The 249,494-nt window shown below is 41.2% G+C and overlaps 12 protein-coding genes, 2 long non-coding RNA genes and 1 pseudogene across 34 annotated transcripts; 8 read left to right on the top strand and 7 right to left on the bottom strand.

Annotated features, from left to right (window-relative positions):
- The first annotated feature begins 32,623 nt into the window (after nucleotides 1-32,623).
- On the top strand, nucleotides 32,624-75,170 carry LOC125979660 (leucine-rich repeat transmembrane neuronal protein 4). 2 transcript variants are annotated; one of them, XR_007485374.2, is made up of 3 exons: nucleotides 32,624-33,341; nucleotides 38,018-39,642; nucleotides 70,605-70,749. XR_007485374.2 is itself a non-coding variant. In XM_049738105.2 (3 exons), exons 1-3 carry the CDS (start codon nucleotides 33,338-33,340, stop codon nucleotides 70,926-70,928), a joined length of 1,890 nt encoding a protein of 629 aa, XP_049594062.1. In that variant the 5' UTR covers nucleotides 32,625-33,337; the 3' UTR covers nucleotides 70,929-75,170. The 2 variants fall into 2 exon arrangements, 1 of the variants encoding a protein (XP_049594062.1); XM_049738105.2 differs by having other exon boundaries at nucleotides 32,625-33,341; nucleotides 38,018-39,579; nucleotides 70,605-75,170.
- Nucleotides 75,171-75,965: 795 nt separating this feature from the next.
- ppp1r3c2a (protein phosphatase 1 regulatory subunit 3C2, duplicate a) lies at nucleotides 75,966-122,709 on the top strand. Of its 2 annotated transcripts, XM_068652728.1 has the most exons (3): nucleotides 75,966-76,210; nucleotides 83,787-83,873; nucleotides 121,633-122,709. In XM_068652728.1, exon 3 carries the CDS (start codon nucleotides 121,691-121,693, stop codon nucleotides 122,414-122,416), a length of 726 nt encoding a protein of 241 aa, XP_068508829.1. In that variant the 5' UTR covers nucleotides 75,966-76,210; nucleotides 83,787-83,873; nucleotides 121,633-121,690; the 3' UTR covers nucleotides 122,417-122,709. The 2 variants fall into 2 exon arrangements, with proteins under 2 accessions (XP_068508829.1, XP_049594046.1); XM_049738089.2 differs by lacking the exons at nucleotides 75,966-76,210; nucleotides 83,787-83,873 and adding an exon at nucleotides 121,275-121,463.
- An 876-nt stretch (nucleotides 122,710-123,585) lies between these two features.
- LOC125979655 (phospholipase A2, minor isoenzyme-like) lies at nucleotides 123,586-125,441 on the bottom strand. Its single transcript, XM_049738090.2, has 4 exons — nucleotides 125,160-125,441; nucleotides 124,912-125,059; nucleotides 124,700-124,833; nucleotides 123,586-123,957 (listed from the first exon to the last, which is right to left on the bottom strand). Exons 1-4 carry the CDS (start codon nucleotides 125,206-125,208, stop codon nucleotides 123,839-123,841), a joined length of 450 nt encoding a protein of 149 aa, XP_049594047.1. The 5' UTR covers nucleotides 125,209-125,441; the 3' UTR covers nucleotides 123,586-123,838.
- A 104-nt stretch (nucleotides 125,442-125,545) lies between these two features.
- Nucleotides 125,546-128,771, bottom strand: prkab1a (protein kinase, AMP-activated, beta 1 non-catalytic subunit, a). Its single transcript, XM_049738088.2, has 7 exons — nucleotides 128,622-128,771; nucleotides 128,239-128,408; nucleotides 128,058-128,151; nucleotides 127,876-127,990; nucleotides 127,599-127,732; nucleotides 127,257-127,325; nucleotides 125,546-126,790 (listed from the first exon to the last, which is right to left on the bottom strand). The coding sequence occupies exons 1-7, from the start codon at nucleotides 128,769-128,771 to the stop codon at nucleotides 126,713-126,715; spliced, it is 810 nt and encodes a 269-aa protein (XP_049594045.1). The 3' UTR covers nucleotides 125,546-126,712.
- A 40-nt stretch (nucleotides 128,772-128,811) lies between these two features.
- On the top strand, nucleotides 128,812-134,530 carry LOC137840851 (uncharacterized). The gene is made up of 2 exons (XR_011087961.1): nucleotides 128,812-129,211; nucleotides 133,892-134,530. It is a non-coding gene; the product is annotated as an uncharacterized lncRNA (long non-coding RNA).
- phf24 (PHD finger protein 24) lies at nucleotides 131,040-141,922 on the bottom strand. 2 transcript variants are annotated; one of them, XM_049738085.1, is made up of 9 exons: nucleotides 141,467-141,922; nucleotides 136,793-137,196; nucleotides 135,706-135,891; nucleotides 134,576-134,654; nucleotides 134,117-134,319; nucleotides 133,880-134,046; nucleotides 133,357-133,389; nucleotides 132,887-132,964; nucleotides 131,040-132,322 (listed from the first exon to the last, which is right to left on the bottom strand). In XM_049738085.1, the coding sequence occupies exons 2-9, from the start codon at nucleotides 137,192-137,194 to the stop codon at nucleotides 132,226-132,228; spliced, it is 1,245 nt and encodes a 414-aa protein (XP_049594042.1). In that variant the 5' UTR covers nucleotides 137,195-137,196; nucleotides 141,467-141,922; the 3' UTR covers nucleotides 131,040-132,225. The 2 variants fall into 2 exon arrangements, with proteins under 2 accessions (XP_049594042.1, XP_049594043.1); XM_049738086.1 differs by lacking the exon at nucleotides 133,357-133,389 and having other exon boundaries at nucleotides 141,467-141,919.
- A 5,805-nt stretch (nucleotides 141,923-147,727) lies between these two features.
- Nucleotides 147,728-153,692, bottom strand: pigo (phosphatidylinositol glycan anchor biosynthesis, class O). The gene is made up of 11 exons (XM_049738084.2): nucleotides 153,517-153,692; nucleotides 152,943-153,421; nucleotides 152,650-152,793; nucleotides 152,457-152,580; nucleotides 152,088-152,247; nucleotides 151,416-151,598; nucleotides 149,763-151,344; nucleotides 149,492-149,695; nucleotides 149,114-149,298; nucleotides 148,969-149,039; nucleotides 147,728-148,719 (listed from the first exon to the last, which is right to left on the bottom strand). The coding sequence occupies exons 1-11, from the start codon at nucleotides 153,528-153,530 to the stop codon at nucleotides 148,590-148,592; spliced, it is 3,276 nt and encodes a 1,091-aa protein (XP_049594041.1). The 5' UTR covers nucleotides 153,531-153,692; the 3' UTR covers nucleotides 147,728-148,589.
- A 402-nt stretch (nucleotides 153,693-154,094) lies between these two features.
- On the bottom strand, nucleotides 154,095-156,461 carry stoml2 (stomatin (EPB72)-like 2). Its single transcript, XM_049738087.2, has 10 exons — nucleotides 156,275-156,461; nucleotides 155,858-156,010; nucleotides 155,687-155,786; nucleotides 155,555-155,613; nucleotides 155,388-155,489; nucleotides 155,182-155,316; nucleotides 154,968-155,112; nucleotides 154,779-154,858; nucleotides 154,573-154,701; nucleotides 154,095-154,509 (listed from the first exon to the last, which is right to left on the bottom strand). The coding sequence occupies exons 1-10, from the start codon at nucleotides 156,317-156,319 to the stop codon at nucleotides 154,408-154,410; spliced, it is 1,050 nt and encodes a 349-aa protein (XP_049594044.1). The 5' UTR covers nucleotides 156,320-156,461; the 3' UTR covers nucleotides 154,095-154,407.
- A 527-nt stretch (nucleotides 156,462-156,988) lies between these two features.
- Nucleotides 156,989-190,587, top strand: LOC125979515 (protein unc-13 homolog B). Of its 13 annotated transcripts, none has more exons than XM_068652874.1 (47): nucleotides 156,989-157,235; nucleotides 160,847-160,876; nucleotides 162,883-162,982; nucleotides 163,781-163,898; nucleotides 164,055-164,178; nucleotides 164,581-164,654; nucleotides 164,733-164,790; nucleotides 165,108-165,137; nucleotides 165,529-165,739; nucleotides 166,051-174,987; nucleotides 175,801-176,070; nucleotides 176,156-176,246; nucleotides 179,935-179,981; nucleotides 180,114-180,195; nucleotides 181,175-181,249; nucleotides 181,328-181,547; nucleotides 181,622-181,849; nucleotides 181,921-182,062; nucleotides 182,245-182,414; nucleotides 183,019-183,134; nucleotides 183,210-183,373; nucleotides 183,458-183,608; nucleotides 183,734-183,802; nucleotides 183,899-183,988; nucleotides 184,186-184,323; nucleotides 184,403-184,533; nucleotides 184,618-184,703; nucleotides 184,791-184,917; nucleotides 184,992-185,088; nucleotides 185,160-185,303; nucleotides 185,401-185,478; nucleotides 185,566-185,643; nucleotides 185,838-185,873; nucleotides 186,120-186,146; nucleotides 186,221-186,271; nucleotides 186,545-186,559; nucleotides 186,651-186,671; nucleotides 187,237-187,325; nucleotides 187,402-187,548; nucleotides 187,618-187,741; nucleotides 187,811-187,864; nucleotides 187,946-188,023; nucleotides 188,100-188,247; nucleotides 188,352-188,408; nucleotides 188,589-188,681; nucleotides 188,759-188,918; nucleotides 188,985-190,587. In XM_068652874.1, the coding sequence occupies exons 1-47, from the start codon at nucleotides 157,214-157,216 to the stop codon at nucleotides 189,268-189,270; spliced, it is 13,884 nt and encodes a 4,627-aa protein (XP_068508975.1). In that variant the 5' UTR covers nucleotides 156,989-157,213; the 3' UTR covers nucleotides 189,271-190,587. The 13 variants fall into 13 exon arrangements, with proteins under 13 accessions (XP_068508975.1, XP_068508974.1, XP_068508979.1 ...); XM_068652873.1 differs by having other exon boundaries at nucleotides 163,781-163,907; XM_068652878.1 differs by lacking the exon at nucleotides 165,108-165,137.
- A 665-nt stretch (nucleotides 190,588-191,252) lies between these two features.
- On the top strand, nucleotides 191,253-197,292 carry LOC137839533 (probable phospholipid-transporting ATPase IM; annotated as a pseudogene).
- Nucleotides 197,293-197,422: 130 nt separating this feature from the next.
- On the top strand, nucleotides 197,423-204,565 carry LOC125979517 (phospholipid-transporting ATPase ID). Of its 3 annotated transcripts, none has more exons than XM_049737831.2 (28): nucleotides 197,423-197,689; nucleotides 198,282-198,364; nucleotides 198,489-198,547; nucleotides 198,612-198,725; nucleotides 198,794-198,892; nucleotides 198,975-199,036; nucleotides 199,157-199,229; nucleotides 199,307-199,377; nucleotides 199,458-199,540; nucleotides 199,604-199,762; nucleotides 199,823-199,911; nucleotides 199,999-200,192; nucleotides 200,255-200,463; nucleotides 200,532-200,575; nucleotides 200,641-200,803; nucleotides 200,867-201,055; nucleotides 201,146-201,261; nucleotides 201,332-201,496; nucleotides 201,591-201,702; nucleotides 201,825-201,930; nucleotides 202,019-202,169; nucleotides 202,238-202,421; nucleotides 202,485-202,708; nucleotides 202,783-202,866; nucleotides 202,941-203,186; nucleotides 203,252-203,390; nucleotides 203,471-203,601; nucleotides 203,815-204,565. In XM_049737831.2, the coding sequence occupies exons 2-28, from the start codon at nucleotides 198,310-198,312 to the stop codon at nucleotides 204,064-204,066; spliced, it is 3,573 nt and encodes a 1,190-aa protein (XP_049593788.1). In that variant the 5' UTR covers nucleotides 197,423-197,689; nucleotides 198,282-198,309; the 3' UTR covers nucleotides 204,067-204,565. The 3 variants fall into 3 exon arrangements, with proteins under 3 accessions (XP_049593788.1, XP_049593781.1, XP_068508985.1); XM_049737824.2 differs by having other exon boundaries at nucleotides 200,638-200,803; XM_068652884.1 differs by having other exon boundaries at nucleotides 199,458-199,762; nucleotides 200,638-200,803.
- A 1,880-nt stretch (nucleotides 204,566-206,445) lies between these two features.
- Nucleotides 206,446-210,829, bottom strand: stbd1 (starch binding domain 1). The gene is made up of 3 exons (XM_049737835.1): nucleotides 210,370-210,829; nucleotides 209,510-209,859; nucleotides 206,446-209,313 (listed from the first exon to the last, which is right to left on the bottom strand). Exons 1-3 carry the CDS (start codon nucleotides 210,812-210,814, stop codon nucleotides 207,106-207,108), a joined length of 3,003 nt encoding a protein of 1,000 aa, XP_049593792.1. The 5' UTR covers nucleotides 210,815-210,829; the 3' UTR covers nucleotides 206,446-207,105.
- On the top strand, nucleotides 209,679-213,335 carry LOC125979539 (uncharacterized). The gene is made up of 3 exons (XR_007485348.2): nucleotides 209,679-209,812; nucleotides 212,628-212,723; nucleotides 213,014-213,335. It is a non-coding gene; the product is annotated as an uncharacterized lncRNA (long non-coding RNA).
- Nucleotides 213,336-228,923: 15,588 nt separating this feature from the next.
- Nucleotides 228,924-232,590, bottom strand: LOC125979522 (dynein axonemal intermediate chain 2-like). 2 transcript variants are annotated; one of them, XM_049737840.1, is made up of 12 exons: nucleotides 232,408-232,590; nucleotides 232,168-232,329; nucleotides 231,969-232,090; nucleotides 231,752-231,894; nucleotides 231,572-231,685; nucleotides 231,386-231,516; nucleotides 231,199-231,321; nucleotides 230,862-231,085; nucleotides 230,608-230,743; nucleotides 230,389-230,535; nucleotides 230,146-230,316; nucleotides 228,924-230,080 (listed from the first exon to the last, which is right to left on the bottom strand). In XM_049737840.1, the coding sequence occupies exons 1-12, from the start codon at nucleotides 232,588-232,590 to the stop codon at nucleotides 230,069-230,071; spliced, it is 1,668 nt and encodes a 555-aa protein (XP_049593797.1). In that variant the 3' UTR covers nucleotides 228,924-230,068. The 2 variants fall into 2 exon arrangements, with proteins under 2 accessions (XP_049593797.1, XP_049593796.1); XM_049737839.1 differs by having other exon boundaries at nucleotides 231,572-231,894.
- On the top strand, nucleotides 232,484-247,752 carry lpar1 (lysophosphatidic acid receptor 1). 3 transcript variants are annotated; one of them, XM_049737851.1, is made up of 3 exons: nucleotides 232,484-232,625; nucleotides 239,253-240,001; nucleotides 245,039-247,752. In XM_049737851.1, exons 1-3 carry the CDS (start codon nucleotides 232,576-232,578, stop codon nucleotides 245,353-245,355), a joined length of 1,116 nt encoding a protein of 371 aa, XP_049593808.1. In that variant the 5' UTR covers nucleotides 232,484-232,575; the 3' UTR covers nucleotides 245,356-247,752. The 3 variants fall into 3 exon arrangements, with proteins under 3 accessions (XP_049593808.1, XP_049593813.1, XP_049593809.1); XM_049737856.2 differs by lacking the exon at nucleotides 232,484-232,625 and adding an exon at nucleotides 233,781-234,183; XM_049737852.2 differs by lacking the exon at nucleotides 232,484-232,625 and adding an exon at nucleotides 233,799-234,179.
- The last annotated feature ends 1,742 nt before the right edge of the window (nucleotides 247,753-249,494 follow it).

The raw sequence follows: 249,494 nt of genomic DNA, 5'->3' as shown, positions 1-249,494 counted from the left end.
TACTTGCCTTGCCTTGCCTTGCCTTGCCTTGCCTTGCCTTGCCTTGCCTTGCCTTGCCTTGCCTTGCCTTGCCTTGCCTTGCCTTGCCATGCCTTGCCTTGTACTTGCCCTTTACTTGCCTTGTACTTGCCTTGTACTTGCCTTGCCTTGCCTTGCCTTGCCTTGCCTTGCCTTGCCTTGTACTTCCCTTGCCTTGCCTTGTACTTGCCTTGCTTTGCCTTGCACTTGCCTTGTACTTGCCTTGCCTTGCCTTGCCTTGCCATGCCTTGCCATGCCTTGTACTTGCCCTTTACTTGCCTTGTACTTGCCTTGTACTTGCCTTGCCTTGCCTTGCCTTGCCTTGCCTTGCCTTGCCTTGTACTTCCCTTGCCTTGCCTTGTACTTGCCTTGCTTTGCCTTGCACTTGCCTTGTACTTGCCTTGCCTTGCCTTGCCTTGCCTTGCCTTGCCTTGCCTTGCCTTGCCTTGCCTTGCCTTGCCTTGCCTTGCCTTGTACTTCCCTTGCCTTGCCTTGTACTTGCCTTGCTTTGCCTTGCACTTGCCTTGTACTTGCCTTGCCTTGCCTTGCCTTGCCTTGCCTTGCCTTGCCTTGCCTTGCCTTGCCTTGCCTTGCCTTGCCTTGCCTTGCCTTGCCTTGCCTTGCCTTGCCTTGCCTTGCCTTGCCTTGTACTTCCCTTGCCTTGCCTTGTACTTGCCTTGCTTTGCCTTGCACTTGCCTTGTACTTGCCTTGCCTTGCCTTGCCTTGCCTTGCCTTGCCTTGCCTTGCCTTGCCTTGCCTTGCCTTGCCTTGCCTTGTACTTCCCTTGCCTTGCCTTGTACTTGCCTTGCTTTGCCTTGCACTTGCCTTGTACTTGCCTTGCCTTGCCTTGCCTTGCCTTGCCTTGCCTTGCCTTGCCTTGCCTTGCCTTGCCTTGCCTTGCCTTGCCTTGCCTTGCCTTGGGCCTGGGCCTGGGCCTGGGCCTGGGACTGGGACTGGGACTTGGACTGGGACTGGGACTGGGACTTGGACTTGACTTGGACTTGCAACACTGGGGCACATGAACCGCAATCAAGGGCGTTCCCGAACACCACAGGGAAAGTTAAAAAGGAGAATAGAACGCATACACGACCAGGCAGGTAATAAAAAGAACCAAAAATAATGCTTACACTGAAATGGGACTCACAAAGAGGGTCCTGTCCTCTGGTTGTCTCCTTTCCCGCGGGGGAATATAACAGTTGTGTGGGAACGATGCGTGACGCTTCTTGGGTCTCGGGTGGTGAGCCGTTTTGGAAAATAGATAAAAACTACTTTAAAGTATCCGTCATCGTCATGTTTTCACGCTCAGTCTCATCTCCATGAATCCCAGACCATTAGCCATTCTTCTCCTACATACAGTACATGTTGCATTACTTTTTTTTAATCAAATATTAAAATATATTTGAAATCTATAGTCAATCAACGTGAATGTGTCAAATCAGAGTCAGTGTTATGAATTTAAATTAATGTTAAAAAATTGGCGTGCAGCTCAGTGATCAAATACATGGATGAATTAAACAACGGTCCTGATTTAGCATTTGACCTCATTTACTACTTTAACGGTAAATGATCAACTTGAGTGCAACAAGCACATATAAACCCGGAGGAGATACTATTTATATCAGGTTGACGCCAAGATGACTTGAATATAAAAAGGCTTGGCAAAAAATAAGAGAAATATTGAACCACCCACAAATTACAAATTAAATTAAATGCACACCTCGTGATTGCTACGCATGAATTGAGCCTCACGGGAGCAAAACTTTTTGCCATGTGGAAATCCGCTCTCCGTGGCTTTGTTGCCGTGCAGGCGTGTGTAGGAGGAACGTTGGCTTTATTCGACATCTCTATTCCCCTTCTGTTCCATTTGCAAAGTGTGATCAGTAATTATGCCCTCTCATTACTGCGACCTGGAGAGCTGAGCATGAGGGGCTCGCTGGGACCCTTCACATAACAGTGACACAGGCTGTGGAGAACACCAATACTTAAGCACTAACTATGCAGCACATAAAAGCCCTTATACGAATGTTCCAGACAGCAGACTTTGAAAAAAAAATAAAAATACAAAATAGCAAAAGTTAAGACAGACCTGAGAAGTATTTGTAGGATAATAAAAATAATAAATATATAAAAATAATAAAAAATGATAATAAGAACAAAAAATACTACTACTAATAATAATAAAGAAAATAAAAAAGGAAATAAATAGACAAGGAAAGAAGGATAATAAAAATAATAAATACATATAAAACTAAAACTAATTAAACATAAATAATAATAATAATAATAATAATAATAATAATAATAATAATATAGAAAATAAAACTGAAAATTGTCACGCCTTAGCCCCAGCTGTTCCACTAAGTGTCGGTCGGTTTCTTGGTTTCTGTCTGTGTGCTCGCCCCTCCCTTCCTGTGTGCCCATGATGAGTTTGATTATTCCCACCTGCCTCTTGTTACCTGTCGTGTATATAAGTCCTGTCTGCCCCTCACTCCCGGTCGGATCATTGTTGTGTGTTCATGTCATGATGTCTTTTTGGTTCCTGTCATTGGTAATGTCACCCTGTATTTTTGTTTCACGTCTTTTTGGTCAGTCTCGTTGTTAGGTTTTGTTAATTCATGTCAGTTGCCGAGTCTGTTCGTTTGCCTTTTTTGATTTCACCAATAAACCCTGGTCCAAACTGCACTTGGTCGTCCTGCTCCATGCTCCACCCGACCGTGACAGAAAATAGACAAGGACAATTTCTGAGGAAATTGTGTGTGAATCCTGAAAAAAAAAAAAAACATCTACGAAACAAACGTTCACTGACTACAAGGGAATGCTGTCAATAGCCCAAAATAAATCGTTTTCCTATGTCTTGAGCTATAGGTGATTCTAACGGGAGAGCGGTTAGCATAGTGACGGTGCAGCGGCAGGCCTCGCGTTCCAGCCAGTCGTTCCATTCTTCACGACAGAAAGCCATTTGGCAGCGGCGGTGAGCTTTGCTGCCGAAATCGCTGCAAATTGTCTGCCCCTGCGATCTCTATTATTAAGCGTGCCAACACTAACTGCCTAATTAAGCATTCAGCCGTGCCCTCAATCTGACTTTAAGGTCATTGCTGTATAGTGTACAATTAAATGGTTTCATTTTGCAGGCAGCACATCAGAAGTTAATTGTTATGGACACTTTTTTTTTGAAAGGATTACCCAATTAAACAACTCAATTTACCTGGACTAGGATTTTATCTCAATATAATGACCACGCTGAGCCATTTTTTTCGCCCACAGCTGCAGAGTTGAAGATTAAACTTTCAATCGGTTTTCTCAATCTGCTTGGGTCCTTTTATCAGAGAAATCTCTGTGGCTGATCTTTGAACATGGGTTGTTAGTCTTCCCATAGCTCAGGCGGCAAGACTGGTAATTGGGCCTTCTCACCATGGGTGTTACAACCAGCAGTCCAGTTTGCCTTCTTTTTATGCTAGGTGAGCAAAAACAATTTTATCCTGAACCATGGGGCATTGCCAGAAGCTGGACAATCATTTCAATAATTACCTTCTCACGCTGACATTTGCAAATGTCACTGATACAAAGACAATAACATACATATTTATAGTCGGCAATGAATATTCCATGATTTTTATTTTTTTTTACCTGGAGTGGGTTCGTGTAATGATTACAGGTTTCTTCTACCGGGCTATTTCTGTATGGGAGTTCTGAAAAATAGAGCCTCTTTTATTTGGATCAGGTGCCAAGGGTGCCTTGAGAAAGTGCTTCTATTTAGCACCCGGGGATGTGAACAGGCTTTAATATTCCCTGTTCCGGTTGTTGAAATGTTCCCTGCTTTTGACTAAATATTTCAGTATGAGAGCTCCTTCAAGTACCGTATTCTCCGCTGCCTCATGGTGGCTGTTGAACACTGAGGTCAGTGGGGTGTTATAAATGTTCCTATTATTATGATAAGCTCCCGTAACAACGCTTAGCTATTCTACACAATGCGGCTGGATTTGATATCCAGTCGCACCACCGAGCTGCATTTTAATCAAGCTCTATTTCCAAGCCATTAAAACTTGAAAGTGACATTTATTAGACTGCTGAGAAAAATAAACAAGCTCTAATTGGCTTGCACGGTGAGCGTTTCACTCCCACCTTGGCCCTTTGTCTGAGTAAACCTGTCAGGGAGTGAGGCTCAAGGCTGGAGAGAAGGTCTGACCTCAGAGTGTATCACCCCTCCCCTTCAAGAGCAAAAAATGAAAATGGCCCCAAGAAATGCTGCGCCAGACTTTTATTTATGAATATGCAGTTAGTATTGACACCGGAGGTTCATGATGGCTGTGAAATGGGCCGTGTTATGTAACAAATGGAAATGAGAGGGAGCACCCTAACAGCTTCTTTTAATTGCCTAACTGACCTTGCAGTCGTATAGCCTTGCAATTTCATCAAAATAGAATTTGCCACGCTGTAATTCTTCAGTAGACGACTAAACGCTGTGGGGAGGGAATAAAAAAAAAATTGCTAAAGTCTCTGAAATGATTCGATTTTCTGCTCCAGAGTATTTTCACATTAATAAAAATGAGTAAATAAGTTGAGGCAGTTTTCAGGTTCTTCGTACCTGTGCCAGTTCGCGGTCCGTCTGGGCGTTCCGTTTTGCCGACGACTGCTCACATCGTAAAATAACTCAGTCATCGCCACAGAAAAGGCGGCAGGCCATTCATAGCTGGAAGGGATCAGACTACGATGTTCTTATTTCCTGTCCCTGTTCCTGCACTTGCAACTAGACATGAAGCATAGAGTGGATTGTCACAGCTGACATAAAAGTCGCTAAATCAAATAAGCTGGCTGTGCTGGCCCAGCGGCGTGTCCCTCTGGTAACACTACTTCAAATGACTCAAGATGTGTCTCACTGATATCCTGTAACAGATGAAAGAAAATGTTCCTGTTCAGGTAAGTAAGTGAACGCATCGTAACTGCTGAGGGCAAGAATTCCTCGAGCGGGAGGCCATTTAAGCTTTGGCTTATTGTCGTTTCTCTCTTCTAGCTTCAAATACGGTCTATTGGAAATTATCGTGGTTGTCTTTGAGTCGGTATCGGTTTTATGCCGATTACGTCGATCACCCTGACGAATTTATTGTTCCTGTTATCAATTATTGCTCCACAGAGGATGGCATGCAGTACCTGAATGCTTCAGCTGCATTCAGGCTTGCAATGAGGGTTGGATTTAGCAAATTCCCACTTAACAATGCGAAGCCATTTACACGGCTCATATTACAGAAGCATCGTTAACGCAGCGTCGTAACCAACACAAAACACTTAGCGCCCTTTATCATTCATCAAACATTTCATAAAATGACTTTCCCTTTCGCTTTAATTAAATTTGCCGCAGCTGCCAAGAAAGTGCGAACACATAAATTGCACTGAACAGAGTACGTATTGCCCGTTTTTTATTACACATACGGTGAAATCGTTTTTTTCGTATTTTTTCTTCACCGTCCAGTGATCTTATTTATAAATCCAAATTGAACAAAATACTTTTATAACATACTTTTATATATAAATCTAGAATATTTACAGTTATTGCTCAGCATCTTGCTAGCAGACATCAAAAATAGTGATTCAGATTTGGTAGTAAGTCAAACTTATTTATTTTAAAACAGTATCAGTGGAGCATGAAAAAAAAAAAAAGTCTAGTGCAAATTTAACTTGCAGTGGCATTTTAACAGCCTCTACTTGGCTCTTCAGATAGAGCCAAAGCAATAATAAATGTCATCGGGAGTTTTTATAGGATAATCATTCTATTGTAAATGCGACTGTAGCATTGGTCTTGTTGTTTATTATGTCAAAATAAATAAAAACATTTCGACTCTTAGATATTTTTAAACATTTCATTTTATTGCACCGTATATTATTTACGTGACGATACTTTCATTGGAAAATTTATTGCTGAGTCGCTAAATCTGTTTACCCTGAGCAAATCTATATTTTTGACCTTACAACCCTGATTTTTGGCACCCATAGCGTAAAATAAATACCAAACAAGAATTTTATATTGTCGTATCCTGATAAACAAGACATGCAAATTATTTGTTGGGTTTGGACACTTGCACTGTGAATCATAAAATGCTTCATCATTTTTATGAACTTTCATTTTTCTGACCCCTGCATTCTTCCAGATACGTCTTATGGCATTATCACTAGCGTAATGAGATTATACGCTGCTATTTGTGTCCTATTTGAGGTATTTATAAACTCCAAGTAGGAGGAGATCCCGGGGAAAACAATGTGGAGGCGGGAGATTTCACACCCCGTAATGAGAAAACACAGACACGCGAGGGTCTCATTACACGTCAGCACGAGTAATGATTGCTGTAATAATAATTACATTCAATCTAATTTCCTTTTTTCTTCCCCAAATTGATTCACACTGTGCACTCCGACCACCTCTTCCCTTTTGTTTTTTTACTCGGTGAAATTTGTACGGGTATATTTCCCTTCCGGAAAAAAAGTTTCTCCAATTGCAGCACAAGATTACCTTCAGTCCAATGACATAGATGAGTGAGTTACTTGGTCTTTGTGGCGTTGCCTTTGAGAGGCTCATCCACAAACATTCGAGTGCCAACAGAAGCATGAGCGCTCAGAGTAATTAATAACATTATGTCTCGTAATTACTTTCCCTGTGTCCTCTGTGGCCTCGGGGAGCAGAACTGCGCCTAATGGGAGTCATACTTCAAGTTTAGAGAGCAGCTGAATTGACCGAGATTATAGCACTGACCCAATTAGATGGTAGCTTTGAGGTGGAAAAAGAAAATCGGAAACTATATGAAATCTCGGTATTTTCTTGGATTTTTCTTACTTGTTGGAAAACAGGTGTCATTTTATATGGTGGTACTTTTGTGCTCATGGTAATTAAAATTTAGTAGCGCACAGTGGCTCCCAGCCACAGATAAAAGTTCCTCCAGGGAGAGATGCTTATCCCATCAGCTCCACACCCAACTGAATTTCTCTGCTGGCCGCATCTTAATAAAAGGGACACGGATAGCCGTGGGAGTTTCCAATCCTCAAGTCTCATCATTAGTCCTCAGGTTCAGCCACGCATGGAGACCAAAGAAGATCAAGGTTCAGACTCGGATTGAACATGATGATTCTTGACTTGGAAAGCAAATTCTCTCTTTCCATGTATTGGTCATCATCTCATTCTGTGCGGGTTAGGGTTAGGGTTATCTTCTGCATCTTTATTTTCATTTGGAATATTTTGCTTTAATTACATATATCTTTATCTGGCTGCATGCATTACTTCTGGCATTTGGGTGTATCCGTTTATACCACTGGTGTGAAACCTAAGGCCCGGGGGCCAGATCTGACCCACCGAAATCATTTTATGTGGCCTTCAAAGGCAAATCAATGGTATTCTTTTTTTAATAACATTGAGATATTGTTTGCTAAAACCCCCTTTCAAAATATTTTTTTACCTTCATTGGACAAGCCAATGGTCTTGCTATTCCGTCTAAACGTTGTCCACGTTTCCGTATATTTCGTATACTTGCGTCCCCTTTGATTTACTGCTAATGGACTAGCACACCTCGACATGACATTGCAGGGGGATCATAACGATAAACCCCGTTCGATCATTCCATATTTGTTAGGGTGTTTACAGGCAGACTAAAGGAGGTTTCGCAAAGCACCCCGGGCAGACACGAGGTGGACGGAAATTGATGACATCTCTGAACCATAAAGCTACTCGAAGCAGTCTGATGAGCGTGCACTACAAGGATGGCAGCCATTAAGGGCTTTTTCTCTTCTTTCAAGCCTGTACGTGACTCTTTGTTCCTTCGTTCTGTCATTGCTGAAGATTGTGTTTAAAGGATGATGTGACTCACAACCCGGAGTACCGTATATAAAGAAGATGAAACCTTATAAGCCTTTTTCTGCATCTCGTATTAATTCTTTTGTGACTTCAGTATGTTAATTTTTTAATTTATTTTTATTCTTCATTATTAAAAAACTTGGACAAACCTTTTGATTTTAAACACGTTCATGATGAATGTTTTTTTACGCTCGATAAAGTCCCTCTGTGGTTATTTGTACCATGATGAATACTTATTGGAAATGCAGCCATAAAGAACAAGGTTTAAGAGAGGACAGGCCAAAAGAACAAAACAAACCATGGATAGAAATGGATGAAGAAGAAATCAAAGTGCAGAAAGACCTTATGCATTATAGTTTTCCTCATGTGTTAAAATCCTACACCTCCAAAGATGCTGCCAGCTTAGAGGTGAGGGTGCTGTTGGGGAAAGCAAAGCCCGGTCCCGCTGACACCAGACAAACCGACATCAGATAGAAACACGTGTTCTGCCTCGGGGGCCTGCTGCTGCTCCTAACAGCTGTGAGTCGAGTCGAGTCCGCGGCTAAAGAAGATCTAGTGTGATATACCAAAGCAAGGCAAGACAACTCTGTCCATCCAACTGTTTCCCCATCTTTTAACTTTGTTTCCTATCAGCTATAAATATAAATAAATATGAATAAATACAAATAAATATATATAAATATACGTGATATTTGCTGACCCACATATATATTGTGAGGACATTGAACGTACAGATCGACCGTAACTGACGAATATTTGAAGTGCAAAATGAAAGGACAATCCTTCCACAATGATTTCCCTGCAGAAATGCTGTGTTGTGTTGAATGTCAGGCCGCCTGCTTTGATTGATTATGTTGCCTTTTAGCAGACTGTCCCAGTTCCCCATCACCACCCAGAGGAGTCACGCATGGAAAGACGACGAGCCGGGTGGTCGCTGACATCGTCGGATTGCAGTGCATCGTTTAGTGTCTTCGTGTCATTCGTTCATCTCCAAACTCCGCCCCTCAGCATAACGAAATTCATCTTCTCTATCCTTCGTTTCATTCTTTGGCTTCCCTGCGGTCTAACACATGTTTATACAACATCTACCTGCTGGGATGTGAGAAGCTAAGCATTGGAAGGAGAATACCCCTAAAGACCTCCATCCTCTTCCCCTCGGGAACACACCGAGGATACGCGTGAACTTTTCAACAGCACGCTTACGTTTCGGAATCTCAAATGACTCACCTCTCCGCCAGTATTGACCTCAGGAGGCTTTTACCGCTTCACCGGTTACTCAGCAGGTAGTTCATACATACATGCAGGCTCTCTTTTACTATTCCGACTCCTGAGGGGGATCGGTTTGCAGTTTGAAATTTAGACAAACGTATCGGAATGCAAAGAAATGACAAACACGTACTGGTACCTTCCCAAAATGAAGAAAAAAAAAGCTTTTAGTAATTTGGTTGGATAATGCACTGTGATGTAAGTACACAACTCAAGAGTATAAATGACTCTTGTCGGGTTTCGACGTTTTAATGGCACACAATATAACTGAGGCATTAATGAAAGGCTTGGAGGGATGCTTCCCAGAATTTCAACGCATCAACTAAATTTCACGGATCATTCTGTCGCACCATTTCTCAGAACCTCCAGTTGTTTGTGTGGCTACCTTTATACGCTATACAACCTTACCACACAAGGACTATAATTTTTACTGGCAGTGTCATCACAGATAATAATATAAATAATCAGGAATAAAATAGGTGTGATTTCCTTCTGCACAGCACTCAGAGGAAATCAAATGGGGCGGGAACGAGTCATTGAAACAAATCGTCAAACGCCAGTTGGACGTCAGAGATGTAATGAGAACAACAAAATGTTCTCCATGTTGCTTCTCTTGTAATGTTCATGGGGAGAAATCATGTGCACAAAAGCTTGTCATCACCCGTCGTATTTTTCCACACTATAACGCTCGTAAATTGCGCGTCGAGCAGATGGTACGTATCAGAGATATGTTTGATTCGGAATAGCCGCATTTTAACCTGTGATTATTCATCGAGAGCTTTGCCGGTCCGGAGGGCCCGGTACAATCTCAGTGTGAGGAATAGTTTTGATGTGGTATCAGAGGAAACATCAGTCGACAGAGCGCTAATGATCTCTTTCATTGTCCCCGTCGTACCCCCGTGGCAGCCGGACTTGGCTTCAGCCGTTAATTAATCAAGACACGTTCTGGCGTGAGTACAGGAGTATTTTCAGTTTGAGGGCCAGTATGTTTAGTGACCCATCAGCTAATAAGGTCCCTTGCGGTGAGACTCCATCAGAGCGTCGAGAAATTGACAATTGGCAGGGAAAGCCTTCGAATCTATTCACGCTTATAATTTCCAGCGCAGGCGTTAATAAATAAATTGAAAGTCCTCGAGAAAGAGTTTACATTGGCGTCAGTCTGCTCAGTTCGACTTGGCTCGTGGGCGTAAGAGAAATTCTTGCCTTGTCCTAAGAGATCCATGAAGGAGAAGTCACCTTGATTAAATTAGTCGTATATGAAAATGAGGTTACGTCTACGGGGAGTCGGTGACAAGGGTTTATAAGTCTTGCCTTTCACAAGCTTCTTTCCAGCGACTTTTTAAATTCCCTCCCTTTTTTTTTTTTTTCTTGCAAGTTATATTCCTCCATCTGTCTTTTGTCCCGAAAGGCCTTTGTGTGTCGGGATCAATGTGGAATTCTCATTTGGTTACTGTCTCATCTAATCATTCACAATGTGGGATTCTATTAGCATCGTCTGAAGAAGACTTTTTCTGGGTTCCCCCTTCCACATCATTGCCTGCCTCTATTGGTCCACCTCACCATTTTTTTAATACCATTCAACGTATTTCATCAGTCCATTGAGGCTTCAAATAAAAAGCGACAAATCTAGAATCAATCAATATTCCGCCCATGTCAGGCATCACCTCAAAAGGGGTGCAGTCAAGTGTTTTTATTTCTTTTCATTCGTCAAATTAAATCTTATAACTGCCCGAAGATGAAGCATCCGAAAGTTTCTTCTCGTTAATCAGCATTCCGAGAAAGCAGAACGCAATTTGGTTTGTCCCGCATTGCTTTAATCCAGTAAGCAACACAACAACACTATTAGATCTCACTTAGCGGCAGTTTATGCAAATCACCAGCCGTTTAAATATCCACGACTCGGAAAAGGGAACATTTGTACCTTGGCGTTTCTGTACAAAGCTCGGCTGCTGTCTTTTCACCAGGAACATTTTGAAAAACTGTCACTCCCTCCCACCTTTTCTCACCATTTGTCATGATGTCTGACTTTTGTGGCACCAGGTTGCGCTGGGTGAAAAATCCTTTTCTATGATTTTTCACCCAGCGCAACGATTCCAGCGGATGACTCCAATGTGCATTTTTTACTTCCTAAAAGTTCTTTCTTTAATGTCCCATTTGGTGAGACACTCTCAGTAGAGTCTTTTTGGCGAACACAGCCGAGCAAATGTGATTCCAGGCCTATTAAAATCTCCTGATAGGTGCAGGTATTAACACAAGCGAGAAACACAAAGGCCACAGCCTTCTGTATTATCTCCCACTCACAGAATGGAGACTCGGGACATTAATCATTGCAAAGTCACTTCGCACCCAACTCGACACACACACATCTACACACTCCCCCCTCCCCCCTCTGTTTCTCTCACAAAATCACACGTGTTTTATACCAACCGCTCTTTTCGTCACTGTGGTATTTATCCAATTGATTTGACTGCTGAAGGCTTTAATGAGTTCAAAATTAATATTTCAGTGCATACATGATTTCAAACTAGTCATCAATCTGAGGAATCCAGAAACCGGTTCATGAAGCAATTTTGAAGCTTCGTTTTCCAATCACTAGTTCAAATCAGATTTTCCAATGACTTACACAGAAGAGAATCTAAAACTGCAATAATTACTCAGGTAGACTTCCGACTTGAGCTAAAATGAGAAATGGCCGACTGATGAAAGACCTTGCCTGGAGCATCTTTGGTGAATTTGTGTCATCTTGAAGTATCCTCTCTCCCAGGTAAGGTGTGTGAGAAATGTAGCACAGGAGAAAATACAAGGGACGCAGAAATAAGAGGAAGAAAAATAAGGACAAATGCAGTGGATTTTAATAAGCGGTTGTCATGGCGATAGCGTGGCCTTATAGCTTCGGGGGGGATCTGCCAAGGGCCTTCTCGCAAAGCTCTGCTCTACTGGGTATCCTTTTGACTCACAAAATAAATCTTCCCTGCGAGGTTGACCTGTCCCATTGTCGAGCTGAAACGGGTTCTTTAATTCCGCACGGTCCCGTCAACATTGATAATATGTCCGTCATCTGAAATGAGCTGATCATTTGATTCAGGTGTGAAGGAGCCATCCTCCAGGTCCAAGGTTTGGAGACCTCTGACCCAGACCATTGGAGCGATTACGTCTCATAGCAATCTCACTTTAGCGTGACCCCGGTGAGACGAGACGAGATCGCTGGAGACAAGGAAAATACGGGCGCCCTACTTAAACCGATGTCACCGAGCCAGACTCGGATGAGCGAATGTCGGCGAACGGGCAAACGCTTTGTTGCTTGACTTCTTCTTTTACATGTGGAACAACTGCACCACTGGCCCACACTTCAATTGAGCATTGATGTGGATAATTACTTTTTATCACAGTCGTTTAAAAGAACGTTGCAAACATTTCTCACCTTTACTTTTATGTCAACTAACAACAGAATGGCATATTACATTTCTCTCTAAACACTTACCCCCCCCCCCCCCCTGCATTTAAACATTTATCTTTGACAATGCCAACATGTATGCTACGTTGCAGATCGTGCAAACAAGCGGCTGCTGTTTATAGTGGGATTAGAGGATTTCCACACACAAGAAAGCCCAGCGTTCATTTTCTCGTCTTTTCCCCCTTTTTCTTCCTTTGGAATGAGATTCAAGTGCTTGTAGCTGCCAAGATTTTGCTAATCAAATGCTTTCCTTTCCGCAGTGTATTGCGGAGTGTCAGGGGAAATCACTGTCACTGCAGATGCAGATTGATGTACTCCGTGACGTTCAAACAGCAGAGCCTCCGTAGCGTTGCAAAAATCCAACGTGTAATATATCGTTGGGTGATTCTTTATACGGTGTATTTGTACGGATGATATTGTGGGGGAATAAAATATACGCTGGAAGAGGGGAGGTGTAAAAGTTGAAGGTTTATGAAGATAAGATGTGATGTCACGCACCTGCCGTTTATTTATCTGGAGTTCAGCTCACGATAATATCTCGGCTCGAATGCTTATTCAACAAAAAAATCAAAGCGGGCACCTTTGTGAGAAGGACATTTTCGTCAAGTTAAATTTTCCGCAATGACGGCGACTAAAACGATTCGTTAGCGTGAATGCTTATTTTTGCATTTTGGTTTCATGACCCTGATTAATGGTCGAGGTAAATGATTTTGAAATCTAATTTACTGGGCACCTCTGCCGCATGATAAGTAGCAAGCTATATAGTTCATTTTGTTTTTGCTCATTTTTTTCTAAAATTTCAAGAACATATCAGATTGACACGTAAAATGTGTTTTAGGGAAATTCAAAGCTAACACAGCAGCGGTGATTACCAGGCATCTTTTATCAAAGTAATTATCTTGCATTGATTAAAAAGAAGAACTCTTAATCCCAAATGAGTAAAAAAAAATATGTTGAATATTATGAGTCCTTTCTAATACACCAATGTCACTCAAAACTCCCAAACTCATTTCATAACTGATGAACCGTATTAGCATGTAAATTAATATTTGGTATTTCATCATCTACGCTCACACAAACCTGCTCTGTCTGGTCTTGCTCGCCAATTCTTCTGGGTCACTCTCAGCATGCGCTTATTGTTTTTTTTTTGTTGTTCTTTGTCATTGTTTTGTGACAATTGCTTTTTTGTTTATCTGAAAATTAATACAGAATTTATTGTTGTTGTGTTAGGCTTTTTTTTTGGCTTCCCTGCAAATATTAGCTTTTTTCAGCTGAAGACTTTCCCGTCATAAATCCGATCTTCTCTTCATTCAAACCGTCTTACTTTATGGCACTGCTTTTGTATAAGTTTGTCAAACTCCAAAACGTCAGTATATGCTGCCAACATCTTCTTTCTTTCATCCATCATCATAGAACGCCGACAAGGTTAAAATGTAGATAACTGTAACTGCAGATAAAAAAAAAAAATCCTCCTTTGTGCATAATGGTACGACCTGAATAAAGCAGTGATGCCCGCATGGAGTCACTCTCACACTAGTCCTCCTCCTCCTGCTGCTTAATAATGATGTGTTAGGAGGGATGGGACACAAAAAATGAATGCGCACTGACAATTGCCTGTAGTATGTGACACAAATTATATATAGTGTGCAGAAATGAAAAGGAAAACACGGGAACACAGCCTTCTACTAAATTACACTATATACATATATATGTATATGTGTGTGTATATATAAATCAAAGTTAATGGATATATTTATATATATAAATAAATAAAGTTAATAATACATATATATATATATATATATTTTTTTTTTTTTAATTATTACATTTATTTATCTATTTATATATATATATAAATATATACATACATTTTTGATTATATATATATATATATATATATTCAAGTGGTCCCCTGTTAATGATGTTTTGAATGAAGGTACCACGATCAGTTATAATGATCATGAAAATAAACATTTGTGCACACTTCTAATTAGGCTAACTACGTGATTTTTTAAATTTTTTTACCTGTTTCAAGTAGGCTGGCCAAATGAGGCTGATTGTTACACACCCCTCCTCAGCAAAAACTTGCCCATTAGCTTTGAAACCACATTTTAATGAACCAAAGTGCCGCTCACTGGGATACATGTTGACTAATAGCTGAGATTTGAGCGGCGTAAAACATCATCAAGCCATTATGTGGCATATTCGTCTCAAGGGAGAGTCATTCTTTTGTCGCATTTTATTTGGTGATATTTACAGCGGCTAATGATTCATTTTGACCTAATCTAATGAAACACCAAATTGCGTTATTTGACTAGTCATTAGATGACACTTTTGTGTGCACAGCTAATGTAGTCATCATTATGTGTTGCATTCAAAAGCGAAGTCGGCTTTGGTCAGTGCAACTACACCAATTATTTATCAAGAATGTATTGAGAGCAAAATGGTTTCACAATAACCGGAGAATAGACCAAAACATTTGCATGGGGACTCAATTTGACCTCTAAAATTTCAAAGACACTATTTCAGTACCTATTGAAGCTTCAAATGTGTTTGATGAACCATCTGTATTTTTTTATTCCCGTAGATGGCGCTGTTGGTTTAAATAAGCAGTTTACACAATGTCAAGTCAATCACTAATTATGTAAAATTATGTTGTGTGTTTTACAAAGCTTTTCATAGCAAGCAAATAGAAGCCTCCACTAAACATTTTCTTTTAAATCAATCAAAAAATCGAATTACATCCTTTAAAATCAAATGATCTTTGTTATCTTTTATTTTCACTTTCCCATTTTTTTTCCCCCTTGAGCAGCCACTTTGTTTTATTGTTGGTAATTGTTTTGGGCAGACTGGCTCAGCAGATTTAGCTCATCTTAAATTGGAGAGGCGAGAGAGACCAGAGGCCACACTATGTGCACTCCGCTTTGTGTTGGGGAGGGGGGAAATTTTGAGATCCTCTGTGTACCATCTCTGATTGTGCCCACTGGCAAACCAAATAGCATATTTTTTATGTTCCTATGAGTCACTGACTGGAGGATAAAAAAGAAGGAGGGGCGGGGAGGGGGGTCTAGTGTCAAGAACAGACTTACCTTGAGGCAGTGGAGTGGCTTTCGGATGTCTTCACCGAGAAAGGGGCCATACTCCAAATGTTCTCTATCTATGCTGAGATTTTTTGGTTGTGAAATTACCTTGGCTATCATTAGTGGGCGGAGCTTCTTGCAGCACACCTGTTCATGACAATTAACTGGATATTTTGGTGTAGCTAGAACAGAAGGATTAGGAAATTGCCAACTCAATTTATTTCTAGGGTCTTGGAGTTATTTGTAATACATTTAGCATTGAACATTTTTGCAGTTGATATTTTTAGTATCAATATTAGGTTGGATTTACTACACGGTGAAGAAAATTTCCACTATGAAAACACAGACTGGCTGTGGAGCAAAGCTGGGTGGGGAGGGAGGGATAAAAGATGAGTCGCCATCACGAAAACACCAAGGGGACCAGGTTATGATCAAATGGGCCATCTGAGGTGCTAATTGCATTTGCGTGTGTGCATGAGACTACAACATTTTGGCAGCTGCAAGCATCTGGCCTTTTCCTCACAGCATCTTTTTCTTTTTGCTTCCCCGTCGGGCAGCTTGGAGAACTGATGGTACAAGGTACTTACCCTTTAAAGCAATAATACATCGCCCGGATAAAACGAGATTGCTGTATTTATTGCCTCCTGCCTCAAGTGTCTGGTAAAAACAAAACAAAGATACAAGAGACAGGACCGCTTTCGTGTAGCCTTGAGTTAAATCCAATAACACCTTTTCATTTGCATTATATTGAGGACCAAGCCTGACACTTTTAGTTGGATTGTTGTAAAGCAGATTTCAGATTTAGGGCTGATCCATGCTTCTTACTACTCAAGTCCAACATGGCCATAAAATGGCTAACATGCTAAGAGTCGATTTTGGAGATACCTTATGACCCTCATTTGGTTCTGCTTTCTCCTTCATGAAGATTTCCCTGTCTCTTTAAATCCCTCTTGCAGGAGTTCACTCTCTCCGCTGTATCATAATTAAGTCAGTATATGAGCCGTAAAGACCCAACTCTCCCGAAATAAACCGTAAATTCTTACCATCTGCTCCTTTCCCCTCCAATGTGACTTCAGACCTTCACAACTCTGTCCACCCTTACCCGACGTCCTCCCAGATGCCGAGAGGAAAGAAATCGTACGAATAAGAACATCTGTCACATTGAGGATAGACGATACAGTTAAAATACAAATTTTGAAAATTACTTAATTTCAAAAGGGCCCGACTATTTGTCATTTTTTTTGTGTGCAGTCGTTGAATCACAGTTCAGGAAGAGCTTTCCGCCTTTTCATACTGTCAATATTCAATAACATGACAGGATCTGATTTACGTTTGTGCTGAATATACAGACGTTAAGGAGCGCTGTCAGCTGGCCATAAATATGGATAGCATACTCAAACGGCAATCAAATGATTCATAAATCATCGTCCTGAATTTTGCTGCAGTCACTTCATACACTGAATATTCGCTGCACCTCTCATGTAAACTTCAACGATGCATTTTTCCAGACAGAGTCGGGCTGAACTATGCCATTTTAATCAGGATCTCCCCCCCCCCCCCCCCCCCCCCCTGCCTAATCATGCAGTCTGTTTGCAACGGCAAACAATATACAGCAAATAGGCCAGGCAAATAAGGCTACACAAGCTTCTCGTGAGCACTTTCTGAGGTGCTTGAACTAGTTTAACCTTCCCAAGAGTCTAGGCGGAAGTTCAACACGTCATTTTGCAGCCAAAGAAAGAAATATGACGTGTGTCTGGAAAGTTTCAAGACTCCTTTCATAAAAGATATACAGTACCGTATTTTCCGGGTTATAAGGTGCAGTCTCGCTGAACGGGTCTATTTTTTTGGGAGATTTTCAGATATACGATGCAATCGGGTTATAAAAGGGAAAACAAATCAGCACAGGAAATCAATTTCATACATAGAGATGCAAATGATTAGAAGGCACACCTTGAGAAAAACCCATGAATGTTGGAGATCATCAAAACCAAGCTACAAAGAACTTTATTTTGCTTTCATCCTACAAAAAAAATATCATTTCGTATCAATTTTGCTTCAGTGAATGAGAAGACGCAAAAATTGTGACAGGACATCACATTGCTACAACCCAGCAGCTCACAACGTCCAGCTCCATATCAAGCAGAAACTGCTCCGCTGGATCAACCTATCCACTCACCCAAACTGTCTCAGTTTGATTTTTTTTTCCATTTCCTCCCATCTTTCCTCAAAGTCATCATCAAGGTTTTTAAAGATGACATCAAGATAGCCATGACGATGGAGCTACAAAGGATCCCTAAGGATTTTTTTTCCAGGAGTGCATCAAGGCTGGGAACTGCATTATGCTTCAGGGGGAGAAAAAAAAATGGCGTAGCAGGCCTGGAAGTTCTCAAACACACCATATACATTGAAAGATGCATATACACACACACATATACACACAGAGAAGATGATAGAGGCGAATAAGCTTGCCACCTGTCTTCTTTTACCCCACGGCTCCAAGGTAGCAGCCAGCTCGGAGGCCCACACCAGATGGAAGCGCAGGCTTCCACAGGCGCAGCCCGACTGATGAGATGAAGGCACTATGGATCAAAAAGTCGACGTGAATCGATGTATGAGCATGCAAAGTTTTCACGAGTCACTTTTATCTCGCACCATTAGCGACGCTTGACGGGCCTGAGTACTTATTATTATGAATTCAGGGGTTGGTTTTTATCTTAAGCTTAATGGGGGAATGATTTTATTTGTTTTTCTGAAGTTTATAAAATAACACAACATGGAGTGATGGGGATGTGTTGTTCTTGTCCTGCATCAACGGTTGGAGCAGATGTGACTCATGGCTGCACTGCAGTAGCTTGTGAATCAGAAGCTCACAGCTACTTTGTTTTGATGGTTTAATATTCAAGATGATCTGGCACAGAAACATGTTGATTCTGTAGAGAAATTTACATGCAGTGTTATTATTGGCCAACCGTTTTTTTTTTTTTAAACAAATATACCAATATTTTTTTCTAGATAATGTCACATCTTCTCTATAATATAACGTGTGATAATAATATATTATATTATATGCAATAATATATTTAGTTATATTTATGAATTAAGGTAACAAGTGTTTTTTTTTCCAGCTTGTTTAGGTCAAACTTAAAACCAAAAAAATAAAATATCTCAAAAACCTGATGTCCTCAAAACTAACTGCAGACATAATAAAATTATAAATGTTTGAATATATAACTCAATATGTGGTATGAGAGGCAAAAAATGCTATGCTTGTAGCAATTAGCCTAAAGATACATACATTTGAATGTATTTACTAATCAAATATTTTTACTCCAAGTTGGCACTTCAACATTTCCATACATACGCAAAAATCATTCAGCCCAAGTTCTTTTCTGACTGAATCTTGGCATCGCTACTCTGTTAGATCATTAGGTGATAGTTGAGGCAGTCACTCCATCTTTTGAATAAACTGCCTGGCAGCTTCTCATTTTGTTTTTCTTTCAAAGTGAGCGGGTGGGGAGAAAGGATTTGCACTTGGTTTTGCTTTCATTGAAATGTTGCCACCCACATTTTGTCGTTCGCCACCTTTTGTTGCAGACCTCTCCACTTCTCAAACGCTATTCATTTTTTTGAGCGTGTGCTGTACTCTCTTCTCTGCAATAAACAATAAATCACAGCCTTGTCATTTTCACAAAGCCATTCCATATTCCGAGAATACTCAGCAGTTCTGTTTTGTGAGAAAAGAACACCACTCAAATAACTGTTGTGACTTGTAATATTTATATGAATGATGGTAAATATTTGAAAAGGGTTTTCTTAAACAAAAATAATTTCAATGCAGCATTCCTATTTATGTATGCCATGCTCAATTGGAGATGAACTTTAGGTGTGTGGCTGTAATTGGGATAAGTAGGTGGAGCTTTGGATAACATCCACGTGAAATGCTAAACCTTCTAAGCTGCTAAGAGGTTTGGCTATAGAGAAGTCAAGGCTAAAGCAGGCAGGAAGCAAGTTGGAGTGCTGGTATAAGATCAGTGCTTACAATAAATATATATCTAGATATCCACATTTATTTATTTATTATTTATTATATTATTATTTTATTTATTTCATTTATTCTATTTTGTTATATTATATAATATATTTTTATTTATTTTAATTTTTTTAATTTATTTTTTAATATTAAATATCCATGTTTATTTATTTTTTTTAAAGAAAATTTGGGTCAAAGTGAACGACTTCAGGCACATTAAGCATGCAATGAAGGGAAGCCATGACAAAATTTGAAGATCAATGGCGCTCTGATAGAGTGGACTGGAAGCAATTTTGTAGTCCGATTGCAAAGGGCCTACAAAAGCTTTTGTCAATATCAATATTGATCTTTTAAAGGCTGCTTTCAAAATGCTGGAAGTTGGACCGCAGCACTTTTATATATGCCTTGAAATAGCGTCAGCATATTGTATTTTTACATATATTTAAATATTCTTCAGCTATTCTCTTAAGGCCGCTTTCATAAACATGAATGTGTCTGGGTATAAAGCAAGACTCATAGCCCACATTATATTCAAGAGCATAAATCAAGGTTTGCTGACAGGTCTTGAGCTTGGTTTTGTTTTTGCCAGGCTGAGTGGTTCCGCTGTAGACTGAGAGGGTGTCAGACAAGCGCAGACAGGTCATTTCCTATCCATGTAGGGGGGCCGAAGAGGCTGACTCAGCAGTCCTGGATTCAGATGATGACAGCTATGGATGCACCCAGTCAGGTCCTACGCTAGGCTATTCCTCCTCATCAGCCTCAGAGGCGGAGTTCAGTCAAGTCAGCACAACACTGATAAAACTGTTGCCGTCTGGCCTCTTCCTCCTTTTATGATTGTCTGTAGAGCAAAGTGGAGGGCACGCATTTGACTGAGAGAATGAGCAGGAATCAAAAACCAGGAGAGAAGAGGAAGATTATCCCCGCTGAGCACACACGCCGTGTCTCGGGCTTTTTTTCTTTCTCAGACCTCCCGTTGCTTTCCATCGCCATGGCACACTCCTGGAAATTGGATGTTCTGACTTCAAATCCTGAGTCCAATTTTCTTGAATAGCTAATTTCAGTCACAACGTTTTGCTTTAATGGAATTTAAATTTGAGCCAACCTCGTTTTTGTTGAAAAGTACTTGGGAGTTTTAAAGGTCTAAAAAAATAAAATATTTGACTAATCGATTGTAGTTGCTCTATCAGAGTTATTTTTATTCATATTTATATATTTTTATATATTATTTAATATATTTTTTGTATTCGTATTTTTATTTTTTTATATATTTTTATATTTGTTTTTATTTATTTTTATTGGTTTATTCAGCCGGTTTTCTCTAATTTGCCGAAAAGCAGCGTGACGACTCACAGGTTTTAATCCCAATTGGAAATACGTAATCACGAGGATCACATGGTATGAACGGTAACCTTTTGAGAACGAGGTAGAACAGTTGGCAGTGCACAGGAGGGGGATCGCCGCTTTAATACAAAAGACAGCTTGGTGCCGCACAAGGGTAACGGAAGAGCCAGGTCTCCAGCCTGTCTTACTTTAAAATGACTTTGTTGTTCATTTTGCCTTCAGATGTCAAAAGTTGAAACTCATCAATCTTTTCTATGCGGTTCCCGAGGTAAGAAGGTCACAAAGTTACATTCTGATGTCACCAGACAAAGGTCCATCATGCAGAAAAGTCGACAAGGTATTCTCATAGCTCCTACAAACAGATGTTTTGTTCTCTTGTCACCAGCAATGACCTCCTCAGACACGTTATCATTGGATGCCAGCTCTTCTGACTGTAGCTGCCATCTTGAGTTAGTGACGGCCTGGCGTGCGGAGGCCTTCCCGTCCGCCTGTCAGCTCAATGGAGGAAGAGGAAGCGGATCTCGCCCACAGCTTGTGCCCACATTTCACATTGACTCAGCTTCATGCCACACCATTCCTGCAGGCTGCTGCGGAGCACAATTCTGCGAATCAAGCCAAGCAGACTTAATACACATGAACAACTCTCCCATCCTTCTCCATTTAGGGACTTTAATGTCTTTGGTTGGTCTAAGTACAACAGCGACGGAAGCACTTTGGCTGCAAAGGCAATTAGAAATGAAGCTCAACATTGCCTTTATTTGTTAGTCAAATTTCACTTTATTGCATTCAATTCTGGCTTTAATTCACAAAGTTGCAAACTCAAGACTCCAAAAAGATACGGAGTGGAAATACTATATATATATATATATATATATATATATATATATATATATATATATATATATATATATATATATATATATATATATATATATATATATATATATAATATAATTATTTTTTTATTATGTATTTTAGTATTTGACTGAAAGAAATAACGAATAATATAATATAATATAATATAATATAATATAATATAATATAATATAATATAATATAATATAATATAATATAATATAATAAAAATAATGCATAAAATAAAAAAAGTAAATAAATATAAAATAAATAAATAAATATAACATAACATAACATAACATAACATAACATAACATAACATAACACAACATAACACAACATAACACAATATAATATAATATAATATAATATAATATAATATAATATAATATAATATAATATAATATAACAAATAATTTCTGTGTAGCCTCAGCATGTCTGAGCAGTACCACCAAGCGATTCTGAGAAACTAACGAGGTGTGCATCGCCGCCGCTAACACACATTCCACCCACGCACATCACATGCATCGTCATGGCTACATTGATGAGCAAAACTATTCCACCTAAGACTGCATGTTCTTTGTCAGACGTCGTTAACGTCAAGACTGTCGACACTTTTTATCGAGCTATTTGGACTTGACCGTCTTGCCCATGCTGTCGTTCGGAAGAGATCATTAGTGCAGTGGAGCGGGTTCACATATGGAGTCTTGGCTCAAAGTTCACGTCAGGTTATCTGGTACTTCTGAAGTGTCTGGTGTCAAGACCTGCTACTGGTAGGCGGCGGTTGCATTTATATTCACAACGACAGTGGCCTTATTTGACAGAACAAGTTGCAGTGCAACTATTGAATGGACGGGCCGGTATTAGTCTTCGGACAATAGTTGGCAACACCAATAATTGTTGTCATATTACATTATAACACTGAAACAGGAAAATGCTATCAGCAGGCTTAGGAGTTGGAAATGGAAACCCACTAGCATGCATCAGCATTGGAAGGGGGGGGATTACATTTTTTGGCAAATGTAACTAGGACAGGCTTTAGTGTTGGCACGTATTGTTTTGTGCTTCGTCACAATAAACATCTATTTGAGAAGCTGAGATTGCAAGGAGAAATATCCGAGAATGTTTATGAAAAAAACCGATATCTCGGCCAGCATAAAAACATGTGCATTATACATAGGAATGGATACGATGGCAAAGAGAAGCATGTTGGGAGTGGGAGGTGTACGATGCTGGCGTGTCACATCCATTCCCCCGTATCTGCTGTTGACATCGGGCCCGGAAGGCAACGTCTTGACACTGGACGCCGTTGAGTCATGGGGCACGAGGTGCGGTGAATGGATATTCCTCTTTACACTCACACCCAGACACCAGCCATCACATGGACCACCAGGATACAATTGTGTATTTGTAAAGATTTTTTATTTCCAAGATTAGAATTGCAACAATACTCATTAAAACGCAAAAACATGCAGAGAACGTGTGATATTTGCAAAATGCATTTCCAGTTTTTGCACCAAACAAATCCAAAATGTTTTTTCCATCGCAAGAAAAGAAAAATCGTAATACATTAAGACACATTAAAGCGATCGTCTAGACGACTCATTGACATGCAACGCTCGCTTCTGTGCGCTTCTATTTATTCAGCTAATTTTCGAAAGTGTGGGATCAGAAAATTTAAAATTCATCGGCGCTATCACTGAGCTGAAGCTTCCTCGGAGTTAGTAGAACGTCGGAATGCGACGACTCGGCGCAATAAACCGTGAAAACTTTTGTTTACTTTCAAGTCTTATTTTCGAATATAAATACGATTACCATGCTATTATCAAGTGTTATGTATTAATTGAAAAAAAATGACACCGTTAAGCGTGAGCTTACAATTCATATGCGGTAAACACGATGTTGACTTATAGTCATTCTATGGCCATATTCATATTAGAAGCTGAATACATGGCCCATTCCAGCTGCATTTAACAGATAAGGCACTTAAAGAACAAACCTGATGGCAGCGCTGAGACCAAAGAACAGTAAAATAGATTGACTGTATAAATCCCATGTGGAGCTTTCCATATCTTAATAGTCCAGAGAGAGGCCAATGATTTACAACGCAACCATCTGCGCTCGTGTGTGTATGTGTGTGTGAATGCATGTTTGGCATGCTCAGAATTTTCCTGCCCGAGACATCTTTTTACTTAAGGAAACTGCTTTTGCACAGCATTTCTTTTAGGTGAGAGGCCAAAAAGAACTTACAGTACATTTCGATGCCTTGCTTGGGTGAACGTTGCAAAGTAATATTTTTCAAACTACTTTTGGCACAGAGGGTGGCTTCCATAAATGTTGGGACATTCCAAGTCAGGCTTGGGTGCGATATGCTTTTCCTCTGATTAGATTTTTTTTTTTTTTTTTTTCCGGAGTGCCAATTTGGTATAAGTCTGGAAATTTCTCATTTGATCTGTTCTGACACGCAGTTTGCCTCCGGCGTGGTGTCAGATGTGCGATGCCTGCTGGGAGCACCTTATTTCTCCATTAAATAGTCTTGGAGGCGACATAGATGTCTTCTATAGGCTTCTCCCCGTTTCAATTACCGTCGCTGGGAATGAACTTTGAGCCGGTGTGGCTTTGGATAAGTGTTTCTTACTTCTTCCTTTTCCTCTATTTCCCCATCAAAAAGCTTTGAATCAATTTCATGCCCTACAAATGCTGTTTACCCTCTTGGGTGTGAAACAGCTGCTGCTTGCTTGCCCCTCACTGGCTTCTTGAGTTTTTCTTGCGCTCTCTCTCTCTCGCTCTTCGGCTTTTTTTTTGTGTTTAAAAAAAAAATTATATACAGAGCCTATTACACTGAAATACGGGAGCCGCTCGTCTAAAACATTCAGATGCGAGGTATTAAGTTCCTGTTTGTATTCATGATCATCACTTTCAAAGACACTTCCAAGTCCCTAAAATGTTAATCGTTAAGAAAAATATTGAGCTAGGCATGTTTAAAATTCATCACATTCAAATATGAACTTTCCGTTATCGCTAGACAAGGCTCTTTGTTCTCGCTCCATAAATCTTCTGGTCACGGGCCTGTCGGATTTTCGTGATTTTAAACAGTCCGTGTTTGAAAAGAATACCACATGTGTAACTGGAAAGCAAACATCCGGACTGTATTTCATTTCCAGTCGGTGGATTATCTTTTCTATCAGGTTTAATGTCCCGCAGTTTCTTTTAGAAAATAAACTTGCATAACTGTGTCACGGCGGTTTCATTTTGAATGACTGAAGGAAAAAAAATGGCATCATGTGGACCGTCCTTCGGAAGATATTCAAATTCAATTATGAAGAAACTTGATGGGGTCGCAGTTTTCAATCAATTTTAAAAATACATAAAAAAAAAAAAAAAAGTCGAAGGTAGAACTCAAGGCCAAACAAATAGTTGCCGACACTGCTGTCAATTTCTCTTTTAATGATAATTAATTAAATAATACATAAAAGAAGGAGATGGTTGAATGATTTGATTTGATTCCATCCATTTTCTAAAGTGCTTGTTGTGCTGTTACATCTAAGATTTCCTTTAACCCTTACCTGTACCATAAGCGGGTCACCACTCAGGGGAGGTGATTAGTCTCCAGCCTGCTTCTGACAGCACTTAATGAAAATGAATGTTAAGATAGCATCCATGGAAATAGGCCAGCAGGTGTATTTATCCTGCTTTAAGAAACCAGGTGGAAATGGTATCACCTTCTCAATGCAATCCAAAAATAACTTTGGGAGGGTCCATTTTTAAACATATTTAAATCCAAATTAAGCCTCGGTGCTATTCATGCTTCCTCATCAACACATTAGTCAGCTCAGCTGGATGAAAAGAGTAAGCAACACTAACTGCGAGAGCTTCGCTTCAGCTTTAAGCTGGTCCGAATCTCATTAAAGCGTATTATTGGGTGACTTGCAACGTTGTGATCGCCACAACAAGGATTGGCTCAGCGGGCTCTTAACCCTACTTTTAGTCTCAGAGATTAGGTTTTTATTGGATGGCCAGGTTTTGTATTTCAGGAAATTTGCTAATGAGCACGATGCATAATATAGGTTACCGTATTTTTTTGACTACAATCCTTTTTTAAAAATATCAACATAATCAGATGGATGTTGAAGTGAAGTGGCTTTTTATTTTATTTTTTATGGAAGCCCAGCTGAGATATTATCAGGCAAAAGTTGCAGCGGGCATCTTAAAGCATTGTAATTTATCGGCCTTGTTTCTGCTGATGCAGCTCGGCTGTCAAAATCATCAGCATGCACACACAAACACCGCATGGCCTTTGAAAGAGGCACACAATTGCATATACAGTAGAACCCACTGACACTGAGAGGAAGGCAAGAATTGAATCTCTTTCTCAGCCTATTTCCTTCTCACGCTCTCATTTTCAATGTTTATTCTCCCTTTTTTCCTCACCCCATCCCTCCATACTTTATGCGGCACAGAGACACGGAGATTATCTTTTTTTTTTTTTCTCCTGACTTTCACAGAGGCAAACCCATCAAGATGGGATTTATGCGGAAAGCTGTTGTTCAAGACCTCTTATCCACGTTAAAAGAATCCGTGTTGTAAATGGAGGCGTTACGTTACATATTGCATGTTGGTCTGGATTATTCCGGAATTGACACTTTGGAATTGTTTTGTGTTGGGCAGTTTTGAATCACGGAAAGTTTCAACTCCCTAACTGTGACTTTGAGTGAATGCTAATTGTTTGACTTAACTCGGTAATTATCAAATATTTATAAAGACATATTAGTCGAGGGTCCAGTATATTAAAATCTTAAAAAAATATTAAATAAATATATGAACATTTTAAAATGATTGTATTCATTTATTGATTATTCCAACATTTAAAATATATAAAAATATTTAAAATTTTCTCGCTTGGTCATAGCTGTAACTCAGGCTGTTTCAGTTCCAACGGAAGACATATTAGTCGAGGGTCCAGTATATTAAAATATTAAACAATATTAAATAAATATATTCACATTTTAAAATCATTTTATTAATTTATTAATTATTTTAACATTTAAAATATATAGATTTTTTTTTTTCCACGCTTGGACATAACTGTAACTCAGTCTGTTTCGGTTCCAACGGATTTTTGTTGACTTTTTTTTTTCTTTCTTTTGTCGTATAGCCACACTCTGGATGCATGATTGGATATTGATCGGTGGATGGAGAGAAGAGGAGAGAATTCTGCACTTTCTTCACCCCAATGAAAGTTGTTTACATGGTGAAAATGCATCTGGATCCAGGTCAGCAAAACATACTGTACACGTTGAAGTATTTCTCTGGAATACTGATGTTGTTTCTTATTGCTTGGCATGAAAAAATTTATTCATTTTCAAATTCTCGTTAAGTATATATTTTTGATTACTGAATAAAATGACCATTCATTTATCATCTAAGCATCCACAAACAATGTTTGCTATATCACTCAAATACTAATGAGCATTTGTTTGACTCAACATCTGCGTGTGTCCCCAAACCTTCTTTGTGCACAGCGGAAACCTCAACCTCGTGTCCTCGGCTGAAGCTTGTGGACTTAGAGGTCTTCAGAAGGTGACTCCCACAGTGTGTAATTAAACAGCAAACTGCCTCACAAAACGTGAACGCTGTCCTACTGAGCTCTTCCTTGCTCTGGCATCTGTGCCAAACACCAAAACACCAGATTAGCGTCCTTCGAGCATTTTATATTTTATATATACATACACCTTTTGCAGAACTTAATTGAACTCAATTTTCTTTTTCTTCAAGGCACGGCCAAATGTCAGCGGTATCGCATTTGTCTCAAGCTGCAAGCCCACAGTGCACATTTGAATACAACAGAAATGAAATGGCGTCTGACGAAGCTACGAGTAATGAAATCCTATATTTGTGTGGCTTTCAAATGATTCTGTGCATTGCTGTTTAGCCACGGTCGCCCGTATGAAATAGCCTGGGACCATCTGCGATTTATGATTCGCTCCCAGCCCCTGGCAAGCCAGGCTGAATAATTTACATTGTGCTGAGACCAACGTGCCTGGAATGTGAGATGCCAAAAATAGGGGGACGATAAAGCCAGATAGAGCAGGATGAAGGAAAATAGTCTAATAAGTAACAGATACTGGTGAAAAGAGGCAGCAACGGCCATGTAACAAGTTGAGTAGTTGACTAAACATGCCATATATACCGTATTTTCCGCACTATAAGGCGCACCTAAAAACCTCCAATGTTCTCAAAAGCCGACAGTGCGCCTTATAATCCGGTGCAATTTATATATGGACCAATATTGAGCCACTACAGCAGGCGTGTCCAAATATATGGATTTATATATGGACAAAGTTTTAAAATGGGCCATTTGTTGAAGGTGCGCCTTATAATCCGATGCGCCTTATATATGGACAAAGTTTTAAAATGGGCCATTCATTGAAGGTGCGCCTTATAATCCAGTGCGCCTTATAGTGCGGAAAATACGGTATATATACTTTTTTTTGTATATTATGCAAGGACATGACAACAATCAAAACATATTTGATAGCCCTAATATGAAGTGTTTATAATACGGAAAAGGTATGGGATGCTTATAAATCTTTGAAATATATGTGATGCAATAAACTGTGTATGGTGATGCGTGTATGTGCAGAAGTGTGTTCATGTGTGTTTGTATCTACCCTTATGCCTTCTGGCTCCAACCTTGGATGCCTCTGACTTTTTCACAGGTGAATGCTCTTTAAAAAAGTTACAAGCCTCAAGCTACCGGTCCCGAAGGCCCCTAGAAAATGGACGATGGGGAGAAACTAGAGACGTGCTTGTATATTCACTGTGAACATTTTACAAAGGTCACCAAAACAAAGAACGGTGAATGAAAAATTAACATGAGGTTAATTTGGTACTTTGGTCAGAAGCTCCAAAAATCGGCCAAAGCTTTGTCATTAAATTCACCGTTTTGGAGGACAATTATTGAGGATATCTTTTTTCAGATATCAAATTACCGTATTGGCCCGAATATAAGATGACCCCGATTAAAAGACGACCCCCTCTTTTTCAAGACTCAAGCCTTTGTCTCTAGACCTTGAATGTAAGACGACCCCCACTTTTTAAGTTTTATTTCAATGAAAAAAAAACTCGTCTTATATTCGGGCCAATACGGTATGCAACAGCGTCAAAACACTCCATATGCAATGTCCTTGAAGATGCTTCCGCTCTGTCAGAACACAATGTGAGCTGACAAGCGTGATTGCATTTGATGATAATCTTCAACCAATCAGTTGGCCTAATCTCATTTTAGATTTAATAAAATGGGAGTAGGCAGCACAAAAAGGTAAAAGCCAAGCAGATAAGAAAGTGCAGTCAATTGACCTCATTGATCTGTTGTTTTATGGACCCTTATCATATCATATTATATAAATCTCTATTAAATAGTGAGATCCTCGGGAACCTTTTCTTGTTTCCTCACATTTGCCTTATACTTTTTATTATTATTATTACTATTAGAAATTTATTTTCTTAGCTGACAGAGCAATAATATGTTTAAAATTAAAACGGTAAAATATGTTAAATATCTGATCTTATGGAACCTTTTCTTGTTTCCTCACATTTGCCTCATGCTTTTTATTATTATTATTACTATTAGAAATTGATTTTCTTAGCTGACAGAGCAATAATTTGTATAAAATTAAAATTTAAACGGTCAAATATGTTAACTATCTGATCTTATGGAACCTTTTCTTGTTTTCTCACATTTGCCTCATGCTTTTTATTATTATTATTACTATTAAAAAATATTTTCTTAGCTGACAGAGCAATAATTTGTATAAAATTAAAATTAAAACAGTAAATTATGTTAAATCTCTGACCTGAGACAGCAATAATTTGTGTTCAATTTCAGACCTGAACTGGGGGACTCCGTGCATCCCCCATGTGAGCTTCTGTCCGCTTGAGACCCCATGGGCAGTTGGCAGATGGCAAGGCACTGCCATCCACACATGCCTACCTCTTATCTCTCTCATCTTAGCCAAACGCTTGTAGCAAACATTGGAGAAATCTTATTGGACTTCCTTCTTGCTTTGATAGACAACCAAGTAATGAGATGAAACTTATTCAGACATCTTCATGACTTGGACCATCATGCAGCTCGAGATGCTTTGGCACTACTCTACTAACAGTTGTCCACTTTTTTCTTGCCGTCCAAACACATTTATGCCTTGATTTCTGATTCCGCTGTTTTGTCAGCTTACCCACTTTTTTTCGTCTTCTTGTCAAATTGTAGCTATTACTGTTTTAATGAACGCTACAATGACTATAGCACAGCCCACCCGCAGCAATTGGACCACCTTGTGTCATGATCGCATGAGGGAACATCGCCTGCCAATGTTGGACAACATACAGAACTGAGATCTTAAGAGGCACTAATCCTGGGGCAGTTCATCTGTTTGGCACTTCTCGAGCCGAAAATCGGTCTTCGCTACAGTAATGAGACATCATCCCGTCTAATGTGTCGTGCTCAGCTGCCGTCACATAAGGCCACTCTTTTATTTCTATCACACTCGAGTCAGTTAATTTTGTGCTTATATAATCTCGTTAAATTCGGTGATTTTGGTTCCGTTAAATTTTTTTTTTATAGTGTAACCCACTTTGTTTGTGTGCAACTAATATCCGTTAACCTTCACGTTGTAAACATCTTAGCTAGCTTGATTGTGATAGAGGTTAATGGAAACAATGGAAGAATTCAATTTTAGACTTTGTATGTGGGCGAGGCATTATTTGCATATCAGCATTCTTTTTAAAAATATGTAGAATAAAAAAAAAAAAAAAAGCAGTGAGCGGTCTATTTTGACAATTCACATCCAGACGTGCACTCGAAAAGCTCGGTGTCAGGAAATTGCCTGAAAATGAAAAGCCTCAAGGCAGGTTAAGATTATTCTGCCAGGCTTAAAGATGAGAAGAAATGAAAAAGGAAAAGAACACTATATTGGACAAGCCCCAGTGTAAAGTAAACACAGGAAGGACAACAACGAGCTGTCACTCATGCTAAAGAGTCTGAAAATGTCTTAGGAGAGTATCATCTTTTTTTTTTTTTTTCTGTGAGGGGAGGGGGGGGTGCAGAGTCTTGGGTTACAATGCCATCCACAGGCATGTCATCCATATTTATGTTGTTTATGCTGTTTTTCATCTGGCTTTGACACTGGTAACCTCTACAAATTGCACACGACACTCTGGAACAGCTTTGCAGAAGAACTGCTGTGACTATCAAAAAAAAAAAAAAAAACGGGGATAAAATCCATTATGAAGAAAAATAACTTGGAAATGACAAACATAGGAGATTTTTTTTTTTTTCAACACTAAAAAATAGCGGCTATAAACCCATGTTGAGATCTAACAGATAATAAAAATGTCATACTAGCCAAGACTCTCATTATGTTCCATGTGGCCATATGACAGTCATAAGAGACCAGAGGGCTGCTCACTGGTTGAGCGTGGAAATGAGTGTAAAAGACACAGTTATCTTTTTTTATTTATTTTTTTTTCTCAAAAGAAAATGCAAGCTGTTGCCTGTGGTCTGGCACTGGCTGCCTCACCATAACTTCACAGGATATTAATTGTTTCAGCGCTGTCAGCAGATTGGCCTCTGCTTGTTGAACTGCATCCAGAAGTACAGTCATCAGCCAAATTGCATGAAGAGAATCTAAAGCTGAGGGACAGTGCAAGACGTTGAGTTTTTTTTTTTTATTTTACAAGAGGGAAGATGCTGCGGGTTCCCGGCTGCATTTTATTGGCTACTCCGAGCGACAGACGCCCAACGGTGATTAATGGCTGCGACGTGAAAACAGCCAACCACAAAATGTTTATTTATCCGAATAGGATGACAAGAGAGGTGATTGACTTATCAAAAGGTGAAGCGCTGATTGACTTTGTCGACTATTACGGCTGCTTATGAATAATATAACAAAAGATAATTAAATGCATATGTTTTGCAGATGTTCTGCAGAATTATCATGCATTGATCAGGTTTTATTATTTTTGACCCAATCAATGAGCGGAAATCAGGTTTGGAAGTTGCGCAAGTTTTCTGACAACTTATCCAAACTGCAGCAATTCTGTTACCAATGGAAACCTTCTCTTGATAGATAAATGATTCTTAAATGGAGAGAGACATATGTCGTCATGACAACAGAGGAGAACATTCCCCGCTTGGATTCCGTCGCTAAGAACTTGACTTGAAAGAAGATTTTTGTTATCTTAACTTTTTGGCTCATAAGTATGGGGGCCCTGGTGGTATAAATAATAATCAAATGTTTGCTAATCTGTACCTTCAGGTTAGCACCTTGATAGTGAAGAACATGGAGGGAATGTTATCGGGATGTCATTTTGTTTAACAGCACTCTGTGCAAATCTGTAAACACATTTTAAAATCTTTTTTTGCACTCTGACAGCTTCTATGCAAGTGGTGCTGAGCTCTTTCTCTGCTTTGAGTGCTGCAGACGCACGCCACGTGACAGCCTGAAAACAAAAATAATATTTATTTATTTAAGGGAAAGATGAGCTTTCTGGTAATAGATGCAAAACAGTTAAAAAAAAACAACACATCTGATTAGATGGATAATATTTGAATACTCCAGCCCCACCCTCCCGGAAAAATATTAAAAGTGATTCCCATGTGTTTATTTTTTTTTGATGGTTAATCGTCTTGTAGATTTTCGTCGTGCTAATCTTTATTCGGACGCACTTTAAGCGGACGTGCGCGTGGGTTGCCGAGTCGCCAGAAGAGGGCATTCGGATTCTGCCTGGTTAAAGTTGCTTGGGGGGGGGATGCAGACGCGCGCATTAACAACAGCGTCACGCCGATTGAACTGCTTGTGTGAAGAAGGCACGTGGATGAGGGGGGAAAATAAGGTGGATATTTGGATTATTTGGTGAGTTTTTTTTTTACATTGACTTGTGCGGAGAGCAGGGTTACTTTGCGCTGTGCGCCATGGGTGGTCCAGACTGAGCATCCCTCCGGTTAGACGACACCGAGATTTTGCCCTGCACGGGAAAGGAATCTAAACGCTGCTTTTTTTTCTTTTTTTTTGGGTTGGAAAATCGAAGAATATTACGTTAATTGAGAAGCTCTCCGACGTGGGTTCGTGATGAATCTTCAGGTGCGTGAAGAGATCGCCACGGTCCACTTGGATGGGACTGCGCCTGCTGCAGTGGGCATTTCTTTTTGGCTTCAACTTAGACACGGCTGCTGTTTTTGCAGTAAAAGCACGGACGTTGATTTTTGAATGTGGATTGTATCAAAATCTATCGAGCGGAGATAATTGTGCCGCGGTTTAAATGCTCATTTGAACCGGACTGCGCATTAAGGAGAAGCGGGGAGCAGGTGCGCTCAGACCCGGCTTGAGAATTAGGACGCTACCTGTTAGTGGACATGCGGATCCGAATCCAGTAACTGGACTTGACAGATAACGCGGATATGGGTAAGTGGCTCCTTTTTTATAATTAACAATGTTTATATTCTTGCAAGGTGCACGCCAATATCTTCCTCAATTACAATGCATTGTACCGAGAAACTAATTAAGTCGCAGCAAAAAGGTTTTTCGGAAAACACTGTCAAAAACGTATTTGAGAGGCTTCAGGAATCAGTGCTGAATCCTGTGCATTAATTTTCAGTGGCAGCGCTGCAGTGCTCACACCTCCCCCCCCCCCCCCCTTCCTTCCCTCCCTCCTCCCTCCACCCCCATTTGGCTGTAAGGTTTATTACAGACTAAAGGGACTTCATTTGTAATTTGCAAGCCTGTGCAGTCAATGACAGTAGCCTGAATGGTGTGCATTGCAAATTAGTATTGTTTTTTTCATCTCTATTTTAATTTTCTCTTGACCAATTTGAATGGCTGGCTCGCTGACATGCTCAGAGAGTCACAGGAATGCTAATCACATCAATGTTGGAAGCCTGTCAATGTTCTAAAAGCGTAGCTCTCGCTAAACCTATCGAGTGTCCTTAATCTGCTCGAAATAAAATTATACTATCCAGTTGTCGGTGATCCCAAACTTTAATATTTGTTGGCACGGTGCACATTTGAACACGGACTATGCAAGGGTCTGCAAGTGGTGATACCATGATTTAAAAAAAAAAAAAAGTCACTAAATATTGCATGCAATATTTCTACATAAGCTACGCTACATTATTGGAATTGAGAGTTTTGCTTTGTTTTTGCTGTCCTGATTTCCTCATGTGCGCATATGACCACACACTCACCCTCACTCTGATTCTCGTTTTGATAATATAATCTGCGCACACATACACACATGCACACACACACACATTTTCCACTGTATAATTAGTCCTTGTTATCCATCATTTGCCTACCCAGTAGTATTATCAGTGGTAGTCTAATCTCCCCGCCAGCCATTGGAAACCAGTAGTCTGTACAGATGATCAAGTTCACTGCTACTGCTATGCCATTAATTGTGAGGCAGTGTGATATATTGACCCACGGTGGGTTTCTGCACCGCATCAATATACGAAACAGCCGCATGCACGCCAGACTGCACTATGCGACTCAAATGCAATTTACGTGCAAAGAAAGTACACCTATAAGGTGGTTACTTGGCTTTTTGTTCATTAAATAGTATGAAAGCATATTCATTAAAAAATACAGAAACCAAATATTCCTGTAATAGGTTTATAATTTTCATTTTTTGCAAGCAAGGTCAAATTAGCTCAACGGTAGATAGCAGATGACCTTCTGCCGGCGCCTCCGCATCCAAAAGGCAGCGTTCACAAAATGTCATGTGAGAAGCTGCAAGGGCAAGGGTCACTCGGGCCCTTGAGAGCAATATCGTGTTTTTAATATGCACAAATTCAGAAGGGAATTGATCGCAGGTCACTGAGAGTTACAATATGGCGTGTCGTTCTAACGATACTCGGTCGTGCCTGATATTAAAGCCCGGTGATCCCATCAGCCTCACTAAGCCCATAACTTGACTTTCAGATAATAACAGCTCCAACATATTCTTAAATTTAATGACAGTATCACTAAAGTCGTTTTGTTTGGGTCCCACACGGCAATTGGCAAAGTTTTCTCTCAGCAAAGAAATGTCGGGATACTCTCATTCACCTGCAGGTTTCCATGGAGACAAACTTAGTTTGATTCTGTGCATATCTCTTCTACTTCCTGCTTGTTGAATTCAGATCTGAAGTAGCTTGATGATGATCAAACTAAATGTGGTGTGTAATAATGCAGATTCCATAAAACGATCATGTGAGATGAAACGATAACTACAATGAGACATACGATTTTTATTTCTTCGGCTTCCCCTGAACGCTACATTACGACTAAACTACTCAACATGACATGACATAACATGACAGCTTAACATGACAGTGAAGATCGAGCACTTTACAGAGCAGGTCGACTCCCCGCGTAGTCGACATCAAAAGCAACCTTCTATAATCCTCAAACCTGACCTGAACTTTCAAGCCTCCTAACATCAATGACATTTGTTTACAAACCAGCTGTTTTGACATAAATGTCAAACACAATCTCCGTCATACAGGTCATTGTTTGCGAGTTGTAGCTTTTGTCGTTCTTTTTCTCAACTTGAACATCGAGCTCGAGAAATGCTGCTGACAACTTGTAATTGACTCCATTGTCTTGTTTGGAATGTGCATATATTCCAGATATTAAAAAAAAAATCTTCCTGAAATTCTCAATGGCACAACCCTGATATGAAAGCTAAAATATATTTTTATTTTCACTCTTTATGTGGCCTCCATAGGCTCCACTGTATAGGTCCCTTAGCTTAGGAAGGCTAAAGCTAATTGACTGACTGCCACGACTCCCACGTTCGGCTCACGTCAAAGTATTACTAATTAATATTGGCTTACTTCTATTTTACGCCATAATTGGTGGTTTGTTAGTCATGTAAAGCATTTTCTCCACAATAAAGATCTTATATTCACGTAAATTTTAGGAAGTTTGCAGATACGGAACATACCAAATGGTGTTTTGTAATTCAAATCCTAAAGTTTGTTTGTCAAAAGCGAGTTTCGACAGGGACAGAGAGCGCAACGTGTGGGCTGGTTATTTTTGTTATGCTCACTCTTATTATCGCTTCACCTGCATGGAGCTGTTGCTATCAAGGGAAATCAGGAATCAGACAAGATTGAAAAGCAAAACACACTCGCCTTCTTTGTGTGGGTGTGTGTGTGTTCACCAAAAATACCCTCGCTTTTTTTTCCCTGTCTCGGTAAAGCGTTACCGATTCAAGGGCATGGCGGGCAATTGTTTTATATATCAGCGGTCTAACTTGCCAGACCTTACCATCACCCCAAAGATAATTGGAGAGTAATACGTGGTATCTCTCTGTCTTTTGAAAGAAAATATAAAACGACCAACCACTTTGGTAAAAATCTCCAGTGCGGGTTCAGGAGATGTCGCATGATTGTTAGTTGGATCTAACAAAGGTGCGTATTGTAGGCACAGGAGAAGAACAAAGCTTTAGGAGAATAGCACATTAGGTAAAAGGGTAATAGAGACACCTCGGAAGGGTGACTTTTGCACCTTGGTGAATGCCATTAGAGAAGGCATTAGCGTACAGAGCACTCATTAACCACATAAGGTTTCGGTAAGAGTGGTGCGAGGTGAATGAATAAGGAGGCAGTCGCATCCAATAGAACAATCCTGATATTCACATGGGAAATACAAGCCAGCTCGTGGGATTTAAATCGAAATTGGAATCAAAAAGTTGAACGGCCCACGCACTCGTTCCCGCAGTCAAACTCACAATTAACAATACACACGGGATTTTCGTATTATACCGTCGTATTTTAAAAAAATGATGTATAGACAAGCGTTCGCTCCATCTGCGAGGGATGATGAAAGATTTCTGTGTATTTTTGTGTTGTACTCTGACACACACACTTCCAATACACATATGGGATACACAGATGCTTGGCGAGAAACTAAATGGCTATGTTAGAAAGCATATGTTCAATCATGCCCCTCGGCTATACTGTTTTCGAGAATTATCACTGACAAATCCGAAGGAGATTATGCCGAAGCTATGATCGCTCTCTACGTCAAATACGAGAATCAATGTAGACATGAAAAATACAAGTTCAGGTGAGGTCGGCAGCAACGGGAGTCGTTGTATTTAGTGAGTTATCATGTCCGCCAACCTCCCGTATTAACTTTTGTAAAGCGGTTAAACGGTATGCACCATTCATATCACCCTTTGTTAATGGTAGGAAAGGCTATACTAGCACACACTGTAACCCCGCACCACCTTCTCAAGGGGAAATCAATATATTTTAATGAGAAATCATTAGCCATTCTGTAAAGAGGAACACTTTGAATGTAAATGACTGTCTCGTCTTTGAACGTCAAGTGGTATGACACCATTCCGCTGAACACTCAGCTGGAGTTTTATTTCTTAATTTTAAAGTAAGCGTTCGATCCAACGGGTGGTTCTCACTACACGTGCAAACATTGTTTTACCGTATTTTTCTGTCTATACCAGGTTATGAGGCGTATGACTGCACATTAATGGAAACGAACCAGTACAGCAAAGGAATTAAACTTAAATTCATTTGGAGTTTGGCACACCTTATTATAAGGTGCTGATTTTTGAGAAATTTAAAGCATATAAAGTGCGCCTTATTGTCGGAAAAATACGGTAAAAATACACTAAATTGGATTCCTACGTTGTTGTTCATTAGCACGCTATTGTCACAGATGAATTCAAACAAAACTTATTTTTCTCAGTTTGCAACAAAACCACAATAACGCTAATGGGGTGTGACTATTTCAATTTGTCCATATATGAGAAACCAAAACAGTGTCACACCCTGTGATGCCCCGTCGGGGTCTAGAGGGAAGAGGAAATTGTGGGATTAGGTTTGAGAGAGTGGCACCACAGAAAATGTGATAAAGTAATCACCACTGAGTGGATTAAGTGAGGAAAGGATTTCTCACAAGCAGTGAATGTCAGCCATACAGATATATTTGCAGGTAGCTGACACAGGCTAAAGTGGTCAAGGCAGAATGATTTATTCCTTCAAATCATTTGAAGGGTAGCAGCGATGTTGATATGTTTTTAATTTTCTCTGCTGTAGTTTATCTGCTTGACTTCCTTTTTTTCTGGCTTTCAGGCTCTGCTCTGCAACGTCGTTGGATAATACTCCAACTGCTGATGCAGGTGTGGCTAGCAGCAAATCCGGCTCAAACGGAGCGTCCGTGCCCGAAAAGCTGCCGCTGCGATGGAAAAATTGTCTACTGTGAGTCGAGTGCATTTCGCGATGTCCCCAAGAACCTCTCGGGCGGTTGCGAAGGCCTGTCGTTGAGGTACAACAGCCTCATCAACCTTCGAGCCGGACAGTTTGTCGGCTTGAACCACCTCATCTGGCTTTACTTAGACCATAATTACATCACGACTGTGGATGGGATGGCGTTCCAGGGAGTTCGCCGGCTAAAAGAACTGATCTTGAGCTCCAACAAGATCACGTCCCTTCTCAACACCACGTTCAATCCCGTACCCAATTTGCGCAACCTTGATCTGTCGTACAACAAACTGGAAGTGTTGCAACCGGGGCAATTTCAAGGACTACGGAAGCTACTCAGTCTTCACGTACGTTCCAATTCCCTAAAGATCCTTCCGCTGCGTCTCTTCCAAGACTGCAGAAATCTCGAGTTTATTGATCTGGGTTACAACCGCTTGCGCAGTATCAGTCGGAATGCACTCTCCGGCCTAGTCAAGCTCACCGAGTTACACCTGGAACATAACCAATTCTCAAAGATCAATTTTTCACATTTCCCCCGTCTCTACAATTTGCGATCACTTTACCTACAGTGGAATCGCATTCGCTCCATGAGCCAAGGCCTAACCTGGATTTGGGCGTCGGTCCAAAAACTTGATTTATCTGGGAATGATCTGTCAGAATTAGATGCTGCTATTTACCAGTATTTACCCAACCTGCAAACCCTCAATTTGGACTCCAACAAGTTGACCAATGTGTCCCAAGAGGTGGTCGACGCCTGGGTCTCTGTCACTACAATTAGCTTGGCTGGAAATATTTGGGACTGCGGTCCAGCCATTTGTCCTTTGGTTTCTTGGCTGCGAAAATTCAGGGGCGCAAAGGAAACCACTATGATATGCGCCTCTCCAAAGAAAGCCCAAGGTGAGAAAGTGATGGATGCCGTCGAAGCTTTCGGGGTGTGTCAATTGAACCAAGTTACGATGCTCACCGCGAGCATTCCACCCACCCCGTCCAACATCTCCGCGCAGCCCGAACATCACCCGGCAATTCTGGCTTCACCCACTCGCTCCGGAAAGAGAGCCGAAGGCTCTATCAGGGGTCCGACTTCATCAGCGGTGACCCAGTCAGTGGCACTTCCTCCAGATCAAGATTTGGAGCCCGTGTCCTTTCATAAGATCGTTGCAGGAAGCGTGGCCCTTTTTCTCTCCGTTGCGATGATCCTACTGGTGATCTACGTGTCGTGGAAACGCTACCCCAGCAGCGTCAAGCAACTGCAGGAGAATTCCTCGACGGCCCGTAAGCGGCGCAAGAAGTCAAAGGAAACCGAGCGCACCTTGAGCTCTCCCCTGCAGGAGTACTATGTGGACTATAAACCCAACAATTCAGAAGCCATGGATGTGCTTGTCAATGGGACCGGAACCTGCACTTACACCATCTCAGGCTCCCGAGAATGTGAGGTATGACCCGCACCACCGCCGCTCCACCTAAACAAAACTCTGTCCACAGGGAAACCACCAGAGGTAATTATTTACTCTACATTGAGTGTTTAATTCCTAAATTGAGCTACAGACAAGATTAGTTCAGGGGTGCACAAGTCTGGTCCTCAATCAATGAAACATCTGAAACAAGCTGGAAAGGGGGTCTTGAGGACTGGACTTGGGCACCCCTGCTATAGTTTTACACAATTTATTGTGAAACCTTATCTAAGTTGTGCTCAAGCTGTTCCACATAGAATACTTTAAAAAAAAAAGCATACATTTAGCAGATTTCCTATTCATGTCCTCTTTATGTGCTGTGTGCTGTTTTTCTGCTGTTTTTAATTTTTTTTGCCGTACTATTACCTTATTTTCCGCACTTTAAGGCGCACCTAAAAACCTCCAATTTTCTCCAAAGCCGACAGTGCGCCTTATAATCAGGTGCGCCTTATAATCAGGTGCGCCTTATAATCAGGTGCACCTTATAATCAGGTGCGCCTTATCTATGGACCAATATTGAGCCACTACAGCAGGCATGTTGAAAGTCCGGCCCGCGGGCCAAATGTATATACCTTATATATGGACAAGGTTTTAAAAAGGGGATCATTGAAGGTGCGCCTTATAATCCGGTGCGCCTTATATATGGACAAAGTTTTAAAATGGGCCATTCATTGAAGGTGCGCTTTATAATCCGGTGCGCCTTATAGTGCGGAAAATACGGTACCTCTCTCTGCGTACCTCTCTAGCCGTCTGAAAGTTGTTTCAACTACGGGCTTTGTCTCAGGGTGAGCTCATCCAAGGCCACTTCTGAATAGTTCACTGTTTGATCCTAAGCCAACCAAGGAAGTAATTGAATGCATAAACGTGAGGTTCCACTTGATTTTATTTTGGAATGTCTAGCTTTATCTGTCTCACTGATTCATCTATTACTGTTTTGGAGTGCAGACAGTAACTATCAGTCAGCAGTCCGGAAAGTCCACAGTTCATTTCAAAATGTGCTCTGATCTTGTTTCTACATTTAGTTCCCCCTTTACAGACATAAATCATTCGGCGGCACATGCTCGCCCACCTCACAGCCTTTATGTCTCTGCATGGGCCTTGTGGCTGGATGGGTTTCAATCTGTTCATCTCTTCCGAGTTCCTTATTTCTGTTGTCTTTCATTCTGAGTTGGAGCCTGACTCACCTGACCTTTACATCTTTTGTCCAACTTCAAGCCCTCTTGGCATGAATTTGGGTTTAACAAAAGAGATCATTTGTATCTTTTCAGTCGAAGACTGTTCTATTATTCCATCGCTTTGTACCTCTGCCAGATGTTCAGCTCCCGTGGATTTAATACACAGCTCCATTAATGACGTTTTCATACAAGCTCTCAATCAAAACAGAATAATGTCATATATATGGGAAGGTAGTCAAGGGCAAGCTGTCTGTATTTTCTTGGAGATGCACTGCCTCAAGTTGGATCCGTTGGTCTTCAATTAGCCATGTGGGAGACATCAAACATGCTCTTTGCTTGGGAGAACATTGCTCCCGTACACTAATCCTATCAGTTTCACACTCTGGTTCCATGCCACTGCTTTCTGCACCTCACACTTTGATCCATGCTTAATGAGGATGTTAGCGCTCCAATACTGCAATTCAACTCGGAAAAGATTTCTGTTTTTTCTCCCCCTTGCACAATGCAAAACGATTTTTTACTTTTTAATTGATTTATTATTTACTTTTGTTGCGACTCTAATACGTTTAATCCACTCCAATGCATGTTACTAGTTGCGTTTGGTTGTTTCACATATGTCTCTCACCTTTTTGACAAATCGCTTCATTTGCCGCTGCTGCTGCTTCTCAAATCTTGTTAGACAGAGACATTGGACAGATTGGCTCAAGAAAGCCACAGTTGAATTTACAGTGAACAAAATGTTTGATAACAGTACATATAACAGATAACAGATAACATAAGGCTTTGGAGGAAACCAAACCCTAACCCTAACCCTAACACCTAAATCAGTAACCCAACGTACCAAGATTCCCAATACACAACACGGCACTGTAAATATTACTCAGCTCAGTTTAAAAATAGACAAACCAATCAAGAAGAGTTTATTGCCCCGGACTGAATCACGTATAGGTCAGCGTGGACTTTAACAAGCGGAATTGACATACAAGCTGGTTAAAGCATACGGGATCGGCAAGTGGTTGCTGCCCATGTGGGGATTGAGAAGCCATTTCAGTAGGACGGAGCAGTCGACAGGCGGACAAGAGGGTTAGACAGAAGGCTCAAGAAATGAAGCAGCCAGTCGGATTTGACAGCCTGACTGGCAGGCATCAGTTCACAGGTCATTGCCCATTGACGGCTGTCCATTCTGTGATTAGTCATGGCTCCATTTTATTTTTTTTAAAGAGTGATACTCACTGCTATCTATTTAAATTAAAGGATTTTTTTTTTTTAATACGTAATAGAAAATCATGGAATGGAGAGTAAGAGCCACTTCAGGCTTTTTGAAACATTACGCGGTAGATAGGATATCTTTCCGCTGCGTAGCATTTAACTTCCCCAAATGAAAGCTGGAAACACAATCTTATGAATGGAGAATGAATCCAAAATATATTCCCCCCCCCCCCCTTTTAATTTTGCAATAATGGATTAACTACAGAGCATTTGGAGGATTTAACATTTTGGAGGCACGTTTGTAAGAATGCGGCAATTATGGTAAAAAGGACCATCAAGTCAATTTAGCCGACATCGTCTATCTCGAAAATAACGCATCAATCAACATTAGCGTAACACGCTTCGGGTTAGCATATTGATGTTTGGAACCTCTGACCATTACGGTTGATGAAGGCAGAATAATCTCCTCGCTACATGTATGCTTGAGTGCTATTAAATTGGTGTCTGTTAATCTGGTTGTCTTTTCGACTGTGAATTAATTCACCTTCAGGGGCATTATATTATAAATTGAATCAGATAAGGTAGGGGAGGGGTGAGAAAGAAGGAATGGGTAAGTGGAGCAAGAATGATGTCCAAGTTAAAGTTGAAGAAGAATTAATAGTTTGAGTCCCCTTCGCTAACCTGAGAGGCATCGTCCACCTGATTTATCGACTATCTTTAAATGTCTGCAGCAAATAATAATTTATTTGGAAAATCAAAAAGTTGCACTAGGAGAGAAAATGGGAATACTCGTGCTTCCTCTCTCAGAATCGATGACACGCTGCAGGCGTGCCCGTTCATCAGGTCACAATTGGTAGAAGCAGCTTTTTCAATTTTACTTCCGTCCTACCTGACAAACTTTCTATTTCAGTTCATCAACGTCAAGACTAAGAATAAATATTCAGCACATCGTTTTTCAGTTCCCCCCCTAGACAGGGCCAAGGATTTGGGTGAAGGACACTTACAGGGAAGTTGCAAATTTATTCTTGATGGGAGGGGCCGTGGCGGACATGAACATTATATTATTGCCTGATGAATGCAACAGGCCAAGTACAGCAGGATTTATGCACCCCGGTGAAACTGCAATGCAGGTAGCCTACTTGTACATATTAATTTTTCTTTTAAATTCACAATGCAACCTATAATTGTGGCATGTGTCTGTGAATTACACTCAAGCATCACATTGTGTTTGTGCTTGAAATGAGCAATTACAGTACCGCCCCATGGTGGCTTGGAGTGATAGTAAAACACACATTCCAATGAATAAATGTAAAATATGTGGAACAATAAACGGGCACACTGTCGAGGTTTTGGTTTAAATCTGGCACCAAGCTCAGTGGGAGTATGACAGACAGAAAGACTGCAAAATTTATTTAACAACTCTTCTTAATTCGTTACTCTTCCATCCATGACACTTTTTTTCAACATTCTCCCTCATTTTTCCTCGTTTCGAGCTTTCCCTGTACGTTTTGCCATCTTTTTTGGATTCAACCAAATGCTGACAATATGTTGCGAGCTGATAAGCAAAGCGCAAGCTGCTGCGGCTGAGCTTGTCTTCACCATTGCCCGTGTTGCCATGAAAAGAACCAGACAAAAGTCCAGCTGCAGGGAACAGGGACTGCCTGAACCGTTTCGTCCGTCGAGATGTACGTGCCGTGTCTCACAATGCAGGTGATCACTGGGCAGCTTGGAGACTGTGGTGCCCAGGGCAGGCCACCTATTTTTGTTTTTCAGATTTAAGGCAGCCAACTCTGCTGTACCTCCGTCTGAAATCTTAACCTCAGGTGTGAAATGAATGTAGAGTATATGTTAAAAGCAGTGCTTTGAAAACATCCCAGAATCCAAAATTGCTTGTGCTGATGGCACCAAAGCTGAAGCACTCTATTGCTCCACCATCTTGTATCTAAAAATACAATAGTCTAATCATTGTTGTTTCCTCACATACCTGCTAATTAGCCAGCGAGAGTAATCTTTATATTTTCTTCCATTCCAAGGATTTAATCTTTAAAGTTGATTAGATTTTTTCGTACAGTATATCAAGGTCATCTTGCATTCACGACTATCTGTGAAATTTCTCGTCATCCGTCTCCCCCTCACCACCCCCGTCCTATCCGCTTCCCTTGCCAATTTATTAGGTGTGCCAAGATAAAAACTAATGCTCTACAATACAACCACCACGCGATAAATCCTCCCTTCAGTGTTCGGTAATCTGTTGAATATGTTTATTAGAGGTGATGATTCAATTCCTAGTGTTGTACCCGATTGGTAATATTTTACTATTCATGCTAACTAACCGTCACTCTGTATTAGGGCGCCAAATGTCAATCCAAAGATGTGATTGCCTTCAGTATAAAATTGAGGCTGTCAAGAACGCTTAAGCTGTTTATGTGGAGCCCAGCAAACTGACTCAAGCCCATTTGTGCAAGGTTTAATAAATAAAAGTGCGGACTTAATGTTAACAGAAGCTACAGGAGATGAGTCGTCCAACTCTGTCGCAGCTGTACTTACAAAGCCATTGATTGGAAATCGATACCGATTCCCCATTGGAGTCAAAACCCACCAAGCCTCTGAAAAACAAAAAAACAATTTAGGACAGATACATGCTTGTAACTCTCTAACTAGATTAGCAGTCTTTATGGTTTCATCTGGACTGTGTCAATCAGGTCCTGCAGAAATTGTCGAACCAGTAAACTGGCTTACCACCAATCAATCACCTTCAGAGACCAGAGCAAGTCCAAGCTCCTTTAATCGGGTGTCAGATGCAATCAGAAATGGAGAATCCAGGTCTAGTGGATTCGCCACCTCTGGATGCAAATCCCGCGTGGTGTTATCTACAACTACTTCTTACTCTCCTTTGAGGGGATCCCAGGAATATGCGAGTGTTATATCTGGAAGATTTGAAAAGCAATGCACCTTTTGCTGACTTCTTGCTGACTCAGCGCCACAGTGCAGTTTGTAGATATATCTGGAACTGTAAATCTGTTGAGTCTACCCCACTTTATTCACCCACGTCTCGTGTCTCCTGCAGTGATTCACAGCCCTTGTAACTTTTCTTCACAACTATCACAATCCATCTTACGATGCCAGAAATATCTATTTTTTTCTTTCCTGTAAGCCTGGTCGGTCTGATTTGCATGACCTAGTTTTTGTAGATAGTTTGGTTCATATCTACGAGTTGACACTTGAACTGATAGCCCGACTCGTACGTCACTCCGAGATGTAGAAAATATTAATGCCGCTGATTATCTATCGTCTGTCATCCATCTTTTCTCCGCCCTCCGAGGCAGACAGCAAAGAAAACAAGTCTTTATCAAACTTTTAAATCCATAACTTTGGAATCCTTCATTCAGCATCATTCACACATTTGCATGCCCCCCCTCTACGGCGTATGCAAGGAAAAACATGTCAAACCACTAATCTCCCGCTGTGTTTGGCTTTCTGGGACATCAGAACCCAAGAGGAAGCTGCCTGAGCACTATAAACAACTCAACCTCACTGTTTGTGTTTTTTTTCCTGCGTGTAAAAACGAATCATCGTGAAGCTTTGCCTTCCGACGTTGCCAAGTAAAAGTGATGGGCCGGGTTTGTGTATGATGGCTGACTGGTGGGGATGAGAATAGTCCACTTTTCATGTCACTTGTCGCTCCAAAAGAAGAACCCGTCACACGGAGAGGCTAATGTCATCAGGACATGCTGTTTCCACGGCAACTGAGAATGTATCCGCTTCTTGATTTATGTGATTAGGCTATGAATAATAAAATTATTGGATATTCGGAAAAAAAAAAGTGATGTTGTGGTTGGTATTGTTGCCTTCGACACAATCAGGACTGACTCGGGAAGGCCCGAGGAGTATTTCGAGAATCGCAAGGCTTTTTTTCTCGCACGCGCTGCTGGAAAGTGATGAGGCCAATCAGTTCCTTGCGGTGAGAGAAAGTCCCCCCCTAAGACCTTCTGATTTTCAGGAAGAACAATTATGTTATATGCCACCATCTTTCATTTTGAGAACTTTAGATGGGCTGTATTCAGGACCACGGCTCCCTAACTCCCTCATCCATCTGATTCCTGGTATTGAGCCACAGGTACTGACTCAATGCCGCCATCCTGTCCCAGATGTATTTACTTTGGGCGCTAGTTATAAACATGTCCATCCGTCAGTGTCATCACATCAAGATTCCTTCCACAGGCATGTCCAAGGACATTTAGTTATGAACTAGCAAAGTCACACTTGCACGAGTGGGGAGAACCTACAGTGTGTTTAGAGCGTACTTTTTCACCAAGCAGTAAAAATGGACGCCATTATTTTGTTCTTGAAACACATTTGAGGCTCACACTGATAAATGAGAAGTCTGAAAGTTGGGTGTGATTACAGTTTATGTTTTTGTTCTAATTCTACTCAGGATTAATGCTCTTCATTAGGTAAATCCATTTAATGAGGTATTGTAATTGCTAGCTAAATAATCATGTCGAAAGTTGGGAGCATCCAGTTCCCGCCTCGGGTTTATTTTCTGAAGAGTGATAAACCAAAGGATATTCTGTTTTTCTTCATCCTGGAAAATATCATTTATTAAGGCAGAGTCTTAAATAGTTGAGCCACGTATTATAAATAAGCAATTGTGCAATCCACTTAAATTACTTTGTTCCAAATCATAATATTAATTTCTTCATTCCATCATACACTTGTTAAAAAAAAAAAAAACAGAAACCGCAGGAATTGACCATCACTCAAAAGTTTAGGTTTGGCCAGAGGTCAAGTGGGACATTTCAGAAAAACAAACAAAAGCCTTTTTAATAAATCCAAAGCCAGAATGTTCTCCCTCAACACAGCATGGTACAAATATACAATGTGCATCGATTTTTCTATCATGTCAGGAGTATTCGTAGCGCCGACATCTTTTCTCAGCCTCTCCCAATTAGCTTTCAGCCTGGGGAACTCAGTCGATCCCCATCGGCCCATCTGCCTGTCAGTAACTTCATTCCTGGAAAGGAGAAGAGGAAGTCAGGGTAAGACCGAGCAAGAGGCCGAACAAGCAAGCAAATAGATGATTCTGTGTTTGCCCGCTACGGGTGAAAAGGCAGACGCTAGTTTGGAAGGGCGAGTTCCCCCGGAGAGACAAATTGTTGTCTGGATGATAAAACGTAGCACAATGGCGACTGCCCACTTCTTTCTTCTAAGAAAATCATGAAAAGTCTTTAGTTCTCTTTTTCTCAGTTTTTGTCCATCTCCCTTTAGAACGAGGCATTGTGGAGGTCATACTATCTGATCCAGATAATGAGCTGTCTAAAATAGGGCTAGGCAAGTCCGGTTCAATAGAGCTGAGGTCCTGGCTGTTTTCCAGGTTTTACCTGCTGCAGCATACCTGATTCCAATCATCCATTCCAGTCTTGGACTCTCCGAAAAAACTTTGAATTTGTCATATTGACCAAGTATGATTGAGAAGCTTAGACAACGATTAGACAAAAATTAGACAACTAAGAAAAGGTTCCATCAAATGGAATCAGTTTTATTCCAAGTCAGGATTTTACTCAGCCAACCACCCGTAGCTAATTGATTTGTAGTTCTTAACTCCGTCTGCAAATGTTTGACTCCTTTAGAAATTGACACCTAGCTTTGTCCTCACACGTGTAAATGATTGCGTCGTAATGGCATCTTTGTTGTCCACGCTCTCTCGACTAATTAGTATTCCACTTCATTCGTTCTCTTGATGGGTGGTGTAATAACCAAAACCACAGGGAGGTGGCAAGGCTTTATAGTTTGAGAGAGCCTGCTGGGACCTGCAGAGGGTAGGGAGGCGGGTAGTGAAACACACCATCCTTCTCGTAAACTCATTAGTGCCCGGTGAATAACAGCGGATAGGATGCCGAAAAAGAAGACGGGGACTGGCACACCTATGTGATAAAAAAATTGTAGAAATGTCCTACATTGAGCCGTCCATGCCGAGATGAAGCTCAGACTGCCAGTAGATAAATTATCATTTCTTTTTAGGTTGTGCTTCTTTCTTTAGCTTGGACTTTTTTTTTTTTTTATCAGACATGCTGCTGCAGCCACATATCCTCAACCAGGGACAGGCAGGAATTCGCCTTCAGTGCATTGGCTTCTCACATGAGGAATGAGTTTTTTGATTAAGCGGCCCACCTTTGTCAAGACTGATGGAACACAACTATGAGTTTACCCATCGTGATATCATCCACAGCTGGGCACAGGGATGGGCTGTTATACTCGCAGGAGTGTAGAGAGACAGATATAGATTGAATAGAAGTTATTTGGAGTAAGAGGGATAGGATTGAACCCGAATGAAAAGGATATACTCTGCAGGAAGAAACAACCTGAGAGGATCCTCCATTAGATACCGTATTTTCTGTGCGGGTTTGACCTATCTAGTTGGAATATAAACAACACCTAGCATGACTGCAGGCATACTAGTGGGTCAGTATCTTATTTTTGTGCAGGGAGTAAACATCAATAACAACTGCCACGGTAAGCAACAGTGATTTTGACGCCAGCGTAGATAAACCCACACGGGTAGACCCCGAAGGAGCCGAGGCTGCGTTCGCCAGAGTGGCTATGACTCATTGGTGGGCTGTAATGACCACACGTGGCCATTAACTAGGCGCGAGGTGGACGGCGAAGACGTCAGACACCCCTCAAGCGCCACGGAGGTGAATACTGCCTGTTTCTGACTCAAACCTGATGTTTGTCTAATGAGCCTCCTGGTAAATAAAAAACAAAAGTATATGTATATATCCATTTTCTGAACCGCTTAGTCCCCACGGGGGTCCCGGGTGTGCTGGAGCCTAACGGGCAGTAGGCGGGGGACACCCTGAACCGGTTGCCAGCCAATCGCAGGGCACACAGAGACAAACAACCATTTGCACTCGCACCTAGGGACAATTTGGAGTGCTCAATCGGCCTACCAAGCATGTTTTGGGGATGTGGGAGGAAACCGGAGAGCCCGGAGAAAACCCACGCAGGCCCGGGGAGAACATGCAAACTCCACACAGGGAGGGGCAGAGGTGGAATCGAACCCGTACCCTCCTAACTGTGAGGCGGACGTGCTACCCAGTGCACCACCGAGCCGCCATATAGTATATATATTTTTTTAATATATTTTTTTATTTTTACTTTATTTATTTATATATAGGAATATATATATATATATATATATATATATATATATATATATATATATATATATATATATATATATATACATTTATTCAAAAAAATTATATATAAATATATAGTATATATTCAAACAATGTAATGTCCTTGTTCCCTTTCCATCTGGTAAAATTTTTAGTTGGACAAGAGATTCCGCACAGTCTAATTTATTATGCTTATTAGTCAGTATTCAAACATGAAACTGGAACATGCTGGCCAGTTGTTTCAAGCCCGAAAAGAGAGTCAGCAGACTGTCATTGGAGATTTGAGTCCCCAGGTGGGAGCACTTTTCCGTTGCCATATCTCACTCTAAACCTCTGAGCTTGTTAGGATTCCCTGTCACGTTCCATCTTGGCTAAGCTCCCCGAACAGGGCAAGGGGAAATACAGGTTTTAACTTCTTTCAAAAGTAGTTGTTGAGGAAACGATTTATCGCGGGATCCAAGCGGGTGTGAACATCAAATCACATTGAGACATTGCGGCATAAAAGTCATCCGAAAAACACTCAAATGAAGAAAAATGAACAAATCAGCATGTTTAGACTGACTAAATCGTCAAGCTGGATGATGAAGCTACACGGAGGAAAGGAAAACACGTACTTGTCCGATTAAGTTGGAGTGATGCTGACCAGAACACATGCGACTTGTTTTGAGTTTCAGGTCTGACAGATTCGCTTGTCATCAGTGTCTGTTCTGACACAACATATCAATCACCGATTGGTCCTTAACGATTGTCATATATTGGATCAGCCTTTTATTATCCTTGAGCTAAAACTCAAACCTGATTTACATTCATAATATATTATTCATTTTAATCAGTGTGTTTATCCCTTATGATTAAATTTGGATTAGGAATATATGTTTTATTTATTTGAGATACGCAAATGCACGTGTCTGTATTTTTTTTTAAGACATGAGACACATGATGTCCAAGGTCACACTGTAAAATATGTATTTGTAAAGATCACTCCAATATTAATCAGTAGCTCTTAAGGCTTTTTTGGCTGACTTTTTGACACTACTTGAATATGTCGTTAATAATACAAGAAGGAAGTCAAGTCTAATTTCTTATGAAACACATTTCTTGCACGGAGCAATTGAGCAAACAGGGGGCAGTTTGTTTTATTTATTCTGGCCACTAATTCTTTCGCTACCGTATTTTTCGGACCAAAAGGCACAGATATAATTTTTGATCAAAAATTGAAAGTGTGCCTTATAATCAGGAGTGCTTTGTTTTTTGATGTCGAATTGAAAGTTTGACTTATTTGCTGTCCTGGTTTATTTTCTAAAAATGGAAATTTGTCCCATATATTAGGAAATACGGTAATTTATTGTTTTGCACATTATTCTCGTAATTTAGTGGTTACTAATGTAGAGAATTTCTAGATTATCGTCAGGCAAAAATTAAATTTTTCCAAAACTTGTTACCGACGTGAGCATGTCCGCCTCACATTCTTACATACATGTTTGCGGAATATGAAAATTTTAGTCTGTCGAACAAACACTCCCAAAAATAGGCAGATGTGTGAAGCTAGAGGGGATGTCTGTTTAAGTATGCATCATGTTTTTTCCTAAAGCTAAATATTCTTCAAAGAAAAGCAAATCCTAGCATATGCAAAGTAACTGTTTGGATTTCTTCTCTCCAGTTTACGCCCCCGAAACAAGCGAGCCTTGGAAACTGGCACAGTTTTTGGGGCGGCTGGGGGTTGTCCCCGTTTACGGTTGTCCTTTACGACCGAGGATGTTGCTGATGATGCTGCTTTGCTCCACTCACCAAGTATCACCCACCAAATCCTGCTCTGCGAAAGTCGGACACAAGGCAGACAGAAGCACGGAGGCCCGTGTCAGGGCGGGATAAGATGGATCACATCAGGACAACTCGAGCTGACTGTAAATGAGGATCGGAGTAGACAGCGGGGGAGCAGGAACAGGGACGGGGGGGCGGTGTCTGGCTAAGGCAGAACATCAACCCAGATGCTCTTATTTAACATCTCCGAGAATTCACGATGCCTCGAGCCACCACCGGACATTCTGGGATACCTAATCATCAACTTGACTGACAGATATCTTTATTGATCGACACTTGGGAGAGCGATTGGCAGCGTTTTGAGAGAGGGGACAGACAAGATTAATTGACTCTACCCTTGGTTGATCGGTGGCGATAACTCACCTTACCTGAATTTTGTGCAGACAATTTAGACATTTGGTGGATTTCCAGTTTGGAAAACATCCATGAGTTTGATGGAATCCTCATTTCCATCCGGGCATCTTTTTCGAATACCATTTTCCTTGCTAGTATGTTAGCAACAGTTAGCGTTGTCCGAAAATTTTGATTCAGATTCTCTTCTGTAATCGATTCATGCTCAGGCCTCGTCTATACAGTTCGTCTTACCTTGGAGTGGAAGAGCTTCACTCCATGCTCCTTGCTTGGAATAAGACAAATCTGAGGGGGGTCTCCTAAATAAAGCTTTTGCTCGCTGAGTTATTGAATCCAAAGCGGTGCATACCTGCAGTGACACAACGGGACTTGATGGTCTTTTTCTTTAGCACAGCGGCTGAAATACAGTATTAATTATTTGTTCATTTAATAAAGAAAAACTCTTGAGCATTGCTGACAATACTCATCCTAGGCTAGTATCCATTTTAATTTGCAGCAGATACAAAATACCGTCACCGAGGTCATCTTATCGATTCGACGTAAGCTGCCTCCATGTGAGAAACGACATTTATTGACATAATCACAGCATTGCATTTGAAATTGATTTTGCAGGTGGACACACCTTGTAGTTTTTTTTTTTTTTTTTTATATGAACAGCAAGAGAATCTGAAATGCAAATTAGCGTATTTGTCATTCAACCTGAGTGCTGACGTATTCACCGAAAGGTGACGGCTCGATGAACCGTAAAAGTGTCCTCGTCAACTCTCCAAAGCTGAGGAGCAGGAAGTCAGTCTCGTCCATTCAACGGAAAGCCGCGGGAAAAAAAAAAAAAGTTGAAGTACGCAACAAGGAACTTGGCTTGAACATCCAATTTTCTGCTTCAGTAGATGCGAGGCTATGTAAGCAAATGTATGAAGCTGCAAGATTTATACATCTGCAGTCCTCAATTTGGACTACGGACAGAGCGATGGACAGACGGATGAATGGATGATATGTGCGTCTGTTGTTCGCCGCAGCTCCGACTCCACCATCGACAAGCTGTCCAAAAGTAATTTCGAGACTTTAACACCAGAGAATGTTTGACATGTGACATTTCTCTCAACTTCCACATAATTTCACCCACCAAAATTCTTTTTTCCGTTTGATTTTATTGTCAGGGGGAAAAACAAAACATTAGAGGACAACAAATTTGTGCTGACTCATCGTGTCTGTATTTGGAAACTCTCAAAATGAACCTTTATTAGATTTCTTTTTAATCATTTGAGGTAAACAACTCAGTAAATGAACAGTTGGCGCTATTTTTTTAATAGGATGTAAATCTTTAAGGGTTGCTAATGAGAAATCTAAACTTGACACACACACAGTGTGTTCTTCTTTCGAAATGTTTACCGCCGAGCGATTTGGAGAGGCCACGCTAATCCATGTGAGCACATGACAAACCATTTGGAAGAAACCAGACACTGGTACACAAACAAAGCCTCATCTCTGCAAATTAGAGCCTCGTTAGTCTCATTTACGCCACAAATGTGTGTTTCGAATGTTTTTCTTCCCTGCGACGGAGATAATGGCAGGGCTGAAGCTCGCCAACTATAAAGTTGATGCTATGAATTGTGTCAATGTTTCAAATGAAACATTAGCTCCCCAACAGGGAGATGAATCGAGCAGCTTGTATCTAGGCAACAGGAAAACCATAGAACTCTTTTTGATTTTTCTCTTCTTTCCCTCCAGGAAGCGCTTCGTAAATACTCCCTTTTAAATATTTCCAACCCTCAAATTTGTGTCTTACTGTAAAACACGTATGGTGGATTCCTCACGCGGCTGTGTTTTACGTCTCTCCTTGAGCGCTGATGAAATGTTTACCAGTGGAATGATGGCTAGCTGTGTGTGGGAGGACTCACAAGTGATGGGGAGGCAGGAAGAGGAGGCGGATGAGATATAGGTGGAGCTTCATGACACGCAGGCTCAACCCCCACTGAGATAAATCAAAGGCGGGTGCAAAGTTTGCTAGGATAGTGTGCTTTGCCTTGAGCGTGTGTCTACATTTATACAACCCGTGGTGCATCGGGACTGCCAATACCCATCCCCCCCTCCCCCTCCCCTCTCTGGTTTATTAGTCCATCCTCCTTTACATCCACCGGGCCGTCAATTTGCAGCTATTTACCAACATCAGGCTCCACTTATTTCATGATGCTCGGTGTTCAGCCTTGATGCTTCGCAAATGAGTTGCCACAGAAACAAGGCTGCGTGTTTTTCCAGCGAGAGAGCTCGGTTGTCCCGCACGTGTCGGGATTTCTCGTGTCAGTGGTGATTTTTTTGCAAATAAACCGGGGTGACTGATATCTTTCCGTTCTTGTTTGTTCCTGTGGATTTTATCTCTGGTCATTTAGATTCTTATATTGTCAATTAAATGTGAGTCAGTGTTTTGGAAATGATTCCTCCACGGGAATATTACTCATGCCAGAAGAACTTGGTGTCCAAATGGATCGTCTGCAGGTGTTAACTCAATTTTCACAAAGTCAAACATGATCCGAGTTTACAAGCAGTTGAGTCATACACAAATCAAAGTGTTTTTTTTTTTTTTCTTTTTGTCAGTTGCCCACAAACTGTATGCGGACGTGTCCTTGAGCAACAAAGCATCTAATAACTTCTGACGAGCAGATTGGAACTGTGCATGATAGCAACCACCATCTGTTTATCAATAGCCCAATAGGAACATTTTTTTTTCTAGTCCAGAATATTGCTTTCGACTTTATATTTGCCACCAGTCCTAAACAGATTACGGTCTCACACCAATTGTGTTTTTGTTTTGTCCTTTAAGATGTGATTTTCCTCACATCTCCACTCCTCCCAGGCTTTTACTGACAGAGTAGGTGTCAGTGTTCATGTATTACACCCAAGTGGTGGTAAAAGTAGGATGAATAACTGTGCCCACTGGGGTCTTCTTATACATGAAGCATATGTGGGTGTGTCGGGCGACAATCTCATCAACACAAAGGAAATTAGCTCGCACCATCAACACAATATGAGGATTTCTCCATCGCTAACCCACAGTAGACACTCCACAGTCCAGCGCTTCAAAGACTTCCATGAAGCGGCGCGTTAACAGGGTGGTTTCTAAAAATGTCCTGGTGCGGCCCAGTTTTATAACCACCTACGTTGGAGGAATGGGATGAGAGATGTCGGGTGAAATTACTAGGCCGGTTGTTAATTATATTCACGCTACGTTGCACGAGTACGCTCACAGACAAGGCCCGGCTGGAGTGTAAATACAGAGTGGAAATGTATTGGGATCATTCTTGCTTATTTAATTTAATATTACTAAATCAACTCAGAAATACATGAATAGATTCCAAGACACAAAATACATAGTGCTGTATTTACTGGATATCTTCAAGATTTTTTTTTAATATATATATATATATATATATATATATATATATATATATATATATATATATATATATATATATATATATATAAAACACTATTAGCATGACAAATTTAGCCAAAATAAATTAGATTTTTTTTTAAATAAATCAATTATTAAAAATTTTATTTAGTCTAGAGCCATTATGTAACTGTTATATTTTTCATGCATTTTTTTAATTATTTTTTAGAAAGACAACAGAACGCCAATACATACTTTGTTTACTCGATATTGTTTAAAACTCGCATCTGTCACTCTCTGACCAAATTGGAGAAGCATAAGAGAAACTGAGAAGATAAGCAAAGACACCCCTCTAAGCACCTCGACATCCATTAAGGTGGAGATTACAGCTTCAAAGCTAATTATTTTTTTCCCTTTTCTTTTCATGGAGATTGTGCTGAAAATCAAGAAGTGTGGCCCCCTTGCGTTTCAATTTCCTCCCTAATAAATTCACAAGCTTTTATCCCTTGTCTCAATATAATGGCAAATTAAAATTCATTGAGTTTCAGCGTGTTCATTAGGCTCTGAAGGTGAGCTCTCTGTCTGAGGATGCGGTGCTTTAGTAGCACTTGTCTTCTCTCTGAAAGCCAATGACAAATCGAGCCGGTCGGGAATGCAGATTAAGTGCGAGCTCCATATGTTTTGTAGATATCACAAAACGAGATCTATCTGTATATCATTTATAAATATTATAAACGGCATCAGTTTGAGGACTGCCTTGATTGATAATAATTGCCCCTCCCTCAAAAAAAAAAAAAAATCATGTACGTCTGAAATTCCTGCACTCACCTCAATCCAGTAAATTTTCCAAAACTCAGAAGATTACTTTTTCATAAAATATGAATTAAGCAGGTAAGGATTTGAGTCGCCTGCCCTCTCAACTGATAAGACTATCTTGTACTGAGGAAAAGACGGACAAAGAGAACAAGAGCGAGAGAAAACAGCCGAGTTCATCGGATTTTAGCCCGTCGTGAGAGACTTGAGAGACACGTGTGTGATTTAATGGCAGGGTGAATGTGAACGAGGGTTGTGTGTGTGCGTGTAGGGGTTGGAAGGTGATGAGAAAATCAAGGACAGCTGCCCGTGTGCTTTTCCGAACTCTTTTAGGTCAGACTTGCATTTTAATAAGGGCTGCTGAATACCACTGTTTCATCCCCCTGGGGAGGCCAAACACACACACACATAGATGGTTGGCATGTATGCAACCAGTGTACTCAGGCCAGGACTGGAAATTTAAAATAGTCATGTGTGCACGTTGCATAAAATCACAAATGAGTTAAATCACTTTGAGAAACAAAACAACAACTGTGAACGTAAAAAAATTCTGATTTTTAAGACTCACCTGTGATTCAGTTCCCATAAGAATTTTAATGTATTTATTTATTTTCTGCAATTTGTCCTTGGTTCTAAAAATATATTTCCTGCCCATGAAAACATTTTTGACTTCTATTATGCAGAAATGTGCACATAGCAAGCATGTCAAGCTGATCGCCAGACACAATGCAAGGGCCAATCACGTCCAAAACAGACTCCAAAGCAATTTTATCAAAATGCTCGGTAAGGTTCTGAGGTGTCATTGCATTCCTCTCTTCTGTCTCAGCTGTAATATTTGATGGAAAGAATTTCAGAAAGTGGAAACCATCCTTTTCTTTCCAAAAAGTAGGTCGGGTGAGTTAAGCGTACAGAAGCGAGCCTCCACAAGCCGATGTTAAACTCGTAGCTTAGAGTGGGAGGTAAGCGCAAGCACGTGCAGGGACAGTCAAACACTGCGGGGCTTTATGGATGTCATCCAGACACGAATCAAAAGCAGAAAAAAAGTGCTACAATTGTGGCCAAAATTAAAATAGGAGCGTATAAAATCAAAGTAATCATCAAAACCGAGACAAAATTATATATTTTTTACTGAATATTGATGTTAGCAGTGGCTTTGGTCTTACGAATAAAGTGATACTTCAGTGCACCACTAGAGGGAGCCGGCTGCCTCCATCGAGACACTTTGTAGAATCGCTGTGTTAGATCAATGATTGACTCATACTGAGTAGTTTTGATAAAAGTCTTTCAGTCCATAATATTCATGTATCCACACGCCTGCATGCATGCCGCTCGCTGTTGCTATCGATCTGATGTTTTCAAAGCGGGGGAAGATGCTCCCATGCTGTGATGCACTCGTTTGATTGCCGCCGCCACACTCGCAAAAATTCCAGATTGTCAAAATTATATTTCACTCGGATCGTTTTTTTTTTTTTTTTGTCCGTATTGAAAATCCATGCGTGTATACTTTTAAAATATGCAACGCATATATGTTTTCTTTACTGGACTAGCTCGCAAATGCCGTAGGGAACAAACTGATATGTTGACCTTTTAAGCTGACAAGTGTGTAATATGATTGCATTCCACGTCCATTCTATTTTCTTGAGATGTTTTTTTTATTCTTTTTGAAAGGGAATAAGATTGCTTGCGATAGCACTTGGCTTTTAACGCAAGATGAAACAGCACAACGCCGCGATGGAAGATAAATCCAGTCGGATCAGATTTGCATTATTCTTTATGTTGCTGTTGACCCCCCCAGCCCTTCCCCCAGCCCTTCCCCTCCCTGAGATTCCATTCCAGTTGCAATTAATAATCTGTCACAATCTATTGATAGACCTTCTTGGCTCTACAGAGTCAATGACCGTGTCTTTATGATTACGCAAGACGTGTCTCGTTCATGTCTTGGGTGTTAATTCACCCCTAGCCCCGCCCCCTTACCCACACAATGCATTTCATTTTTAGTCCTTCCACAGGACACCTCATGTATCGGCCCCAGACTCATCTGGCTGCATTATTGAAATTGCCCAATGGGTATTGACAGCGTAATTTAATGAATTAAAGTGGACATAGCTGACTCAATTCAATCAATAGCGAGCCCCCCTGTGGAGCCCTTTTTGCTCCCCGTGCCAAAAAGTGCAGAGTCGGGGAGATGGTAAGACAAGAGATAGAGGGGAAATTAAAAGTTGGGTAGTCGGGGAGATACTGCAAATCCCAAATCCACTGAAACTTTTACTTCTTCCTGATGACAAACGAGAAGGTTCTTTCCTCAACCGTGTCAGTCAGTAGCGATGTTGTTCATAGCTGCTCTTGTCAGAATTTCCTGGTCCAGTTTTCTGTTTTGTATTTTCCTGCCTTGACTGGAACGGCTTTGCTTGTCGTGTCATACTTGTGGCTGACTGCATGATGGATTGTATTCTGGTTAGAGCTCTGCTCGGTTTGAGGCACACAGCTGGGAAGCGAGCACCCCCGGTGCCTCGCAATCTACCCGTCACGTTGCTCACCCTGCTCAAGTCACCTTGTATTACGTGTATTTTTCCTCCTGCCAGCTTTTTTTTTTTTGGCGGAAAAAACATCCGATGTATTTGTAGGCTTGACACCGGCTATCAACTGCACAATATGCATCCGGTGGCTCCTCTGAGGAAACTTCCCTTTCAATTTCGTCCCCCGGTAACCACGTGAACTGGAATTGTTTCGACCGGTCGCTAGGGTTGTTTTCACCTTTCCGCTTTGTCTCGTATTACATCTCACTAATCTAAATATCTGCAGTTGGACAGTGTGTTAAAATGTAGATATGCTAAAAATGCCTTTTCAGGCTCCGGTAATAGGTCGCCGGGTTGATTGACAGGCCTATTCTCTTTTCGGCATGAGTGACAAGTCTGCAGTTACTGCCGCAACACAGGAAATTAGAGTGGAATTACAATTGCAACCGTGTCACCTCCTCGGGGAAAAGAGAAAGGGAAACATAATATCGGTTGCCTTTCACACACACTCACACACATTTATCTGAATTATGGTTTGGTGGTTGCCCTTCCAGAGAATACCTTGTTAAACTAGTCTGGCTGAACTCAATCCATCTTTTGTCTTTTGGTAATGAGCCTCATGTGAGTCAGCTAATGATCACGATTTTACTTTTTGGCAATTTGAGCACAAGGGGGAAGGCAAAGTTGCTCGGCTAATGTAACGTCCTGTGGGAAGTTGTGTATATGTGTGTGAAGGGTTTGCTAGAAAGGACTGCCTTAATATTTTAGTGTTTTGTGGCTCTCTTTAAAATAGATGAAGACAGAGGGCGACTCTTTGTGTAGGTGTGTTTTTACAGGGAAAAAAAAAATACAAATGGGGGAGAAGTCAAGCGTGCTAATATGACTTGGCGCGAGCACGCTATTCCACACCTCTACTGTACCGGGCTCCGATGATCACTTATCCCATCATTCTTGAATTAGATTTTTTTTTTTTGGTGCAATTAAAATGCTTTAAATTTCTCAAAAATCAATCATTGAGCTACCCTTCAATCCCAAATTAATATATTGCAATCTTGGGTAAAAGCGATCTAAGTGCTACTAGCTGTAGGTCTGTTTAATGTTTATTTACTACCACGCTACTTTTATTGCACGTGGTGGCGATGGCTGGTCTGTTTACGAGTTCGGGGAAAAAGCTCTTGACACCTTGTATAAATTCTGACATGAAAAATTCCTTCTGTCTTTAATGCAAATCATCCTGGCAGACTAATTTAACCATGATAAAAAAACCAGACCACTCAAGGGTTGTTACATGCCACCGTAATCTTTAACAGGGGATGCATTAGAGAGGGAATCGGTTGAAATCTCGCAGCATTCAATTTACAGACGGACAGCTCTAGATCTTCAGATTACGAGGAATGGATGCTATTTGAAGCCTTCGGGGAGCAAACCGAGACAAGAGACAGGGGCAGTTAGTGTCCGGACACAGCCCCGGGGTCATTTTGTGGCAAAACAAGGTGAAAGGTTTCGGACCGTGAGACAGATCCATCTCTCGGGTGTTAAGCAGCAGCTGGACGAGTGCAAAGGCGCTATAATGAACTCGATTGAAGGTGAGCGGGAGCCAGGTGGCGAGCCTTTCATGAGTGGACAAAAGGCAATCAGCCTTGTGCCCCCATTGTTTGTGTGTGTGTGTGTGCATGTGTGTGTGAGAAGCACAGAAAAAGATTTAGGTTGAAATGTTGGATTATATTGAAAATTCCTTCCAAGAAAGTAGAAGTCATCCCCCCCCCCCCTCCCCTCACGTTGAGTCAATACACAAATGATCCACTTTGAAATTGATAGTTTAACTCGCCGTCGTCATCTGCACCAAAAGGCTTTCTGGAATTGTCATTGATCTATTTGTTTCCGATGCTGCGTTTAATGATCTTCCCGTTTTGGTCTTCCAGCGTAAGCTCTTGAGCTGGCCTGTTCCGATGAGTAATGACAAGTGCTACATTGCCCTAAAGATGTGTCATATTGCCAGGAAAAAAAATGGTGATTGTTTTCTTCCTTGAGATGGCCCTCGCAACCTTAGCACAGCACTTTGCTGCAGTGCTTGCGTATTGGCCCGTGAATCTTCTTAACTGCGGCTCAACTACGAGATGACACAATTATATACTATGAGTATATGGTCAAATCACTGTTTGTGACAGCAAGCCACAATTTTTACTCTCTTAACAACCGCCACTGATGGGTTTCTTTTACTCAGCTCCACCCTTTAATCTGACTGCTTTTTTTCCCCCCTCAAATTCCGGTTTTGCCCTGATGGAACCGGTTCCAGTGTTTCTCTTGACTTTGCTGGAATGTAACTTTTTAGTCATGTTTTGTAGAATTAACATACCGTATTTTCCGGACTATAAGGCGCACCTAAAAACCTAAAAAGCCGACAGTGCGCCTTATAGTCCGGTGCGCCTTATATATGGACCAAATTCCTAAATTTAAACTGGCCCGAAGCATGAAATCAATCATAAGTGGCCCGCTGAAGACTATGAATCATGAAACAAAAAGACTATGGATCATTATTTTGCGACTATAAAGTCTGAAGTTGAAATACAAAAGATAAAATGGAAAATCTGACATGATGCATTAATGGTGCGCCTTATAGCCCAGTGCGCCTTATATAAGGACAACGTTTTAAAATGGGCCATTCATTGAAGGCGCGTCTTATAGTCCGGAAAATACGATAATGACATTATGCTGACGCTGCTATGTCGCAATTCATCAATCATGGGAATAAATTTGTCAGGCTAAACTGTTTTTAATTGCTGCTGCAGGTAATTCATTCTCAAAATAAGTAATAATAAAGCATTACAAAAAATCGTTCAAAAGGGATTTCTATTTTATCCCCCAATACATCCTTGAAATTCACCTGTGTGCCCACTGAGTTTTTTTTTTTTTTTTCTCGTGTGTGAGATGTATGTCCAATTTCCACCGGTCAACAGGTTAAAGGTGAAGGTTCTCACGTCTTCTGTTGTACAGAAGAAGCTATCATCGTCTTTACAAGGCTTCTCTGCCCTGGCAATTCAGCAAATAAGGAACTGAGTGACTTTTATCAGCGTTTCAAGGCTCCCCTATGAAGCCCCCTTCTCAGGAAATGGAGAAGGAAGTGAAAGTTTGTGCACCGCCTGTTATCAGATACACACTCGTTGCTCTGGGATATGAAATCCAAATAAGACATCTGGCAAAAAAAATACCTGGAGAGTCACTTCAGAGGAGAAAAGGCGCTAGTTGATTGATTCCAAGATTGGTATTTGAAGAAGTTGCTATTTGGGGGTTGTCACAGGCGCGTGGTTAACATCGCCAAATTGCATGCAGCTGTTCTCACCACCGCGGAAACAAATAACCAATTACAAAGTCATTTGGTTAAAGAGGATATGTAACCCGCAAAGGACGCTCGATCCGTAACACTTGCTGTGACGGATAATTACGACACGAGGACCTGCAAAACGCAAACATAACTCGCTTTCCAATCTGAAGAGACATCACAGACAAACCGGTGTTGGGATTTTCCGGCCAGAATCCCAACACCGTCATTCCGGAACACTTCTTGGATGCCAGACCATAATTACGGTCAGGGAATGGCGAATGACGGGTATTTCAGGCATAGAGGTCGTTTCCTTATGAGTGTTATCTGAATGAATTCTGTTCAGCATATTTCCAAGGCCAAATTATTTGGTTTTGATTCTTTGGCTTGGGTTTAATTAGCATTAGCGTAGAAGGTAATTGTATTAGCAGTGTTGATACGGTTGGAATTGGGTCCAATGGGTTCATTTAAAACATATTATTTTTTAGATGTAACAGTGCCTGACCATTAAGGACTTTACGGGTGATGAGAAGAACTAAGATTTCAATTTGAAACGTTCTTTAAAATCCAGCACCATCCATCTTTCAAGTGATTACGGTTCGGAACAGTTGGTAATTGCTTGTGACAGCCAACACGGAAAACTAAGGCAGATGTCACGAGTTACTGTCGTTGCCAGTCAGGAGACATTATGCAACTTTAATGATGACTTTTGTTAAGCTTGACTTGAGTCTAGTCAAAGATGATTTGGCGTTCTTGCATGAGCTGCATCTGAAGGAGCTCCAAGAATATCTCTTCATTTTGGATTGAGACGAATTATAGGAAATTTAGTTGGACCGAACGGGAACAAAAATTGAAAAAGTAGAACGGTCACTATTGTTCTTTGTGTTTGTACACAGAAAATACTCAAGAGCAGTCACAGCAGTGACAAAAAAAAATCTAGTTTAATAACTTTAATGTAAGACTTCATTTCTCGTGTATGATTTCCGAGCAAATTCCCAGGAGAATAAATGGAATATTTCAATCTGTCCTTCATCCTCACATCCGCAGCCCACAGCACTCACACTCGCTTATACTGTTGCTCTTTCTCTCCCTCTGGTTTGTTTCTCAGAACAATTTACAGTGACAGCAGCAGAAGTCAACAGATTGCAACGCCTACTCGTATCCCTCGGCTCATTAACATTCTGACAGTGCAGTTCTTGTTCCAGCGCACACCGCCTAAACCCACTGTCCTTTTACTTTTTGCTCGAACCTATTTGAAATCAAATGACTCGAATGATGTAACATAAGCTTTAAAGGAAAAAAAAAAATCAGCCATTCCCGAGAGTTCACCCCAACTTAGTTCACTTGGTAATTGCAGGGCACATACAGACAATTTTCAGTCTTCACCTAATAAATTACAGAAGGTCTAAAGCTGTAACCTCATCTCATACTCCCCCAAGGCCTTAAAAAAAAATTTCACCATTAGTATACCGATTGTTTTTTTTATTTTTTGTCTTCTAGAAGATACAATCCCCTCCCCAACTCATCAGGCTGCTAATAACGGTCATCCAAAAGAAAAGGGTAAAAATAAGGTCAGTAGAGTTGGCTCGGCTGAGTCATCCAGGGAGAGCAAATTGGTTTTTACCGATCTGCCTTGTGAACTCGGAGACAAAAAAAAAGTCACTAACCTTCTCATCCAAAAAAAAATAAAAAATCTAAATGATTTGCAACTTTAACATGAAAGGGCTTAAATGCACAAATATGGTCTAGCTGAATAATTCCATTAGGAAAGAGTCAATGTTCATTTGGAGCGTAATTAGGACCGCTCTCTCCCAGACATGTTGCTCCGATTGATAGTCAAATTGGAGGAGATTGTGTTTACGTTTTCTTTCCAACCTAGTTAGGAATTTGGCTCTTATCTTGTCGTCCTCATCTCTTCCCTGAAAGCCAGCTCACGAATAAAGCCAAAGATTGATTCTTTCAACTGGAGACACAAATATGCATATTGTTGTCTCTAAATAAATAATCCTGCCACTCATTTTTCTTTTTCAAAGAATTGACCAAAATTTCTATTCCATAAACTATTCTTGTAAGAAAATTTCCAAGTTGAAAGCATTCCAATGTAGCTCTTTCAATTATCTTTTGTGTTTGCTTTAGTTTGGATGTTTTTTTTCCGCTAGAGAAGAGGCACGATATCAAGATCTTACCACGATCCTTGAAATATTTTTTCGCCTCAAGGCCTCAACCGGCATTATTTGGCACAAAGGAAGTGAGCTAAGGGTGCCCTCCAGTGCAGCGACTCGTGTACTCAACTAACTTATTGTTGCTGCTTTTATAATTACTTGTTGACATGTAAAGCGCTCACTTTTATTCAACTTTGTTTAATTATGCGTTTATTTAATTGCTATTGCAGCGTAGGTGTTCTTTGTCTTACAACGCATACAATTCAGACTACAAACATATTCCTATATTTTGCCCATTGTCCTTTTCGGATTAGGTGGTTCTTATATGACATGCAAATACTGTAATGTGTTCACTCTCGTGTTATTTTCTCCACGTCTCCACCCACACGGTCACATCTGCCCCCGTAACTACGTTATCTAGCAAAAAGCAGCAGGGGATGAACAAAGAGGCGGAACGGAAATGTGCCGTAATGGTTGCATTTAGCTTTGAGTCTCCACAAGGCCGACGGAGCCGACAACAGGTCACCGTGCCTCATCTGTATATAATCATCTCTTTTATCCATGACTTTAAATCCACAAAAAAGTCGCATTTGTAGTCTGTTGTCGGTCTCGGCTGACAATTTAAAGCGAGCGCGTCGTGGCAGTTTGACTTGATGTTTGTCACCAAAGTATTTGCTGTGCTTTTGTCTTGAGGCGCGCTTTGGGCGTCGCTACTAAAATAAGAAATAGAAGCTTCACAAACGGAATGAGGAATATTAACGGATAAAAGACTTCATAGGGAATCATTGTACCTAAGAATTGATTGACATGTCAAAAAAAAAGTCATTTGTGCATTTTTACCAGAAATTAATAATTCAGTTTAACTGTATTTGGAATACGATAAAATAGAATATTGAAATGAACCCATTCAGTGCCATTGATGGTTATAGACGTCAAAGATGTTTGGCAGTGAATGAGTTAAAAGGGTGAAATGGACTTGGCCTTTAAATGGATGCTATCACCTTTGGATGGGATTTATACGCAGAAAGAAGAAACGAGAAGGGAGAAAAGGAGAGCAAACGTGACATGAGAATAGCTTTCCATGACGGCCGCCCCCCTAACAATAGTCCTGTCATCGCCTTCCAAAGAGCAGATACCCAGATTCCGACGAAAGGATGTCAGGGGTGAAATAAATCACCAGGCCAATTTACTTGAGGAAGGTGAAATTCCTACAGTAAAGGCTGAGCCGTGAGAATCGCTGACATCTCTGAGTGGAGATTTTCTTTCGTCTTTTCTTGACATTTTGATTCATTAGACCTGTGCATTTCTTTGCTGCATTGGGGAGAGACTCAAAAAAAGAGATGAGAAAAAGTCCTCCATGTAAAAATTTGATTTGATGGAAGCATTGTGTAAAATTGTGAGGGATGTTTTCTGGAGTGAAAAGTTTGAAAAAGCTTTTTTTGTGTGCTTAGGAGAGAAGGCGTGTCCAAACTTGTGGGTGGTAGGCTACTGGATAAAAGATTGGAAATGGAAATATTTGAAGCATTTTTTGTTGGTCAGAAATGATTTTTGACAATGTGTGAAATAATGATGATAATTTAGCCTCTGAAATACAAAAGCAGTTTTGCCTCAATTCTTCGGAGACTGGCAGCGACTTTCTCGTCGCTCTCCCTGCCACCGTCAATCTTTTTTTTTTTCCCGGGGTCGTGTTGCAACCAAAAATTGGGCACCTACCTGAAAATCATAATCTTAATCATAATAAATCATAATCTTATGACTTGATGACATCCAATTCAAATGCACTCCCGTCAGACTCATTAAGACAAAAGTTTAAGAATAAAACTGAAAAAAAAATGGAACAATTGAACTATTGTCTTGACTCCAACGCGACTTAGTAGAGGATCCAATTTTTTGGAGTGCACCTAAATTTTTTGGGACCCTATTGTGAAGCTATTTTGACAAGTCACATGACACTAGATAGAGAACGAATTTTAATGAGGTGATTTCCCCTGGCAGACAACCAATCATGTCGTGACGCTTAAGCGTGCATACCTCTGCCAAGGGAAAAAAAAAAAAAAAACATTCTTAACAGCTTTTTTTTCCCCGCCTGCACTTTGTGACCATTATTTTTTTTTTCCGTGGCGCATTGCTGCTCTGAGCAAGCAAACTAAAAGAATTGATTTTCTACCCTCAAGGGAAGCTTGCGTGCAGATACGCACTACTTACATAGAATATTTAAAATCCGTTTCTATTTCTTGTATTTTGGCCCTTTTCCAATGTCGGTGGCTGTCAGCAAAAAAAAAAACACAAGAATGCGCCGCCGATGTTACACAAGTTACTGAGACACCGTCACCTCACTTGGATTTTAATGAGACATCCATTGCACATTCTTGCCAAGACCTCGTTAATATGTGCATAAGATAAGGGGAAAAAAAAAAAAAACTCACTGTCCCTCTATCTGAGTTGGTTCACCACACTCGGGATGTTTCGAGATGCGACCACTCCACCACCCAAGCCTTAATTCATCTCATGGCCACATATTTTTTGCCTTGATGACCCGTACATGACCATGTAACCAGACAAGCACGACAAGAAAAGGCTTTGTGAATCCCCCCCATCCATAATTCACTTACTACCAGGATGTCATTTAGCTCAGAGAGACTGACATGGCTTTGAAAGTAAAGTAGAAAGAGCAATTACCTTGGGAGATATTCAGTCAAAAGGAAAAAGCCCAGAGCTGCTTTCCTATCTACAATGACACACAGGAAGTGAACGATCAGAATCGTCAGAGGAGTGAAAGACGAGGTCTTTTCATTTCTCGCCTTTTCTTTCTCCATCTTGCTATTATATTGTTTATTGACACACGACAACAGTTACATTGTGACATCACAACGTGATATGTTGTGTTGACAATAATCTGGAGTTCGATAAGAAGCTGGGACCTAAATTGTCTTTTTGTTCAATTCAAATTTATGGAGCTGATTTTTCTTTGGAGAACTCAATTCATAAAATGGATCATTCCAAGACTGTGATCTTTTCCGTACAGGTGAAATAATTTAAAAGCGTCGCGACGATTGCGTCTAGCTAGATACAAGGCACAACATGTGTTTCCCCTCAACCTGCTGAAAAGAATGTATCGCAATTGTCAAAGAGAGACGTTTACACGGGAAAAACGCCATTTAGCTCAAAGCCCTGCTGTGCACAAGTGTCTCCGAGCTGCTATGTGCATTTTCTGAATGAATACATTAATTTCCCGGCATCAAAAGATTGTTTGCCGGGGAAGGAACAGATGGATAAATAGATAAACTCACTCAGGAAAAAAAAAAAAAAAAATCTCAACAATTGAATTGGACATAGTGAAAATTGGCTACACTTTTTCCCGTGGGACTATTTAATTAATCAAATTGACGAGGATAAACAAAAAAATCTTGGCAGAGGTAGTCAAGTTTTCATGCTAGGTCTTGAATATAATTTTAGCTACATGATTTAGGAATTTAATCTAAATATACATGCTTAATTTGAAGATGAGGCATGGTGACCTTTGTAGTTGTTGCATATTCTAAATTGGAATCAAAAATATCATAAACAAGTGGTGCTGATTGGCATTTTCACCAAAGGCAATCTAAATAGCGTTGCTCCATTACAATAGCTGATGATGAAATATTTATCAGGGATTTGAGGATCCAGGCAGTTTTTAATTAACATTTAGTAAACAGGCATCAAACAAGGTTCCTTCACTGCTGTGGGTCCTGCAATTTGCTTGTCGGTGTTTGCAGCTGCTTTGCACATTTTCAGAAGAGCATGCATGGCAACTTGCTTTAATGTGACTCATGATGATACATCGGCCCGAGCTGTTTGTTTGTGTGTGCGTGTGTTTTTTTTGCGCTTGATAAAGCCAATCGGTAATTGAAACAATGCTGGACATGCAAAAGTGCAAATTAAGCTCGATTTAAAGTTGGGGGAGTTGCGAATCGGAGCCAATCGAGTACTATTAGTCATGAAGGTTACGTGATGGATGGATGGATGGATGGATGGATGGATGGATGGATGGATGGATGGATGGATGGATGGATGGATGGATGGATGGATGGATGGATGGATGGATGGATGGATGGAATTCATGATTGAATGCCCAATCCTGCTTTGGCACACTTGTTTGTTTGCAAAAGCAAATGTCCATATGATAAAGAAAGGACATCTGTATCTGAATATTTTTAAGGAGAGGGGAAAGAGGTTCTGCGTATCACTTCTGGCTGCTGCCCAACTCCTTCTAACATAGTGCATCTTATTAGTTACAGCCTTTAAAAGCCTCTGGTTGCCTTTCCAGGCACACTCCATCCCCCCCCCCAATATTCATGATTAGTGTGGAACTGATGTTCTCATTGTTGAACCACAGTTGATGTCGGGTCACGCTCATTACTCACACACTCTGTTGCCATTTCTGGAAGCAGCGCATTAAGGCTGGCTTTTCGAAGTTGCTATGAGAATAAAAATCTGAAGACCCTTACATGACTCATGTGTATCATGAATATTATAGATTTTTTTTTTCTTTTATAGGATGAAATTTGCTACTAGGTTTATATACAAAGTCAGCTCCGATAACTCACCAGACAAAATGGCTGTTGAGATTTCAGTAACATTTCAAGGCCCATTTATGATGTTCATCATATGTATCAAAGTGGGAGTCTTATAAAGTGCTGACCATGAGGCCCTCATCGATGCACAAAAGAAGGTACCTTGATTCTGCTCTATACACTCCAGATATTGTTAACCTTGTTGGCAAGACTTTAATCCAGATACAAAAGTGTCATTATGGAATTAGTGAGAGGCTCGCTACACGAGGATCAGCATGAATATGAACATCGACAGCTTTACGTTTATAGTCAGCAAGGTCAGGGAGGGTCGCGACATCCTTTTAGCTTACACTTTAGTCCGTGACTAAACTCTCGGATACCTCGTCTATCTCGACAGCATCGACGGCTTTTCATTATTTGTTTCTGCAAACTGAAATATCTTAATATATGTAGAACTAGCGTTTTAAATTCAGTAACTTTTCCTGCTAAAAAACAAAAAAACAGCTATTTATTATTTTCTATTATACTCAGGTTGTTGTTATGCTGCCGTTTGCATTATTTTGAAGCCCAGCATGTAATTGGCGCTCATTGTTATATACTCCAGTCTTGCTGATATTTACCAACAAAATATTCCCTGACAGAAAATATAGCTACTATATAAATATAGTTGGATGCCTTTGAGACCGATTGTTTCAGAGCTTTGGGACTGAAGGTCACCAAAGGTATACAGAGGCAGGATCCAGGTGGAGGCGGGTTGCCAGTCATTGTGAGGAGAAGCGCAAATATTGGTGGCAAGCATCCAAAGGATCAAAATATGCGTACAGCGCCGCAGCGCGTGTGGTTCCGTTATTTTTGCGCCTTTATGGAAATAACTCGCGACGTGCACAGTAAGCAATCGAAAAACTCGGCCAAACAATTCTCTCATACATAATGCAACTAAGTCTGTGTGGGAAGTTTGACGCAAAAACGATGACTTCTTGAAAAAATATTTTTTAAATATTTTGCCATTGAACTCAACATTCATTTCCACATCTGATTGTCAGTATAAAAAAAAAATCTTCATGCTTGAAGGACAAGGACAGAACAATTATAAGTTTCATCAAAATATATTTACATGTGCCTTTGTAGCCATTTTTGGACTTATTCCGCACAAGGGCGAATTAATGACCTGGCACTTTGATAGCGTCCACCGAGACGCTTTGGAGTTAATATCAGTTAATTAATTCAATGCACTGGGCAGGGAGCCGTGAGCGAGGTGGACCACGACGTACGTGCGTACGTGCGTGCGTGTAACGGCAGCTGAGGTGGCGGCGTGGCCGCTGAGGCCAAGTTGGTGAAGGGTTTAAACTGAGAGCGAAATCATGAGAGTAATCCACTGAGTGGCTATAATGTAATGAGTCAGCTCCACTTAATGGAGATCATTTGAGGAGGAAGAAGGAGGTTGAGGAAGCAAGAGAGGTGATGGTTAAGGAGATTCTCGCTTGACAGAAAGACGAGGTCTGCTATCCTTCTTAAAAGCCAACCAGACACTAGCTCGCGGTGGCTGTTTTATAACATTACATCACTGCAGTGTTGCACAATTGTAGAATTATAGTGCGGCACGACTTGAGATAATCATGTTATGCTCTAGCTTGAGGCTAGGAGTAACCGTTTTTATTTAAAACAGACCTAATGTTGCAGATGCTTTCTGCGAAGGCTTTGGCATAGAGAGCAGTGGTCTGGGGTAATTCCTGAACCAACTGCATCATGTCGGCATAATCAGCATGATTGAGGATACAAGCGATGTTTTATTTTGGTGAGTTCCTAGAACTGTCTAGAATGATTTTATTTATTGTCTTGCTACTGCATTCCTACTCCAATCTAGATTTTGTTTCTGTGCTCCCTGAGATTCGGGTACCGTATTTTCCGCACTATAAGTTGCACCTAAAAACCTCCAATTTTCTCAAAAGCCGACAGTGCGCCTTATAATCAGGTGCGCCTTATATATGGATCAATATTGAGCCACTACAGCAGGTGTGTCCAAAGTCCGGCCCGTGGGCCAAATGTATATATCTTGTATATGGACAAAGTTTTTAAATGGGCCATTCATTGAAGGTGCGCCTTATACTCCGGTGCGCCTTATAGTGTGGAAAATACGGGAGTCTACTTTTTAAAATCCATGTGGAAGGATCTTCCGCTGATTTTTGTTGCCTGTGTGCACATATTTGATAATGTTTTTCTGATCCAAGTCATCTGCCACCTTTGCCTGGTACAATATATTATTATTATAAAAAATTTTTTAGCAGAGCTTATTATGCACTGGAAAATTACCAAGGATGAGTTGTCAAAAGTGTCCCATGTGATTGTTTGGCATGGTGTTGAGGTTGGGGACAAAGTGAGGTCACACTCTCAACTACGTGGCCAGATGTGACATGACACATACTGCCAATTGGGCTGGAGGATTTAACCCACAAAAGCACATCAAACATGTCCAAACTGTTCTTCAAATTTCCAATAATCTGTTTCTCTTCTCGCAACAGGTTCCTCATCAGATGGGCGCACTGACCTTCTACCGATACGAGCAGCCGATTGTAGACTACTGCCAAGCCCACCAACCCCTGCGGCTAAACATGGGCTACGAGGGCCCCCCTCAAGGTCTTGAGGGCCTGGAAGACCTGGGGCCTTGCGAGAGGGGGACTATACAGACAGTGGCGCTCCCGGCCGTGCCCACCGCCGCCGTCATCGGGCCCTCTGTACCGGGGCCTCGTTCTCCTCCTCCGTCGGCGCTCAGGCCGACCGCCGAAGGTCCCGGCGCCGGCGGACTTCCCTCCGAGCGCACCGGCACGCTTAAATTTGGACGCTAGTGAGCCGGTGATGAATTGTGACTTGGAAATAATGGGGCAGCTGAGCTGGTTATCGACCTTGGGTTTGGATCACGAGTATGCCGAAATGTTTTGGTATCAACACACACAATCTGAGCAAATACAGACGTGGATTTTTTTCTTTTTTACGGAATGGGCAGAGATGTAAAATGGAATTTTATTTATATTTATTTCACTATTTCGACAACATGGGTTGTGCTTTTGGAAATTTCTGCCAGCGCATGTATTGGGACGGAAAGGAGGGCTCACACAAAATGATTTTTTGAAGAACAGGGTGTTTAACTGTGATTGCGTGGATAATTTACATTCAGCAAAAGATTACAAAAAATACTTCAACTGTATTTGCTTTGACTTTTAATTTTGGATTTGGAATCTAATTAATAACATCAATACACATATCAAACCAAAGATTTGTTTTTCCATTGAACTGGATATTAATTGTGGGCATTCTTAAATATCAAGCGTATTTAATAACGTCCATTCTTAGATACTCAATGTCTGAGGTTTTGTTTCGAACAAATTGGAATTGTGATGAGATAATTGAGTCGGTCCTCGAACTCCAAACCGGGCATGCTCCATTGTTATCTTTTAAAAGACGAGCAGAAATTCATACACTCAATTTACCAAAACTAAAAGCAAAATAATGTATTGTACATACTCTACCCTTGAAGAGGTCCACTGACCACTCTCACTGCCCCATTTGGAATCACGTCGGATCACATGAGGAAAATCAGGAGAGCATCATCTCCCCGACATCGCTGCCCACAACAGAGCGAAGCCTCGTGGGGGACATGTTGAATCATCACGTTGACGCCGGCTCGGCCTGAGGATGAACCCGCTGGGCTGAATTGGGAATAATGCCCGACATCTCCCTCTTGTCCCATGCGTGACATCACGGCTCTCTGTAAACTTTTGGGCAAACACGCCAAGCATTGCAATTGACTGGCTTACAGAAAGACTCAAAGCAAGCAATGCACAGGGATCCTTTTATTTCCACATGCAAGTGACGATCGACCCCGAAAGGATCGGAACGTTTAACTGAACAAATTTGACCAACATTTTCCACATGGACTGGTCATCAAGATAAGAACCTGGGTAATTATTTATCTTTTCTTTTCGTCGGTTGTCATGAACAAAAGAGACCCTTTTTTTTTTTTTGCGGTGTGCAATGATGATGTCAAGACATTCTATAGCCGAGGTGAAAATCAAATAGAACTTATTTATCATGTAAATAGAAAAATCTTTTAAAGATGGCAAGAAAATATGACTTTCTGCTGAAACGTGAACAAAAAGAGGAGCCTTATGTGTTATAAACTTCAAACTGGTTTCAGTGATTCATATTTTTCTATTTGCTCCCGTATTCAAACCCAAAGTGGTTTCCATCATCCGATCATCTCCCAAAGCTACACGATGGAAGAAAGTTTCAGAGCCCCATTGTGACCATGTGTCTCATCTCAGTGGCCATATGCAGCGACTCAATATTTTTTTTTTCATGTCATTCTTTTGCGTTTTAACAAACCCCCGAAACATTCACAAGAACTTGGCAATGCAACAAAAAAATAATGTACAGTACATTGCATTAAAAATGCGCTTAGTCCAATTGCTTCTTAGTGCTGGTGGAGTTTCCTTTGTAAAAGCGATATATTTAAAATAAGGGCCCGTTTTCAATTCTGTCCATTTTTGTCCATGCAGTATATACTGTCTGCCTTGCTCTTGACCTGGAGATACCTGATTAACGAGTTATCTGTGCATGCTAATACCTTGTTAGTGGAAATTGACCGTGCAGGACATATCTGTCGATAGTTGGGAGCTGGATTGTTTTCGAGGACCTGCTCCGAGGTAGTACTCACTGTTTGGCTTAGCTTGTCACATACTGGACCTTAGTGGTTGGAATTGCGGTATCACTTTGAATTGCTCTGCGGTAATGTTAGCGGCCATGCTTTGCCAGCATTTTGTTCTGAGCTAAACGTCAGCATGGTAACCAAAAAAAAAAAAAAAAAGGCTGCAGTGTTCTCCAGGTTAGTTTTTGTAGTGTTTTGACCAGCAATTGTCCGTAAATCCCCAACGCTAAATTTCCCGGATTTGTTTTTGTCTTGTTTCATTGGACAGTAATGCAAAAATGATTTTAAGGTGCTTAGTGTTTTATTCATGCAAAAATGCATACGGTGACAATTCTAAATTAATAAATCAACATTTACTGACAGGTAAGGAATGTTTATATTGTCTTTCTCTCCTTAGCTTTCTTTGGTCCATGTTCACACCATGGTACCAAACAAGAACCTTTCGAGGGCACCATCTTTTTTTTTTTCTCTATCTTTCTGTTGAATAATTGTCGGGGCCACTAAAATAAAGCAATGACTGCTTTTAATTATTTATTTTCTAGTCATGTTTTATGCATTGCCATTCTTTTCAGTGCCAAGTGATCTAAGTGACCATTGTTGTGTTTTTGCTTCTAGAATACCAATAATTCCGTCCTTGTTCGTACGCTCGTATCTGCACATAAATTTAATTGCTACATCCGTGCCGTTCTCTTCATAGACGTTAGAAATTTGCACAGTCTTCCTGGGAGTAATTATTTTTTATTTTGTTTTCTTATCGTCCATTTTCGGTCACCATTGAGGAGTGGGATGCAAAAAGCGCCGCATGCTTAATGATGCATGTTGGAGCTGAAGTTAAAATGCTGGAGCCCGCAACTCCAATTGGTTTTATTTTCTTCCGTCCAATTTTGGTAGTTTGGAATTCAACAGCAGGCTTCCCACATTCATGCTGGGGATTTTTTTCTTTTTTTAATATATTTTATTTATTTATTTATTTATTTTCTCTCATCTTTTGTTTTTCATCTTTGCTTCCCAGCAAGAACTAAATGCAGCAGATCAGAGGGTAAACAAGAAACACTGTAAATTCCGGTGGACAAATGGATAAGTGCAAGTCCATTTCTTTTGTCACAATGAAAGCTTTTGTTACATCCCTGAACGACCCAGACAGGTTTATTCCGAGTCTACTTAAAGGTTACAAACTGCTTGGCGTCGGCCCACGGCTGAGCACACCTACTGTACGGCGAACGAAGCGTATTTTTGAATTGCCTGCATTCCGCAACCTATTTAAATAGATGCATGCTCACATCCAAACAATTGCAGAGAAGCTCGCATCTATTGTAAAATGTTTACCGCACTAAAGGAGTGCACGCACTCTAATCATACTTAACCGTACTACAGCTTTTGGTGCGCCCATCAATTTGAGCTCACCGAAGGCAATCTTTGACGCTTCAGTAATTTCTAATCCATTACCTAATAAATAGATTTGAGAAATTAATTCCTCAGTCAAATACGGATTTGCAGCTTTTCCTGCTCTGCTTTCTCATCCACCAACCAATGCTTCACTTTTCCCACACTGGGGTCTTTTTCCTCATTTTATTTTCGTCGTATTTGATGAATATTATCAGATAGATATTCTCTGCATGGGCCTACATCATCTCTCCATCCCTTTTGGCCAATGTCACTAGCGCTCATGCTCACTCCCGCCCGCTCCCCATTGATTGTTATTGTCCGATGCTGTTCCACATTAGCACGAGGTCTTTAACCTGTGACTCATATTGTCCCGACACTGTTTTTCTGCCATTGCTCATGTCAGGGGGCACACGGAACAGCAAGACGTGGTCATTAACCTTTGCCGGGGGGGGGGGGAGACACTTTTTCATTTGCCTGACAGAACCCGTTTACGCCCCTAATTGTATTTAATGTGATGTCACCTAAGATGGTGAGGTTTGAATTTAAATAAGCGGGATTTTTATTCCTGGATTTGATGTGTGGTGGCAGTGGAAAGGGAAAGCAGAGGGGAGCTGACAGAAAGCAATATTGGAAGACGTCTTTGTTCTCATGCAAGCTTAAAGCACTTTCCCTTTATTTCCAAGCCTCCTACTGTAAATGTGCAAAACAACGGAATCCCCCGCTGTCTCCCTCCCATCTAATTTCTGCAGAGCGTCAATTTCCGTAGGGTGTAAATATGTGCTGCATTGTTTTCTTTGGTAGTTGCTTTGTTTTTGGTTTTTTTCCACTCTCATTTGGACTTTTTTTTGCTTTTATTGTACTCAGACCTAAAGCATTTTTTTGTGGAGATCTGGTCCAAGTGCAAACATATGGCTCTTTGAGTAAATTATTGTCAGAAAATGTTTTGTAAAAATTTTGATGATGATTAAAAAAAAAAAATAAACATATGAGATGGAAACTGTGGTGTTTTCTTTCGCCAATGTATAATTATGCATTTTTATGTGTCAAGGGTTTATTTGCTGTTTTCCATTTTAGGGAAGGTAAATCTTGTTTTTGTCATTCCGTGCTGTAATTGTCGTTATTTCCATGACAAACTGTGCTATGCTACATGCTGAGCCATTGCCCCCGGGCTCCTCAACAAAACTACACAACCAAACAATATGAAGTTTTTGTGTCTTTGCTGCTTCGCATCTGTTCAGGTTACACAACTAAAATATTCACCGACTTGCATATAAAACCAAAACTAATTGATTTTTATCGGAAGGCAACCAAACGTGTTTGAGATGTCCTCAGAGAACCTACACCGCCTTTTCAATCTCGTATTTTTTAGTCCAGATACGGCATAAAAAGAACATTTCTTCCACATTTGTTGCTCTCAATGGATGGCCGAAGAGAGGCTTTCCCTTCGGCGCTTTTCCTTTGACACTTTGCACCGTGCCTTCCCGTTTGACCCGAAAAGGAGCAGTCAAGATTTAAAAATAGTTTGCATTTTACGCTTCATATCAGCCTTTGTGTGTTAAACTTTTGTATGACCTTCCTTTGCGTGTTGTGTAGCACGTATGGCAAAGGCTCCAAAGTAAAATGAGTTTGTCATGGTTGTGTTACTCTTGTGTGCATGGCAGGTCTTTTTTTTTTTTTTTTTTTTTTTTTTTCCTCCTGGCAAGTCAGGCATGTGGGCGCGGCCGCAAGCTGACAAGGCACACCAGGCTTCATTGAGCAATCGGCTTCTCTATAAAAGACCTGCAAGCAAGCGGGCAAGATTTGGCGAGATGATTTCATTTTGGTTGGTAGTACAGCACAATCTGGTATTTTTATTTTTTTTACCCAGTGTTAGTAATCTGTTTTGCACTGGAGAATTTTAGTTCTCCGACAAAATCCTCCAGCAAACCAGCCCTTTTTTTTTTTTTAAATGAACTGTTATCAATCATTTTTCCACCTGTCTCCGCCCGTGCCCTTTAGCGTCAAGACAAAGCAAGAGTCTCCTATAGCTGCTTTAAGGTATATATATATATGTGCAGTATGACCTTGATTTCTAATTAAGTTTGCTGAATTGCAATGAGAAGTGAATTTTTAAAAGCCACGTGTCAGAGGTCAGCTTTAAAATGAGGCTGGGCTCATATTTCTTCATTCCTTTTTATGCTTGACATTCACACATATCTATATAAATCATTCATTTGTATTCAAATTGTCTGATATGCTAATAAGCCTTCTTTCAAGGACGTGAATGACGGAAGCAAAATTTGTAAATATATAGTTACGAGTTGAATTGCCGCATGCACATTTAATATCATTAATACATTTAAATCTTTCCCTTTGATCAACATTTGAAAGTGTGTCACTAGGCTGTCGGGGTTCCACTTTTGCTTTTCTCGTGGGTATTTAGGCCGATGCTGAGAGAGCGAAAAATCAGGTTTCATTGATGTGTAAAACATTCCGAATTCTTTTGTGAAGTGTCATCTACGTCTTGATGAAAAATAAATAGCATACAGTTCACATTATAAGGCAAAAATCTTGGAGATATCTCGAAAGAATTCCCTTCCCCAATTGTCCTCCTGATGTCCATGTTTCCGTTTCCTCTCATCTTACCGTTGGGGGAGAAAAAAAAAAAAAACGGGTTTTCCAGAAATACATGAGCTCAATGCAAGAAATAGATCCATTGAAGAACTTGTCTTTGAAAGTTTGCCGACTGTTATTTTTGGTAAAGTTCTTGTTTGCATGAAGGCTCTTGCTAACTCACAAAAAACTGAGTCAAGCCTCTCGAGACGAACGAGATCCCGTTTTCACCACCATTTAAAAAAAAGCTGCAAAACTCAAACTGAACCTCGTTAAGGAGTTTTTTGTTTTACAAAATGATTTCAAAAGATGGTGGAACGCATTTCAATCTGCATGGAGGCTTTAACACAATGCTTCCATGACATTGGGGGGGAGCGGAGCCCCGTTTTGAAGGTTGATCACCTGTGCCAAGAATCTTTTTTGTATCACGCTGCCTCAATCACAGGAAAGTACAAGAGGTAGGGGGAGGAAATTGACTGTGGGGAAGGAAATTAAGCATTCCATGCACAAGATACCTGCCGCTGCTTAATTACAGAATCAGTGTCTTAATTACCGCCTGTCATCAGCCAACAGAACTGACTGTCCTTTTTCCTTTGACTTTATTATCTCAAACATCACCTGAAACAACAGATCAGAAGGAATCTTTAGGGGACAGTTGAGAAAATATTCTGTCAATCTCTATTACTTGATAAATATTAACTCTTGACGGACTGCAGTTGGCTTCGTGCGGGTTTTTGTGAGATAAACAGATTTTTTTTTCACTAAATGATCTGTGATTGCGGATCCAGAGATGTCAAATCCTGGTCCAGAAAGTCGAAACCCTTCCAGTTTCTAATCAACCGAGTAAACAAGTTTAGCATCTGTGGCTAAAGCCAAATTTTGGCAGAGTTTGTGACCTCATTTAGCACCTGTGGCTAAAACCAAGCTTTGGCTGGGTTTTTTGTTTTCTTGACCTGGATTTGACCTAGCACTTGTGGCTAAACCCAAACTGTGGTTGGATTTTGACTTTCTCGACCTGGATTTGTCGTCGCTGGACTTGACAGTGAGCATTTTTCTAAGCCAAGATTCAAGAATTTTTATTCGCCATGTTTGAGCGTGCCAAAGAAGGAACTTCGGTAAATCACAGCCTCTGTTCAACATTTAGGTGACCAACAACACTCAGGACGTGTGAAAAAAGACAAATATTCTCAAACATCCCCTGATCTTAAACTCAAAACCCCAACTAGGGGAAATGAGAAACCTTGAGAAGACACCACAGATGGGAGGAACCCTTCTTCTAGGATGACCAGGCTGCAATGGATGCAGAGAGGACACACAGGAATTTCCAGTCATGCTAAAAAATAATTAACAAACCATCAACATCAGTACGTCATGATGCCGTTTAATCCTCCCCCGCCGAACTTGAACGTTGGCATGCTGTCGTGAGAGCAAGTCGAACACCTGTTTGTGTCCAAAAGACAGAACAGAGTCACGGGACATCACTCCGGGTCCAACACCACGTTGTAAATTGTATGCAGTTTTCTGCTATGTCAATGGATTGAGCTAATTAGTACAAAACAGGTGTTAATTAATCGAGGTGAGAGGCTATCAGTTTGTTTCCGATCCATAGCGACTTGTCTCATGGTGCGCCAACTCTTTGATCTCCCCTGCAGGCCTGAACGCGCCACTAGACTTGTCATTTCCAATCGGGATGTTTTAAAAGATTCCTCAAAGGTGTCCCTCTTGTTAAGCCTCGGTGAACTCGGATGAATGGAACGAGTTCAAATCGGTGCAATGTGTTTCTTTTTTCCGCCGCCTTCTGTCTGGTGCTTTTCTTTTCGGAAGTTTTGAAGCTGCCAACATGAAGCAACACCTGCTGAGTTAGGACACCGAGGGAAATAGCAACAAATTGTCGTTGTTTTCTGTCGCTTTGGAAGTAAAGCAAATTAAATGATGTCCTGTTGGTTGCCGTTAACGTTTGATAAAGGAGGCAACCGAGCAAGTGGATTATAAACAAGCGGAATGTTCGACAAGCGACACAAATGTGTTAAGGCGCTTCATCAAATGACGGTAGAACGATTTCGTGGTAAATTTGTCCAGTCAGTCGTCAAATCGGGGTTTATTAGGAAAGCATTATCCCATAATTTGCTGAGGTATGCAAAAAAATTTTGATTTACATTAACAGCTGACTGCTTTGGGGATTTGTATTTCAATTCACATGCTAACATTTGATATTCATTTGCCATCTCTACAGAGAAATACTATAATTTATGTTGAGAAAAGAGTGCAGAGGAGACGAGGCCAAGTTGAAATGTTATCAAATGAATTGAAAGGTAATGATAGAAAGGGAGGCCTTGAAAAATGAGAGATGAGGAGTTCATTTTCATTATAGTCGCATTTATTTAATCTTATATCTACTGTTGGTGTATACCAAAGCCAAGTAACTTTATTTCATCAACTTTTTGTTTACCTCAAGGACTTAGCATGCCTTGACATTTTATTCTGATTTATTTGAAGGCATCTTACTGTGTGAATATGCATGGCAAATTGATTATTGGTGACTCCATTTTCCTGGCATCTAATTTGCTTCCCAGCAGTGCTTCAAGAATCTTGCAGCCGTGAATCATGTGCAAAGCTTTTGTTTAGTGTGATGAAAGATGGTTGAGCGAGGTGCTGGGTTGAGTTGAAGAATTTTCAAAACAACATGGATTAGAGAAGGCACATTTGCATTTCAACAAAATACTCCCTTATGGGGAATTCTTGCTGCTTACATGCTATGGGTGCACACATGAGATGAATAATGCGTGTTGGGATTGGAGGACATGAATGGGAAAAAAAAAAAGATCAGCTCATCACAGCTGGTGGTCTTATTTAGAATTAACCTGGCAAGGATTTGAAAATAAAGACACAAATCTCTCATGTAACATGCTGCGGAAATGTTATGGCAGAAATTGATAATTGTTAATACCGTATTTTCCGCACTATAAGGCACACCTAAAAACCTCCAATTTTCTCAAAAGTCGACTGCGCCTTATAATCCGGTGCGCCTTATAGTGCGGAAAATACGGTATATGATGTGTAGTGCCGGTTGGAGGTTGAAGATTGGCTTCACCAAAGTGCGTCAAAGACTTTGTGTGACGAATTGCACCTAGCACACTTTGCTACACGAACTTTTATTTTGTGGGCTTGCAATAAGATGAACACATCGCAATTCCCACCCTGATCCATTCATAAACACTATACTGAAACTTTAGAAGGAAAACAATGACAATATAGCCCTAGCAAAGACGTAAACAATAACTCCACATCGCCCCGATATTTGTATATTTGAGTCGATGGAGTATTACTAAATAAATATATAAATCCCCCAAAGCTAACATCAATGACAAACAAGAAGCCGGCGAAGGAAGGGAGGTCTGTTGGGTCAGTCGCTTAGCGTCTTTCAGCGCGTGTGTGATAGACTAACTCTGGGAAATAAATAACATGAATTCCTATCTATCACTCTGCCTTCTTTCCCACTTCCTCTCTTACGCTGCAAAGATCAGAGACTGCTGAGCCAAGGGGAAAAAGATTCCATCAATCTTTGCTTGTCCCTGACAGTCACGTTCACCTGTCAAAGTTGCGCAGCGCTCGGTGAAATGCGGTTCCTTCCTGCCAAAGCCTTGACTTTTGCCCCTGAAATATTGTCTTTCTATATTGTAAATTCTATTTAACGGGTTGCTGTGGTGCCCTAGAAGGCCTTTGCGCATAATGTCAGTTCATGACCTTCATTATTAGTTTTTTTCTTCAATTTTTTCCCCTGATTAATGTGGGTGGCCAAAAATAGTGACATTGGAAGTACTCACAATCATATATTCTTTATCCTCTGCAAAACACGACGATATTAGTGCTGTACTGACGAGCTGAGAGAGTTGAATGAACAGTTTATCCATCTTAAAAAATATATAAAAGTGGACACACCAGAAGTAGCAGTACCATGGCCATTCAGTTGAGATGGTGTGAAGAAAAACCTTTTATTATGAATTATTTTATTTTTATGACGCTAACACCGCAACATACAGGCAAATTCTCATTATGTGACGATTTGACACATGGCAAATGAACTATATAATGGCGTGGAAGTCAACGGCAATATAGTCTTCCACCCCTTAAAGCTAGAATCTATCAGTTCTCATTATTCTGAAATGATTTTGCCCGATGCTAACCACTAAGCTTGAATATCCCCCTCCTATCTTTGCTCAGCTTTATTTTCCCCATTTCTATGTTGGGAATATGATTGCAGATATTGCCTATGGTGGTCTTTCTAATTATAGAAAGTTCTCTGAGTTTGGCTGTAAGCCTGAAGGATCAACATTATCATTGTGGGCCAAGATAGGAGCTGCCCAGAAGCTTGTCCCCGGAGGCTGCTTAATGAGAAGATGGAGACAAGGAAGAAGAATTGAAGCACCTGAAAGCCAACTGTTTCCAGAGTGTAGCAGAAAGGCCTGAAGTCATCGTGTTGACATGACCACGGGGCCTCTCCAGACAATATCATGACCTCACGCTACCTCCAGGACAGACGGGAGCGTCGTTTATCCAATACATTAGTCCTAAAGCCAAAGTTGGGGTGACTTAACACGAGATGACTCCACAGCTAAGGGACGATTCCCGAGGTTACGTGCTTCGTCAGAGAGGAGACTGGCCTTTGTGTTGTTAACATGACAAGACACATAGTCACCTCTGGAATTACACCGAGTGTATCATGCTTGCTTCTATGGCGTATCATAATTCAAGAACGGGATTAGTCAGGAGTTGGTAAAATGCTCATCTCTCTGTCTCTCTCGCCGGAAGGCCAGCAGCTTTTGCCGCTAAGTGTTTTTGTGTATCCTGCAAGGCACAAATGGGGGCGTTTAACCTTGAATTTATTGCAAAGCAGTTGCGCAATATGTAATTCACTCGCGTTTAAAAGGAGGATGGAAGTCACACTGTAATCACGTGTTGACAATTTGAAATATATATTTTTTAATTGTTAATATATTGTCACTGTGGCATTTTGTAGCCCTGAATAAAAAATAAATAACTGTTTTTAATTATTGACAGCATGCGTCACACAGTTTTTTTTAAACATCGCCAAACTTCGTCAACAAATGTAAGCCGATGTGGTCTTGTATGGAGGAGAAAAAAAAAAGTGACATCCATGCCCTTGGTGGCCTGTGAGGTTAGGAGTTAGTCAAAAAGCAAAATATGAGGCTATTTTAAAAAATTAAAAAAAGAAAGCGAGAGAAAAATGCAACTTGTGAAAAAGCTCTCAGGATAAATTGACTTCAAACTAGCCTTGTGACTCATTGCTCATTCAGCAATGTTTGGCTGAATAATATTAGAGAAAAGAAACATTTTTCTCATTTTTATAATATTGATAAAAATGTGTTCACATTCACATGCAGAGGAGAAAAAAAATCTTTTCAGTCCGCTAGAGAAGATTCTATAAAAGTGGCCAATTTCCTGTATCCACTTTTGCTATTGAAACATTATAAAACCTCCCATTTGGGACAAATATTTTGTTTATCTTCATTTCTTTTGCTGTCATATTTTTTTCAATGTGCAATAAATCTGAAGGCTTTTTGAGTTATTTTATAAATGTAAAATAACAGTGTCTTCACAGCAATAAAATTGAGATTACATACTGTAATGGTCCCCCATGCAACCCACTAATCCCCGATGATGGGATTAGCGAAACCCGGTCGAGATTGTTTAAATGTGAAATGAGCCAGGGAGGATTGAGACTGCAGTATTTTCCTTTCTCACTGGATAAGTCGCGGCATCTTCACGTCAAAGCGTGTTGGCCAAACACCACTCGAGGTTGAATCGGAGATCACAACACCCAGCACTTGGACAAATGTTTGTCTTTTCCGTTGGGACGCTCATCGTATAAAAGTGAATTGCCTAATTGCCGAGCAGCTCTGAGCTCTTGGATGTTTGTGCTCTTGTTCTGGCCAATGAGTGTGTTTGCAAACTATTTGATGTATTTGGTAGTTGCCAACTCTGCGGAATGATTACGAAACAATTTCCATGGGATGTTTGAATAGGATTCAGACAAAAAGAGACAACAACAGAATCTTTTGTACTTATTCGTGTCCGGCGCCAGGTAAACTTCCCAGCTCATCTGAGTTCCTGGAATGCAGCACAGAGGCATGAAATTAGGAAAGCAAAAACGTTGCAGAAACTTGTTTCTTTTGGCACGATAGACTGAGCCTCCACAGAGCTGACGGAGGAGAAGTTGGATGTGGAGTCTGGGGAAATATCTCCGGTGGAAATGATACGGGAGGAAAACGCAACCTGTCCTGTTAGCTGCATGGCGAATGGTGGCTCCGTATGTTGTGTGACCAGCTGCCACCTGGTTGGGCGAAAGCAAATAACTGGCAGGCCAGTAATCCAAGCCATCTGGAAATGAGGGCAGGCGAGGGCACCCCAAGAGGAAAGTGGAAAACGGGAACAAAATCGGCCACTGTTGGGGCAGAATGGGAATTGCCCCAATCAACAATCGATCCCATATACAGACAACCATTAAAAGTCACATCGATAACATTGATTTTTATAAACAATTGAACAAAGTGGAATATGGCAACAAAGTTGGCCGTTGTTGGGGCAGAATGGGAATTGCCCCGATCAACAATTGATCCCAGGTTACATATACAGACAATCATTAAAATTATGAGATCAAACTTTTTTTTGTTTTCCTGTTTATTTGGAAGATGTAATCTTAAATGCAACTACTGTATATTATGCCTTTTGAAATCCAGATCAAAGTTTTTTTCTGGCTCATCAAGCCAAACAGATCAAGCTGGAATTCATGCCTAATTCTGTTAGTCCTCTGCTCTCTCCTCAGGGAAAGACAAAAGACAAACATTGGAATCCCTCATCCTGTATGGCACGCTCAAAACGAAACCACAAACGTTTTCACCGTGAAGTTGGGCGATTGCGAGATGCTTTTTGTTGTCATAAGTTCAATGTCTGCCTCGTTTTCCTTCTTTTCGCTGTCTGTTGACTGCCGCTGTGCCTGCAGGACACCAGAGGATGAGGACGGAGGCGGACCTTGACTTCATGCTCCAGTGACTACACGCATTGAGGGATGGCAACAAGAAGGGACGATGTAAGTGGCAGAGGCCAATATATCTTCTTCAGTGCACGCAAACGTGAAAGATGATGCAATGTGTGTATGAGAACGGGTACTAAAACTAATTACAAACTATTAATTTATTTTAATATTTTGAGCCATGAATATAGAACCTGAAATATTAGCGTTACAAATGTGCTTTAGATGAGTCAAAAAAATACATCTGGTTCATGAAGCAAATTTGAAGCTTCATTTTCCACTAGTAGTAAAATGTATTTGGAAAACGTACTAGAGTTGGCATTTGACATATGACAGTTTTAATAATAATAATAATAATAATACATTTTATTTGTAAGGCGCCTTTCAAGGCACTCAAGGTCGCCATATAGAGATAAAATAGCATGCATAATTAAATATAAAAACAGTATAAAAGCAAGGAATTAAAAAAAAGCAAGTTTTGATATTAACCTATCAAAAGCTGAAAACAAGATGTGCGAGGGGGTGGGCATAGGTGAATTTGAAGATTTGTGTGAAAAAATTGAAGCAAAGCATCACCATATTTTTTTTTTTTCTTTTCATAACAGTCGTTGGGTTTGATTTGAGTTTGGGTCAGTCCAGGTTCCTGCTCCATCCCTGACGGATGTCAGCCATCTTTCACTCTCTTCTCCTTTATGTTTCTGCCAACTTGCCACCCCCCTTCACTCTATTGTATGAATATACAGTCCCCTTTTGGGTTTTTATTTTATTTTTTATTTTTCCCAGCCTCCGTCTAACTTCTCTCTGTCAGCCCCTATTAAATCAGAGAGATTGTAGGTGTCTCCTCTGAGTGGGAGGATTCACTGCTGCTGCAATGCCTTCCCTCCTCTCAGCTTGACAAACTCCTCTGCACAACTCACCGTACTCTAATTTATCCCTCCATGTTCTTATATGCAAGCAAACCTGGCGGTTCCGCTATTTATCACACGCCCCTACCTCCGCATTAACTGCGAGTCGTGATTAACTGCGAGCGCCGCCGAAAAGTTAATCATTAAACTGACCAGTTTTCATGCAGCGCCTGTGCCGTCATGCAGGTATTACTCAACCAACCAATCTGTGTTTATTTTGAATTCATTTACCTCAGTCGGCTCACATTTGTCGCCAGAGTCTCCATTTAATATATTTGCCTATTACCGCCGCAGTGTTTTCTGCAATATTTTATTTTTTTTTTTTACTCCGACTCTCATCGGCAAACCGGTAGGTGCTATCAGCAAATGGCACCGGCCTCAATGAGCGGTGCTAAAATGACTGAGTAAATTTTGCACAGCTTACACTTGCTCCCAAGATGGTGGTTAAAGCAGGGGAAGGGGAAAAAAAAGGAAAAAATGTTGACCTATGTGAGGCCTCCGTACTGTATATATCAGCCCGAGCAGCATGCAGGAAATAATCCCCGGAGTTTTGAATTATTATGTGTCGGGAGGTCCTTAAATGGATTTTCTTGGAAGCAATGCAAAGCCATAGAGCCAGGAAATCAGGCTATTTTGCTGTGGTGGTGTTTTTTCCCCCATTCTTGTATTGATTTTAATATTACCTAGACTTCTATAATCCCACTTATACAATTAGATTTATCTTCGCTCTTCTATCGAAGCCCAACCGTAGTGATTAATTGAGTCTCCATTGACAGGCCTCAATCAATTTATATAAAAGATGGTGTTCCAACCGCACCAAATCTAGAAACTGCGTTCCTGGGAAAAAAAAAAAAAGGATATAACATAACGGTGATGGATGACAATGATATCTGGCCTTTTAAGATGGCAAAAGTAAACAATCTCCTTGGGAAAAAGAAACGGTGACATTTCCTGCCTTTCTTTTTTTTTTTTTTCATTTCCGTTGTGTTGAAAGAAAACATACTCTTTCTGCTCTGTCCTCTCAAGCTCTCAAAGGTCAGCCTGGACAACAGCCAAGTGCTCTAATTATGTTTTACTTGGGGGGTGGTTGTCCAGGGAGCCGCATTGGCGCAATAAAGATTTTGGTGCGTATGAAGGTGAAGGTTCAGTCTAAAAATTGCTTCCATTTCATCGAGAGAGATTTGACCCTCCCAAGACAGACGCTTGTTTAGAAGTTGCTGATTGCTCTTATTTTGCGCTTTATTGCTTCGCTCGCTTACACTTTTACTGTGACACTTAAGGCGTGACAAAACAGGAGGTGACATTTTGATGCATCGAAATACCCCTTGTCATTTTACCGAGTGACAGCGGACAAGAACGGGAATCAATAAGGGAGTCTTGAAAAGTGGGCTCAAAAAACTAAAGACAGCTTTTAGTTTAATTTTGATTTGCTGGGGAAATTAAAGAAAACATCGGCCTTGATTTTAATGCATAGTTAAATTTCAGAAGTTGTGGTTGACGTTACAAAACTGTACACATCTATTCATTCGGTTCCAAGATGAAGGTGACCCTTGTTGGAGCAGGTATCTCGCTCTCAACTCCTTTTCAACTGCTGCCTTTGCTTGCCATCAGAAAGCCCCGACTGAAAACCACTTTTCTAAATTGCTACCATTTAATGGAACACCTTGACCTGTCTTCCTCTCCCAGCCAAATATAAATAAAGAAATTGGTAGTTGAAAGGCCTTCCAACTTAGTGGAGATGCCTGAAGAATGAAGAAGAAAAAAAAAAAAAAAAAAAAAAAGGAAGCAATCAAGCATCACTTTTGCACGGCTTCCTGACAGACACTTTTCTTTAAGAGCTCTCATGTGAGTTAAATACGGCAGCATTTTCTTAATGGACCAATTTAGCACCCTATATATATATATATATATATATATATATATATATGGCCATCATAAGTGATACAATCCTTTTCAACTATGAGCAGTATTAATTTTGTTTACTTTCGAGTCGAGGTTTGGCGGTTTATTGAAATCTGGTGAGAATTTAAATGTAAACCACAAAGCATCGTGCATATTAAATGAAGGCGGCGAGCGATCTAATTAGTGGTGACTGCTGGCCTGAGTGACAACTTGTTTGTGCAGTGTGTCGATAAAGGGGAGGATGTTTGCCAAAAGCAAAAGAAATGGACAAAATAGTTTTTCTTGGAGCTTAGTGGCTGAAGCCAAGCTGGTCGTTTATGGAATTAACTGAACTAAAACTGGCGTGGTACTTAATTAGCACTGATTTGCATAATTGGTGGCGTGGAAAACACAATCTGGGTTTTTTTTTCTGAAAGAAAACAAATTGAAACCATATGAATCAAATCTTAAATTGAGTTCAAAGATGATTCATCTCTTACATTTTGCTGTTTTGGTTATTGAAACCGACGAGATTAATTGCAACGGCATTTGTTTCACCTCTCACCGGTCAGTCACTACATGATCTGTAAGAGTTGGCGGGTGAGGAAAAAAAAAAAATTGGATTACACATCCATCTGCACCCGAGGAGAGCTTTTGATCCTGGCAGGAACCCCACTTACCTGCAGGCTCGACTTAGAAGTTCAACTTAAAGCATGCTGAGGACGTGTAGCACATCTGAGCCTTCAATCGGGCCAAGGAAAAACTGTTTGAAGACGTTTACATCATAGCACTGGTGGAATCACGGGTGATGTTTTGGAGTTGGGTGATTATTTAATTAACAGTGGATTTTTTTCTTGGATTGGAATTTTATTTTATTATTGTATTTTTAGTTTTTATTATTTATTGGAATTTTATTTTTTTAATTGTGTTTTTATCGTATTTCATTATTTTTAATGATTAATTTTATTGTTTTATATTTATTCTATTTATTGATTTTTTTTTCTACTATAATAATCGTACAGGGAAGATCTCAAAGTGCCCTTGTTATGAAATGTAAAAACAATAATCAAGTTAGCACAATGCCTGCTGAATGAATGTGCGACTAACAGCAAGATGGAGGGGAAAAAAAAAAATACACCGCCTGTCTGATAAGACCAAAATCAATAGCAAGCCTCTTTTCATTATTGTTGTCCTCGCTCGGTCTCATCCACCAATGCCTATCTGGTTAGCGCCAAATAATCCTTCACAGGATGGCATCTTTCTGAGAACCAGCCTATCGGACTAATGGATTACTGCTGGTTATTGAAGACACAGCAGATAAGAAAAGTCTTTTGTCAATATTGAATACATAAAAAAAACAGAAGAGACGAAAGCCCGCAAACTGAAATTATATCTTTTATGCTGCGATTGCTACAGCAACAAATTAACGCGTCCAATTCCTTGCTATGTTTTTAGCAGGCACATTAACCGAACCAGACTTTCCCCGTGTGTCTGATAGATGGAGCAGGAAATGGATCACTTGCTTTGATTAAAGTGCCGCGCTTGGCTGGCTTTCCACATCATAATCTAAGAATGGATTACACTGCAGTAATGTGGGTCACAATATTTAGCAGCGGTGAAGGCACCAACACGGATACTCAGGATGGGGGGGATCCAACCAGAATTTGAGAATTCCCCTCTCCAACCAATCATTTGTAAAGATGGATAGAGACAACTGTTTTGAATTATTGAACCAGGGAGGAGCGTTAAAGTCCAGCGTGCCGTGAAACCAACCTCCACCCAATGATCAAGGTGACCGGTACCGCCCCATTCCCATGACACACTTCTTCTCCCTCTGATGGATTGACCGTGCGTCGGACAAGGACTTCACGAAGTCACCCGTGACAAAGCCCCTGAAACTTTTGTCTCCAGATTACAAGTTTTGCTTCAGTATCTTCTGGCATCGCTTGTAAAGCGGGGTTGTTCTTTTGCTAGCTCCTTAGAGTCATTCATCAAGATTGCCTCATGCTAATGAATCCTTGCACAATTTTTTTCCCCCTCTTTAATGATCCCCCTTGTTTCCCTCGCTTATCACTATCTCCCATACTCCTTTCATTTACAGAAGGCAGCCTTTCATATACGTAACGGATAAATGAAATGCGCCTGTAACGTTTTCATCCCATCATGTTCCTCCTTATCTCTCCGCCTTCTTTTTTGCTCGCTAGCCTACTTGTGATTGAGTGGATGAGCCCAAGAGCCGCAGGACGGTGCTAAACTCCTACACTAAACTGCATTGTACACGCCGGTTTCCATTTAGAGGATGAGTTATAGATTTTTTTTTTTGCAGCAGCATCAAATGCAGAGGGGGAATGTGAGAAAGCTGGGGAAAAAAATATAACATACCTGAGCTTGAGAGTTAATTAGAGGTTGCAACTTTTCATGCTCTGCTGGGACGTATTGATTTTAGTTTTTCAGAGACAAACACGTGAGGGACATATAGGATTAGAAAAATGATTGAAGTCTATGAAGCAATTGGAAAGCTTTTTAGGTCTTTTGTTGTAATATCGTCTCAGGAGCTATTTTCAGTTCTGAGCTTGAGACTCGGATCGACTCACCCGCAATCCTGATGAGGATCAATCAAAGAAGTATCACGAATTATTTTGCCGTATCTTCTATTTGTATTCTTCCAATTCATCCTCCATCTATTTTTTATGACTTAAAATTAGAATAACATTAATCACAATCCATTCCAATACACCCGAGACAATGTTTGTGCTTGCTGTATATTAAAGAGACAAATAGATTTATCTTCCACAACCACTCTGACCTCAATACATCTGCGCCTTAAAAAATTACCGCAACATTTTTCGGTTTCTAAGACGACAATGTATTTATAGCAAGAGTATTTAAGTCATGTCAGTCGAAGCCAAGTCAGCCGGGATAGTTTTACGAGTATTCAAATCGCTGAGGATCATCAAGTCAAAGTGCGCAAATCGCGATAACTCCACGATTGCCCGATGATGATTCGAGGATTTACCGCAGCTTTCACATTAAGAAAGCTTCAGTTCCTTTGTCACCCTGACAAGGATAAGCCGTCTAAGAAGCCAAAGGAGGGGAATACATTTATCATCTTTACACAAAATATCTGCTTCTTGATTTATCACTGCGTTTATTTGTGATTAAAATACATCCTCCGACCATATATGAACATTTCAAGTGAATCTTCTTGAACATCTCATCTTTTCCTCCATTGTGTGGTTTTGATTGATAGGATGCTTTGACCCTCGAGTGTCCACATTCCTGGAGTGGATGTAGATGATGATCGATGTTTCAAGTGACTTCTTGCGGCTAATAACCTCTTTTCCCATCGATTTCCCCCGGCCAGATAGCGCTCTTTGTTCTCGTTCAACAAATGAAATCTGTCCCCGGCTGTCCTTTGCTCAACATGTATTCCCCTCAAGTTAGCGCCTCTCAAAGAATATTGCACATGTAGCGGCACAGTTCCTAAGCTAACCTCTTGAATAAGCTCAAGGCAAATGGGATCATTTTTGAGTGTCTCACTTCAAAAGTTTGCCCGTAGGTTTTATTTTTCTGCAGGATACGTTCAAAAGGGCAAAACTTGAAAGGATCCGAGACGGAGCCCTGAGGGGTCTCTCTTTTCACACACAGATCACAAAGACACACTAATTAAAAATTTAAATGGTTAATATTTTTATTATCCAACTTGTAACCTTGTATCAGTTTATGTACAGGTCACACACTTTTATAAATTTAATTAAAAAGTGATAAGACGGCTATTTATTCAGATCATTTTTATGAGCCGCTCTTAACCACATCATTTGGAAGTACCGGTAAGTTAATCAAGTTGATCTCAACATGCTCTTTGCTTGCAGTAGTTTGTGTGATTTAATTTACTGAATGCTTTTTTTTTTTTTAAGGTTTGATTTCGGACTTGCAATTTACTCATATCACGCTTCCTGATGGTGATATCCTTCCAGGACTGTGTTTCTGTGCAAATGTTTCTTCCATCTAATCAAGCAAAACGAATTTCACTCCTGACAGACCATCATTGTAAAATTCCACTTTTGAGTGATTAATTACCCCGTGTTCTGTTTATGCAGATTAAGGACTGCAGGTCTCCCGCTGCTCTCAACTAACAGCTAGTTAACTTTTCATGTAGCTTTTTAATTTTTTTGGGGTAGCAGCTAATAAAAACAATCAATCAAAGAGGACATGAAAGAAGATTTCTCAGATTTGTGACCTAACGAGTAAGCTCAACTTTATAACGGGTCTGTTTTTCAAAAGTTCCATACCTCCGCTATAAAACTTTCCCAAGTCTTTGAATTCCATAATTGAGTTAAAAGAGATGAAGGTCTTCATAAGAGAGGGACATCTGGAATACGAATAAGGTATGATAATTTCCGAGTGTCTAAGTAACATTGAATTGAGTTGATGGATTCTATGTGTGTATTTTACCACTCAGTTCATTTTTATCCAGAACTCCAAATTCATATTTGGGTGTCAGTCCTCGTATTTGATAAGCGCAGATCCTTTAATCATATTCTCTCTGCAAAGTTCTTCTCGCAAACTTTTAATAGCTGGGATTTCTTTCATACAAGAAGAGTTTCTCATTAAATAAATAATAGAATGACTGTGAAAATGTCTGGCACTTTTACGTGTCGCTCGGTGAAAGGCGTACCGTGTTGTGTTAGATACTGCAAGTGAAATAATGCAAATAATGAGGAAATAAGCAAGCGCATAAATAATGCCATCTGGATGAGTGCTAATGAAATTGCATCAAGTAAACCAAGCGCTACTATTTGTCTTAAATGTTAAGCACGTGCTTAATTCGTGAGAACAGTTAATTTGCGAGGGAGGGGGGGGTCGATTGGGGAGACCGAAGCTTGTGAGCTGTGAAACACCAGAAACACGCTTTGTCAATTAGTGCGGCTAAGTAGAACTGATTCCAACGTATTCATCAGAATATGATTTGCTTAACCAGCAGTCATTGCTGTTCACTCTTGGAAACTCTCAAAAGTTCCCTTGCATGCATTACATAAAATTAAAAGAAATAAAATGGCCGACAGAATCTGCCAGTCACTGTGGTCGGCTTTGGTTCTGGGAGTCTTCCATCTGATTACTACTTTTGCAAGTAAAACTTTTCAGCCCAGCAGCTGTGGACTTTTCAAAAATGACGGGTGGAATAAAGTGTGGTGAGTAGTCAATCAATAAAATATGTTCAGCATAGCACACCTCGAATTTTCTGGAAGGAAGACATCCATGCAGGGACCTTTTTAAATAAATTCAGACTCACGATGTCTCTTTTTCAACACTCCAACTCTGCTTCAGGGAATTTATGTTCTGGCGATCATCTGATCCTTGTCACCTGTCAATCAGTCTTCCAAATTTGTTAGGGACACAAAGTAATCGATATTGTCATGTCAAGATTTGTTCAATTTTCATGCTGTCAAAGTGGGAGGTCAGGTCAGCTCACACATTTTGTTGTTGTTCTGAATTGAATTCAAGTCTGGGCATGAAAACGATCTTCTCCTTCTGAAGCCCATTCTGGCTATTTTGCATAGTTGTCATGCTTAAAGGTGAAGCACCGAGCCATATTTTTTTTTCTTCTAACAGATTTGACCGGTTAGAATTACTCTTTGTGAATGGGTGAAATGACTGAGCCTCACTTTTGAGTCAGTTCAAATCTAGTAAATCAGACAAATATAAGAATATATATATATATATCATAAATGTATATATGAATAATATATAATATATATATTAAAAAATACGAATAAAAATATATATATAATACAAAAAATGTATATCATAAATATATAAAAATAATATAAATTATATATAACATAAATGAATATTTAAGCTTATTGTACATCTTGCTATAGTTCAGACACAGAAACTTCCTTCCTGTTCTTTCCTTCTGCTCTCGTTATTCCACTCGACACTTTTTCCATCCGCATTGGCCTCCAGTCGCTCATCCTAAGCACGAACTGGGTCACGTTGACCTCTTCTCTTTCAAGTACGCATCTGAAGTGACCTGACAGGACAGAATACATTTTGTGCAGCCCGGCACTTTCTTTTCATTGCACGGCCTACATTTTGTTTACCATTTTTATCTTCCGGTCTTAAATGGAGTCTTACAGAAACGGCTTTCACTTTAGACGTGAGTGTCATTCTTTTATTTGAGTCTCCGCTTTGATGCTGAGCCATGCAAAAGATAATAGGAGAATAGCAAATTGCTTGACCTCCACGCAGAGAAAGTTCACATTTTCCAACAAATACCCTAAGTTCCGATCTTCTCAATGTCTTATAAACGTAACCAGTCCAAAGATTTAAATCCACGCTTGTTGTAAAAGTAAAGCACGTATTTATTCTTTTTATTTCTTGTCTAATTTGGTTCACTAAGTTTCTGCCTTTTAAAACCAGCACTGTGAAATGAGCCTGTGAAGACACGAGTAAAATTAATTGGGCCAACATGCCAAATGGCTGCAGAAATTATGGAACGATTAGCCAACTTCTACGGTTGTAACCCACAGAATAACCAGATGCTGTCAAATTTCAATTTATTAGCCTGCTCTAATAGAATACAAAATAATGCGATGATACGCCAATAATAATTATTCTAGAATGACTGACTTCAATTATGTAAATCGTTGTATGATCAGAACAATTCAAATATAAAAGACGCCGGTTGGTTTCACCACGGCACGCTCAAGTGGGTCAACGAGGGGATCCATTTTGAAGATCCGACACGAGGGAGCCGTAGACAATCCCGGAAGAATCCTTCCACGATTGCATGAAAGCATGACAGAGAAGGCTGGGAAAATGTTTGAGACTCCCCGGGGGACAACTTTGAAAGGGAAAACTTTTTAGTTTTGCAAATCTGTCTGAAAGAAGAGAGGGGGGGAAAAAAGCACATTGGACAATTAAATATGTAATCTCCGGAATTAAAAAAAAAAAAAAAAGACATGATGTACATCTTTTGATTGTTACTTATCCCTTTTAAGCTCGGTCGAGCAAATGGCAATATTGTCGAAAGTTCAAGTAAAGTTTATTAAACGAAAAGAAGACGCTCATTAGCTTAATGAGTTCCAGTCATTGTTCAAAAGGGTAGCGGAGCAGTTAAAAGCAGCCGAGTGCACTCGCACTTTGGGGATCTTCGTAAATGCTCCGATTGAAATTGCATCACAGGATGCAACAAAATAATAGTCAGGCTGGTGAAATTCTTCTTTCGTCATAAAAATCATAATTAAATCTAATTTAGGTTGTTGTCTTTATTTGGGTCATGTATAAGATGTGGTCTTTGTAGTCTTTGGAACAGTACTGGATTAGTATGAAGTAACTATACAGTATAAAACTGTTTTTTTTTTTTTTAATAAATGTGGAAGTAGTAGTATATATTCACAAAAATGGGTATACCGTATATCTTGCTTGTACGGTTCCTGTAACTCGAAATTCTGTGCATGAATGAAGAAAATCGGTGGCAAAGGGCGATCTTGAAAGATTCATTATGCGTAATGGGAAGAACTTTTACTGCAAATGGATCGTAATCGCGGGCCACGGACCTCTTGCGGTCAAATACCTAGTAGTGATGGCGACCGTTTGAATCGTTGATCTCGCTCCGCTCTCCGGTGACCGCTCTTATCTATTATCGCTATTATTATGAACTCGATCTAATTAAAATGACAGCAGAATGCATATTGAAATGACAATGAATGCAGGAAAGATGAGTGCAGGGTATCACAAGTCAGAAGAGTCATTTGGAAAATGCATTTCACCGCTTCGGCTGCAAGTAAATCTTTTGAAAGCTTGCCCATTTCGCAAAATGTATCTGTGAGCAAACCCTTTCATAAATTCGGATAAAAATATGTCGCATATTCCCCCTCTTTCTAAAATGCCATCAACAAATCAGTCATAAGTTTGTATTTTTCTCCGGAATATTTTTCAAAGCCACTTAATCGACAGGGGGCCGGTGAGAACCGGGTTGCCCGACACAGCATGTTTGGTGATTAATCACGCAACGACTTTGTGTCTTTCCGGCTTCTTCTTCAGTCCTGCAACATCTGGGGATGTCTGGAAACATCAAGCGAAGGGTGGGGAGGGCAAGTACCACCTATTTGTCTCTGTGGGACAAGAACCAGACGTGCTGCCTCGAGCTAATGTCACCCCTCATCCTTTTAGCTTCAGGGTCCCTGCTGACCCTGTTTGGACCAAAAAAAAAAAAAAAGGTGCCGTCTTGTTATGTGACACATAACACTTTGAAGGACTGGGAACACGGGACGTCTCCAGGCCGCACATGGGTGACAATAACAGCCGAGCCAAGTTGGTGAGCTATCAACAAGAATAACAACCTGCTGTGTGTGTGTGGGAATAACAGTTGACATAGTGTGTTAGCGGGGAAAAGCTCAAGACAGCGGCTGGGCTTAAAAATAGCAACAAACAGGCGTTAGGAACGGACAGATAGCAGAGATGAATCGAAGCGAGGCTTGCTTGAAGCAATGGGCTGGTCTAAAAGTGGTGGAAAAGTTTCAGTTGACAGACAGTAAAAGCAGCAGAAAGGCTGAGAAATCGAAAGCGATGTCAGTAGTGTATCTTCCCAGTCAGTGGAGCTGAACAATAACGGCCGTTGCAATACAAAGTTTGTTTTCCCGGATCTCTATTTAGCTGGCTTGCATATATATATAATCTTGTTTGGAATTTTATTTTGTTAAATTATCCCCCGGTGGGTTTCATTAAATGCAGCGCGGTGACTCAATTTAAAATCTAAAATGTATACACCCACATTATTAAGATAACGGATTATACATTATTTACAGCTCTATGTTAATTGTAGCGGTAAAGAGGTTGCGCAATAACACAACCGCATTTAACGCCGGCGCTACGACTGACCCAAATATTAGATTAGGACGAAAACAAGATTGGGTGAACAAATAACGAGTGGGTGGACTCGACAATAATTTCAATTTGCTCAAGTAGCGTCGCATCTGGCGTACCAAATGTTTCGCTCCAAGCGTCGTGCACTCGACTTATTGTGTTGAAGATCCTGATATGATCTCTGGCGCTATCCATGTGATTCACACTAAATCATTTCAGTGGAGATGAGATAAATCATATGCAATGAACTTCATGCAGATGAGATATTTTTGGCTATAAAAGAACCAGCTGATTATGCAGTGGCCCTCGTGCCCGTTCCAGGAGGCAGCTGTGCGGTGGAGATACACGAGCTGCGTTCCCCCTTTTCACTCCCCCTCGCTCGTGACGGCATGATGAATGATCAGCGCAGGGAAAATGAAGCCAGGGCAGCTCTGACATGAGGGAGTCACGGGATGTACTGTACACGCGCTGGCTTTGCTCACAAGTCTATTTCCATTTTCAGTTATTCCGCATGTCCCCGTGGCCGGGAGCTGGAGCACAAGACCTTTTAGGATGAATGGCAGATTGGAGGCTTCCCTCCAGTGTGATGTTTCACAGGTGTCACTTTGGGTTGTGTATCAGCGCTGACAGTTTGATGGTTGATGACCTTTGCGGGGACACATTGGGACATAAACACTCACGTGGATTTTGCAGATTTGAATTTGTTCAATTTTAAGGTTGTCTACCTTGGTGGGAATAAACTGTGCTGAGCCGACGCTCCTCTGTCACAGTGGCGGCGCTAGGATTTTTTTTTTTTTCATGGGGGGGCTAAGGGCTTTTGTAAAAATAATAATTTGGTTTTATGGATGCCCCAATTCTTCAGAAAACACTGATAAATAATATAAGTGTGGGGAAAATAAATACAATTCCTAAAGTGCCAAATTATTACCTAACTCAACCGAATCGATCATGTGTTTCACTTACTGAAGAAAAAAAATTACCATCTCTATCTGTTAGGGGGAAAAAAATGAATGCCAAAAACACACAAATAAATCGTCCTCAAAGTCAAATTACCATTGCATCACTTTTTGAAACTTTCCTGATGATTGTTTCATTACAACTGTTTCACACCAGTGCTCGCCTTTGTTTGCTTTTTCACAATATTGCTATTCATTAATTTCCCAAAAGATGTTTTTGCCGCAGTGAACTGAATCCAAAGTGGATGCTTGTTCACTCATAATTTCCGTTTATAAAAAGCCTTTGATAAAAAAAACACAAGGGTGGAAGGTCTCTGGAGTAATGCCACAACCAGAACTCCACAAAGAGATGGGTGGACGGAGAAAGTGCCAACAGCATGCTCCATCTTGAAAAATGTGACGCGTAAGATTCCTTTAATACAAGAGTGTGATTCATTTCCTCTCCCCCTTAATAACATTGCAGATGTAGTAATACAATAAAAATACCAAAAGGTCATTTTTTTCACAATTTCTCAATAAGTGTAAAGTTGTAAAAGCTTCCGAGTGTAGAACAGAAGAAATATGAATACTAATGTGTCGTTCCGTATTTTTATTACTGAACCAGCACGAGGCTTTCTTGTTTTCAATACTTCTACATGAGACGTGTATCATAATAATGTGACATTACATTATTCCTGCGCGACTCAATAGCTTGAACAATATTATGGAAACGCAATGCGGTGGCGGGATTTGATTTTAATGTCGGGGAGATTAAGAACGGAGTGGCAGTCCTTCGGGGAAATTTCTTAACGAGCCGATAGCAGATGTCAAGGCACGTACACTTGTGGGGTCTCAACTTTAGCAAGAGCTGCAGATGTGAGTGAACTTTCATTAATCTCACCAAACCACACAGCTTGCTTAATTACAGCCATTGTTTACCTTTATGTTGGCACGCTCAATGAATTATTGATGGATGCCCTGACCTAGTCACTTAAGCAGCCAGCAGCCGGTGGACGGACACCTGCCAGCTCAACGTCGCCCGAATGGCACCCATTCTGAATTATTACCTCAATAGTCGTTTGTTTGGCCCACGGCGGCACCGTGCCTGCGGCGGCTGTTTGACGATGTGATAAAACGGTATTATTATCAACAGATCATGGAGTAGCCTGCATGATTATTCATATTCCTAGCAAGGGCATAAACTGCGTGAATTGAAATATTGCGCCATTCTAATTTGCACCCAGTTTGCAAAACTTGCCCTCAGTGGCCCATTATAGCTCTCTAATGGCATCCGTGCGGTATACATAAAAAAAAAAAAAATCCCTCAATCTCCACCGCAAATAAGAAAGCAACTGAGTCCAAAGCAAATCCGAGAATGATTACCACCCCCCAACAATAAGCGAATCCTCAGGAACTAAAATTCAATTTTCCGCAATCCCACAGTCCTACTGCTAGCCGCCATTCAAAGCTCGTGAGGATTTGGACTTAAGGCGACTTAGAGGTGATTTATGCTGTAACCCAAATGGCTGCGCTGGGAAGAGAAGACAGGCAGCGGGCCCTCAGAAGGAAAAACCTCAATGTGTGTCATGACTCACGGTTGTTACGCTATGCATGACAAGGTAGAGCTTGGCCTTGTATCATTTTTGCAAGGTTCCGCTGGGTATCTCCCGTGCGCACACCCAATTATGTCAAACAGTTATGGCCCGCCCTCTCACTGCCAACTAGGGAGAAATAAAAAATAAAACCTACCGGTATGCTAATGCATTTGAAATACAGTCTAGAAATGCCTTACATGACAAAAATTTCCATTATTTCCATCGGGATTTAGCAAGTGCATTTTTCTATCTCACAGGTATCATGAAACTTGAAGTCGAAGCAGGTTAGCTCTGTCCGGCCATTTTAGATGCAGCCACGGAGGTGAGGTGGAGAGGGCGGGAATAATAATGAGGCAGGAAATGGAAAGACTTGTCAAGCGGCATTAAAGTGTCTCTTTGAGAAAATGAATCATCAGGTCACCTGGGGATGATGATGGACAAGAGGTAAAGAACACGTTTTATTGACGCCACACTGAAACTTAAAAGTATTTATTTCTCACTTGGTTTGCTTCCCCCCTAAAAATGAAAAAACACAGTCTTCTCAATATTTTTTTTGTGTTTTTTTCCACTGAATAAATAAGACCGGGTCTGTTTCACATCTCACCCAGAGAGATGTGAAGTGGAATGACAATAATGTCAGAGTGGTACAATGTGTTTCTCAAGTAGCCTTAAAGTGTCACTTTCACAATGTCAATCACCATCACATCACTGAAGGGTTTCCGAAGGAGGCCGCGTCGAGATGCTTGCGGCATGCTTGGCTTCACACTCCGGCTGCAATGTGGAAAGTCGCCTTGTTAGTCGCCATGACAGTGTTTTGAAATATTTCGGGGTATTCACCAGATTAGGGAAATTGTTTTAATACACTAGCTAAAGTTAGACTTGACCTCATTATAAATATCGCCATCACCGTATTTTTTGGATTATAAGGGGCTCTTAAAATCCATAAATTTTCTCAGAAATGGACAGAGTAATTTATAATCAGTAAAGTTTGACTTATTTGCTGTATTGGTTTGTTTGTGCCCCATATATGGAAACTTCCCAATATTCCTAATATAGTCGGAAAAATACGGTAACCGTACTTGCAGATTAAAAACGAGAAGACTCTAGTTTGAGTTATATGCAAGTTATAGTTTTAAAAAATATATATAATGCCATCTTATGTTTTGCATTTTTCTTGCCAGCATACAAAGTGGAACAAATCCAATCCAGCCAATTTGCAATTTGGCTTCGATCCATTTTGAGTAACAAACAAGATTTTCCCATTTTCTCTCTGCGCGAACCAAAAAAGGCCGACCTCTGGTCTTGGTCGTACAACGGCCGCTGTTTCAAGCACTTTTTAGAAGCTTGAGAAGTCAGCATTAAAATTCAACCGTGTCTTTTTTGAGAATCCCGAGCATCTGCAGGAAGCCGTTATCCTTTAGGAAGGTAGTGAACCCCCCGTTGCGTCTGACGGTGTGTTGATGGTGTGAATTTGCCCACCCTGTGGCTGTAAGGGATTCATTGTTATTTATTTATTCATACATCCAGCCTGTCTACCTTGGGTCATGTACCTGCTTTGTGATCAGCGAAAAAGTGAGGAGCGCTGACTTGTTTCAATTAAATCGATATACATGAATCGGGCCATGTACCTCAGAATCGACACTTTGGGTCTGTTGCTGTTTATTATGGAAGGATCGTCCGAGTCGTTCCTTTTGGTTTACACCCCATTTGCCATTTTCCCGCGTCAATTTCAGATCACATAAAGCAACCCTAATGCAATAAAGTGATTGATGTTGTTCTGGTTCTGCTGCATTTAGCAATACTTTTTTGGGCTGTGGGAGAAGCACATCAAAGACTCAATAGTATTATTTTTTTCCAGCCCGTTGCTGAAATGAGGATGAAAACGGTCCAGGAATATTCTACAGTCGAAGGCCACGCGGGACCAAAACATCAAAGCTCATCTTTCCGTCAAAGCAGTTTACACCTAGCTTAATTGGTACTGGCCTCACTGTGGAGATTTATAACACGGAATTTAAATCTTTGAGAAAAACAACTTTTTGAAATTAGTTTCATGTTGCGGCACAACACGATGTGACATTCATTACTTTTTTTTCAGGGAGCGGTTTCTTAGTTTTTCAGCCGTGTACAGAGCCTTGAGTTTTTATAGGCACACATAACGTTGCTGTCAGCAGTCCTGTGAAAATTGATGGTGTGTTAGTGGAAGTCCATGTGGAAAAAGAAAAGCCAGAGACTATCAGCAATGTCTGAAGGTACCATTGATGTCGCCGTGGAATATATGTCTTAAAGATTTAATTACAAACCTTGAGAAGACCCACCAGTGGTTTATATGCAAATGAAAAGGGAACCGGTGTTCAATCATGCTAGGAAAGACTGGAGAGAGGTGCCGAACAATTTGGTGTAATGTTTTAAATTTCTTTTCAAATGGAATATAGAAGAGAAATAAATGCAATGAATAATGAGACGAGTCATCAATGTAGATTCAAAAAGACGATCAATCCGATGCATCGGCAAAAATAAAAACGATTTCCCGATTCAACCCGTTTTTCTTACACCGTGGTATTTGATTCACATTATTCTTCATTTGCATGAATTGATTGGCTTCCTTGCTCACCTGTATTACGAATTCAACGTATTCCTACCCGATTTGTAACGGCCATTCATGAAAAAACAAAAAATCATGGCTCAGGATAGTATTGGAAGCTCGTATTTATCCCTTGGCACGGGAACACACGAACGAGTCTGTGTTAATTTACTGCATGGCGCCCAGCCTGGATGATCCTATGGGAGTGCCGGCGCCCCCTGTAAGTGAGGCTGAACGCTTTATCCCGTGGCATTAGTCGCTCATGTTTGAGTTAATACCCTCGAGTCCGTCGTCGATCTGGAGGCATTAGTGTCTGACACTCGGGATGGGAGAGACTCTCACCCCTTTCCTGTTGGACTGCCACTTCCCAATTGTTTCTCTTTCACTCTGGCACTTTGTATTCGAGTTGTCAAATATGACAAATGACACCCCAGGAAACACTTTGATCAGCTACGTCAGGGGTGGCTAGGTCGGCTAGCAAAAAGAGCCATGTGAGAAATTGATGTTACCACGGCAATAGGTGAAGAAGATATGTTATATATAGAAAACTGATGGATCAAGTTTGGGGGAAAAAATGGAAATTAGTAACTCAGTGTGTGTCATAACCCTGTTCAAAGATTAAAATGGTTTGTGTCGTTATGATAATCAAGTATGCATATTGTCCTCTGCAATTTAAAGCAATTAGAGGAGAAAATCACTCGACTTTAATCATTTCATTTTGCTTTTCTGTGCCACATCCCCGAGACTAATTAATTATGATATCTGAATTTAAATTACTTCTGTCTCGACTTGCTGATAATTCATTGGGTAATTGTGATTATGTAAGTGTTGTTGACGGACCGGGTAAATAATATCTAACTGTCACAGTACATTGATTTATCATAAATGATCATTTGATTGATTCAGAGGAGTTTTTAGTCAAGGGTGATGTTTATTTGGCACGGCCTAATCTGCTAGATATTCCCGCGTCAAGGTGATTGATGTATTTTTGTTGTTTAAATGCAATTGATTCAATGTTAACAACATTTTCCTTAATTAAGAAGAAACTGAATTTCTATTGATTTAAAAGCTTCTAATGCACTGCTGAGATTTTTTTTTAAATCACATCACAATTAAGTTTGCTCTGACATGAAAAGGTAAACAAAGAACCCCCGTGACAGGTCCAAAGAAATATTCCGTTTGAATTTTTTTATGGATTCAAAATATATTATCCCAGGGGCAAGTCCAATGCCAAATTGATCGTAATGATTAATGTTGATTCCAGGCAAATTTTGTAGCTGTGTATGACATCATCACCCCCCCCCCACACACACCCACACACACACACGTCGGTGGGGAATTGCACTTCATGGCAACCCATCTTGTTCCTCATTCTATCATCACAGCCTGTGTTATTTTCCAAAATGTCCTTCAGTCCCTCCCCCATCGCGCTGACCTGCCCCTCCCCAAGGGGCTTCACCTGTGCCCCATCATCTCACCTTGCCTGATCTTTTCATTCACCGTCCTCATTTATGTGTCCCAGTTTGTCTTGTTCAAGTATTCCAGCAGTGCTGCTACCCCCCCCCCCCCCCCCCGACCCTTTGTTTATTCATTCCGATTGTTCCTTAGGCTCAATGTGTCTTTTCTTTTTAGGGTCCCATCTCCCTCTTTTCTTGACTTATAAATGATGCTGTTTGCAGTTGGACTATGACATGTGACCACACTCCAAATACTTCTTTTTTTTATGATTATCAAATACTACAGCACTTAAAAAAAAAATGGGTTCACATGCCGTCTAATTCCGCCTTTTCCATTGATACGCAGTATGTAATCTGTCTTTGTACATCCACAAATGGATGTGCTGTCATAATACGCTACCAAGGGGGCTGTTTGTTTTTTTCTCAGGCTTCCGGTTGACTAAGATAGCGCTGAAAATGCATTTTCCCTCGGACACAAATGGCTTTTTAAAGCGTGATCTATGTTTTTAAAACGACCAGTGTAGGTGTGGATTTAGTCACTGCTACAATGACAGATTACAGTCCGTACATGGTGTGGTAAACAAACAATGATCTGTTAGCACATTAGTCTGTTGTCTTCGCAGCGAGCTAAGAGGCATGTTAGCCGACAACGTCTGCGGGGCAACACCGATGTTCATTATGAAAAAGTGGCAGCGCTCACATCTAGTCAGGGAGCAAATCCATACTCGGATGCTTTTCAGCAATGCTGACTCAGTGCGAGTCAATTACACTCTGAGCTCGGAGTGGCGGGCAGGGCAATTCCGACCGTGTCTGCGCTGAGTGATTGCTGAATTTATTCATCAAGGTATAAGTGGCACTTGAGTCGCACACGGGTGGAATGTAAAACTGAAAAGTCACCCGGGTTTGAAGAAGACATCTGGAGGTTAACTGGGTGGAGCTGAGAACTGCTTATTAGCATGACTGGGAACGGTCATGGAGTCGGTAAAGGGCGTGGATTGGGAAGTATCGTAAATGCGGGAAGGTGAGGTGCAGTTTTTGTGCGGAGAGCAATTAGATGACTTTTTCTAGTTTTCGACAACCTGTATGGCCCATTCCGTAATTCGAATCTTTCGTTGAGGCATACGTTGGTTGATTTCAATGCCTTTGTCCTGCGTGATGCTGAAAAATGAAATGTCTCAACCTTTTGAACTTTCAAGCGAATGCCGAAAGGTTTCGTGGCAAAATATATCGTCGGGGCTGTTCATACATCATTCCACTTTGTTCCGGCTGAAGAAAAATGACCTTAAAGCACAAAGTATCTGCCATTGTGCTTATGTAAGAAACATACTATTATAAATGATCCAAAAAAATTGGATAAAAGTTTTCTTAGTCGAGTGCATTTTCTTTAAAAACAACCGTTTCGAACATTTGCGCGCATAAATTGCATAGCGCAATGCAATTTAAACGGAGACGGTCGTTTCAGCACCATGGAGAGCGACATAGCGAGAAAGTGGGACAAGCGCAGTAAAGGCTTTTCTAGCACCATGAAGAGCGCTCCAAAAAAAAAAAATAAAGAACACATTTGGGCTGATTGTAACGAGATGGTTCTATACATGACAATAGTTAAAAAAAAAATCTATCAGCAATTAAAGCTCTCAAAACAGATGTTGCCTGCAAGAACACGAACGGGTATTTTCTTCATTAATGGATTGAAATGATTACTAGCCTGTTATTTTAGAGAAGCCCGCTTAAGGCTCTTTGAGAACGCAATTTGAGATAATCAAACTTTAATGAGATTTTATGAGGGGGGAGCTTTGAGGGAAAGTTTAGCCTGAGCTTGCAGTCATTTATGGACCTTCCGAGCCGGCGCCTGAACTGGGCCGCATGTTTTAACACGGGCTCTAGTGTCACACTGTGCCTGTCAAACAGATGCTGAGTCAAATAAGCGTCCAACTCCAGTGAGCTGCCGCTGCCGAGTTCAAAAGGAATGCGGCGGCGCTTTAAACGCCGAGGTATGAAGATGCAAGGATAACATCAAATGAGAGAGAACAATCAGATTATGAATTATAGAAATATTATCAGCCCTCATTAAGATGAAGCAGATCCTGGAAAAGAGAGAAGTGAAGCATATTAACTTCCTTTTCACACAGGATAGCAAGGCCTTCCTCTTTCGCTTGAAGTCACTTCAAGCTTTTTAGGCAAACGGCACACATTTGGGATGTAAGTGGAGGTGCACAGAGGAATAAAAATGCAATTGGATAATCCCAAGCAATAAATTTTTTGATAGCCGAGCTAGCTTGTTGCCAGCTAGTTTACTGTTTGTTTCTGGCCTTGGTAGTTTGTCGTCAAATTCTGCTTAAGTCTCATGAGAACAGGCTGTGCCGAGAGAAAAATACATGCTGGGATATAAATGGAGTCTACCGTTTGACATGATTGTGCTACGGGAGAAGAACAACGTTTTCTGTACGCTCCCATCTGACCTAGTTTCCTTCTCCTTACCTTCCTGTCTGTCCTACCACAGCAACACACTTGAGCTGGCCGAGAGAGGCATTGCGCACACTCCTGGGATTTATAAAACTTTATTAACGACATACAAGTCATCTTAAGAAACATAATTAAATATATTAAATATTGCTTTATTTTATTAATTAATTTAATTATTTTATTAATATATTCAATGTTGCTTTATTTTATTTTATTGATTAACTTGCTCATTTATTCTCATATGATGCTAAAGATAGACAATAACTATCATTGTTTACCTCTGCACATTTCTTTTAAATTATTTATAATGTACAGGTATACCAAAGTTAATTATGGAAGTATGCCTTGAGCAAAACAGAGCTGCTTGTGTACATAGATGAGCAAAACAGAGTTTATGTTAATTTAAATATTTATTGGATCCCTCACCTTAATATTTAATCAAATCTCTCTCGGTATCCACAGCATTCGCTAGTAAGTCTGACACAATGAAATGTAGCACAAATGCCAACAATAAATCGATATTATTCTGCATAGCTCAGGTGTGTCTCCTTTTGTGCAGGAAGAGGAATGTCCTTACATAATTGGACCCGACACTTATTTCATTCGGTTCTGTGGGCGGACCAATAAAGAGGGAGCCAGATTAAATTATTCCATCGGATTCCTTCTCGCTGATATGTCCCGCGGGATTTTCATTAGCAAAGTGTCACAATTTTGAATTTCATATTTATCTTCAGTTGACTCTTAGCAGTCTTGCGTTGGCGTCAATTACATGGATTTAAAAACAATAAAAAGTTTAGTTTGGACTATGTGCTTTTTTTTCTTCTTGTAGTTTCAACCTTCATATCAAAAACACCACATTTGATGTCAGCATGATACCAGTTTAACGATTGGTTGTCCAGATGAACTTTTTCCTCACATTTCCAACTTGAAAGAAATGAGCTGAAAGAAAACATCCAATAGACATTTGTGCCTTTTTTTTTTTTTTTGTCAGGAGAAAAAAAATAAGAATTTAATGACTTTAATGACAAATGAGATATGCCTACTGCGGACACAAGCTAACCGGCGGAGGAATTCATTAGCTTTCATTAAATGAACGCGCACTGAGACGACCATTTGTTGTTATGTTTGCAGCGTGTGAAGTCTGCCGCCGCCGCCGCCGTCGTGCGCATTTTCCCATCTCCTCTCTCTGCGAGCAGTCCATTTCATGACTTATTTAGTTTGTTTCTGATTCAGCATCTGTCCATCTCCCCCCGTCTCTTTATCTCCCTCCCACGGCGTGCTTGGATGTTGGAGTGTGTGCACTGGAGCGGCTCACTAAAGGTTGCCTTTCATTCCGCTTCTGTTCTATTATTCCGCGGCTGTCGTGTTCTGAAATGTTCTCGTTGCCCAAACGCTCGTGTCTACTCGCCGAGATGTTTTCGTCTTGGGCTTCAAAGTCGTATTTTCTTAACGTTGCCATCGCCATGTTCTATACTTTGTGTACATGCTTTTTTTTTCTCCTTTTTTCAAATTTCTTTAATTTATTAATCGATTAGGATATGCTCCGTCTTATCGTCTAATAGTGACTATTTTTTTTAATATTCTGAATATTCAAATATTACAAACAATACAGATCTTCCTGTTTAGGATAAAGTCCTTGCATAAAACTAAAATGAAATTGAGGAAGCAAAATAAACACACAGAGGGAAAAAGACATTGGAAAAAGAGAAGCATCGCATTTCTGTTATAGTGACGGCATTTTTTTCTTTTCCCCAAGTTCAGTTTATAATACTTTCGCATTTCTCACAGAATGTAAATCAGCTTATTTTGAATCGGGGCCACTATAGTTGTCCCCAATTGGTCTTTTTCAGTTAGAACCACACAAGGCGTCATGGGACACGACTGCTAGAGGAAATCGAAAACCCTCATTGGATTCCATGTCGCACCAACTCGTAGGCTGCCACAACTTTAAAATTACCTGGGGATGAAGTGCATTTGACAGCTCTTCCAAAAACAAGACCTGCTGAGTAGTTCTGGCTGTGCAAGGGCAATAAAGAAGGGGTGTTAAAACTGAAATAGATCCCCAACAATGAGAAAAGGGTGGGTGGAATCGCATCAGGCGCAGAAATGGCACAGCGCGACACTAACAGCTTGGAAGGCAGTGCAAGACAGCGGGAAGATGCGGCGAGACCCCCCCGGGGATTGCTAAACCCTGCGTCATCGTCATTTTAATTTCTCGGTGCGCAACCCCAGATGATTGGGGAGTAATGATGGTTTTACTAATGGGCCTTGTGATTCTCCACTTTTGCATGATCATTTGCACTCCAAGCAACATTAAAAAAAGATGGCGCCAATGAGAGATTTGCATTGATTAGACTCACACAAATCTCATTTACATTTTGGAGGCACGATAAAAAATTGGAAAAAAATGATGGGTTCAAATTGGATCATACATGAGACACGAGCATGAGTGAGAACATTTCTTGGAAAATGTTCTTGTCACACCGTCTGCGCCTCGCTCCCTGTTTGAAAAGTGATTTATCGTAGTGTCAATCGGTTCCCCCATGTGAACAGCCCTGAGGTTGGTGCCCCATCTACACATCAACTCAAGGAACCTGCATGTCTCGCTGACCCGTAAATAACGGTTGCAGAGGTCCACCAGATGTGTGAGTACAGCTTGCATGGCAGTTGAGAGTGAGGAAGTGTAATAATGAGGGTTTGGATCATTAGCCAAAAGAATAATAATTACTTTTCGGGAAGCGTACCCTTTGGTTAATTTATCAACGTTTACCAACATAAAAATCAGCAAGGGTGACCACCTTGAGCAAAATAGTTTTGATAGAGTTGAGGGAATGACTGCTCAAGAATACCAGGAACCTTTAAAAAAAATGTTTTCCTTGATAAGATATAGTATTCGAATGATTTTCAAAATGGCATTTAGGAATGTGATAAAAAATGTCAGACTGAAATTGGACCCATTCGTTTCCACAGTTGCGGGCATGGTGTAAGAAAATTGTATGAATAATTCGATTTTATTTCCATATATGGAGCAATTCATAGTCTTGATCTTCAAATTTGTTAAATCAGCAAATTTACCGTATTTTCCGTAGTATATGGCACACATTTACCGTATTTTCCATAGTATACGGCACACTTAAAATAAATTCAAAATTCGACATAATCTAGTGCGCCTTGCTATCAACAACTCTGAAAAGTATTTTGGATTTTGATGTGTTTACCACTTTTAATTCAAGAGATGTTTTAAGGGAGCAGCTGTATTTTTTGGGTTCATTGGCTTCCACTGATGTAGCCCAAAACACGCCACCCATGAAAATGGGGTCTGGCTCTGTCAGTGCCGTAGGGGTACTCAGCTCCGGAGTCAACAGACATCGCCGTGATCCTCTGGATGCCTCCCAGTCTTTTATTCCGCACCAGGGACGAACCCCCTGCAGACAGCAATGCGATCATCGGAGGATGCATTTAATTTCCATAAAGATGACTTTGTTTCCTAATTAATCTCCTGGCTCCATCTCCCCGTTTTGCTCCTGTCACTTCCTCAGAATGAAACATGGCCGGCAATTTGTTAAATCAATTATTCCGGCTTGGAAGCCTGGCTTCTTTTGTCAGTCCACCCCGAGAGCTCACACAAATGACGGGAAAAATACAGAAAAGCGCATTGATCGTCAAAATGTTGTTGTGCCTGAAAGTAAGATTATGAAGAGCGGTACTGGAATTTGGGAAACAGGCGAGAGCGAAAGAAACGCTTTGTCCTTGTTGACATGGCAGCAAGCTTTTGTAAACGCTTGGCTGACGAGAACTCTCCTTGGCCTCACGCCGCAAACTCCCACAGCAAAACAGAACTACTGAGCCCCGAGGGAGGTTGATAGACATAGAAAAGAAGGCAGGTGGAGATACAGATTGGTGTTGGGGAACAATGTGTGCGAGGGGAAGACGGGGGAGCCAAAAGGTGGATGCCGGAGGTGAGGAGGAGCAGCGGTCGATAAACCAAAGGAGAATCGGCGTAGAAAATAACATATTTACTGACATACTTGTAATTAGCATTTAGAATCAAAATCAAAACAACCACAAGATCTGAATTGGCAAAACATGGAAGCCCACCAAACTCTGGCAATATAATTTAAAACGTCCGTCCAACAATTTGATTCAAGGAAATAATGATGATGTAATGATTGGAGTCGGTTCATTTTAACGGGATTACGATTTGATACGATACAAGCCGACGTCTGTATTTTCCTCCAAATATAATCACGGAATTGATCAACTGGACTTGTAATGCAATCCAACAAGTTTTCTCAACGAGATTTAAATAATCCGGTGCGGTATAGTCCGAAAAATACGGTTGATTTGCTGACGAAAATACGATTTTTCGATTCAAATCCATTTTTGTTCTCCTTCTAGTGCTGTTCTCATACTTGATGACGTAAAGAAGCACCTTTACATTTATGTATAAGGCGTGAAACGGTGGACCGATTGCTAATGGAAAAAAAAAAGTCTCCCAAATGGGAAGACAAACAGAGGTGCCCCGCTGTGGCGTGGGCTGCATTAGGCAGAAGAGAAATAGCGTGGCAGGATGTGTTTAAATCAGAGCGCTCGATCTTGTCGTGGGACACATTTCATTAATCCCAGCAGCTGAGGCCGCGGCTTCTCTGGTCTACACATCTATCATCCGAATCCATCAGGCATGTCCTCCCATGCGCTGACAGCATGCGCAAGATGGTCGTCACTCGTCTTGAGCAGACGACTCACACACTGCCTGTGCTCATTTCTATCTTCGACACTGTGTGAGGAATTTCCATGTCCACTCTCAGCCCATTGTTTGTCAACCTTGATCCTTCATTTTTCTCAGTGTCCATGTTTGTGTATTGACCGGGTCTGGTTTAGTCATGTTTTCCATCGTGTCCTTGTCCGTCTGGTCGGATTTTTCTATCCACCTGTTTACTTCTGTCCACCAATCAGCTACTTGTTTCATCCAACTGTCTTTTAATAGTTGCCAATTGTGAATAGATTAAGCGCCATTCAACAATTATATTCTATAAGCGCTGATTTGTTTACAACACAATCACTCATTTGGACCTGTTAGTATCTTATGATTGTGATCCCCTTTATAAACTTCCAGTCATTACTCTGACACCTAACAATTGGATCAGAGAGTGGCTGCTGCAAAGTTGCACGTGATAATTAACCTCTTTAGGTGATGATATGGAGCATAATATTTTCCAACGAATATAATTACTGATGCTATAATGTGCAAACACTGTGCAAATATTAGAGCCGGTTAGTTCTGAGTTGCAGGCGCAGAATTAATGAACTCCATTTGTATACGGTGGATATAAAATTCCCCCAACCCCCCCTCCCTGCTTTAATTCCAGACTTTCCCTTTCCCCCAATATATATATATCTATATATATAGATATATATATATATATATATTTTTTTTTTATTTATGACATTTTTTTGCTGATTAGCTAAATTTGCGGAAATGATCTATTTGAGTTCCTGTGAGTTCGCATTTTCCAGAACGAAGCATTTTCACAGTGCAGTCGTACAAATTTCCTAATTATAATCATTGAAATTGAAATAAATCCTCGCATGAGTTGTGTGCAAATAAGTGTGACTATCGGACACAAAGTCCAAACTCGGCGCCGAACAATTTAGTGTTGATGAACACGTCGCGTTATATCAAATATGCAAAGTGTGTTTGCTTGAATGCTTTTCTGAGCTCCACGCTTGATAATTAATCAAGTGCGATGCGTTTATTAAATGTAATTAGATGACTTTTGAAAAGTATGTCATTTACAATGCTTGAGTGTGTTTTCATTGATTTAATTAACGAAATACATGCTTAGGAGAGACAACTGCAGAGTTCATTTCCGCCCGTGTTAACCTGCGTGAGATGAACGCATGATTAAGCCTGTTCATTTCCCAAAGTCGCTCTCCCGCCGTGGCTTTTCCGCCCGCTTTGCTCCACTCACGCCCACCTCCGGGTCAGAGAGGTGAAAGTTGAATTTAGTTGTACTGACTCGCTCTTTTCCACCATGTAATCCCTGAGCGTCTGTGGCCTGATTCCTTGTGAGCGGCAGATGTGGAGCTCCTCTCCGGCGGTCCCGACACGCTGGACGGTTCCATCTGTCTCTAAATTTGTCTGCTCGCGGTATTGCGCCGTTAAGACGGCCTCTGGTTTTAGTCATCTCGAGCCAATCAAGGGATAAGTCTCTATAAACTCTATAAAAAAAAAAAAATCTTTTTATATACTTAAAAAATATATATGAATATAAAAATATGAATAATAAAAATATAATGACATAAAAATATATATAATAAAATAGCCCGTGTAGAATTTTTCATTTCCAAAGCCGGTTATGCCGATTATTGGGCGAGATGATTTTTAGTTCGCTGCCGAAGACAACTTCAACGCTCAAATGAGTTCATATCACCAAAGCAAGAAATATTCACTCTAAAAAATGTTTTATATTATTTCAACCTTGGTTTATTGTGAGTACTACCACTTGAAAACTCTGACGAAGAATGAATAACATACACTTGTTGAACTCAACACTATTGTGTAAGTAAAGAAAGAGTTTTTAAATCGTTTTAATCCACACAAATCATATGAAGGTTCAACGCTTCGTTTCTTCTTTTCTTTCTTCTTTTTCCTTGCCACTCTGTCCCTACCAATGAATCAGTATCTACCTCAGCCAGCTCATATTAGAAGACCACCGTGCCCTTTCAGATAGGATAATCAAATCCCCACAGGAGATGCTTGAGTAAATGACCGTGGGAAATGGATGGACTTTCCAACGCAGTGATACGAGGTCCGCATGGAGGCGGATTCTTGCTGGCTAAATCCCCAGCCTGGTGTTTACCCCTGGCACCATATCGCTCCAGATCTGAAATCCTAACAATCCTCCAAACCCCATTATATACTCTAATCCCCAGCCGTCCCACTCTCTACTCTCCATGCTCTCGGAGACAAACGGAATAATTGAATTTCCACTGAGCCCCATGCAAATAACCCTTTGTGTGAAATATTTGGGAGTATTTCTGCCATTGTTTTCCTCGGTTCTCGAGGTTACCCGTCGCTTTCAAAGACAGACGTCCTCCGTTTGCTTGTTTATTTTCCTTGGCGGAACAATGGGACGCCACGTGCAGCACCAGATGCTCGGGGCACGTGGGTGGGAGCAAAGTACGGACAAGCAAACACGATGATGAAAGCATGATAATCTTGAAGGTGAAAGTTAGTTGTTGACGGGGCGGATAATAATAGCGGGAGGGAGGGTGGGAGAGAAAAAGTCATGTTAGAAAGCACGCTTGATGTCAGCCTGACTCTTTTTTTTTTTGGAACAAAGATGAAATACATAAGAAGCTGAGACTTGGTACGGCTGTAAATAAGCCGGCACATGAAAGCCTGTGGAAAACATTTGGTCAGTAGTGATGTCAAAAGCAATGGCAAGTTTGAATTAAGTAAAGCAAAATTTAAGTAATGAAACAGAAATAGAATAAATATATCTCCGTATGTATATACTTTTATCAGCCGCCTAAAATGGCTTAAGGATAAGAGGGGAGGCTGCTAAGTCAGATATCATTTTTACATTTAGAATATGTTCCTCCCCACTAAAGGCTTCGTTTCCTAGTCCGACATGAGAGGAAATCAAGATAAGTAGCCAACAAAGAAATTACTCTTGAGGAGAGATTCCCGTTACATGCCAGCGAATTTTTATGGTCGCAGGGGCTCAAGATACGACGAATGTGTATGCGGGGGGAAAATGAATGTGTCTCCTGACATAGATATCTTCAGCAGTCTGTGCGAGAGCGAGGATTTAAGGCTCTCTGAGTAGAGATGACCCCGGGGGAGACTGCATGTGCATGAGCAAAGAACAAAAGTAGGAGGACTAACTTTTCAAAGACAAACACCGTCTGGATCACAGACTTTTTATGGCCATTTAAATGTGGTGCAGATGCTAGACCTCCACCGACACGAGGGGAGACGACCATAAATACACGTTAATTCACAAGGTTGTTGTTGTTTTTAAAAGTGCGGCTAACTATTGTGCCTGTGTGTTTTTTAATAGGTGGGGTTCTATTTCTAATTTTACACTGAATTAACCTTGAAGGTATGTTTTATACCCTGATTTATTGACATCAACTAAGGACTAGTTTTCGTTAGCATGAAATAAAAAATAAAATAAAACCCAGGAAAGGGATTCCAGAACAGCTGCACTTTATTTGTGGTAAATGAGAGGCACTTTAAATGGTAGCCCTGTAGTGATGGGCAAATGAAGCTTCATGAAGCACTTGTGATATATTTTGACTCCACTAGATGGCACTCTTGGTTTATAGAGGCAGTAGAAGTTTAATCTTATTATGCTAGTGTTTCTCTAAAATGAAGACCATCTGGAGGAGTAAAAAAAGCGCTTCATGAAACTTCATTATCCTACGATAACCCACAAACTATTAAATAAAGACAAAAGACTGCTAGGAAATACATTCATACAGTTTTTACAAATTTATATAACATTTATTTTTCCATCAGTCTTGATCCAAGAGTCAATTATGAGTTTTTTTTCCCCATCAGCATTTGTTGTGACAGTAAGATAAATTCCCGTAACAGTGAAAATAAACTGGCAATAGTGTTGCCCATAATGAGCTTGTGTTTCTAAATTGCTCAGTAGAACTGAGGAAAATCGGAAGAGGCTGTGAGGTGATTTGTAAACTATTCAAGGATTTAGTATGGAGTATCGCATACTGTGTAGGCGAGATGGATTCTGCAATAAACATTCGGGACACGCGCGGCTGTGTAGGTCTCGTTTAAGCAATGCAAAGCTCCCCATCTTCCTGCAGGACTTGTATAGGATCAGCAGCCCTACATGGGCAAAGAGACGAGATCAACTTGTAATGCAGACAGAAATCGCTTTTATTTGTTCTTATTGCTACTCCAATATATATTAGTTTTCTTACCTGTTTATTCTCATGCAGTGGAAATTCAAGGGACACTTTAGAAAAAGCGTAACGTCAAGTATATGCGTGCGGGTATTGTTGTATTATCTGTGAGTGCTTTAAAAGATTGTAAAAGTGGAACTAACATTGCTAACATTTAGCATGTCATTGTTAGTTTCAAGGTATGTTTAGCTAGCGTTCTTAAAGTGGAAGTCAACTCGTAACGTTTTTTATAATAATATGTTCTATACGGCCCTACTAGTCTAAACACGGTATTCCGATGAATATTGTGTTTGTGTACCGTATTTTCCGCACTATAAGGCGCACCTAAGAACCTCCAATTTTCTCAAAAGCCGACAGTGTGCCTTATAATCCGGTGCGCCTTATACATGGACCAATATTGAGCCACTACACCAGGCGTGTCCAAATATATGGACTTATATATGGACAAAGTTTTAAAGTGGGCCATTCATTGACGGTGCGCCTTATAGTGCGGAAAATACGGTAATATGAATTATGTAGCAAAAAACACCATCTCAGCAGGCAGCCATTTTCTCTTGCTATCACTGACTTCAGAACAGGTGGATAAGAAACAAAAATAACAACAAATTGGAATCAATTATTTTCGAGGGGGAGCATCTGAGTAACGGTTAAGGATCCAGCGAGGCCTGCTGGCACATTGCCCAAGCAAGATCCTCCTAGACCACCCTCTTCAAGTCTCCTTGGGGGGCTTTAATGGAACAACAGCTGTGCCAATGCTATTTCTGATTTAACTCACTTAGCTGTGGTCTTCTTATCACAGGCTGAGAACAAACACTCTTGGCCCCCTTCAGCGCTTCCCTCATTTTCCTCAGTTCCCTAACGTGATTGTAAAGTTACAAAATGTAATTGCCGTAGTGGAGAATTGCTCTGTGAATCTGATCGAAGTCCTCGCTAGGAAGCAAATCTGCCAGTTTCCTTGCAGCAAAGCTCCTCCGGCCATTCTTTATCCCATTGTAAGCGCTACATGCATAATCCTACACACACCCCCAGAGGGCACTCTAATATAATTAGGCACAAAGCAATTATTCAAGCAATCAGTCTCAGTTTTGATGGTGTGTCAACAGTACTTGTCACTTCCATTCCCCAAACTGTTTTTGAGCTGCATCTGCTAATTTTTTTTTTCCATTCATAAAAACTTTGCACTCTCTCCTCAATTTACATCACGCGAGTCTCTGCAATCAAGAGCGAAGAAACTGTTGACAGGAGGTCAAGAGTCTGGTCGTGAAAATCTACCCCCCCCCTTTCCAAAAGTGAATTTAAATGAAGCAGACCTCATTATCCATCACCTTCCCATTTTAAATGTCCACAAAGGGCTTCTTAAATGCAAATTAACATTTCATCACAACAGGGGAAATGACAGAGCAATTTAAAGCCAAGGTAAGAACGATCAAAATACAGGGAAAAAATGCAATGGAGCAAATGAAGCTATAATTGTGTGTCACACACATCAACTATTGTTTTGCAGGCTAATTTGAATAAATATGTCATATTTCCTGTTCCTTCATATATCCTTATACAACCATATATATTAGAAATATATATTTGCAATATGCTCAAGACAGCTTGGCTGAATGATTTAATTTCAAAAGATTCTTGGCTTTTTCTAACTACTTGGCTCTAACAGCGACTTTTTACAAGAAGATATCGACAGCTGGCCTGTAAACCATTTTTTTTTCGAGGTGAAAGAAAAATTTGTTGGTAATAATGTGTGAAGTAGTAAAATTACCAACATATCCTGCAGAGAACAGTCCATAAGCCGAGAATCATTTTTTTTCTAGCCTAAAAGCAGAGACACAACTTCACTCTTAAATAACTTTTAACAGATGTCTGTGATGACATTCAAACTCAGTAACCCGGAGGTGTAAAAGATTCAAAGTGAAAAGTTTTCTGAAGAATGTTAAAGGCAAGTTAGAAAATCCTCGCTTGAAGGAGAGATTAGCAAATCATCAATTGCCATTGTGATGACCTGAAATCCATTTTCGTGTAATCCTGTAAATCTAACTACAAACAACTACGACCAAAGCAAAAAATGGAAATTAGGAATTAGTGAAGTAAGAATTGTACAATTTTGACATTTCTATCTCTTATCGTGAACTATTTGTTATTCCTGTCAAGAATAGGATGACATCCAATTCCTCTTAATCTCATCACACCACTGGTGACTTTTGACTTCGTCTGATCATCTCTCGACATCACTGTGATCAACATATTTCCCGTCAACAGCGACTCCTTGTTAAATAAACGAAGATGCGGCTTACGCACTCAAAGACGAGTCGAGCGTGGTGATAAATTGCAAACGATAAGACTCCAGTGATGATACTTCCAAAATATTTTGATGCCATTTCAAGTTCATGTGTATTACGAAGTCGTGTCGCCCAAAGATAGAACGCCCTGGGAATATTTTGAACTTTCTCATCTCAGCATTTGCAAAACAAACCCGAAAAATGAGGCAAATGTCAATCAAATGTTAAGCAAATTGACTTGAAGGCGAATTTTTTTTTTTTTTTTTGGGGTGGAATTGAAACCATCAAACATTTTTGACGTAACCATTTTTTTTCTCCAGTCCTTATATTGGGCGGTAAACTCTTGAAAAAATAATTTAGGATTTTATATGACATTACTGAAAAAGTAGCAGCACAAATCAAGAGTCGGATTTCCTCTCACTCGAAAGGTGTTATTGGCACAGGCGGTGGCCACTTGGAATGCTCCACCAGTGGTGCAGGTGAATTGACAAAAAAAAAACTCCCGCCGGTCACTCCGTGGCTGTTTTCATTTTGAGTGACACACGTACGCCCATGCACACATCAACAAAACATTCCTCATCCCCCCCACACACACACACACTCAGCCTTCAGATCATTTCGTAACCCGTGCCCCTTTCTCATTCCATTAAAGCTTGAATTATTCAATGCACATGAAATTGATTTCTTGATAGTTTAATCGCAAATCAAAACCAAACCTCTAGCCCGGCGCATTCCCTTAAGGCAATTTTTGACAATCAAATATTCATGAAAATATGAAATGTTAGCAAATCACTTCTGCTTGTGGTTGATTAGGCAGACACGTTGAATTCCGACGGTGAAAAGGAAGAGGCGTGGAATTAACTTCGACCGGATAGCGCGGAAAATTTCATGCCCTGATCAGATATCGAGTCTCATCCAGGGTAATTTTCAGATTATATTTGTCATTTGCTCCTTGAAATAAAATAATAATGCACATTATAAGGGAATTAAAATTTAGCATTTCATTTTACACTTGAAACGATGCCTCCCCCTCTCCAAAATCTGCTTAAACATCCAAATTATTTTTCCCCCCGCATTTCCCTTCTCGTTGAATGATCCTCTACATTTTCTGAAGAATTTTGCGGGTTTGTAAAAAATAAATATATAGTTTTTGATTTAAGATATCCTTGGCCACCCCAGCCTCCCCCAAGAAAAAAAACCTAGCTCCGCCAGTGGTCCTTGACTTGCTGCTCCTTCTTTGGTGTATCAGCAACATGAGATTATAATGGACAAAAGAATTCTCTTTGTGTCAGTCCTTGCAAGCAGAAGCTTGTCACTCTCCTCTAGTTGCAAATGAAAATCCACAAAGGACGACTAGTGGTGCAAAATGTTTCTTCGGTGTCAGCTTCTTTTCGGCCACCATCACCGGGAGGGTTCTTTTTTTTTTTTTTACGTGCTTACATGAGCTCTTTGGTATTTGAGGTGTAGCCTGCTTCGGGCAGTTAGTCAGCAGGTGTCAAAGTCCCTCAGCCTTTACCCAATGCACACCATGATGGCTGTAACATCAGCAGAGCTGGAAGACGGGGACAAAAAAATTGGCACTAGCATTTTTGGCTGCAACCAGCCACTCATAGATGGATAGATTTATTATGAATATTTCGAAATGCCCATTTTCGCATGTTATAGTATCTTCCCATTGTTTTAATAGAATTCAAATTTCTAATGTGCTGAATCAGCATGACTGCTCGCTTTAAAATCTTAAATTGCATTCAGGACTGTCGTTTATCAGAGGGCAAATGGATTACCTCTGCACTACCTGACAACGGGAAACAAAGTTCCAAGAGGATTTCACCTCTGGGAGCTTGTCCTGTCATGATAAATACAATAAAATGAAATAAACGCGCCGCTGTACTGCACAGGTTTATGAGTTTCAACGTGTTTTTTTCTTTTTTTCTTTCCCGGGGTGATAACACCAAACTGGAAGTGATTTGAAGTGATGAATGACGGTGAGAAAAAATTAAAGAAGGGGATCAAAAAGCAACAGAGGGAATGATGGATTTAGAAGGAATTTTAATGCTGTGCTTCTACTTGCTTGCCAGCCTGCATGGTTAATTCATTTTATAGCATTCTGAGCTTAAAGCAAATGCAAATCATCTGAATCTACATGAGGAAAGTTCGAATAAAATAGAAAAAAATAATAAAGCGGGGTGGTACCATATCTTAAGATGTACAAGGAGAATCAAAAGGAGAAAAATCAACAAGAGCAGTTAACACGATGATTGGAGAAAAATAAAATAAAAATATAAACTATTTACGAACTAATTTCCTTATTTTGCTATTATTTTTATTACTGCCAGTTTTGCTTGTTTTGTGTTTCCTTGTGTGCTAAAATGAAAATAATAAGGCCTTGATAATTTGGCTTTTGGTCATTGTATCATTATCATCAGATAATGATGTTGTTTGCGGGTACATTTAGCGAAAATGTTTTCTCATTTTGTCTTTTGAGTTCCAAATTGCAATCCCAAACTATTACACTAACTCCTTAATTTATATTTCCAGGTAGGAAATTGCATTTCTCAAAAAACATATCCATCCTCCCAGGGCAACTCCGGCGTTTCATTAGCAGAGTTCACTTACCATTGGACTCTGGAGTGTTTTTTAATACAGCAGAAATTCGCCCAATCTCTTCGATACTCAGCCATGCAGGGATCATTAAAGGTATTATTTGACCGAAAAAAATAAGAATAATGCCAATTTGTCTGCCCCCAAGGTCAACACATTGCAGCATGTGATTGCAAAATGATTCAACAACGGCGCCGGTGTGCCTTTAGGTGCTCGGTGAGACGTGGATCCATTATTTACCTGCAATCGTTTTGGATAAAGCACATGGGAACGCGCAGCGATTCATGCAGTAAATACAGTAGGCGCCTTCTCGCTCCCCCGTGGTGAAACGTGTGCACCCAACGACATCGCGGACCTTTCCGATTGTACGATATGCTCGTGGGTGAACGATTTTCCATTAACATAATGTTTTCTTGCTTTCAATTTACTACACCTTGCTCAATGTTGCAGAGCCAGCAAAACGTGTGGAAAATAAACCACGACGGAATCATGCATCCGCTTTGATTGACACTGATGGAGAGCATGCAAGGTATTTTGACCAAACAATAAAATATGATAATAAACATATTGTTGAATTCATTGCTGGGGTACCTAATGAAGTGTCCACTGAGTGGAGATGATGTCCATCAGTTCTAATTAGACAAGCTGGCAGAGAACGGGGGGTAAAAAAATCAACAGGCTGGGTGTCATTGCCATTTTTTGATTTTTTTTTCTATTTTTTTTGGTTCCATTGGAAGACAGGGAAGGGAAACTAGTCGGATACTCGGCTTGGTACTCTACTGCCATCCAGTGAGGAAGACATATAAGACACAAATTGCACAATATGTGATGTATATATGATCATCATTCATTTCCTGCGGTTGTCTCTTTTTTTTTTTTCCTCTCTCTCATGATTCATTCGGAAACTGATTGCTGAAAGCGGCAATATTGGTCACTTTCACCTGGATACACATGACCGGTCCGTTTATTCTCCAGCTGTGTGAGCATACATCAAATGTTGTTCCCAGCTGGTGAGTGAAATGGGAGTGTAATGTGAAGATTAGGACACATCTGCTCTTGTAATGGCACAGATTTCTCGAAAAGTTGACAAAACGAGCCACTTGAAATGCATCGAGGTTCAGTATGGCTGAAAAACACATTTTAATGGCCTTGCTGATGACATCACAAGACCTGTGAATAAACTTGCATTGAGACAAATTAAAAAACTTTTTTTTCCTTTCAGTATTATATAAAGACGCTTTCATGTGGTTGAGACTTGATCGAATACATTACACTACACTTGCCTCCATGCATATTATAACAAGACGGTATGTGCAATTATAGCGTGACCCACCACGGAATACATGGCGGGTCAGAGAAGTTACACATTTCAGAACTGAGCTGAATCAATTATAAATCATACAATACATGCAGTGCATTATACATCAGACGTACGGGTTGTTCCTCCCGGGTTTTTGATACCACTCAGCTGCGTTTATATACTGCTTTGCATGCAATAATATGTGCAGAATATGGAAGTATATAATAAGGCAGGGAGGGGAGGGGTGCCACCGGGGGATTTGGAAAAAAATAGAGACCTGACACTTCAATGCAGTGAATTGAAAATACTGTTTTCAAAATATGACTTAAGTGTTAAAGCTTATGCGGGATTTCTGTTTTGTAATTCAGGAAGGTATTACTATCCCGTATCCAAGCGAGTAAGCTGAGCAACTGGACCTACCAGACATGATTATCGATTGTGCTTTGTAAGAAAACTGTGACATTTTCCTGGGACTTCTCGCTGCTTTCGACTCAATTTGATTCTTTTTTTTAGTCTTCAAATAGGAGCCTGCAGGGTAAAATATCTCTGGCTCAATAAAAAATACGATGTGACGCCTGCAGCATGGCAGATTTAGATCTTACTGATATCTGCTTGAGAGAGGACTGGTTATTTATAAAAGTGTATTTTACAAATGTAAACCAGAAGTGATTTAATGGTATCGGCGAGGACCTTCTCTCTCCACAGGAGGGCAGCGTTGCTCATTGCCAACTTGCGGAAGGCATCGACGGAGGGCCTGCTCATGCTGGGCTACAGTCTGCAATTTAAAGCTCCCCTCCTGCAAGCTTACATCAGCCTCTCTCATCATTCTTCCTCTGAGTGGAAAGCTAATCGTTTTGCTCGTGGAAATACAATTTGAGGGACTTTGAAGATTTTGTATTTTCTCTCCTCTACAGAACTCTGTTTGGGCTTTGAACTTTTATCCCTTCATGTTTCCCCGCAACTGGTGGACTTTTCGTCTTGTTTTATTTGGAATTGTTCTTGGAGTTTTTTTTTTTTTTTTAAACGCAGTGAAAATATTTGGAAAGCACACCAAAAGATGAATATGGAAACTTACGTTCAGACAAAAACAAACGTTTTAGCTGCGACGTAGCAAAGATACGGCAACAGATGGACTTACTGTATCATTAGTGAAATGAAGCTTCAGAATTGCTTCATGAACCAGTAGTTATGTAATTAAATATATAAATAAAGGCAAATCTAATCTAAAGATTGCCGTAAAAGGTATGAACGCAGACTTTTCTCTTGTGTGACCTCATACATAAGCAAGATATGACAAGTGAAAGTCTAGCTGCCCACCTGTCCCGTCCATGTGATGACACACTGTGCAGTCATCATGAAACAGCTTGACGTGACTGTCAGCTTGGAAATGTGTGAGCGGGAGAAAGGAGGAGATGCCGTGGTAATGTTGGACTGAGGTTTTGAAAACTGCTCTCTTACCTCAGATGTAGTTTAGGGGCAGGACATGATGAAGCAGGTTCGTTGGATTAATGATATGCAAAGCAACTCCCACTGGAGGTTCAACCTCAAACTTCTCATATGAGCTAAGGTGAGAGCAGAGTTTGGTTCCGTCTTTCTCTCACTGATGAAACGTGAGTAAAATATATATATTTTTTTTTAATTAAAATATTTTCTATTCTTATTAAAAAGATTTTTTTTAAATGCTCCTTTGTTAACTAGTGCTGGAATCAGGAGATTTTTCCAACTAACCCGTTCGGGCACTTTTCTCAATTTTCATTGTTGATGCTAGTGGACGACTTGGAATTGACGGAAATACTATGGCGGAGTGATTGATTATAGTTTGGAAATGAATTGCACAAGGTAAGCATTACTTCTCTTGACCGTCTATGAAAAATAAACCAAAACAAACACACAAATATATTTACGTAATATGACAAGCAAATTTTGTTTGATTAAAATCGAAAGTTTTATAAAAGGTGTTTTTTAGCATCATAAGGTGCTAATATAAAACTTTTGTTTTGACCCTTAGAGTCCTGCCCACCTTTGGCAGTGACCCTCAGCCAACTGGGATACCAGTCGACCTCGCCATGTGCTTAAGTCTGAGCCAGCGTCGACGACTTTACCAACTTCTATCCATGAAACCTACTTTGCGTTATAATCCGCCCACCGGCAGTCCTCTGAGAACCAGCTTTCACTCTTCCAATCAACCTTCTTCCTCCCAGTCATCTTCACCCTCGCCGTCCTCAGATCTTCAGAGCTGTCTCCTCAGGAAAGCCGGAAAGCCAGGCAAAAAGCGTGTTGTGTTTGCCGACTCCAAAGGACTTGCCCTCACTGTGGTACATCTATTTATGCCTGATACTGAACCGCCCGATCCAACCATGATACAAAACCACAAGTATCGTCTGGGCTTCCCTCAGCCGTCACTCGACTCCAAAGCGTTCCTGGCACGCCTGCGAGAGACAAACATACAGTTGGAAAGCTGCAACGTTTCCGAATGTACCCTAAGCGGCAAAGTGCACGTCTGCCACGGGAACACCGACAAGGCGGTCCACTTAAGGCTCACCTTTGACTCTTGGCAGCACCATTTTGACACCCCATGCAAGTTCTTGCAACAGCAGCGGTGTCTCGGTTTCGACGTGGACGTTTTTACCTTCGATCTGAGCTTACCTCATAACCTTGACCTGATCGAGGGGATCGAGTTCTGCGTGTTTTTCAGGCCTGGATGCGGCACTTCGATGCACTGGGACAACAACAGAGGAAAAAATTACAAAGTGTACTTGGAAAAAGACGAAAAGGACGGGTTACCATTTTGACCCTCTTATACGTCTTTGGGTATTCAGAACCACGGCCATGTAAGCTACTTCAGAGGAGGTTCACTTGTTGAATCGGAGCGGAATGGAGATCCCTTTGTTCAAATGAATAGACCAGGTGACAGCAGTCCACTCAAAACAGCCACGAGGACATATAAATAATAGATATGAGGAATATGTCTTGTGAAATCTGCACAGTTGGGCGGATGTTGTAAAATACTGTAACTCAGCTACCCTGCTGGAATGTGAATATTTAAACGTGTTGAATTGATAATAAAGCTCTTGTCACCAGTAAATCTTGAGCATACTTTTCCACGATAAGTCAAACTCCAGACTTTAGACTCTAAAGTACGATTTTTCGATTCAAATCGATTTTTGTGCTGTACTGTAATGGGCAAATGAAGCTTTAGAATTGCTTCATGAACCTTTTTACGTACAGAATCCTGTCAGTATCCAAAAATCTTATTTTAAAAATACTTTTGTACCAACAAGCTATTGTCTGGTTGCACAAAAACACGCAAGTACGTACATGTAAGGTGGTTTGTTTCATGGGATGTATCACGCATTCCTGACAGGTAAAGTCAGGTTACTAAAGAAAGCTTTGGGCAATCTGGCTCTGCATGGGTGAGCTTGTTCTGGGCACTCCCAAACTGCAGTGAACAATTCAAAAGTATCTTTCTTAATTTACCCAAATGTATTCTACAGAGATAATTATAGAAAACATTTGTTTAATGTAGGTACAAATAGTAAATAAATTAGAATAACATGTTGGAATACTTTACAATATACATTTTAAAGCCCAAAAAAAATGTGCAAGTATGGTCAGAATGTTAAAAGCCTCAAGAGTCCGTACTCGGGCCTTTTTTCCTCTAAAAGTAAAATAGTAGACCGTGAGAGTATCCCCCCATGGATAATTATTCGTCACCCGTCTATTGAATATCTTAATCTTTGTCTCCTTCGCATAAAATTGGTTGCAGATTTTCCCATTTAATTTACCAAACTGTATACTGATTGTGTCAAATATGTGGATTTAATTAGACTGAAGAAATTATTTGACTAGATTTGTAATAATCCTTCCTATAATGTCCAAATAAATACTGCCTTTTAGAATGATCACTCCATTTAATTAAACTCTAAATGTAATTCTGGAAAATGCAAAGAAAGACAGGAGATAGATGAGATACATAAAATTTATTTTGCAACTAAATCAATCAAACTCTGATGATTTGTGCAATTGTTAAATAAATGCCACCAGTGTCATTGATTGCCAAGTATGACATCCGTTTTAATGGAAATGAATAATCAAAAACATCATTATGGATGCTTACTGACAATAATATACTCCTCCAAATATTCCAATTGTTCTGCTCCAGTTTCTGCATGAGTCTTGTGGAGACATGGCTTGGCTGAAGTCACCTGAGATCTTCACTTGCACATGTGACTGGGCAGGTGTTCATGCTCAGGGATCCATGGAGACCGGGCAAAACATTCTGCTGCCTTTCTGTCGCACTCGCAAATGAACATCTCACAGGCGTTGTTTTTGCCTAAGGAGAAAATTGACAATATTGAATTAGATATTATGTTGTCTTCCAATAAACTAAAAAATGCAATAAAAAACAAAAAAATGCTTTTGAAAGAGAAATAACTATAGCAAAAATAGTTTTGATTTTTTTTTGTGTCTTTTTTATTTAATTTAATGCATTAGGGTTGATTTAAAATGTATTTATTTCTTCTGTGGTATGGATACTGCTGGGGCCTGAATTTCCCTGAAGGAGTAATCCCAAGGGATTAATAAAGTTGAGTCTAAGTCTAAGTCTAAGTCTTAGCCGGAAGGAATCAAGACGCCTGGGAGTTGTAGTCCTTTTGTGTCGCATATAAGTGACGTTTTCAATCACCCAATTATCAACAGCTATAAAAACGACGTCACTGCCAAGCGACGGGTTCGCGTGTTTGGTTTTTGACATGAATAACTCATCTGCTTTTGTGATTTAATTCAGCCCGAAATGCGGCGCTAGAAGAGCTTTCCTTTTTGTTATTCATATATGGAAATAAATAAGTACTAGACTGCACAACCGGGTCTGTTAAACTACTTAACAACAAGAATTCAAGCCACAAATCCACTTTTAAAGTTGGCCACTCTGCAACCAAGGCTTTTAGTTAGGATTGTGATGAATCTAATTTTTGCATGAATTGATTTCTATAATATATTTTAGTTGAATTCATACTACTGATTTTTTTTTAGACTTGCATCTTGCACACAAGTAATAAAAGATCTGCTCTACTCACTGCCACAGGTGATCTTCTTCTGCTCCTCATCACAGCTGTAGTGATACGAGTTTGTGTAAGGGTTGTCTATGATGAACCAACAATCGGGGTGTTGCATTGCGTCACTATAACACTTGTCGTGCACATAGCAGCACCTGTCAAGGGCGAAAGAACATGTAAAGCACAGTGTGATTTAGTCGAGGTCGAAACCAAAAGTAAAATTAAGATTGGACCTATCCAGCTCATCCACAGGTGTGCCTGAGCCACCCTTTCCACAGTAGCAACCATAGTCAGCGTAGTCCAAGACGGGCCAACTATCAGGCATCATACACAGGATCATTTTTCTGAATTGGCTGAGAGACTTGTAATCCATGGATTGAGCTGCGGGACAGAACATGAAGCAACAAGCCTGCTCACGGTGTCCTCATGGATGTGTACCGGATTATATCGCAAAGCGCACAGCAGTCTTGTGGCGACTTACCAACAGAGAGGCTTAAAGCCAAAAGAAGCAGAGTGTTGAGGGTGTTCATCCTGAGTGTTCTCAAGGTTGGCAGTAGAAGTCACAATCATTCTCTTGCATCAGACCCTCTTTATATAGGTAAGGACCTCGGTATCTACCGCGTCAGCTGTTCATACTGCTCAGGGTCGCACGCCATAAGTTCAACATACGTATGGGAAGAAGATGGCGATTCTCACGTGTGAACCGACCGAACTTGTTCAATGTGTTTGATGTTCTGTCTGGACTTGAGATTGATAGCAGCCATGTTTGTTTTTTTAACATAATCTTAGTCATCCGTCACAGGATGATTGTGAGGTGATGAAAATTCTGGAAAAATGGAACCCAGAAGGGAAAAAAAAAGACAAAGGCCATTTAATATATTAATCTTTATTAAATGAAGTGATAATGCAAGTGAGGTTGAAAAACTCAGCAATCTTATGTTCTACGGAATCGTTAGAATGATTGCTTACTGGCCTAGAAAGTCAAACAAAAATGTGAATAAATAACCATAAATAAAAAAGTGGAAGTTATAACGATTTGCAAATCATATATTATCTAATAGTGAGTGTATTTCGAGCCATCGTGCGATTTAAGACAATCCATCTGTCACCGGAAACAAAATATAGTCAACTTCATCGTAAATAATAAATTGATCTGAGACAGTTCTTCATTGGTCTTAACTGCTGATATTGATTGTCAACTTGTCCAACCAGCTCAAAAAGAATATATTCAGATCTTCTATTAATTAGGTTCGACTCAATTCCGCTGACTTCACAGTACACGCATTCTACATTCAATGTTGGTCAGTGTCATGCGAAATGATACAAATGTAAGTGCTACGGAAAATAAGTAACTTTGTCACCTTAAAATTAGAAAAACAAAACATTTTTATACTTCAAAAAGAAGTGCTCTCTAATTTGTGGTGTAAACAATGATTAAAAAATTCTGAGAACACTTTTAGGGTGTTCAACTATCTAACATGACCCTTTAAATCTCTCTTGCTACAATCCATAAAAGCAAGTTGCAAATTCCGAACCCCTGAAAAGGACAAATAAATTGGAGTGCGTTTTTTTATATTGTTTTGGTATGATGTGTTCTTTTTGAAGGTTAAAAAAAAAAAAAAAAAGAGAAGGTTTGGGCTGAGTGTTTTTGTTGTTGTCTGGAACGTATTGAGAATGAATAAAAAGGATACACAGTAAAAATTTGCGCAAGGTCATGTGACGCAATCTCACAGCATGTTTACATGGAAACTTTTTAACTCATTTTGTGCCGTTATAGATTATCCATTTTTATTCGACTGGCAGCGGATGAATTAATTAAGATCATTTGGAATATTGTATGAATCGCAGCGTTCATGAGTCATCTTGTTCACGGGACTCCCTAAAATGTATCAATTTATGTGATTTAAAAAAAAAAAACATATTGTGATTTTTCTACAACTAGATTATACATAAAAAGTGAACGTTTGATCCAGCCTTAGGTGGACTAGTATTGCTACTTGACTAGAGTTGAGTTAATCCTGGCACGGTGTCCCGTCAGATGGGTTTATACAGTAAAGTGGTGACGTACTTCTTCTTGTAGCGATGCGTCGCGCTAAGCACCATCACGCCGTCCTGTCAAAGGAATCGTTTTGAAATATATTTCAGCGTTCAGACTTCAGCTATTTGCAATGTAACACCTGTGTCGCTTTAAAGAAACATTCACACACACACACACACACACACGGTTGCATATGTATCCAAGTGGAAAAAGTACCGGTCCGAGCAGCTGTCTACTGATATGGAAAGCGCTAAGTATGACTCAGCTGGGAAGGTGCAAGCGTGTCACAAGTGTGCGCTTTCACTCCTACTCATTCCCGTATTCAACTCGCCGTGTGTGTTCTATCTTAGCACAGGTGTCAAGTTTATTTTTCCGGTCGCGCTGCGAGAAAAGCACATTATCTCTCCTGCTGACTTCTTCCGACTGCAGTTTGTTATTATCGTTGGCGTTCGACAGATCATCTGCGTCGGTTCAGAGAGCCGCTCATGGTTTCCGGTGAAAACAATAACAAGAAAACCCTTGAATCGTCGGGCTGCGTACCTTTATGGAGAGAGCGTAGAGGTGGTTGAGCATGACGTGGTTCGGTTCTGGAAGGAGGGCAGGATCACACTAGGAACGAAAACAACCGTTTCATTGGTAAATCGTTGAACTGGTATACACCTCGGAATAGTTGCCAGCCAATCACAAGGCACATATAATAAACCGTTTACATTTACCGTATTTTTTTAATTATAAGGTCTACTTAAAATCCTTGAATTTTCTCCAAAAATCAACAGTGCGCCTTATAACCAGGTGCGCCTTATATATGGAAATTTCCAAAAGTAGACCGGTTTGCCTCGTGGTCGAAAAAATACGCTCATCTGAGTGACGATAATAACTTACAGATATTCCAGTGTCTTTGTTGAGAATGACTTGAAGCAGATGAGGTGGGAGAATAGGTGGGGACTTGAATTTTTCCTCTTGTTTTGGAGTGTAGGCATCCTGATGATATGGACCAGGGGGAGAGCTGGAGAGGTCTAATGGAAGAGGAAGAGTGTTGAGTCAAGTACTTTGGCGGCTCAATAATAACACTTTTTTCAGAGAGTGGTCTACTGGGGCGAGAAAGGGAAACTGTGGGTTGTTTAGGTCTCGCTACGTGAGACGATTTGTTCAGACTCACCTGACATGTCTGAGCACTTCTGCGAGTCCACCATGAGAGCGTCAAACACCTCAAAGTCTGTTTTCTTCACCTGGATGATGTTATTGACTGTACCCAGCTGACTTGTTACAACAGGCTGTCAGCGGGAAGAAAAAAAGTCAATAAAAGAAAGCGGGAAAACAAAAAAATGATTTATTGCACACCTCGGCTGGGTCGTGAGTCCACTGGCCGTCGACGTAAAACTTGTACTGATGTTCCCCTTCAGGTAGCTCCACGATGGTCACAAAGGTGTTTTGACTTGGACAAGTAATGAGGGGATAAACAAAAATCAAAATAGAAGGACGATTTGTATATCATACACCAGATGACTTTCAGCCTTCTTACCTTCGAATTAGGGGAATCTTATTGGCCCAGTTGTTAAAGGATCCAGACAGGTAGACCTCTTTGCCGTCCCCCTTCCAGCGAAAGACGGTCGGTCGGTCTAGAGTTGGGTCTTTGTCTTCCGCTTCTAAATCTTGCCTCCATGCAAGGAACTCTTCTTTTTCTAAGGGAGCCTGTAGTGAGCATAAAGCCACAGTAAGATATGATAAAATGTTTCCTTCTGATGTGCGCACCTTAGCCACCAGGGGGCAGTATAAATAAAACAACTGCTCAGTAAGCAGCAAATATGAGTCGATTTTAGCAGAAGATAAAATATATGAATATGCAATAAACTGAATTTTTGATTCTTTTTTTTTAAATCAATATATCCCAGAGAAAGAACTTACTTTCATGTCTTCGCCGTGAAAAATATCTGCATCTTCAGGGCTGTCCATGAGAATTTTGGGCCTCTCACCATCCTTAGTTCCCCTGCTGTCCCTCCTCTGGGCCTTCTCCCCATGGCCCAATGCAGCCCTCTCACTGCTTGTGTTCCCCATTGCGTCGTTTCTGGGTGGTCTACTACTTCAAGGGAACTTGTCTGCTCAAGGAGAGAATGTGCAAATTCTGACCTTTCATAAATGACTTAATTAATCATTAATAGGTGTGACTTGGGAGAGCAGGCAAGAACAGTTTTTTGCACCGATAGACACACTTACTGGGAAACAAAATTCATACTACTATTATGTAAATAACTATCTATGGAGGTGCATTTTGTTGATTATAGTTCGTGGATTGCATCAAATTAAATTGTGCAATATGTGGATCCGTTGTTTCTTTGTGCAAAGTGTTTTGTTATGACAAAAGCTGTTGTGAAAGTACTATATAAATAAAGATGTATATTGAATGGTCATAAACCATCGGCGCGATTGTGACGTCATATAAAAACAAACTGACAGCTGTCTCATTATAGTCGAACGTTTACAGGATAAATCAGCAGGTATTTATAAAGTGATATGATCAGTATTCGTTACCGTTACATTTATTCACTAAACCGTTGCTAACAGGCGGCTAAGACTAGCGCTACCGCGTCATCGGTTCGTTCTGTTATCTCAGAAGCTCAATTCCATCGAATAACACTTTGACCCGTCTATGCATGCGGTCGTTTTTACCTGCAGAAATGCGGCGATGATCGATGACTTTGATCATATATTATGAGTTTTCCCCGGCCCCATTTCATTCGGTGAGCATAAACATAAACATACGAACTGCGCCTCCTGCATCTCGCGCATGCGCAGTTGATCGCGCATTGCGCGCAAGCAACAACGTTGCGGCATTTAACGCGCGTGCGACTATCACGCAAATGTTTTTTGTTTTAGTATATTAAGCTTTTTAGAAATCCGAAAAATTAAATATTGATGGTAAATACTTGTAATAGATAAGTTTGACACTAGATGGCAGCACAATTCCAGTATCGGTCCTTGAATTGCTTCAGACATTGCAAATGCAGTCAATAACTGATATTATGTGCCGATGACAGTTCTAAATATGCGAGACAAAATGTATTTATTCATGCCGTACTGTATTGAATATAATATATTAAAAAAGAGGCTTCAACCTGTTAAATATTGACCCAAATATAGGTTTACTGGCAAATAAGTTGCTATACTGCCCTCGTGTGGTCAAGGTAGGCAGCGGCACGATGGTTATTCAAACAGTGTGCGTGGGGGGGCGTTTAAATTATTTTTAATTATATTTTGCCATGTTAGTACAATATGGTTTTATAAAGTACACCAATCACAGCGTGATATTTTTCTCATTAAGAAATTTGTAGGTTTTCTTTGGGAAGCTGGAAGGGATTAATTAAACTCATATTGCAAAGGACCAGTGTATTGCAAAGGAAGGCAAAATATTTTAATATACTGTTAATGATCAGGTCTTGTTTTGCCCCTCTAATTGGGTGCACATCTCAGTCTCCATTTTGTCAAATAAAGCTTGCAATAACCGAGGGCAAAAAAACCCACATCTTTGTTTTGCTCCATATTTTCGCTCTACACTAACATGTAATGAAGCTAATGATGGCCCCCGCGGACTCCGACATTCCCCGGACCCAAGGGTAAGCTTGGGGTTTTGGCACATAATGAGGCGCTAAATTAAAAGAAGAGTCCAACAAGGCAGTGAAAGGGGATGGGAAGAAGGTTAGGCTTGACTGAACCACAGATGAAAGGCCCTGTTACCTCCTTAAAATGTCTCAGGAGATGACATTTACAAGCCATTCATAAATATGTCTTCTTTTTCTCAGAGCGTTTATTCCTTATTTTATTTGTTTCCCTTTGGATGCACTCTAAAATTACAGCTGGGATTCTGCACTTATGAGCACGGCGTATCTTTTTTGTTCCAAAGAAGAAGTGTCAGCTTGTGAGAAGGCTGCCATAATTGCCTGCAACAGTCACAGCATGGGAGAAGCAAATGGTTGGCCTGAATGCGACATTTTTTTTCTGGTGGAGGTGGTTCTAAAAATATAATGTTGGTGTTGATAATATGTTGTAAAAACTAGCAGGTCCTCACTGTTTGGGTTTATCAAAAAATCCTAGACTGAGTTCTTGCAGCTTTAACTCATATCAACAAAAACAAGCTGAAATCGGATCACTGTGTGTTTGACTATGTTTACACATAAACAGTTTTATGTTGTATTTTGCATATTTAATCTGCATTTGTTGTCATTACTTATAGTCAAAATTTTGACTATGAGACATAGTTTTCATTTTAAACTCTGCACTTTGTGTCTTTATTTTATTCACGAAAACAGAAACACAGGACTTTTCGAGGAGAGTTAATGTCATGCATTTATTTTAGCACTGTGACATCCCTCGCATGATCACATTTGAAGTCAATCATAATTTATTCACAAAGTAGAACTAGCTTTAAATCTTAATTACAGGCCATAGACACAGACACAAAGCTCTAGTTGTTATGCTAGTTGCTCATCAGTCACTGTAGTAGCAATCTTTCGTAGAGACATTTGTAGAGTTTTCCATGACTTGAAAGCCCCTCCAATTTATCCACATAAATGTCACAGTCTGTGAGACACATTTAATTGCAGATATTTCCAATATGTTAAAATGTAGCTGGCAGCACAACAGGAACAAATATAATTAATGGCAATATACATAGTGATGGGAAAATGAAGCTTCAAATGTGCTTCACGAACCAGTTGTATTTTTCTCTCTCCTCTAGATGGCACTGTTGGTTGAAATAAAGGGTTTTACGAAATGGCAAGTCAGTGTGCTTTCAGTCCATTATAGAGCAGAGAATGCAATCTAGAGGAGTCCAAAAATAGAACAAGAAGCAAATTTGAAGTTTCATTTTCCAAATAGGATCACATCCCTATTCAAACTACATTAGAAAAACAAAGATTTATGGATTCAAGTGAAGACAGTGCACATCGGAGGATACATGAATAAATATAGATTTGTAATGCATTGAGAATAAATTAGACTGGTGTGTATAGCAGCTCTATTTCATACATTTCTGTTTGATATATGTTCTCTTGCCTGCAAGGTCACCCTCCCTCACAGAAGCCTATCCACGGTGTGCCAAAAACGAAATCTCGCATATGCCTCTGAGTGCTGTGATTAACAACGGGCCAGCAAATAAACACAATGCCATTACAGTAGCAAGAAACTCTCATAAAGACATAATGAGGCCCAAAGAAATTAATGTTTGAAGAGTAACAGCGTGTCAAAGTAACGCACCCGCACGGAGAGGTTAGCTCTAGCCGGAGGGCCATTGAGTCGAGTGTTTGTCATTGAAAAAGCGCGAGAAGCCAAAGAGTTCATGTTTATCTACCTCTCTAGGTTTTCAAAAACTTTCACACAGCCTCGTCTTTCCCTCTTGCTGTCACTTTATGTTCTTGTTGTTGAGGCCAGATGCTTGAACCGCTGCCTCTTCTCGCTTTTTGCTCGTCGTCTTCGCCCTCCTCCTTCCGTTTTGTCTGCCGGGTTTTGCGCTGGACTATAAGGGAAGACGGATGTGCATGGCCGAACTATTGGGACGTGCGGCCAAGATGTAGATGGAACTCTCCCTGAGAAAGTCTGCCCAAGATGTCGGCCTATTGAATATAAACATTATTAAAATCATTTGTCCATTAAGCTCAGTTAAAACCTTTTCATTTGAAAACCCTTCTGATGTTGTATTAAGACAAAATCTGTTTGTTCCTTGATCCATTTTTAAATAAAAACATCACTTTTATTTTGAGGTAGCTATTTTTGGTGACTTTCTTTTCTTAGAATTTCTTTCTCAAGATCATCCTGACATGTCTGCCCTCTTTCATTAGTGATGTGACAAATGCTACCAACAGAAAATCACATTTTGACAGCGTGTCCAAATGTTCTCTGATGAATATTTAGCGTGGCAACAGGCAGAACATTTTCCATCCGTCTGAGAGACGTATATATTTTTGGTAACATTAATTAGATTTATGCGAGGGGCAAAATATTAGACACACTTGGATTAGCGCACATTGCAGCTCGCCAAACTTCATAATGAACATTGTTAAATTATTCTTCCTGCACTGTCAAAAGAGAACATAATTGTCTTTGTTTTCATCATTAGTGTCAAAATACAGTGTGTCTTTATTTATTTACTAAAATGCAAAAACTAGAAGAGTACAAACCGATTGTCATCAGTCTTGCTTTGTTCACTGCTTGAGCTGGCCGGGCTGCTCTCACAAATGGGCCCAACGTGACTTATGCTTGTGTACACAAGAAAAACAAGACATAAAAAACACACAGAAAAGTGATTATTCATTACCGCGTTCCTTTACACTGCTGATGGGTAAATGAAGCTTCAAATGTGCTTCATGAACCAGCAACTGGTTCACGAGGCACATTTGAAGCTTCGTTTTCCCATCAGTACTTCACAACTAGCCAAGAAGCTAGCTGTCACCTGACTGTATGTAAAAAAAATAATAATAATAATATTATTAATCTATGCTAGCACAGAAGTCATACATTCAGGAAAAAATTATATATTTTGGGACTACTTATGAATCTTAATATAAGAAGAGCATGCATGCTAGATATTGCAGAGGTGCCGAAGTGAGCGAAGGGAAATGAGCCGTGCACATTTCTGAGTCACACTCACCCGCAATTCATAGGAGCGCAGAGTCCCATGAGTCTGCGGTCGCACATGATGAACAGGGATGGAATGGTGCATGTGAAATAAGACATTAGACCATGTGGATGAAGCTCATGCAAGTTTGTCTCGATAGTGGAAGGTTTGATTTTGTACTCTTATATTAGACGAATAATATATTTATTTTTTTAATTAATAATATAATTTATTTGAATTTTTTTAATTTAATTTGAATTTTTTTTAATTTTTCTCCACCACGGACATGCAGATAATATATGGCAAACTGTCAGATGCTACAAACATATCCCCGCGGATATTAACGTGATAAATGTGCAGTCACAAAGACAGAGTTCATATTGCGCAATATCGAGCGTGTTTCCTGAAAGCGCTTTGAGACGAATGAATGAAGAATCAATACAGTAGCGATGAATGCAACAGACCGTGTCCAGTCCAGTCAATGTATTCATTAGAAAAATGAAAGAAAAAAAAAATGCTTTGTAGTTGCCTGACGATGAGATGAATGTTTTCTCACCTCACGTTGCAGGACTGCGAGTCTTTGCTGAACTTGTTGAACCAAGACTGCTGGGCCTGCCGGCATTCTGCTCTGGTGATCAATCCGTCTTCATCCACATCCAGATTCAGGAACATTAACCGAGCAGCGTCTCGTTCTTTAGCGGTCAGCAGGCGGACGAGTGAATTCTAGCGGCGAAGCAAAAATCAGGTAATGGCATTTGAGACGTGTTGGAGCGTGAAAACACTTTTTCTTTACCTCAGTGCGAAACTTTTTCAAAACTGCCAACGATTCAAAGTAGAGGAAGTCTGACCACTCCACGTGACCTTTCTTGTCGGGGTCCAGGGCTGCAAACTGGGCCAGGACTTCTTCCTCTTGCTCATCGGTTAGGTCTTTATCAAACTGCTGCTTGGATACAAAGTGGTGGTACTGCAGCAACTCGTCCGATACCAGGCACGACTCTGACAAGGCGCAATTAATACACCTTCATTAGGCACTGAGAACATTTCTCCAATTATAATGAACTCCCAATGACACATTTCAGACAAAATGAAATATCAGTTCCCTGTTGGTCCATAAAAGAATACGATCGGTCTTTAAGGATAATGAGACTGGGGGCAATCAAAGACACGGTTTGACGGTTAAAAGTAAAAATACTATTTTATGAAAAAATCTTTAAATGCAATTCTGCCTCTTAAATTATATTCCGGAACTCACCTGGGATGATCTTGCACTGCTTAAAGGTCTCCATAAGGCTGTACATTTCTTCCTCCGTTAACAGCAGGTTCAAATTATCCTATAAGAATAGGAAAGGCAGACGGGCGAGGTTATTTTATGGTTAATTGGCAAATCGGATAAGCTCTTTCACGGATCGTAGCAACCGAATGTGCAGTACGATATACATAGGTGATTTAATTACACAATGTCGAAGAATAAAAGTTATATTTAGACATTCCGGGAAAGGTGTCGTTACTTAAGGTTTATCTCGGAATGGATTTTGAAACGAGAAGTTAATAAAGGACAAAGGAACAAGGTGTAATGTGGTCTTGTGGTTTAAGTCTCTACTTGAGCTTCTCCGACATTATTCACAAGCTCAGGCAGAATCCAATGAAAGTGTCACAGAGTAATGAATGCACTGCTTGCCTCGTATTTTCAAGATGAATAGAATTGGTAGCATAACCTCCATTAGACTTAAATATTGCTACCGAGTTGATACATTTTCAAGGCACATGCAAAGAAAAAAAGCTAATATATTAATGAAACGACAGTGTGCCCGGTATTAATCCTTGTGGAACTTTGTATTTTGTTGTAATTTGCAATAATGGAAGATTTGCAAGGAATAAGTGGGGATATCGTTTTTTGACATTCTGATTTGCATAAATCATCAACAAATAAAATGTGAAGAAAATTATATTGATCTTTTAAATCCATATTTAAGGAATCTAAAGGAATAGATGCTACAAATAGATTTTAGGGGGGCGGCGGGAGGGCAACAACTGACATTTAAGCTCTTTCTCCCTCTCCGAGACACAAATGTCTTCCGGTCTGCATTCCTCTCCCAGAGAAGCACCCAACCAAAAAAAAAAAAGACAGAGGACCTTTCAGGGTTCTTTCACAGAGTGGCTAAAAGCCCCCCTAAACCGCCTCTGAGTGTGTTTGGCATTTGGTTTAATTTCCCATTGCTGATTAGGCGCAGCAAAGCCTCCACTTCACAGTGAAGGGTTCTTGAGCAAAAACACTTTTCGGCCTCTCACAGTATTCAAAATAGTTTCATTTTTTCCAGCACGGTCAGCAAAAACACTGGTTCATATATACTGGCTGATTTTTTGGGGGGGTTTAGTGCTTACACAATAATAGCAACTCCAGCCGGTAACTGTGTGAGCTGTGTCTCGCATCTCCTGCAAGGCCTCAGCACGAAGGTAGCCCAACTCCCTCAGGCAACCATCATGGAAAACCCGAGTGCAGATCCTGCACGGGTAGAGGTCGTCGGCCGTCCACACCTCACACACGTCGCACATCTCGTCGCTTTGCGGCTAAGGAAGAAAGAGAAAAAAAACGTTATAGTGGCACATGAAAATCTAAAATATATTTTCTTTATTTCATTATTATTATTTTTTTTAATCATTTTATTTTTGTTTTTAACATTTGCCGCCCAATTTTACGGCCCAATTTAATTAGTCCACCTTCCCTGCCTAAATAATCACAAAGCAGGTGGAAATTACTACCTAGCAAGACGCGACTACTTTTTGTTAGATGGCTAATTAGTTGCATTCTTTGTCAATTTCCCGCTGCTCCCATTAGCATTCAAAAGTTACCGGGTTGGCTCACGATTAAAAATAACCGCGTGATGCTTGGCTATTCCACGGCATAAATCAAGCACCAAACCCGTTTTTATCTCCTTTCAAATGCCACAGCAGCTTTGGGGCTTCGACTGCATCAGTTCTCGTGACCTTCGTCGAAATAACGATGCTGTTTTCCTCATTAAAATGACATTGCGTTTTTTTTTTTGTTTTTTTTTACCGGGTGACTATAATTACACGGGAGCATATTTAACAAGAAATATGAATGCAAATATTTGGTAACTATGGGAACACACATGCCCATGATCAATTGGGATTTTTTTCGTTGAAGGTTGTTGTGCTTTGGCTTCTGATGCTGGACCATTGTGTGATTGAGTTTTTGTACTTTTCAACTTTCTCTTCCTTGAGAATACAAAAAAAAAAAAAAAAAAAAAAGAAAAGCTTAAGACTTCCTCATTGAATCGCTTGGACGAGGAGACCGGATCATTTGCTGCTGTTGCCATGGAGACCGACATGGTCCAACTAGCGCTTTAATCCTGTGCCTCTCGGATTTGACTTGTGTAAACTGAAGTCATTTTCTACGTATTGATCTTTCATGCACATATATTGATTGACTTATTGATTCTATCATCACCTGCTCTTTTTTGGCCAGCTCGACTTCTAAAGGCTGATCATCATCAGCTTCCCTTTTGGGCCGCACGTAAGCAGGCGGTGTGAGCTGATGCCTCTTTTCCAGATCTTCAGGTTCTACTCCCTTTCCATCTCGTAACCTGGACCAGGCCTCCTGGTTGACAGAGGCCTGCTGAGCTGCGGACGAGCCGGTGCCACCTTCCGTCTCCCCGCCTTCCCCTTCCTCCGTGTTCTTCTCCTTAGCCCCGCTCGAGGTGTTAGCTGGCACGTCGGCATCCTCCGCGTCGCTCTCCGTCGGCTTGGCAATTGCCGGGCGGTCCTTGATGCCTGACTGGAAGGCTGAGACCACAGCGGTGCATCTTTGCACCTTGTCCACGGACTGCTTCTTTGACATGAGCACACCCATGGCTGCACACAGATGGAGAAAGGAAGGGATACTTGCATGAGTACTCGGAAAAAGCCTGAGGCTCATGTAGTAAATCCATCTGTGATCCATTAAAAATAAAAAAACATCAGTCCGGCACCATCTGAGCTTTTTCATGTTCTGTCTGTAAAGCTCAGGAAATATACTGATCCATCTACCGTGACTTGCTTCTTTCATTTCAAAAATGATTTGAAGGACTGAATAACGTGTTTTGGATGGTAATCAGGATTGTGTCGGTCTTAACAAAACACAAGTGACCTTTTTTGTACTTGTGTTCTCACAATATTTCAGTCGGGTATTGTGTGAAAAATATTTTATTATTTTCAGATACCGAATCATTGCCAGCTCTGTTATTTGTGCATCAACAAACCCCCATAGTGATTCCGATTTTTTTTTTTTTAAATGTCAAATAATAATAATAACAATTTACAAATAATTTCTGCTAACATGAGCCAGGATTTTGTTGATCGCAAACAACGTGACACCAATAAATAGTCTGGGAGGAGTTTAATGGCTTTGCCCTTCAAAGTCATTTCCAACTTTGTCTCAACTGTCGTTAAATAAATCCCATGAGAGAAAACCTTTTGCCCTTCTTTTTATTGAATCTTGTAGAATACAGACACACAAGTCAAAATTACGCCAAATGGATGAAAATTGGTTCCTCTTCTATAACAGTGTCAATTACGAGCATTATTAGGATGTTTCCCAGGTAGATGTGATTACATCATTATTTGGAGTGCACAGACGTTTTGTCCTGTGAGACAGTGAATTGTATTATTGGACAAAAAGGCGCCATCATGGATTGAAGCTTCTTGTGGGACATGTTTCTTTGCTGTGAAATTCAATCCCATCCATCTTCACTCCACATAAGTGCTTGTATGAAATTCAATCTCATCTATCTGGAGTGAAATGGGAGTCATTCTCGCTCTCTTCCTCCCGGGCTACCCTAATAGCCAACAAGCCCTTCATTTGGTCCCAGGCTGCCTGTGAACTTTATGGGCTTCTTTTCTTTCTAGCATCAGGTCATGTGCCCTCACAAGCTTTAGCCTAAATTTCCTGTCAAGGCACACATTGTGCAGTGTGACACATGGCTTGTTATCCTCAAGGACAACCCCTCCCAAAACAAGGGCTGGTGAATTGTGGTTACGATGCACTCAAGCAGACTACAAAGTAGTGATGGGGAAAATGAAGCTTCAAAATGACTTTATGAACCAGTGGCTAGTTGAATGGCAGGTCAGTGTGCTTTCAATCCGATGTTGACAACTGGTTCATGAAGCGAATATGAAGCTTCATTTGACTCACTGAGAATGTTCAACAGTTAAAACAATACGTGATATAAAATAAAAAAATTGCTGTTTTAAATTTGACTGAAAGATTGAGTTCATATAAATCCATATAAATATATCCTTACTTTTTTTCCATGATAATCAAGCACAGTGAGATTTTAATATGTGTTTTTGTTTCATTGTCCAGGTGAGTGTTCGTGGGCGGAGCCTCCTGTGGCCACCTGGTGTGAATTGAGGTTATTTAGGTGGAGCTAAAAATGTCAACCCATTTGCTTCCCTGTGTGCTCAGTACTTGCTTGCTTCTGCTTTTTGAGGTAGGTTGTGTATTTCTTCTCAGTGAATATCAAGTGTGCTGACTGTTTTCCATCATGGCTGTTCGATGGTTGTTGTCTATCAATCAAATTGTATTTATTCGTGTTAGCAACACAAAGTACCTCACAGAAGATCAAATCAAGAAAACCCTGAAGACCCAGTTAAAAGTAGCCATGAAGCATTTAATACTTAGACTTGCATGGCAAGTATGACATATCAGAAGCACGCTTATTTATATTCTCCACACTGAGATGACTGAAGTACCTGCTGAACAAACGGAAGCTTGTCATTTCCAGGTTAACTTTTGAATATTAAATAAGACCTTTATGTTTGCCCCCCCCCCCCCACTCAAGCAAAATCTATACTGACAAAAGTGGGTCAATGCCTCTCTTTGATACCTTCATTTGTCGGAGTTCAGTAAGCTGACAGTTTGTCACTTCTCAAGCTTGATATCTTTACTCTAAAGCAGCTATTTTATTTTATTTGTTTCTTTTGCGGGTTGAACCCAAAAAAAACCTGAACCGCTGATTTTAATGAAATTGCGGCATCTCAAACTAGTTTTAAAGTAGACCCACAGGTTCCATATTTAATAGACAGAATGTGGCAAATAATCAAAATAACACTTTTAAAACGTGACAGAGGCTCAAGATTTATAACCGAGTCGCAATTTAGCCAAGATTTGAGAAGGACGTCTTAAATGTGTCACAAATTGACGTGTGAGTTTTTCCTCCCCATCCCAGACGCATCTAAATGATTTACAGGCCTCAGGTTATAAAAAGATCTGAGGGGAGGCAAGGGAAGATAGGATCTCTTCTTAAGGTTGATAAATTGTGATGTATCCCAGCTTGGGAATGTTATTTTCCAAGCTGCAATTCAGAAGATTTCGTTTACACTTTCCTGAAAAATATATGCCGTTAGTACATTTTGAAAGTGCACTCTGTCTTTTTCTCGGGCAAACCTTAGCGAGAAGGCCAAATTCGATACTCATTGGGTCTCTTGAGTCCTCTCTGCAATTGATGGTGACAGCGCTTTCTGGACAAGCTTGGTTTGATTAAATATTGATAAATTAAAAAAGGGAGGTGAGACTAAAGAACTCATCAAATCCCTCTCATTTATTTTTCTGAACTTGGCAGATATTTGTTCTGGTCTTACCACACTCTCCCATTGGGAATAGCAGTAGTTGTTTTTACGATGAAAAGTAATATGATTTAAAATTGGATTTTTTTTTTTCAGTAACCCCACGAGAAATCTCACTGCCGATAACAAAACTGGGAATTTATTTAAATCAACCCGTGTAGCAAAATAGTTACCATTTGTCACAAAAAATTCAGATTCAATTATTTTTTGTTAGGGTTCAATACTTGTGAATTAATAAAAAACATTTGATGTGAAATGAATTTAAAATTTCTAATCAAAGTGGGCACTCTGGCTTTGTTTCCTGACTGCTTTCCCAAAGCTGTTGGATGTCACTGGTATGTGCTGATTAGAATCCCAACCAGTGCTCCCTTTCATTCCTTGCCTGAGAGGGCGAAGGCCTTTTTTTTTTTTTTCATGGAATCCCCACAAAGCTTTTCATGGGAAAGAATCCGCCCCCTCCTTTAGCCACACAAGTAACCCACGGACCAGGGAAGCGGAGACCTGGAACTAATTACACTAATGAGTTTAGCCAGAGCCTTCTAGTGAAAGAGTGACTGGAATCATTAGCTGAACATTTAAAACATGCAGTTGTACAAAGTGAATTGAATTAACGATACTTCAGAAAAAAGTCATAATTACGACTGAACCTCCAAAGTCAAACAAAATTTGTGCTCTAATTATTTTTTTTAAATTAAATAATGACTTCCTAGCTCAAACTGTTGCAATTAAAACCTTAATGAACTGCACAGGAAATTATGTAACATTGCTAATGCTAACTGTGATAAAGTTAATCACTATAAAATAAAATTTAAAAAAAGTAAAACTAAGCATGACCTGACATGTCGTTTAAAAGATATATTTGATAACCCAATCAAAACAAAACACACAAAAATGGCCGAAGAATTCAAATCTCAATACATGCGTAGTCTAAGAGACATCACATTGGCATTCAGGCGCCGCCAGAGCCGAGCATGCGTGTGTGTGTGCCAACTCCCAGAGTCAAACAATAAACGGCAGCAAAGGAGGATCAGACTGTGAGGAATCTGTCACACGCTGAGGCGTGCACTCAAAATTCCCTTAATGTGGGCAAGGATACATAAAAACAGCCTAGACTGATAACAAAAACCGAACAGGGGCTTCTTGAGATACGTTTCGCATCCCATCTGTGATATACTAGAAGGAAGGTCATGCCCTCGTAAAAAAAAAATAAAGTCAAGATACAGCCACTGTGTGACATGTAATTACTGCAAAGCCAAAACAATCCACCACCCGAGTGCATGCTGACGTAAATATGCTTTGGAGGCTCTGTGCTTTCTATGAATGAGATGGCTTTTACAACTACGAGGACTAGACACCTTCTACAGTCCGATTATCAACCTCACTGACGTACGAAGAAGAAATAATAAAGAGTGCAGGATCCCCAACAAAATGATTCCCAACGAGCAACCTGCATTACAATTTGTTATGTAACATGATTCAAAAACGTTTGTGTGAGCTTGAGCAGCCCGGCTGAACTCACCTTTAAAGGGGGGTGGGGGGGGGGAAGAAATCTCGTTCAATAAGGACTTGATCACTCCGGTGCCCTCAAACTGGGCCGTTAAGCATGGCAGGACTTTGGCTCGGATGAAGTCTGCGCGCCTTCTTTTTTTTTAAAATTTATTCCTTCGTCTCCCAGTCTCCGAGAGAATTAGCAGCTTCTTGCTTCCGAAAAGAAGAATTGCGCAAGGGTGGGGAGGGATGGGAAGGGGGTCGAGCGTGGGAACAGAGACTTGACTCGGAGGAGCAATGGACAGCTCCGGTGCTGAAATGGAGTTCGCCTTCCTTCCGTGGGCTGCTCCGCCAGTGCGTGTGAGCGGCCACGCAGCGCGTCGCCGCTCGCGTCAAGAGGAGAGACCTTGGCGCTGCTGACTCACAGGCAGCCAATCAAGTTACATCTCCCATTTATAAGCCAGAGTCATCCAGAGAAAGCTCCCCCCCCTCCCATTCCTCACTCGACCTCAGTGAGACAGTCAAGCGACCACTGAGGTTAATAAAGTTGCGGGACGCCCTGATTGGACCGAAACAGGCGACTGCGACAAACTAATGACGTTAGGGAGGATGCGTCCTCAGCATCCAATTAACTTTTAGCACATTTTAAGCGTGACAGGTCAAACTGTGACTTTCTTTTCATGCTTTTTCTCTGAGTATTTTTATGCATATTGTGAGCACAGGTCAATTTTTTTTTTATTTGGATTATCTACAGCAGGGATTATAAATTAATGCGCCGAGGCACAAGTTTGAATTCAGGAAAGATGTAGCTTTTTTTCCATCTATGCTAACGAAATCATTTTACACTAGAGGGCGGGATCTTTTTTGAGAGTTCCTCGAAATTTCAGGGCAACAAATTTTGCAAAAAAAATGTGTAGAAATTTTGCAAATTTTGCCAACAAATTTAAAAAAAAAAGAGATAATTTTCAGCATCCGCACAGCAGCTTCTCTTTCGCAGCCCCTGGATGCTTTATGTATGAACATCTACATGCTCAGTGCCCCTCTGTCATTCTTAAGCTCACTGGTTCAAATGGAGGCACCTTGCATTATTGATAAAGACCTAAGTGCACGCTGACCTGACAGTCTTGATGTTCTCTTTTCACAATTGGATGGAGGGAAAAAGGAAAAAGTTGTCCGTGGTGTGCTTAATTGCTCTCCCATGGACTTGGAGCGCTGCAATCACTGTCCTTTCAGCTCAGAATCATTTAAGGGCGGAGAAGAAAAAAAAAGGACTCACAGTGACTGATTGTTATGTTCAATTAAGGAGCCATTGTACTTTTCACTTTACATTCAGTCTTGCAAGGCTTTCAGTTAGAAATGACTCCATCCCAGCGACCGAAGCATGTTTTATGCGCTAATGCATAAAAAGTATGTGTCGATTAGCCTTCGCCGCACGGCTTCAGATTAGTCGTGATTGTTTACTCAGTACCACTAAGAAGCATAAATAAACATTAACAAATCGAGCAGGGCTGAAAAATACAGACTTGGGATTTTTCTAATCAGTGCACAGAAGACAAAGAATACAAAGTGACAGTCGGGTAATTGAGTGGAAAATGTGCTGAACTCACCAATCACAGCCTTCGAAGATTATTGACAAATTTCCGTCCCATGTCACGTATCGACATCGTGTCTGCTCGTTCCTGTCGCGCACTGAGAACGTAATTATCATATTTCACCCTAAAGACGTTTATTTATGTTTCCTCGTAAATTATTCATTATGTTACGCTATATGGAGAAAGGGTTCAACATGTTTCTGACATACTGTACATCATTTACAAGGTACTGAAAGATTCAACACGCCGTTCGAACGGCCTTCAGCTAAGACCGAGCGGGATCAAACACGGCGTTGTTCCGTGCTCAAACATATCTTTGAGTCCCTTTGTTTCACATGAAAAGAATCTAATTATGTTCCTGGGGTGGACTGAAGGGAACAGTTATTTTTATTCGTTGAGAGTTGGGCACTGAGCGAGCATAATGCCCCCTTTCATGTTCATAAGCAGAGATTTTATTGATCTTGGCCAAACACTGAGGTGGTTTGCATTAATCAGGACTCACTCGTTTAAGTGAATGTCTCGTTGGGATGAACGGCTCAAGTGCAAAATGTGAGTTCAATTATCGTAAAATGTTTGTAAAATGATAGAATGGGGTCATCTGTTGAATCAAACACGATGCTAATAAAGTTTAGCATTCCATAATTTGCTAAAATGAATGTTATATTTAGGTTGAGGGATTTTTAAGGGAGGTGTAGAATTACGCAAGGTTATATTTTATTCCTTTGGTGTTATTGTGTTCAAGTTTGATCATTCTCAATATTTTCTCAGCAAATGGCACTTGAAAGTAGGTCGGCATGGCAACAGTGACGCACGTAGAAGTCCAAGGCCATGTTCTCTGCACCAATCTTGTTTTCAAAAAGCAATCAAAAGAAGTCTTTGTTAGACAAGTTGGTCTTCCATTAGTTGTACAACAACCCCACAAAGAGTACGTATATATAGTTGCAAAATTATTTGAAGTTGGATTATAAAGAATCTTGATTGTCATGTTATTTAAATATTACTTTAAGGAAAGATTATTATTCCCAATTGCAATTATTATTTCTATTAATTTCTGAATGTCACGTTGTTATCAGCAAAATAGATAATACACAGCACATTCTGTAAAATCATTTATTCATATCAAAATCATTCACTACCGTTGACTCATATAGACGTCAAAGTTCTATTTTAAATGTGCTGGTAGTGAACGAGTTAACATTTTAAAATGATTCAACCCCACTGAAATAGATAACAACCGATGAACTAATCATCTCATTTAGTTTTCATTATCTTCAGATAATCACATGCTAATTTCATACCGGGACTGTCCTGAATGAATTATACCATGGCAAACTGTTACGCCTTCAAAATGTGCCGCCATTTAATTCCAACTCCTGACAAAAGCTGCCCGAACTTCTCAATGTCGGCGTACTCTTGTTTATCGAGAGAAGCCTTCACCTCTCCACACCTGACTGACATCCGCATCCTGTAGCCAAAGTACAACTTAATTCCTGTGCACTCAGGAAGACGGTAATGAAAGGAAAAGCCATTAGCCCCCGAATATCATAACCACCCGGCCTCATTACCAGCAGCCACCCAGAGATTACAAGTCGTTTGACGTAATGTTTTGAGTATGAACCATATTTCCATGGCAATGGCCCAACGCGGTGTATTAGCGCAATTTAATATTTCATAGGATTTTTTCCTGTAATGGAAACGTGTTTGACATAATCTTGATGGCAGAACTATTCAGACTGACAAGTTGCGGTCAGCAGCTTGAAAATTAGCTCGGAGTGAACTTTTTCCAATGTTTAGCATTTAAACCCAATAAGATGAAAATAAAAGGGCTGATTCCAAACAATGAGCCTGATATCAAAACCGAAATGTAATTGTGTTTATGTGACATATTTTTTTTGAAAGATAACAAATGGCAGAATGGATGAAGGGAAAATAATAACTGTAATAATTTTAATCCTTTATTAGGCCCACTGAGGGGGAAATTAACTTTGATAAGCATTTTCTGTATAAATCAGATTATTTAAAAAAAGTTTGATGTTGTGCAGAACAAGAAGCAGATAAAAAAAAAAAGATTTTTTTGCCAGGGTTCATTGTGAAAGGAAATTGGGTTGTGTTCCTTTTAATGACCCAAAAAAACATTTTAAATCTTAAATACAGTACGCAGTAATATAAAGGCTGCGTTCCTTCACTAGTAAATGTCCTTCCTCTCTCGGCTCCTTTAAAGCTCACTAACTATCGATCGCCATCCCATCTACAAGTGAGTAGTTGAGGTGAGAGAAGCCCCAGCATATTGTTTTGCACTCTCATCCTCCTCATGCTGTCTGCTGGCAGCAAACTGCTCCAACAACAACAACAACATAAATGTGATGGGCTGCTTTCGGCCATGTTGTTTCCAGCCTGGATGAAGATTTTGTTTACATGTCTCTCGAGTCCATGTGAGCCAAACATCAGGACTGCCAATAGTGTGATTTTTGTTTTCCAAGCAAAATCTGTATTTTACCGATAAAGCTGGGATGATTGTTCCGCCGTCAGGTGACACCACAGTGGATGAAGCAATATTATTTTTTTAAATATGAGCAGTTGAGGAAAGTGATTTAAAAAAAAAAAAAACAGAGAAAACATTACTATCTCTTAGGGACAATAGCAATTGTTCGGGAAGCCTCGGCTGCATGATACATTAGCGAGCGGAGGTTGAAGATGGGTGCTTGGAGGCTTGGAGGGCGGGAGGAAGTTGAAGAGCCCGCCAGATTGCACAATGATCCATTATCTTAATGTGTTCTTCTTCTTCCACGCCGTGGCAAATCCCCAGCAATGCCCTGATCATTGCTCGGCCTGGCGCTCTTTAAAACGTTGCTATTCTGCAAAGGAGCTTCATTTGTAATGTGACACATTTCACATATATGAGTCAAGTGTCCTCCTTATCACACAGTTCAGAAGACATCTGGTGCAACTCCAGCAGCATATGCCTGACAGCTGTCAGTGGTGCGGAGAGTTCCAGAAGTCACTCCTTATATGCTGCAAATATGTAAACATGGGATAGAAATCATGCAACTGAAATCATGACCTACTGAGTGTAACTAATAAAAAAATGCAATGTAACTTAGTTATTTTTTAAATCAAGCAATCAGCAAAGTAAGCGAAAACCGCTGGGAAGTAATAGGGGATCAAGCATTGAGCCCTGTGGAACACCTGTAGTTGCTCCTGAAGAAATGTTATTTTAGATATTGTATGATCCGAGCTAGAAGAGGGTTGTAATATTTAACTGAAATGGTCTCCAAAGGGGAGAAGCAGTTTATGGAGTCAAGCACGGCAGTGAGGTCGAACGCGCTGAGAATATTAAGGTGGCGGGAGTCGGAGGACAAAGAAATCACAGCGACATTTGAGAAGGGCTGTTTTTGTGCTGTCTAGTTTAAAAAGTCTGGATTGGATTGTGCTTGCGAAAATGTGTTTTTTGTCTTGGGAAATTTTGGCCAGCTTAGCAACAAAATCATGATACTCTGAGTAAAAAAATAAAATAAAATAGAGGATAACTTACAGTGACATTTTTCGAAATAGGCAGACAACCAAAGATTTACTCGGTTTAATTTCACACGATAGGTGGGCAGGGCAGGCATCCCGTGAGACTGATTTATCCGAGACGTGAGTGAGAGCAGCAAAATTTACTGCCGTGCTCGTCCGGAGACCAGTAGAAGATGGAAGTGATAAGTGGGGGGGGGGGGGGGGGGGGGGGGTGAATGAAGGATGGTGCACAGGAGGGACTTTAGTTTGGGCAATAGAAACAATTGACACTGGTCACATGACGTAGCGATTGGCTTGGTCTCCTTCCTGAAGATGTAAGGAATTAATTTGTTTTTTTGCTTCCTTATCTGTGATAAGAAGGCATCTGGAGTGTGCATGCGTGAAGTGCACCACTTGGAATTACGACAGACGCCAAGCAGAAAAGTGTTCCCTGAGAAGCTGAAGGAACAGCTGGGGCCCATTTAAAGGATTGACCTCCAAATAAGCCAGGAAATGTCCGAATTTTGTTTTTCAGGAAAAATAGAAGGAAGTAGCTTTATTGAATTTAATCCATTTTATATTGCATATCTTAACTGATGTTTACTTGAGATTTTTTTTTTTCTTATCAGTCGAAATCATTTCGTACTTCACATCCAGGCCGCTTCCAACCTGTCTTGTTTTCGTTCAAAGCGAGATAATAGTAGACTTTTTCTAATGGAGCGGTGTTGACCGCACAGACGCTATTATCACTTCTTAAAGAAGAAAAAAAAAAATCAAAACAAGCCCTGTCAGTGAGTGCTTTTAACAAGCCTCAAGAAGAAAAGTGGCTTTATTTTCCAGGAGCTTCTCTGTGTGTGTAGACGCAAAGGTGTTTCGGCCCATCTGTGTTTCCCATCAGCGTTGTCGTCGGAGCTCTGCATCATTTGGTGCAGAGTTGGCATTTGACTTTTGAGATTATGCGTGACCTTTGTAGTACGTGAGTTAATTACAAAGACAACAGCTTGCACAGGTTGCCTGTCAATAAGCGAGACAATCCCTCGTGCTCATCGTCGTGATGCCATCAAATCCTTTGTAGAGAGTTATTAAATTTTTTTTCTTCATATTTGATGAATGAAATGAGAACCTGTCAGTATTTTGACACCAATATCTGGAAGAGGAAATGACAGTATTTCACATTTTAAATTAAGGAATTAAATGAAATGGGACAGATTTTCTTTCTTTATTTATTTTTGGACAAAACATGAGCTTCACTAATGTATATAAGAGACAGTATGGAAATTGAAAACGTGGAAGTCCCTTGTGAATAATGAATGAAAGACATTGATTGATGGGTAGTAAAATATTCCATCATCTCCCCTGATCAATAAACATGTTCATTTTTTTTAATAGCACCTTTCAAGTATAAATAGTTAGCAGTGCATAAAGTTCAAGTTGACAAGTCCAAAAACTATTTTCATGAACAACACACAGAAAAAGTTTGTTTTCGGTCACTCATTTTAGTTCTTCGTAGAGATAAATTTGATCTAAAACACAATAACATGATTAAATCATAATTTGGGGTGAATTGAAGAAATGCAATGTTGGTTCAACCTGAGCTTGACATGCCTTCAATATTGTGCATTAGCTTTATGAACTTTTAGCAGCACATGACACAAAACACCCTTGACAGTGATTCAAGACATTCTTAAGAAAATAAATGACTTATAAGACATAGTTGGAAAACAAAAGGCATTAATAAAAGATGTTAAGACATTTATTTAATTTGTAATTTATAAACTAAATATTGTGATTATTGTTCTTTATATTTTATTTTTTATTTTTATTGTAATTATTATTTGTCTGATTACTTGATCAGAGGGGAAAGAAAAAAAACAATCAGAAAGTGCAACTCCTCTCAGGTCTTGTATAAAAAAAAAAAAAAAGCAGACTCAACATTTTAGCCTGCTCTTGCAACTTTCAATTTGTCAGTGGTTTCGAGTCTTCACACCGTTTATCAAGTGTCCACACAACTCCCCCACCTCATTTATTTCTTTAATGGCATAGTGCGCTTGATCGGCGTAGCTTTGGCTACCTGGACACTTCGGGGACGAGTCTCTCGAACCAACGTCCGACGGCCACGTCCACTCTCAGCACTAACGAGACGCCGAGCAGCAAACACACGCAGCTCACCAAGAACCCCGAAGCAGAAAACATAAACCTGAAAGTAGAAAGTCGAGGTGAACGCCTTCCGGGGTAAAACGGCACTTAGTTGAAATGGTCAGACATCTGTAACTACCAACAATATCTATTACAGCGGTCCATTACTGCGAGGTGAATTTGCGTGTGCTAATGCGTGCATGGTGGAAACCTGTGTAAGTGCCAGGCATTTCCACGGCGCCCATATCCCGAAAAAGCCTTTCAAAACCGGCGAGTCTGTGCGAGCGGGAAATTGTATTCGGGCACTTACTTGGGTGCGAAAATACCCCACACCATTAGGTGTCTCCTGAGGATGGCAGCAGCACACATTGAAGCAAAGACCTGAGAAGGAGAAACACACAACTAGAATGACCCGGGCAATTCAACATATTGTAACATGTATGAATGAATTTTACCTGCAGTCCGAGAATAAAAAGGTAGCGTGTGGAGAGTTGCAGGAGAGCCAAGCTAAAAAGTTGAGGCTTCTCTCTCAGTCTCATCTCCATCACCGCCTCCTCTCCTCCTTCTCCACTGGCTTTTGCTGACCTGCTTCCTCTGACCTCGCATACCAGGGGCCAAAACAGGAGCAACGGACATCCCACTGGAGACAACAAAGCGGTAATTGTCCGGAGAATTTTTCAACCGTTGGAAAACAATGCTAATTTCTGTATTTATAAGATGCACTTTTTTTTTAATCGTATGCCTTAAATGGATGACTTGCAGTAATGCATCTTATTTATATATAGGATAGAGAAAAAAAAAAATCAAGCAACACCACTTTTTTTCAGATGTACCTGCAAACAGGATGTGTGAAGCAAAGGTGTTGAGGGTAACCAATGTGGCCGGCAGTAAGGTGCTCGTGTGTCCATCTGGGAATCCCACAAAGGCTGCTCCCCATTGAATGGCGGGGAAGGCGGGCAGGTGACCTGTAGCGTGGAAGAACTGGGTGGCGGCCAGGGACCACAGCACGACAGGAGTCCAGGGTACATTGAAGCCACCTGAGGTAAAAAGGTGTCATATTGGATGACAGCAGACAAGAGGAAAGTGAAAATGGTGTCAACTCACCAGAATTGACTCCGTGCAGGTCGCGGAGGCTTGTTGAGGAGGCATGAATGTGCAGAAGAGCCCCCATTTCCAAAAGTAGCAGCAGGAAAGACAGAGCCATCCCTTCCGGGTGCAACTGCAGCAAACCCAATCCCAGCAGCCCACAGAACAGAAGCAGCGGGGCGGAGTAGACCGTCCCGAGACCGTAGGCCTCCACGGCAGGTCTGTTGTCCGCCTCGCCGGTTGCGCCCGCCTCTCCGTCGTCGAGCGAGCGGCGCATGCGTTGGTAGATTTGCGGGATGAGGTGGCGAAGCTCGGCTTGCGGGCTGATACCGGTGCTGGCTCGGTAGCGCGGCACGGACGGATTTTTCGGCGTGCTTGCGGACCTGTGTTTCACAAACACTGTTAGGGGGTCCAGCCAGATCAGGGCCAGGCCCAGTCCCAGGAGGAAATAGGCGGCTCTGGGGATGATCAGCTGGGCCAGTTTGATGAGCTCAGCTAAGTTCTTGAAGCCATCCTCCGGTGAGGCGCTAACGGCCCAGTAGAGGCCCAGACACACAGAAAGCAGGGGTAGGATCCAGCGGGCCGTGAAAACCGTTCCCCCTGAGGAGTTGAGGTTCCCGTAGTGGCGGAGACATCTCCTCAACAGATACGTCCACACGGCGAGGGAGAAAACTGAGAAGATGTAGAAAAGGTTCTTCACTTGATTGTCCTTCACTCGAGCGAGGGAGGAAAGGAAAGGGGACGGCTGGCAGTCGTGCTGCTCCTCTCGACAACCGTGGAAGAAGACAGAGAAGTAGAGACTTCCCACGAGGAGCGCGAAGAAAGATAAGAGTGTCCCGCTTTCTTTTCGCACCGTCGAAGGCGGTGAGGGTAGCTGCAGAACGTGCTTAGAGGGATCTTGGTTAGCGGGCAGAAGGAAGCCATCCCAATTAAGACGGAGAGGAACACTGAGAGCCAAGGAGAAAACCAAAAAGGATATGACCTGACCTTCTTTGACCACGTAGCTATTTGAGAACAAAGAGACAAAGTGAAGGAGTGTCACCACCATGGGTGGGGAAAGAAGATAACTTGAGTTCCTCCATCTTGCACTCTTTAGAGCTTTAGCTTCATTTTTAAAGGCGGCAGATTTTTTGAATTGATGGGCCCAGCCCAGGAAGAAGAGCTCCGAGGTGAAGGCGGTCGCGGCCGTGCACCACGTTAACTCCACGTAACCCAAAGAGAGCAGCTGACCAACAGACACGCAGAACCCAACAAGGAACGCGACCGTAACAGGTGTCCTTAGTCGCAAGTGATTCTCTCTGACGAGCACGGATGACATTTCGGACACGGTGAAACACATCAGGCTGGCAAGTGCCAAGATGATTAGACCGGCGCCCATTTTGAGCCAGTTGAAGCGGGCCCAGGTGGCTCGGCACACGTCTTGGACGGAGGTGAGGTAGGCCTGCAGTGCCGCCGACAGCTCACGGGAGGATGAGCGGCCCTCTCTGACAAATGCGAGATACTCAGACGAGAGGTTTTCAAATTGATCCTTAAGCAGAGTCAGAATTTCCGTCGGGATGTCTTTGGCAATGGCGGAGTAGGTCATCAGGAAACGGCTCACCTTCAGAAACACAATACACACATACTTAGATTGAAAAGTAGATGTTTATTTTGCAACCTTCTGTGCCAAACCTGTTTTGCGTTGATCCACAGCGCCTCCAACTGGGTGAGACCTGCAACTGCACCTTGTGTAGGGCCAACTGAAGGAAACAAAGGCAGGAGAACTTGGCCCACACTGCTATATGGGATGGGTGCTCCAAGAAGCAGAGCCAGAGTAGGAACCAGGTCGATCTGGGGCACCACATCTGGTTCATCCTGCAGAGGTATATAAAACATTTGCAACATAATTATTTATGGACTATTCTAGATATTGTAATTTTCAGCCAATAAGGTCCATTGTTGATTTTTAAGAAAATTAAAGAATTTATGTCTGCCAACAGGATTAAATTATTGTATAACGTCCTAAAAGGCTCCCGATAACTAAAAATAAATTTGTCTTGGTGTCTAATGCGGCAGATGTCTGATTATCTCCCCGCTGCTTGTCTTGAGGACATAATCTGCGCACAGTGTATATTCCAAAATGTGATGCTCCATTTAAAAAGCAATTATGTTAAATGAGTTCTGCATTTTAACACTTTGGTGGGAGGTGCACTCAATTCATTGCTGACAGTGGAAAAAAACGACTACCAGCATCCATTGGCAAAGCGTAAACGGTAATTACTTTCTTTCATTGCCTCAAAATAGATTTTCCGGACATCTGAAAGAATGAAACCGTTTTATTCTCAGCTCTTAAATTGATCAGACCTGCGATGGGGGTCCAGGAAAGAGTGGGGCAGAACTATAGAGGAAGAGGGCTGCTTCAGTCTCCTTCTGACTTTCTCCTCCATGATCGCCAGTGTCTGTCATACCATGATCTCCCATCACCACCAAAAGCGTGTCATTCTGCAAGTGGTCGATCACAGACCTGCAGACAAAATGGGGAAGAAGCTTCTTTTGAAAAACTACATGCAAAAATAAATTAAAGTGCAAAATAATAGTAATGTAAGGAAAATGAAGCTTCAAGATGCTTCATGAACCAGTTGTATTTTTACTCCAGTCAAAATAATATGAGGCATTCTGAAGCTTCATTTTCCCATCAGGAACTTTTAAATTCATGTTGCATCATTGTCTGACCTGATGACTCCATCCATCTGGATGAGCTTGTCAGCCATCCTCGGGTGATCAGGACCCAACTTGTGACCACAGTGGTCCACCCCGAGGAAATGAGCAACCACTACATCCCATTCGTCGCCAACCACTGTCAAAGCCAACAGAATGACGGTTGGAAAAATATAAACAAGACCGACTACTACTAAACAAATCATACGAGTTTTGTAGAGATTCTGGAGGATGCCGTCGTCCACGGTGTCCAGGTCGTGCGTGTTAAATGAATGGAAGGGCAGAGAACGGTGGAACTTCTTTGGGAAAAGATTCTCCCAAGTGTCGTCGCCCATGAACACCACGCGTTTACCTGTGAGAGAGTGTGGCGTAGCATCAGAAGTAAAACATAATGTCTTTGCCTTTGATTATTATTATGCAAGCACATCCATCTATACGCCGAAAAGTTTTTGTTACTACTAATACTATTTTTGTTATTATGCATGTTTACACACTACTCACCTATTTCACCAAATTGGTGGATAAGGTTGTCATCAGTGATGGCCGCTGATGCAAAGTTATTACCAATATCTACAAAAGTGGGCAAAGACCCAGTAGTCAATCCCTTTATCCTCTGCATGGTGGTCGTAGGTGGGTCAGCACGAAAGGGGTACAAGCGGCACTGGGCAGGCTTGGATGATGTTATCTCGTCAATCACACGGATTTTGTTTTCAAAAGGTTGTGGCGACGTGTTGTTGGGGTCAAAGCGTGTAAAGTCGATCCTGAGGGCGTCGATGATGATGAGGACAGCCCTGCGGAAACGTGGCTTTGCCCCGCAAAAGTCTTTCGATTCTCCCCTTGGCTCGAGTACGTCTCCGCAGGTGCTGGTACGGTTCACCTCCAGTCGAACCAGAAGGAATCCACCCACGAAAAGGTATATTCCCACAAAATACACCGCACACACCCAGAGGAGCAAGGAGATCACCCGGAGCCCGTTCATCCTACAAACAGTTAAAAGACAAAATACTATTTGTTGCCATTAATGTTCGCGTCATCCAGTTGTAGGTTTAGGGTCGCCTCGCTTTGACACACTGACCTTGTGATCGTCATTCTGCCACCCCCTCCTTGGATCAGGGGGCGGACTTGACGGTTGGGTTGGACCAGGGGAGTTTAGGTGTTTCAGGTATACACAGGTACGCTTAACCCCAGGCTCATTAGGACCCCGTTTGGGACTGTCAAGACGATAACCCGGTGTAGGAACTTTAAAGCGCAAAGAATTTCTGGACGGACATATTTCCATGATGCACAATTTCATTTAATTTTCCCCTTCTTTTTACCTTGCAGGAAAAAAATCCAAAGGGTTTATTAACTGTGTGCCTATGAGAAAATTTATTTGACGCCATTTGTACAAAACATGTGACGATAAATTAATGTGTAATACTACACACAGGTTAAAGGGCTCATTTGAAACTTTTCTTTATAACTAAAATGTGTATAATTTTCATATTTGTACTCACATTCAGAATAAAGGAATCAAAAGTTAACCTGGATCATTGTCTGCAGGTTGTATTCACTAAATTTGTAATCTTGCATAAAACAAATTAGACAGGAAAAAAGCACAACAGCTTCACTTCGAAATGTAATAAATCCATCGACAAGAGCTGAATACAGAAGTGAAGGTAGGGCACAGTGTTTATTTACTAACCACAGAACAAAGGGAAAGTTTTTCCAATAAAAAACATTCTTAACAAATTTTAACTGAGTGAAAAAAATCAAATTTTCAGCATTGATAAACCCAAATAGCTTGTAAATTAATATCGGAGCTTGTAACTTCCAGAAAACAAAGGTAAAGCATAAACATGACACGCATCCAAAAGTCACTGTCATCAAAATAATTGCTGATGTGACAGTCGGCGAAAATTCCACTCGTGCAACTCCCAGTTTTAGACATCCAACTGCTTTGTGAGTTCATTGATTGTGTCCTGTGCTATTTCGATTCTGGCTGATTCAAAACATCTTCACTCTCCTCCACTTCTGCTGGTGGGATCTTTGGCGTTGCTTTTGCTAATGTACCATAAACGGCCATGGCCTGAGGGCGAGAAAACACCATGAGTAATATCACAATTTCAGAAACCACTGTGTCTGTTCATACCTGCGTAACCATGCTGCTAATGTCCCCAGCATTTGACGGGAGAAGGACAGTGTTGGACTCTTTGGCGAGCTTGGAAAATGCCGATACGTACTGCTCGGCCACGCTGAGTGAGGCTGCCGCATTTCCATTCTGCGAGATAAAAATAACAGAGAGGTTTGAAATTGAGTCAATGTAAAGACTAACCCAAAAAAGATAATATTCTTCACCTGCTCAGTGAGGGCATCAGATAGAAGACGGATGGCCTTGGCTTTGGCTTCAGCTTTGGCTAAGACTGCTTGGGCCTCACCTTGAGACAAATAGTTTTGGTAAAAGAAATTAATTAAAAACTATCTTGATTATTCAGCAAATTATTGGCATTAAAAAAATCACTTCAACCAAAAAATATGGAAGCTAACCGGCCGCTTGGTTAATCTGTTCCGCCTTTTCACCCTCCGAGGCAAGAATTTGAGCTTGTTTTTGTCCTTCTGCAACATTAATGGCCGATTCCCTCATTCCCTCGGACTCCAGCACTGTGGCTCTCTTCTTGCGTTCAGCCTCCACCTACGGAGCATTGCGCATGGTCAACAGATCATTTCTAGATGAATAGCAAGTTTCAAATGTCCACCTCACCTGCATTTGCATGGATTCCTTCACACGAGGTGGAACGTGAATGTCTTTAATTTCATACCGCAAGCAACGGATTCCCCACTCGTCTGAGGCTTGGTTGATGGAGTGAACGATGTTGGAGTTAAGGGACTCTCTTTCCTTAAGGGGAAACAATATGCATGATTTTTATGTCCTTGTTCAAAGGGGAGATCTAACGGCCGATTGATTACCCTGAACACTTTGTCCAGTGTGAGTTTTCCCAATTCCGAACGCATGGTGGTCTGTGCCAGCTGCGTGACGGCATATTCAGGATCCTCAACACCATAACTAGCCTGGAATTATCGAAATAATTAAAAAAGAACCATAAAAAAAATTGTCATCCATTTTAAAATCTTACTTTGAAAGGGTCCAGGATCCTTAAATACAGAACTCCATCAATCTGTAGCGTTACATTATCTGCAAAACAAATTTCAATTACAAAAATACCCAAACCAATTTCATACAAGTTTTCACAAAGTAAAAGACTGACCTAAAGATACTGCAGACTGCTCTGGGACATCAATGACAATTTCTTTGAGGCTTTGCACATAGCGGATTCGGTCAAGTATAGGTATGAGGAAATTTAACCCCTAGAGGAGGTCAACCAGGAGAGCATTAATTTTAATATATTTTAAGATTGGACAAAATAGGTGAAACACACCGGTTCAAGGATGCGATGGAAACGACCCATTCTCTCCACCACCCATGCTTCCTGCTGGGGCACAAACAGAACCACCGTGTTCATCGGCAGACTGGACGCCCATCGTTGCTGAACTGGGGACACCCACAACCTCGGCACTGTTTGTCGGCTTTGCTAGAAAACACAAACACACATATATAAATATAGATTGATAGATGAATACTATGCATTATTATTACTACTAGTATTAAGTGTGTGCAATATATGCACAATACAGTTACATAGATAAATATATACTGCTCAAATATAGTAATGCCAAACTAATTAGATATTGAGCATGGTGACAAAATAAAAGACTTCACTCATTGATAAGTTGATCGTCTCGTGTTCACCACAAGTAAATGAATGACCAGTAGAAACAGGAAATGCACTATTTACCTGGAGAAGAGAGCCGCCGGTGCGAAACAGAGTTCGTATCATCATGTAAACTGAAAGGGAATGAATGAATTGGGCTATGTAACTGGATTTTTTAAATGTAACGAGACTCCGATCGTAGAAACTCGCCACTCATCTGTGACTGACCTATCAGGAAAGTTACATCATTGGTGCAACGGTAGAAAGTCCGCCACTACGAGAAACAAGGGGGCGTCTATAGTTCCTGTTAGTTCGCAGCAAATATCTACAACATCAAAGTCAAGAAATAAAAACATAAAGGATATAAATTGCAGAAAAATATATATTATTTTGATTAATCAGCCAACAAATACTTTGATTTTATATAGCTGTCAACACCCACGTGTTTTTCGCCCTTTTACTCTCAGTTTAATGTAGTACATAATTTTATGCACATAGAGGCGCCATTGAGTTGATTTTGATGTTTTCAGACTTTTCAAGAGATTTAATATTAAGTTTTTTAATGCATGGCTTTTGTGTTTCATACTTTACGCCATAGTTAATCAAAACCTTAGGGGCATAAATCCAGATTTATTCAGACATTGCCTGCGTCACCTGTTTCTTTCAGCAAAACAGCTCTACTATCATTGGTCTGAGTTATTTGACAGATCACGCCTTTTGTCTAAATAACGAGTGCCTATTGGCTATGCAAGACGCTACTCAAATGTTTTTATTCTCCTGTCCCCGCCCTCTGTTTGCTCAAATTGACAGCAAGTCGGTTGCATGAAGATACTTTTAATAGTCGTGCAGTTTGATTGCTCCCCTGACGGGAAACCACCTGCAATTTCCCTTAAACAAAAGCATCTACGATTACGATAATGAATTAATAGCGGGTATAATGTTGTCACACTCGCTTAAATATTTTCAAGCGTCTGCTTTCTTTCCAAAGTGAGTGAAACTACCGGATTGGTGTTGGAAGCGCTCATGTCGTTACTTTGTGTGAGAGGTAAGTTTTGCTTAAACTGGGTCAAAACCTGCTTTATGTCATCAGCGCTTCACTGCACTTAATCTTGACATGTTGATTAAAACTGTCCGGGTTTCTGAAAAAAAAATAGTTTCTATTTATGGCGTTTTGAAATGTTTTATTATTGTTAAATGTACAGGTGTTTTGTTTTGGGCAAGCGTTTGTATTTTGTTGATTTGCACAATGAAACATATGTTTGCATGAAGGCTAAAAAGTCCAGATAAAGAGCATTTTGCAGTTGTAAATCATATAATGCAATAATTAATGTGTCAGGCTGCTCTCCATTTTGATCCACTTCCACTAGGATGCCAAACAAAAGTACTGTATGGAGGATTAAGGTCGTATAGGGGAAACAAAAACCCACAAAATTAAAATTTTAATTATATTAGACCAGAATTGTATATTCATTGGCGCAAAGGTTTTGTATTTCAATTATCAGTCTTATTTATAGGTGGGAAAAAAAGTCATGGATGAAACTCTAGTTCCAGCACTCATCTGGTTGTTGGCATTAGTCGGAATAGACTTCCTTACAGGATGATGAAGCATGTGCAGGTCGCCATCTTTCACCCGATTGTCTATTCATGATGTGACATTTGGTAGACTGTCCCCTAGGGTCAATGTTTGTGCAACGTGCTCAAAGTGAATCCTTGTAATCAAGAGCCATTGTCTGCAGTTGGGACCATGTTCTGTATTTGAGTGTCACCAATTGATTTATTATGTTGGCAAATAAAAAGCAGGAGGTGTTATGCTGACCAAGATAACAGGAAAGATGTGGCTCAAGCTGGGGCCAGTGTGTTTTGCTGATGTGGTGACTCATGCTGTGATAACAGTAGCTTGACAATGTTGCTTTTGTTTTTTTTTATTGCTGGGTCAAGAAGCTCCATCTCCATGGCGATGTGTTACTTAACACACAAGTGGTTTATCACAACAAGTGGGCATGAGGGTGACAATTGGACCGTCCATCAAGGACAGGGTTGAGTAGACACACATTGTTGTGGGTTGTCTACATTTGATCTCAATGAGGAGCAACAACCAAATTAAACTTTGATGTTCTCTCAAAATGTATTTTAAATACCAAGTGTTGGGATTTTAGTAAAGTATGAATTTGTGGAAATGATACAACTGCACATGGAGAGGTTTAGTGCATGGAGGAGCAGCATAGTGGAATTATGTGAGAAAGAGGCAGAGGCAGGGAGAGCGCTTAGAGATTGTGGACGTAATCCCCTGACCATCTGTTGCTCTCTCTCTCTCTCTCTCTCTCTCTCTCTCTCATGCTCTCCGTCTCGCTCCACCTGATGGTAGCCACCAGCACCAGTGGAAGTGCACTGCTGCCAGCAGCATTAGGAGACTATAGCGTCATTTCCTGTTCCAGTTTTCCTGTAAATACAGTTAAAGGAAATTAGCATTTAGCTTACAAGAAATGCACAAGTTACTTTTTGGTTTTAATTTTTAAATGTGTCACTTAAAACACATTTGATATCGCCAATGCAAACAGTTAAACTGGAATACTGCTGACAAATTAAATATTGCATTTTACGGACCACCATATTGTTATGAATGGGTCCATTTTTAAAAAAAAAATCATACATAAGACTCACCGGGTTACATATATTATCTTTGAGAAGAATTGTATGTTAAATATCATTATTTAAATGTTTATAATTATAATCAAATTCTATAAATATAATAAATATAATATACTTATAATTTAGAGATATTTTTATATTCAAATAATTATTTAAATCTAATTATTTATGCTATATTATTATTTATACAATTTACCAAAATTATTTTTATGTGTTGGATTTACCACTATTATGCTAGGTAAAGACCAGACACGAAATATTGAGGAGCACCACTTGCTTAAATTTATTTGCCGGGAAAAAATATTTGCAGTCGCAATGAGTGAACCCAGTCAAAGAGTGACTTTAATAGATTCACAGAGGCCCTGGCCAGACCATGATAGTCATCAGTTTCCACCATTAGCGCCCGACCGTTTATTGCCTTCAGGCCTCAATGAAGTCACGTCATTCCAATAAAAGCACCTGCTACTTATGTACTGTTGTGACAGAATAAAACTGAAAGTATGACAAAGGATCTATTTTGTTTTCAATAGCTCACCTCGTCGCCCTCTGTAATTAACCAATCGGAAAATACTTTGTGGTTTTGGCCTTTTTCCACAGTTGTGATCTCAGTTTGAAATTATGTTTGTTGTCACATCGTGCCTTCAACATTCTAACACCCAGTTTTTTAATGAAATCCTAAAGATTTGAATCACCTCGCACGAGATGTTACGTTCAAATACGTTTGTCCCTCCATCATCCTGTTTGGGTCCATCTGCCGTCGAAGGCTCCAGAGGTTTAGAGGGTATATGCCCCGAATACTGCTACAGCAATCACCAGTAATCCCCTCTAAAGCGCTTCAATCTCACAAACGTTGTTCTATAGAGGAGAATAAAGATGGGCGGTCTAAAAATAAACCAGCGCAAAAAAAAAAAAAAAATGTTTAGTATTTTTGTTGCAACATATTTTCAAATTATGTAACACCCGAGAGGTACTTTAAATTTTATTTCATTTTTATTTTCTTACATTTATTTTATCATTTATTATTTTTGTTATTTTAAAATGAGGAAATTTTAGGTATTTCAAAACGAGAACTTCTGGAGTCATGATGTAAAACACCTCGGATATCATTCTGAAATTAGTTTTGTTTCTCTCTGGTTGAAAGCCACTGTGATTCTGAAGATGTTTATTTATAGCAATAAAACAAACATCTCACGCCAGCTCTTTTTTGGAAAGCTGCATCTTCTATGGAAACGCGTCACGTATCTGTCGTGCCTGTTTGTGCCGTCGTGTGTTCCGAGTCATGGCTCCTTTTGCATATTAATCACACCACCGGGCTTCAATAGCAATTGAGTCCTGATGTTTTTAGTCATAGCTAAATATAGCCGTCAAATTACGGGCGTCATCTAGTTTGGACACATACCAAACCACTATTGTCTTTAAAGGAACAAAGGACAAATTGGTGAAGCACAAAAATGTGGGCAAACTCGCGTGATTGTTTTGCCAGTAAGTAATCCGCTCAGTCGGCCTATACAATTGAGTACAGTTTATTTTTAAATCCTGTTACATTTTGTGTCGAAGGTAAAAGTTTTGGCCATAACCTTTGTCCTTTTGTAACTGCGACTTTGAGGAAAATAAAGTGTCCTAGCTTTTTTTTTTGGGCCTATTTTTGTCGGTGGTATCTTGAGATTGGCAACACAAGAATAGCAGTAGACTTTTAATCATATTATTATTTTTTTTTTTAAATATTTGACCAGTTTTTACTCGTCTGATTCGAAAACGAGTTGTCAGTTTGTTTTGTAGCTTTTACTGTATATAATATGAGGTGCTCATACATTTATTTGGGTTGACAGTCATAATGGCCCCTCCGAAAGAAGCTATGACTACAATGCGGCCCGTGAAAATTTTTTTTTTGACACCCCTGTCATAGAAGAATTTTGTTTTCAGGAGTGTTTGTGACTTGTGCTACTTTTCGGACTTATTTTAAAATGCTATTATAAACTAAAATGTTTCTGTTTTTTTCATTTGCAGTGAAAAAAGCCAAGCTCCACGGACCTTCAGGTGAGTAATTGAGGAAGGGGGGGCAAACGTTTCTTTTCCGCATGGTCACACATTTCCAATATTTACTTTTGGTTGACAGCTTTGTTTGTTTTTGATGAAATGTGAGCCAGGTTGGGTAAATTCATCCTAGCTGGATTAACACTTGATGAGAAACACAAACTGCAATAGAGATTTATTATATCATACAGTATTGTTTTTTTTTTTTAATTCCGTGTCTGACAATTCACTTAAGACTTTTTTAGCCATGTCAGGCGTCACGGTTTTGTATTAAATCTTGCAACCTTGCATCCTTTGCTTGCCAGCCCGTCTTAAGATCACTAGCCGCTCATTCCAAATCCCTTCGCTGTCCATCCGTGCCAATCCCTCATTTAACCTCACACCTATCTTCTAAGCCTAGCGACACCGTTTTACCGGAGCCGCCGACACGGTGACGTCAAATGCCACAGTGACGTTTGACTCCTCACTCGCAATTACTAACCGACCTCTGGCTTTAAGGTTTTTTTTTTTAAGTCGTGTGTGTTTTATGAGGCGCTTCCCTCCCCTGGATCACGTCACGTGTAACACCTGCCCCAAAGCAAACATCATGGATAATTCACTTAATCCTTTTGTCTCTCTTAGACACAAGGTAAACTGGATCTAAAAAGGTCACCATGATATAAAGCACACAATAAATGATTCCAAAACTTTTTCCATTGTACTTCCACAACACTTCGGCTTCACTCCGGAACTTTCTTTCCGCATCACTCCCTCAGGAAACTTGAGCTTGATAAGAGATTTTGTGTTTGCTGGGTTACTACAGTGCGTGTTTTCAACTCTGAGCCAGACTGGAGAGTGATGAATTGACCCGTAAAGCATGAAAAGCAGGATATGTCTTTCGTTGTCAATAAGAGGTCAGGCTTGAAAATGTCACTCTTCCGACTGCCTGACTAATTTGTGAAGAAAAACAAAAAAAAGGCATTGATTTTTAATGGTTGAAGAAATGTGGGTTGTTGAGCTTCTTGGTGTAAAAGAAAAAAAATGGCCGCTGTGCTACGTCGGTGTAATTTTGACAGCCAGCTTCTGGTGGATGTTAGCAAATCCATACATGCTCGTCCTTTATCGCATCTTTTCTTTTCAGCCGATCGTAAATTTTAGGCTAATGTTATAAATAATTGTTTTTTGCATCCCCCAGGCTCTTATGTAGTATTGGGTTTTCTTTGCCGTCTGTCTCCTCGAGACACTGATTAGGTCTGTGCTTTGTCACTTGTGTCGATTTTAGACAGGACGACGCTTTTCCACTCTGGGAGTACCAGAAAAATAAATAAATTAATAATAATCCTGCTGTGTGTCTTCGGAATCCATTCTGTGACTGTTGTTGAAGGCAGGGTAAATGTTTTGGATGTTTTTCGGGGTAATGTCAAAGTGCAAGCAAGCAGCTGATGCATTGCTTATTTTTCCCATAGTTTGTGAGTGTGTGTGTGTGTGTGTGTGTGTGTGCGGCATGCATGGGTGTGCCCAAATATTTTTTAAAATCCCGTCTAGGAGGTTAACTTTGCTTTGAGTTGCTTTAAAGGGAGGGGTTTCTTTTCTTTACAAGATGGACTTTGTGAAACAGGGCACTCCCTTACATATCCGGATTTTTTTCGTCTTAAAGCATTTTTTTTTTTTTAATCTGTGACAAACCCCACCTGTAAAAATTAAGCATTCAAAAGGATGTAGAATGTGCAGAGGTGTTAAAATGAATTGACAACATTCTGATAATCAAGTAATCGTTTAAAGATATTGTTTAATGAAAGATTCTGCAAATATTTTGATTCCAGGTTCTCAAAAATAACAATTCTCTGATTTCTTTTGTCCTTCAGGAAAGCAGACTAATTTATCTTCTGGGTTGAATCAAAATAAGACAATTGGAAACCATTGCAACCAATTTCAAAAGATTATTCAATTAATCGGCAGAATAATCGAAATGATAATCAATTCTAAAAAATATCCAATTGTGCGTGACTTGATTGTGAACCTTCTTCCAGATAAATTCAACACTTACGTGACTCTGAAGGTGCAGAATGTCAAGAGCACGACAATCACCGTGCGAGGGGATCAGCCATCCTGGGAACAAGATTTCATGTTGTAAGTCAATAAATATTTTACTCTATTATTTCATTTCCTCGCCGTACATCATTTAAAAGTAACCGTGGTGTTCAGAGTTCAAGCATGAGCGTGTTTGTTTTTTGTGAACACTCACACCGCGCCGGTGTTTGTTTTTCCAGACTCTCCGATATCAGTAAGAGAATTGCGTTCATTGAAAGCCGACACCCGATGAATCATGATGATGTCACATATACTGGGATGTTATTATTTTTTTCCACGCGCCACAATATTAAGTACACCTGTCAATACAAGCGCTGTATGAAAAGCGCAGATACTTTTAGGTAACAGTGCTCAACGTTTAGCACAAATACGGATCGCAGAAGATTTGTTTTGAGTTTGAATAATAATGTGCTGCTTCAAATTACTTCCATTGCATGACTGATTTGTTTGAGGAGGACATGACACAAAAAGCCTTTATCTCCTGCACCTGGACACCATGGATACTGGATACTAAACATCCCCCCCCCTCCCCTCCTCTGTGCTTTTTGTCAATTAGCTGTCCGCTTTGATTAACCTTCCTCTCATCTTCCTTTTGATTGGCCCAGAAAAAGATGTAAAGAAACGAGCATGCAAATGCTATTGTTCTGCCGCTCCCTTTTCAAAATTAATATCCATTTCATTGCCAGCATCAGGGTGGATTCCAACTTTTTGAATAGTGAAGAAGGTTTTGAACAAAAATAAGATTGTGACTCTTGTCAAATTTTGGCTACATTTCTTGTGATTTTTTTTGGTGCACTTAATTTTGTCTATTGATTATTTTTTATTTTTTTTCCTCAGTGAGATCAACCGGTTGGATCTCGGGCTTATTGTTGAGGTGTGGAACAAAGGGCTCATCTGGGACACCATGGTGGGGACTTCCTGGATCCCCTTGAAGCGTGTTCAACAATCGGAGGAGGTTAGAAATGTGAATAGCCATATATCAATCTTTTTTTTTTTTTTTCACATTTGTTTTTGTCACATGATTGCATTGCACCGCGGGGCGGGTCATGCTAGGGGAATCCCCGGCTCCTTGCTCTATTGTGGAAATTAAACAAAATGTTCTCAATTGCAGGAGGGCCAAGGAGAATGGCTTCTATTGTATTCAGAGGTCCTGATGAAAGCGGATGAGATATACGGCACCAAGAACCCGACCCCTCATCAACTCTTACTGGACACTCGCTTTGAGCTGCCTTTTGGTGAGAGATTTCAAAATCGTCTCTCTGCAAGAATTCCCTCATGTTTAATCACATAGATGCTATTTCAGCCATTATTATTATTTATACTCATGTTGTGTTGATATTATAAAATCAGTAGAAATCTGGCTACTCGTGCTAACCTGGAGCAAATCAGCCGTGACCCACACAATCGTAAAGGACTGAAATGTCAGCAGCTGGTTTCGAAATTGCCCGGGGCATGACTCACAGTTTTGAGGACGTCATCGTGCAGCCTGTTTTCCTATTGGTTAATACAAGAATATCTTGTGTAAACCTCTTTTGTCTTTTTAGAACGTTTACACAAAGTCATACGTTTATCTTTAAAGTCCCTTTCTGGCCTCGACTTAAATTGTTTTAAATCCAGATGATATTTTTTGCCACCAGACATCCCTGAAAATGAAGCACAGTACTGGACAGACAAATTGGAACAAATCAATTCCACGGAAATTCATGATGAGGTAGGACTTTTTTGAATAGGTTTAAATAGGCCATTTTAAAAATGATATTTTTATTCTGATAACTGTGCTTACATGCAGTACACTCTTCCGGACGACATTGACGGTCATCCATTGCCCCCCACAGCTTCCCAGTGCTGTAAGTATTTTCTACCTATAACCACAAGAGGGAGACATTTTTACCTTTTTGTATCGCACAGGCTTTGACATGCATTTGTTCTTCCTTCCTGCACCCCCTTTATAGAAACATTTAGTCCTCATTCTTCCAAGTGTTGTTTGTCAAGGTTTACAGTGTTACCAAAATCGATTCATTCAGCCTCATGACATTGTTAAAGGTTTTCTTGCATGTCAGTTTTGGTAACAGAAGTTCTGACAGTCATCGGTGGGTATTCGCAGTTCTTCCACACAGACACAAAATTTTGTTTTCACTTTCACTTCTTGTTATATTTTCATCAGGCAACTATTTCGGATGGGCTGACTCACTAAGTATGTAAAAGCAGCACTTGATTGAACATGTTCCCCTAAAGCCAATCCTCCATATCCCTCATTTTGTCCATATAAAGTTGAAATAAAAATGTGTCCAAATCATTTCCTACATCACAAGAAAATGGCATTTTTTTTATTGCCAGTATTTCCTTTTTATACCTGCTCTCCTACTCCAACATCCCTTTCCCACCTTTCTATTTTTTTTCCTTGCTTCGTGTTTAAATCAATTTTTGTATCCATGAAATTACTCTTTTATTCATGTATCTCTTTATAGCTACAGCTTTAGGATTAATTTGATTGTAAACCAAAGTGTTAAAAGACTTACCATGATCTGGAAAAAAAAAAATCACTTGTGTTTCAGGGAATAAAATGTTCCTTTTTTTTTTTGCAGCTTTGGATGACCAGGACAGTGCAGTCGATGACCGGGATAGCGACTACCGCAGCGAGACTAGTAACAGTTTGCCGCCACGTTACCATACAACAACTCAGCCCAACTCCTCCGTGCACCAGTATCCTATCGGGCCTCGGCCACACCGTCACTTTGACTCGTGCACGGATTCCCTGCACAGTTTCGAACTGGACTACCGAGACCAGAGAAGCAGGTACACAAGCGGTACACATCACACCTTGCATTTTTTTTTTTTTTATAGCACTTTAATGATGATACTTTTCAAATAATAATTATAATCTACAGTAATTATTAATCACAATTTAGTAAATTAATACTTTAATTATTATTTATGATTATTTAGTTTTTGCATGCGATCCTGTCTTTACTTTGGCATGACATTTTTCCAACTGATCAACATTTTGTTTGCATGCTTTGTTTCTTGCTCTGCCTCTTCTTTTCCGTTTTCTCTTTTCCTCCTCCCTAATGTTGTTATCCTTAAAAAATAAAAATGCACTAAATTAGGTCACTGAATGAAAAAGGACAAGTCCGAATTATACCTGTCGATTCGGGAATGGGTTGCGAGGATTGGGAAAGCAAATATAAACGGCGAGGAAAGCCTCGGCTGAGTGACTTTTTAGATGATCAGCAAAATACCGCTCAAACGGTACCGTCTTACCTTGAACCAAAAATCTCAGTCCTTCGAAATACTCAACAAATTGCTCACGTGCCTGGAATCTATCCCGAGGGCTATGACACGATAGATCGCCGAAGGAAAAAAAAAATCCGGGACCCAGGAGGGTTTCTCCATAGAGAGGCGCTCAAATTGAGCGAAGAGGTTTTCCCGCCAGATTTTGGGACATTCTACAGGAAACGAGGGGATCAATTTATTCTGCATACGTCCGAGACGCAAGAAGAGGTGCACCGTGTAACATCCGGCGAGCGGCAATACAAAAACGGCCTTCTGTATAAGACAAGAATGTGGGCGCAAAACGAACTGGATGCCACCTTTGAGAATTATGTGGCTTACAAAAAGGAGCAAGATGAAAGGATGCAATCACTCCATGATTTTGATTTGATGGATGCTGTAGACCATCAGAATTTCTTTAGAGCAGAAGAGGATTTTGATGAATCCAAGACGGTGATTCCAAGACGCAGAAGAGACAAAACGTTCTCCTATGATGGCGGCATGGACAATCCCCAAGGATTTCAGGACAAGTACAGAAAATCAAAAATAAGTGGATGGGTACCTGAAGCAGTCCTTTCACCTGTAGAAGAACCCAGCGACGAATACGTAGACCCGATGGACGAGCTACAGTGTCTCGTTGAAACCGTTTCCGAATATCTTGCGGAGAAAGAAGAGGAAATTAGTAAATATGGTTCCCTCCCTAAATCAAGTAAATCGAGACTCTCATCTCAAGGAAGTAGCAAAGCGGATTCTGTTGGAGATGAACACAACACTTTAAAGGAACCTAAAGTTGAAAGTCAGTCACAAACTCCCTCTGGAATTTCAGGTGTAAAAAATGCCATGAGCTCTTTATTTAGTAATCTCACGGACAGAGTCGGTAACAAACCGTCTGTGGTCGATACAAAACCGGCAAACATACCGCCGCCTCAGTCTGGCATCACGAAACTGCTCTCCTTCATTCCAAAATCAAACAGCTCCACTCCTGTCGCTGTTGTCTCTCCTGTGGAAACTTCAGAAAATGTCTTTACTTTGCCTTCACCCTGCAAGGCCAAGAACCAAAATGAAACAGACAGACAAGCTTGTGATATCAACGAGCACAAACAGGACTTGGGAACAAAATCTCAAGCTCCAGGAAATTCAGTTTTGGAAAAATTAAATCCTTTAAAGCTGTTTTCATCAAGAGATGATCACAAGGAACAACCAAAGTCAAGCCATGATGATCATGCTACTGCTTATCAAGAGAAATTACTTGCGGAAAGCAAACCGAGGAAATCTTTTGCTGGTTCTGCAAAGCCTAATGTTGAAACCCAATCAGAAAACACAAATTTCTTTAGTCTGAGGAAGTCAATTAGTTCACTCATCACACCTTTTCCCTCCATGCCACCTCAGGAAACATCACCTGTGGCAGTCTATCCAATATTTAGATCTTCAGAGGAGCCAGTATTTCAAAAGCAGTCTAATGAGCCTTTAGCAAATCCTAATCTTAAACCGCCTTCGAAGTCCTCTGAAAATATCTCGACTCAGGAACAACCAAAACCAGAAAGAGGTGTGTTTTCTGAATTTTTGAAGTTTGCATCCAGTGAAGATGTTCGCTCCCCTGGAAACACGAAAAATCCAGAACAGTCACGGCGAGAATCGTCTTCTGCCACAGAACAGAAACCCACAGAAAGGCGATGGTTCTCTAGCATTTTTAGCTCAGCTTCTCCTCCCCCTGGCTCAAACCAGAATAATACAAATAATCCTCCAAGTCAAAGCCGTGACGTGTCACCCGGCTCACATCCAGAACATGCATCAGATTTAAAAACAACACAAACGCATGATCGGATTCAACAGCAAGCTCCAAGTCAAAGTTTTTTATCAGGATTATTTCGAGGGAGCTCCCCGGAAGATAGTAGTCCACCGAAGCAAGGAGGAATTCTTGATTCAAGTGGTAACCAACAAAATAAGTCAGAAAAGAATAATACGAACTACCATCCAGTCCAGCAGGAAAGCAGTATTCGACGTAATTTGACTCATCCTGACATGCAAAATCCGAATCAAGGAGCAGAACTCAGAAATCAAACCGCAAGACAAAACGAATCAAAGATTCCGCGACAACAAACAGTTCCAGTTAAGCAACCGCCTTCCAAACAAGGTGGCCTCTTATCAGGTCTTTTTAAATTTGCTTCTGCTGACAGCATAAACACACAAAATCCACCATCAACCCAATCTCATGGAATTGGGCAAAGTACAGAACAAGCCCAAGTGAGGAACGTTCAAAAATCCGAACAAATCCAACCACGTGACCACTCAAAAGAAAATAATCAAGCAGGTGGTTCTTTTGGAGCAGATAAATCCGCTGCACAAAAACAGCTTCACCAACAATCCAAACTTCAGAATAGGCAGCAATCGATTCATGTGGAAAGTAGCCCACAAACCAAAGAGCCTTCAAATCAATCTGGAGTGTTCTCGGATTTATTTAACAAGTTAACAAAATCATCTAAGGACCATGACGTAAGCAGCCATTCATCACTAGACCAACTATCATCTCAAGATGATCATAAACACGCAGTCCAAAATACGACATTGGCACAATTTTCTCAGAAATCTTTACAAAAAACTGCCCAACAAAGTTTTACTAGACTTGAAAATAAAAACGTCCCGATGGAATCTACTGCCTATCAACAGCATAAAATATCAAACCAGAGTTCTGAGGAACTTCATCCCTCATCTCAATTGACAACTAGTGCTGGCAAAAGTGTCAGTCAGGTTAGTACTCCAAATAATTTAATCCCAAGACCAAGCAGACACGATTTCAAACGTGCACCCGTGGCAATTGATTCTGACAGTCTCGACTTAAGAACATCTGCTACGTTTGCAAGATCACTTCAGAGTCACGCCACGTATTCGTCATTTAGTGCCGGTAATTTACCTCAGTTATATTCCTCTCGCTCTTATACAAACTGCTCAGTAAAGCCCATCGGACCATATATTTGTGGGAGCATGCCCTCGTTGTACGAACCAACAAGCCAAAATATTTATAACAGTCAACTTTCTTCATATCAGATAAGTCCCTCCTATGATGAAAACCAGTGGATCCATGGTAGCACAATATGGCAGCAGTTTCAGAATGAATCTTTAAATTCTCAATTCCAAGGAGAAGACTCGGGTTACTCTCATAGCTATGAAAATTTGTCATTGCAAGCTCTTGGGTACAGTTCTCCAAAAATCAACCAGCAACTTTCTTCCTCTACCACCTGGCAAGGAGCTATCTGCCATAATGAGCCACATTTTTCAAACGGGAATGATGGTTCTTACCCTCAGAAATTTTGGACTAGCCACGAAGAGTTAGCAAACCTACAGCATTCATCTAGTGAACAAGGTATATTGAATTTAACAACCAAACCAAGTACGGGAAAATGGAATTCGTGTCATGACGGCAGCACTTACAGTTTGAACGGGATTACATACCATGAAGGCTACTACGAGGAAACGGCACCGAGCTTGTCTTATTCACCAAATTGGCAGCACGGGATGGATAACACGATTCAGCAAACGCAATATAATTTTACTCAGTTAAAAGATTCAAATCGTTCAAATGTGAATCAAGAAATTGACGATTCTATGTATCTGGAAGATGTAGAATGGTACCAGCAGTGGCTTACGCTGTTGGAGCAAGGAATGTGGTGGCCAGCTGAAGATGGTGACTGTGGTTACTTTGTTTATATGGATCACGAGTATATTTACGCCTTACTCACAGATTCAGCGGGCGAATACGTATACGCATGTTCGCCCGAAGATAATTCTTCCGGAAATTCGTGCGATAGTTTTCCCAGTGCTCTGCTTTTCAATGAAACGGTTTTAGTGTGTGGCTTCAAAATTCCACTCTACAATGAAGATGAGCTTCTGTGGTTGCCCGGTCAAGATGTGAATGAATCTCAACTCCTCAACGCCCCTTTAGATTTGTCTGCGGCTTATAGAAAAGGAAATCAAATCATGAATCTAAATCTAGAACAGTTTGCTCAAATGTTTGAGAATTCCTTTTTGTTACCAGACCAACAAGGTGTAGATTTCAGATCGTACACCTTGAACAAAGTTCGGATGGATCCAAGGCAACCCAACTGCATGCCAGAAGATGTCATTGACCTTTCCTGTCATAATAACGACTATCAGGGTCCTCGGTGGAATAGCCAAGAAACTCGAACATTTCTTGCTCAAAAAGTTGCCGTTTCCTTGAATTCTACCGCAACTGTGAGTAATAATCAGCAGATCCTTTACAATTGTTACCAGCCGAGTCAACGACGTCGTTCATCCACTGGTGTTACCGTACAACATGTTGATGATGTATCAGAAGAAGACTGGAGGAAGAGAGTCGCTCCGGGGGAACCACAACCGAATCGTCAGGTCAAAAAGATTTCTTCCCTCATTTCATCGGTTGTGGGCAAAAGTACTACAGTTGAATCGATAAAATCGACCTTATCTTCCTGTAATCAAAGAGAGCCTGACAATACAACTGATAAAAATTCTAAAAATGTGTTTTCTTCTGGCTTACAAAGTTTGAAGGCAAAGATAATCAAAGAAGAAAGTACACCTGAGAGTTCAGCAAAAAAACCACAGGGACGAATTCTACCCCAAGTTCCAGTGACCCCTCCAGCGAATATCAATTCACAGAAATCTCGATTGCCCCGACAAATCACAACCGAGATCAGCACAATTCCATCGAGATCAAACGAATCTCCAATTCGAGACCGGCTGCCTCAACTTGCAACTGAAAAGCCCGTGGATATAGCAGCTGAAAAAACCTCTGAGCAACCAGGATTCATGAACTTCCTCAAATCTGCAGTTGGAATAGAGGAACCCAAGCAAGAGCCGAAGAAGGTTTCACAGACATCCGTCAATCAGCAAATCAATACTGGTTCAATAGAAGCAAGTGCTGGTCCAAACAAAGAGTCTACAGGAGTATCAAATATATTTGGATCAATTAGCAGTTTATTTAACAGCGAACCTTCTCCATCACAAAAGGACACGCCTAGTCCAACCACAGCTAGACCCAAGACTATACAAAGACAACAAACACTGAACCAAAGTGGTACAACTGTGCCAGAAAAAGATCTCCCCTCCTCAAAATCCGAAACATTTCAATCAAAAGTTTCATCACTTCCTGGTCAGACGAAACAAGAAACCAAACCAAAACCCTCTGGAAGCCTGTTTGGCTTTTCAATTGGCGAAATGCTAACAGCAGCAACACAATCGGAACCTACGACTCAAACCACCAAGTCATCTGCACCTCCACAAGAATCCTCATTTGGAAAAAGTTTATTTTCTGTGCTAAGTGGGTCAACTTCAGCACAATCTACACCTAGCACCGGGCCGTCTCAAGGAAATATACCTACCACCACTCCACATCATCCTCAAGTCGAATCACCTGGTAAAGGTTTACTGACAATGTTTGGAGGCTCTCACTCCACACCCCCTCCTTCTCAAACAGAGACCAAGGATGAGGTGCCGCAACAGGGAACTTGTCCTCCAAAAGACCAGCAGACCCCAGGGATCTTTTCATTGTTTGGTAGTTCTAACACCCAGCAGTCTCAATCTCAAACAGGATCTCTCTTAGGAGGACTTATGTCTGGATCAAGTTCAACGGAAAACCCAGTGAAGGGTCTGTTTTCAATATTTAGCGATCCCACTCCCAGTCCCACTACAACCCAACCCCCAATGTCCTCATCGCCACACCAAAAAGTAGTCCAACCGCAAGCTCAACAACAACGAGAAGCTCCAACACCAAAACAGCAGCCCCAAGCCACATCAGTTCTAGATGGTATATTAGGGGGATTGTCTACCTCAAGTGAAGGTCCCAGAAAATCATTATTCTCCATGTTCAGTACTCCCAATGCCTCTGAAACACCAGGACCAGTAAGAAATACTGCTGCACCATCCAAAGAACCCTGTAAAACTGCACCCTCTATTTCAGACATTAGCAAACTTACACAGCCAACTACTAAATTGTCACCCAGCAATAGTTCTTCTAGTAAAGAACCTCCACAGTCTCCCCAAGGTCCATCTGTGTCCAAAACCATGGTTCAAGAACCTATGAGTGAGGTTTCAAGTGAAAATGCAGGAAGCAATGAAAAAAGTAACTCAAGAGAACCTCAGTCTATTACGAAGGATCCTGTAAGTTCAGAACCAAATTCTGAATGTGTCCCCAAAACAAGTATCGCTAATAGTACCCCTGAAGCTCTTGCACCCCTTGAGGAAAAACCAGCGACGGACCTGATGTCTAAGGCCAAGGGACCTGATCAGACATCTTCAAAAACCGAATTCATTTCAGACAGTCCAGTAAAAGGCTTACTTTCATTATTTTCTGGACCTAGTGAAAGCCAAAAAGTTTCATCTCCTACAGTAACAGCATCTGGTCCACCGAAGCCCAACGATGCAGAAGCTAAAAGTATATTCTCTGTGTTTGGAAACTCGTCCCCTCAACCTGGATCTCAGTCTGGAGGTTCTTTATTGGGGGCTATGTTTGGAGGCTCTTCACCCCAAACATCACAACCTGGAGGATCATTGCTAGGTGGATTATTTGGAGGGCCGAGTCAGCAGTCTAATTTGCAGACTCCAAAAAACACCGGTTCTGTTCCTCAGACAGCAGGACCTCAAGCAGGAGAATCCTTCATTGGAGGCTTATTTGGTGGATCTGCTCCCCGGACCCCTGGATCTCAGACTGGAGGGTCTATTTTAGCAGGCATATTCGGAGCTCCAGCAGCGTCAACCACAGCAACACAGGCCAGTGGGGCATTGAGTGGACTATTTGGTGGGGCTGCCACACAAACTTCAGTCCCTCGAAATAACAGCTCTGCAGTGGGAGGTATTCTGGGAAGATCAGCTACAGTCCAGAAGGCCGAAGCTACAATTCCTGCTGAATGTCCTGGTGCAAGTTTGCTTCCAGCATCCAAAGATTCGGCTGTAACTGAATCATCCACACCAACAGCTAAACCAAATTTAATTGATGACCAGAAAACCACCACTCTCTCTGAACCTATACAAAAAACATGTGATGACCATACCGCCGCTCCATCTTTAGATGTTCAAGAACCGTCTACAATTACCGTTGTACCTCAAAGCACAGAACAGAACACGGACACATTGCAGAAAGCCGCTTCTACAGGTCCAGTCGAAAGCCCACTTCAAAAACCTGGTGACCTTGATAAAACCGACAAACCAACCAAAGAAGATCATGACGCTGAATATGAAACTTGTATTCCAGTGCAGGAACCCACAGAAACAATTATAAGCGATAAATCTACTCTCGATAAACCACCACCGAAAAACGAAGGGGAGACAACCACTCCTGTGGTTGAGGTGCCTCAAAAGACACCAACAGTGGACAAAACTGTTGGTAGCTCATCAGCAGATACAGGAACAGGAACAGATACAGTCACAGGCTTTATGTCCTCCCTTTTTAAACCAATAGTGTCTTCAGATGCAGGTCCTCAGTCTCAAGAGAGGAGTTCACTTTTTGGACTGGGAGGATCAGCACCTCAAGCCACTGCTAGCCAACCTGGAGCTTCTCTACTTGGGAGTATTTTTGGAGGTTCCAACACTCCGACAGCACCTCCTAACTCAGGTGGAAGTTTATTAGGAAATTTAACCAAGGGTTCTGCTCCCCAATCTAATACCGCACCCTCTCCCGGGGGATCAATCTTTGGAATGTTCGGAGGACAATCCAATGCAAAGCCAAATGTCCCAAAAACTGGTGGGCAGTTACTGGGTGGGCTTTTTGGAGGGACTGCTACCACTGCACAGTCTGGGGGCTCTTTCCTCGGAGGAATGTTTGGAGGTCTCGCGGCCCAGACTGCAGGACCACAAACTGGAACACCAGGTGGAGGGGCTGCACCTCGGGGTATGGGGCAACCACCAAAGCCATCTGAATCAATGCCAAAAACTACGACTACCTCACAACCACATGATAATTTGGCACCAAATACTACTCCGACAAATTCAAATAAAATGGTGGACTCCAACCAAGAAATTTGCACTCAGGAGAATTCAAGCATCATGCCAAAAAATATTGTAGCGTCAGCTGAAGCTGCTTGTGAAGACGCAACATCTTCCACAAATAAATGTGAACAGGTCGGTCAAACTGACGACACAAAAAAAGATACGACAACCGTTGAGGAAAACATTGTCCTCACCGAGGAACCGTCTAGGCATGAAGAGGACAAATCTATTCCAAAAAATAATTCCAATACAGCCCAACCTGTTGCCGATTTGCAAAAAGATCCAGGACCACCTCAAAGCAAGCCTTTGTTTGGTTTTATACCAACACAGAGCGAGGCAGGAAAATCACTCGGTTCTTTATTTTCCCCACAAACATCATCTCCTGCTTCAGCAGAAATGGGCAGTTCTCTTTTTTCAGGATTAAAAACACTATCAGGAGGCCTATTTCAAGAGGACAAACCTGTTACTCCATCATTATTTCGGACAAAGATTGGATTTCCCTGGCAAGCGGAGGAAGCCGCTGCTCCGGTAATAACATCTCAACCAAAGAACAATAGCAAGCCTACAAGTGGCGAAACACAAAAAGTTTCCACATCTGACCCCTCAAAAGCTGAATCGGTAGGTTCCACAGATGAGGTAGCCCACCCCCAGGTACGCATTTCCACCCCTGACCTAGATTCCTCCACATCCTTGACCTCCAAAGATACCAAAATGCTTGTAGAAACAAACCCTTCTGCAGGTCCTAGCGACGACGAGCCGTTGGACGACTCATCTAAGAGGATTCTGTTGAATACCAAAAGGCTAGTAAAAGCATTATAAATGGGCGTGTTCCTTACCATTTATGATGCAATTACACCCCTCCCCCCTCCCAAAAATAAATGACACCCTCAACTCTGCAACCCTCCCTACTTTAATTCAAAGTACATTAAATATTCATGTCACTACAAAACATGATTCCAATGTCAAACACATTTTAATCTATTTTATGGTCCTCAATTTTCATAACTATTTTAAATTGGTACATAAAAGAAGAGTAAAAAAGAAAAAAAATTATCTGTCTCGTGTCATTTGCCGTTTTTTTAACTTACAGCATGTCGACATAAAATGTGTTTGAGCACGGGACTCTGTTTTTTTTTCGTATTCATTATTCATAGTGCATGTGCATTGGTTTTTCATATTTCATCATTCACATTTCATATTTTACAATGATCATATAAATTCCTCCAAAAAATATAACTAGGATCTATAACTGCTAACATATCTTCAATTTACGTATTTCACTATTTTTAACATGCCACAATCTCACCTTTCAAGGTTTGGTATCTTTTTAGGTTGTGTGTTGTATCTATGCAACATGTGTTTTAGTCTATAGAAAAAATATTGATCAAGCAAAATTGAATATTAAATAATTGTTAGTAGATCAGTGGGGCTCACTTATCATTACTTTGTTCAACATTTATTTGGTCATTTGAAAATCTAAACTCAATATGTTTGGGAAAAATGTTTACCACAAAAATCCCCACTTATCTAACAAAAGTGATAGGACTCATTCATTTATAAAGTTTTGATCTAAAAAATAAATCTGACATGATTTCCCTCTTTTTCCAATTCAGTCCAGTGGAAAGTAGTCGATTTGGGTCATCAGGAAACCTGAGTCAGACCAGCTCTCAGCTGAGCGAGATCGGTCACGAAAGCACCGGAGGGTCGGAAATCGAAGAATGCTTCCACACCTATCACAGCGCCGGCTTCTATCCTTCTTCAAATTTTGCATCAAACGGACACTCCGCTGTCGGCGAGAAGGTTCAACCTCAACCGGCCTTCGACGCAAGACGAAGCTTACAAAATGAATCCCCAGCAGAGAAAGTTGTGTCTAAACTTCACAGGTACGGTTTTGATTAACTCGTACCTGAAAATATGCTATATTTCAAGTTTTTTTTTTATTTACACTCATAATTTTGTGTGTCCCAGGTTTCACGATGAAGGGTCACCTTTACCATTTTCTCCATCCAGAGTTCGTTGGCTGAAAGCCATCAATAAAGTCAGAGTTCAACTACGAGAGGTATGCAATCAAAACACCCTAACCTAACCCTAATCAAAAAACCCTAACCCTAACCCTCCATGATATTATCATTTCACTCCATCATCTATACTCCAAATAGAAATGACACTTTTCCTTATTCCATCCATTTCTGATTTATGCACGTTCTTATATAATTCATAAAATAGTGGCTGGTCAGGTTTAGCCACTACTCAACTCTTTAGCTCCAAGAATATAATTTATTTTTATATTCTATTGTACTCTGATTATGAGATTGTTGTTTCATGGAAAGTGAAATACAAACGCAATGCTGTGTAAATTAGGAATGTTGCAGAACCAGACATAGAGGGAAACGATGAGGCTGTGCATCTACCTCGAATCGTCTTTGTGCCGAATTACGCTGCCAGAGGGAGTGAGAAAGCGTGCAAAAGGGCGAGGGGTGGGTGTGGGGGGGTGGGGGGGGTGTCGAGATAGCAACATTATCATGTGATGTCTAAACTCTGCTTCCCCTCACTTGTACGATTTAACAATCCAGCGGTACCGATGAGGAAACTCTGTCCTCAACAAGTTTAGGAATATTTATTTTGTAAATCGGGCACAGCAAGAAACTCGTGTGAAACATACAGTCGCATCAATTATTGAAATGGATCAGGTGTGATGATGCTGGATCAGGATCTTCCTATTTTTCTACTCCTACTATAAGGTAAGGAATTTCTTTTTATATGTTAAGGTACAGATTTTCAGATAAATGTATTTAAGATACATATATTTATTTCCAACATGTTAATTGTTATTGTTTAATGTTAATTATTAGGCAAGTTTAGACAGAACATTGGATAGCAGATGTATCACTGGACATATAAATTAACAAATTAGCATTCAAAATTTAATTTGACTGGCTCAAGTAAGTTTTTAATTGGAAATGTCATACAATAAAATCGTATTTTACGTTTATACTGATCTGGTATTTAGAAAGGGTTGGACCGGAGCGATCCGGTATAGCAGCTGGTAACGTTGAAACACGACATGAAGAGCAGAGATTTGATCCGTCATCTAATTGCTGTGATTCCAAAGCGTTGCAATTACAGCGATCGAAGCAGCTGCGTGCAAGTTGTTAGCAACTTGTCGTCACAGAGAGTGCAGGCAAGCCGATTGTATATTGTTCATACCAGAGTTTCCTAGATTTCAAATTGTATTTTGCTTATTCTCAAAACCCAGATTAGAAATCATAAAACTGATTCTCTTTGGTCTTACATTTCCAGGTACTGAAGATGATTGCTTACACCAATCTCGGGATGTATTACCGGGCATTCACAATATTCTTTGGAAATAGCTAGTTACTTCATGGAGATGTTCCCCAACGGACGGCTCGATGGACAAGATGAGCACAACCTGAAAGAGCTTCTCCCGCAATCACTCATGGTGGAACACAGCTTGAATACACCGCAAGTAAACGACAAACTAGAGTCCAATCAGTCCCTTAGCCAATCACGGCGAAACAGGAGTTCTGATTGTGAGTCTGCTATGGAGGAAACGCTACCCCAGATAATTAAAAAGCTCCACATTGAAGATGTTAAACAAGACGAGGAGCAAGGTTCTAATAATCTAGTGGATCATATCCTGAAAGAGCTCAAAGGCATAAATAAGATCCAGGAGGAAATATCAGACCTCAGGCAGTACTTAACGTCCGTGCGAGGCTCAGTGGATGAAGTTTCGTGTTGCGTTGACGCGGTGCTAAGTGAAATTGGCGAGTTATACTCCGGCGCTTCAGCTGCACCTTACTCCAGTCCACTTTCTCAAAGTCACAGAATCAGACGAGGAAGCTTGGGAAGACAGAACGCTGTTACGTCACCTCTTAAGAGACCGACTGCTCCGCTGTCTGATTGCAAAAAAACATCTCACGGACCTTCCAAGCAATCGATTGGCGGTCCAATTATACTCCAATCAAACCAACAACCAATTCAGGACAAAGAATCACAAAGCTCGAATATACAGGAGCTTTTTCGTCTTCCTCAAGGTCAGGACTACCAACGTAACCACTCTTTGTCATCCTGTGACTACTCCAGGTCAGGATTTATTTGTATTGACCCAGAAAATGACAGGTGGCCTTCGGAACACTTCAGTACTTGTGGAGAGGGAGGTTGGAGCGAGAGTGAACCCTCCTATGGGAATAGTGAAGAGCCACATGTTTGGGATGACTGTTGTCCAGAAACACAAAGCAACACACCAGGTCATTCTTCAGGCACTAGTTCGGAACACCTCTCATTACTTTTTGGAATTCATTACAACTCTCCCGCATGTTCTCCTAGTTTGGACAAATGTCAAAATACAGAGGGGAGGTGCTCTTCCATTAGTGGGAGTTGCTCCAATATCTTCTTGACAGACTGTGATGGTGGGGACCTGTGTGATGACTACACATCATCTGGAGACACTCTTGAACTTGGATCAGGACATAGTTTGGACCAGGATTGGACTGATCAAAGCATCTCAAAAGATGATGGAGGAGAATCTGTGTCACAACATTCTTTGGAGGTTTCTTCCAGATTTGATCTTATGACTTTTAGCAAAGCTGTGCTAAATTTCAGGTCTTCTGTCAAGGGGGCTTGGAAAATGTTTGAAGGCCTCAACCCTGATGATTTGGATGATGACATCTTGGAGGCATCTCTGCCTGTCATTACACACACAGATGTGTCCAACAATCACACTCTATGTGTCCCCAATGAGGAGGTCAGTGAAGTTTCAGACGTTCAGGAACCTGGAGAGATATTGGACAAACCATCATATTCCGTCCAATCATTGGAGCAAGAGTGTGGCCACTCTCTGTTAATCGTAACCGACAGAAGTGATGAAGAGATTTTTGAAATCAAAGAAGACTATAAAACCTATTCGGAAATGCCCGACCTTTACCTTAACCCAAATGATTGCCCAGTCATCCAAGATGAGAGTCCGTTGGATGCGTTGCCCAGTTCAGATGAACTACCCTTCAGTTGTCCTCCTGAAAACATGGTGGAGGAGGTTGGGAAACCTCTCGATTCCGATCACAAAGCACGTATAGCTAACTTTCAGCGCATTCTTCGGGAGAAGAAGCAGATTCATCAGAGGCTGTCCCAGTCTACTCAAGGGTCTCAGGGGTCTTGTGGTTCTCAAAGTTCTCAAGGATTTCGATCTCAGGAGATGTGTATTAAAGGTAATACGGGAATTTGAAAATGAATACATTCCAAGTTTGATTGAAAGTCTTTCTAATGAGACGTTCCCGACTTTCTTCACAGAGACAGTGCAAGAAGAAAATCAGGTTGCTCCAATTCTGTTAGCTCCATATTAAATTTTTTATTTGTGTGCTGTATGTTTTTATTTTTGCTGTCAGTTTTTGTTTACTGCAAATAAGGCTTCATAACACTGTTGGAAGTCTTACATAAAAAAGTTTTTTGTAGATTTTTTTTTTATTATTATTTTGGTGACTGTGAAATAATTTGTATGATAAAATATTTCAACAAATGTTTGTGAAAATATGTTTTATCATTATTTGTTTTATCATTAAATATATATGGAAACTTGTGCTTCAACCCAGTTCCATTTCTTTCTTTGTGGCAAATATTAAACTAACCAAATGCATGTTTCATTACTCCTTTCATCTCAAATTAATGAAATGATTTAAATTTTGTAAATGGTCTAACAGCTCATGTATTTTTTTTTTTTTTTTTTTTTGCAGGTTTGTCATGATGAACCCAGTGTAAGACAGGCCTGGGTAAAACCAGGGTAAGTCAAACAGCGTCGTGGCGAAATTTGGTTAATTTCATTTGTCCTTTTAAATTGACAAATTATCTAAAATAAAATAAATGTTTGCACTAATGGTGTTTTTTTTATTTTTATTCTTTTTTTTGAGAACAGTGGTGGACCAGGGCTTTATGGAATCGATAGTATGCCAGACCTTCGTAAAAAGAAGAAAAAGATCGCCTTGGTTAGCGATGTGGTCAGTATAAACATTTTCAGTTCTTTTTAAATATATTTATTCTCGTTCTTTTGACTGCATGTTTTGTGTCTTTGTGAGTTCATCTCTCTGTTTTTGGGAGAGCAGCTATTTATTGGTTTTGGGGGATTTGATTAGAGTCTTATCATTGAAACGCATTTGAAAGCAAGCTGCTAATTGTTCTCTCCCTCCTCTCTTAAACCTGAAACTATTCCCCACAACTCTCTTGAATGCATTCTCTCTGCCTGGTCAGGCTATGGTAAGTTATTAGAATCCAGTAAACTAACAAGTTGGATAAACAAAACACTACTCGCTTCAATTTCTTAGAACTGCAGCATGATTTTTTTTTCCTATCTAATTGGAGAATCCATGTTAATTGGAAATAACAAGTGCATGCATATTTCCTATGACACTGGTCAACAGCAAATTTTAATCCGAGATGGATTTATGTGACCCTAAATTTATTTTTGATGCTGATTTAAAAAAATGTCTTTATCTTTTTAGGATATTTTCAGTTTTGTTTCTATTATTATTATTATTATTATTATTAAAAACTAATGTACATCTTTGGAATCAGTGCAAAAAAATTTAATCACTGATTGAAAAATGTAGTGATAATTTGTTGACCAGTGTTATTTTATTTTATTTTTTTGTAACGGCATGAATAATTTTGCCAGTGTGTTCACAGGCTTGCCGCTTTCCTCAAAACGATAACTAACACTCTTGCGGCTCTTTGTTTTTTATATCCAACTTAACACTTTGTCGTAATCCTCTCTTTAGTAGTTCCTTTAAACTCACTTTGGCTTTTTGACCATTGGGTGAAAATGACTAAACAAACCCTTTTTGACGTTCCACCTCACTCTAAACAATGCCCTCCATTTTAGTAATATCTCACCTTGGTTGTGGGTTATTAATATATTAATATTCATAAATATTTTTTTGTTCATTTATAAAATACCCTAACATTCTACCTTTTTTCCAGTCCCTTGTCCAAGCCCGTAAGGCAGGCATCGCATCTGCGTTGGCTGCGAGATCTTCCATCAAGGATGAGGAGCTGGTGAGTCCTGCAAAAAACAAGATCGGGGTTAAGATTGGACAAAATTATTCATCGTCTCCTAAAACTTCATCCAAACAGAAAAACCACGTGTATAAGAAGACCCTCCAAGCACTCATCTACCCAATATCATGCACCACGCCTCATAATTTTGAAGTGTGGACCGCCACGACACCCACATATTGTTATGAATGCGAGGGGCTGCTGTGGGGAATCGCACGGCAGGGCGTTCGCTGCTCCGAGTGTGGCGTCAAGTGTCACGAAAAGTGTCAGGAACTTCTCAACGCTGACTGTTTACAACGTGAGTACACTTTGGTATTTCCCCGTACTTTTTTATTACATACCTCATAGATTCTTCGACCGGTTCATAAATAGGTGCTGCCGAGAAGAGTTCTAAACACGGCGCTGAGGACCGGACGCAAAATATCATCATGGCGATGAAGGACAGAATGAAAATCAGGGAAAGGAACAAACCGGAAATATTTGAACTGATCAGGGAAGTTTTTATCATCAGCAAAACCTCCCATTCGCAACACATGAAGGCAATCAAACAGAGCGTACTGGACGGTACGTCAAAGTGGTCTGCCAAGGTCACCATCACAGGTAAGCCTGTCATTTTCAAATGAAATATTTCATTTCACACAATAGAAATGATGACTTTTTTTTTCGTCTAGTTGTTTGTGCACAAGGACTCCAGGCAAAGGATAAAACGGGATCCAGCGATCCCTATGTCACCGTGCAGGTGGGAAAGACAAAGAAGAGAACCAAAACTATCTATGGCAACCTCAATCCAGTGTGGGAGGAGAAATATCACTTGTGAGTAACACTTATGTGTTATAATCCTCAATTTTCTGACCTTAAGATGCACCAAATAATAAAGTGAAGACATTTTGGTCAATTTTTGGGAATATTAAAAGATTTCAAGTGCGCCTTATTGTCAGAAAAATACGGTAACTAAATTCAAGATACTCTATTCCTATTTATTTCCCTTTTCTTAGCGAATGCCACAATTCATCAGACAGAATCAAGGTGCGCGTGTGGGATGAGGACGATGACATCAAGTCAAGAGTCAAGCAGCGTCTTAAGAGAGAATCTGACGATTTCCTCGGCCAGAGTATTATTGAAGTCCGAACACTGAGTGGAGAAATGGACGTCTGGTACAATCTAGGTGAGTGTGTTTACGATACATCAGAATTAATAATAATAATAATTGATTTAACTGTGGATATAATAAATTTAAAGTTTCTGATCATTTATTGCAAAAAGATTTTACCATTTTTGTTACTATTCCATCCATTGGTAAATACGAAACTGTAAATCAGAGCTTGGAAATTACCATACCAAACTAGCATGACATGCTGTGCTTAAAAAACTTTTGGAACAGGAAGAAATCAAGTCAATGAAATTCTGGTACATTTAACACGGTGTCCCTGTTCTTTCTCCATCATCTGCTCCAAAGTATCCCCCCTCCCACCCCCACCACCTTCTCCTCCTTATGTGTGATTATCAAGTGCTTGAGTTAAAAACCGACCGTTCCCAACGACATGTATGAATTACCCTTAATGGTGAGCCTGTCAGAGTTAATAGCAGGGGGTGAAATCGCAAGACTCTCCGCCTACAGAAAAGCCCCCCCCGCTCATGTCTTCAGTCAGCTACCCACCCCCCCTTACTTTGGAAAGCTTTTATTAGTAGCTACCGAGTCCTCAACGACTCCATCAAATACTGACGTGCTGTGTAAATCCGCTGTTGACCGAGTTTGTGTTAAATTACAGAGAAGAGGACGGACAAGTCAGCCGTGTCCGGGGCCATCCGCCTCCAAATCAACGTGGAGATTAAGGGGGAGGAGAAGGTGGCTCCATACCATGTGCAGTATACCTGTTTGCATGAGGTAATTGATTAGATTATTTTAAGAAACATAACTCACGAATGACTAATGGACCAAACACTTTTTATTCCATTCTAGAACCTGTTCCACCACTCTACGGATATCCACGGACACGGTGTTGTGAAAATCCCCGAGGCCCGTGGAGACGACGCGTGGAAAGTTTATTTCGACGACGTGGCGCAAGATATCGTGGACGAGTTTGCTATGCGTTATGGAATCGAGTCAATCTACCAGGCCATGACGTACGTTTGCAATCACATCATACCTCTTAGACATTGCGTAATGGCCTTTGTTTTTTTTGTTTTTTCTAATGTTGCTATTTTCAGGCACTTTGCTTGCCTGTCTTCTAAATACATGTGTCCCGGGGTTCCTGCGGTGATGAGCACGCTGCTCGCCAATATAAATGCCTTCTACGCCCACACAACCGCCTCCACCAATGTGTCCGCCTCCGACCGTTTTGCGGCCTCCAATTTTGGGGTTTGTACTGGAAGACAATACACACGCATGAATATATATATTTTTTTCAGTTATATACAATATTATTTCACTTTACAGTTCAGTATGTATTTTTCTGAAAACCTTCCATACAATTTCTTCAACAGAAAGAACGTTTTATTAAGCTCCTTGACCAGTTGCACAATTCCTTACGTATAGACCTCTCTACCTACAGGGTAAGATATTCTATTTTTTTTTTTCCCACCATTTAAGACAAAAGCTGTCAAAGCAATGCATTTTAAGTCTATTTTTTATTTTTTATTTTTTTGTAGAACCACTTCCCTGCCAGCAACAAGGATCGCCTCCAGGATTTAAAATCCACTGTGGATCTTTTAACCAGTATCACATTCTTCAGAATGAAGGTAACCAACACCCTGTCAGAATTTAAACTTTGGTGTTATTAATAGATAGATATTTTAATGATGGGAAAATGAAGCTTCAAAAAGCTTCATGAACCAGTTGCATTTTTTGGCTCCTCTAAATGGCACTGTTGATTTGAATAAAATTTTGTGTGAGATTATTGTAACTGCTCGTACTTCTTACACCATATGATGATCAGGTCCAGGAATTACAGTCTCCACCCAGAGCCAGCCAAGTCGTCCGAGACTGTGTCAAGGCCTGTCTCAACTCCACCTACGACTATATCTTCAATAACTGCCACGATCTGTACAGCCAACAGTACCAGCCGGTGGAAATGGTGAGTCACAAATTGATTCGACAGTCAATGACCCGGAATGGCTCTATAGTGACACTCAAGTGTGGCTTTTTCAATCCAGAACAAGGAAGAGCTCTCTTTGGAAGATCAAGGTCCGAGTATCAAGAACTTGGACTTTTGGCCTAAACTCATTATGCTCATTGTGTCCATTATTGAAGAGGACAGGAACTCCTACACGCCAGTGCTGAACCAGTTAGTAGCGTTAGCTTAACAGAATGGGTTTCAATAAATATTTTGTCCCACTGTTTGGTCTTAATTTCTTTCCATTCATTTTAGGTTTCCTCAAGAATTGAATGTAGGGAAGGTGTCAGCGGAGGTCATGTGGACTTTGTTTGCACAAGACATAAAGTATGCTATGGAAGGTACGTGATGCGGGTTTATTAAAGTTACATTTGCAGTTTCTGCAAGATTTTTTTTTTCCAAACCTCTGTGCATTTGGTGTCTTCCAGAACATGAAAAACACAGACTGTGTAAAAGTACAGACTACATGAATCTGCATTTCAAAGTGAAATGGCTCTATAACGAGTACGTCAAGGAGCTTCCCAGCTTCAAGGATGTTGTTCCAGACTACCCATCGTAAGTCATCGATAAGATTATTAATCAATATCAAAGATGTTCAAAATGCTTATTGTGTCCTTTTCTTGGCCTAGATGGTTCTTGCAATTTGTGCTGCAGTGGTTGGATGAAAATGAGGATGTGTCTATGGAATTTATGCACGGAGCTTTAGAGAGAGATAAAAAGGATGGGGTAAGATCATTTCTGGACATTTTTAAGACATACTTCTAAAAATCATGCATGGTAATCCTTTTGCAATGCAGTTCCAGCAAACGTCAGAGCACGCTCTCTTCTCCTGCTCGGTGGTGGACATCTTCACTCAACTCAACCAAAGCTTCGAGATCATCAAGAAACTGGAATGCCCCGATCCCAACGTCATGGGGCAATACAGCCGCCGCTTCTCCAAGGTGGGAGCAGTATTTTGGTATCCTATTATAATATTTTAGGATGCATGGAACCCCCTCTATTTCTTAAGAATATTTTTTTCCTCCTTCATCTTTTCAGACTATTGCCAAAGTTCTTTTGCAGTACAGTGCCATTCTTAACAAGAGTTTTCCTTCCTACATCGACAAGGAGAAGATTGTAAGTTGACATAAATGAATGAAGGATAATCCTGCAATATTTTAAATCTACCGAGTCCATCCTCATCATCTCACTCTCTCCACGCAGCCCTGCGTCCTGATGAATAATGTGCAACAATTGCGAATCCTGTTGGAGAAGATGTTTGAGTGCATGGGTGCCACACAGGTAAGCCTTCCCTCGGACAATGACTTTTCTAGGTGGTGCTCAAAATAAAATGTTCTCCTGCTTTATCATAACTAAGCAGTTCCCAAATGCAAAGCGTGTAGGGAATAAAATTAGTTTTGACCCCCAGTAAATGTTGTGGAGCTTCTTCAGTTGGGCATTCTAATTTAAATTGTGTGTTCAATGTACATTTAAAGCAAAATGAGCTGATGGAAGAGGAAGATGATGAAGAGGTAGGATTTCTGAACGAAAAAGTAGGCCAATTTAACGGCGCAAAGGTCCTGGTGCGTACTTTTGTTAGTGGTGGTTAGATTAACAACTAGATCCATTAGATATAGTGGTTTATTTGTAGTAAGTGGTAGTGATGGGTAAATGAAGCTTCAAATGTGCTTCATGAACCAGTTGTATTTTTCTTTACTCCTGTAGATGGCACTGTTGGTTTAAATAAAGGGTTTTATGTTTTTTTTTTTCTTCTCTAGTGCAACAATAGAATACCAGCATGTCAGGCAAGTGCCAACATGTCTGCATTGATTATTTTGACTTTTGGCAATGAGACTTAACGTTCTCTTTTCACTGTTAGTTTGAGGAGAGTGAGGAGGAGGAAGAGGAAGGTGACAAAATTCAGGTTGAGGTTTGTTGCAGTCTTAAGTACAGCCCAAATCATTCGTGTGAATTGTTTCCATCCTAATTCTGCTCCCAGTGACATCATTAATTCATTGACAGCTGTGGAATTTTTTCAGGCTGTGTAATAATTTCGGATCATCATTTCTGGTGACAGTAGACATCAAATTTTTTCCAAGACCTTTCCCCAAATCAACTCACTCATTACTTCTTGAACAGCTTTTGCTGACTGTTTTTGCATTTTCTCAATCTCTGCCCCCCCCAAAAATATATTTTGCAATAGACTGATGAGGAGAAGGTGGGTGTCACGATTATATACTAACTTCCAGCATATATTTGAATATGATTATTGTTTAGTCACTAAAATATTGTCTAACATTCACATTAAGCGGGATACTCCAGTCGAGAAGGTAAGAAGCATGAGAAATGATTTGTAACTGCCGTTCCTCCCCTGAAGCCTTCCCTCAGTGCCACCTAGCAAAAAATGTGTATTTCTTACTAGGTCATGATTTTAAAATAATGTGGCCCACACCACCACATTTATTTAGATGATGTGTCTGTACTGTCAGTCGGGTTATCTACAGTAGAGATACTTTCCTTTTCCCTTTTCTTTCCAATTGAGTGGAAATATTGAGCGACGGAGAAATGAAGCGTAAAATTTGCTTTGTGGACCAGTTGTTCTATTTTTGGACTCCAGATGGTAAGAAGTGGCAATTCTCTGTGCTTGCAGAGAGTGCTATCTAGAGGAGTGGAAAAAATACAACTGATTCGCAAAGCATATTTGAAGCTTCATTTACCGATCACTCGAATAATAAAGGCAATCTCAGTTCTTTGCTGCATTGCCAACGCTGTATTACAAAAACATGCTTATGTTACATTTCAATACAGCTTGTGAATTATTTCCAATATCTGGAAGCCATTTTACGTTCATGTTTTTTGATGAGACTTTTTTTTTTGTGTGTGTTCTTTCTAAAGATGGACACCGAGGCAAGTGATCTGCTCAACAACCTGCAGGTGAAGCTGAACAGCGTGCTGGATGAGCTCAGCAGTACATTTGGGAACAGGTAGCAAATCTCTGGCAACATTTCCGCCACGCTTGAAAAGACGTTCGCTCATGCCGACGTCCTTGTGAAACGGCAGTTTCCAGAGCCGCATCAACGACTGCATGCGTCAGATGGCGTCTCTGCTGTACCAGATAAAAGGACCACTCAACGCAAACACCAAAAGCCAGGTGGAGGCCGACTCTGATAACATGCTACGGCCTCTTATGGATTTCCTGGATGGGAAGTAAGTGGTTACGCTTGCCCCCGATGTGCCGTAACGGACGGAAACATTCAATTTTCTGGAATTGCGCAGGTTGATGCTGTTTGCGACCATTTGTGAGAAGACCGTTTTGAAGCGTGTGCTCAAGGAGCTGTGGAGGATTGTGATGGTCAACCTGGAGAAAACGATTGTTCTGCCTCAGGGCACTGACACCTTTGTAAGTTGATTTTGTCTTTCTTATCATGCCTTTTTGGAGTTACAGCTGCTAAGATCATTTCTTTTTCAGGGTGCGCAGATACTCTCGGCCGCAAAGGAACTCGGTCAACTTTCCAAACTCAAAGTAAGAAGTCATTTCTAATATAGTGACTCGATGTGAGTGACTTTTTTTTTTTTTAATTGTCTAACTCTGCTTTTTGTGTAGGATCATATGGCGGGCGAGGCAAAGAGTCTGTCTCCACGGCAGTGTGCCGTTATGGATGTTGCACTGGACACCATTAAGGTCAGATGATGTAACCAGTCTACACTTTAGATAAAGCCCAAACATCTGCTTATGAAAAAAAAATTGCTTTTCTCAGCAATATTTCCATGCGGGAGGAAATGGTCTGAAGAAGGCCTTCCTGGAGAAGAGTGCTGAGCTGTCGTCACTCCGCCACACCTTGTCCCTCTACACTCAAACCACTGACACGCTCATCAAAACCTTTGTGACCAGTCAACAGGCTCAAGGTAAGCAATTAGAAACAACTTTTTCCCCGGATTTCGTCTAAAAATTTCTGCCCCACGCTTGACAAGCTGTTTTCTTTTTATTTCCTGTGCGACGTATGTGCTAGTGCACAATGGAAAGGGTATTAGGTTAACTCCCAATGAAAGAATACAGCCCAGCAGGGGTAGGTTTCATCATCATAGAGCATCTGACCTCTCACCCCTACCCCATCGCTCTGTCACAATGTATTTGTCGTGCCCCTAAAGTGTGTTGACCACAAAGACAACCTTTAAAACCTTCTCATCCCGACTTTGTAATTTAAAAGCAGCTAAAGTGGGCTAAGTGTGTGTTTGTTTTCAAATAGGATCAGGCGTGTCCAACCCTATCGGCGAGGTGTCCGTCCAGGTTGAGCTCCACACTCATCCCAAAAGCGGAGAACGCAAGGTTTCCGCCAAAGGTCGCACATTACTCACACAATGGCGTTGTCGTAATTTTGTTTTGTCTGTTAATGCTCACTTGTTGTGTTTCTTCCAGTTGTGGCAGCCACTGATTTGAAATGGCAGACCCCTGGAATGTTCCGACCCTTTGTGGAGCTCACCATGATCGGACCTCACCTGAGTGACAAGAAACGTAAATTCCAGACCAAATCCAAGAACAACAGCTGGTCTCCAAAGTTCAACGAGACCTTCCACTTGTGAGTAGAGCAAAGTTCTTCTGGTAGCTGTTCATAAAAATTCATCTTTGGATTTCTTTCTCACAGCGTTCTGGGAAACCAGGATGGTTTCGAATGCTACGAGCTGCAAGTGTGCGTCAAGGATTACTGCTTCGGTCGAGCCGACCGGGTGGTGGGCTTGTCTGTGATCCAGCTGAGGGACATCATGGAGAAGGGCAACTGCGCCTGCTGGTGCCCACTTGCTTCGTGCATCCACATGGACGACACGGGCCTCACCGCCATGCGGATCTTGTCGCAGCGCACCAATGACGACGTGGCGAAGGAATTTGTGAGGCTTAAATCGGAAACGAGATCGGCCGAAGAGGGCAGATGAGGTGGCGATGAGGATTTTGGTAGACTTTCCTTAACGTAATTGACTATTTGGTGGCACCTGACCAAGGCAGTCCCACTTTGTGTCCCTCAACCTCACAAATTTTACTTGGCTCTTAACCCGCCTTTTTATTTTTTATTTTTAAACCTCCGACATGATGTCGTCAATAAGTTTGATGCCTTACACTCCCCAAACCAAACTGAAAGTGTCAAATGAAGTCAACTCAAGGTGCACACCTGCGCTTTCCGAGTCGTGCAAAGACGACAATCAATTTCATCTCACACAGTGTCAAAGGCGATCGAATTTTGGAAGCAGAACTCATTCGGTCGTCTTTTAACACTTGAATATGTGCCTACAAATGGCTTCTTTTTTATGCCACAATGTGAACCCCCCCCTCGGGACACACTTTAGTAATCAAAGTGTATAAAATACTTGGATTCAAAACTCCCAAGTCCTCAAGCACAGTCATGGTAGGAAAGACATTTTATTTATTTATTTTTTAAACGATTATTTATTTTTGCTGCCGCAGTGTTGTTACTCAGCAGCACAACGTCTGAGTTGATTTTAAAGTGTTTACTTACCGATGGTTTACATGTTAGAAGGGTGATTAAATAAGTTAAGAGCAAATGTCGATGCTTCCGTACAGCAAACGTCTTTCACTTTCACAGTCCGTCGTTTTCAGAAATTCAAAACCATTGGATAGCTTCCAGGTTTCCGAAAATGTGAAGAAGAATCTGTCACCCAACCTGATTTATTGTTTGCTTCTGCTCGTGCTTTTTTATTTTCACTTGCCTTACTGCGATTGAACATTTTTGTTTCTATTTTGAACCCTTATTAAATCACGCTCTTATTTTTGCCTACCTACTGTAAGGTTTTCTACTTTCCATTCCTGTATTCCAATATCCTTTTTTTTCTACTTTTATCATTTCTACAAATGCTAAATGTTGATCTTTTTCTGTCCCTTAATGGTATTATGTATGTATGTGTTTGTGTGTATGCGTAATGTGACTGTAAGTTACGTTTTGAATTTGATGCTAACATGAATTCATGTGCCATCAAAGTGTTTTATAACTGATGGAGAAATAACGTTATTTATTTTTTTCAATATGAACACCTCAGTGTTGGAGCGATCCTGTTTTTAACACGATATCCTGGAGAAAGAAATTAGATTAAATATTTTCTGTAATATACTATACATGCTCCTTGTGCCATTTTTTTTATTTTGCATTTTTCTCCACTCGGTGAATTGATTTGTTGCTATGTATATGTTGTCATTTAAACATTCCTATTCATTTTCTATAAAGTGTATGTCCATCAAAACGTGTACCTGATTTTTCTGACAGCCCTTCACGAGATTTTTTTAATTTGAATCGTTTTGCAAATACCTCTGAAAGGTAAATTGATATTTTAATGATCTTGATAAGTTTAATTGCAAGCAGGCCAAATCATTGCTTGTAATTACCATCACAACAATTGTTTTACTGCCCATGCTGCGTCAACATCAAGGTCCAAAGATTGCTTGATTATTTACTTACACTCTTAGCGGGGAGTCTCTCTGGAATCACAGCTCTTCACTTTTGAAGCAAAATCGCTTGACCGGTGGCTCCACTCTCATCACCTCCTCCATCTTGTGGGTCTTTCATCCAGCTGGGAGAACCTCCTGGTTCTCAACTCTGGATCAGGCTGGGGTCTGAAAGTCCAAAGTGAGTGCATGCAATGACTTGTTTTTGTTGGTTTCATTTTGTTGTCGTCAAATAATTCATTCTTTTTTTTTCTCCATGTGTCACTATGCAAGTACTGAAATGGGATTTATTTTTAATGTGATTTTTCTTTTTGAAAATCAAAAAAAGACTCAAAAAGTAGGCTTGACCAATTTTTATACTTGTGATTTAATTTATAAATCATTTTTTTAATATTTAGAAAAAAATACAAACTCATTGATAGTTGCAATTAGTAATGAAAATAAAATAAACATTCAATTTTTTTTTGTGCATGCACCTATCTGATTTAAGTGCTCGCTGAACTTGCAGATATTGTATCTTAACATTTTTATTACTCAAATCTCCAGGCGCAACTTTCCAGCGTCCCACATGCGAGACAACGTGCTTTGTAGAGAGTTTGCCGAGGAACAGTCACGTGATACATCACAAGAAAATCATCCCATATCACCCACCACCTTTATCTTTCTTGTTATAAATCTTTAACTTTGGTACAAAGGCTTGAGCAGGGAGTGGCCCGACATTAGTAAGGCATCCAACTAAGTCTATATTTGAAAATATTAACAATCACAATTGTTCCTCCACATTTTGGTATAGAAAAACAGAGATAAGATGGGATCACTGGTGTCCTACTTTGGTGAGGTGTGTGGGCAGCAGAAATCACGAGGTGAGTTCATTTATTTATTTATTTATTTATTTATTTATTTATTTATTTATTTATTTATTTATTTATTATTTCATTTGAGTTTATTTATTTATTTATACATATATATTTTTTATTTACTATTTATTTTTCATTTTTTTATTTTGACTTTTTTTTATGTGTAATATATTGTGTTTTGTCAACAGAGGTGGAGAGACATTTGCGAGCCAACGACAGAGCCTTCAACTTTTCTTACCGCTATGCCGTGAGTCCACAACATGGAAAGAAGTCACAAAGTGACAAATGGAATTTTTTTGCAATTCTCACTACTTAATTTTTTCCAGAATAATGCCATCAAGACATCGAAATACAACATCTTCACCTTTCTGCCGCTGAACCTTTTTGAGCAGTTCAGGAGGCTCGCCAACTGCTTCTTCCTCTTCCTTTTTACACTTCAAGTGGGCTTTTTTAAATTTCAGTTGCCCCTCTAATGCTGCAATACAGTTCTTGATAAGGGCTTGATATCTGTTTTGACAGCTGATTCCTCAAATCTCCTCCCTGGCCTGGTTTACCACGGCTGCTCTTCTCATTTTGGTGCTCTCGATAACGGCGGTGAAAGATGCCTCAGATGACATTGTGAGCAGATTACGAAACACCGTGACATTTTTAGCAATCTAACATCTTCGCTCCTGTTTTATGAACAGAATCGACACAAAAGTGACAACCAAGTAAATAACCGTGAAGTGAGCGTCCTTCTTGATGGAGCGTGAGTCTGTTGGCTCTTTTCAAAATCATCCGTCAATCTGAGTTATTAAAGTGTCTGCTTTCATTTTCACAGACTTAGAACCCAAAAATGGATGAATGTCCAAGTTGGAGATATTGTCAAACTAGAAAATAACCAGTTTGTCACAGTAAGTGCCACTAAAAAAGTTTTTTAATATTGTTCTGCTACTTTCTTCATATATTTGCTTTCTAGGCAGACCTTCTTTTGCTCTCCAGCAGCGAGCCTCTCAATGTGGTTTATGTTAAAACAGCTGAATTGGACGGGTAAGTCATGGTTGGATTATGAATACTTATTAATTTGATAATTAATAATTACGGTCTTTGCCAGTGAAACAAATTTGAAAGTAAAACAGGCGTTGACTGTCACTGGTGAAATGGGCGAGGACACTCAAAGACTGACCAGCTTCAATGGTGACAACTTCAATGAGCAATTTAATTCAGTTTTTCCAGGTATTTTAACACAAAATTAACGAAGCCCGTATTTTTTTTTACAGGGGAAATCAAATGTGAGCCTCCAAATAATCGTCTAGAGATTTTTAAAGGGACACTGACAGTCGATGGACAAATGTATTCTTTGGATAATGACAGAGTGCTTCTTCGTGGATGCATGTTAAAAAACACAGAGTGGTGCTTTGGACTGGTCATCTTTGGAGGTCAACTAAATTATGATGTCATTTTGAACCAATCGTTTTGGTTCGATTCCAAATTGTATCGCATTCAACTTTAAATCATTTTGCAGGTCCAGACACCAAGTTGATGCAGAACAGCGGAAAGACGACGTTCAAAAGGACCAGCATTGATCACCTCATGAACGTTTTGGTGCTTTGTGTGAGTTTTTTTAAATCACGCCAAAAGGATAACTAGCAGGCAGGTTTTGCTTCATAAGATCTTTTTTCCTTCACCAATCAGATTTTTGTTTTCCTGCTAACCATGTGCTCCGTCCTGGCCGTCGGTCATTCAGTCTGGGAGACGACGGATGGATCAGTTTTCACCGCGTTCCTCCCTTCAGAACCCGGCGTTTATTCTCCGCTCTCATCATTCCTCTGCTTCTGGTCCTACGTGATCCTTCTGAACACGGTGGTGCCCATGTCTCTCTTTGTCAGGTACGCACTGACAGCACTATTAACACATTTTCCATTTTTGTCACACTTCCATTTTTTTATTTCCCACCAGCGTGGAGATCATCCGTCTAGTGAATAGTTTCTATATTGACTGGGACAGGAAGATGTATTACCCCAAGAGTGACACTCCTGCTCAGGTGAGGACCACCACTCTGAACGAGGAGTTGGGTCAGATCAAATATATCTTCAGCGACAAGACTGGCACCTTGACGCAGAACATCATGACATTTAATAAGTGTTCCATCAACGGCAAACGTTATGGTGAGTTGATGATTCAACGGCACACAACACAATCAGGAAATGAATCACATTTTAGTTTGGTGTTCTTCTTCTTCTTCTCTAGGGGAGCTCTTGGACCTAACAGGACAGAGGATTGAAATAACAGAGGTGAGATGTGATAAGAGTTACAACAAACATCTCAGTTTGAAAGACACGTCTTTCTTCCTCTAGAAGACACCAAGGGTCGATTTTTCGTGGAACCAGCAAGCCGATCCAAAGTTCATTTTTCACGACCACAGTTTGGCAGATAACGTCAGGGAGGGCAACTGGGAGGTTCAAGCGTTTTTCCGTTTATTGGCTCTGTGCCACACTGTGATGCCCGAGGGAAAAAAAGACGGTCAGCAAAAATTTCAGAACTGCTTTTGGGATATAAAACATGTTTGATGATCTGTCCCGTTTCCTCCAAGGAGAGCTTTACTACCAGGCTCAGTCCCCTGATGAAGGTGCTCTGGTCACCGCCGCGAGAAATTTCGGCTTTGTGTTCCGTTCACGTACACCGGAGACCATCACGGTCGTGGAGATGGGTGAACGAGTCGTCTATGAACTTTTGGCTGTTTTGGACTTCAATAATATACGCAAGAGGATGTCAGTCATAGGTGAGACCATTGGCCATTGTTGGAATGTTCTCTACTCAAGTCAATGTTCTGTTAATTGAAGACTAACTTGTCTTGATATCCTCCTTCTGATTTCCAGTGCGGAATCCTGAAGGGAAGCTGACTCTGTACTGCAAAGGAGCAGACACCATCATCTACGAGAGGCTCCACACCTCCTGCAATGAACTCATGGGCGTCACCACCAGACACCTCAATGTAAGTTTTCATTTCCTCCAAAATGAAGAGTCAGTTGTAATCCCTGTTCTTAATTTTAGGAATATGCAGGCGATGGTCTCCGCACTTTGGTTCTGGCTTACAAGGATTTGGATGAGCGCTACGTGAATGATTGGCTGCAGCGCCACCATGAGGCCAGCACCACCATTGAAGAAAGAGATGAGAAGCTTCATGAGTTGTATGAAGAGATTGAGAAAGACTTGTTGGTTGGTTCGACCGTTAACTAGAAACCTTGACTTTTATCTGACACAAGATGGCGGAGGTAGCTGAGGTCAAATCGGTTCATTAAATTTACAAGACAATCTACTTTTCTTTTGATTAAGCTTCTGGGTGCAACGGCTGTAGAGGACAAGTTGCAAGATGGTGTCCCTCAGACAATCGAGCAGCTGGCCAAAGCTGATATCAAAATCTGGGTGTTGACCGGAGATAAACAAGGTTAATCCCTTCTATATGATTATTATTTCTTTATTTTGTGCAGTTTAAGAAGTTCTGAAAATCTTATTCCCACCAGAGACGGCAGAGAATATCGGCTATTCTTGCAACATGCTGCGAGAGGACATGAAGGACGTGTTCATCGTATCCGCAAAAACAGCAGACGGAGTCAAAGAGGAGCTTCGGTATGTTCACAATCTCACATTGATATATTTAATCAAGTCCGATCATCATGAATCAAACGAGTAAGAATCATCTCCATCTCTACGTTTAGGAATGCGAGAAGGAAAATGTGCCCAACAGCAGCAGAGGAACCAAATGTGACCAAAGCTCGTGCAGGCCTCTTCTGGCTTGAGAAGACAGAAACTCTGCATGATGATCGAGTGAACGGAGAATACGCTCTTGTTATAAATGGACACAGTCTGGTAAGAGGGCTTTCGTCGCCCCTCATATTTGTTCGTCTTCTACCGTTTGCTTTCCTCAGGCCTTTGCCTTGGAGAAAGATTTGGCGTTGGAACTGTTGAGGACCGCATGCATGTGCCAAACGGTGATCTGCTGTCGGGTCACTCCACTACAAAAAGCCCAAGTCGTCCAACTGGTGAAGAAATACAAACAGGCGGTCACTCTGGCCATCGGGGACGGAGCCAATGATGTCAGCATGATCAAGGGTAAACTCACACACCAAAAATACGAGAAAAGCTCTGTGTCCAAACTGATTCTGGTCTTGCAGCTGCACATATCGGCATCGGTATCAGTGGTCAGGAAGGCATGCAAGCGGTTCTATCCAGCGACTTCTCCTTTGCTCAGTTCCGTTACCTACAGCGCCTCCTACTGGTGCACGGGCGCTGGTCATACCTACGCATGTGCAAGTTCCTGCAGTATTTCTTTTATAAAAACTTCACCTTCACCTTTGTGCATGTCTGGTACGCCTTCTTCTGCGGTTTCTCGGCACAGGTGAGGACCAAGAATGAAATCTTAAGAAAAACCTTTGACACCTAACTCTCATTGTCTCTTTTAATCCATAGACTGTCTATGACCAGTGGTTTGTCAGCATGTACAACGTATTCTACACAGTCCTCCCTGTTGTCGGAATGAGTCTGTTTGACCAGGTAGCTAACTTTAGCATCATATTATTCCCGACAACAATACTTTATTGGCTTTCCTGGTTTCTGCAGGATGTGAATGATCGCTGGAGTTTGCAGTATCCTCAGCTCTACTTACCGGGACCTCTGAATAGTTACTTCAATAAGAAATCCATGGCGTGGTGTTTGATTCACAGTTGCTACAGCTCACTTGTTGTCTTCTTCATCCCGTGGGCGGCCTTGCACGACACTGTGGCGGACGACGGAAAAGATATTGCGGATTATCAGTCCTTTGCTTTTGTGGCGCAGACGTGTCTTCTCGTTGTTGTTAACATCCAGGTGAGGATGAAGTAGACATATACTCGGAAGATCTTTTGCTTCTGATACTTTGTCAACATTTTAGCTGTGTCTCGACACACATTACTGGACTGGTGTGAATCAGTCGTTCATGTGGGGCAGCTTGATTGTCTACATGGCCACCACGTTCGCTATGCACAGCAACGACATGTTCTCCATATTCACCTCTGTCTTCCCCTTCATCGGTGAGTTGACCATGGCGCCATTTTGTTTTATTTGGCTGTTGTGCTTTTATGGTTGACGTTTCAGTTTTTTTGGACTGCAGGAACAGCAAGGAACTCTTTGAGGCAACCTAATGTGTGGCTGACAATATTCTTGACATGCCTCTTATGTGGTCTTCCGGTGCTGGCTTTTCGATTTATTATCATTCAGCTTCGGCCCACCATCAATGACAAGGTCGTATAATTTACCTCTTGATGAAAAATTTAAACAAATTTTGAGGTGTGACTTTTTTTGTACAGGTGAGATATAAGGCACGGAAGGAGGGGCTTCCAGGTCCTGTTCCTTGCCGTTCATCAGTCAGGCGAGTTGGAGCTCGGCGTTCGAGCTACGCCTTCTCTCATACTAAGGGTTATGGCGATCTGGTGACTTCGCAAAGGTTCAAGAATGGTTCGGGCAAACAAACAGAGCAGCCACAATTCTACCGGCCCATCACGAGGGAGTCGGAACATCAACCACAGTAGCTCAAGTTGATGTTTGTACAGTATTATTTTTTTTCTCTTGTAAAATTGTAGTCAATATTGTATATTTTTGTTTTCCAAATAAATTCTTTGGGATGAAAAAGTAGTTTTTCCAAGTGTCACTTTCAGGCATGCGCACTCACCCCGGGGTGTGTTTCATACCTGCTTAGTCAAGTCAAAGCCACATTGTTTGCTCTGATTGGCCGTTCATCACGACTGTTGTTTTACTGCCCATCCAGGTCCAAAGATCACTTTATTGTTTACCCAAGCGGTTAGCAGTGAAGCTCGCCCGGGAATCTCTCTTCTTCCTTTTTGAATCCAAAACAACGACTGGTGGCTCCTCGCGAGGCACCTGCTCCATCCTGCGATAATTGTTCAGTACTTTGTACCAGGCTGAAGTCTGAAAGTCCAAAGTGGACACGCTCTTTGTTAGGAACATTTTTCTTTCTTTCAGCCATGTTTCCATGAATGTGGAAGACCTTAAAGGATTATTGTTGGAGGTATGTCTGCTCGTTTAATCTCTTTGTTAAAGCATACTTGTAAAAAATTACAGTACATCCAAAAAATGTCTCAATGTTTTATTTGAGCCACATTATTTCTCCTACCTGAATCAAATCAAGATTCCGTCTTGAGTAAACTGCATATTAGAGTTAAAACTGAATTTGATTCATGCACTAAAAATATTATTTTTCTTGAAACCACTTCCATTCTCCCCCTTTTAGCTGCTTTTAAATATAAGTGAATTAAACGACCATGGTTGGGTCATATCACCATTTATAATCTTTGTGGTTATAAACTATCCGACCATATAGATTTTACTTAGGTGCAAAGTGTTGAGTGGGGAGTGGCTGCATTTATTTGGTTCTGAAAAACTCCAGTTTTCCCCCCATAAATTAAAACGGCACAGCTTTTAACCCTGGCACAGATTTGCTCTTCTATTGGAAGACAAGAAAGTCCACAGTTATCATTCACGACTATCGTTATCTCAAGATTGCTGATAGGATTCTTGTATTTAACAAAGAGTGGAAAGTTGCAAACAGCTCTCGGCTTCCTCCTTGATTTTGTACAGGTGTAATAAATTTTTTTTTCTAGCTGTACACTATGAAGAAACAGAAATAAAATGGGATCAGTGGAATCCTACTTTGGACGGCTGTGTGGGCAACAGCAAAACAAAGGTACGTCAGATTTTTTTTTCTTATTTATTTATGTATTTATTCTTTATTTATTATTTTATATTTATTTTTTTATTTAATATATTTATTTTTTAATTTTTTTAATTTTTTTTTTCTTTACCAACAGAGGAGGAGAGACTTTTGCGAGCCAATGACAGACCTTTCAACTTGTCCTACAACTATGCCGTAAGTACACAAAATTGAAGAAATAACACAACAGCAATTTAACTGTCACGTCTTCCATCTTCAGAATAACGCCATCAAGACGTCCAAATACAACATCTTTACCTTCCTTCCGCTTAACCTTTTTGAGCAGTTCAGAAGGCTCGCCAACAGCTATTTCCTCTTCCTCTTTGTACTTCAGGTAAGCCAAATAATGTGATAGCAGCCACATTTTAAGATACACAAGTTTGTGTGTACGTGTGCTTCCAGCTCATCCCACAAATCGCCTCGCTCTCGTGGTTCACCACAGCCGTCCCGCTCATTTTGGTGCTTTCCATAACAGCAGTCAAAGATGCCACAGATGATATTGTGAGATGACATTTTTGGTGTAAAGTCGTTTTTATAAGCCCCAACCAGGTCTAATTGTACAAATTACATATTTCGGAAACAGAACAGGCACAAGAGTGATAATCAAGTGAACAACCGCAAAGTGAACGTCCTCATCGATGGAGAGTGAGTCACTTTTTTTCTTAGGATATATTTATAGTTTTTTTTTTTATTGTGCTCTAATTCCAAACTATATTTTTAAACTAAAATCACACAAAAATTAAATTTATACTTTCATTCTGGCAGACTTCAAAGTGAAAAATGGATGAATGTTCAGGTTGGAGATGTCATTAAACTGGAAAATAACCAGTTTGTTACAGTAAGTGCCACAATAACATTTGTAACTTTTCATACATCTCTTTTTCTGGATTTTTTTAAAATTATTTTTCTCCCCAGGCAGACCTCCTCCTGCTTTCCAGCAGTGAGCCTCTAAACCTAGTCTATGTAGAAACTGCAGAACTTGACGGGTGAGTCCATAATATATATTTGATTTATAAGTATCGCCGTCTGGTTCTTTCCAAATTCTTCTTTTCGTGGTCTTCCCCAGTGAAACCAATCTGAAGGTGAAACAGGCGTTGACTCTTACTGGAGAGATGGGAGATACCATTCCAGCACTGGCCAGCTTCAAAGGTGACAATTTTAATGAGGTGTTTTATGAAAGCGACAAATCTGAAAAATGTTTCTCAATCTCAGGTGAAGTCAGATGCGAACCGCCAAACAATCGCCTGGACAAATTTAAAGGGACGCTAACAGTAGATGGACAAACGTACTCTTTGGACAACGACAAAGTGCTTCTACGTGGATGCACTTTGAGAAACACAGAGTGGTGCTTCGGACTGGTTATTTTTGGAGGTAAACCATCGACGACTCATTTCGGGTGCCATCCGATTCAACCCGATTTTATTTTTCAAGGCCCGGACACAAAGCTGATGCAGAACAGCGGAAAGACGACGTTCAAACGCACGAGCGTTGATCACCTTATGAATGTTTTGGTGCTTTGTGTGAGTTATAAATTGAATTATAACGTTTTCAAAACTCTGAGATATAATTCAGGAACTTCATTCTTGAACTCCTTGAAATTCTTTTAGATCTTTGGCTTCCTGGCTACCATGTGCTCCGTTCTAACCATCGGCAACGCAATCTGGGAGATAAAGGAAGGCTCGGTGTTCACTGTGTTCCTCCCTCGGGAACCTGGCGTTGACGCTCCTCTCTCATCGTTCCTCACCTTCTGGTCTTACGTCATCGTTCTCAACACGGTGGTGCCGATATCACTCTATGTCAGGTATGAATTCGGGCGCCTGAAAATACAACAACACTTCCTGACAATTATTTTTGATACCACAGTGTGGAGATCATCCGTCTTGGGAATAGTTTTTACATCGACTGGGACAGGAAGATGTATTACCCCAAAAGCGACACTCCTGCTCAGGCCAGGACCACCACTCTGAACGAGGAGTTGGGTCAGATCAAATATATCTTCAGCGACAAGACTGGCACCTTGACGCAGAACATCATGGCTTTTAATAAGTGTTCCATCAATGGCAAAAACTATGGTGAGGAGCAAATGATGGAAACTGTGCAAAAATATGAGAAAACAATATTTGTCTGTTTTTATTTGCAGGTGAGCTTTTAGATTTTGCAGGACAAAGGATGGAAATTACAGAGGTGAGTTATTATTGTGATTGGTTCGTACGTGGCAATCATTTCTGACATCCTTCCCTCTCTAGAAGACACCAAGGGTCGACTTCTCGTGGAACCAGCTGGCCGATCCAAAATTCATTTTTCATGACCGCAGTTTGGCAGATACCATCAGGGAAGGCAATTTAGAAGCTCAGGCTTTTTTCCGTTTGTTAGCTCTGTGCCACACCGTCATGCCTGAAGAAAAGAAAGAAGGTGAGCTTCTGTAACCAAAGTCAAAATGGTAAACACATTTTAAAATATCTCTTTTACTTCCAGGAGAGCTTTACTACCAGGCTCAGTCCCCTGATGAAGGCGCTCTGGTCACTGCCGCGAGAAATTTCGGCTTTGTGTTCCGTTCACGTACACCGGAGACCATCACTGTCGTGGAGATGGGAGAACAGGTCGTCTATGATCTTTTGGCTGTTTTGGACTTCAATAATGTACGCAAGAGGATGTCGGTCATAGGTGAGACCATTGTTGGAATGTTCTCGGCTCAAGTCAATGTTCTGTTAATTAAAGACTAACTTGTCTTGATATCCTCCTTCTGATTTCTAGTGCGGAATCCTGAAGGGAAGCTGACTCTATACTGCAAAGGAGCAGACACCATCATCTACGAGAGGCTCCACACCTCCTGCAACAAACTCATGGGCATCACCACCGGACATCTCAACGTGAGTTTCTATTTTCTCCTCGGAAAAGTCACACATGGATCTTCATTGATGTTTTTAATCCTCAATTTAGGAGTATGCAGGCGATGGGCTCCGCACTTTGGTTTTGGCTTACAAGGATTTGGATGAGAGCTATTTGAAGGAGTGGATGCAGCGTCACCATGTAGCCAGCACCGCCATGGACGAAAGGGATGAGAAACTCGATGAGCTGTATGAAGAGATTGAGAAAGACTTGTTGGTGAATACGCTGACTCATTTTGTTGGTTTAGACTGTTTTGGTTGCATGAATGTTCCATTTAACAGTCTTACAATTTTATAAATGTTTGATTTAGCTTCTGGGAGCAACGGCTGTAGAAGACAAGTTGCAGGATGGTGTCCCTCAGACAATCGAGCAGCTGGCCAAAGCTGGTATCAAAATCTGGGTGTTGACTGGAGATAAACAAGGTTGGTGTCTTTTTATTATTATTTGGTTTTCGGCCTACTTTATGAGCAATCTCAGTGTTTTGCCAAAATTTATGTTGCACGTTTTGCTCAAATGAATGTTCACCAATCTCGAATGCCATCAGAGACGGCAGAGAATATCGGCTATTCCTGCAACATGCTGCGAGAGGAGATGAAGGACATTTTTGCTGTGTCAGCAAATACAGCAGAAGAAGTAAAAAAGGAGCTTGTGTACGTGAGTTCAAATATGTATATATTTATAAAGTTTTATTATCATGACTTTAGATGATTCATATACTCCATGCTGTACTGTTTTTAGGTGCGCAAGGAGGAAAATGTGTCCAGAAGGAGCCGATGCACCCACTGTCACCAAAGCTCGTGCGGGCCTCTTCTGGCTTGAGAAGACAGAAACTGTGCATGATGATAAAGTGGATGGAGAATATGCCCTTGTTATAAATGGACACAGTCTGGTAAGAGGGTTTTCATCGCCCCTCATATTTCTTGGTCTTCTAACTTGTCCTCGGTTTGCATTCCTCAGGCCTTTGCCTTGGAGAAAGATTTGGAGTTGGAACTATTGAGGACCGCATGCATGTGCCAAACGGTGATCTGCTGTCGGGTCACTCCACTACAAAAAGCCCAAGTCGTCCAACTGGTGAAGAAATACAAACAGGCGGTCACTCTGGCCATCGGGGACGGAGCCAATGATGTCAGCATGATCAAGGGTAAACTCGTGCACCAATAATGCAAGGAAAAGTTCCACGTTCAAATTCCTTCTGGTCTTGCAGCTGCACATATCGGCGTCGGTATCAGTGGTCAGGAAGGCATGCAGGCGGTTCTCTCCAGCGACTTCTCCTTTGCTCAGTTCCGTTATCTACAGCGCCTCCTACTGGTGCACGGGCGCTGGTCATACCTACGCATGTGCAAGTTCCTGCAGTATTTCTTTTATAAAAACTTCACCTTCACCTTTGTGCATTTCTGGTACGCCTTCTTCTGCGGTTTCTCGGCACAGGTGAGAGATATTCGAGAGGTCAAAGTTGATGACCGAGCATAAAGTTGTTTACCTTTTGTTATTATGATTTATAGACTGTGTATGATGAGTGGTTCATCACTTTGTACAACCTCGTGTACACGGCTCTCCCGGTCCTGGGCATGAGTCTTTTTGACCAGGTATGTAACATTGACAGGACACTTCATTAGGTACACCTGCATTCTAATTTTTTTTTCCTTTCTTTTTGCCACAGGATGTGAATGATCGCTGGAGTTTCCAATATCCACAGCTCTACTCCCCAGGACCTCTGAACATTTATTTCAATAAGAAAGTTTTTGTCCGCTGCATGATCCACAGTTGCTACAGCTCCCTCATCCTCTTCTTCATCCCGTGGGCGGCTATGCACGACACGGTCCGAGACGACGGCAAAGACATTGCGGATTATCAGTCCTTCGCTTTACTGGCGCAGACGTGTTTGCTTGTTGTGGTCAGCATCCAGGTAAGAAAATCCATCGTTTTTTTTCTTTCAACCATAAATACTTCTTCACTTTGATGTACTTCCAGCTGTGTCTCGACACGCATTACTGGACCGCCGTGAACCAGTTTTTCGTGTGGGGCAGCCTTGCAGCCTACTTTGCGACCACGTTCACCATGTACAGCAACGGAATGTTTCTAATTTTTACCTCCACGTTCCCCTTCATTGGTAAGTCACTGCAACTTGCAACACAAAAATAAGACAGTTTACTACTAAAGTGATATTTTCACGTGTTTTTGGGGTTGCAGGTACAGCGAGGAATTCTCTGAACCAGCCGAATGTGTGGCTGCTTATACTCTTGACAACACTCCTGTGTAGTCTGCCAGTGGTTGCTTTCCGTTTCATTGTCATTCAGCTTCGTCCCACCGTCAATGATAAGGTATGAAAATCTTAGTCAGAGTTTCATTTAGCACCTGGCTCGCAGAAATAGTTTTGCTTGTCTCCTTCATGCTGATTTGTGTCTTTAATGAAATCAATGGTGCCATCTAGAGGAGTCAAAAATACAACTGCTTCATGAAGCGAATTTGAAGCTTCATTTCCCCATTATGTTGTAATTTTTCCAAAATTTAATTGAATTCTTTTCTTTCTTTAGGTGAGACATAAGTTGCATAAGGAGGCATTGCCAGCCCCTGCTCCTCGTCGTCCACCAGTCCGGCGAATCAGCACGAGGCGCTCGGGCTACGCGTTCTCTCATGCTAAAGGCTACGGCGATCTGGTGACATCTGGAAGATTCCTGCGTCCTCGAAAGAATCGGCCCGCCCTGTTCAGACAAACGGACTCTCCCCTGGCACAGAACCAGCCGCAATACTACCGGACCACCACAGAGGAGTCAGAGCAGCATTAGTTAAAAGGTACAAACAAAATTAGGTTTTATTGTGGGGATCATGAACATGAGGAAAATTGCTGCAGCACTGGTCTAAATTTTAAAAAATTATCTCACAAATCAATACTATAAAAAAATGAGTGCAGTGCCTCCTCAATGATGCACTCTGTGGTTCAAAATTGGCACATTCACTAATTTGGGATGAATTTTACAGCATATGAATGGTTATTTTTTTATATTTATATTGAACTGTCATTGTCCCAGTTGTAATTTTAATTGCATTTTGTGTTATCTATTTTTTATTTTGTCAGCTTTGTTGTTTACATGATTAGTATTTACAAAATTCTTTTACATATTCTGCAGTAATGATTCATTTATTCATTTTCACTTTGTCCACAAGAGACTTTTACAGTCAACTTGTTTACTATTTGCAGTTCTACTAAAATACCACCAAGGGGCAGTGTTGTATTTTAAACTAATATTTACCTCCTCACAGCCATTAAATTGGGCATCATTTCAAGGAGCATTGCATCTGTGGTCGTCACTTCACCTAACCAGACTAATTTATATCTAAGCTATAAAAAAAGACATGCAGGTCTTATTTGTTCAAAAGCCTCCACTGAGACATTAAAAAAATATATAACTTTTGATTCTTATTTGAATTACAGTGACATTTAAATTCCATGCATATTCCCAAAAGGCCACGCGGTGTTTGTCAGATGGCTCACCATCCTTCAGTGAAGGTCACCGCATGATCCTGCTGCATGGTGGGGGAAATGGGCGCCGGCATGGGTTATTAATAGCCTCATCCTAACCACAAACATGACACTAACATATTCACCCCCCCCAACCCAACCCATCTCATGTGGTCTCCTGAAATGATGTTTACCTACACGTGAGGCTATAGGTAGCAGTGAGCACTGAATCACCAAGACATGACCGATTAATTACGTGAATGAAATAAATCTACACCTTTAATATAAACTTTTCAAAGAGTTAAAGTTCAAGTTAAACATGCAGTCAGATTGGAAGCAGGACTGGAGTGGCCATCTGCGGTCCTATTTAATTATATTGCTCCATTATTGCCCACAATTTAAATTGAGCAGCCCATCGATCCATTTAGACGGCAAACTTTCCTCTAGATGCACCTGATTTTCAAAAAAAAACCCTTTTTGGTCGCTATAATGAATCAAAAGTTTTGTTCAATCCCACCTAGGACTAGTCTGCATCATGGCAGATTGGGACCACTGCCCTAGGGATTCTCTAAACTGCCTTTGCACATCGCTAGCATAAACTCAGCCTCTGCGTACGCCATTTGGGTTAAGATCAAACCACGGCAGCGGTTTCATTCTCAGTATACTTGACAGACCAGTGTGACACAGAGAGACGAATGACTCGGGACTAAGCGGTGTCAGTTGTAAACCTCGGGTCTAAATAAAGGATTACCCCCCCGACCTTATAAAGTGTGCACAGTCTGTACTGACACATTAGCAGGCAAGGGAGTGCAATACATGTCAGAAGACCCAGGATATCATGTGAAGATTTCTAAACCACACCGTTATCGGTAGGAATTACACCCGTGGCTAATCTCCACTTGGAAGTGATCCATTTGTCATAAATTTTTATCAGTTATTCCGGAATATAATTGTTTTTGGGATTCTACCTGGTAGATTGCTTCGTCATGTTGGCACAATGCATAAAAATGTCCTGAACTCGTGTTTTGGACTGATAAAAAAAATCAGGGCAAAGTCCTGATGACCTCCTTTCAACAGTCCAAGGGCCCTTTCTTGGCTAAGAGGGGCAGGTTGTTGATCCCAGAAAGGTTCAACGTCCAAAATCGAAGCGGCAGCTCATGCGCGTATGACTCACACTGAAGAAAAAAGGGCTTCTAAATGAAGAGGCACCTCAGGGATCCTATTTCAATACGCTTCCATTTAGAGTTAAAAGTTCAAACTAGCAATGTTGAAAAAAAAAAAAACAATGGAAAAACATTATGCAAACTTATTTATTGGGCTGACGGTATTTGATTGCTTTGTTGAATTGCAATTATTTTTTATTCTCTGTAAACAAACAGTGCAGATTAATGATTTGCAGAGCGGGTCATTGTAAACAAACCTCCAGCATAATACAACTTTTTGTTTTTTCTTCTTCTTCTGACTCATTGCAAATTAGCTATTTTTTTTGTTATCGCCTCAAGGAAAAAAAAAAGAAATGTGTTTACTCATTAGAACTAGTAACAGCGGTCAGTTCCAGTTGGTGCACGTTCGATTCAATATGCAAGCTAAGTCTTGTCAGGAATGTTTGCAGTTTGAACTTAGATCCTTATATGGCTCCTTTTTGTTTGCAAAAAAAAAAACTTCACATGCAAACATGCTCATGTCAAAAATCCCAAGTGACAAATAACCTTTCAAATAACTGGCCTTTAATAAACGCATCACATCTATGAAATTACATAAGGTACAACATCACAAGATTGCATAATATTACAACAGACAAGACAGATTTAAAAATCACATATCAAACTTTCTCAATGTTAATCAAGGCACTAGTATAGATCCGAGCAACGACGAGGCATGCGTTTGGTCAAAAAAGCAGCATCAAACTTTACTCGTTTACAATATCTCTCCTTTGATGCACACTAATTATTGCTTTGATTATTGCGGTAGTATAAAAGTCTTGTTTTCACATCGGGGCGTAATCCGGCAGCAGAAACACTTTTGCAGTCTCCAAATTATTTCATCACACTTGCACTGCAACTCACCGAATTTAAGAAAAAAAAATTGCATAAATATTGTATTTGAGCAAGAGTACAACTGGAAACGTTTAGCAAAGCTATTCTGTGAACACAATTATTATTATGACGTACAGTAAAGGAAGACTCTTCGATAATCCAATCGTTAGTTAACCTGACAGATAATTGGTTGATTATCCGATATGCTTCCAAAATTGCCTGTCCCGGTTTTGAAATAGCCCGTATTAATATTTCTAAATCCATTTTATTGTAGACAGTCACATAGTTACCGTTTCAATATAACATAGTAGGCCCGGTGATTTAAATTCTCACAGGTATCCCCACAATTTGTGTACGAGCAGGTCTTCTCCACATCCCGTATCAAGCAGCCGGTTGCCACATTCCTCCCAGCGACGCACCTCCCCCTTTTCCACAACCACAAACTTCCACTGCACGTGATTCTGAGCAGGAAGGCTCACCACGGCCGACCAGTATCCATCCTTGGTGTCCTCCAGAGGGATGAAGCTCTTCCAGTTGCCGAGCTCCCGCCGGTTCCCGGTTACGGCCAACATCTGGAACGGTGAACGGGTGATGTAGTGGACGCGGAAGGTGATGTTTGCTTTTCGGCTGTTTTCTTCGGAATTATCGGTTTGTTCGACTGGAGGAACAGATTGAGGCTCGGGATCTGGGTCGTTGGTTTCTTGAGTGGGAAGATGCTGGCTTGCTTTGTGGTTCTCATCTCCAAAAGTTGGCGTGGAGAGATTCATCCAGGGGAACGTTGGGTTGCCATCTGTGATCCACTCATTATGGTCCATAGTTGCCTCCATGATATTTATTTCAGTCTTCACATCGTTTTCCATCTGTGGCTCTTTGTTTTCTGCACTTTCCAATTTCTCATTCGCACGTGGAACTTCAACAACTTTCACATCTACCTGTCTTTCCCATTCATCATTTTGGACCGGCACCGTTTCTCTCTGGTTGTCATTGCCAAACGTGTCTTTGTTTTTTGCTAGTGACTCAACGTTCCAACTACATATCTGCTCAGGAAGTGATGGCGGGTGAGGCTCGTAAACTTCTGCCTCTTCCTCCAAGACTGATGGAGTTGTGTCATCAATCAAAAGGCAAGCTTGAGGCTCCAGACTCGCCTCAGTTGGAGATTCGTGATCTGTTGCCGGCATCTCGACGGTGTCAAAGTTACTCGAGGGATCTAGCTGCTCAAGCAGTGGAGGCGGGTGAGGCTCGTAAACTTCTGCCTCTTCCTCTGAGACTGATGGGGTTGTGTCGTCAATCAATAGGCAAGCTTGAGGGTCCAGACTCGCCTCAGTTGGAGATTCGTGATCTGTCACCGGCATCTTGATGGTGTCAAAATTACTTGAGGGATCTAGCTGCTCAAGCAGTGGAGGCGGGTGAGGCTCATAAACTTCTGCCTCTTCCTCCAAGACTGATGGAGTTGTGTTGTCAAGCAAAAGGCAAGCTTGAGGCTCCAGACTCGCCTCAGTTGGTGATTCGTGATCTGTTACCGGCATCTCGATGATGTCAAAGTTACTCGAGGGATCGGGCAGCTCGGGACTGACGGCCATGCTGGAGATCCCACTTTCTTCACCCCCGCCACTTACGTTGTCATCCCTCAGCTCACTCGGCTCAAAGAGTGGCAGGCAAACTCGAAGCTCAGGTGGACTTGTTGGATCTTTGGTCATGATAGGAGGAGGAGCAGTGAAGACAAAAGAATCTTCATCAAGGTTTTGATCATTTTGTTGGCCTTGAGGGGAAGACTCAATGTCCTCATGGGAGAGCTCGTCTCTGCCACTTATGTCACGCACCGATTCAAACTTTGGCTTTGTGGATTTCTCTGTGTCATCACCATTCTGGTCTTCATTGTTTCCAGCTGGGATTGCCTCAATGTCGTCAAGTTCTGGAAAACTTTTTTGAGCTTCGGGAGATGACCAGGGTTCGAGTAACGGCTCTACAGGTTCCTCAGCCTCTGCAGTCGTGCCAGAAAGATTTTCCGTTTCATCTTCAAGAGTTGGAACATCTACTTTCTCTGCTTCTTGATCATTAGTTGACATGTCGGAGTCAATTTGGGTTGTTGGATCAGAGGTGTCGTCGTCAAGCATAGGTGGCACACTAGAACTGCTGCTAACAATATCGGAACTTTCTCCAAGCCCGCCATCGGTTATGAGGTCCATCTCTTGGTTGCTTGTCAGGTTATGTTCCTCTTTAGGCTCATCTTGGATTTCTGGATGTTCCACTTGCAGTGACTGAGCATCAAAAGCAACAGTTGCTTCGTCGGTTGAAGTAATGTTGCCGTCAAATTCTTTCTCCAGCTCCTCATCGTGTTTTTCTTCTTCCTCAGCGAGGTGATGATTTTCATTGGGATCTGCACCGTCTTGGTGGTGAATCACCTCGTCTTCGCCGAGTTCCACTGTCCCAGTCTCCGCCACGGTTTCGTTGTCTTGCTCGGCGGAAGGCTCATCGTTTTCCTCCGCTTGTGTGGTATCATTTGTGCTCACATCTTCGCCTTGACATTCAGCATATACCTGAATGGGAAAATGACATTTTAAATTATTATTTTTATTTGAAATTATTGATATTTAAATTAATTTCAAATATCTGATACAATGCAAAAATTAATAGTATTATCATTTTGAAAATGCTAAAAAAATCCTAAAATTTTACTGTCCTCTATTTAAGGTGAAATTATAATTTGAACAATAAAAAATGACAAAATCTTACTTCTTCATGGTCGATGTAAGCCTGAACAGCCTCAGGCTCCTTCAAGCTAACTTCTGAAATCTCTTCGTCCTTAAATGAGTCTTCTGTTGCACATGGGTGGAAAATAGTGGCAGGTTCCGCCTGTATTTCTGCCACAGAACTTTGACTGGGCTCCTCCAAATGCAGCCAGGCTTCCGTGAAAGATGTCGGCACAGATTCCACTGGCTGCGTATGTGATGATGGGGCTTGTTGCTTGAGCGGTGCTTGGACGTCAGATGGTGACAGGCTCTTCTCAACGGCAGCAGCACGGCGTCTGACTTGGAGGTGAGTGCCAGTGGGATCATCTTCCTCTTTTGCCACATCACCATCATCTATGGGACCAAACATATAAAATGGTCATTTCTAAATTTGTATGCTACTTTTAATTTGCTGTAATTGCAATCACACTTCTGGATTTGTCATTAGTCATTTTTTATTTTATTGATTAATTTCAGTTACTTTTAACAGTTAGTTTCTTCAACACAAGATGTCTCATTTTTTAATTTAAAAAAATCATTACAGTTCATTTTAATTTTATTGATTAATTTCAGTTACTTTTAACAGTTTCTTTAACACAAGATGTCAGTTTTTTTTTTTTTTATAAACGATAGGCAAAGAATAATATTTATTCCTGTGGGAATGGACGCAAGCTAATGCGTAAAAACGCGCTGGGAAAAAAAAATTGTAGGGCAGGTAGGCTATAATGGGACTGGTGGGAAGGATTAAAGGTCAAGGTTGTTTTAAAATCATGTCATTTGCTGTTAATTATGAGAGAATAGATAATTAGGTTTATGTGCAAAAACTAAAAAGCCAAGCTTATACAACACTCATGACATGCGTACCTGTTGAAGTCGCACACGCTTGCGGTTCTTGTCCGGCTTGCGTCACCGCCTCGTCGGTCTCCACGGGGGTGCTCTCGCCTGGGGTGGCCTTCTTCCTCCCCCTTCGCCTCCCCCTGACGGTTCGGTAGATGACGAAACCCGCCAGCACGGACACCATGGCGAACACGGCCAGAGCCACGGCTGGCCCGTGTCGCCCGATCATGCAGAAGAGGGACGCCAGATCGACGCGTCTCTCCACGGCCACGCCGTTCGTGCCTTTAAAAGACATCGTGCTCGAGCGGTGGTTGGGGCGTGACGTGATCGGTCCGTGCGTGCGTGCTCGCGTGGGCGAGCGAGCGAGTCTGCCAGATTGCGATTGCTGCGGGATTTGTGCAGCGTGCACGATGAAGCGCGTGGCGTGGGCATGCACCTCTTGTTGATGCAGGCGGCTGCAGGTGCGGCTCATTGGCTGATCGCGTCACGAGGACCGCGACACTCATTCATAAAAATAGTTCACGTATGCATTCAGCTCACATGCAGAGGATCGATTATTTTACGCATAGTGCATGCATTATTTTGAGTTTGCGTCTTCGTTTCGGACTCTAGGATTGGATTTTTATACATGCATTGTAAGTAAATGGCTCATTACATAATTCCTCCCCTTCTTTCTTTCCATACATTTCAAATAATCAATGCAGAAACACAGAAAGACGCATTAGTGTAAAGTAGAATGGAAAAAAGTGATTCTTAAATATTATTTAAAATATCAAAATGGATGATGCAAGAGAATAAACCCCCTCAAATTGTCGACTGAAAAAAGACCAAAATCATTTAATCATAGCCCCAAAAATGTTTTCAGTCAATCTATGGAGCAATGCTGCTCTCTAGCGGACAATAACGGTAGTATCAACCTTGGCATCTCCGCTGCTGAGATTCTCAATACAAGAGTCAGTTCATCTTTATAACTTCAGTCACTCCTTATCAACAATAATTTTAATTATTGTAGTTTGTTAGATAAATTGACACACTATTTTAGGAATGTTGCAGACAAGATTCAAACCCAGAACCTCTCGTGAACCTCTGAACTGAGCAGATGTGCTAACCAGCTTTTGGCACCACTCAGCGATACTAAATATAATACCTAATATCATAGAAGTGAATTACTCTCCCAAAATGGCATTAAAAACACATTGATTCTAATATGGGTCATTTTTGCTTAAGTGTAGTAAGCACCTGCGTCCGCTAGAGGGACCTAAAGTGCAATTAACAGTTATCAGTCTGGTGCACTCCTCGTTTCCATCCAGTCAAACCAAAAAATTAGGCACTTCTATCTATAAAATCTCTATCTGATGACATCTTGTAGCGTTTACCGGCTCCCTTTATGTCTGTCCCGATTTTCCTGAAAGCTTCTCTTGCCTTCCTCCACCCTTGGAAGCATCCCACCACACCAAGTGAGCATTACTCAATGGGGTGGGTTGCAGTCAGACGTCTTTTATTGCCATCACAAACCCTCATCATGTAGTCTTGGTGCATTTACATACGTGTGATGTCTGGCCCTGTTATGTTAACAGCTACCATGTCGACACGGTGCCACGTAGATGTAAACCGGTCCTCGTCGTTAAACCCTGTTGGGTACTGATTCACCGCATGAAACCACAACGCTCTTCTTTGAAGACTCAAATGCAGACAATTTCATGAGTCAATTTCTCGCCATCTTGTTTTCATGATTCATTTTGAAAGTTGGGCCAAGATTTTGGAAGTGTGCTGGAATACTCGACACGGTGTCTTTGTCACTTGAAGCGGACTATGATCAGATTTTTAACATTTTAAGTAATTTTTAGAATAAAATGTAGTTTCCTTGTGAGACAAGTTAATTTTACTGTCACATTCACTGGGGCGTTTTCCTGAGGAGGGGGCATGGGGATAGGGTCCAGGATGTCTCAGGGAGTCTTCAAAAAAATTATCTACAAACCCAAAAAAATCTTCAGAAAATCCTGATGAGGATTCACTACATGTTGCTTACAGGAGACAGATGGAAAAGTTGAAAATAATTCCCCAAATTAGCCATATTTTAGGTGTGTGTGTGGAGGGGATGCCCCCGCATCCCCCCCCTCTAGCTCCACCTCTGGTTACCTTAAGCTACATTCAGCTTGTTCCTTTTATTTGTACCCATCTGAACTGAGCCAGTACTGACTGAGTTTACTGTAAGTCCAGTGAGTGAACCATTACAAATTCAGTAGCCTAACCATTTTTTTTTTTCTTCTCCATTTTAAATACAGTTCCTGTGATTTTTCTTTACGGTCAGAGCCAAGCACACGACTTACTCCAACACTATAAAACCAACGTGCATGTTGGAGCTTTGGTGAGAAAAAAAGGTAAAACTTGACAAACCATATGGGACTCACTAAACACTAAAACGGAATGGCAACCAGCTGTTTTCTTCTCTGTGCAGACTTTGACTTTGTAGTCATTTTATATCCAGATGCTCTTTTGACGTTGACTATTTGTCTTCTGTGTTGTGTTTCCATGCAGTGGAGAGTTATTTTATCTTTTTTTTAAAATTTTTTTTTTTTTGGGCTGCAATGGCGGATGCTCATTTCTGAGTGACTAGCATAGAAAAAAAAATTCAAACCACTTCACTTTTTTATTGTCTGTGTCGTTTCAGAATGCAGCAGATGTTCAACGTGAGCTCCGATTGAAAGCTTCTTGTTGCTTGTCGGCGTTGTGCTTGCAGACTGAGTGTGCCCCCACCCCCCCACCCCGACCCGAGCATGCACTTCCTGCTCCGAAAGGTAACACCCGGAGAGAACAATCACAGTCTGTGCCCTCAAAACATGCATATGCATCCATACAGTGAAAGTTGAGTACTTTAAGGTCAGCATGCTTGACAATAAAATGAAAATTGATGGCAGAATCACAAATTTAAGATCTTCTCATTTTCTAAGTCTCTTTATGCTACATATTGGAGGTTGACTTCATATTTTTGTTTATATTTCTACAGTTGATTAGCATTTAAAGGAGCAGTGTGTGAAGAATGAGACAATAAAAGATGCCGTGGAGAAGCTGAGAAACTTCAATGAGCTTCAGGTTCTGGTCCAGGTTTCAGTTGTTAGATGTTTCGGTATGAAATAGAAAATTCTTTTGGGTTGATTAGCCATCTCGGAGACATGGGGAAAAAAAAGAGCAGCAAATGACTTTGACAGAAGAGAACAACGTGTGCTTTCTTGCTGACCTCAGATTGAACCACTGATAGAAAGAATCCAGGTCAGAGTGCCAGAACATTGCACTAATGTCGGACTTGAGTTTTGCCTCACAACTGTAAAGTCACCGAATAAAAATATGACTTTTCCATAACCACAATAGCCTTGTTTCCTGATTTTGTCGAGCATACCTTTGGAACGTTGATGTATTTTGTTGTTTTCCCTCGCCGTCTTTCCGTTTTTACAACCCCTGCTCCCTTTTCCACTAACACATCGCGGTGGTAAAGAACACATTGTTAATGGTTGCCAATAACCCTGCAGCGTACTTTCACAAGGCATGTTTTAGACCGCGCAAACCGCCAATATTTCACTGTTATGTAGCCCGCTTTGAACGTAAAATCTCATTATTGTGACGACTCGTGCTGTGATGGGATTCTCTTCACGTCAGGGAAGGTTTTTATTGTAAAAAAATGCTCCAGCATTCTCGGGTGGTAATTAAACAACTACATGCAAACGGTTAGAAATAGCATACATGTCTAATTATATGCTATTCATATTTACACAATAATATATAATATTGTGTATATAATATTAATTATATGATGTAAGTGTCTCTCAGCTGGCCTGGGAACGCCTTGGGATCCCCCGGGATGAGCTGGATGAAGTGGCTGGGGAGAGGGAAGTCTGGGAGTCCCTCCTAAAGCTGCTGCCCCCAAGACCCGACCCCGGATAAGCGGAAGAAGATGGATGTATGTATGGATTATGTATGTATGTATGTTTGTTTGTATGTATGTATGTTTGTTTGTATGTATGTTTGTATGTATGTATGTATGTATGTATTAATGAATGCATGTATGTATTAATGAATGTATATGTATGTATGTATTAATGAATGTATGTATTAATGAATGAATGAATGAATGTATGTATGTATGTATGTATGTATGTATGTATGTATGTATGCATGCATGTATGCATGTATGTATTAATGAATGCATGCATGCATGTATGTATTTATGTATGTATGTATGACTGAATGCATGTATTAATGAATGAATGAATGCATGTATGCATGAATGAATGCATGTATGAATGTATGTATGAATGTATGAATGTATGAATGTATCTATGAATGTATGTATGAATGAATGCATGTATGAATGAATGCATTTGGACGGACAGACATTACATACAAAATTTCATTCATTAATACATACATTCATGTGAATGAATGCATGAATGAGTGTGTGCGTAAGTGAATTACCTACCCTACCTCTCCCTACCCCTAAGCCCTATCTATCTTTCTTTGCTTGAGAAGCACAGCAGTCAGCACAGCATCACAACGGGTGGTCGATCCACATCCTCCCCTCAGCTCGTAAAACAAATAGCTTTTCATCCAAGAATGTCTCCCTGTTTTGGGGCAGACTGTGTGTGCCTGTAAGAACAGACATACATTTCTTGACCTCTTCTCACATAATGAGGTGTGCACATTCACAAGTAGTAGACAAATGTGATGTGCACGGCATCATATTGCCGAAGTCAGCACAAGAGAAGGAGAGAGGACACCGTCATCTTCTTCTGCAAGTAGTTTCTAGTTGCTGCGGTTGGAAGGACAAAACCAAATGTGTGTGAATGTTCAAGATAATCAATTTTTTGCAGCGTTCTTTCACTTCCACTTTAATACCTCAAGCCTTCGTCCGACCAATGTGTGAAGTTCAAAGTGAGTGAGTTGTTAATTAACACGCATACTACATCGAGAAGTCAAGGCATGCACTTCAGAGACGTAAGTACTTACTATATTTGATTGACATTTGAGTAAACTAAATGGATTTGTCTGCTGGGGGAAAAAGTGGAGAGGAAGATAGATCACTACAAGTATTTTTCATGAACACCAAGTACTCCATTTCTCTAACAAAGAATGACAAGACAAGAATGTGCTGAATGTCTCCCCGGTGACAGGTCAAGGTGTAATTTTTCACTCACAGTACAACATTCTCTCTGTGTTTTTTTTTTTTTACATTATGCACAGTAAGCTAGAAGACGAGGTAAAGGGAGTTGTGGGAACCCGGCGAAAGCTGGGTTGGAGGGACAAAAAACGGGGAGTGGAAAAAGACTTGAAAGCCGGTGCAGAAAGATCAGTGGAAGGGAGGGAGGCATGGAGTGAAGAGGAATGAGTCAACAGGTTTTTTAAAAAAAGTGAGGTACGTTTGGCAGGAAAGGGTGGGGTGAGAAAAGAGCGAGGGGATATAGAGACAGGAAGGAAAAGGAGGGTTGGATAAAGAGTGGTGGTGCCTGCGTGATGCACGGGAAAGGGAGAAAAATGGAGGAATAAAAAGAGGTATAGAGGATAGCGCTACTGGCCCAGGAGAGAGAAGACGAGATGTGAAGAAGGTGGGGGGGGGGGGGGGACGACGAGCACTTTGAAGTAATTGGTTCCTCATGTCAACCTGAGCTTAGATGTGGAAAGAAAAGGCACCTCTGTAACATTTTAATGTTTTTTCCATGCTGATCTACTAGACCAGGGGTGTCCAAGTCCAGTCCTCGAGGTTCGCATTCCTCCATGTTTTCCAAGTTTCCCTCGTTAAACACACCTGATTCAATGATCAGGCTCCTGCAGACCGTGAGGGTGAACTGATCATTTGAATCAGGTGTGTTTAACGAGGGAACTCGGAAAACATGGAGGAATGTGGCGCTCGAGGACTGGACTTGGACATCCCTGCGGCTTACACTGAGTGCCATAAGTCCCAATGATCGTGAGCAGCAGGGGGGGCCCCATTTCAACCCCTTACACTGAGTGCCAAGCAGGGAAGAAATGGGTACCATTGTTATGATGGTCACTGGTATGACCCGGCTGGGGGTTTGAACCCACAACCTCCCAATCTCAGGGCGGGCACTCTCCTCTTAGGCCACTGAGCTGGTAAACACTTGTATCGTAGGATAACACTTATAGTCGTTTTTAAATAACGTGTATACCTATATACGGCTAAATATTGTTATCCAATATATCTACTGCAGATTGCATTGACCTAATTTTCACATGGTCCTTGTTTACATTTTGCATTTGACACTGACAGCTGTCAAGTGCCACGTTAGGGCTCTTCTTGTGTAAGTTTGATTTGTTATGGGTTTTCTTTTGTAAGTTTAACTTTGGGTACTTCGAAAGTGTCATTTTAAATTGTACTTTGCTAGATGTTCGTGTACACAACGTGTTGTGATGACATCTGCTGTGGAGTCTTCACTTAGTCGCTTGTGAGCTGCTCCATAAAACCATACATGTTCATTGCACTGAGAGCAACGCTTCTATAGGGTAGTGGTTAGTTCTCTGGGCTTTCATCCCAGCGACCTGGTTTCGAGTCTCAGTGGGACCCAAAATATTTTATCATAGAAAATTTGCAACGCAGTTGCTCGTGTAACCATAAAACCATACATGTTCCATACACTGAGAGCAAGGCTTCCATAGGGTAGTGGTTACTTCTCTGGACTTTCACCCCAGCAACCCAGGTTCGAATCTCAGTGGGCCCCATAACATTTTATCACAGAAAATTTGCAACACAGTTGCTCGTGTAATGATAAAACCATGCATGTTCCATGCACTGAGAGCAAGGCTTCCATAGCGTAGTGGTTACTGCTCTGGGCTTTCACCTCAGCAACCCAGGTTCCAATCTCAGTGGGACCAAAAAAATTTTACCACAGAAATTTGCAACACAGTTGCTCGTGTAATCATAAAACCATGCATGTTCCATGCATTAAGAGCAAGGCTTCCATAGGGTAGTGGCTACTACTCTGGGCTTTCACCCCACCGACCCAGGTTCGAATCTCAGTGGGCCCCATAACATTTTATAACAGAAAATTTGCAACACAGTTGCTCGTGTAATCATAAAACCATGCATGTTCCATGCACTGAGAGCAAGGCTTCCATAGGGTAGTGGTTACTGCTCTGGGCTTTCACCCCAGCGACCTGGGTTCCAATCTCAGTGGGACCCAAAAAATTTTACCACAGAAGATTTGCAATACAGTTGCTCGTGTAACCATAAAACCATGCATGTTAAATCCACTGAGCGCAAGGCTTCCATAGGGTAGTGGTTACTTCTCTGGGCTTTCACCCCAGCGACCCAGGTTCGAATCTCAGTGGGCCCCATAACATTTTATCACAGAAAATTTGCAACACAGTTGCTCGTGTAATGATAAAACCATGCATGTTCCATGCACTGAGAGCAAGGCTTCCATAGGGTAGTGGTTACTGCTCTGGGCTTTCACCTCAGCAACCCAGGTTCCAATCTCAGCGGGACCAAAAAATTTTTACAACACAGTTGCTCGTGTAATCATAAAACCATGCATGTTCCATGCATTAAGAGCAAGGCTTCCATAGGGTAGTGGCTACTACTCTGGGCTTTCACCCCACCGACCCAGGTTCGAATCTCAGTGGGCCCCATAACATTTTATAACAGAAAATTTGCAACACAGTTGCTCGTGTAATCATAAAACCATGCATGTTCCATGCACTGAGAGCAAGGCTTCCATAGGGTAGTGGTTACTGCTCTGGGCTTTCACCCCAGCGACCTGGGTTCCAATCTCAGTGGGACCCAAAAAATTTTACCACAGAAGATTTGCAATACAGTTGCTCGTGTAACCATAAAACCATGCATGTTAAATCCACTGAGCGCAAGGCTTCCATAGGGTAGTGGTTACTTCTCTGGGCTTTCACCCCAGCGACCCAGGTTCGAATCTCAGTGGGCCCCATAACATTTTATCACAGAAAATTTGCAACACAGTTGCTCGTGTAATCATAAAACCATGCATGTTCCATGCACTGAGAGCAAGGCTTCCATAGGGTAGTGGTTACTGCTCTGGGCTTTCACCCCAGCGACCTGGGTTCCAATCTCAGTGGGACCCAAAAAATTTTACCACAGAAATTTCCAACACAGTTGCTCGTGTAATCATAAAACCATGCATGTTCCATGCACTGAGAGCAAGGCTTCCATAGGGTAGTGGTTACTGCTCTGGGCTTTCACCACAGCGACCCAGGTTCCAATCTCAGTGGGACCAAAACATTTTTCATCATAGACTATTTGCAACACAGTTGCTCGTGTAACCATAGAACCATACATGTTCCATGCACTGAGAGCAAGGCTTTCATAGGGTAGAGGTTACTTCTCTGGGCTTTCACCCCAGCGACCCAGGTTCGAATCTCAGTGGGACCCCAAAAATTTTAGCACAGAAAATTTGCAACACAGTTGGTCGTGTAACCATAAAACCATACATGCTCCATGCATTAAGAGCAAGGCTTCCATAGGGTAGTGGTTACTACTCTGGGCTATCACCCCAGCGACCCAGGTTCGAATCTCAGTGGGACCAAAATATTTTTCATCATAGACTATTTGCAACACAGTTGCTCGTGTAACCATAAAACCATGCATGTTCCATACACTGAAAGCAAAGCTTCCACAGGGTAGTGGTTAGTGCTCTGGGCTTTCACCCCAGTAACCTGGGTTCCAATCTCAGTGGGACCAAAACATTTTTCATCATAGACTATTTGCAACACAGTTGCTCGTGTAACCATAGAACCATACATGTTCCATGCACTGAGAGCAAGGCTTCCATAGGGTAGAGGTTACTTCTCTGGGCTTTCACCCCAGCGACCCAGGTTCGAATCTCAGTGGGCCCCATAACATTTTATCACAGAAAATTTGCAACACAGTTGCTCGTGTAATCATAAAACCATGCATGTTCCATGCACTGAGAGCAAGGCTTCCATAGGGTAGTGGTTACTGCTCTGGGCTGTCACCTCAGCGACCCAGGTTCCAATCTCAGTGGGACCAAAACATTCTAGCACAGAAAATTTGCAACACAGTTGGTCGTGTAACCATAAAACCCTACATGTTCCATTCACTGAGAGCAAGGCTTCCATAGGGTAGTGGTTAGTGCTCTGGGCTTTCACCCCAGTGACCCAGGTTCGAATCGCAGTGGGACCAAAAATTTTAATCATAGAAAAGTTGCAACATGCTCGCGTAACCATATAACCATACACTTCCTTAGAGCTAGAGTTAGGTTTAAAGTTAGGGTTAGAGCTAGAATTAGGTTTAGAGCTAGTGTTAGGGTTAGGGTTAGTGCAAGGGTTAGGGTTACAGCTAGGGTTAGGGTTTGAGCTAGTGTTAGAGTTAGGGTAGGGTTAGGGTTAGAGCTAGGGTTAGGGTTAGAGCTACGGTTAGGGTTAGAGCTAGAGCTGGAGCTAGAGCTAGAGCTAGAGCTAGAGTTAGGGTTAGAGCTAGAGTTAGGGTTAGGGTTAGAGTTAGGGTAGGGTTATAGGTAGGGTTATGGTTGGGTTAGTGTTAGAGCTAGAGCTAAGGTTAGGGTTAGGGTTAGAGGTAGGGTTAGGGTTAGAGCTAGAGCTAGAGTTAGGGTTAGAGCTAGAGTTAGGGTTAGAGTTAGGGTAGGGTTATAGGTAGGGTTATGGTTGGGTTAGGGTTAGAGCTAGGGTTAGGGTTAGAGCTAGGGTTAGGGTTAGAGCTAGTGTTAGGGCTAGGGTTAGAGCTAGGGTTAGAGCTAGGGTTAGGGTTAGAGCTAGAGTTAGAGCTAGTTCGTGCTAGGGTTAGAGCTAGGGTTAGGGGTAGAGCTAGGGTTAGGTTTAGGGCTAGAGTTAGAGCTAGGGTTAGAGCTAGGGTTAGAGCTAGTGTTAGGGTTAGACGTAGGGTTAGGGTTAGAGCTAGAGGTAGGGTTAGGGTTAGACCTAAGGTTAGGGTTAGAGCTAGAGCTAGAGTTAGGGTTAGGGTTAGAGCTAAGGTTAGGGTTAGAGCTAGAGCTAGAGTTAGGGTTAGAGCTAGGGTTAGGGCTAGCCGTTAGGGTTAAGGTTAGAGCTAGGGTTAGGGTTAGAGCTAGAGTTAGGGTTAGAGCTAGGGTTAGAGCTAGGGTTAGGGTTAGAGCTAGGGTTAGGGTTAGAGCTAGAGTTAGGGTTAGAGCTAGGGTTAGGGCTAGGGTTAGGGTTAGGGTTAAGGTTAGAGCTAGGGTTAGGGTTAGAGCTAGAGTTAGGGTTAGAGCTAGGGTTAGAGCTAGGGTTAGAGCTAGGGTTAGGGTTAGAGCTAGGGTTAGGGTTAGGGTTAGAGCTAGAGCTAGGGTTAGAGCTAGAGTTAAGGTTAGAGCTAGGGTTAGGGCTAGGGTTAGGGTTAGAGCTAGAGTTAGGGTTAGAGGTTTAGGGCTAGAGTTAGAGCTAGGGTTAGGGTTAGAGCTAGTGTTAGGGTTAGACGTAGGGTTAGAGCTAGAGGTAGGGTTAGGGTTAGACCTAAGGTTAGGGTTAGAGCTAGAGCTTGAGTTAGGGTTAGGGTTAGAGCTAAGGTTAGGGTTAGAGCTAGAGCTAGGGTTAGGGTTAGAGCTAGGGTTAGGGTTAAGGTTAGAGCTAGGGTTAGGGTTAGAGCTAGAGTTAGGGTTAGAGCTAGGGTTAGAGCTAGGGTTAGAGCTAGGGTTAGGGTTAGAGCTAGGGTTAGGGTTAGAGCTAGAGTTAGAGCTAGGGTTAGGGCTAGGGTTAGGGTTAAGGTTAGAGCTAGGGTTAGAGCTAGGGTTAGGGCTAGGGTTAGGGTTAAGGTTAGAGCTAGGGTTAGGGTTAGAGCTAGAGTTAGGGTTAGAGCTAGGGTTAGAGCTAGGGTTAGAGCTAGGGTTAGGGTTAGAGCTAGGGTTTGGGTTAGGGTTAGAGCTAGGGTTAGGGTTAGAGCTAGGGTTAGAGCTAGAGTTAAGGTTAGAGCTAGGGTTAGGGCTAGGGTTAGGGTTAGAGCTAGAGTTAGGGTTAGAGGTTTAGGGCTAGAGTTAGAGCTAGGGTTAGAGCTAGGGTTAGGGTTAGAGCTAGTGTTAGGGTTAGACGTAGGGTTAGGGTTAGAGCTAGAGGTAGGGTTAGGGTTAGACCTAAGGTTAGGGTTAGAGCTAGAGCTAGAGTTAGGGTTAGGGTTAGAGCTAAGGTTAGGGTTAGAGCTAGAGCTAGGGTTAGGGTTAGAGCTAGGGTTAGGGCTAGGGTTAGGGTTAAGTTTAGAGCTAGGGTTAGGGTTAGAGCTAGAGTTAGGGTTGGAGCTAGGGTTAGCGCTAGGGTTAGGGTTAGAGCTAGGGTTAGGGTTAGAGCTAGAGTTAGGGTTAGAGCTAGGGTTAGGGCTAGGGTTAGGGTTAAGGTTAGAGCTAGGGTTAGGGTTAGAGCTAGAGTTAGGGTTAGAGCTAGGGTTAGAGCTAGGGTTAGAGCTAGGGTTAGGGTTAGAGCTAGGGTTAGGGTTAGGGTTAGAGCTAGGGTTAGGGTTAGAGCTAGGGTTAGAGCTAGAGTTAAGGTTAGAGCTGGGGTTAGGGTTAGGGTTAGGGTTAGAGCTAGAGTTAGGGTTAGAGCTAGGGTTAGGGTTAGAGCTAGGGTTAGGGTTAGGGTTAGAGCTAGGGTTAAGGTTAGAGCTAGTGTTAGAGCTAGGGTTAGAGCTATGGTTAGGGTTAGGGTTAGAGCTAGGGTTAGAGCCAGGGTTAGGTTTAGTGCTAGGGTTAGGGTTAGAGCTAAGGTTAGAGCTAGAGCTAGGGTTAGGGTTTGAGCTAGTTGGAGCTAGGGTTAGAGCTAGGGTTAGAGCTAGAGCTAGGGTTGGGGTTAGGGTTAGAGCTAGGGTTAGAGCTAGAGTTAGGGTTAGAGCTAGGGTTAGAGCTAGGGTTAGGGCTGGGGTTAGGGTTAAGGTTAGAGCTAGGGTTAGGGTTAGGGTTAGAGCTAGGGTTAAGGTTAGAGTTAGAGCTAGAGCTAGGGTTAGGGTTAGAGCTAGAGCTAGGGTTAGGGTTAGGGTTAGAGCTAGGGTTAGGGTTAGGGTTAGAGCTAGAGCTAGGGTTGGGGTTAGGGTTAGAGCTAGCGTTAGAGCTAGAGTTAGGGTTAGAGCTAGGGTTAGAGCTAGGGTTAGAGGTAGGGTTAGAGCTAGGGTTAGGGTTAGAGCTTAGGTTAGGGTTAGAGCTAGGGTTAGGGTTAGAGCTTGGTTTAGCGTTAGAGCTAGGGTTAGGGTTTTAGCTAGGGTTAGGGCTAGGGTTAGCGGTAGGGTTAGACTAGGGTTAGAGTAAGTGCGAGGGTTAGAGCTAGGGTTAGGGTTAGAGCTAGGGTTAGGGTTTGAGCTAGGGTTAGGGCTAGGGTTAGCGGTAGGGTTAGGGTTAGGGTTAGAGTTAGAGTTAGAGCTAGGGTTAGAGTTAGTGCGAGGGTTAGGGTTAGAGCTAGGGTTAGAATTAGAGTGAGGGTTAGGGTTAGAGCTAGGGTTAGGGTTCGAGCTAGGGTTAGGGTTAGAGCTAGGGTTAGGGTTAGAGCTAGGGTTAGAGTTAGTGCGAGGGTTAGGGTTAGAGCTAGGCTTAGGGTTAGTGTTAGAGCTAGGGCTAGGGTTAGGGTTAGGGTTAGGGTTAGACCTAGGGTTAGGGTTAGAATTAAACGGAGGGTTAGGGTTAGGGCTAGAGTTAGAGCTAGGGTTAGGGTTAGCGCTCGTTTTTTTACCATGTATGGTAGTTTTTTTTTAAACTAGCATGTATGGTAGTTTTTTATTTTTATTTTTTATTATTTTTTTTATTTTTTTTAAACGGTAGTTTTTTTTAAACTACCATTTAATGGTAGTTTTTTTTAAACTACCATGTATGGTAGTTTTTTTTTTTTTTTAAACTACCATACACGGTAGTTTAATGTAGTTTAACGGTAGTTTTTTTTTAAACTACCATGTATGGTAGTTTTATTTTTGAAAAAAAAAAAAAAAACTACCATACATGGTAGTTTAAAAAAAAACTACCATTAAACTACCGTGTATGGTAGTTTTTTTTTTTTTTTTTTTTTTGTTTCTTGTTCAAATTTTTTCAAAAATAAAACTACCATTAAATGGTAGTTTAAAAAAAAACTACCGTTAAATGGTAGTTTAAAAAAAAAAACTACCGTGTATGGTAGTTTTTTTGGGGAGAAAAAAAAAGAAACTACCATTAAACGGTAGTTTAAAAAAAAACTACCATTAAATGGTAGTTTAAAAAAAAAACTACCATACATGGTAAAAAAACGAGCGCTAACCCTAACCCTAGCTCTAACTCTAGGCCTAACCCTAACCCTCCCTTTAATTCTAACCCTAACCCTAACCCTAACCCTAACCCTAACCCCTAACCCTAACCCTAACCCTAACCCTAACCCTAACCCTAACCCTAACTCTAACCCTAACCCTAAGCCTAACCCTAACCCTAACTCTAACCCTAACCCTAAGCCTAGCTCTAACCCTAACCCTAACCCTAAGCCTAGCTCTAACCCTAACCCTAACCCTAACCCTAGCTCTAACCCTAACCCTAGCTCTAACCCTAACCCTAACCCTAAGCCTAGCTCTAACCCTAGCTCTAACCCTAACCCTCACTCTAATTCTAACCCTAGCTCTAACCCTAACCCTCGCACTAACTCTAACCCTAGCTCTAACTCTAACCCTAACCCTACCGCTAACCCTAGCCCTAACCCTAGCTCAAACCCTAACCCTAGCTCTAACCCTAACCCTAGCTCTAACCCTAACCCTCGCACTAACTCTAACCCTAGCTCTAACTCTAACCCTACCGCTAACCCTAGCCCTAACCCTAGCTCAAACCCTAACCCTAGCTCTAACGCTAAACCAAGCTCTAACCCTAACCCTAGCTCTAACCCTAACCTTAGCTCTAACCCTAACCCTAGCTCTAACCCTACCTCTAACCCTAGCTCTAACCCTAGCCCTAACCCTAGCTCAAACCCTAACCCTAGCTCTAACGCTAAACCAAGCTCTAACCCTAACCCTAGCTCTAACCCTAACCTTAGCTCTAACCCTAACCCTAGCTCTAACCCTACCTCTAACCCTAGCTCTAACCCTAGCTCTAACCCTAACTCTAGCTCTAACACTAGCTCTAACCCTAACCCCAACCCTAGCTCTAGCTCTAACCCTAACCCTAGCTCTAACCTTAACCCTAGCTCTAACCCTAACCCTAGCTCTAACCTTAACCCTAGCTCTAACCCTAACCCTAGCTCTAGCTCTAACTCTAACCTTAACCCTAGCTCTAACCCTAACTCTAGCTCTAACCCTAACCCTAGCTCTAACCTTAACCCTAACCCTAGCCCTAACCCTAGCTCTAACCCTAGCTCTAACCCTAACCCCAACCCTAGCTCTAGCTTTAACCCTAGCTCTAACCCTAGCTCCAACTAGTTCTAACCCTAGCTCTAGCTCTAACCTTAGCTCTAACCCTAACCCTAGCTCTAAACCTAACCCTGGCTCTAACCCTAGCTCTAACCCTAACCATAGCTCAATCCCTAACCCTAGCTCTAACACTAACACTAGCTCTAACACTAACTCTAGCTCTAACCCTAGCTCTAACCCTAACCCCAACCCTAGCTCTAGCTCTAACACTAACCCTAGCTCTAACCCTAACCCTAGCTCTAACCCTAGCTCTAACCCTAGCTCTAACCCTAGCTCTAACCCTAACTCTAGCTCTAACCCTAACCCTAGCTCTAACCTTAACCCTAACCCTAGCCCTAACCCTAGCTCTAACCCTAACTCTAGGTCTAACCCTAACCTTAGCTCTAACCCTAGCTCTAACCCTAACCCCAACCCTAGCTCTAGCTCTAACCCTAACCCTAGCTCTAACCCTAACCCTAGCTCTAACCCTAGGTCTAACCCTAGCTCTAACCTTAACCCTAACCCTAGCCCTAACCCTAGCTCTAACCCTAGCTCTAACCCTAACTCTAGCTCTAACCCTAGCTCTAACCCTAACCCCAACCCTAGCTCTAGCTCTAACCCTAGCTCTAACCCTAGCTCCAACTAGCTCTAACCCTAACCCTAGCTCTAGCTCTAACCTTAGCTCTAACCCTAACCCTAGCTCTAAACCTAACCCTGGCTCTAACCCTAGATCTAACCCTAGCTCTAACCTTAACCCTAACCCTAGCCCTAACCCTAGCTCTAACCCTAGCTCTAACCCTAACTCTAGCTCTAACCCTAGCTCTAACCCTAACCCCAACCCTAGCTCTAGCTCTAACCCTAGCTCTAACCCTAGCTCCAACTAGCTCTAACCCTAACCCTAGCTCTAGCTCTAACCTTAGCTCTAACCCTAACCCTAGCTCTAACACTAACCCTAGCTCTAACCCTAACCCTAGCTCTAACCCTAACCCTAGGTCTAACCCTAACTCTAGGTCTAACCCTAACCCTAGCTCTAACCCTAGCTCTAACCCTAACTCTAGCTCTAACCCTAGCTCTAACCCTAACCCCAACCCTAGCTCTAACCCTAACCCTAGCTCTAACCCTAGCTCTAACCCTAGCTCTAACCCTAGCTCTAACCCTAACCCTTACTCTAGCTCTAACCCTAACCCTAGCTCTAACCTTAACCCTAACCCTAGCCCTAACCCTAGCTCTAACCCTAACTCTAGGTCTAACCCTAACCTTAGCTCTAACCCTAGCTCTAACCCTAACCCCAACCCTAGCTCTAGCTCTAACCCTAGCTCTAACCCTAACCCTAGCTCTAACCCTAGCTCTAACCCTAACTCTAGCTCTAACCCTAGCTCTAACCTTAACCCTAACCCTAGCCCTAACCCTAGCTCTAACCCTAACTCTAGCTCTAACCCTAACCTTATCACTAACCCTAACCCTAACACTAGCTCTAGCTCTAACCCTAACCTTAGCTCTAACCCTAACCCTACCTCTAGCTCTAACTCTAACCTTAACCCTATCTCTAACCCTATCTCTAACCCTAACCCTAGGTCTGACCCTAACATTAGCTCTAAGCCTAGCTCTAACCCTAGCTCTAACCCTAGCTCTAACTAGCTCTAACTCTAGCCCTAAACCTAACCCTAGCTCAAACCCTAACCCTAGCTCTAACCCTAGCTCTAACCCTAGCTCTAACCCTAGCTCTAACCCTAGCTCTAACCCTAACCCTTACTCTAGCTCTAACCCTAACCCTAGCTCTAACCTTAACCCTAACCCTAGCCCTAACCCTAGCTCTAACCCTAACTCTAGCTCTAGGTCTAACCTTAGCTAACCTTAGCTCTAACCCTAGCTCTAACCCTAACCTCAACCCTAGCTCTAGCTCTAACCCTAACCCTAGCTCTAACCCTAGCTCTAACCCTAGCTCTAACCCTAACTCTAGCTCTAACCCTAGCTCTAACCCTAACCCTAACCCTAGCCCTAACCCTAGCTCTAACCCTAACTCTAGCTCTAACCCTAACCTTAGCTCTAACCCTAACCCTAACACTAGCTCTAGCTCTAACCCTAACCTTAGCTCTAACCCTACCTCTAGCTCTAACTCTAACCTTAACCCTATCTCTAACCCTATCTCTAACCCTAACCCTAGGTCTGACCCTAACATTAGCTCTAAGCCTAACTCTAGCTCTAACCCTAGCTCTAACCCTAGCTCTAACTAGCTCTAACTCTAGCCCTAAACCTAACCCTAGCTCAAACCCTAACCCTAGCTCTAACCCTAACCCTAGCTCTAACCCTAACGCTAACCCTAGCTCTAACCCAAACCCTAGCTCTGACCCTAACCCTAGCTCTAACCTACCCTTAACCCTAGCCATAACCCTAACCCTAGCCCTAACCCTAGCTCTAACCCTAGCTCTAACCCTAGTTCTAACCCTAACTCTAACCCTAACACTAGCTCTAACCCTAAATGTAACCCTATCACTAGCTCTAACCCTAACACTCGCTCTAACCCTAGCTCTAAGCCTAACCCTAACGCTAGCTCTAACCTTAGCTCTAACCCTAGCTTTAACCCTAACCCTAGCCCTAGCTCTAACCCTAACTCTAGCTCTAACCCTAACCCTAGCGCTAAGCCTAACCCTAGCTCTAACCCTCACCCTAACCCTAGCTCTAACCCTAGCTTTAACCCTAACTCTAGCCCTAGCTCTAACCCTAACCCTAACCCAAGCTCTAGCCCTAACTCTAACACTAACTCTAAACCTAATTCTAGCTCTAACCCTAACTTTAAACCTAACCCTAGCTCTAAGGAAGTGTATCGTTATATGGTCACACGAGCAACTGTGTTGCACATTTTCTATGATAAAAGTTTTTTGGTCCCACTGAGATTCGAACCCGGGTCGCTGGGGTGAAAGCCCAGAGCACTAACCACTACCCTATGGAAGCCTTGCTCTCAGTGCATGGAACATGTATGGTTTTATGGTTACACGAGCAACTGTGTTGCAAATTTTCTATGATAAAATTTTTTGGGTCCCACTGAGATTCGAACCTGTGTCGCTGGGGCGAAAGCCGAGAGTAGTAACCACTACCCTATGGTAGCTTTGCCCTCAGTGTATGGAACATGTATGGTTTTCTGATTACACGAGCAACTGTGTTGCAAATTTTCTGTGGTAAAATTTTTTTGGTCCCACTGAGATTGGAACCCAGGTCGCTGGGGTGAAAGCCCAGAGCACTAACCACTAACCTATGGAAGCCTTGCTCTCAGTGAATGGAACATGTAGGGTTTTATGGTTACACGACCAACTGTGTTGCAAATTTTCTGTGCTAAAAGTTTTTGGGTCTCACTGAAATTCGAACCTGGGTCGCTGGGGTGAAAGCGCAGAGCACTAACCACTAACCTATGGAAGCCTTGCTCTCAGTGCATGGAACATGTATGGTTTTAAGGTTTCACGAGCAACTGTGTTGCAAATTTTCTATGATAAAATTTTCTTGTCCCACTGAGATTTGAACCCGGGTCGCTGGGGTGAAACCCCAGAGCACTAACCACTACCCTATGGAAGCCTTGGTTTCAGTGCATGGAACATGTATGGTTTTATGGAGCAGGTCACGAGCGACTAGATCAGTGAAGAAATGTTTTTGTTGTGCAATTAACCCTTTATTTATTTTTAACCTGGTGTAGTGTACCTACACATATTGTCACATAAAGCAGTTAACCAAATGTCTGATTTTTATGTTTTAATTGGCGAATATAAAAACAAGGAATAAGACGCCAAACAAGTTTTAACATAAATGTTTATTAAAAATAATAATATTAAAAGCAAATTTCAAACCAGCAATCTAATATGAAATTGCAGTAGATATATTGGATAACAATATTTAGGCGTATACACGTTATTTAAAAACGACTATAAGTGTTATACTACGATACGAGTGTTTACCAGCTCAGTGGCCTAAGAGGAGAGTGCCCGCCCTGAGATTGGGAGGCTGTGGGTTCAAACCCCCAGCCGGGTCATACCAGTGACCATCATAACAATGGTACTCATTTCTTCCCTGCTTGGCACTCAGTGTAAGGGGTTGAAATGGGGCCCCCCCCTGCTGCTCACCATCATTGGGACTTTTGGCACTCGGTGTAATTAAAGTGTCCATGAGGTGTACCTACACATATTGTCATATAAAGCAGTTAACCAAATGTCTGATTGTTTTAATTGGCCAATATAAAAACAAGGAATAAAACACAAGACAAGTTTGAACATGTTTATTAAAAGTAAATTTCAAACCAGCAATCCAGTGTGAAATTGCAGTAGATATATTGGATAACAATATGTAGGCGTATATATGCATGCACGTTATTTAAAAACGACTATAAGTGTTATAAAATCAAGATTACCCAAGAAAAGCACAATATCCCCGTTGTTGCATAACGGCGCATCCCTTCATGCAATAGTTAGCCGTTAGCTTGGAGCAAACGCGCATAAAAGTGGTGTTTCAGTGAGTGGGTCTTTCCTTGCAAATCGTAAATCAGCATTCTGGCTTACATCGTTCACGCCAGGAGGAAGATGCAACACGTTCACTGACTGATCCGTTGATGCACGGGAAAGAAGGCAGGATTCGCGCCCTCGCTGATCCGTTCTCGCGATGAACTGGAAATGCATTCATGAACGGGAAGTTATGTCATTTTCTTCTTCGTTTTGTTTGACGGCGAGGTGGCACCAGCTTCAATGGGCATTACCGACACCTACTGGTTGAAGTCATAAGAACTGAAACAAGAACGAATCACTTTAGGAAGTGATTCGGTCACTCTCGTTCACTGAAAAGATCCGTTGTTTTGAACGAATCGTTCAATCAAGAGCCAACACTACGATTCGTTGAATGATTCGTTTGAACGAATCTTTTGAGTGAACTGATTCTAAAGATTCAGTTCACTTAAGAGAACTGGAATGCTCATCACTACACATAATTGAGTCTGAACACGGAGAGTTCTTTGTGTAATAACTGCAGATAGCCTTGAACTCTTCCTTCTTCAAGTTTTACTGTCAGGAGTCGAGCAGTAGGTCGGTTTTTCCCTTCTCTGGTGTTTTCCTTTTTTTTGTGTGTGGGCGTCGCCTCTGCTTGCTCATCTTTGCCACAATATATCAACGACTGTGACAATCGTTTCAGTCTTGGACTTCTTGGACTTCCCACGCTCAAGGTACTAAAACTGTCCTTGGAAAGTATTCTCTGAAATGTTTGTCTGACATAAATTGTTTCTGGGTTTGACAAAGAAAATCTGCAATGGAAGAAGACTTCTTGATAATATCTGGTCGATCAACTTGAGAAATGATGGCCATCTTGCTGAGCACCACAAAGTTCTTCTTGGACTCTTGTCGTCATCTGCTCATCTCCGATCTATTTGTAATGCTGTGACAAGAAGATAAAGATGAAGATGGGATGACAGAATTTTCTACAAAATGATGTGGCTTTACCCGCTGTCTGGACTCCCATTGCTTCCTCCTCTGCTCCGAGTCCAACAGATTGTAGAAGTCATACTCAGGTTTCAGGATCAGCTCCTTGAGAGTTTGATCGTCGGTCTCGCCCTCGTCCCCTCCTCTCTGAGCCTTGAGGACCTTTTCGCGCTTCGCCTCACGTTCTAATATCTAAAAAATAAAGATGGAGGCATCACCTTTAGCAAAAACGAATCTTTGCTGTCGACATTTGGCATATCTCACTTCGCTCAGGAGGTCCTGCTCATTGTTCTGTTCGGTGCACAGTCCTTCGGAGATTTTCATGAGCGAGATGACACCCAGCTGAGAACCACAAGCCACCTTGGACCCAGCCTCATGCACCTTGACGGTACACACAGGTTCTTCCCGCACCTGAAATCAACGTCAACAAGATTAAGCGAGAACAAAATACCGTCACGGAAACATGAGAGAACTTCATAACACCTTAAAACTAATCGTGGGGTCGTTCTGCTTAAACAAGATGTCCCAGATGTCCAGCCATCCATCCATATTCACGGTGACGAAGACCGAGGGTCTGACAGGACTCCAGCAGGCATCTGTTAGATTTGCATTCTGGTGCCTGATCACAACAAAGACTCATCACTGACCTCTCCCCAAAAGAACCAGAGAATTAAGCAACCAACAATGGTAAAGACAATGACAGACTATAAAGACAGAAATTAGGAGTAAAATTGTACTTTGTCCACATGATTGCTGTCTCCTTGATTTCATCTGACCAAATTCGGGCCCCCCAGTCTCCCACAGTTAGGAAGTTCTGGGGAAAGAAAGGGTTCCTCTGGAGGGCATAGACAGGTCCATGGTGGCCATCGTATGTACATATGATCCTCTCAGTCGGAATCTCAGCGGTCCTTTTACAGGACAAAACTGCCCCCTGTTCTGTCCCCACTATGAACATGTTTGGCTGTAGACAAACAGGGGCGGTTTTAGAAAGAGCTTCTGAAGCAACCTGAATTGATCAAGGGTGTGACCTTCTCAACATCCAATATGCTGAAAAGTGGAAGGTCAGGAACTCACCGAGGTAGCGGTGTAGTCCAGAGAAATGGCTCCTAAAGCGTTATCGAGGTCGTCCTTCCTTTTGATGTCTAGAATCAGCCGTTCTATGGGCTTGCTCAGGTGGCGAACGTCCCACCACAGAATCTGTTTCAGAAGACTCAGTTGAATGATCCAAACAAAAAATCCAGTGTGTCATTCCTCTATCAACCTGTCCATCTGTAGATGCAGAGAAGGCTTCATCAGATTCCAACCAGATCGCTTTGTAAACAGGATCTGTGTGACTCTCCTCCAAAGGGGAAACCCCTGTAGCTTGATGGCCATTACGGGCATCCCATAACACTGAAAGAAACAAGACATCATTGAGGGTCAAAGAACCTCTTTGAGGAGAACTCACTAATCTGTCCATTGCGGCACCCGCTGACAAGAGTGTTCAAGTCTTGAGGGTTGTAAGTCAGACATACGAGTTGAGACGTCGCTTGGAGAACAGCCTGAGGGTAGTTGGGGCTCTCTGGAAAGCAGAGATGGTTATCAACAGATTGTCGTGTGTGATTTTCAATCCGTCCATTTGACCCACCAATGTCCCAGATGTATGAGTCTTTACTCATATCTGCTGTAAATTTCCGTGGGTCGAGGCAGGAGTAAGCAGCTGCTAGTATTGCGCCTCCTTTAGGTTGCCAAGAAAAACAGGTGATGCTTCGTTTAACCTTGCTGCGGTCTCTGAGGAAATATTTGATAACGTTTAGAGATGGAAAGTGTCAAATTGGAAAGAGCTCCTTGGAGAACGTAAGTGCCTGTATTTATTGACAATCTCGATAGAAGGGACCTCCTGAAGCTCATCCAACAATTCCTCATTCTTAAAGTACTCTTGGTAGATGTCCACAGCGTTGTTCTGTCCAACACATTGTCCTATAAGCTGAATCACAGAACATTTCGGAATTTGTGGTAGCAAAAAATCAGGTATTCTTCGAAGGAGCACATTTGTGAACTTACCTCGCCGAGCTCCAGGACGCTATTCATGTAAATTTCATCTTTCTCCACCTTCTTTTTAAAACGAATAGTTTGTTCCATCTCAAGTGAGTTGATATCTTTGGGCCAGCCTCCTTCCACGTGATTTATTCCCTGGTTTTCATGCTCAAATCTATCTGTGTTTACCTGGAAGGAAATATAATCAAAGGGTCTGTTTCAAGAAGTTCTCCAAACATATCTTTTGTGATGATGTGATTTGGTCACCTCATGCTCAGACATTTCATAGCAGCCTTGCACTCCTAGGTCTCTTGTCGTCTTCAGGACGAACTGCGATGCCAGCTTTGGGTTGGGAGGCATATCGACGAGCATCTCCACATGACGATCTGAAAAGAGACACTGACGGCCGAAGTCACTGCGGACCTTCGCGTATTCATGGACGATCTCCATCCTGCTCAGGAATGCCTTCAAAGAAGATCAGAAAGGTAGGAAGGATTGCAATGTCCGGGAAACCGGGAATTTATGAGCTTCTACTTTTATAATGAAAGGATCACCTTCAAGGGGAAAAATGACATCAAACTTGACTAAGCCTTGAACTAAAGGGCAATAAAAAAATGAGGGCGCTAATGTCATAGAGATACAAACAGCATATCAAAGAGAGGAACTATGACATTTGCGATGTCGATTTTCTTCAACGGTAGTTTCAGTTCAAAAGCCACGTGAAGAATCGATGGTTTCAGGTGCCACACGAAAGCCAGACACAACTTTGAAAAGAGGTTGCAGGACTTTCAAACTAATAAATGTAACATGTCATTTTGTTGTGAGACAAATGAACAGCACATTTTTCCGTGTTTTGCGGCTTTAGCGCTTTTATAATACGCGAGAAGCTGCAGGTTAAAACACCTTAGTAAGTGCTCACAGATGGCCCTTGCTCAGTTGGCAGATGAAAATGGCAAATACTTTCTCATGGCAAGGAGAAATTCAATATGAGACCATTTTTAGGATCAATGGGACATATACAAGCTGAGCCAGCATAGTCAGACAGGAGGAAATATTTTGATAATATAGAAAAAGGTTAATCGGGAAGGAATATAGAGTCTCACTTTTGAATCCCCCCCCCCCCTCTAACCCCTCCCCACTCCCTTCCTGTTTCTGTCGTTTAACAAGTTACTGGGAAGAATAAAATCTGTTTCCAATTAAGCACGGGGGGGGGGGGGGGGCACTCGCAACTGCTGGGCAATTTTAAGGGACGAAAAGCTGATTTTGGTGTACTGTAGGAAAAAAAGCAATGCTATTCCACTTTTAAAAATATTTTGTTGCATTGTTTTTACTGGAAGCCATTTTAGTTGGATGTTAGCTTGGCCACATGGAGATAAACAACAATTCACACCTAAGTTCGATCCCCGCTGAGGCTCCGCTTAGTCCACAGTATCTCCAGGAGGTACTTTTGTGAGATGACTTGATTTGACTTTTGTGTGACTTTTTCTCATTTATTTCTTGAATCAGTTCTGCACGTTTGCATGCAAATGATCAAATTTCCAAACAGGCAAAATGCTTGTATTTGTTTGCACACATGGCAGCAAACTCCAGTGCGTCAGTTTATTTAGCACTCATTTTCCACAGTGTGTGTGCGCGTCGGTGACGTCATAGGCAGACAACAGGGTCTCTTCCTGGAGCGTGCGCGCGCGCGCAACGTTGAGCGAAAAGCAAGTGAGGGAGGGGGAGAAAGTGAGTCGCAGGGAGCGCGGCGCGCCAGGCACCAGGAGGAGAGCATCAAGCGACTTCATGTGGGAAGGAGAACAGCAACTTTCTGCAGGAAAAACAAGTGCTGCGTGTTTTTCGGGACATACAATGCGACTACTTGGCTTTATGTTGGATTTTGACACCTCGCCACTTTGACAGGAGTGCAACCCGAGTTTGTAAACTCTGTGGGAGGAATTTCGGGTTTTCCCCCTACGAATCAAACTTTTGGGGTCTGGACATCCAGGAGCCACTCGGGAAGGAGCATCTTTCTACAACTCTCACTGGGAAAACAAAGTGTAGGTATAAAAAATACTTGATTCATAAAGCGGAAAAAAAATAATTTGATTATTGGGCATTTTTTTACCTGCCACGTAGTCGTGCATTTGGTTCTGATAAAGGGTTTGATAATGGCATAAGCAGATGCCTCAATGTGCCCTGTGCTTTTTTTTTTTTTTTTTTTATGAGATGACGCTTGTTTGTGCGCAGTTGTGAAGCACAGCAGCGAGCGATTTATTGCGCCACGGAGTCTGGGATCTTGCGTGGATCCAAATAACTGCTCTTAATCATCTAAACAGACTAGATTCAGTTGTGTTGGAAATTTAGGAATTTCAGGTCACTGTTTACTTACCACCTAAGACCACAACCCTCAGGGGGTCTTTGATGATATTGAAGAGTGTGAAAAGCATTTACACTTTGGCTCGGCGTGAGGGGTCAGTGCTTTTTCAAGATGTTTTAATCATGGAGATTAAATTCACCTCCCCCCTTTCACTTTATAATAATAATTGGCTGTGCTGTCAAGGATTTTCAGTTCTTATTTTCTGCTTGACACTGTGTCGCCACCACAAACCAGCGGCCAAAATATGATGTGAGGGTTTGATGTGAGCTCACTGGTTTCCTTGGCAACCAGAGAAGCTGCACAGACATTAAATCGACTTGAAAAGTCACATTTAAAGAAAACCAAAAGTGACGTGATTATTTTATGTCTGACTTCCGACATAGTCGCTTGCAAAGACTGATTGTCTCTTCTTGGAAAGAATGTTTTATGTTTCCTTGACTTTTCTTGGGATGACTGTTTTATGTTTCCTGACATGGACTTTGACATCCGTCAGAAGAAAAAAAAAAAGTGGGTCCTTGAAACATCTGTGTTGTGATTATTCCAAGCTTCCTCCTCCTTGCCTAAAGACTTGCATTCCATCCATTCTTCGTCTTAGAGGGCAGATTGCTTTCACATTCATGCAGGTAGTAAGCACACAGTAAAAAAATAATCACAGATTGTATTTTGGGGCTTAAAACAGTAAGAAAAAAATATTTTTTGCAATTTTACTTATAGTGTCTTTAAATTGGGAGGACATTTGTTTACCCAAACATACCCAACACACTCTTCAGTGTTTTCCTCAGCAGTAAACAAAGTTTTTCCAAGAAGCTTTCCAGCAACCTCCAGTATGTCATGATACATGTTTAGAAGCTGACCGATGCCACGCGTGCTCAAAGGAGCCTGAGCCGATGGAAAATGATGACAGCCAAAATGGAGCTCCGCTCTGTGTGGCATCGGATGAGCTTTGCAAAGACGAGCCAACATCATGAGGAGCAAGTCTGTGCCTTTCGCTTGAAAATAACCGCCTCCATTTTGTAGGTGGAATTAAATTTGGGTGGTGTTCCTTTAAAGATGAGCAAAGGTTTACTGTTAAAGCACATAATGACTGGAAGAAACCCAAGAAAGCACTTTGGTGCTTTTAACTTCTGTCCCAAAGCAGCTTTAAGAGACGTTTTCTGGGAAAAAAAACCTTTTTAGAAAATCCAACTTGAATATGTGAAGTTCTTTGTGATGCGCTTGCTTGCCCTTAGTCTACACTAGAACATGAAAAACCTACGTTGACTGACAGACGGCCTGAGGGGAGCTAATTGGAGCAGCTAGCCAGAAACATTCCATGGACAATCCCTGACAAGAAGATCCCGCTTGTCTTCTATTTACAGTTTTGCAAAAGGTGCAAGCTCACGATTAGGAGTGATGTCAGCAATCTTGATTGATTCCAGAACTGTCCATGAAATATTTCACTGACTCTTTGAGTTTCTGCTTATGTAATCTCTGGAATCTTCTTTCGAAGACGAGATGACACGCTGACATTACACTACCGATAAAACTGACACGCATAGTGAAGTTTATCTTGACCCCAGGGTGTTAAAATAAGCTGTCTTGTCACAATGTGGCTATTTAGAATGGAAACAATGCAGACGGCTTTGGCCGTTTGTCAATCTAACTGGCAATTAGGGTGTGACTGTGTACACTCATATTTTGTCTTGTCTTGCAAAGAGCGGGTTTTTCTCCAAAGACAACCTCCGTATTTCATTTGGCCTCTGTAGAGTGTCTGGCTTTTACTTTTTACGCTTTGCAATTGTAAATCAGATTGCTGTTAGCAATAGTGGGAAAACGAAGCTTCAAATATGCTTCAAGAAGCAGTTGTGTACTTTTTATTTTAGTACACTTCGAGATGACATTTTGCATGCCAGCTTTGTGTTTTGTTTTGGAAACTTTAAAAAAAAAAATGCAAAAGCAGCACTTTCCTCCACTGGGATACTTTTTTTTGGCTTGAATCCATCACATTGTGTTGTCATGGGACAACAATGGCAGCCTTGTTAATTGTGTTTCTGCGATGGAGAGTGGCAGAGTAGTTTAAATTGTTTTGCTGAGAAATGTTTTATATGTTATTTTAACACCCTCTGGAATCAATCAATGCAAGTGAGCAGATGAAAGAATCACTTTTAATGGGTCGAATTCTGGGAGGTCTGGATGACAACATGATGTCACCACCGTGTTAGGATATAAAATGCAATCCACGCAATATTTGCCGGTTTCAGCAAGTTGCTCATGGCAACCAAAAAGTGGAAAAGCAAAATGAAAGGGTTCGACGTTGGCTTCTCCAACCCCCCGTCGGTCGGTCGGTCGGTCAGATTGCAGCTGTCACCATGATTTCCCAAGATATCTTAAAAAAAAAAAACGGGAAGTTAAATTAAAGGGTTTGTATGATATATGAACGACTCTAGATGTTTTGGAGAAACTCGACAACACAGCTAGAGACGCTTGACAAACCTGAAGCAAATGATGATTTTACAAACTAGCTAGCTCACACATGCTATTTAAAAACTAAACCACGTGTAGTCGTAGTAGCTGGTGGAAGTGTTTTGGGGTATGGTACGATGACGAGAATCCCGTCACGCTGGCAGTCACGCGTGACTCACCTCTGACTCTCAATCCATCCCTTGTGCTGAGCCCTGCCACTAATCAGCGGAGCCTATGTGTGAGCGTGTGTGGTTTCCGCGCACTAGAGAAACTTAGAGAATGAAAAGCTTGTATGTACGTACTGTATATGTGTGTATGTGTGTGTATTCTGGGTTGTTAGACGTCGCCGTTTTTTGGCTTTCTGGAGTGGGGGGAATGCGAACAATGTGCACATTGTGTGAAGGGCAAAGTGGACCGGGAGGGAGGGGGTGAGGAGGGGTGGAGGGGAGGGGTACCATGGAGCAGCAGAGGGAACACAAGGAGAAAGTTAAGTACAAGGGAGAAGTTTGAAAGGCAGTGCGCCATTAGATTAGAATTCATTTTTGTAATTTTGTATCGTGTAACAAAAGCTCCCGAGGTGATAAGTAAGTGAGGAGTGATGCAAAGGGAGCGCAAGGTCACACTAAGCAAATGAAACGAAGGGAGTCAAAGAATGATTGAAGACATATGGCCGAGTTGTCACTCTTACGTTAGCCCTTTCGTGACAAGGCGGCTCGTATAGAATTTACAGATTATCCTCACAGTCAAAGGTTCACTTCATTATCATATTGTTTCTTTGTTCAATGGTGACGCCACACACGCAGAAATCTCAAGAGCGCAGGGCTCGCGTGTCGTTGTGAACCGTGACCTCTTGACCTTTGGACTTTTCTGCGAGAAGCACAAAAATGCTCGTCCAATTGGGAGTCGCGTGAAAGGCCATGTTTTACGTGCAAGGATGCTTTGAAAATGACCTCATGCAATTTGTGGGTGGCCCTTTCATTTTTTTTTTTTGCCTGTCGGGCTCACATGGACACACACACACTTTATTCTTTCTCCCCGCAAAGCCAGACCTTATCACACATTGCTAACAAGCATGCAACGAGTGTGTCGACACAGTGAGCATTTTGTTCTGGGTCTGTCTAACACCTAGGGTTCAGAATACACACACACACACACACACTTTTCTTAATGTTCCACAATTCCTGTAATGGCACCAAGCGAATCAAAGTGGAAAATGCACTCTGATGATGTCACTTCCTCATCCACTTTAATCCTGACAACTGGCCCGAGACATCTAAAAGCTAAACTGCTCCCTCCAGATACTTAATGGCTAAAGATGACAAGTGGACGAAATGGGCTTTCATCTGCGTTGTCATAGAACCCGCCTCATTATGGATCTATCGGACATTAGGGCTGCCGCTGTCACGCAGACTCTCATTTGAGTGCTTTTAACGGCCAAGCCGCGACTCCCTCTGGAGATGCAACAAGTGCAGTTTACAGGAAGGCTGGATAAAGTATCAAGATCGATATTTACAGAAGGCTAAAATGTGTCAGGAAAAGTTCAGGATGCAATTTGAGGCTTTCTGTGTTTTGAAATTCAAATTCTCCCTAAGACTGATCATCCAATAATCTGCATTATTGCGGTTGTAGAATTTATTCAGTGACTGAAATGGGATTTCACATCCATCCCCAAAATAAAGTTTATTTGATTGATTAGAACTTTTTTTGCTATTATTGGTGGACTGCCATGCCTAACACACACACCCGTTTTGGACGAGGAATACTGGAATATATCACGCTGCCAGCATTCCCAGCCGGAATATCGGTCAGTACTGTATTGTCTTTGGCTTGCTAATAAGTGGGCCACATTTGGATTTAATAGTGCAATGTGGGCAAAAAAAATATCCATTCAAGAATTGTGTTATGGTTTTTAAGCTAACCATAAATGTGTTACATATCAGGAATTTATTTTGCAGTTAATAAGCAACAAACAAGAAGTGTGTGAGTTTCGTGTCTTTCAATGTGGCCTCATTATGCTGCCTTTTAATTAGCAAAGTATTTTCAAAAATGAGTCCAAGAGGGGGGAGGGATGTTCTTTTTGTTTACAGATGAGTGGAGTTTGGCAATTTGGAAGACTGGTCTCCGCCAAGCTCGGCTGGCGGGTGCGGTAAAAGGGAGTGTCCTAGACAAGTGGTCTAATGAGACACATTTCATTCCTAAGTGTTTGTGGGATGGGGTGGGGGCGAGGATGATATATGTACCATTATGAGATGTTCCACAGGCTCCATATGTCAAATGCAAGGAACTAATTCGATGTGACTCTTCATTTCAGAGACTTCAGAATGGACGAGGAGCAGTGCTACTACAACGAGACCATCGCCTTCTTCTACAACCGCAGCGGCAAGTACCTAGCGACCGACTGGAACACGGTCAGTCGCTTGGTGATGGGCTTGGGCATCACGGTTTGCATCTTCATCATGCTGGCCAACCTCCTGGTGATGATTGCCATCTACGTCAACCGAAGATTCCATTTCCCCATCTACTACCTGATGGCCAACTTGGCAGCTGCAGATTTCTTTGCCGGATTGGCCTATTTCTACCTGATGTTCAACACGGGACCAAACACGAGGCGTCTGACCGTTTCTACGTGGCTTCTCCGCCAAGGCTTGATCGATACCAGCCTGACGGCCTCGGTGGCGAATCTCCTGGCGATCGCCATCGAACGGCACATCACAGTTTTCCGAATGCAACTGCACACACGCATGAGCAACCGCCGCGTGGTGGTGGTCATCGTTATCATCTGGACCATGTCCATCGTCATGGGAGCCATTCCAAGTGTGGGCTGGAATTGTATCTGTAGTATCAAGTCCTGCTCCAACATGGCGCCGCTTTACAGTAACTCCTACCTGGTCTTTTGGGCTGTCTTTAATTTAGTGACGTTTGTTGTCATGGTGACGCTGTACGCGCACATCTTCGTTTACGTACGGCAAAGGACAATGAGGATGTCACGTCACAGCTCCGGACCACGACGTAACAAAGACACGATGATGTCATTGCTGAAAACCGTGGCGATCGTTTTAGGTAAGAATCATCCTCTAACCCTAACCCTAACCCTAACCCTCTATTGTATAGTTCCTGAATTTACTGAATGTGATTTAACATATTCCATACTCCACACCAGATGATAAATTCTTAAGGCCAGAACTATGTATACAAGACTTACTTTATATTCAATCATAATTATGTTTAGCTACATTTCACTGCTTTGGCATTGTAAATTGCCAAGGCTGTACTCTTGAGGGTGCCTGGATTATCTTCCATCTGAGCAGTGTGTAAAGTCTTGACAGTTTTACGTCCAAGCATTCCATAGAGAAATGGCTCCCACTTTGCAAGGTTCCAAGACTCTTTGCTTGTGCAACAGCTTTTTTAAAATTGGCTACAGTTCGCTAGCAAGCTTAGCAAAAAAAAGGGAATTCAAGTGGTGGGAAAAGCACATGTTGGAAAAGCAGGATGTGTTGGTCCTAGACAAAACATACCAGAGGATTCCATGTGATTTATCTCTGATGTGTTTGCTATCTCATCCTGTTGTCACAACCTCCTAAAACTATGGACACAAGGTGGGAATTTGTTGCTAAGAAATACCAACATCTTACTTAACAACTACACTGTTACCAGAACAATGAGTCCATACTTCTAATCAGCAAGGCTTCCCAAAAATCACACCGCTATGTTCTAAATTCTAATGAGTGACTTCATCTTGACACAGCTTAGGCTGAGGCAGAGAATTTTCCAGAATACGCCCATCGCACATTTCTCAATTTCACAAGCAGCGCCGGCAGCCGGACGGCGTCAAAGCACCTTACAGTTAACAATTTACTGATCCAATCCCGTGTTGAGTTCCTAATGGCTGATTTGAACAAAGCTATAAATCATGATAACCAAGCCAAAAGTAGAACTACTAAAATCCAGTCTTTCCAAAAGTTGCCAAAAATGACTCGTTTTGGGCGAAAGATTAAAAATCTGAATATCCCCCCGAGATGTCTTGTCAAGCTTCTCCCATCTGTTGGCCAGACCGCCCTGCTTGTTCCCTTTCAGGATGCCGTAAAGCTGATAGATTTCTGAAGGCAATGAAAGAATGGGAACGTAATAGGCCAAAGTTTGTTTTGGACATTCAAACACATCCATAAGCATAGACATATGCTCTATCTATGCCCTTTCACAACTTTTTTTTTGGCTTAATATAGAACTGTGGGATGCCAGATCTGCTTAGTTCTCATCAACTCTAATGCAGCTGTAATGTCGTCCAGTGATGGGAACACAAAACCACTTGATTAGTTTAACCATTGACAGATGAGCTTGTATCCTGTGCGTTCGTACAAAATCACGGGACTGGAAGACATTTTATGACATTTTTAGAGGGGGGGGGGGGTGCTATTGTATAATCAGCAGGAAAAGGTGGAAATGGTTCAAATGGAATTTGCCATAGGCAGCAGATTCACACAATGACAATGAGGGTTCTCGAAAAACTCATGTCAGTTTTGACTCAGAAAGATTTTCAGAGCTCATCCATTTGATTATCAATGGGTACTATCACTCTAACGGGCAATCGTACTCTAAGTGCATACTGGTCTTATTGTAACTTCGAATTGTGAGTTACACCAACAGAGATGATTCTTCACTCGATTCACTTCTGAGTCAACAAGTCCGTAAAGCCTTTATCCATGTGTGTGGTTTGTGCGTCAGACAAAAGCCATTCAGTGAATGAATTCTCTGGATTGTCTTAGTGTTTGGTGCGTGATCAAATCACAGCATGTGGTGTACCCAACACATTGCACAAGTGTGTGAAACAAATGTGGGGAAATCTGCCGCAGTATCATTAAAGACTTTTAAAGCGTGTCCACTTTCTTCGTGGAGGCGGAACCAATCAGACATGGTAACAAGCAAAAGTCTGCCATCCACTGTTGGAATGGAAACATGCCTGGTATGCAGCTCACACTGTCACCTGTTGTGTGTGTGTGCGTGTGTGTGTGTGTGTGCGTGTGTGTGTGTGTATCTAAGCTCTCATTGCAAAGAATTCCCATTCACAGTGCGTCTTTTCTAATCAGGCACAATAGTGTCCTTATATATTCAAGCGTTACATGTGCATTTCCACCACATGCTGTAATCTCGTTAGAAATGTAGCATTAAGAACTTCCAAAACAAATTGTGTACTTTTTTTTTTCTTTAGGAGTTGTTCTGTGCTATACAGAAATATCCTAAGTACTATATTGCAGGAAATTCCTGTTCACCGTGTGGCTTTTTTAATCAGGCACAATAGCATCATTATGGTTTTGGGTTTAAGCATGTCTAAGTTGCTAATTTGCGGCTGTAAGATATAAGCTTCTTTGAAATGTATCATTAACGGCTTCCCCAACCAGTTTTACTCATTTCTTTGGCTTTGCTTCATTTTTTTTTTTTTTTTTTATAGAAACATGGTAATCTTGCAATTTAGGAGCGGTTATTCACTAAAGTCTGAAATAAGGGATTCCCGTATTTTCCGCACTATAAGGTGCACCTAAAAACCTCAAATTTTCTCAAAAGCCGACAGTGCGCCTTATAATCAGGTGTGCCTTATATATGGACCAATATTGAGCCACTACAGCAGGCTTATATATGGACAAAGTTTTAAAATGGACCATTCATTGAAGGTGCATTTTATAATCTGGTGTGCCTTATATATGGACAAAGTTTTAAAATGGGCTATTCATTTAAGGTGCGCCTTATAATCCGGTGCACCTTATAGTGCAGAAAATACGGTACTCATTTTGAACATAATTTACAATATTGTACCACAACATACCATGTCATTGTACTCACCTGATATGGCGGAATGTATATTTTACATGATGGACTTCTGTTGAATGGAGTTGTGGAGAGACTGCTGATGATGAGATTGCTGGAGCTGGTTTGGCCAGAGTGTAAACGCTACAAAAGAAAATGAGAGAATTGTTGGTTAAGCAAATATCTGCTTATACTATCCAAGTCATTGCCAGCTAATTCTATTTAGGCCATTTTATGTTGTTTTTGTTTGAATGAAACTGAAACATTCTTTGTGAGCATCTCAAAGAAGTCACTGTTCTTTCAGTTTTTTCGGCACGCATTTAACATTCATGCTGAAAACTTAGCGATGCTTTGTGATTGTATCTAATCTACAGTGAGTGGAAGAAGTGATGCGGAGAAAGGGAGAGCGAAAAGAAACCACAGAGCCATTTTAGTCGTATACGTACAGAAATGGTTTCTGCTGACTGCTTTATTTCAATGGCATCACGGTCATGACCTCGGATGATTACCGGCTTAGGAAATCTTAGAATGAGATAAACACAGAAAGAGAAGGTTAAGAGGGCTGAATGATTTGGAGAAGGCAGATTGCTGGAAGTAAAGCTTGGCCAGACATTATGTACAATAGACAGATGAAAAATTGTGACTGTGGTCCTGTCTGAGAATCTTATTGCATCAGTTGATGATTATATAAGTGCTGGCGCGTGTTTGGCCGCAGATGCGTTTATCTTGTGCCCGTGTGTGAATTCATGGAAGGATTTGATGATAAATCCTGACTCATCAATCTTAGTGATCTGATTCATCCCTTGGTATGTACTACGTATGCGAGCTGGAGTTCATTAACACCAAGTACATCGGTCCTGTCTGGATTTGTCGTTGTCCCAAAGCCAGACATGACCTGGGAAATTTCAAAACGCTTTTCCAGACATTTCAAGATTTTCCAGTCACTGCCGAGGCGCCGTGTTTATTTACATTTCTCCACAGACAGCTCCGCTTCTCCAATTTCTTTCCCCTATAGTTGACGTTTTCGAACAGTGACAAGGGAAAAGGGGTTCACTTCCTCAAGCTGAATGGATTTTTAGCAACTTTCTGTCACAATGAGGTCAATTTCTGTGATTTTTTTTTCATCCTTCAGAAGAAGAAGGGCAATTTTGTATGGGGTGGAGTACCAGTAGCTACATTCCCCTGGATTTACAACGGAAATGAAAGATTTTCATGAGGGGAACCCTTCAGAGATGCAGACTCTTTGCTTTTGGGACATTGATAGTATATTTCAAGTTTTGTTTAACGGAATGAAGGCTCATTAATTGTGTTATACTATATGCCGGACCTTAACTCTATGGAATAGCATGGTGGGCTAGCAATTAGCCTCACAGTTTCAACACAAGTGTTGCATTCCTGAAGTTCCTGTCTTCCCAGTTAGATGCACTTCATTTCATTTACAACTGTTTATCATATCTGCTTGGAGATTTACATTAAATCATAGAATATTTCAACACCCCACGTGACACATTTTTTTGGTGTGACAGTAAAAGCCGTATTTCTTATTCCATTGATATACTAGTTGAATGATGCCAAGGCTTGTCAAGATCAGAGGAGGATGTTGAAACAAACGATTCAAACAGCTTGGCCGTAAGACATTCTGGAGAACGAACAAACTCCAAAGATTCCGCCTGCATTGCTGGGAAGTGAGGTCGAGACCTTTTGCTGCAGCTGCTGCTTGCAAAACCCGACTGGATAGCATGCCTGGCCTTTAAGGAGGTCGCTGTCCTCATATCTTGTCAATACTTTTTTTGTACTGCTGTTTCCAGGGTTTAATGTGCTTGAGTTTAGTCGTAGTTAGCACAATTAGCCTCTGTGGACTTAATTCACTACACTTGACCTTGCCATTCATGAAGAATGAATCAGAGGACATGTGCAATGATGAAATTGTACAAAACATCATCTGGACACGTGATAAACCTAAACTCACTGACGACCCAATTTAGAAAAACAATTGCCTTCAAAGTACTGTTGGGAAAATGAAGCTTCGAATTTGCTTCATGAACCAGTTGTATTTTTTGACTCCACTAGATGGCGCTCTCTGTCCTACATTGGGCTGAAAGCACAGAGTCTGGCCATTTCTTAAATCCCTGTCATAAAAATAACAGTGCCATCTAGAGGAGTAAAAATAAAACTTGTTCACGAAGCAAATTTGAAGCTTCATTTTCCCCATCACAACGTCAAAGTAACTCATAAGTCTTACCTGACTTGTCATTTGCGTGGCTCCACGTTTGACAAATTTTCATCATGTCTTTCCAGGGGCATTCATCATCTGCTGGACACCAGGTCTTGTCATCCTTCTTCTTGACGTCTTCTGCGCCAGCTGCAACGTCCTCACCTATGAAAAGTTCTTCCTACTTCTCGCCGAGTTCAACTCAGCCATGAACCCCATCATCTACTCTTACCGCGATAAGGAGATGAGCGCCACCTTTAAGCAGATCCTGTGCTGCCAGCGACAGGAGAACATCAACGGGACGGTAGCGGAGGGCTCGGACCGGTCGGCGTCGTCCATCAACCACACGGTGCTCAGCGGCGGCATGCATTACCATCACAACAACGAACATTCAGTGGTGTGAAGGATCAAGGTGAATCGTTGAACTCTGTATTTGAAGGTCAAGCAACTCCAAAGGTGGTATGAAGATCGTGGAAGGAAGAGAGACGCTTTAGTGTTGTATCACGGGAGAACACTAATTATGAAGATCCTTATTGACTGAAATGCTGTTTTTATTTGTTTGTTTATGATGTTTTTTCTATTTGTGTTAAATGAGTTGCTGTTTGCAAGCTATTGCGTCTGTAAAATTACGATAATGCCAGTATGACACGGGCGTCCATTACGATTACTTACCGAGCAAAAATACGTGAATGCAACATTTGTATTTGTTGTTAATTTGATATTTAGCAAGATTAGGCAAAACCAATTAGATTGGGAGAATACAAGATTTTTGTCCTTCAGAGTCAGAACCTGCTTCACCTCTGACACATTTCGTCTTGGCAAAGGTCTGAGTTTCTTTCCTAGCCACTCTATTTACAAGATCGGTTTTGTCCATTGTGACTAAAGGGGTTCCATTACATCATTCGTATGTGTTAGGAAGTCATTGCTCAGCGAAACAATAACATTTCGAGATTGCTTCATCGATTCAATGACTCACCTTTTGGGTCGTAACCAAACTCTTATTTTGATTGTCATCGACTATGTGTAATTGTTTACTAATTTTATACAACAATAAATCAAATTTGGGGAATCCAGAGTTATATACAGTAGAAATACCAAGGAGCATCTCCAAATGAGCTTCAGGCTTTTGGCCAACTTTAATACACGAGTCAAATAGCTGCATGAAATCGCAACTTGTTTATTTCCCTTCTAAGGCGTTGAAGATAACTTGTTCTTTCCATCTTTCCAAAAAAGGGGAGGAGGTTAGTTTACCGCATGCTGGCGAAGAGCAGCCGTGTTACGCAGAGAAAAGGTGAAGGTCACCCTATTAGCGTCGTTAGCCGACATCGTATCTTTATCGTTTGTTTTTGTGTCCATGAATCAGAAGAAGGCCGGAGGTCACGCAGCATCTTATCGTCGGTGTGATGAATCATGTAAAGGACAAGCGTGAAATGGATTCTATGAAGGCCTTAAGTTTGAAATTCACAGTAACTGAGGTCCCACTGATGTCAAATTTCCATTTTAATGAAATCCTTTTATTTGGGGGAAAGGTCGCTCTTATGAGATCACAGTTTGGCTTTGGAAAACACCAGAGCTGAGCTGAGCTAACTTATCCTTTTGACCCGAGATTGAATATCACCCAGCAGTATTGTCAAGGAAAAAGTTGAATGTACATAGATGTTGAAGATATGAAATGATGGTAAAGTTGATCTTTACTATTCCATTTCAATTGTTTTACCATTCTACAAAATCTCTGCTGTCATTGACAATTTCAATCATGTTTTGATTATAAAGCCACAAGTACAGTTTATTTCATTCAACATTGATCAGGAGACAGGAAAATATGTGAGATCAAAACAGTAAAGAGTTTCATATTTCAGAAAAAAATGCCAGCAAGTTTAACATCCTCGACAGAGTAACTCGGAAGTTGAGGTCTATAGATTACAGTGTTCTTGTTTTTAGCATCGGCCCGAGTCAGACTTTATCATGCGTGTGGCTCCGTCAATCTTGCTCAACATTCTATCAACTGTGAGTGATATTTCCCTTTTTGATATAATCGTTTACTTCCTCTAAATTATTGCTGAAATGACTTATCCCCTTTTCAATTTATAATCCTTGTCTTCCAGAAATGCCACTTCACCTCCCGCGATTTTACTGTAACTACTCTGCTGTATCGCCACATTATTTCCAAAATGCCTTGAATTGAACAATTTTTGCTTCACAACCAATAATAAATTGTAATTATGTCACATGCACCCGAAAGAGCCACTGACCAAAATTGAATCCAAATTGTGCATTCCTGAACCCGATCCTCCATATTTGTAGTCCTGATCAAAATCTAGTCAACCAACAAGATGGATTATATCAATGAGTCCGTATGTGTATATATTTGTACAGTATGTGTGTATATAAAAAAAATACATTATTCAAATTGAATCACCAAAGGGATTTTTTTTTTTTTTACATTTTAACTGCTAAATCCCATTCATAAGTACTGTAGGGGGTGCCTTGATGTCTTTTGTAATTAATTTCCTTAATCAATACGAATAATTAAACCAAACAAAACGATGCCTTTGAGAAGCACTTTTTTGATCTAATATGGTTCTTGTGCACTCAACTGTACACTTATCATTTGTACTTTTTGCCCCCCCCCCTTATACTGTCTGTTCCAGCATCAAATGAATTACAAAACTGTCTCAAAACAAATAATAGCCTGCATAATAACATGAAAATGACTTCCATACATACTCTTCCCTGTAGGTTTTAATCTAAGTAAATGTCAAGTGGCCTTATCAAAATAAAAATCAAACCAGAAAAGAAATCTATGAATTGTGTTTTTTCTTTTTAATTCAATTTGTGCCCACTGACGTCACTAGAAGCCAATGGAGCCAATGGCTGCTGACTTTGGTCAAGTGAGAGAAACCCCTGGACACGTTGCCAGCAAATGAGAAAAGAAACAGAGAGCAGCGTCAGCTCTCAAAAATCTTTCAGCTCCCCACATGCAAATGGACCAGAACAAGAAATACAGAACGACGGAGGCTGCCAAATGGATCGAGGCATTAAGAACAGCACGAGAGGACATAGCACATTAGCTCTATTGTAGTACCATGGGAGTCTTTCTTCTCAGATGTTCACACTTGACCAGATGTTGCCAGGTTCATTGGCATTCCACATCCTTTGCCCACAAGAGAGTACTAAGAACCTGTCAAAGGTCCCCATAAGAGATGAAAAACCAGAAAGTGTACATGTGTGTGTATGTTATGGTATTATGGCTGAGTTACTTTAAATATGCACATGACATTACAATCCTTTCTAATGCCTGACAAGTAATAACAAGGCTCGGAGTCTTTGGCCGTGAAGGTTACGACACAATATGGGGCGAAGGTGATGTGTGTTTCACACTCAATATTGCATTGATCCGACTGACAAAATTGGATTCAAATAAATGTGAGTTCAAATTTTATGTTTTTATATAAACACACTAAATGTCGCAGCCAGCTGAGCAGCCACAAAGCGCAAACAACACTGCAGATGTGTGTGTTCAACACACACTGCCATGTTTATTGTTCCACAAAATTGCCGTGTTAGCCTCCAGTTGACTGATATATGCCTGGCCACTTCCCGTGGCTCCCCAAACGAGCCAATCGGAGGCAAGCGCAGCCACCCAAACGTGTTCCTGTGTGCAGTCACTGAGTGAATGCCGTGTCATATCTTCCTTACAATGTCAATACAGACGCTTTCCTCGCTTCCCAGCATGCTTGCTCCAAGTTCCCCGTTGCATGGGGAGATTTTTATTTCTCCATTCAATATTTGAATTGGCTAACCCAGCTTGTCCCGCTGCCAAGAAAATCTATTAGAAATGTGAAAAACAAGATATGAGAAATGAAGCCGTTAACATGGCCTAGGAATTGCTGAACTTTCGCAGAACGGTTCCGACATTTTCAACACATAAACCGCATCTGACTTCCTTTGGAACATTGTTCCCGTTTCTACGGAGCGGAGAAGTCGGTCTATTGTACGGCGGGGTGATTTTAATGACAAAACAGGAAGTGATTTTTGGGAACAATTCCTCTAATTGTTTAACAGTGACAGCCGGAGCGATTATAGGAAGGTTAGAGAGTCCATTTAGATCAAGTCTTTTGTTTGCGGGAGCTTATTCCACCGATCGGTTGAGTGACTGATATTCCCGAGTATCATCACGGTAAGCTTAAATGACCCAATTCGGTGATAGAGGAGTCGAAGTGCGGACGGAAAAAAGGAGTAGGAGGGGAGGAAAAAAGTGACGAAAACAATTTAGATCAGGGAGAAGAGGCCAAACTGGACACTGCCATCTCCATATTGTAAACAGTTTACTCTTAACATCCGAAGTCCCAACCCCCTTACTCAAACTCACACAAGCTGGACGCACGCCTGCTATGAAATATCACCAAAATATGTCCGTTACAACCCCTTAAAATCATTCCCAGCGGTTTTCTTGTTGGTTTTACTTGCTTCTCCGTCCTCAAATTACTTTCATCAGCATAATGGCTCTGAAAATCAAGCCATAGTGTAATTTGTTAGAGT

Source organism: Syngnathus scovelli, chromosome 13 (genome assembly GCF_024217435.2).
Source record: "Syngnathus scovelli strain Florida chromosome 13, RoL_Ssco_1.2, whole genome shotgun sequence".
NCBI lineage: Eukaryota > Metazoa > Chordata > Actinopteri > Syngnathiformes > Syngnathidae > Syngnathus > Syngnathus scovelli.
Note: the sequence above shows the minus strand (reverse complement) of the source record. Positions and strands in the feature narration are given on the sequence as shown.

Excerpts from the sequence above, each read along its gene's own strand:
- LOC125979660 (XM_049738105.2), top strand. Across the intron at positions 39,580-70,604 it reads CAGGCTCCCGAGAATGTGAG|GTTCCTCATCAGATGGGCGC; the intron begins GTATGACCCGCA and ends TTCTCGCAACAG.
- LOC125979655 (XM_049738090.2), bottom strand. The coding sequence starts at position 125,208 with ATGAACACCCTCAACACTCTGCTTCTTTTGGCTTTAAGCCTCTCTGTT. Across the intron at positions 124,834-124,911 it reads CCTGTGGATGAGCTGGATAG|GTGCTGCTATGTGCACGACA; the intron begins GTCCAATCTTAA and ends CGCCCTTGACAG. Across the intron at positions 123,958-124,699 it reads GAAGAAGATCACCTGTGGCA|GCAAAAACAACGCCTGTGAG; the intron begins GTGAGTAGAGCA and ends TTTTCTCCTTAG.
- prkab1a (XM_049738088.2), bottom strand. The coding sequence starts at position 128,771 with ATGGGGAACACAAGCAGTGAGAGGGCTGCATTGGGCCATGGGGAGAAG. Across the intron at positions 127,991-128,057 it reads GGACTCACGACCCAGCCGAG|CCTGTTGTAACAAGTCAGCT; the intron begins GTGTGCAATAAA and ends TCCCGCTGACAG. Across the intron at positions 126,791-127,256 it reads TCTACGCTCTCTCCATAAAG|GACGGCGTGATGGTGCTTAG; the intron begins GTACGCAGCCCG and ends TTCCTTTGACAG.
- phf24 (XM_049738085.1), bottom strand. The coding sequence starts at position 137,194 with ATGGGTGTGCTCATGTCAAAGAAGCAGTCCGTGGACAAGGTGCAAAGA. Across the intron at positions 134,320-134,575 it reads GCAGTGCAAGATCATCCCAG|AGTCGTGCCTGGTATCGGAC; the intron begins GTGAGTTCCGGA and ends GCGCCTTGTCAG. Across the intron at positions 132,323-132,886 it reads AGCAAGACTGATGACAATCG|GCCGACATCTTGGGCAGACT; the intron begins GTTTGTACTCTT and ends TATATTCAATAG.
- pigo (XM_049738084.2), bottom strand. Across the intron at positions 151,599-152,087 it reads TTCCTGGACCCCCATCGCAG|GATGAACCAGATGTGGTGCC; the intron begins GTCTGATCAATT and ends ATACCTCTGCAG. Across the intron at positions 151,345-151,415 it reads TGTGGATCAACGCAAAACAG|GTGAGCCGTTTCCTGATGAC; the intron begins GTTTGGCACAGA and ends GTGTTTCTGAAG.
- stoml2 (XM_049738087.2), bottom strand. The coding sequence starts at position 156,319 with ATGATGATACGAACTCTGTTTCGCACCGGCGGCTCTCTTCTCCAG. Across the intron at positions 156,011-156,274 it reads CCGGCGGCTCTCTTCTCCAG|CAAAGCCGACAAACAGTGCC; the intron begins GTAAATAGTGCA and ends TGTGTTTTCTAG. Across the intron at positions 154,510-154,572 it reads TTAGCAGCATGGTTACGCAG|GCCATGGCCGTTTATGGTAC; the intron begins GTATGAACAGAC and ends TCTCGCCCTCAG.
- LOC125979515 (XM_068652873.1), top strand. The coding sequence starts at position 157,214 with ATGTCGTTACTTTGTGTGAGAG. Across the intron at positions 183,803-183,898 it reads TAGACCTCTCTACCTACAGG|AACCACTTCCCTGCCAGCAA; the intron begins GTAAGATATTCT and ends ATTTTTTTGTAG. Across the intron at positions 188,919-188,984 it reads TTCAACGAGACCTTCCACTT|CGTTCTGGGAAACCAGGATG; the intron begins GTGAGTAGAGCA and ends TCTTTCTCACAG.
- LOC125979517 (XM_068652884.1), top strand. The coding sequence starts at position 198,310 with ATGGGATCAGTGGAATCCTACTTTGGACGGCTGTGTGGGCAACAGCAA. Across the intron at positions 200,464-200,531 it reads CATCAATGGCAAAAACTATG|GTGAGCTTTTAGATTTTGCA; the intron begins GTGAGGAGCAAA and ends TTTTATTTGCAG. Across the intron at positions 203,187-203,251 it reads TTGTTGTGGTCAGCATCCAG|CTGTGTCTCGACACGCATTA; the intron begins GTAAGAAAATCC and ends ATGTACTTCCAG.
- stbd1 (XM_049737835.1), bottom strand. The coding sequence starts at position 210,814 with ATGAGCCGCACCTGCAGCCGCCTGCATCAACAAGAGGTGCATGCCCAC. Across the intron at positions 209,860-210,369 it reads AGCGTGTGCGACTTCAACAG|ATGATGGTGATGTGGCAAAA; the intron begins GTACGCATGTCA and ends TTGGTCCCATAG. Across the intron at positions 209,314-209,509 it reads CTTACATCGACCATGAAGAA|GTATATGCTGAATGTCAAGG; the intron begins GTAAGATTTTGT and ends TTTCCCATTCAG.
- lpar1 (XM_049737851.1), top strand. The coding sequence starts at position 232,576 with ATGGACGATCTCCATCCTGCTCAGGAATGCCTTCAAAGAAGATCAGAA. Across the intron at positions 232,626-239,252 it reads CTTCAAAGAAGATCAGAAAG|AGACTTCAGAATGGACGAGG; the intron begins GTAGGAAGGATT and ends TCTTCATTTCAG. Across the intron at positions 240,002-245,038 it reads AACCGTGGCGATCGTTTTAG|GGGCATTCATCATCTGCTGG; the intron begins GTAAGAATCATC and ends ATGTCTTTCCAG.
- LOC125979522 (XM_049737839.1), bottom strand. The coding sequence starts at position 232,590 with ATGGAGATCGTCCATGAATACGCGAAGGTCCGCAGTGACTTCGGCCGT. Across the intron at positions 231,895-231,968 it reads GAGATTGTCAATAAATACAG|AGACCGCAGCAAGGTTAAAC; the intron begins GCACTTACGTTC and ends ATATTTCCTCAG. Across the intron at positions 231,322-231,385 it reads CTGCATCTACAGATGGACAG|ATTCTGTGGTGGGACGTTCG; the intron begins GTTGATAGAGGA and ends CTTCTGAAACAG.